Here is a 288,358-nt window from a genome sequence, read left to right as displayed (position 1 = left end):
TGCTTTAGATGAGATAGAGCAGGTAAGCTTTCAAAGTTTCATAGTTAAAACCATGGATTTTATATACACAATAGGTTCAGATCCTTGGTGGTGAGAATGGGGGACAGTTACAAAATATATTACAGACCCTTCAATTTTTAAAAATTTTCCAGTTACAGAAAATCTGTGTTCTCTGTCCTATGTAGTTAGTTTGAAGACACTGTACTGTTCTCAGGACTGTTTCTTGTCCACCTTGGGGACAGAAATCAGAGTACTGCTGTCTTTTGGTTTTTTCTCAGTGGAGATGGAAATAATAATACCAATGTCAAATATGTAATATTGTTGGGTGTTAGACAAATGGACAGGCCTTTAGTGCCTTCTGCCTCATCCAGTGTGCCAAAGTATTCTGTGTTAACCCAGCGAACCCAATCCAATCATTATTTGTATTCTTATTAAAAATATCCTAGCTGCTAAATAAAATATCAATTATTTAATTAATAAAATATTGTTTAATCATCTCAGTTCAAAGAAAGCAAAATTAGGAATTTGTCTCAGTATCAAGGGAAGATTGATTCCAGACCACCTGTGAGCATCAAAGTCCAATATAGTAGGTCATTTGACAGAATAGACTCTTAGTATGTGTGCGTCCACGTGTAAGGATCCAACCAACCATGGATTGAAATTTAAAAATAAAAATTAGGTCACTTTGAACAGTTATGAACTTTTTCTGGTCATTATATCCAAACCAGTACAGTATAACACTATTCATGTAGCCTTTAGATTGTGTTAGGTATTGTAAGTCACCTAGAACTAATTTAAAGTATACAGAGGGTGTATTCATAGATTACATAAGGAGTACACCACCTCTTCTTTAAGGCACTTGAATGTGTGCCCACCTTGGTGTCACTGGGGATCCTGGAGGGCCAGTTGTTGCTGCTGAGTACTAAGATGACTTTTTCTTGGAAAAGGCCTTTCTTTCCTTATCTGTGTCTATTGATTAGGACCACACAGTTACAGCTGTTAAATTATGTATTGCCAGTCCTGTACACATTCTTCGTAGGTCACCATCACAACAGTGATGACATGTTCAAATACACAACAGATGAGAATTCAGAACTTTAGTAATTTCCTCACCACTACGTACAGGCAAGAAGAAGAAAGTGCACATGAGCACATCACGTTGTCTCTCATATATGAGAAGCCCAGAGTACAGACTAATAAAAGATAATAAGGAATGCAGAGAGAAATCTTTTGCAAATGAAAAGAGGACCAAGACATGGAAGGAGGTGGAGAGGGGAGGGGTTTTAAAATGACTTAAGATATGTACATGCAGTGATGCCCCCCAATGAATATAATAATGGTGTACTTCAAAGATGTACTAATAAACATTAAAATTTTTTAAAAATTAGTGCTGGTTTCCCTGACTGCAAAGCCTGTGTGCAGTTCCACCTTCCTTACAAGCTTTCAAAAATGAATCAGTGAAATAATGTGTCTCTTACGTGTGTCAAGCATTGTTTCATTTAACTACTGTAGGTAGGATTCTGTTTCTTTCTCTGGTCCGAATCTGTAACTGATGTTCATATCTGGACGTTTATAATTTTAAGAAAAATGACGAGACCTTGATAAATATGATGTGTGAATTTATTTCCTTAAAGCATTTAGAGGGCTTGTTCGGATCTTGAAAAGAAAAAAACAAGAAAGAAAGCCTAGAAATTAATTACAGCTAGCCTTCCCCTTTGATCAATTACCACAACAACTCTTTTTGATTAGTCCTTTTCCTGGAAGCTATGTCATAAAGCAGGTTATTGTAAAAGCGTAATTTCCATTAGTCACAATGTTAAAAGGGGATCTTGTTATTGACCAAGGTCTCTAGCTCAAATAAATCATGAATGTCATCATTAGTCTTCATTATTCTTTATGTTTTCATGCTCACCAATTTAATAAACTTCACTGAGTGTCTCATATATGAAAATGATTGTCATAGGCCTTAAAAAATATATGAAGCAAAAATCAATCAATCAGTGAATCAATCAAACAAAGTCTGGAAGATAAACTCTGCTTATAGTCTGTTGTCTTTTTGCTTGAATATCCTTTATGGTTTTGTATCATTAAACTGTATTCTTGAAGACCTAAATCAGTCTCTGTGTTTGGAATGCATTTATCCACCTTGTGTCTTTTTCATTTTTATAGGTACCAGGGATCGAACTCACGACTGCCTGTTTGCAAGGCAGGAACTTATGCTGCTGAGCTAAATCTCTAGCCCCCTCCACCTCATGTCTTAAGTGTTCTCTGATCTTTATGCTCATGTGTATACCATCTACCACATTTTATTTCACTTAAGAGGTGTGTTTGCCACTACTCTTTAGGTTCAGTTCATTTGGAGCAGGGACCATGTCTTACATTGCTTGTTTTTTCTAGCACCTGGAAATTAGCTAAAGCATAGCAAATGTGTGCTATAGCTGGGAATCTCTAAATTTCATGTTTCACGGCTGATAAGCTGTGCCAAGTCCGATAATCGCAGAAATGGCTGAGTCATGCACCCAGTGAAGCTGCTGATTTTACTGCTGCTTCTGTGTTTTTTCCTCTGGCTTTCATTTTTCAGGTAGGACATCATTATGAGGGTGCTGGCAGCCCCCCCCCCCATATTCCTAGCTTATTGGTACAAAACTCCTTTTCTGCTGTTTGCCTCTAAAACAGAAAGAGACCCCTTATGTTAGCTTTGTATGATGGTAACAAAATACCTGAACCAGTCACTTTATGAAGTAGAGAAGTTTATATTGGCGTGTGGTTTTGGAGGCTCCGGTCAATGGTTGGTTAGCCCCATTGCTTCTGAGGCTGTGATCAGTACAGAGAGGTGGAGAACACAGCAAACTGTGATAGGATGTTGATTGGAGTCCATGATGGAATGCTCTTGGGGGCCATACACACAGTGAGTAGATCTGAGAAGCGTTGAATGTGGAGAACTTCCCAGAAAAAGATCTGACATTGGAATCAACATCTCTACTACAGTATTAGATAGATATATATTGAGACAAGGGACAGCAGGTATCCAGCTATATTCTATCAAACGTGCCAAGTTGCTTTAGATGTAGAAAACTGCATTTTGTATATTCAGTAAGTATATATTGCTCCAAGCAAATAGGATTCCAACTATGATGTTTGGTGCATTGAAAAGTTAGCTCCAAAAGTAAATGTGTTCGGATGGAGAGTACGTATATGGCACGAATGTTGTCCAGCAGTAGTGTTGACTTGTCAGTAGTAGTGTTGGACTTCTTTGAATTTTTGTGGGCTGCTTTGGATGTGCAAGGTGGGATAAGAATCTTGCTGAACAAGTCAGTGTAAGTGGATGGGGAAGTTCTTATAGGAAGCTGTGGTATTGAGAACCTTGGCGAGGGTCTTATCTTATCTTACACATTGAGCTCAAGAAGGAGATGGTAGGTAAGGTGTTTGCTTTACCCAGCAGTGGCAAGAATGATAATGTTCTCCTACTGAAAGCTTGTTACAGAGGAGGTGGTGATCCCAGAATTCACTCATTCTCTTTTGCAAAGCATCCCATCAGAAGGCCTTGGGAAAACAGTATACTTACCATTTAATGGATGTCCACGTGTGTACTGTGTTTTATTTTAAAATCATAAAGATACTGTTCACACAAAGTTTTAAAACCATTTCTCCCTTCTTCACTTAATTTCCAGCAGAAAATAAAAATCCATCTTCAGATGCAGCGTCTATATGGAAAACTACAAAAAAAAAAAAAAAAAAAAAAAAACAGATAAAAGCAGGTAAGAGGTATGAAATTGAAATCACAATGAGATTCACTTTTGAGAAGACTGGTGCTGACATATAAAAGATTATTGCGATTTCCAGATTTTTTGGTTATGACTTGAATTCTTAAAAAATCTTGCAGTAAAGTTAGGGCCATTATAATATGATACTGCTATGGGACAATCTGTTGAATCACAGAGACTAATTTCTACTTTTTATAGGAAAAAAGGTTTGATGAACTGTCACAGATTTTGGTAGGCAGATAAATCTAAAATGGTGCAAATCCATAATTCACTCCCTGTACATGAAAAAAGATAAGTTCAAAGTCATTCCAGCAGTAGTCTTTAAATGGGGAAGCTGCTCTCCAAGTACCCTTGCCTAACATTATCTTTGCAATTCTAAATTCTGACATGGAAGCGATATTGTTATTTTAATCACCACGCTTCCTTTGTAAAACCCCCTGGCACACAATTTGAGAGTATGATTGCATTCTTAGCGTGCTTTGGAAGGGCTGTAAGAAAGTGAACTTTGAATAGCCACATCGAATATTCAGATCTCACTTAAAAAGCAACTCTAAAAGGAGGATGCAGCTGGACCACCTCTGGGTTAGTGATGGCGGAAGGCACATCGCACCCTCTAGCATCACTGAGAACTGGGTGCAGCAGTGAGGGATATTTGGCAGAAGACCAGTGTGCTACTTCCTCCACTGAGGGCTGTGTCGTCCTCCTGTTGGCAGAGGCTGTGTGGTAAATGCTTGCTGGCTTTCTCAGACTTGGTTTGGGAAGCAGTGGTGTTCTGGGACAGTGCTGCTGGAGTTAGGTCTCAAGAGTGCCCCGTTCTGCTGAAGGCTTAGCTCTCAGTTCAGTGCTGTGAACAGGCGATGGATCCTGTTTAAGAATCTGGTCCCAGTGAGAACACTTTAGATCACTGGAGCATCTCTTAGCAGGTGATTATGGAACCGTGGTCCCATATTCTCTTTTACTTCCCTGCATGAAATAAGTGATTTTGTTCCTCCTTTCCCCATGTGCTACCCCCATAATGTATTGCCTGGTCATAGACCTAAAGCAGTGGAAACAATCCATCATAGACTGGAATCTCCAAAATACTGAGCCAAAATAAACCTTTTATTTTTATAAGGTGATTGCCTCATGTGTTTTGTTACAGTGACAGAGAGCTGATGGGTGTAAATGCTTCTCAATTCAACTGCTTTTTATTAGTCTAGAAAGGAGCCCAGGCATCAATATTATTACTAGGGAAGGGAAGGAAAGCCTTCCAGGTGGATATAATAAATAGCCAGGGGTGAGAGCCACCATTCTTAGAGAAATTCTGCAGTCACCCAGCTTGGGAGCAGGGCCATACTGCAGGTTTGGGGGAGGGGTGAGGCTACACAGAGAAGCTGTGCTGGAGAAGACTCCTGCTCGTGGAGAAAGGTTCATACTGTGTGTACTACATTTATAAGACACAAGTAAAAAGACTTGTTAGAAATTTCAAGATGGCATCCTAGAGCAATAGTATGGAATCTTCATTGGCTTTTCTGTTTATCGATTGCAATGCTGGGCATTGAAGTGGGACCTCACAAGTGCTAGACAATTGCCCAGCCACCGATCAACATCCCCAGCCCTATACAGAATCCTTTTGAGATCAGAACCCACTTCTGTTGCATAAGTTATAGGACTGTGAAGCTGCCCTGCTCTGGAAGACCCTGCCGTATTTACTGATAACATCTCACAGAAAATGGAGAGAAAACCTTTTGGCTCTGCTTGAAGTGGAACTGCCTCAATTGTTGGATATTACTTATAAAATGAAAAAAATTCAAAGCCATTAACTACTTTTTATATTTCCATGATCCATTGTCATACTTAAGACTGGTCTGATTGCTAAGAGAAAAAGCAAAAATTCTTGATTGTGGATTAAAAAAAATTACTAGAATATACCTGGTAAGGGTAGATTTTGAGAGTTCTCACCATAAAAACTGAGAAGTATGTGAATTAATGCATTTCCGTTAGCTCACTTTAGATGTAAGGTGTATACCTGATACGTATTTATCAGCTGTATACATCTTGATCTACCTGATAAGTAGATTCAGTTTTTATTTGTTAATTTAAGAAGCATTTTAGGAGCAGAGCCTAGGAATTGGTGTCAGAAAGTGGAAAACTCCATGTTTGCTCTTGGATGCCCAGGGGCTTACGGATTCTCACAGCATCTTTCCTGCCTGTGTTAATGTGCACATCACGATCAAGTGTTCTAGCCCTCACCCTGCGAGTTTGTATGGCCTCAGTCTGGGCATCCGCCACAGGCATGTGGCTTTGTCTTGTTTCCCCAAGTCCTTGTCTCTAATGCACAGACGGTGATGGGACAGACGTCCTGCTCGATCAAGGAATGGATGGTGAATGGTGAGAGGCAAAGCTTGGAAGCTCATGGATCAGCCAGCATTGCTCAGCCTTCCTCCTGTGCTCTCTGAATTAAATGTCCTGAGCGTAAGGAAATTATTCTACCAGAAAAATCATCCATAATTCTGTCGTGCTTCAGACCTAGAATGTCCCCCAAAAGCCTCATGTGGTCAGCAGTGGGAATCAGGGAAGGTGGTTGGATTATGGGGCGTGGGGTAGTCATTAATTAACTGATCAAGTGTGCATATATGAAATACTCCTGAATGGATTAATATTGATGAATTCATAATGGCACATACTGCTGGGAAGTGGAGCCTGATGGAGAAGAGGCGGTCAGCAGCCCATGGCCTGGAAAACTGTAGCTTCTTTGCTGGGTTCACCCTTTACTTCCTTCTTCCTGGCCGCCACGGGTTGAGCTTCCGTCCTCCTTCCAGGCCCTTGCACCATACACCTCTGCCATGTTGTTTGTTGTAGCCTTGGAGCCAGCAGACCATGGATTAAAACCCTGAGCCAAACTAGACCTCTCCTTTAAGTTGCAGGCATTGGATATTATGTCTCAGCAATGGGAATGTAACAAAGGCAAGGCATACATAAGTTTATCTAGTAAATAAATCACTTATCTCCATATTTTTAAAGAGCAGAATATATTTATTGAGAGACAAAAAGCTCTGTCTGAGAGAGACAAGGGATCCTAGGAGGTTGCCAAGGACTCTGTCTTTTCCAGGGACTTTTACAGAGTAAAACCATGAGGTGAGGCAGATACAAAACAAAAGCAGATTCTCACTTCTGTCCAGTGATCTCAGTGGAATCCCTCCAAGTGATGTAGGGGGGTGGAACCCCCAAACTGTTACATCCGGTACGAATTCGAGTTCGTGTTCTCTAAGATTGAAGAATGAATTTTAGGAACAACGGAGGTTAAGTGCAGAATATATTTATTGAGAGAAAGGAAGCTTCTGTCTGAGAGACAGAAGGCATCTCAAGCGGGTTGCCCTATATCTGTATTTTGTATTTGAATGTAAAGAGAGACACAAACTTGTATCTGTATATGTGGATAGCCTTTTATCTTAATTTGTGGATTATAATTGTACACTTCTTCTCTGCATAGTCTATAATGTTTCTTTTTGAAATTGGATGGACACAGGCGATCAGCACCACACTGTAGATAAAAGGTAGATACTAAGGTAGCAGTTAAAGGGCACACTATGTTAACATTTTTGCCTGTCACATGACCTTAAACACTTTAGCGGCCACTGTAAATACTGCAGGGTAGGTGAAGACGTTAAAGTCAACAATACTCTAGATGCTTTCCTGAGATGGTCTGGACAGTCAGAAAGCAGAGCCAGTCAAGAAGGGCAGCTTGACATCAGAGCTTAGGGCAGCACTCTGACCTTGCTTTGCCAGCAAATAAGAATCACAAGCTGGTTTCATGACATGCTCTTTCGAGAAACTATCATTACCTTTATGACCCTGCCTTCCCCCTGGTTATTCAGTGATTGCTGTCAAAGAGTTGACAAAACTTCTGATCCTTGATTTTCTTTGTTTTTTTTTTTTTTAGGAATTTCAACTATGGTGGTAGTTGCAGTTAGGGCGGCAGAGGCTCAGAAATGTTTGCCCTTAGTTAATGAATGACTTTCAGAATAGTGGTAATGTGTCCTCCAAGCTTACATGCATAATTCTGCACAAAATGACAGATGCATCTGACCTGTGTACAAAAATGGATTTCTCAGGGTCTTGGTGATGTTTGTGGTTTTCCATAGCTGTTACCATCCTGCCCCCTGCTGGCCAGTAAGAATTGGACAAAACCGATCCACTAATCCCAGGCAAATTCCCTTGGTTTGAAAGAGCTAAAGAGGTTCTGATTGTAAAATGGCCTTACTCCTAACAAGCTATGAGCTGCCTCTCACCCACCTGGATTTAACCCTTACTGGAATATGACCAGGAGAAATCAGAACTTTCAGATGAAGTTTCTTCCCGAGTTATATCAGAAGGGCAGCATGTGAATCATACTGAAATTACAGTGCGAATTGTTTACACATCTGAAGAGTACCTTGGTTTCTTGTCTCCCCAACCATCTCACGCACTTTACTCCTAATATGTGGGGCGCTTATTGATTTCAAAGGTGCTTTACATGTATTTGATTCTGGACAGAAGAAAAATCAAATGGTTCTGGTATATAGCTACTTGTTTACACGTTTTAATTTTAATTTAAGATAGTTACTTTCCAGGTAGCCCATTCCTTTATTAGGTCTATTTGGTGTACTCATCTTTTTTATACTGAACGAAGTTAAATTTTAATAAGAACTGCAACTCATTGACTAGTTTGAATTATTATACACTTAATGAACATAAGTCTCTATTCATTAGATATTAAAATTAGTTAATGCTATATAACCTCTGGGACAGGAAAGTAGACTTCATATTTGTATTTGTGTGTGAATACACACACAGACTCAAGGAAGGAAATAACTGATTTCAAAAGGCAAGTGAGCAAGTTCCTTCTATTCTGTTGGAATTTGTTATGGTTTCTATATAGCTGGCTGCCCAAAGCTTCATGCGCTAATAGGTGGAGCCTGTAGGAGCTGACTGGATCATGGCTGTGTGATACTCAGCAGGGGATTGGTCCATGATGAATTTATAGCTAAATGTGATTTGGGAGCTGAAGCCTGGTTGGAGGAGGTGGGTCCTGGGGGCGTGGCCTGGAAGCATCTTTCTCCCTCCCCCTCCCTTAAATCTCTCTCTCCTATTCCTGCCTGCCCTGCTGTAGCAGTTTTCTTCCTCTGTGCCTCTCTGCCATGCTGCTCTGCCTTGGAGCCAGCAGACCACAGAGGAAAACCTTTACAAACTGTGCATTTGCTTTCCTTTTAAGTTATGGGTGTCAGGTATTACATCTCTGTGATGAGAAAGCAACTAAGATAGAATTTTTTGTTTGTTTTGTCTGGCTGTTTTGAGATTATATAGTTAGTTCAGTACAGCTGGTCTCCAACTCATGATCCTCCTGCCCCATCTTCCAGAGTGCTGGAGTTGGAGATGTGTGCTACCACCTGTGGCAGAGTTTTTTTAAATAAAGAACATGTTTTTCATAAAATTTTAAAAATTCAAATAATATAGATGTTAATCTGTACAAATGATATGAGTATGTGCATATAGGTAAGTGTATTATGTAGCTTTTTATGTAGAAATTCCTACCTCAAATTTTACTGTAAAGGAATCTATAAAAAGTTGCCAGTGTAAGACAAAATCTAATGAAAGAACCACCCATAGGCAGTGACCGTATATGAGTAAATGTACCCAAACATATTTTACTTCTAGGTATCTTTCACCCTGATTTGTATGATTTTAACAAATAATAGTTCTAGGCATGGTGGTGCATGCCTGTAAACCCAGCACTCAGGAGGTTGAGGCAGGAGGATCTTTGCAAGTTGAAGACCAGCTGGGCTACAAAGTGAGCTCAAGGCCAGCCTGAATTGCATAGTGAAACCCTGTCTCAAAAAGACACACACACACACACACACAAACACACACACACAAAAGTGGTTCTGAATGAAATGAACTGAAGATTATATTAGACATTGATGCTTGAATATGTACCGGGCTTTTCTATCACCAAAATATCAGCATCCCACCCACCATTTTTAAGAAGCACACTGTTGGGATTGCAGTCTTAACCCATTTATAAACTATCCTATTGCCAGGGCACAATATTTCAATCCTAGAAATTTTAAGTATATGAATGACAGTGATGTCTACAGAGTGACATATCTTCTGACACACCCATCAGAATTTATATTCGCAAACCAGTGATTTTCCTCAATGCAGGTTAAGAGCTCAGGAATTGTCTCCCAAATATATGACTGTGTGTCACTGATTCTCTTTATTCAGCCATACGGATGGAGAGGGAACAGGGTTGGGAGGGTGTGTTGTAACAAGTGGAAAAGATGTCACCCTGATGTTACCAAACAGGGAGCTAAACCTTAGTGGGAGATGGTATAGGAAATAGGAAAACGCATTCAACCCAGTGACTGGGATTGGGCCATTTGTGAAAAATGTGATTCCTGAGTTGAATTTTGGTCAAAGGGGTTTCTGGAGGAAGGTAGAATTGAGGGGACACATTAATCTGAACTGTATCATAACTCCCCCTGCCAAAAGATGAGATCTCCTTTGGAGTTGCTTTCAGTGGTTTAAGATAGTTTGTTGAGTATCCTACGGAAAGGCAAATGGCTAACGTTTTATGTAGTTTGGATTCTTTCTCCCTAGGTTGGAGTTGAAGAGTCATACTGACCTTTTTCGCAGCTCCAAGGTTTGCAGAAGGGCAGGCATGTAGTAAATGTTCAATAAATGCTTGTCAATGACTGTCTACAAGGGTACTGACAAAGTGATTTATGCACCACTGGAAAATTCTATTTCTGCCCTAAAACCAGCGAGTTCTGTGTGCTGAGACTAATTGGCGCAGCTTGCTAATTGATGATATTGCTTCCAGGAACCCTTCCGCAGTAAGAGGCTCGTTCGAATGAGGGAGGGCAGACTGCCAATCTGGATATTGGCAGCCTGAGTATACCTTGAATATTCAAAGCCAGTACTTTGACAAGGGATGTTTGCATTTGGGTGCAACTATTTACATCAGACAGTTCATTCCATAGTGAGGTCATGGTTTAAAAGTATTCAGTGAGCATGTGTATGATAATTATGTGTATTCACACAGGGAACGACTACGTTTAAGGATCACGGGTTAAGATGAATCAGTACGTGTTTTCTGTCATTCTTACAGAAAGGTGTTTCAAACCCAGGTTCTACCTCCTATGCTGTGTGCCTTAGGAAAGTCACTTAACCTCCCAGTGTCTCAATCTATACATTGTGGCTAGTGATTGCTCCTAAATTACAGAAAGTTTATGCAATGCAATGAATGTAAGGAGCAGGACATGATTTGTCGTGTGGTAAGAATTGTTTGGCACTTGCTTTGGTTTATTATCCTAAGTTATAACAAAGTTAGCATTAAGGATATTTAGATTGCTGCTACATCTAATATTTTAACTTTTCTTTTTATCAGGGAGTTTTTTTTATTATTGCTAATATAGTAAGTATATAAAAAGTAAGTAGTACTAAAAGGAGGCTGAAATTCGGTGTCTGATATGAATGGTGGCCATTGGGAATGTTTTCTCTGCAATCCAGATGAAAGATAGATCCTCAAGAAATCCAGTTCCTTGGAACTAAGTGCATTTTAAAATTCTATATCACTTTTCACAGAATTTATAGCTATGGCAATATTTAAATGTTCATGTCTTTGAACTAATGTGGCATAACAAAATTTAATTTGCAAAACAAACATAAGAATAAAGTGGGATCTATTATCACTTTTCTTCATAAGCCTTGGATTGTAGGCATCCTGATAAAAATGGTAGACTAGCCCACCACAGGAGTCTAGATAGATTAGAAAATGTTCACAAAATAGAGTTTTGGAGCAAAATATTTCCATAGAACTAACTTTCTTTTCTTTCTTTCTTTCTTTCTTTCTTTCTTTCTTTCTTTCTTTCTTTCTTTCTTTCTTCTTCTTCTTCTTCTTCTTCTTCTTCTTCTTCTTCTTCTTTTTCTTCTTCTTCTTCTTCTTCTCCTCCTCCTCCTCCTCCTCCTCTTCCTCGTCCTCCTCCTCCTCCTCCTTTTCCTTCTCCTCTTCCTTGTCCTCCTCCTTCTCCTCCTTTTCCTCCTTCCCTTCTCCTTCTTTTCCTCCTCCTCCTCCTCCTTCTTCTTTTATTCTTAGCTAGAGATTGACCCTCGGGCCCTTGCCATGGTTATTTAACATGGACTTGAGCTTTTTGGCCTGTCACCTTGGCCCCAGCAGCCTGGAGCTGGGAGCCACCCCTGGCAAGGCGTGGAGGGGAGAAAGAGTGACCAGTCAACCAGAGATTGCACCCCAGGTTGGAGAGAGGCCCAGCCTGTCCACAGAAACTCAGCATAAAGATTGCAGCCAGCACACTAACACATAAGGCAGAAACAGAAGACCCCAGTAATGTTCCCTGGCCTACACATGGGCTGCCTCAACAAGGGTGGCTTCCACTTAAGCGTGGCGGCAGATCCCATGGTCCTGCAGCTAGAGGCTGCCAGCTGTTCATCCCAGGCAGCTGTGCTGGGGCTTGTCTCCTTGCAGCATATGTGCTAAAGGCTTGGCCGGGTGTGGCAGAGTTTGGAGGTAGGAGAACATTTAAGGGGTGAGGCAGAGAGGAAGGTGTCCAGGTCATGGGAGGTGTCCTTTCTCCTCCTCTCTTTTGCTTTCTAGGAATGCACCACACATGACCACCATGATATGCTCGCTGCCCCACCAGACCCCAGAGCACCAGTGTGGACTGAAACTTCTAAAACCGAAGCACAATAAAGCTTTCCTCTTTATCACTTTGGCTTTTTCAGGGGTTTGTGATAGTAGTGAAAAGCTGGTTAAAAGAAACTAATCCACAGATTCTCTCCTCGGGAGCTTTTTGCAGCATTTCTCATAACATCTGGTGACTCTGGTTTTTAAAACCATTTTATGGTCTTCATAGAGTCTGGTCCTATGAGGACTGACAGAGTTTAGCATAGCCACATTTCTTGGTGTTGAGTCTGGGGACTCTGCTTTTGAAATGTGTCTTATTTGAAGACTTCTTGTTGGATTTATTTTATTTGGTAGTATGTGGGATGATTTCCTCATAATCAAGCTTGTTTCTTGGAAGGGCCATTTATTCTGCCTTTAAAAGTGCCTTAGTGAATTTAACCTATGGTAAGAAAATACCAGAAATTGAGTCTAGTCCAGGTGAGGATACAGGAGCCAAAGGCTGTGATCCCAGGCATCACCCACATTTACTGAGTCATGGAGAAGGAGTGGCTCGAGGTTGTGACTGTACAGTGGGAGTTATGTGAGTAACATGAGCTGAGCTGACCAGGTGGCCAGAAAGCACCTGTGTAATATGCAAGGAGAAGAGTTTGCAGAAAGACTAATCTGCATAACTCCACTGGGACAGCATTTGAGTGACTTAGGGTATTGTGGCTTCAGTTTCTGATGTGTAAACTTTTGTGCCTTTGGAAGTCATAGCCTTTTATTTTGAGGCTCGAACCCGGTTGACATTCCTGGAGCTGAGTGGCTGTGCCATCCCGCTGTTGTTAACCGTTTATAGGAAACACCATGCAAGGAAACAGGAAGCTGTCAGGTGGATTCAGGGATTACATATCAGTGTCTCAGCTAGTCTTGTTTTATTGCTTGGTGCCAACTGAAAGAAGGAAACAGGATAGCCAGCTCTGTGCATATCAGTACATGGAGTCAGGGTTGCTTTAACAAATGCTGAAGCAGTTGTTCTGCATTCAAGGGGAGCCGCCCAGGTCATCTCCCATATGGTACTTCATGGCACATGGAGGGAGGAGGAAAAGGAGGGGTGAAGAGGGAAGGGTTAGGGACAAGAGAAAATCCCCCAGGACACACCCTCATGGCTCACTCCTTTCAACCAGCTCTGCCTCCTAAGTTTCTGTCCACTCCCAATAATGCCATGAAGTTGTGAACGCAGCCATGGATTAACCCCTGGATGAAGTTAGAGCCCTCATCATCCATTCATTTCTGGAAAAAAAAAAAAAAAAAAAAAAAAAAAAAAAAAAAAAAAAAAACAAGAAACAAACACCTCACACTGCTTCACTGGAGGCCAAACTTGAAAATAGGAACCTTTGAGGAATTCCAGACCCAAACCTTAACATGGTGCAATTTCTAAACTTTCTATTTAACCTTTCTAAGCGATATTTGTTTCATCTGTAAAACTTTGATAATTACAACCAACTTGATCTTCTCATTGGGTTAATGTGAGACTCCGTTTTGAAAAGTGATCATGAGATTGTGTTTTTAGACTGTGAGCTATTCATGAATGGGTGATAGTTATGATATTGGTGTTTGATATTTTGTGTTCTAAATGTGAGCGTTGTGTTAGTCTGGTTTGTGGGTAATCAACTTGTAAAGAGAAGGGTTCGTTTTGCTTCATGGTTGTATCCGTCTATGGTTGGTTTTGGGGTCTGTGCTAGTAGCATGTTGTCAGGAGTGCATGGAATAGCAAACCTGCTCCTTCCAGGTCAGGAAATGAAGGAGAGATAAAGGAAGGGCCTCCTACTCTCCCCTAAAAATTCTACCATTTGCCTGGGGTTTTAGCGTGGTCATGAGTTCGATCCCTGGTACAAGGAAAAAAAAAATCTTACCACTTCCCAGTAAATACAAGCTTAGGACCAAACTTTTTAAAACTTCTGAGTCTCTGGGAGTCTCTAAAGATTCAAACTTCAACACTTATACACATTGACATAGCAAGTGTTAGAACTTCATTCTCTGGAACTGTGATCTCCCAGTTTAAAAACTGGAAAGCCCTCGTCGATTATCCACCAGCTGGATATTTATATCACTGAGGGAAGCATTCAGAGATTGTTAAAGATTTAATGCATTTTTGGAAATCTTATTTCATTGGCCTGAGGTTGGGCCTAGACATACAGGTACGTATATGTGTGTAACGGTCAGCGTGTATGCTTGTGTACGTGCATGCATGGGATTGCTGACGTATGTGTGCCTTCTACCATCATGAAGTCAGTGTGTTTTCAGAGAGTGAAAAATGACTGAATTGAGTGAACAAACCTCTTTGTGATTTTTAGGGTGACTATGTGTTTATCTAGGGGCGATGCAGTTCATGCTTGATCCCATCTGATAAATCCATTTCCTGTTAAGCTGTGGCATTGAGGTGTTACAGCATGGAGGGAAAATTGTGTCCTGCTGCTGCTGATAAGGTACTGTGGCTTGGAGAGCCTATTTCCCTCCTAAAAAGGAGTTGAATATACCATCTGACCTGGGCTTTCACAACACACTTTGGATTCATGTTGGACACCACATGCATATGCTGTATTCCCCTAGAGATTCTTAAGCTGGGAGGATTTCTTGATTTTCTATGATCTTGAACACTGCTCAGAATAGAAACAGGCTGTGTTTCTGTGTCACCTAAGTGACACAGTATTGCATGTGGATGTCTCCTGTGCATCCTGATTTATTCATGAGGACATCTACACATTGTTAACAATGCCGTAAGGACCTTCCCAATAGATGTGATCAGTTATTATTTAGGAAATTCAATTGGGAAAAGAAATCAACAGGGTTTCCAGCAGTTTCAACATGAGTTTTCTGAACATCAGGCATGGCAGAAGGATCTTGTTGCTCATGACATTGCTAACAAGGGCATTTAATGGAACCTCTCACCAAAATAATTTATCAAGAGATTGGTATTATGGTTTCTCTAATATGTGGTGACATAGTTTTCTTGGTAGTGAATTCTGCTACCAATGCCTTTTTCCTATTTTGCTCTTTTTTGCATTGTGAGTGATTGAATCCAGGGCTTTGGAATCCCAGGCAAATGCTCAGCATGACACCCCCAGCCCACCTGATGTTTGTTTTGATTCTGACATCTAAAGCAGCAATACCAAACATATGTGATCTGGAGAGCTAAGATGTATTCCTGCCCTTCCTGTGGCCTTTGAAGGCCTACCCAAGAAGTCTGAATTTAGTGCACATAGAAAACCATGAATTGCATATCCTGAAAACCTGGTGCAGGGGCTTGAGGGGAATGGATTGTTTCCAGGCTTGTTTATGTTGACCATATGTGAGTGTTAGCTATTGAGTTCAGTGTATTAGAGATTCTGTGATGAAGTCTCAGTTTTAAAGACCCAGGCAAACCACATGGAAACTAAACTTTCTGCAGAAATCCCCTGGGCACGCTGTGGTATGGGTAGTGATCGGAACTTTTTTAGAACCAAAGGAACAGCTCCTTCATCAACAGTGGACTCTTGTGTTTTGCAAAAGGGGAGTGTGTTTCCTGTCATTGGGGTTTAGAGTCCTAGAAATTTATAGCTTTATAATTAAGGAAATTTATAGCTTTACAATTACCTATTTGAAAACAGAAAAGTCAACAATTTCCCCAGACGCTGAGGAAATGGGACATTAAAAAGAGACCAGCTTTTCCAGGTCCTGCGGGGTCTGGTTGAATGCCTGTCTTCCGCATTTAGTGTGCTTTGCCCATTCCTCAGGGTGTTGTGCTGAAATTATTTGTTGGAAAGTCTGTCTGTGTCACTAGACTAGAGAGCGGAAACTAGATCAGGCTTCTATTTGCATTTTCTGAACTTAGCAAAGAAATGAATACATGAGGATAAACACAATTAATAACTGAATCAATTATTCTCCAAACACTCAAAGGTGCTTGTATCTCCAAGTAAGCTGTGTCCTGAGAATCTTCAGTCCTGATCAGTTAGTTTTGATATTTGGACTGAAACCAGGTGGTACAGTGTTAGTGCCTGTGGACAGTACTCTTCAACTCACTATGCTTTTGGAGACCATCAGTTCCTTAATGTACTTACTTGAAGGAGACAGCAAGAGCATCTCAAAATCTGTTTTTGCTCAATTCAATTCGTCAGTTTTAGTGACTATTGAGGATGCTGAAATAGTCGCGCCTGTCAGAGTTTATTCTGAGTTAACAGAATAACCAAAACCAGAATACATTCTGTGTGTGTGTGTGTGTGTGTGTGTGTGTGTGTGTGTGTGTGTGTAATGTCCAGTGGTTACTGATTACGAAGTGTGTGCTCCAAAGTGTATATAGCACCTGGCTGAGTTCAGTTGTGCCTATCCATAAAATGCCAGATGGCTCCGAGGCACCAAGTTTGCTTATTAATCAAAAGCAATGTCATGGGTATACACCAGCAGAACACACAGATTGATAGAGTTATGCAATTACCGTGGGAGCAGGGAAGTTTTATAACCTCACCAGCTTCTACACCTTCACAATTTGTAATGTTTGCAGACTACTTTGGGGATTTCTCTCCAAGGATAAATCAATCCCTTTAATCTTGTTAGCATCTGTACATCACCGGAGGTGTTCTTCACCATGCTTTTGCCAGTTTATAGGGTGATAGGAATGCTTCCTTTCTGGACAGCACACTAGCACAGAATGCAAAGAACTCCCCTGCAGGCTGTGATGCCCAGGAGCCCATCAGCACTGTGAGGCCTGAACCGCCATTTTTGTCTCCTTTGTGTTTGGTTTTTAGCTAAGAAGGATGTGGGCTGATACTGCTCTCCAATAACTAGATTTCAGAGCAGTATTGATTAGAGTTTCAGAAATCCTACTAACACAGGCACATGATTTCAGAATGACCTAATTACAAAGACAAAATAATGAATGCTGATCCTAGACCTGGGAGACGTACCAGGGCAACGACCCTTTGCTTCACGTATTCTTTGTCTTTATGCTTGAAGAATGGCAGTGGATCCTTGAAGCAATCTAGCATTCTTTTTAAAGAAAATCTTATGAATAATACACTTCACAATGTACAGGTAACGGTACTATCTCACAGGACTTGGATGAGGCCTCTGTTTTTCTTAAAAAATTAGTAACATTAAATTATAACAACCTTGGACAGTACTATTATTTTAATAGGGATATCTTTTATAGAACCTGAGGGAAAACAGTTATCTGCCACATTCATCTGAATATTATCCATTCCAGTATTACTCTTCTACTTCTTATGCTTCATTTTTTATTATAAAAATGTATCTTAGTAGAAGGAGATGGCTGTGTCATTATTCAGGTTTCATTTTCAAGATATATTTCTGACATGGCAAAAAAATAAAAATAAATTCCTGGCTTTTTGGCACAAGCAGTTGAATTACACTTTGCAGGAATGAATTTTTTCCCCAATGTAATCTACTCTGTTTAGCCATGACAAAATCAGTTCCAGATTTCACGGTGATAAGGAAATTCATGTATGAAATTAATTTCTGAAAGTGTTCCCATTAGAACCATCGACTGCTGTGTCTGTGCCACTAGTAATACCTTCCCTTGGCGAAGACGTCAGAGTCCGTTTGTAAGAGGATTCACTGCAGACTCTCAAACAAATCCAAGAGCAGAGTGTGATGTCTATTTTCAGATTGCAGCAGAGACAGAGTTCCCGGTATCTAGAAATGAATCAAGGTCCAGATGCAGAACTGAAAGGATGGCTTCCACGGGATAGAGAGTACTCTGACACCGTTACAGAGTCAAACAGTGGTCAATTGGATTGCTGTCGACCTACACACTCCGTATTCCGTAGACCTGCTGGTACTGCCTAGTTGGAGATTTCAGAAGAAGCTTAATAAGGCATGCTGCTGTGTGTGTACACATGGGGGCTATTGATTTGTCTGTGGCCAAGCTGTCTGCAAGCCATGATAGCCTCTTCAAGTCCGAGCATGTAGGATCCCACTTCTCCTCCTCCTCCTGCAGGTGGTAGCAGCCCCTGTCTTATGCCATGCTGATGTTACCCCTGCCCTTGTCTAGATGCCTGCTCTCAAGTCTCATTAAGCCTAAAGTCCTAACCAGAGGACAATTCTGTGACTGTAAGCTTAGCTCCTTATCTCTTGTGCATGTCTAAATATTTATATTAAGCTGTGAGGAACCCCCAGCAGCTAAAGCTGATAATTGCATTTTAATAGAACATGACTGATGATTTTAGGAACCTGGAGCCAGAACTGATCTCATTTTAATCTTTGGTTTTAAAATTAAGAATGCCTTTTGTTAGCTGTCCTGGTTTACTACAGAATCCCTCTCCAGAAGTTCTGCAGCAGAGCCCTTACTGGATCATTGCTCTGTGGCTCTGCCTTATGTCCTCAGTCAAGACCTTGCCTCTATAGTGTGCAACAGTTACTGCAAAGAACACATCTCCTCTAAACTCAACGCTTAAGAATCCCCTGAAGCCTGGGTTGCCTCTTTTTTTTGGTCCAGATCTGGAGAGTTAACAGTTTTAGTGCTGATTTCCTAAGTGCCCTCTATGTGACAGGTATACTGCCAAACAATACAAATGGTCTTATCAGCTATCCTGCACTGTCTGATAGCCTGGGTCCGAACTGGCCAATCATTTGATCTCCATTCTGAAATCAGGAAAATGAAGTTTACAAACTTTCACAACATTCCCAAGCCAGGGCAGTTAGTGATACAACTGACCAAGCTCAAAGCCTGTGTGATGGAGAAGCCCATGCCCTTAGCCTCCATGATACCTGTCTGCTTGGTGCATTGCTTTCTTTGCTTTTGCAGGTCTGATGAAGTCTGATGAGTCTTTGTCACAGCCAATTTTGGACAGTAGCATCCCTGCCCACTTTGCAGACTGGTCTTCAGCTATGTCACCGAAGTGATGGTGTGCATTGCTGTGTGACACTTTCTGTGACATCCACTTGAGAGCTTCCTCTCAGTAAGCTCTGTGATGTCATTCCACTCGTGAAGCCCCAACTGTTTTAGGGTATGGACCTTTGTTATATCCAATGGATTCCTTACAGATAACACTGAATTTCTTTGCTCCTTGTGTCACTGAGACAGCTTGGAGTGCTTGGCACTTGTGATTGGTGTAATAAATGTGTCCTGCAGAGGTGTGAGTGAATCCTTCATGCTACCTGGCTCTCACAAATCTGATTTGAGTTTTACAGTATCCCATCACCCAAGCACCATAGCACATAAGAAGATCCTTCCACGGCATCCTCTTCCTTCTCAAAATACATCCCCTTCCAGTCTCATCACTTGGAGGATGGGTCAGGGGCATTTAACCATAAAAATCTCTCACTCATCTGATTTTCCTTTTCTAGAAACACAGAATTCCGCCTGAACTACTTTTCCATCATTGTGTATCTTGACCCCGGTCTTTGCCTTGTGCATGCTTGGGGATGGTTATCAGGGACCATTGTGATCCTTTGTGCTTATTATACTCCCATGAGTGTAAAGCTTTATTATCCTTGACTTCCTGTACTTAGAGGGGTCGAGAAGCTTTGGGGACAGAAACACCTGCACCTTTCACCTCTTACTGTCATTTTTGTGAGTGACGACAATGTTCCTGTGTTATTTATAAGCTCCAGTGACTGTGCACTGGGTCCTTAAAAACTGAGTGCCAGATAGCTTGTCATAGTCCTCCCTTCTCCTTCCTTTTCCCCTCCCCATCCGCTCTCCTCTTCATCTCCTTCCCCTCTGCACCCACCTCCCCATTTCCCTCTTTCTCTCTGTTATGGATTAAGAACTGGTGGTCAACTTAATGCCAGCTGGATTACATCAGCATGGCACTGAGCGAAGATGCTCCACCTGAGGAAAGTTGCCAGTATAGAGAGGTGGAGAAGAAGGGAGGTGTTGAGGCGTTAATTCGTTATTGCATTGTTGTGTTGAGGCACTGTGGGTTCTCCTACAAGTTGCTGGTTGAGCCATTGGTTCTCCTGGAGAAGCTCTGGTGCTCACATCGAGCATCAATTCCTGGCTCCAGAGGGGAAGACATGTGTCTCTTGGTCTTCAAGATGAACTCGTCACACTGGCTTCTTGGCATGTACCTGACTGTGCTTGTCCTCAGAGGAGCTCGGGGCCTCCGTGTCGCTGAGGACAGCTGTGGTTCTTTTCATGACAGCCCTGGTCTTTGTTGTGAGTCTGACTTCTGGGCTCCAGCATAGAAACCTCATCCCACCAGCACAACTGCTTCACCCATGGACTTTCTGGCTTCCATCACTGACCCTTGGGCCTTCCCGGCACGGATCCGGAAAAGAGACTGGTGTGAGTCCTTCTTGTGGGCTCTGGTCCTCCAGTTGGACTCATGGGAGGCACTGTCATGAGCTCTGGGTTTTTATCTGAACTCATGTGGGACACTGCTATGGGATTTGGGCTCTTGACTAAATATGCTAAGTCTTTGGTGTTGCAGACAGATTTCCTGCATTTACTTGGGTAAACTCCCAGTGACCATTATCAAAATAGTATTATAAATTCCATGTCCTTATTCTATTGTTCTCTGCACAACCCTTGACTACAACACTCTCTGTAGTTCAGTGTTGATCTTAGATCTTTAAATTACAAACAGAAATAGGAGCAGGAGCAGGAAAATGGGGACAGTGGTGGAGGAGGGGGAGAATGGCAGGAAAGGGGGTAGAGGAGAGGAGAAGGACCCTAGTAAATAGTTGTAAGCGGGGCTCCATTGTGTGTTCCCTCCCTGACTCTGTCACCCTCTCTCTTCAACTGCCCCTCTCCCTGTGCTGTGCCTGATGGACCTCTAGTCTCCCTCATCAGGGGCAGTTTCCTGTGCCCTGCTGTCTCTGCCCTCACCTTTTCTGCTGGAGCATGCCCTCCTCCCTGCCTTCTCTTGCTTCTTTGCCCAGGAATTTCCCTGCTGACCCTTGGACCAGCTGATTTCTCCCTTCTCTGGGCTGGTTTGCAAACTGGGTCCTTGCCAGGGAAGGCAGAGTAGATGGTTGGTCCCACTGGCTGACACTCATTATTGGCTCCTTTCCAGGCATTTCCATAAACACAGTATTTGTAGGCATCCTACTATTTACATCCACAGATGCCACAGCACTGTAAATTGATCGTGCCCTTCTTTGCATCCTAATAAATTCAGTGTGCCTTGTAGATCTCAACTAGAAGACTAACTGAAAACACTTCCAACCCCAGATGGACATCAAGGGATGATCATGTATTCAGGCTGGAGTTGAATGAAGGAAGTCATTTCCCCTCATGAAGCAGACTTCAGCATCGATGATTTTTGTTGCAATAAATGAATTACAGAGTGTTTTTTGTTTTTTCAAAGAATCCTTCAAGAAAATGAATTTTTAATGTCTTAGAAACAAGTTAGTGGACTTCACCCGAGTTTGGCGGGAGAGCTGTTCAGTTCCCTTGGTGTGTTCTCCGAGTCTTTCACCACGAAGGAGTTATTCTTTGCCTCCCCTTCTCCTGTCTCCTCCTCCTCTCTCTCCTCTTCCTCCTCCCTTGCTCCCCCTCCTGTTCACTGTTCTTGCTCTCCTCCTCCTTCCTCCCACTTCCATACTTTCCTTTTAATTGTCCTTCTCTTCCTCCTTGTTGCACTTCTTATTTCTGGAGGTTTTCCCCAGATCACTAAGGTATACCTACAGTGGAGACCTTTAGAAATCTCTGTTGGAATGCATTTCTCTTAGAAAGGAAACCAGGAGGAGGAAATGAGAGGCAGACAGGAGCAGTGGGGTAGGCCAGGTCTGGGTCCTCCAGGAGGCTCCTGCAGCTTTGCATAAAGCCAGTCATTGCTTCCTCTCAGGAGCCTATAAGGTGGGCAGGTCTGGCTTCTTGCTTCTGCTTGGGGCTGGGAGTCACCTGCTGTGGAATAGCATTTCTGCCTGCCCTAGGAGACCCCAGCCTGTGCCTGCCTTTGATACTGGTACACAGATAGCAACTCAGTGTGGAACCTGGGGGTGTGCTTGAAGAAAACAAAACAGACAAGTGTCCCTCAGAGTTTGTAGATAGACAGCTGCCTGAATTCTGCACACAGGGTTCATAGTAGTGCAGGACCCACATAATTTACTCTGGAACCTGATCTTGTCATCTTTGACATTGGTACCTTATCACAACAACAAAAAGGAAATCCTGGTGGAAAACAGTATTCCTGACACTGGCCCACTATTGCCTGGTCTTTCTTTTTAATGCAGTTCTTTTACTTGGGCACTGAGAAAATATATGGTACGTTCTTCTGTCTTAAGTCCGGTGCTTCTATTTAATTTCCTTCAAGATAATGAAGTCTCGCTCAGAAAAATCCTGTTTGCTGTGGGGCCTCGTGTGTATTATTCTACCTTACTGCTGCTTGCTAACTGATTTACTTACCTCCTGTTCTTTGTTGGAGAACATCACTGCCAGATGTTTTCAACTTTTTCCTGCCCGTGACTTAGACCCCGACCCCCGTTTGCTTAATTTCTGTGAGACGAGTGTTTCACATGCACCTCACTGTTGTCCATGACACCCTGTAAACCACAGTGCATGTCATGCTGAGCAGGGTGAGGAGAAGTGTGTTGCTAGGTGATGCTAGGTCTGCCGTTTGCACCTGCAGTGCACCCCCCGTGGGACCACCGTGGAATGGTGGAATGTCTGACGTGGACAGCACGGCTTCACACCTCGGCACTGGTTTCCAATGCTGTGTCCCAAGTGCTGCCTGGAACCCTTATGAAAACAACTGCAAAGTAGTTGCCTATGTCTTCAAACTTGATACTATCATCTAGAATGGAACAGAGTCTAATCAGTCAAAACAAGATCGTGGGAGTACTACAGGACTTCAAAACAAGTTAATAGGAAATCGAAAAGAGTTACTATTTATATATCCTAATTTTTTTGAATTTTTTCTTTAATTAAGACAAACATAAGAAATGACTAAATAATTTTTTTGAAACAATAAGGGGGAGATTGAGATAAAACAGGACATAACAATATAACAATAGAGGTCACAGCATGACTGTTTCAATAACCTAGTACTTCACCACCTTATAACCTGACTTAATAGTAGTTACCATAGTGTCTTTTTCCTTGAAATATTTGGATAAAACTTCATATACTCTAGCTTCAAATATTTTCATATCAAGAAGCCCAGAATAAAGCCTTTCTAATTAATGAGTGAAAACTTTATAAGGCTTCAAGGCCACCTAATGGGGAATCATGATTACCACATATTTTTATATATTTGAATCATTATTTACATTAGGGAAACTATTCGGTATTCACACATGCGAGATTGATTTTTTTCACTAATTAGTATGGTCTCAAGCTGCGCCCATTTATTGATAAATATCTCAATGTGATCCTTCTTTATAGCTGAATAATACTCCATTGTATAGAAATACCACAACTTTTTTATCCATCCCTCAGTTGATGGGCACTTGGGTTGTTTCCAAGATCTGGCGATTACAAATTGTGCTGCTATAAACATAGGTGCACATATATCACTGTGGTATGATGCTTTCAGTTCTTCTGGGAATATGCCTAGAAGTGGAATAGCTGGAATAAATGGGATTTCCAGTCCCAACTTTTTGAGAAATCTCCAGACAGATCTCCACAAAGGCTGTACCAGTCTACACTCCCACCAGCAGTGCAGGAGAGTTCCTTTTTCCCCACAGCCTCTCCAGCATTTGTTGTTGGTTTTCTTGATCCTGGCCATTCTTTCAGGAGTGAGATGGTATCTCAGTGTGGTTTTAATTTGCATTTCTCTAATGACCAATGATGATGAGCATTTTTTCATGTATTTATTTGCCATTTGCATTTCTTCATCTGAGAATTGCATATTCATCTCAGATGCCCATTTTTGGATTGGATCTTTGAATTTCGGAGGTCTGAGTTTCTTTAATTCTTTATATGTTTTAGACAAGAGGCCCTTGTCTGAGAGAGAGTTCACTAAAATCTTTTCCCAGTTTGTTCTCTACTGTTTTGTCCAACTTTATAATATCTAATGAGATAGACAATTCTTTTTAAGGAAACAAGGGACAACGTTGATAACCATTGTTGATAAACTTGTACTCTGTTCTACACCATGTGCTATGTCTATCCTTGGTATTGACTGACAGCTTTGTTTTGCCATATTTGACTGTATTCTTCCCCCCCCCCCAAAGAAAGTAATAAGCACTAAGGAGTAATAAAATCCAAGATGTGTAAATTTTGTTGTAAAAAAGAGAGGGGAAAAAAAAAAAAGAAAAAGAGCTCTAACGGATATAACAGCAAGTGTGTTTGGGGGTGTTAAATAGCTGACTTTATCAATGTTTTTGGAACATTGAACACAACTGTTTGCAGTCTCCCTGTTTGAATGTCCACCTTGTGTTCTTTGATACTGTGATTTGAGGAACTATTTTCAAGAAGATAGTGTGTAATCTACTAGCAGGTGATTTCTTACTGTTATGTTTTTTTGTTTTGTTTTGGTTTTTTTTTTGTAGTTCTGTATTGTGTGTACCCTTACGCCGCTTTGGTTTGTTTTGTGTTTTTCTCTTTTTCCTCTTAAATAAAAAAAAAAAATACACTGGGGCCACTTCAGGAGGAAGCAAGAGACCAACCACTTCCCGTGAGCCAGAAGCATTCTTAGGCTGCTGGAAGTAGAAACAAGAAACTAGTCTCTTCCTATGAGCCAGTGGCAGCCATGTAGGATGCTGGAAAGAGAAATAAGAAGTAGCTTCTTCTTATGAGTCATTGGCAGCCATGTGGGTCATTAGGAGGAGAAACAAGAAGCTACCTTCTTCCTGTGAGCCAGAGGCAGTTATGGTCTGCTGGGAAGAGAAGCAAGAAGCCAGCCCCTTCCCTGAGCCAGTGGCAGCCGATAAGCCATTGGGAAGAGAAACAAGAAGCCAACTCCCTCCTGTGGGCCAGTGGCAGCCATGCAAGCCATGGGGAGGAGAAACAAGAAGCCAGCCCCTTCCTGTGAAGCTAGTGGATGCACAGACTCGGAGACAAGAAAAGCTGACATCCTACCATCTCCTGTTAGCAATTGGCAGATCCAGAGAAGCACAGACTGAGATGATAGCTACTGAAGTAAAATCAATCAATCAATCAATCAATCAATCAATCAATCAGTCGATCGATCAACCAATCAATAATTTAAAAAAAACAATGGCTTAATGCTTGCAATGTTTGGTGTTTAATTGACTTTGCAGGTCCAAAGCATCTATTTACAGGATAACAATATGCAATATAGCAACTATGGGGGGTTTCTTCTAAAAGTGGTGGACACTTATAATTCCCTATTGTTTTAATGTCCTGTATTGTTTTCATTATTTGGTTTAGTTTTATTCTGTTTTGTTTTACTTGATTTTATTATATCTGATGGCATGGGTAACTATTTCCAAGATAATAATAATAAGATATATTATGGTAGCCATTATTGATTTCCTATTAGCTTGTTTTGAAGTACTATATCACTCTCATTGTTTTGTTTTGGTTGGTTTTAGTCTGTTCTGTTTTGTTTGATTTTATTATGTCTAATGGTATGGCAGCTACTTTAAAGATAATAAGAGGCATTATGGTAGCCATTGTTGATTTCCTATTATCTGGTTTTGAAGTTCTGTGTCACTTTCACTGTTTTGTTCTGATTGGCTTTATTCTGTTTTATTTTCTTTGGTTTTATTCTCTTTAAAATAAAATTTAAAAACTAAAAAAAAAAAAAAAACAACTGCACACAGCATAATCTACTTTTAGGTCTCGCCTTGCACAGATTGGCATGTCTATTTGATACGACATGCCGCCGCATGCGTTGGCTTCCTGAATCAAGGTCCTGCATGACATTTGTTTAGAAAACAAAACCTGTAAACTTTTTTTAAAGAGGCTCAGCTGAAGAAAGAAAGCCCTTCACGTGCAGAAATGCTGTGTAAATATGAGCATGTGGAGTATCGCTATTGCAGATATTTAGCTGCACCGAGCAGTGGCTGTAAATTTTACCTGTTTGTTGAGGACATGTTTTCTCTCTCTTCAGACTTTGTGTGCTTCCAAATTCTTCTCAAAGGACAGGCAATAAAGAACCAACGTTGAAACTCTGCTTTCCTACAAGAAGTTAGGAATTTACATATGTACACACATACATGCACACATACATATATACACCCAGGCACCTATATATACATGCATTTGCATATAGATACACACATCTCCTTTTATGTAGACACACACACCTACACACAGGCATATATACACATGCGCAGATATAAGTGCACATAAATATACTCACATGCATAAACATCTGGTATACGTATAATGTATGATCATGTATGTAGACATAGATACACATGCACATACACATATAGTTACAGCTCTACATGCATATACATGCATGCAAACACATTACACCTGCATGTACATGTACATCCATATCTGCACATGAGTGTGTATATGTGTATGTATGCCTAGGGTGGAATTCGTCTTTACTGAACCTTGCCTGCCACCATCACCAGTAGCTTTTGTGCTGGTACAGAGGGACCTGAAGGGCAGGATTCTGGAAAAGTCTAACCTTACATCTGAGCATTTAGCTGATTCCATGATGGATCAGAGAATCAGCTTATGACACAGCGCAGTGTGTTGTAGGAGGTCTTGGTACCTTCAGTGGGTAGAAATTGCTGTTGACAACTAGAGATGTCCATGTGATTGTAGGCAAGAGGTTGTAGAAGTTGAGTCTGCCTGTCACATTATGAGAAGTACTAGCAGAAAAGGATTGTTGCCCAAGACTATCAGCCTGGCATTTCTTTGTATGTATCTTTGTCCCAAAAAAGAACTGTGTTTGAAGGAAGACATTAAGGTAGGCCCCAGCATTGTATGTCTGAAAAAAGAACTGTGTTTGAAGGAAGACATTAAGGTAGGGCCCAGCATTGTAAGTAGGCTCAGAGCTCAGCGGTTTCTAAAATGTCTTCTCAGCCCATGCTTATTCTGTGACAAAAATGCAGTACAAAATACAGGTAAGGAAGCGGAGAATAAGAAGTTACCAAGATCCACATGTAAGTTTTTGTTTTGACTGCAATCACAATATTTTGACTTTTTCTTTGAGGCAATGTTATATCGTAAAATACTGTATCATAAAATCATGGTTTTGTGCCACGGAGGGAGACCTTTTTATCTGTTGACTGGGATGGAAACCCGTGGGCGTGCATGTCAGGTGGATAAGAAGGCTGGGGACTGCAAGGCCTGAACCTTAAACTTGGTAATTTTGTCAAGGATCGCGTGGAGGTGGAAATGAAAGCTTTATAGCTGACTAGTAAGCAGGTGGTTTTCAGTGGTTGTTAACAGCATCTGACGATAGAGGTAGAAATGAAGGCGGCAAAGACTCGGACGCTCCCAGGGGGAACAGTGACCCAAGGTGGCATTTCATAAGAGCTGTCTGATGAATAAGGAGGACATTCCTGAGGAAACTAAAGCCCCGTGTCACAGTGACCGTGGCTGGAGGAAGCCGAGAGCACTCACATGGATATCACTTTGAAGCTGATGTGGACTCAGAGTCTAACATTCAAGAGAGTGGAAGAGAATTGGGAGAAAAGGGGGCCACGGCTCGGGTCCTCACCTCATTCAAGAAACACAGCCCATAATCTATGTTCCCGTTGCTCATTCTGGTATCATCACTGCCTTTCTTTGTGCTCATTGTGAAGCAGAAAAGATCAGGATACAGTGTCCAAATAACACAATGGCCAAGAACACCTTTAATTTCTGGCTTCTCCTAGCATCATTTGCTGTCTTTCTTCCCCAAGATTCAGCAGTCACATGCAGGTCATCCTGCCCGCCAATGAAAGCTGGCTTTACAATACACCACAGGCTGAGAGATACTCTGTCTGAAAGCTTTTGCAAGAAAGCCCTGGGAAATGTCAAGAGGAAGAGCTCGGAGTGCTGGAGTACAGCATTAAGATACAGTGCCTGAAGATTCAGCTGCACTACTCGGGTGGCAGATGCCCTCATAAAGGGGGAAATACGGGAAAGATACCAAAGTCATTTTTGGCATTGACATGCAGCAAATTTTGCATTGCCAGTTAAGAGTTCTGCTTCATTATGACAAGTTATCATCTCTGACATTCAGCTTGGTGCCAGGACAGAATTTACAGTGTCTTGATTTCCGTATTTTGTTCTTAGACCTTATCCATGGCTTTGAGACACAATTTCAAAGGAAATTCTGCCTCCTCCAGTGTTCTGGGTCAGTGTGTAAGAGTGGTGGATGTTGAATTAGCAAGCCCCAGCCCCATCCTGACACATTCCTCCACCTGCACTCTCCTGCATTATGTGTATGTGTGTCATCTGCCAAACATGTAATGTCAGCCCAAGTTCATAAAGCTCCAGCAGGTGGTGAGGGTGGAGCAGTCGATTATCGGGTTCTGTCCTAGATCCCCAATCTGCCAAATGAATGTATGGTGGAGGTTAAGTAAAAAAAGACAAATAGTACGGTTTTAGGGCTCCAGGAGGGTCAAAACCCTTTAATTAAGCTTGAGGCTTCGAGGGTAAAGACAAAGGATTCTCTGGATCAGTCCACTTATATTAGGAAGAGGGACAAAGGGCAGAGAAACTGAGGAAAGTGCAGGCAATGAGCAGGACCTTGGGAGTCACTTCAAGGAGTCTCAAGTTATGAATCAAGTCAATTCAGTAGCACTGTCTTATCATGAAGACATGGTAGAAGTGAGACTGCAGGAGTAATCTGTGCACCTGCAGTCTCTGCCTTGTTAATTGGGGTTGGAGCCAGAGTGTCCCCAGCTGTGTCCTTATCTTGCTGTTTGAGTTATCTCTGGCCTCACAGGCCACTACAGGCCTCAGCCAGGACCAGTGATTCACAGAGGTTCACTTACTATGAATCAGTTCCCATCTCCAGGTGAGGGGCCGAGGCCTAGGACAGACTCACAGATAAACATAGAAAGCCAATTAGTAACATTTAAATCCTGCTCAAAGCTGCTTCATAGTGGTCTCCAAGAGTCAATAACTGGCTATAAAATATATTGCAGTTAGAATCAAGTACACAATTATTATATCAGATCATTGTACTTTTATCATGAAAATATAAACATCCTGACCACCGTTCTGCACAGTTAATTCCAATAAACATTGCATGAGCTTAAACATGATACAACAACATGAACAGTGAGAGAGAAAAGCTGGTCTCATGTAATTTCCCCAAGAACAGTTCTTTTAAAATTAATCTACTTATGCCACACAAAATGCCATATGATTTAGAATTGTAGGTCTTAGGTTTGTGTTCCAGGTTGACTGTTTAAGTCCGTCATCAGCAGCAAGTGAGGGTTCAGGTAGGATCTTTAGCCACGTTGTGTGTAAGAGGGAGTCACTAAGACAAACCGTTCTGTTGGCTCTCTGTGAAAACCTCCCAGATACCTCACAGGGGTGAAGGGTTATAGCTGCTGCAGAGCTCAGATCAAATTTATGGACATCATAAAAGTCTGTAATCATTGCCTTACATAGCAATACATATACATTTTTCTTTTAAAGCTTTCTTCATAAGGAATTAACTACTCCTTGAATAGTAATTTGAATTTGAATAGTAAAACCAAATGTCATTTCTTTTCCTGTAACAAGCCATTTGATAGCGAGACAATAATATTTAAGTCTTTTATGGGCTTAATGGATAATGGAGATTAGAACTCTCTTTTAAAATGATCAAATTTGTCCTTGAATAAGAAGATACTGCACTCAAATCACAATTCAATTTGCTTGCTTTATCCAACTTTCCGAGCTGTTTCTTATGGAGTCATTGAGTATTTGCTGTCTGTTTGACAATTTCAGAAATGCTCTTTGGGGGAGAATTCCAAGGCAGAAAGACAGATGGTAAACAGTATTGACAACAATACCGTTGTTATATAGAACAACCTATGCTGTATAGAATATCAGAAAGATGCGATTCAACAGAAATTCTGAGGGGACTCAATGTGCAGATTAAGACAACTCTTCCTAAAAGGAGGATGCATCAGTGGACTGGTGAGAGTGCTGGAAAGGAACCCTGGACTAGGTCAGCTCTCTCTCCTGTTGGTGACCATGGAGAATCTTCGGAGAATAGCTCAGAAATACAAGGAGACATAACGCAAGCATTTCTGGAAAGACCTGCTAAAGGGTAGTGGTCCCCTGCCCCCTTTCCTCTGGGGAACAGCCTGTCTGCATGTGGTCCAGGAGCTGCTGTTGTTTATACCACACAGCAAGAGCTTGGGCTGCTATGGTTCTGCCACTTCCTGTTTGTGAAATAGTAACATCTTTCATCATGCAAGCCGTTTGGACTTGAAAATCATGCTGAGTGATGGAAACCTCTCTTCTGGACAATGAATGGGCTCCGACTGTCTCCACTGCTTTTTCCACTTAACTGGAAATTGGGGGAGAGGGTGAGAGAGGAATGGAGCCGTGGCTTCTCTGTGCCTCCCTTTTGGTCAGCTCTACATCTATATTTTGTCTCACATACTCCATTTAAAGGTCAGCAGTATCTATGTCTAAGGAGAGTTTATCCTACCACAAACCGTAGGTGATGAATAATACATATGGCAGAGAGAATCCTGCATGGAAAGTAAGACTTAAGTTACAAGGATGTCAGTGAATAGATGTTACGATAGTTAAGGGTTGTAAGGAGAACAATTACAAGGGCACATAATTTATAATACAATTTATAATGGTCACCCAAGGAGTCACATACAGAGAAGGTGCAGGAAATCTGTCCACACACTAAAGACCTAGAAATATCAGCTGAGGGCCTGGATCCCATGGCGATAACCTTTATGAATTCAGCTGAAAACCCAGAGCCCATAACAATGACCCATGCAAGTCTGTCCCACAGATCTTCACTGGGGAGCCCCAAAAATTAGCAGAAGAATCTAGAAAGTCTGTGCTAGTGAGGTGGAGGATCTGTGCCAGCAGGCTGAGGGTGGGTTCTGTACCGGAGCCATGAAGTGATGCTCAAAATAAGGACCATGGCTCCCATGAAAAGTACCATAGCCATCCTCAGTGACAGTTACCAGGGACCTGGCTTAGATCTCCAGTCTCCTAAATGAGTGTACAATGAAGGCTAAAATAGATGACATAAGTGGTATGATTTTAGGGCTCCAAAACCCTTTGAGGAATTCAAGGCTCTAGGGACTAACACAAGAAATGTCTCTGGGCAGCCATGTTTAGTTTTTCAAACAAGGAAGGGGTTAAGAGTAGAAAACAAAGGAAACTGAACAGACCTTGGGAGTGGTTCAAAGATTGCCCAATAACAGATTATGTTTCATTTAGGAGAAATATTTAGGAGAAGATCTCCATGTTGCATTTCACTACAGGAGTCAAATGCCTGCAGCTAGTTTTTACTTAGTTGATTGGGGTTGGAGCCAGGTGTCCTCAGCTGTGACCTTATCTTACCCTTTGAGGTGTCTCTTCGTTCTGGGTCAGAACATGCCCCCACCTTGCTGCAGCCCTGCATGTGTGTTCAATTTCTAGTTTCAACAGCTCCCAACAGAATGAGGTTTTGAGCTCCCCTAACAATGAGAACAACTGAGTATGTACCAGGAAACAAACATGACAAACTTCTGGAAATTAAACACATTTCTTCCCCTCAAGAGCCAGGAAGTAGTGCTCAATGTGAGGACCAGAGCTCCCCCAAAGTGAACCACAGCCATTCTCAGCGACAGGGTGCCAAGCTCTTCTGAAGATAACAGCCAAGTTCGTATCAGGGGGAGCCAGCATGATGACCTCCTCCAGGAGAAGCAACGGCTCCAAACAGCTGCATTGAGGAGAACCCACAATGTTACTCCTCCTCTCCAGGTCTTCTTTTATGCAGGCAGCTGTCCTTAGGCAGGCCATCCAAGCTCAGCTCCATGACAATTCAGTTCAGCTGGTATTTAAGTTGGCCACCAGTTACCAGTGCACCACACATGTATCTTCCATCAAAAAGCTTGCAGGAAAAAAATGAGGAAATCTTATCTGCATGAGAATATATTTCCTAATCCCTTCAGTATTTTCTAGGGGATTCTCTGTAAAAGGTGGCAGAGAAAACATCTTGTGGCTGATACATGCTTGGAGACATTAGAAATGTACAAAAATTAGGACTTGGAAGGGGACTGGATTTCTCTAATAACACACCCATATTGCTGGCCAGGAGTTTATGCAGATCATGCTAAAATTAAAGACTCTGTCCCAGACACATACAAACCCTTGCCAAGTATCCTGGACTGTTTTAGCATGCATTATGGCCGGGAAGTGATTCTCTTGAGACTCTGTGTGATGCTATGAATCTCTCTTTGCCTCTCCTTTTGGCAGAACTGTCCTGTAAGCCTGTGGTGTTGGGATTAAACCAGAAGCTGTGATGTTTGCCTTACAGGAAGTCACTGGTGAAGACCAGCTCTTGCTGTGATTTCACATTTTTCAGCTAATGTCCCAGCCTGGCCATTATCCAGAAAATTGTGAATCTCACAAATCACAACTGGAGTTCATGGCTGGGACAAAAGCAAGCTGCCAGATTGTTACACATCTAGTGTTTTACTCAGGAGACATATTTCATTGTGCAGAATTTAGGTGTTTTCCTTTTGGTAACCCTGAAGTGTGAAACCATAAATGTGAGCTAATAGAAGAGGTTTGTGTACAGTAGTACTCGACAGGATTAAGATGTATAAAAATGAAATCTGCTCCTTTTTTCTTATACGTCTCTCCCTTTACTTTGCAGGTAGAAAAATAACTTAGTAGAGATGATTAGTGTAAGTTGAAAAGCCTAGCAACATAAAATAGTATGCCTTTGTGAATGAAGATAGGGAAGTGAAATCACAATAGTAGAATATGCTATTCTCAGAAAAGCCAAAAGATGAATAATGGTACCTTTGCGGAGAGGTTAAGCTAAATAAGATAATAATAGGATTCTCATGATAAGAATATAACATATTTTATTAATTAAGTATAACCCCCTGCTCACTCTAATGATACATCAGAATCTCATCTAACCTAATCTCTGTTTCAAATATAATTTAAGAAATTACTAAGGTCCAGTGGAAACTAAGAAAATTCATTGACCATCTCCTTAACACTACAGCTAGTTGATAGTTTTAGGATTCAGCTCTTAACTGCTTTGTGAATGCTTTAATCTTCTTCTGTCCCACTGCTGATCTTGCTTGGGACCTAGAAAATAACTTCTCTGGTTAGCCTGGAGGAATGACCCAAATCCAAATGTGACAGAAGTTGCATGTGATGTGTTAATATCATTTTAGTTACACTTCTGCTTGAACTCTTCAACTGAGGGCTTGATGCTTCCATCTGGTTTTGTAGACAATATTTTGTAGACAATATTTAGAGATCTAGAGGACATGTGTGCTGTCCTTCCTTTTATATTTCTGGATTCAGAATTCTTTAATGTTTCTAGGCATGGTAAAATTTCTGGAAATGGAAAGAAATAAAAAAAAAAAGCAAGAGCAAAGTTAAAAGGGTTGTAACTAATTTCTGAAAGGGCATAAATGAATGAATGAATCGTTGCATCCTTAGTTGACCTGACTCTGGAAGAACACCGCTTAATCTTGGTATGTTAGATTACAGTGAAAGTGGGCCATTTGTCAGCCATTGGAATTACATGTCAAGCTGGTTTTAAGAACACGTGGTTTGGAGGTTGCCCCAGTGATAGCTGGCCAAGTACAAGAACACATGCATTAAACAGAATAAAATTTTGTTATCTGTAAATCGATACGACCCAATTAGGATAGCACAGGGGAGCTTCCCTTTGGTCTTGAAAATCAAGTGAAACAAAGGAGACACAGTGATTACAGATATTAGAGAATGGTTTTGGTAGAGGTGACTAAATAGCCCATTAATAAAAGACATCTGTCTGTCTAAACATAAAATTCATGGAAATAAAAAGTACTGGAAATGTGTTTGTCAGTGATACTTTTGTCTGGTTCTCTTTATTAACACTTGCATTACTAACAGCATTAAACCCAGAAAGGCTAGCGTCAACCAGACAAAAATCTCCAGAAAGCATGGAAAGGGAAGATATAACTGATCTTAAATGAGATGGAGGTCTGAGGACATTCTTAAGAGGATGTAGCATGTTTGTTACTAGAATTTCATGGCCAAAGCCCTGGTCGGGTCACTCTGCCCCGAGCACCAGTCAAGCACTTGAGCAAGAATGGAGGTTTTTCTCAGTGTGGCTGTGCTGGGCGGGACAGATGAAGAGGTTCCAGATGTGTCATCGAGGGGCTTGCTGAAGCTTTAGGGTTTTATGGGAAAAGGGAACTGTCTTAGTTACTTTTCACACATCACTGAGACAAAATACCTCACGCCCAAAGTTGGGAAAGGAAAGGTGTATTTCTTACATTTTTTGGAGGTTTCAGTCCATATTCAGTTGGCTCCAAGGCATGGTGGGGCCGCAGTTCATGGCTGCTACAAACAGCAAGGAGGAAACCAGCAAGAGAGAAAGACACAGCTTCTTCCTGCGGTCACATTGTGTGCTGGCTCCACCCCTAGGCAAGTGTAGCACTGACAGCATAAATCCAAGCTGTGGACAATGAACCAATCACAAGTGAATAATGCAAAAGCATGAGGCTTGGGGGCCACCAACATAAACCATGACAGGAACAAAGTCTGGGGTGGGAGGACTGTATAGCCCGGTTAGGTGAACATGGTCAGGCTACAGTGGGTCTGGCTCATCTGTATCTCATCATTAGTTCTGCGAGGTGGCCCTGGAGAAATTGGTTGACGAGCCAGTTCGGTTCCCATGGTCCTGAGTGAGGATGGCCTCATCATGAGATGAGCCTTCAGGGATCTGCTTTCCCTAGAATCCCAGGTGCCTGTAGGTTTGGGACGGTGACCCTCCAGTTTTAAGTGCTGTGCAGGGTATATAGAGTGAGATGTTAAAAATGACAGTTGAATGTCCCTGTATATCGTGAAAATGCCTTTTCCACCTTGGAGTCCTCAATCTAGAAGGGGGATAAGACAGGTAATTTGAGAGCTGATACACCTCATATTAATAATATTTAGACAGATGCTTGCTAAGTGGTTAACAGGCCTGTGTACAGGGCTGAATCATAGTCTAACCCAGACTTTTGAGCTATCAAAGGAGACAGATACAGACTGAAAGCAGAGCCACCAAGGTTTTACTTGCTTTTGTTCACACATCAGGCACCTGCAAGCCCAGCCTCTAAGTGTCTGTTATGTTTTATTACAGGAACCAAAACCCAGTGATGAAGAACCCAGCCTCTCTCTGAGGTTGGAAATGGGCTTTCCATTCTCTCTCCCCGGGTTCTCTCTCCTCTTGGGTTCTAGTTGACATTATTTACTATGATGTTTGTAAGGTGTGAAGTACTCCACCAATGGTATTAAATATTTAAGCCTCAGAATTAAAAGTTTCCTAATTCTGAAGATCTCATCGTTTGGCTCCTTTCTCAAGAGATGGAGCACTGAAAGAAACCTAAGCACATGTAGCTGCCCGTGTTGTGACTAAGCACAGTCTCATTCTGCACCCCACATCATTTACCCACCGTGACTTGGTTTGGATATTCTCCGTGGCTGATTAGAAGTCTCAAAACATTTTCTTTAAATATGGAATCAAAAGATGTGGTATTTTCTTCCTCTCTCTCATGGAGCTAAAAGGTGCAAAACATGTTTATTTCTACCGGGAAGTTATGTGAAAGCGTGTAATATGACTTAAAATAAAAAGCCCATCAATTAAGACAGGCTGCACTGGCTCTGTCTTCATATTTTATCTGGCCACCGTGATAACTGTATCAGGGTCTGAGCTCATTTTGTAGTCTTTTGAGATATCTTGGAAGGAACTGGATATTTTGGAAATTTCCTTTTAAAGATATTTGTTGAATACTTGTTATGAGGCTGCGTGTGATTTAGCAGTACTAAAATAAACAAGATTGTTATCAGGGCTTATGGAGCACCTAACTGGGAAATTAAAAAAACAATAACAAAAAATGCGTCTTGTCCTTCTAAGGGATCCTTTTCTCTGTCTGGACCGGTGGATGTGATTCATTACAATGCCTCTTGTTGAATTCTCTCACATTCCAGGGGTGCCCCAAAGAAATGAAATCTGAGCTTGTGGGTTGGGGTCCCTGAGCCCCACAGTGACAGGATTTGCTTTGATTCATGGAAACATGGGTTCCTCATCAGCTTCAGATCTGGTGAATTCATTGGCTTCACCCTTAAGGGTCACTGTGTTTCCTGAAACTCTCATTCGGATTCTGCACAACCCTTAATGTCCTCTCCTCTTCCCGTACAGCCTTCCATTTCCTCCAGCCCTTCTCTGAGGTAACTCGTATTTGTGTTCAAGAGGATTTTTTTTGTCCTGGGGATCGAACTCATGACCTAGTGCTTGCCAGGCAAGCACTTATGCCGCTGAGCTAAATCCCTGGCTCAAGAGGATATTTTTAAAACCTATTCCTGTGCAGTCCTTGTTGGCTCTTGTGCCCCAGGCCCCAGTAAACTAGAGTCATCCATTCTGTAGACACTGCTAATGATTATTTCTAAAACAGGGGTGGAAAGAAGGAATAAGGAGATATTTTTCTGGGATTCCGGGGAGCCCACTGTTTGTTACATGAGACCCTGAGATGAACCAGGGAATGCTGAAGTCAGGCTTTATCAGAGAGAGGGGGGATAACAGCTAGCTTCACCTATCCAGAGGCAAGGCGGCTGCCCCGTGGCCTGACTTACTGAAGTCCTCCAGTGGACAGGACGGAGGGTAGCCCTTTAGCAGAGATGGCAGACTTTTTGCCTAATGGGTCAGAGCCTAAATATTTCAGGCTCTGCAAATAAAAGTCTGCCTCCTGCAGGAAAAACTGCACAGGCCGTATACAGGCTGGTGAGTGTGACTGCATTCCAAAATATTGTGATTTTTTTAGACTGTGAAATTTGAATTTAAATAAAACCTGTAACAAAATCTTCTTTTGATTTTCTCCCCCACCCCCTTGGCCATGACCATTAGAGAAGATAAAAAGCCACTCTTAGTTCTTGGACCATTAAAAAAAGGGAGAAAAGAAGAGGGGGAAGAAGAGCCTGGATTTCGCTTTCAGGATAGTTTGTACATTCTTTAGTTTAAAGGAAGAAGAGGAGGAGGAAGGTGAAGAAGTGTGGTAAAGATCGGAACAAAGATAGGTAAAAATCAGACAATGAAAATCATAGTTTTAAAACTGTACTTTTAAGAAAAACTTCAGTTACTCTAGGTTATGATGCTTTTTTCTCATCCAGGGAACTTCACTCAAAAGAAACAAAAATGCTACTAGTCTGAAAGACGCAACAAGCCAGTAAATGAGAGATTACTGCCACTCTGTTCCTCACCCCACCTCTGGGTTGGGCCATTTCCTTTCTACTTGCCCAGGATACATCCCCTTTCTTCTGTAAAGTGGACCTTTCCGCTGTGAATGGACCCACACTTTCACCTGTGAGTTGAAGAATTCAAGTTCTACAGCTGCACGGATTCCACAGATTTCTGCCTCTGACAACAGGAAATCAGCTCCAGGCTGTTAGACACTGTGCTCAGGGGCCCCCCTGTGGACTCTCTGAATCTATGTATCCTTTTTAGTTCTAGTAAGCTAGTAAGCTTCTTTATCCTTTTTCCAGATAGCTTGAAGATTCTTTTTCTAGAAGAGTCTTTTTCTTGATAAAGTGGGGTGAGCCAACAGTCTCCCCCAACAGTAGGTTGAGGTGAGTTTCCTGATCTCCAGTTTAGGGAACCTCATCAGATCCTGCTCAGTGACAGAGGAGGAGGAGAAGGGGGAGGAGGAGGAGGAGGAGGGGAGGGGAGGAGGAGGGGGAAGAGGAGGGGGAGGGGGGAGGAGGAGGGGTGAGGAGGAAAAAGAAATCATGACATAGTCCAAGGTCATCGTAGTTCTACTGGCAGCTGACTTATTTAGAAAGATCAAAAGCACTGAGACAGCTGGGCAGTGGAAGGAGCCAGTACACAGGACCTAATACCTTGCAAACTTGCAGGAGACAAACACTTCCTATGGGCAAGGCCTCAAGACAAGAGATAAATCAAATGCACCCACATACTTCCTAAGGACAAGCACCAGGAACTGATATTCTAAATAATGTATGGATCACCTGAGGAAGCCAGGAGTCACCATCCCAGCCCCCTACATGAAGAGTCACTGCTCTGTGTTCATTCCCACTTGTTACAGGACTTGCTTCCTCTTTTGTCCCCAATTTAATCAACATTACCTGAACAGTTAATCTTACTGATTGACCATACTTCTGTCCCACCTGATGCCCACTTTGCGAGTTCGCATGTTTTCCCATCTGGAACCCTGCCTCCCCTTCTGGTTTTGCTCTGTAAAAGTCCTTAGAAAAGACAGAGTCTTTGGCAACCCACTCAGAACCCCTTCTATCTCACTCTCAGACAGAAGCTTTCTTTCTCTCAATAAATGTATTCTGCTTTAATCTCTATTCTTAAAGTTCATTCTTCAATTTTATAGAACATGAACTTGTACGGGCAACTAGTAGATGGGGTTCATTCCCCTGTATCAATAGGGATGACAGACCAGTAGCATCCCGGGCCTTATTTGCTATTGATAAAAACGTGATTTGTGTTTACTTCTGGGGCCATCAGGTATTTTAGAGCTGTTTTTGCTGTGAATCATAACTGTTCTCTTGGGCCTGTAGTTAGCAAATAGGTAACTAAAACAAAGCTTGGTCTATATTTTCCAGTCTTTCTTATTGTACATTGTTGTTCAAGTCTCTTCGCGGCCCTGCATAGGGCCTGTTGAACATGTAGGCTCTGCCTGGGAGCTGGCCAGATAGTCAGTTAGCCGGAAAGTTGTGTGATTCTGCCACAGGAAGCTGAGCTAATTAGAAATATTACAGGCAGTCAGACAGGGCAGGGCCCTCAGAGGAGCCAGAGCAGAAGTTCAGATAACTTGCAGCCTTGGAAGAGACAATCACCTCCTGCTATGGGCCAGATCTCAAGACAAAATACAAAGCAAATACAACCACATCCTAAGTCCACAGTCCATAGTTCTCTGTTACCCTGAGGCAGTCAGGAGTCTTCTCCCTACAGAAAGAGTCCCTGCTGTTAAACATGCCTGCTTACGATGTGGCTCACTCCCCTGTTTGCTCCTAATTTAGTCAATTTTACCTGAGCAGTTGATCTTATTGGTTGACCACCCTTCTGTCCTGCCTTATGCCCACCCTGCAAATTGCCATTTTTCCCTCTTTTTGACTCATTTAACCTCATGATTTTACTCTACAGAATTCCCTGGAAAAGACAGAGTCCTTGGTAACCTGCTCTAGATCCCTTGTGTCTTTCTCAGACAGAAGCTTTATTTGTCTCAATAAATATATTCTGCTGTTAACCTTGGTTGCTCCTAAAATTCATTCATCAATTTTAGAGAACACGAACTTGTACTGGACATAGTAGGTCAGGAGTTTCAGTCCCCTATATCAATGCCATCCCTTTCAAGGGTGAAGACACCAAGATGAAAGGGTCTTTCAGTTACAGAAACCTCCAGCCACTCTCCTGGACCCATGATCACCTGGATTCTAGGAAAGGCAGACACCCCACCTGATTGGGACCCCACCTCCCCAAGATAGCCCTTTCCTGGAAATAAATCCATCCTTCAGCCATAAAGATCCTAGACCTGGTGCCCTAAGACAGAGAAGACTGTGGTCAGTTGGACCCCCCCCCCCAGGCGGGCCATCACAGCATTTCATATTCCCAGAGTGTGGGCACTTTAGAAAATGCTTAAGGAAAAAGTGATTACTTTTCTTGAACCCCAGTGTGAATTTGCACTGAATGGACTGAATGTTAAGAAGAAAGCTTACTGAGATCATAGTGCTGCATTCTATGAAATATGTGAAGCACATTCTCTACTCTGATGATGGTAGGAGCATGAGCATTGTTCTTCCTTCCATTACACCTCAAATAGAAAATCAAGTGGCCCAACCACTACATATAAAGGCTATATAGTTTCTTAAATATATACATGTGCATGTGCATATATTTTTCTCCCTATCATCTCTCTGTTTTAACTGAGACATTACCAGAGAGTGAATTGTAACCTCCCAGAAATTAGTATGTTGCATCGAAATGCCAATTTCCTGTCCATCAGAATTTGTGTGTATTTGGAAATAGAAGCTTTAAGAAGATGGCTGAGTTAAAATTAGATCACTGGAGTGTGCAGAAGCCAGCATGGCTGGTGTCTTTTGAGAAGAAGAAATTTGGACATGGGTACAGAAGGTATGTCATTCAAACATGAAGACGGTGAAAGTCACCCTTACTCCACCGTGATCTTAAGTTTCCAATGCCCAAATAAAATAAAATAAAGTAATTTCTGTCATTTAAGTCATATAGTGTGTCGTACTTTGTTACAGCAACCCCAGGAAATCATTGCCAAGGGTTTTTTGAGAATCTGGGTCCTAGGATATGTATATGTTTCACTGTGTTTTTCCTTAATGTCCTTCACATCTGAATGATAATCTTGCTGTGTGCATACTGTATGCAAATTTCCTCTTCTCATAAAAACTCCAGTGCACATTAAGAAGAATGTAGACATTCCACTACATTAAAAACTGTCACACTGCTCTCCTGTCAGTAAGAAAGTTACATCAGCAAGTTAGATGATTTTTGTTATTGTTACTTGGCTCTTGCACATGGGTTGTTATGGAGACAGAAAGCCAAAATTACTCAGATAACTTCCAAAGGCCATTTAGTGTAATTGATGAATTATGTGCCCCTTGACCTCCGGTTGCTGGAGAAATGCAACAAATAGGATCAATCCATCTCTGTCTATCTAGTGCAAAATGTCACTTACTGATGCTGTCTGTAGTTTTCTTTGAAAGTGATTTGTAATCTCTATTTATACCTTTTGGGTATAAATAATGAATGGAAGTTATACTGCCAAAAAATCTGTGAACAGTCTTTTTCAGCATTAACTCATGGGGAATAGGAAATAATTCTGCATTTGTTGGTGTGCTTGGGAGAAAACTTGTAATGGTGTGAACATTGACAAAGAGAAATAGTAGCACGAAAACCACCATCCTTCACCCACCCAAGCTGGACGTGTTGAGCACACCTGTAATCTCAGCATTCTAGGAGGCTTTCAGAGGAAGATCACAAATTCAGCCTCAGCCTGGGGAACTTATCAAGATACTCAAAGGAAAAAAAAAAGTGTAAGGCCTTGGGTTTGGTCTCCAGCAGCAAATAGACAAAACAAAACCACTGCCAACCCAGAATCACCAATGCACACATTGCCTCTGTCTTGTAAATGTGTTCTCAAGTTGTGTAGCAGTTAGAGTTTAGTTATTAAGTGTCCCTCAGAGCAAGTCAAAGAAGGCTTAATTGCTAGTCTGTGGCACTACTGAGTGGAAGAAGAAACTTTGAGAAGTGCCTGCTTGTGGGAGGAACCTAGCTCACTGATGCGTACCCTTGAAAGGAGTATTGGAACCCAGCACCAGCTGCCATGAGGGGAGGAGATATACTATGGCCCCACCCCCATGATGTTCTGCCTGTCCATATTCCCAGAGTAATAGAGCCAGAATCCATGGACTGCAGCCTCTGAAACCATGAGGTCAAATAAATCTGTCCTCCTTGTAAGTCAATTTCAAATGCTTTGTCGCAGCAGTGGCTAGTTGACCAACAGGGAAATTGGGTCACATGATACTCATATATTTGTCTGGAATGACTTTCGGTAAACACTTGAAAGTTGGGAAAAACAACTATCTTATACTAAAAAATTGTCTACCTAAAAAAAGCCTTCTCCACATCCTGAGCCATGATACATGATAGATGGACTTTCATCTTCCAAAAGCTGTGAGCTGTGAGCTCTATTCTTTATAAAGTCAACAGGTCTCTGGCATTTCATTACAGTATTGGCAAGCAGACTAATACTGTAGGAGAAGAAAACCAACCCATTGTTTCAAAGTGTGTACCTGCAATAATTCCAAAGAGATTCTTAAACTCCACTGCGGTTGTGTAAAGGTAACTTCCTGAAACTGCAAAGCAAGCATATGAAAATATTTCTGATAGCTCCACCTTAACACAGAAGTCATGCATATTGTGAGACAAATCAAACCTTTCATGTAACACAGATATATTGAGAATTATTACAGAGACATCCAGTGGCTTCAACAATGACAAGGGGGAAGAGAATGCAGTTAATTTTGTTTGAACTCCAAATAGAAATACATGACCAAAACAAGAGAAGAGACTTCCCAGACTGCACTCAGTGGTGAATCAGCTCACTAATGCACTCTTTAGGTACAACAACGAGAGACTATAAAAGCAGACCTTCCTTTGGCTAACAGCATTCCTATTTCTCCAAGGATGTGTGTTGACGGGAGAATTTGAGTGAAGGTCAGTAACCAGCACAACAGAAGGTTGCAGGTGGCCTATGTTTTATTGTAAAATATTTTGCTTTTTCCCAAATATAGAAGATATTACAAAGGGGAGAAAGCTTTTGTGAGCCTTTCATTCAGAGGCCTGTTGTGCTACAGATACCATTAAAGACTATACCTTCCTTACTGAGCTTTTCTGGGTATTCAGGGTATCTCTGGGGAACTTTTGGAAGTTCACTAACTCAGGATGAATAACAAGGGAGCCACTTATTCTTAACAGTTTTCCTACTCTGGTGTCTTGGTTACTTTTCTCTCATTGCTGAGACAAAAACACCTGATGCCCAAAATGAAAGAAGAAAAGGTGTATTTAGCTTACAATTTTTGGATGTTTCAGTTCACACTCAGCTAGTTCCAAAGCAGCCTCCAAGCAGAGGCGCTGAGGGGCAGTTGTTCACAGTGGCTACAAGTCACAAAAAAAAGGGGGGGGGGTGGGAATATACATTCTTCCCTCCCTCAAATCGTATGCCAGCTCCCCATCCCTGGGTGGTGCATAGTCACACCACCAATCTTAGCCCTAGAAATTGTACCAATCAGAAATGCTAGACTCAGCCACCTCCATAACATCACGAGGCTTGTGGGGGGGCATCCAAGCACAAAGCATAGCATCTTGCAAAGTGGTGTACCTCTTGCTGTGCTTTGAATATATGTATCCCTCCAATATTCATGTATTGGAAGCTATAACCCAGAGTGGTTATATTCAGAGATGATACCCTTAGGAGATGAATAGGTCATGAAGTGTGCTCCCTCATGAAGAGGTTAGTGGCCTTATAAAAGGCCCTTAAAAAAGGGTACTGGCATTGCTCCTTTTCTTATTTTTTATTTTTTGTTTTGTTGAAACCAGGAGTTGAACTGATGACCTTGTGCTTGCCTGGCAGGTGCTAGGGCATTGAGCCATTCCTCCAACCCCTGGTGTAACTCTTTTTCTATTTGCCTTCCTCTGTGTGAGCCACAGCAAGAAGACACCACATTAAAGCCAACAGCATCCCTAAGTACACATTGGATCTGCCCTTGCCTTGATCTTTGGTTCTGTATGAGAAATACACTATTCCTCAGTTGCTTTGCTCTCATTGCTGAGACAAAACACCTGACACCCAAAATTAGGAGAGGAAAGGCTTACTGTTTGTGGAGGTTTCAGTCCATGATCAGCAGCTTCCAAGGCAGGGTGGCTTGGCACAGGGGCAGCAGCCAGCAAAAGCAGCAGTGCAACATCAAGGAAGGGCCATTCCTCCTCCAGGGTGGGTGTAGCACTCAAAAAATCTTGTTGCCCTCCTCTTGCCCAGAAGGAGGATATTTACAAAGTAAGAACCCTGGCTCCCTGCCCAGAATCTTAGTTAAACTTCTCAAGTGGACACATTGTATCAACCATAACACATTCCTATTGTTTATCCAGTCTTATTGGTAGAGGGAAACACCCTACCACACAGTAACTACCACAGACACCTGTGCACCATCCTTTTTCAGCTGAGGTGGAGGAATTGAGTTATCATCAAGACCTGACTGCTCCCCTGCGCATGATGGCTTGGCCTTCAGGGTAGAAAGACTTGAAGTTGACAAGAGAATTAGAAACAGGGATGGAGGGAAAACCTGCTGTCATCAGCTGGCATGGCTGGCTAAGGACTAAGATAGAAATGCACTTGAACATCTGGCAATATCTCCAAGCTCACCTAAAGATAGAACTCTCTCTGGCAGTCCCTGCATCCACATTGTCTCATTCATTAGTTTTGTTCTCGCTGAGCTCAGTGGGCTGAGTTTTCTGCACCTGGGAAGCTCCCATCCTAATTGAGTTCTGGCGCCATTGTTATAACAAAGTATGTTGTGCATGCTCTAGATGATTGTCAGATCTGAGCTTAAGGCATGATGCCACGTGTGTATGTGGAATAGAGCTCAAATCCAAAGCCTTTTACCCTAGGACATGTGGCCTTCAGGGACTTTTAGTGCTCAATACATACAGGTCACCAGATGGCATCATGTGAGATTGCCTTAGTCTGTTTTCTGTTGCTATAATGTAATACCTGTGCATGGGTAGTTGTTAAAAAAGAGGGTGATTTAGCTGACTGTTCTGGAACTGTTGCTGTAGAAGTCTGTGATCGTGGTTCTGGCCTCTGTTTGGTATTCGGTAAGGGCCACCTTACTGCCTCATAACGTGGTGGCCAATGTGACATGGCCCATGAAACCAGTATCAGAGTGAGCTCACTTTTATAACAGACTGAGACCCATGGCAACCCATTGATATCTTAATCCATGAGTGGCTTAATCCACTCGTGAGGTCAGACTCTTGATAAATACCACCTGGCAAAAGTCCCACCTTTGAATACCTTTATTATGTTTTACTTTTTTGCTACTGGGAATTGAACTCAGGACCTTGCATTTGACAAGCAGGTGCTGTGCTGCTGAGCTATATGCCTGGCCCCCATGAACATGTTTTTGAAGATTAACATAAATTTGGGAGGACACATTCAAATCAGTGCAGAGGGTCAGATTGGACTGACTTCATTCAGCAGTTTGTAGAGAGATTATTATTGCTATTTACTAATCCATTTTGTTTCAGAAAACCATTCTAATGATTTATAGTACTGTTCCATTCTGTTGCTGTGTATTTCATCAAAAGATGACATTATCATCAGTGGATTATTTGAATATCCATATTGCAAAGACTTAATCAACAGTGAAAGGATTAAGATGAGTTCTGATAAAATTATAATGCCTCCAAGAAATTAAGAAACAAAAGTTCCCCCTTGCAGTCTCCTGGCCTTATCAACACTTTGGCTTTAGTACTGTAAGAGTATTTTGGATCTCTAAGAATTTTTAAGACACTCAATCTGCTTTGTTTTAAGTCCCAAGTTTGGTGCATCAGCAATGGGGAACCAATACTGTCCATTTATTTTTCACTGCACTCTCTATTTTCACAGAAAGATTTATGGAGATTAAAAAAAATCTAGACAGTCATCTTTTGTCTAAGATGCTATTTTGTAAGTTACAATTTATTTAAATGCTAGGACCCAGGACTCGGTTGCTGCAAATTATTAAATATATTTCCCTTCTCCTAAAATGTGATTGGAAGCAGTATTTTATGGAGGAAACCATGGGGTTTATGACTCTGGCTCTTACACACAATGTGTTTTTGTAGAAAATATTTGAGGTTTGTTCCTAGTGTACAGCAAGGAGTCAGAGATGCTTTGCTTCCTTCCACTCAGATGCTTGTTATGGATACTGAATCATTCCTGGGTTTTTCCTGCAAGTAACACATTTGTACTTTTACAGAAATCATACTAGAGATGTTAAAGATAAGATGCTAGTGCACACCACGAGTTAGTGAGTGAGAAGAGATGAAGCACAGTTTTGCTTTGGTCGTTAGGGAGTTCAATGACATTACATTAAGAGATAAATGTGGAGATCTTGAAGCCCTCTCTTGTGTTGTAGAGAGTGTAGCTGCTCAGGTGTTGACGTGATAAATAGACTCCAGCAATATATTGATATAATTAGATATGCATGTGAAATTGATGTGTTGCAGACTTACAGTGCTCTTTTCTGATTTCTCCTTCACACTTTTTATTATGTTCAGGTCTCTTTTTTGCATGAGGAGTTATTTTAAACGTCTCACCAGCAGGCTGTCTTCTTTGCCATCATAGAGTACTGTCCACCCACCCTCTGGAAACTCTAGTCCTCTAGAGAATTTTCAGGAAAGAGCGACCTGTTCTCTCAGACTTCCCTTGTGACTTCTTTTGAAAGCATGTGATTGACAGGTCACTCACCAAAACGATCATCTGGCGCTTGAAACAGTTATGTAACACACATCACGTTTGTGGTTATGATAGAAACCACATATGTGCATGAGAAGTGTAATACAAGGATGCTAAAGGTGTATCTCCAGCGCAGTGCAGGTTCGGGACTTGTGTGAGTGACTGTTGCTCGTAAGCAGGCTCTAGCCATCAGGTCGACAGTAGAAACCTCCGTAACTTGTACTACAGTGTCCAAACCTGTCTCATATCTGAGACGTTAATGTGAAACCATCTGTTTCCCTTTTGCTACATATTCCTGTACAGCTTTCAGAATCTCCGCAACTATTCTGTGAGCAATCCTGTTGCCTTCAGGTCAGGGTAGTAGTTATGCAATGGCATCTTAGCACCATGGAGACTAGAGAAAGACCAGAGACCACGCAGAGTTGGAGTCACCTCTCCACTGTACCAAAGACAGCTGTTTTCACCACCGTAAGCTTAAGACCCCATCAACAATCCTAAAGCAGTACAGCAGAAGACTAGCTACCATCCTTTCTGCATCCCTTATCATTGTGTCTATGCTGGAAATGAGCAAGCCCTTCCACATAGACTTAAGTTCCCGCTTGCAGCTCCATCCTCTGTCCTAACCAGCAGCTAGAGTGCCTGCACATACCAGGGTGGGAGGCCTCCATCCTGCCCTAGCTCATCCTTCATGCATTGCTGGAGATTTAGGGTACCTAAGGTGTATCTGGGCAAAGGCTCAAAGCAGGATTGATGAGTATCAGTATATATGTAATTCTTTCATCTATCCTTGTGGCGTGTCCTGTACGATATTTTAAATCTAGTAGATGTGTAAAGAATAAGTGTTCATTTATTATCCCAGCTAAGCCATGGAATCTAGCTTTTCAAATAGGCACCTTAGTGAGCCGTGGTGGCTCATGACTGTAGTTCAATCACTCAGGCGGCAGAGGGAGGATCTCTGTGAGTTAAAGACCAGCCTGGGCTACAGAGTGAGTTCAAGTTCAGCCTGAACTGCATAGTGAGCAGTCTCAAAAATAAATAGGTATTTCTTGACCTCTTGGGTACTCCTAACAGCTGATCTTACTATAAATTCAATTTTAAATTCTATGATATGCTAAATATTGCTTGACTATTGGTGAGTTAAGTGCTTACGTAAGTTAATATTGTTCTGGTTATCTTGGATAATGTTATATCATCCCCTGGTTTATTTTGATGACTAATTCTTTTGTTCTTGCCATTTTTATGGTAATGCTAATGGTGTCTCCAGAAGACAAAATAAATTAATCTATAGGCACATCAGGCCTACCAAAGACTAATCGTGGAGATCATTTTAGGTTTTCTCCTGCAACTTTCACCTCTTTACAGTTTCTATCACATTACTTAGGCATGCATAGCCCATGAAATAACCCGCCCCAACTTATGCAAACCGTCACACAGGTTATATCTGAAGTACCGAGGTGCCTAAATATCCTGTGACTATTACCCAAACATACTGAGAACAAAAATTCTGAAAAGCAAATATGTCCTTCCTTTGCAGAGAAAGGGTCAGCTGCTTTGAAGTTTGCTTGGTCTTGTTCGATAACCTTAGAAAGTATAATGAAAGGCAGCCCTGGCAGAAACTCAAATTGACAAATACAAGATAAAAAATTGTGTGTGTGTGTGTGTGTGTGTGTATATATATATATATATATATATATATATATATATATATATATAGTAACTAGAAAAAAAAAGTAAGCACCTAGTTTTGACCACTGGGTTTCCATTTTATTTTTACCTCTGCTGTGTGTTTAAACTCTGTAACTCTGTAATAGTTCCATGCTACAGCTGACAAAGCAGCACATGAGAGAGTTGCCTTGCATATGGCCACAACATCGGCAGGTGGTAGGAGGAGGACTGTCACCAGCTCCTCTGACTTTTGTGCAGTGCATGTTCTGTGTCACCTTGGTTATCAAATTCTGGGACCTGTGGACTGTTCAGATCTGTAGGTGACCTTCCAGAAGGTCATGGCCTCCAAGCGCTCTATGTGCATGTCTCTATTTTTTGCCTCAGGGGAAGCAAATTGGTATTTCCAGTTGCTTAAAAGGCTTTAGAACCTTTGTAAACCATTAGAGAGAAAAACAAACAAACAAAATCCCACAAAAACAAAACACAGGCAATAGATACTATGAAGCTTGTGACCATATGAATAAAAATATTCATATGCCTCTGCCAGAAAATACCTTCAGAACCTTTTTTCTCACACTAGTTCCATATTAAATTTTTACGATGGCCACATGGAGAGGGCTAATGAACAGGTGGTGCTGTGTCTTTAGTTACATGCAAATGTGATGCATGAATTGTGCAGTCTTAGGCAGCAGTTTGCCAGGATGAAAATGGAAGGTGACATTTCTGTCTCTCTGAATACAAGGTTCTCTGTCCTAAAGGGCATTACTCAGAGACTGCAGCAGCCTAGGAGATGTTCTCCCTTGCTGTTCAGGACAAAGGCACCTGCTGGCCAACTGTCACACAGCAATTGCAGGTGAAGGGTGGCCTGTGGTGTTGGGAAGTGTGCATGGCTGTGTGAACCTGCTGTGTCAGGAAAGAGTGAAAACAATCAGGACAGGACTGGGCATCAAACTCATGGCCTTTCACTTTCCAGGCAGGCACTGTGCCGCTGAGCTGTACCCCTGACCCCCAAGGGAGGAATCTGAAAAATCTGTGTAGCTCAGAAATAAAGAATCTGCGAACTGCTCACACCTGAGAGAGAAACTGGGCTATGCATGGGTGTCAGAGGAGCAGGGCAGGGACTGAGTGGCTGACTGATGGGTCAGGTGGTAGTCAGACTGCCTAGGAAGATGGGGTGCTACCTCCTTTTCATTTTGGACATTAAATATGCAATCCAAAAGAGAGGACTGCAGCATCCCCACCCAAAACCAGCAGTAGGAAGCCCCCTCAATACCCCCAGACCCCCACAGGGGCTGCTATGTTTCTTGTCTTTGTAGCTCTGCACTCTGCAGGGTTAGAGATTAGGTCTCCAAGGACAGCACTGACTGGGCAGGAGACAAGCAGGAAACCCATTCAGACAAAGCCACACTGCTGCCCCTTCCATTCGGGTTTTCACAGCATCAGCACCTCAGGCTTACTCATCAGAGATATGGGCCAGTCCACAGTGTTGGGGGACTGAGAGGAGTGATTGCCTGTGACCCAAATGAGCAGGTGCAGCCGTCCTGGGTTTCAAACAGTGGCTGGACCCAGACCCCCCAGGGATGAGGACCTGGGCCCTTTCCTCAGTAAGCCCGGATCCTGGCTGAGACAGTAGCTGGGCTGGGGAACTAGAAGAGTCTATGCAATGTCCCCTGGGCTTTTCTGCAGAGTCCGCCAGAGAAGAAGCCTCAGGTGACCTGGAATTGAGATGACCCCAGACACAGGTGATGGGGAAGGGGTGGACCCCACTGTGCCCCCACGTTGCCCTTGGAGGCTGCTCTCCGAGAACTGTGGCTTAGAGGTGGGTGCTTTGGGGTGGCTGGGGCTGCACAGAGGCATGAGCCCCATCCTGGGAAGCGGGGCCAGAAGGCCAGGCATTCAGATCAGCCCAGGATAATGCTAAGGGCCGCTTGCAGGCTGTGTGCTGCAGGTTAGCACTGGGCTGCGCTCAGCTTTGCTTTCTCTGTGTTGTTTAGCTGTTTCTTCCTCCCCCTCCTTCCTCCTACTCTCTCCTCCCTCCTCTACCCCTCCCCTCCTCCCTCCTCAATTTCTTTATCCCTCCACCATCTCCCCGTCCTCCATCTCTTCCTCTTTTCTCCTTCTCAATCTCCCTCCTCTTCCTCCATCTCCATCTCCTACTTCTCCATCTCCTCCTCCATCTTCTCCTCTATCTCCTTCTCCATTTGTTCCTCCTCCATATCCTCCTCCTACTCCTCCCCTTCCTCCATCTCCTCCTCCTCCAACTCCTCCTTCATTTTCTCCATCTCCATCTCCTCCTCCTGTTCCATCTTCTCCATCTCTTCCCCTTCCATCTCCTCCTCCTCCATCTCCATCTCCTCCTCCTCCATCTCCATCTCCTCCTCCTCCATGTCACCCTCTGTCTCCTACCCCTTTCTCCTCTTCCATCTCCTTCTTCCTCCATGTCATTCTTCTCTATCTCCATCTCTTCCATCTCTATCTTCTCCTCCTCCTCCATCTCCATCTCCTCCTTTTTCATCTCTTCCTCCATTTTCTCCATCTCCATCTCCTCTCCATCTTCTCCTCCATCTCCTCCTCCATCTTCTCCTCCGTCTCCGTCTCCCTCTGTTCCTCCTCATATCCTCCTCCTCCTCCATCTCCTCCTGCATCTCCTCCTCCTCCTCCTCCATCTCCTCCTTCATTTTCTCCATCTCCATCTCCTCCTCCCGTTCCATCTTCTCCATCTCTTCCTCTTCCATCTTCTCCTCCTCCATCTCCATCTCCTCCTCCTGTTCCATCTTCTCCATCTCTTCCTCTTCCATCTTCTCCTCCCCCATCTCCATCTCCTCCTCCTCCATGTCATCCTGTCTCCTACCCCTTTCCTCCCCTTCCATCTCCTTTTTCTTCCTCCATCTCGTTCTTCTCTATCTCCATCTCTTCCATCTCTATCTTCTCCTCCTCCTCCATCTCCATCTCCTCCTCTTTCATCTCTTCCTCCATTTTCTCCATCTCCATCTCCTCTCCATCTTCTCCTCCATCTCCTCCTCCATCTTCTCCTCCGTCTCCGTCTCCCTCTGTTCCTCCTCATATCCTCCTCCTCCTCCATCTCCTCCTGCATCTCCTCCTCCTCCTCCTCCACCTCCTCCTTCATTTTCTCCATCTCCATCTCCTCCTCCTGTTCCATCTTCTCCATCTCTTCCTCTTCCATCTTCTCCTCCCCCATCTACATCTCCTCCTCCTCCATGTCATCCTGTCTCCTACCCCTTTCCTCCCTTTCCATCTCCTTTTTCTTCCTCCATGTCATTCTTCTCTATCTCCATCTCTTCCATCTCTATCTTCTCCTCCTCGTCCATCTCCATCTCCTCCTCTTTCTTCTCTTCCTCCATTTTCTCCATCTCCATCTCCTCCATCTTTCCTCCTCCTGATATAGGGCAATGAAACTCTCAATCTACTATGTCCAGTATGAGTTCGTGTTCTTTAATATCAAACTATGAATTTTAGGAATAATGGAGGTTAACAGCAAAACATATTTATTGAGAGAAAGAAAGCTTATGTCTGAGAGAGACAGACAGAAGGGGTCATGAGTGGGTTGCCCCAGACTCTGTTTTTTCTAGGGACTTTCATAGAGTAAAATCATGAGGTTAGATAAGTCAAAGGTGAAGAAAATTTGAAATTTGCAAGGTGGGCATGAGGTGGGACAGAACTGTGGCCAACCAATAAAATTAATTGCTCAGGTAAAATTGATTAAATGAGGAGCAAATGAGGGAGCGAGTCACAAAGCAAGCAAGTGGGCATACTTAACAGCAGTGACTTTTCCTGTAGGCTGCAGGATGCTGACTTCTGACTTCCTCCAAAAAGTATTTGGACTGTGGATCCTTAGGATGTGGGTGTATTTGCTTTACCTTTTGTCTTGAGATCTGGCCCACAGCAGGTGGTCATTGTCTCTTCCAAGGCTGCAAGGAATCTGAACTTCTGCTCTGGCTCCTTTGAGGGCCCAGCCCTGTCTGACTGCCTGGAAGGTTTCTAACTAGCTCAGCTGCCTGTGACCTCTTCCTCTTCCTTCACCTCTCTCCTCCTCCTCTCATGTCCTGCTGGATTGATCTCCTCCATTTCCATCTGCCCCTCTTTCCTCCCGCTCCCCCTCCTCCCTTCTCTTCTCCCCTCCTCCCTCCTCCATGGCCTCCTTCCTCCTCTTCTCCCGCATCCTGTTTACACCTCCTCCATCTCTTCCTCCAGCCTCCTCTTCCTCCTCCTCTTCCTTCATGTATGTTGATGTATAATGAATGCTTCTTCCTGGTTACATTGCACAGTGTGTTTCCAGAGACTGTCATCTGCAGTACATTAGACCTCTACAAAAGCTGTAAGAACAGATACTTAGAATAGTTTTCTAATTCTTGTTGGCTCAACTTTTTCAAAAGCCCTCCCCACTTCAGCATTTAACGGTATGACAGCAGATTAGACTAGATTTAGCTAAAATACACTAGCTAGGGGTAGATTGGTTTGTAGAGTTATTTTGTTTACAGCCCCTTAAGTGTATGGACATTTAACCAGTAGCATACAAATAGGTGAATTGTTTTAAACTAAAATGAACTACACTATGCTATACTTTGATGACTTCTTTGTATGTGAGATTCATTTACGTCTTGTCCAGTGAATAAAAGTGCCAGGGACTATTGAAGTTGACTTGATATATTTTTTTCCTGCTCTAAAAGGAGGGTTTGTGTTATCTGTTATTTAGGATGGATATATGATGACCTTGCTGTGGACATTTTCATGAAGTGATTTGATATTTTGTTAAGTGGAAGTTAAAGATTTATTTTTGTATATTTTATGTTACTTCAGTCAGTGTTGTAAGTGTAATTTCACTTTGAACAGCCTTGGTGTGACATGAACCGAGCTCTTCCTGTAGGGGGCAGCATCCTACAATAAAAGACCAAATCTGTGTCCTAACGTCTTACACATTTATTATTGGGCTTTCTGGTTTAGTATTTTAAAATTTTATTCGCCATCGTGTGGCAGCAGATTTGCTTGTTAGTGATAATATTTACCAGCAACTGATCTTGTACCTTTATTTTTATTAAAGAAATGTTTGCTATGGTACATTAGATTACTCTCTTCAGTATTAAAAAGACACTCAAGTGGTAAAGTAGAGCCTTAGATTTCTGAAGCTCATTCTTTCATTATTATTATTATTATTATTATTATTATTATTATTATTATTATTTGGCTTTGCAAAAGCAGCAAGCCAAGCGTTTTGCGGGCCGAGACACTGGGAGTGATGCCTGGCTGTTCCATCTCGTACCTGCTAGATGTCCCGTAGAAGTTTGTGTTGCCTAAAATAGAAGAATGAATTTTAGGAACAACAGAGGTTAAGAGCAGAATACATTTACTGACAGAAAGAAAGCTTCTGTCTGAGAGAGACAGAAGGGGTCTTAGTGGGTTGCCAAAGACTGTCTTCTCTGGGGACTTTTATAAAGTAAAATCACGCGGTGAGGCGGGTCCAAGGTGAGAAAAACAGGGAACACACAAGATGGGCATGAGGTGGGACAGAACTATGGTCAACCAGTAAGATTAATTATTCAGAAAAATTGATCAAATCAGGGACAAATGTGGAAATGTATCATGAATCACATAGCAAGTGGGCATGAATTCAGAGCAGAGACTCTTCCTTAGGGCTGGGATGGTGACTCCTGGCTTCCTCAGGGCGATGGAGACCTATTTAGAATATCAATTCCTGGTGCTTATCCTTAGGAAGTATGTGAGTGTCTTTGTTTCATCTTTTGTCTTGAGGCCTGACCCACAGCAGAGGTGTCTGTGTCCCCCACAGTTGCAAGGTATCTCATCTTCTGCACTGGCTCCTTCAGCCCTGTCTGACTCCCTGTAATTTTTCTGTCTCACTCAGCTGCCTGTCCTAACAGTATGATACACAGTTACCATGCACCTAATATACACAGGAGCAGCTGGCCCTCCCCGATCATATAGAAGAAGGAAGTGTATGCCCTTCATTGTCCCTCCCTGACTGCAACCCCAAGGGCCACAGAATGGCTTGCACTGACCTAGAGGTGGGAAAAATAAGAAATAAAAAAATAGCTGTGTGGGAGAGGCTTCCATTCAGAAACTGGTAGACAGCATGTGTTCAGGATTAGAGGGAAATGGGTTCTCCTAGATAAGGCACCAATGAGGACTAAATGGGTGTGCCTTCCCGGTAAGTCACGTGTGGAGACCTAATCCCTAATGTGATGGTAGTAGGGGCCATCTGACCTTCGGGAGGAGACGAGGTCAGGATGGCTGGGCCTTGGAGAATGGGGTTAATGTCCCAGTGCAAGAGAGCTCCCTGCCACTGCCCTCATGTGAGGTCACAGCCCTGTAGGAAGCAAGAGGTCCACTAGATCTGCCGTGCCTTGGTCTCAGGCTTCTTTTCTTCTTTATAAGCCATCCACCCACTGGTATTTTGTTAAAGCAGCCAAGAAGGATTAAGGTGGCCCTTAGATAACCATTTTGTTTTCCTTCTGGCATGGGACATGGGAAAAAGGCCATGTAATAAGGAAAGTTGGAAGTCCAGAGAGTGTGTATAATTTCCAAGGAATTCCCTTCTCCAAGCCTGGTTTTGTGGTTGAGACTTAAATTGTCTCCTCAGAGAAAGGCACCCTCTCCACTGTTGGTGGGACTGCACAGTGGTGCAGGAGTGTGGACTAGTACAACCAGTGTGGAAATTCCCCCCAAAACTAGGACTGGGGTCCCAATGAACCCAGCTATTCCCTTCTGCATTATCTTCCCAAAAGAATTAAAAGATCATGTATGTCATTATATGCACACGCATGTGTATACATAGCATACATAGCATTTAATTGTATAGTATGGCAGTGTATGCACACCCATGCTTATTGTGGCACAGTTTTTTTTTAAATTTTATTTAAAAGGAAAAAGAGAAAAAACAAAACAAAACAAAGCAGTGTAAGGGTACAAGTAATACAGAACTACAAAAAAAAAAAAAAAAAAAAAAAACAAACAGTAAGAAATCACCAGTTAATAGATCACATATTATCATCTTAGAGATAGTTGCTCAAATCACAGTATCAAAGCATACAAAGTGGACATTCAAACAGTGAAACTGCAAACAGTTGTGTTCAATGATCCAACCAAAAACATTGATATAGTCAGCTATTTAACACCTCTTAACACACTTGCTGTTGTATCCTTTAGAGATCTTTTTTTCCCTCTCTTTTTTACAACAAAATTTACACATTTTGGGTTTTATTACTCCTTAGTTCTTATTACTTTTTTTGGGGAGAGAATAAAGTCAAATATGGCAAAACAAAACTGTCAGTCAAAACCAAGGATAAACATAGCACATGATGTAAAAACAGAGTACAAGGTTATTAACAATGGTTATCAACAATGTCTCTTGTTTCCTTAAAAAGAATTGTCTATCTCATTAGATATTATAAAGTTGAACAAAACAGTAGAGAACAAGACCAATAAAACTTAAGCATTGTAAACATTACAGGACTTCCAAAGAAGACAATAGTCAAACCAGAATGGGCATCTTAGTGAATCTTATTGCTTTCAACGTAGTTGCCTATACCCTCAAACTTGATACTATCATACAGAATGGAACAGAGTCTAATCAGTCAAAACAAGATCGTGGGAGTATTACAGGACTTCAAAACAAGTTAATAAGAAATCAAAAAAATTACTATTATATATCCTGCTAATTTTTTTTAAATTTTTCCCCTTAATTGAAACAAACATAAGAAATAACTAAAAAAAATTTTAATGAATAAGGGGGAGATTGAGATAAAACAGGACATAACAATATAACAATACAGGTCAAAGCATGACTGTTTCAGCAACCGAGTGCTTCACCACCAAATAACCCGACTTAATAGTAGTTACCATAGTGTCTGTCTTTTCCTTGAAATATTTGAATAAAACTTTATATACTATAGCTTCAAATATTTCCATATCAAGAAGCCCAGAATAAAGCCTTTCCAATTAATAAGTGAAAACTTTATAAGGCTTCAAGGCCACATAATGGGGAATCATCATTACCACATATTTTTATATATTTGAATCATTACTTACATTAGGGAAACTATTCGGTATTCACACATGCGAGATTGATTTATTTCACTTGTGAGTATGGTCTCAAGCTGCGCGCATTTATTGATAAATATCTCAATGTGATCCTTCTTTATAGCTGAGTAATACTCCATTGTATAGAAATACCACCACTTTTTTTATCCATTCTTCAGGTGATGGACACTTAGGTTCTTTCCAAGATCTGGAGATTACAAATTGTGCTGCTATAAACATAGGTGCACATATATCACTGTGGTATGATGCTTTCAGTTCTTCTGGGAATATGCCTAGAAGTGGAATAGCTGGAATAAATGGGACTTCCAATCCCAGCTTTTTGAGAAATCTCCAGGCTCACCTCCACAAAGGCCGCACCAGTGTACATTCCCACCAACAGTGTAGGAGAGTTCCTTTTTCCCCACAGCCTCTCCAGCATTTGTTGTTAGTTTTCTTGATCCTGGCCATTCTTTCAGGAGTGAGATGGTATCTCAGTGTGGTTTTAATTTGCATTTCTCTAATGGCCAATGATGATGAACATTTTTTCATGTATTTATTTGACATTTGCATTTCTTCATCTGAGAAGTGCGTATTCATCTCAGATGCCCATTTTTGGATTGGATCTTTGAATTTTGGGGATCTGAGATTTTTAATTCTTTATATGATTTGGACAAGAGTCCCTTGTCTGAGAGAGAGTTCACTAATATCTTTTCCCAGTTTGTGGGTATTCTTTTCACTATGCTGGAGATTTCTTTTGACATGCAGAAACCTTTTAATAAGACGTGGTCCCAGTTTTTGATTCTGGGAAGTATTTCCCGTGCGGTTTGAGTCCTGTTCATGAATTCTCTACCTACTCCTATGTCTTCAAGGTTTCTACCCAATTTGTATTCCAATAGATTTAGTGTTTCTGTTTTAATATTCAGAACTTTGACCCATTTAGATTTTAATTTAGTACATGGTGATAGACATGGGTCTAGCTTTAGTGTTCGGCAAATGGAGAGCCAATTTTTCCAGCACCATTTATTAAAGAGACTGTTCTTCCAGTGAACCTGCTTGGCTCCTTTATCAAAGATAAGGTCGTTGAGTGTGCTTGTAGTTGTGGTTGTATCTTCTAATCTATTCCATTGATCTTCGGCTCTGTTTTGATTCCAATACCATGTTGATTTTACTACTGTTGCTTTGTAGTATAACTTCAAGTCAGGGATTGTGATGCCTCCTGCTTTGTCTTTGCTGCTTAGAATTGCTTTTGCTATTCTAGGTCTCTTCTGCTGCTAGATGAAATTTAGGAGTGATTTTTCTAGATCTACAAGGTATGTTGATGGTATTTTTATTGGAATTGCATTGAATCTGTATAACAGTTTTGGGAGAATGGCCATTTTCACAATGTTTGTTCTTCTTATCCATGAGCAAGGGATGTCTTTCCATTTTCTCAGATCATCTTCAATTTCTTTTTTCAGTGTATTATAATTTTCACTGTATAAGTCTTTCACTTCTTTTGTAAGAGTAATTCCTAAATATTTCATTTTTTTGCTTGCTAATGTGAAGAGTGTAGTTTCTCTTATTTCTCTCTCTGTGAATTTGTTGTTCGTGTATAGGAATGCTATTGATTTCTGAGTATTGATTGTGTATCCAGCCACATTACTGAATTCATTTATTGTATCTAAGAGTGTTTCAATGGAGTTTAGGGGGTCTGCTATGTAGAGTATCATGTCATCTGCAAACAATGATAATTTAACTTCTTCTTTTCCTATCTTTACCCCTTTTATTTCTCTCTCTTGCCTAATTGCTCTGGCTAGTACTTCCAGTACTATATTAAATAGGAGTGGTGATAAAGGACTTCCTTGTCTTGTATCTGATTTTAAAGTAAAGGCTTTCATTTTTTGGCCATTTAGTATGATGCTGGTTGTTGGTTTGTCATAAGTGGCCTTTATTATATTGACATAAAAACCATCTATTCCAATTTTCTGTAAAGTTCTTATCATGAATAAATGTTGGACCTTATCAAAGGCTTTTTCTGCATCTATAGAAATGGTCATGTGATTGTTAGTTTTGGCTTTATTGATATGGTGGATTACATTTATTGATTTAGGTATGTTGAACCATCCTTGCATTCCTGGGATGAATCCCACTTGGTTATGGTGTATAATCTTCTTGATGATTTGCTGCATCCTATTTGCCAATACTTTATTGAAGATTTTTGCATCTGTGTTCATTAGGGAGATCGGTCTATAGTTCTCTTGTTTAGTTGGGTCTTTCTCAGGTTTTGGTACTAGAGTAATATTTGCTTCCAGAAATGACTTAGGAAGGATTGCTTCCCTTTCAATTTCATTGAATAGTTTGAGGAGTGTCGGCTTTGTATTTATTAGGTCTTCTTTGTATTTCTTGTAGAATTCTGCAGTGAATCCATCTGAGCCTGGGCTCTTCTTTGTAGGTAAGGACTTAATTACATTTTCAATTTCATTAACAGAGATTGGGTTATTCAACAGTTTTACATCCTCTTGATCTAGCTTTGGTACTTCATATGTTTCTAAGAATCTGTCTATTTCTTCTGTGTTATCAAACTTTTGAGAGTAGAGGTTTTCGAAATACTTGTTGATGATCTTCTGTATTTCTAGTGGGTCTGTAGTGATTTCTCATTTTTCATTTCTTATTGCATGAATTTGAGCTTTTTCTTCCCTTTTTTAATAAGGTTGGCTAGGGGCTTATCGATTTTATTTATTCTTTCAAAGAACCAACTCTTTGATTCGTTGATTCTTTGGATTGTTTTCTTAGTTTCTATTGTATTGATTTCTGCCCTAATTTTTATAATTTCCTCTCTTCTTTTGGCTTTGGGCTTGACTTGCTCTTCTTTTGCTAGCTGTTTGAGGTGTAGCATCAAGTTATGTATTTGTATTCGTTCTGTTTTCCTAATGTGGGAACTCAGTGCAGTAAATTTTCCTCTGAGGACGGCTTTCATTGCATCCCACAAATTCCAGTACGTTGTATCTGCATTTTCATTTTATTTTAGGTATTGTTTAATTTCTTCTTTAATTTCTTCTGTGACCCACTGATTACTCAAGACTGTGTTATTCAGTTTCCATGTATTTGCGGGATTTTTGCAGTATCTTTTATCATTACTTTCTAATTTCAAAGCGCTATGATCCGATAACATGCAAGGGATGATTTCAACTCTTTTGCATTGGTTTAAATATGTTCTTTGAGCTAATATATGGTCTATTTTAGAGAATAATCCATGTACTGCTGAGAAGAATATGTATTCTGATGTTGTTGGGTGGAACATTCTGTATATGTCTATCAAATCCATTTGTTCGCAGGTGTGATTCAGTTCTGTTATTTCTTTGCTCATTTTCTGTCTGGTTGATCTGTCCCTTGGTGTCAATGACGTATTAGGTCTCCTGTTACAATTGTGTTACTGATAATTTGAGTTTTCATTTCTGTTAATAATTGTTTTATATAACTGGGTGCTCTGGAGTTTGGTGCGTACATATTTAAGATAGTTATCTCTTCCTCTTGGAGTTTTCCCCTTAAGAGTATGTAATGACCTTCTTTGTCCTTTATGGTCATTGTTGGTTTAAAGTTCACGTTGTCTGCAAACAGAATGGCTACTCCTGCCTTTTTATGGATTCCTGCTGCATGAAGTATTGTTTTCCATCCTTTGACTTTCAGTCTGTGAGTATCCTTCTGGGTTAGATGGGTTTCCTGTAAACAACATATGGTTGGATTTTGTTTCTTGATCCATTCTGCTAGTCTGCTTCTTTTGATTGGTGCATTGAGACCATTTACATTAATGGTTATTACTGTTAAATGCTGGTTTGTTGTTGACATGTTATCTCTCTGCTGTTGCATCTTTATCTTTCTGTTCTGCTTAATTATCTGTTTGCTCAGTGGTTTTTTCCTTTGTGTATCTAAACTGTCTTTCAATATTTTTTGCAGGGTTGGTTTGATGTTCATGAAGTTCTTCAGCTGTTCTTTGTCATGGAAGTATCACCATCAATTTTGAATGATAGTTTTGCAGGATGCATCAGTCTAGGTTGGAAATCATTTTGCTTTAGGATCTAGAATACTTCACTCCATGCTCTTCTTGACTTTATTGTTTGTGCTGAGAAGTCTGCTGTGATTCTGATAGGTTTTCCTTTATAAGTGATCTGTCTTTTCTCTCTGACAGCTTTTAATAATCTATTCTTGTGTTGGATTTCTGGGATGGTGATTATTATATGTCAGGTGTAGTTTTATTTTGGTTATGACTATTTGGATTTCTATATGCTTCACTGATCCTGATGTCAGTTTCTGATCTCATGCTTGGGAAATTTTCAGCTATTACTTCTCTAAATATCCTCTTGACATCCTTTATGTTGTCTCCTTCTTTTTCATTAATCCCTATCATTCTTATGTTATTTGTCTTTGCATTGTCTTGCAGTTGTTGAATTGTTGTTTCCTGATTCCTTGTTATTTTTAAAAGATCTTTTCTTTCCTGTTCACTAGCTACAATCCTGTCTTCAAGGTCTGCAATTCTATCTTCACTTTCATTAAGGTGGTTTTTACACCTTTCAGTGGAGTTTTTTATTTCCTGTATATCTCTGTGCATCTGCATTATGTATTCTGTTTGTTTCTTATATTGCTCGTCTAGGGATTCTATCTTTTTGTTTAGTTCCTCCAATTTTTTATCTGTGTTTTCTTTAGATATATTCAGAATCTCTTTCATTTCTTTTATCATTTCTCCTTTTACCTGGGAGATTATTTTGAGTTTTAATTTCTTTAAAGCTTCCTGGAGTTGCTTGTTAATTTCAGTAGCTATTGTGTCTGATATTTGAGGTGAATAGCATATATTTTCTTCTATATACATTGCTCCTAGGGTTTCTTGAGATGGGCTGGAGGTTTGAGGTTGTAATTTGGTCTTTCGTTTTGTCATTTTCCTATATTTCTGTGTTTCAAGTGTTATTTGAAAGCTTCCTCTGGGTCTGTTGGAAATCCCCTTCTATGTTTGCAGCTACTGAGACTCTGGCACCACTCTACCCCAGGCCATTGGGCCTGCAGAACCTATGGCCCTCCTCTGCCTGTTCAGAACTCTGCAGTTCCAGACAAGCTGTACCTTAGGGACACTGTGTGCCCACCTGCCTGCTGGAAGCTCCACAGTTCTCTAAGCGTAGCCAGGATGCAGAGGCGGATGTAGACACCTCAAACCCAACTCTCCACTTCGCTGCACCCAGAAGCTTGGAGGGACCCAAACAGTCTGGCCTTTGGGCAGAGTGCACTGAGCACTCACCACAGGCTGCAGGGCCTCTGGAACCTGCGATGCTCCACTGCCGCTGAGACATCTACAGTCCTCCAGACACACGGAGAGGCTGATGCAGGTGCCCCAGATCCGCCCAGTTCCTCCCCTGCACACCGATCGTGAGGTGCAGGAGCCCCAAACAGGCTGGGCTCCAGGGATAGCATGCGCCCGCCAACCCGTTGGAAGCTCTACAGTTCTCCAAGTGCAGCCAGGATGGGGAGGCGGATGTAGAGGCCTCAAACCCACTTCTCCACTTCACTGCACCCAAAAGACTGGAGGGTCCTGAACAGTCTGGGCTTTGGGCAGAGTGAGCTCAGCACTCACCACAGGCTACAGGGCCTCTGGAACCTGCGATGCTCCACTGCCTGCTGAGACATCCACAGTCCTCCAGACACACGGGGAAGCTGATGCAGCTTTGTTTCTGCTTTGGAGCCCAGTGGTCATGGACTCAAAACTGAAATGTTGAGCCAAACTAAATCTTTTCTCATTCAAATGAAGGTGTTTGATATTTTGTCGCAGCTACAGAGAACCTGACCAATGCAATGTTCAATCCTGAATGCTGTATCTTTTGCATGACTCTTAAGTCCTTGCTTTTTGTGAATGCTGGAATTTCTTGTTCCCTCAATGTTCTACACCATTTCAGTTCCCCCCTTCCTAACTTCCTAACTCATGGCTCATGCATCACGTGGGTAGGCATAGAAACTCAGATTATTCAGACATTCTCAAATAGTTTTGTATTCCCATTAAATGGAAACTCTTAAAAAGTAAATGTATAGTGGAGAGTCCAGTCAATACTCCGTCATCCAAGTATCAAGTTCAGCACAAGCATTGATAAGTTATGGGAACATTGTGGACACTTAGTGTGACCTATTGAGAAAGGCATTTACATCTGTATCTTCCTTCCATGTATCCATCTCCATCTCAGCAGGCCATTCATGAGAACAACACAGGGAAAACCCGGAAGGAAGGACATTCTATTGGCTGGTAGAACTCAAGGCATCAAATAGCCATGGAAGGTCCGAGAAGCTGTCCTAGTCTAAAGAAGACTTTAGAAAAATGTAACATGATGTGCCAGCTGAATAGATGTAAGTTAGTCCAAATAAAGTTTGACTTTAATTAGCTGTAATTTAGCAGTATTGGTTCCTTACTTGTGAGTAGTATAAGATGTAAAACTAGGACTCATGTATGTGTCTTTGTGTGTGTTTGAGACAGAGAGAGAGACACACACATAGGAGTGTAATATTTTTGAAAATCTTCTGTAAATGTGAAACTGTTCTCTATCAAATGAGTTATTCAACGGAAGCACACTATGAAATAATTTTAAATGTCTTTACTCAATATCTTTCCCTGTCTCTTTTCTCTCTCTCTCTCTCTCTCTCTCTCTCTCTCTCTCTCTCTCTCTCAGAGATAACTTCCTCAAATTACTATAAAATTGGGCAGAAGATGAAGTAATGGAGAATGCTGAACTATGGAGCCCTAGCTATGAAAACAAAGTATTTAAAGTCATTATTAATGCGGGTAAACAGGAATCATTGACAGGGATAGAAAAATCTGGAAGCAGAGTAGATAATAGTACTGTTACATATTCCAAGACATCAGACATCAATGTAATCAGTGAAAATTTTTAAGGTTGTAATAACACATAAGAAAATATTGCCCCGCTTGCAGATAAAAATCCAGTCTTGTGGCAAAAATTTCCAAAGTTTGTCTATGGAAGAAAGGTAGGGTGATGGAAGTCTGTTTTATGCACTGAAATATGGGCTCTGGACAGACTCAGAAAGCATACAGGAAATGCAAAATATAGGAAATCTCCCAGAAAGATTCAAATACTGCAAGGAGTTGCTCTCTCTGTATTTTGTACTTTTTTCCTCCCTGATTGTTGATTTGATATATTGGCCACTTCTTATGCGAAGAAAACACAATCAGAAAGGCCAGGCACCCACAGATTTGCCAGGAAAAAGGAGCGTAGGGGCACTTTGTAGGAGCAGGGAAATGGCCCAGCTCGAGGGGGAGGAGCTACAGGGCAGTGCCTCAGTCACATACTCCCTGGAACCTCAGGTGTACACTCCACATCTCAGAAGTTCAACTTTCTCATCTGTAAAATAGAGTCCACGTCTGCAAGAATCGTGATAGGGACACAACCCAACAAATATAAACAAGATAAGCCAAAATTTAGCACCTCAGTCAATACAACATGGCACTTTTGATGAGAAGATGTCACAGAAAACACGGGATAGAGAAATCAAACGGATTGGCTGGATCACTGAAGCAATACAATAGGAGATGGCGGCTGTAGGTGAGGACCTGAAGTGCTATGGGACTGGGGTGTGGAGATCCTACAAGATAAATCTATGGGAAAGAGAACATTTGTGGCTGGAGAGAGAAATATTTGATGCTAAGATGTCTGAGATGAAGACTTCCCAGATGATGATGAGAACAAGTAGAAAAAGGAGCAAAGCTGGAGCAAGCAGTGTTTGGAGATACCTGGTAAGTAGATAGTCAACACAAGGAAAATATATAGGAATAAAGGAAAAGTTGAAAGAAACAGGGAGATGGAAAAGTAAACAGGCATTGAACGTCACAGTGAAAATTATGAATGTACAAACCAGCACTGAAGTGGATACGACAAGAGAGTTTGGCCACTGTGGCTAAAAAGGAGAAACCATGATATACTAGCACTGGAATCGATCTGATGTTACCCTATTTTAAGGATATTTGAAGGAAATTAAATTTACTTCATGTAGCAATCTATCAAAGTAAGTTACGTCTTCTAAATGGGTTTGTTCCAGATCGTCATCCAAAGAAAACATAAGTCTACATGCACATGGAAAGAGACAGTCTTAGCATATGGCTCAACGCGTGGTTCTGGGATTTCACATGCTGATAAATAACATGAAAAAATGTGGATTTCTAAGCGCTGATATATTGCATTTCAAGTTCAGTGAGCTAATTTTGCCTTTGCTATTTGATTATGACTTTATACACCACTGGGATTCATAGGGTTCTTCTACATCTGCACCAAATTTCTCATAAACAAAGATACCAACCATAAGAGTAACACCAGGTTTTCTAGAGACAAGGTGTGGCTACTAGAAAAAAAACAAAAAAGATTATCATTGAATTGTGTGGGTCTACAGTTTTCCTGACTGCTCTTGAGTTAAACCTGCAGTTTCTGGAATCCCTATCTGCGACTCCTTCAATGCACTTATTTCCTCATGAGATTTAGTCGCTATCTCTTGGATTTTCTTTCCAGGTTTCCCCAATCTGTTCAGTCCCGTGTGTTCCATTCCCTTTGGGGACTTAGAGGCGCTTTTGAATGATTTATCATCCTTGTTCACCAAAAATCTATCTTCAGCTGACTTTCCAATCTCATTTCAAGTGGAAAATAAGAAGCCATCAACCTATCCTTCCTTTGTGCTCATAGTATAGAAATTATTGACATGATCTGTATTCTGGTTATGAAGGTCTCAACCTGATTTGTGGCTAAGCTCTGATTTTTCCACTCCCTTAGCTCTCTGTCTTTCTCATTATCGGTTTTTCTCATTTCGGAACCTTCCCCCAAGATCACAAATAAACCCCTCCTTCCTCGGTTTAAGTCATCACACACACTCACACACACACGGCAGTCTGTAGCACCCCATTCACTAATTCTATTCCCCTACATATCACTGACTTATTAATACTATTCTCAAGAGAATTGTAAACTTACTTCTGAATTCTTACTTTTAAATTGAATTGCATTTGACTCGTAAGAAGGATTAACAAGCACTTTTACGATACCAAATTCCAGAAAATAATAATAGAATACACATATACACTTTGACTCTGAACATAGCCAGTGGCCGAGGGTAGAATTTTTAAGAAAACAGTAGGAAGAGTCATTAGGTCTTGGTAGAAAAGCAAAGCCCTGTGGGATTAGACAGGCTGGGCTGGAATTGTGGGACCATGTTGAGCACAGTGTCTGACAGAATGCATTCTTCCGTGAGCTGCTAGGAAAAGCAAACTTTAAAGTAAACCCTTGCAAGAAATAGTATCCAGTAGTTATGGATTAAGAACTGATGGTCACCTTAATGCCAGCTGGATTAGATTACATCAGCATGGCATTCAGCAAAAATGCTCCACCTGAGGAAAGTTGCCAGGATAAACAGAGAGGTAGAGAAGTGGAGGGGGGGGGCATTAAGGCATTAATGCGTTAATGCATTAATGTGTTAATGCATTGCTGTGTTCAGACACTGAGGCATTGTGGGTTCTCCTATGAGTTGTTGTTTGAGCTGTTGGTTCTCCTGGAGAAGCTTTGGTCCTCACATCGAGCATTGCTTCCTGGCTCTGGAAGGGAAGACTTGTGCTGGTTGGTCTTGAGGATAAACTCATCATGCTGGTTTCCTGGGATGTATCTGACTGTGCTTGTTGTGCTTGTTGTCCTAAGTCCTTTTCAACTTGAGGACAAACTTGAGTTCGGAACAAATTATACACAAAAATGTATTTCAGACTATAGGTTTTGGAAGGTTTGCATATGCATAATGAGACATCTTGGAGACAAGGTGTGAATAGAAATACAAAATTCACAAGGGAGAGTAACAGTGATCAAGATGTGATATGGAAATGTACCCCAAGACAAATACAATTATTATGTATCACAAGCATACACTAAAGAAATGTAAAATTGTCGATGTCGCTCCTGGCTGGCAGGAAGGACACACGACAAAGTCTGGCAGTGGACAACCTTTTCTTTTATTTTTCTTCTCCGTACAGCCTGCCCTGGGATCGCTCCCAGCCGAAGCCTCCTTTGGTCCACTCCCCGCGGCTCCTTCTGGGCTTCTACTTCCGGGCTTCTTTTTCCCCCCCAGGGGTGGCACCAGTATATATACGGATACAGTGTCCAATCATGTTAAAGTAAGCAAGGCAAGCTGATTGGCTAACATCATCAGTTGCCAGGCAGACTATATTGTTGAGCGGGTTGCTTACGCGGTAAGCAGGAAACTAACGTGCTCGATGGGAGGGGTAATCTACCTCAGGCTTTACTCTTTACTACAGGCCTCACGTCTGCCAAGTGAGGCGACCGGGCTCGGGGCTGCGGCTCCCAACATCTCCCCCTTTTTTATTTTTTATGAATGTGCGCATCGTAGCCCTTTCTGGACTGGGTGCAGAGGCTTATGCCCTATGCGTAGGCCCACCGTAGGTCCTTGGCTTAGACCCTGGTCGGCCGTCCCATGGTCTGCCAAGGCCCTGAGGCCCTCGTCCTTTTTCTAGGGCCAGGCACAAACTGGACGGAACCTGGATGCACACAAGCTTGCACTCATTTCCTCTCCGTAAAGAAATCCCCTCGGAGAGAAATTTAGACCTGGGCAGCATCTAACAGTCCAGCGGCTTACGTGCAGGATGGGGTAGGGCCTGGCTTAGGTTGAGTCGCACCGGGGGAGTACGCTCTTACCCGTCATTGACTCTCCTACCCAGCTATATCATAATTTTTTAGAGGAGGAGTGTGGGAAGCTCACCACCCCTAGACTCGGTCGTAGGCTAGGCGAGCGAGCCATGCATATGCCTGAGGATCTTCTTGTCCATTTTGGGCTACCGCTATTTCTATTCATCTTGTTGGTTGGTCTGTGATGGATCTCCGGTAGGGCAGGTCTGATCTTCAGTCGAGGGCTTTGTCGCCCGTGTCAGTCTCTCCGGTACCCACAGTGGTTCTTGTCCCGATTCCTGTGGGAAAACACAAACCGCGCCTCGGTTCCAGCTGACCACTGGATCCGGGCCCATCCATTGTCCTGTCAGGACATCTTTCCACTTCACCCACCCTTTATGGTTGGGGGAAGGGTTGCAGTGCTCCACGGCTGGGGAGCAATTGTCATTATTTAAATTTAAAAAATTGTGTGTGAATAGTGCCATGGATAATCGTGCCTTTGGGGCCAGGCCTTGGCCTACTCCCCCTTTTTGTTTTTGTAAAATTTTTTTGAGGCTTTTATGAGCCCTCTCAATGATTTTTTGACCTTGGGGATTGTATGGGATACCATGTTTTAATTGAACCTCCATCATTTTGCAGAACTCATTGAAGGCTTTGCCTATATAGGCTGGTCCATTATCAGTTTTTAATATTTTTGGTTTGCCCCATGCGGCCCAAGCCGCCAGGCAATGATTGATCACATTAGACACTTTTTCACCTGTTTCTGCTGTTGCGAATATGACGTGAGAACAGGTGTCTGTGGAAACATGAACATATTTAAGAGTCCCAAACTCCTGTATATGTGTGATGTCCATCTGCCAAACATCACCAGGGATCAAACCTCGAGGGTTTACTCCCATCGGTATGGCAGGTTTGTATGTGGCACAGGAGTCACATAGTCGCACGATATCTCGTGCATCTGCTCTGGAAACATGGAAATGGTTTGCTAGTGTCCTGGCATTGACATGAAACTTATCGTGGAAGGCACGGGCTCGCTCAATTGGTGTTAGTAAGGTAAAAATCCATAACGGGCGAGTGGCAGTATCAGCAGCCGCATTCCCCTGTGCCATGGGCCCCGGCAGGGATGTATGTGCTCTTATGTGGGTGGTGAAGACCTTATGGTGTCTGTTCTGAAGCAATGTCTGGATAGACAGGAACAGCCCAGCCACTGTGGAAGTGGATCTAATTAAACCGGCAGTCTCAAGCACTTGCATAGCATTGACCACATACCTAGAATCGGAGACAATATTAATGGCTTCTGAGAACCGTTCAAGAATCATTTTAACGATCTGCAGTTCCACCACCTGAGGCTGATCAGGTTCAAATTGTATGGTAACCGGGGGCTTGCCTAGGATCACATAGGCGCCTATCCCCGTCTTGGAGCCATCTGTGTATATTGTAGTTGCTGGGACTAATGGCTCAGAGGCAGTAACCTTTGGAAAAATTATAGGGTGTTGAGTGACAAATGACAAGATAGGGTCTTTAGGGTATTGATTGTTTATATCCCCATGGAAAACACATCTCAGAATGGCCCATGTATCTATGCAGGCAGCCAGGGTCTTGATCTGGCTGGCGGTATAGGGTACTCGGATGGCTTGTGGTCCTGAGCCAAAATGTTGGACAGCTCTATCATGCGCTTCAAGGGCCAATGAAGCGACTGCCTCCGGGTAATGCTCTATGACTTTTGCAGGTGAGACCTTAGGGTGTATCCACAGTAATGGTCCTTTCTGCCAAATCACCGCTGTGGGCTGTAGACTAGTCTGTAGCAAACAGACATCAAAGGGTCGCCCTGGTTCAATTTTGTGTAAGGTAGCCCCACCTAAGGCTTTTTTCACTCTCTGTAAGGCAGCTCTTGCCTCAGGAGTGAGCCTCCTGTGGGAGGCTATATCTGGGTCTCCCTTTAGAAGGTCGAACAGGGGTTTGAGATCTGAATTTGGTATATGTAAATATGGCCTAATCCAATTAATGTCTCCCAATAGCTTTTGTATGTCATTTAGGGTCCTAACGCCATCCGTCTTAATGGTGACCTTCTGTATAAGTCTGGAGGCGACACTGAGGTCCACACCTGCTGACCCAGGGGTGGCCCTTGTTGAAGGCTGCCATCCTGAGCTGTCCTGTCTCTGGGGCGGGGGCCCGCCTGTGAAGGGGGCCCCCTCTGGCCGTTTTTTGGCCCTCTAGCATCTCGTCCACAAATACGGTTGCCCTGAGCATCAAAGACCGACCTACACTCCTCAGCTTTGTGTGATCCCCTCTTGCATCGCCCACAAACATATGGTTCTTTATTCCTAGGGCGAGGCCTAGCATCTGCATTGTTTGGGCAATGACGTTTAATGTGTCCTGGCTCCCCGCAGGCAAAACACCCTTTAGCCTTACATTCCCCTTCTAACCCGCGAGGTCCCCTCTGCTGTACAGCTGGGGCCAGGAGAGCAGCCACTCCCGAGTTGGAGAGCGGCCCCCCTATCTCTCTGCATATCCTAATCCAGGCGTTGAGGTCCTTGTTCTTATGAGGAGCTATCGCTGCCTTGCACTCCTTTGTACATTGCTCAAAAATCAGCTGCCTTTCCAGCGGTCGAGCCACTCCCGGATCAGAAAATATCTTATCGGCAGCATCTTGCATTCGGGCCACAAAGTCAACAAATGGCTCTGTGGTACCCTGAATTATTTTTGAAAGACACAAGGAGGCTGTTCCGGCACCACTTATCTGCTTCCAGGCGCGGAGCCCTATGGCATTAATTTGTTCATAGACAGCGCCGGGGAACTGAGTCTGATCATCAGCGTGCCGACCTTCTCCCATAAGCATTTCCTTGTTCCACCCCCGGTTTCCCCGATTGGCGTTTCTCTCAGCCTGCTCTGCAGAGAACTCTGCGTACCAGGCTCGCCAATCCAGGTAACTGCCCGAGGGCAGACACGCCTTTGCCAGCTGAATCCAGTCCGCGGGGGTGAGGGGCCCAGAAGACAGGTTCTCCAGCATGGCAATGGTGTAAGGCGCAGTCGGCCCAAAGGTTGTAACTGCATTTTTAAGTTCTCTAATCTGCTTTATCTCAAAAGGCTCCCATGCATTACGTCCCTGGCCCATAGCTACTTGTACAGGAAATATCCCGTAGGGGCCACTATCTATCCCAGGTGGTGGATGTACCTCATGAGACAAACGTCCCCCCTGCCAAAGCCGCCTGTAAAAATACCGACCCGCCGGCGGCGGAGCATAAGACGGCGGCCATGATTGGGCGGAAAATGGGGGCCCGTGCATCACTTCCTGTTCTGGCGAAGGGGAAGGGAGCTCCCGGGCGGCCGCCTCGCGGCGAGGGATCGCCTCCGGGAACACCCCCCAAGGTGGGGCGGAAGGCTTCGCCTCCCTCTCGCGCCGGGGAGCGCTCAGGAGCTCCCTACTCCTCCGCAGACCAAGTTGAGCGGAGCGCAATTCACGGCGCAACGCTGGGAAGGAACCCTGCGACTCCTTATCGAGCGACTTAGGCTCCTGACAGCTGGTCTCTTTGGCCTCCTTGCCATTCAACTTTCCCTCGTCCTCGGAGTCAGACGACTCCGAGGCTAGAGCCCCGTCCTTCTCCTTAGCATCTTTGTTCCCCTTGACGGGCCCCTCTCGGGAGCTCCCTGACTGGGCCTGCTCAAATACCCTGCGTACTTTTGTAAGCTCTTGAGAGCTTTCTCCACAACCACCCTCGCTCTTAGTGTTGCTACCTAGCATGTTTCCCATCTTTTAATATGTTACTCACCGCGTGAGGCCCAAGGAATCCGCCACTTACGCGTGAGCCTGAGGGGAGTCTAAAAGCCCTGTAGGTGCGCGCCACCCAGAGCCCAGGCTTATCCCCAACTCACCTGTCTCGCAGCTCTGTACTGGAGCGTTGTCCGCTGTCACGTCTCGGGGGTGATCAGTCCCCGTGCGGGCCTCCAAATGTCGATGTCGCTCCTGGCCGGCAGGAAGGACACACGACAAAGTCTGGCAGTGGACAACCTTTTCTTTTATTTTCCTTCTCCGTACAGCCTGCCCTGGGATCGCTCCCAGCCGAAGCCTCCTTTGGTCCGCTCCCCGCGGCTCCTTCTGGGCTTCTACTTCCGGGCTTCTTTTTCCCCCCCAGGGGTGGCACCAGTATATATACGGATACAGTGTCCAATCATGTTAAAGTAAGCAAGGCAAGCTGATTGGCTAACATCATCAGTTGCCAGGCAGACTATATTGTTGAGCGGGTTGCTTACGCGGTAAGCAGGAAACTAACGTGCTCGATGGGAGGGGTAATCTACCTCAGGCTTTACTCTTTACTACAGGCCTCACGTCCGCCAAGTGAGGCGACCGGGCTCGGGGCTGCGGCTCCCAACATAAAATCACTTACAATTCACATATGGCCTGTAATACAGACAGAAGGTAAATTTATAAATATATTCAGTATGCTTGCGTTGTTATTTTTGAGACAAAGTCTCACTTAAACTGAGTATGCTGGTGTGGAACTTCTTGAATCCTCCTGCCCCGGCCTTCTGTGTGGCTGGCATTACAGCTGTACACAATCAGGCTAGGATCTGTGCTTGTGTTTTGAGCTCAGAATGACTTGATGGGCATCATTTTCTACAACCTGTGGCTCTACCTGCCTACAAAGGACCTTGCAATACCAGGTAACAAAAGAGAGCATTTAGCAGAGACTCCTTCCACTTTGCATGCTTTCTGTTTACTTTTTAAGTAGACTAGAAGACAACAATGGTAAAATAAGGTGCATGTTCTCTTCCTTTGCTGTGACACAACACTTGAAGAGAACGACTTAAAAGGTGAAAGGATTTATTTTGGCTCACAATTTCAGAGGTTTCCATCCATTGTAAACTGGCTTCTTTGTCCTTCTGCTAGTGGCAAGGCAGAAATATTACAGCAAAAGGATGTGGTGGAGTAAAGCTTCTCATCTAATGGAGGATATGAGGGAACACACACACAGTGAGACAGAGAGAGAGACAGAAGAGACAGAGAGACAGAGAGAGAGAGAGACAGAGAGAGGGAGAGAGAGGCTAATGCCTCAAGGGTATTCTGTAAGGCTACACAGCCTTCAGTTAATCTCTGCTTCTTAATTGCTTCCACTTTCTGATAGCCTATCAAATTATGAGCCCACCATGGATCAATCCATTGACAAGGTCAGAGCTCCCATCCTCCAATCATTCCCTAAAGGTCTCCTTTCTAAACATCACTACCTTCAACATAGGAGACTAGTCAACATTTCAGATTCAAACTATATCAACAGCAAACAGGAAGAGATCCAAGCCCATGAATCTACGGTCCACAGTGTGTAGGGCTGGCTTCCTGCCTGGGATGCTGAGCTATGACTGACAAATGCCCAGCAATCTCTGTCATCAGATCTCAGGATGTCAGCAAGGACAGCCAGTGGGAGTCTGTGCTTATAAAATGTGCCAAAGACAGGATCAAAGAGCCCATGAATATATTTCGCTTTCAACAAGTCACTTAGCCTTGTACTGGTGAAGGCCTCTTGGGTGACATACACAATGTACTTTAAACCAAATTATAAAAGAATGACATAATGTTCTTGGCCTAGGTACAGTTTCCAAGTTTTGTTACTAGTGCCAAAAAAACAAAACCAAGAATGGTCAGTACTTTAGTTGGGGAAACATCAGTGGTCTCTTGATTTCAAAAGTTCACATAACTATTTTCCAGGAAATACAGCATTTATAAGCAAGAAAACTTTTTAAAAATACAGGTAGGAGATCAGAACAAAATTGTCAAGTTTTTCAGTCTTGGCAGAACAAGATCACTTTAACATATTTAACATAATATCTTCAACCATCCTTCTGTTTCCAGACCCAATACAAGGAAGTTTTGTCTGATTTTGTTTTGGAGAACTACTATGAGAGGTATTGGTGTAGGCGGATTTTAAAAATGGCCCCGTGTGTTAGCATTCTGAACTCCCTAGTTTATGAATACACGGTGATATTTTCCTATTGTTTCTGTTGTACTGTGTCGCACCCTGTGTGTTAGAATAGGTGATTACCTGAGTGGGCTGAGTCAGCTGCATGAACCCTTAGACAACAATCTTTGCTAGGTGGTAGAGGAAGAAATGGAAAAGATTTACAGCTCTGGGAAGAGGTGCTTCTCTGTTGGTATCATAAAGCTTGTAAGAAGCTATGTGAAAGGAATCCAGCATCCTTGAGGCATTGAATGTTCCTAGACTGACAGCCAGTGAGGAACTGGGGATTAAAATCACAAGGTAATAGATTCTACCAATGTGTACATAGGGACTTGTCTAGATGCCTTCTGGTAAGAATCTGCCAACAGCTTCTGTATTCCCTTGTGAGAATTTAAACAGAGTAGCCAGGTGATACTTCTGACCCAGTGATCCCTTGTGACCCATTTAGTGGGTGTCATTTAAAGCTACCCTCTGAGTTGATTTTCTATGCAGCAATGGGATACTAATAAACGGGGAGAACAAGACGCAGGAAATCACTTCCTTGTTCAGTTTCTTTTCTTTTTTTTTTAATTTAGAGAAAGATAAAACAGAATCAAAAATGGGCCGAAATAGTACACATACTTTCAAAGAAAAGAAATAAACAGTAATAAATCACTAGTTGATGTATACATTATTGTCCCCCCACAAATAATTGTTTAAGATACAAAAGTGGAACATATAAATGGGAATTCAACCGGGGAGACTGCAAACCATTCTGTTAACTATCCAACAAAAACTATACACTTAGACATGTACGCATTTATCCATATCTTCATTTATGTTGAGACCTAACAAAACTTATTAGATTAAAATCATTCTGAACAAAGGTTAATAATATTGCTGGATTTCACATCATGACACTCCGGAATCGGCACTAGGTACTGCAGTGCCCCTTTCTTTCCTTCAAAGCATTTGTTCATTTCATCATGTGTCATCAGATCAGTTCTCATAAACTGTTTATAGGTTTTATGCAAGCATGAGTCTTAACATGTATTTCTATCCTTTCTATATTAGAGGGAGAAACAGAACAAAGCAGGACAGAACTAAACATATTCCTATATACACATAAAAATAAAAAGACATATAAAACTGCTGTATAAGGAGTTCTACCATGGGTACTGTGCTGTTTTTTTGTTATCATCAGTCTAATTGGCTATATCACCAGATAAAGTATAATTGAACATATCAGAACACACAACTGAATTGGCTATATCATCAGATAAAGTATAATTGAACATATCAGTGCATAAGAGAATTAACAGAAATACAACTTTGTAGATACTGTAGAACTACAAAAACAGGTAGTAATCAAATCAGAATGATATCGTGGTGATCATTGTCATTTTCAGTATAGTTTTCTATACTCAACTTGATACTATCAACCTAACAGTTTTGATTAAAATCTGTCAATAATACACAGTATTCAAACAAGTCAGATTTAACCAAGATCAGTCATGATACAACTGTATAAGTCATACAGGGATCCTGATTGAGTTAATAGGAAATTAAAGATGACCACTGTGCTGTCTCCTGATATCAAGCTGCACTTGTTCAGTTTCTTTAGCAAACTGGCTTTTTTCATTTTCCTTATTCGAACAAGAAAGGCTTATTATAGTGTAGTCCATTTGCTATAATCAAGCATATGGGCTGGGTTCAATTCACCGTCTGTTTACACAAATAAAGTTTTATCAGAACACAGCTGTGTCTGTTCAGAGGCATGCTTTCCCTTTAGAATGGCAGAGTTGAGTTCCAGCCCAGAGACCACACAGTTCACAATTATGAAAGTAGTTCCTCCATGGCTTTTTACAGAGAAACTATCTTGATCCTGCTCTATACCTTAGAAAGGACCGTGTTTCTCAGAGCATACCACGCTGGCTAACATGGACAGCTAGAGCAAACTGTGTTTTTGTCACCTCCCAGGTGACAGGTAACACTCTTAGGCTCATTTCACCAATTAGCAGTCTTAGGAAAGTGAGAGAGTTCGCCTCCCCCTTCTCAGGTTTTCTGGGTTTCTTCTTAGATTCTCTTATTATAAATGGTATGAACCGTATGGTCGTTGTGTCTTCAAGCCTTTGTTTCCTCTGACCCACTTCATTAACTCAGATGCTCAGTGCTGGGGGAGGGAACTAACCTGATTGGTGGGGGGGGGGAATTAGTGAGTCTTTTAGTGAGTCTTTACAAACGCTGTCTGTAGAAACAGTGGGTGACAGCATTGTCCTTCATGGAGATGCCAATCACAAGGCCAACTCAAAGACAAGTGCAAATGTCATTCTGCCTGGGGTGACATGTTCATTTTTCAGAAACAGCTTGATAGCAACCCATGCTTGAACGCCTAATAAAGACTCCCCACGTATCCCCGGGTGGGAGCTGCCTCATGTGTTGAAAAAAAATGTGGCAGAAATTCCCAGGAGCCTCACCAAGAACTCCAACTTACTAACCCCCATCCTTTGTGACAAAATTTCCAATTCTGCACTCACGACAAGCAAATTAGAGCAAAACTATTGCGCAGAAATAAAAACTTGGTTTGCATGAAGTGATATTCATGTGAGTCCTGCCTAGGGGGTAAATTCATGAATTTCTGCTCTTTTACTTCAAAAAGGGGTAAGAGTTTAAGTAGCTACCTCTCTTGTGGAGTCTTCTTCCCCCAAAAGGCATATCCTCAGTCTAGTTATGAGACAGACATCAAAAAGTTGGAATTAACTCTATAAAACACCTGAGCAGTCATTGTCAAAACTACCAAAGTAAAGGAAAATTAGGCAAATCTAATAAACTGACACTGTCAAGAGGGGTCTAAGGAGACAGGATGCTGAGAGCCATATTGTACTACTTCGAACTAGAAAAGGCACATGAGGTAAAAAGGAAACATGAAAAAGCACAAAATACAAAATATGAAAGTTTAGACATCAGTTAACAGAACATTTTAAACTGGTTTATTCATGGTGGCAAAAGCACTAAGTTGGTGTAAGATAACACAAAGAATGCAAGCACAATATGAGATACAAAGATAAAAGGTTTTCTGTTTTATGATTGGTCAATCTAAAACTCTCCTACAATAAAGAGCTTGTTTAAAAATAAGTATGGTGAGTGCACATGTCTGTGTGTGTGAGAGAGAGACAGACAGACAGACAGTCACAGACAGAAATAGAGAGAGACACAGAGATAGAGACATGCAGAGAGAGACAGACTGAAAGAATGCAAATTTATGGAAAATCTTACAGGATATGTAACAAATGGGATGTTGTTTACTTTTGGAAAGGAAAATAGTACCAGGGCTAGAAAAAATGGAGTGTGAGAAGAGATTCATCCATTTTACTCGGTGAAATTCTCTGGTGTTTAGATAGTTTATAGTCGCAAAGTGATTATGTATGAATTTTATAGCTAACAAAGCATCAGTGCTCTTATGGTCTTGTCACCCATTTGTGGTGAACTTGTTTATAATTTTGACATGAGCAACTCTGAATTACATTTGTAATCTCATCTACAAATCTAAAGAGATCTTAAAAAGTAAGATCATGATATACTTTGGAGTCCTTATCTTTCAAAATTCTTGCTTTATCTTCTCACAGTGAATATTACTAAGGAAGGGAGGACCTTTTTTTTAAAGTGGCAGACAATTTTAAACAAGAAAATGATGATTTATGGAATAATGTATTGGGTTCCTGCCAGTTCTGTTTTCACAGAAGTGGACAGAGAGAGAGAGAATTGTTTCCACTCATTTCTCCCTTGATGACTTCAGGTCTTATCTGATAAGTACGTGCCAAAATAAGACTAAGTCAAATCATTTTAAACATTTAGCTCTCGGGTCAAATTCAAATACTGTGCATATTTCTTTCCCAAAAACTCTGATGATTCAGATAATTGTGAGAAATTATTAAAGAAAAGGAAGAAATTTGGGTGCAAATCTTGTATTTGGAAGTTAAGTATACTGTACTTCACTGCTTTTCTTTTCTGTTTTTGTTGTTTGGTTTTGTTTTTGCTGTGACCAAATACCTGAGGAGCAAAGGTTTGTTTTGGCTCTTGATTTCAAAGGGCTCAGTCCATAGTTGGCCAGCTCCACCGATGTAGGATCAAGACAAGGCACAAACCTCATTGAAGAAGGGCATGGTGGAGAAAAATGGAGCCAGGAAACAGCAAAGGTGAGAAAGAACCGGTGAAGTATCGTCTAAAGATAAGACATAGCCCAGAAGGTCATGCTCATGATCCTCTCCCTTCATCTACAGCCAAATCAACTAGAAATTCTGCAGAACTAATTGGTCATCACTGAGAAGGTTTACACTCTCCTCATCCAATGACTTTATGTAAGCCCACCAGGGACATTTTAGATCTGAATGATAACAATTACTTTAGGCAAGAATCTTCTAGTTTAGACTGGCATTAAGCTAGTGGAATACAATCCTAAGAGATTACAGTTCTATTAATGGTTGTAGTAGGTGGATGTTAATTAAGGCCCAGTAAAATTTTAGTCTGTTAACATTGCTCCACTATACGTACTGTAATTAAAGCAATGATTTAAAACACCAAATATGAAAAAAGTGGAGCATAAAGCAGCAATCATAGTTGCAAACTGAAATCGTAGTATTTGGTCTATTGGGGTAAATAAAATAATTCCAATGGTTTCTTCTTCTTTAATGTGGCTAACTTTTGAAATCACCTAGGTACCTAAAATTTAGGCTTATGTCACAGTTCTACTATAGAAAGATGACTCAGAAGAACCACTGAAAATTTCCAAGTATCATTTCTAGCATTGTTTCAAGATTTCATAGAAAACATTCCAACACTACCTAGGGAATTTATTAGGAGCCTAGTTTTTCCTATGTAAATGTCAGAATTTTAAGTAAAATCATGTAAATTATCCTAAACATTCCAGCATGTTAATATGAAGTTTGGGCAAGAAAAAAATCACTGTTCATTTAAAATAATGACAGTGTGTGAGAGAGAGAGAGAGAGAGAGAGAGAGAGAGAGAGAGAGAGAGAGAGAGAGAGAGAGAGAGAGGATTGTTTCCACTCCAGTTTCTCTAAAAGTCTCCATCTGTGGTAGTGATAACTTTGGGATCTGCCTGGGGAATTGGTGAAGGACACTTCCAAATAGGTTTGGGAGGTCATAGACTTAGGGTTCCTGGTCCCTTCCTCTCTGGCAAGGTTCCCCTGCTCTACTTCCTGGCCTCCATGACCTAAGCAGTTTTGCTGCGTCATATCCTTCCACCATGATGTTTCTGTCTTAGAGTACATTAGTCCTCTCCTCCTTTAAATCATGGGTGTTGCATATCACATCCACCATGTTTACAGCTGCTGGGAGGTATACACATGCCTTCTTCTTCAAGGGAGTGTCTAACGTGAAGACAGGCAGAGCATCATGAATCCAAAAGTTTAACATCTAAAATGCTCCAAGATAGGAAATTTATTGTGCATGCACATAATTTCCCCTGTGAATACTTTTACACCTGACTTCAGGTCCTAGTCAAAAGGCTGGAACACTAAAATAGGGCATAAAATTCCCTTCAGGCTATGTATATAAAGTACCTGTGATGCCAGTGACTTTCTGTTTAGGTTTCTGTCCCCTCCTCCACATACTTCATTACATATCTGCAGTTTTCCAACTTCTGAAAAACTCCAAATAGAAACACTTCTGGTTGAGGCACTTTGGATAAATGATGTATTCAGCCTATATCAAAATGAGTATCAGCTTGCCTTGAAAAATACTTGAGTTTCTTAATCAAAATTATAATCCAAGGCAGTCTATGAGTCTTCCCAAAAATGTACAGCATAGGTCTCACAAGCCAGGAACCTTCTCAATCTTGGGGTCTGCAACAGGCAGAAGCAATCAAGCTGCTAAGTGTAGCCAGTCACAAAAGAACCTTTCTGAAGTTCCAGGACCCTCTACAAAACTGTAGTACAGGCTGGGCATAGTGGAACACAGTTGTAATCCCAGCACTTGTGAAGTTGAGGCAGGAGGATCGCTATGAGTCCGTGGTCAGCTTGGGCTACACAGTGAGTTCAGTGTCATCCTGAGCTGCATAGCAAGACTCTGTCTCACTCCCCACAACCCCAAATACTGGGTACAGCTGCATGAGCATTGATAATCTGCATTAACCCCTTACCTGTAAATGCATGACCTGCTTCCTCAATGAGTGTGATCCCTCAGGCATTCCCAGGAGATCCTCTCACGCTCCAATGCCTCCAGGCATTAAAAGTCTAGAGAAGATATAAACAAGATTTCATAGGAGGCTGCTTATAAACATACATTCTTCATAGGAAAAAAGGCAGAACTAGGGCAAGTATGAGGCATTTCATATCATCAATAGTAACAGAAGCTTGTTTTCTCTACAGAGGAACTTTGCCATTTCTTCAGATGAACTCACGATGTAGATAGCTTTCCACAAGACTCGGGCACACTGCCTTTCTGCTAATTGCAAGGAAGTTAGCTATTCCCACCTCCAATATTTATTCACTCTGACAAACGATGAGAAAAATGTTGTTAGGCTGAAGTGATTGCTTTTGGCAGAAGTTATGGCTTGCCTGTCTTCTGTGTGTTTTGACAGTATGTTCTCATTTTTATCATGGTTCAGATGATCTTGTAAGTGGTAAGGTCACACAGTTCTTATTTTGGAAATACCTATACAAATATAGTGTGGTGGAATGGATTTTTTTCTTCTGGGGGTATGGTAAATTGTGGACAGATAGAAGCTGATTTCTGCACTTATTGTAATGTTTTATCAAATAAAACACAGCATTAGGTTCAACTGACTGACCTCAAGCTATGCGTGAGCATCTTAATTGCAGAGAGATGAATACCTGATAAAAGACGGGGTAAGAGATTACTCTGAAAAATACCAAGGAATTCACCACACAATAAACCTAATTCTGAATTTGGCACTGACATCGTTACACCGTACTCCATAGACGGAGGTCATATTTCACTGCTGATATTATGTATCCCTGAGATGGGTCATGTTTTCCATTCTTGCTATTTTCATCTGAAGTACACGGGCACTTTGTCAGACAAAGCCACTCTACAAACCAAAGTAGCCACATTACTTCATGGGTCAAATGTTCACTTACTGAATTCCAACATGCCTGAAACCACAATACACAATTTTCTTGAAAATTTCATGAAGCAACATTGTTATGGCTTAGAATGGATCTAAAATGTTCCCCTAAAATCCTGTGTGATAAGATGTGGAGCTTTTGGAATGCGGTGAGATCGTGAGGGTGCTAACTTCATTAGTGGGTGGACCGATGGTTGAGAGCGTAACTTCAAGGCATTGTTGAGAGCCAAGGTAGCAGGTAGGGTCAAGTGGAAGGCAGCAAGTCATGGAGGAGGAGTATACTTAGAAACCATATCTGGACCCTTTTATTATGGCATGTTTTAACTTTTTCATGGCTGCCAGGACAGCAGTCCTTTTCCACCATCCCCTCCTACCATCATGTTTCTGCCTCAGCAGAAGCTAAGAAAAAAATGCATCTAGCTAAACAAAGCCTGAAACCATGAAAAAAGAAAAACCTTTTCTCCTCCAAGTTGTTTCTCCTGGACATGCAGCCACACTGATGAGACCTTTAATAACTCATTTTACCTGAAAATCTATTACACATATGGATAGAAGGGATTCACTTTTGTTCTTCATTATTCCCTTTCAAGGGTCCTGAGTCTCTTGAGGTTTCGGAGACATCATGAGTTTAGGAAATTACAACTCCCAGATGGAAAGATTCCACGGAGCTTCTTGAAGGTTGCAGGACTTATGTCTACATATGCAGCCACCCTTCAAAGCCTTATGCAGTCATAGATATGGCTTTTCCACCAGTGCCTGAATCTAAAGTGTGTGATTAATTTTTGGTGCAGTACAAGGTCAGGGTGCTGGGATTAAGAGTGGGTAATTAACAAATCAGTCCACTGATTGGTTTGGCACTGCCCTAATCTAGGTAGGCTCAATATAATACAAGGGACAGAAAGAGGCTCATCTTGTCTCTAGCTTGCTTTGCTACCTTCTGCTCACCATGGACTGTTTTTCCACTGTAATACCTGTTTACCTGTGGTTACCCACAGCCAGCTGACTATGGACTGAACCTCTACAAACTGTGAGCTAAATAAATCTTTCCTGCTTTAACTTTAGGTGTTGGGTATTTTGTCTCAACAATGAGAGAAAAGTCACCAAGGAGGTACAAAAACTTCAAATGAACATGCAAAAGACCAGTATTCCAAGGGGACAGAATGTCATTTGCAATACCATTCAATCCCTTGCTTTCCCCATCTGTTTACTTAGAAATCAGTTTGCAGAAGTAAACTCCTAGTATAATCAACCCAGGTCCCTCTCATGGAAAGTCACAGCACTAACTTTCTTGATCCAATTTCTGTCTCAAAACAAATGACTGTGAAATTCTAGCACCAGTCTATGACTCTTATTCCTTGTCTGCCTGGGCCCTTCCAATTCTCAACTCTTACCATAGGCTCAGTTATCTCCTGCCATTTAGAGCTCTTCACTCTGCATTGTGTGGGTCTCAGCCTGCTACCCAAGGGGCAAGAATTAGGTGCAACTCTCTGTTCCCATCTCTTTTTTTCTTACATGAATGCTTTGCTTCTGTGCCTACATACATTCTCCTGAAGAGTGCAGAATGTACATGATCGCTGTTCTGTCACCCTTGCAGGGAAATATGTACAATTTAACTCACCAGGAAAATCAATATAGATCCTCTGTTACAAAACAGAGGATGCTGTGGAGGTTGGTAAGATGATCTTGTGTTTGTACTCCTTCAAAAGAATCATGGATGGACACTGGATTTCCTCTGCTAATTCCTTGCAGGATTTTTTTTATACTTTCGCTTGTAGCTACATACACTGCTCAACACATTTATTATTTATTATGAACCTGTGTTTTCACTTTTTTGGCCTCTTTGTAGTCAATCTTGAGACATGTACTGCAATATAAGATGCTTTATCAATGTACACAGTAATGATGATTTATCTAAGTAGAGGTAATAATGTTATGCTATGATGGAGGTATTACATAGCCTTACAAACTCAAAAGAATTCTTAAAGGTTTCGGGTAAGACAGGTGTAAGGTTCTCTAAAGAAGGAAAAGAATTCTTAAATCCAAGCAATTGAGGCCATTAGGCATTTTCATACTAGACATTAATGCATTTCAATAAAGTTAACATCTTCTAATACTTCACAGTAATTAATGATGCAAATATATTAAAATATCCTCCATGGTAACAACTCATGAGCACTGTCCTTAAATGTTACCTAATATTTTAATGACAGTATTAATGATTATTCATCAACTACATTCCCAAATAACCCGAATATTCACGCTGTTGTCTCCCTCCACTTTCTGCACTGCCAGAGACATAAAACTCATTTACAAAATCATGTTGTTTATGGCTCTATGAATTTTAATAAAAGATATAGCAAATCCTGCTGTAAAGAAACTTTTATTATCTTAATTATATTTTTTTAAGGGAGAAAGACAGTATTGCAAAGGGGGTCCATGAAAGAAGCAAGTAGCTGTGTCCCCAAGGGAAGCAGTTCAATGGATATTCTTTGTCTGCAATCACTGGCTTCCTTGCTATCCCCTTGACTTCCCCAGGGCACCCTTTTGTCTCTGGGTTGGGCTGTAGCAGCTGTGTCCCAGGGGCCCTGAACTTTAGAGAGAGAACAGATTTTCAAGCTCAGGCATAAGTGTAATCTGAGTAAGGAAGGGCATGCATCACAGATTTCAATCAAGAAGAGCAGGGCTAGCTCTGGGCTGGTTGACCAGAAGTCAAGCCTGTCTCCGACTACTGCAGTGTGCCACCCAAATGTCATTCTCTCCATGATCTAGACTTGTAAAAGGCTCACAAGAGAAGTTTGGGTTCACTGCCTTGAAAGAAATTGCTTCAGAATTGCCAGGAGACCCACACAAGCTAATGACACTGCCGGACTTCCTGAAGTTTCCTAACAAATGTTTCTTATTTCCTTAGGCAAACACACAGCAGAATAACCCTTCTCCTGACAGTCTCTATGTCTGTATGCAGACCTGCATTTTATTTTATCATTCACTGTCCTGGCATTGAACCAAGGCCTTGTGTGTGCTAGGCAAGTGATGTATTTCTGAGGCACACCCTTGGACCTCTGTGTTAAGACCTTTAAATCCTTTTTACTGTCTGGTCCTCCAAGTGTTAAACAAATGATTGCATTCTCAGAACTTCATAAGGATATGTTAATATCTTAAGACATTTTCCAACTAAAAATATAAGCTTTGTTTGAGTCCCACAAGACACCAACACTATATGCATGGAAATCACAAAATTATATTTTTATTTCAAGCACATTCAGATATGCCAGTGTGTTTCTTTCTTCATGACTATGCTTTGAGGAAAAGGTGCTATATAACCATGTGAAACCTTAAGATAATTGAATTCATAAATTGCAGCCATCAAGCTCCTTCTATTCAGCTGAACACCTCTCTCAAATATGAGCCCTACAGAAGGTTGAATTAGAATTAAGAAAGCTTTTCATTTTTGTTCGTAATATTTTCCATTATTGAGGTATTTTAAAGTTTGCTTCTAGGTCAAGGAAATGTTGATATCAATCTTCATTTCAACTTTAAATGTTTCGTTTTACACCATCAAAGGCCAATTTAAAATGTAACTGTCTCCAACTGCAATTAGACACTTTGAGCTTTTCTTCACAAATGAAATTGCTGTTTACCTTGCTTTTCCCCAACACCTCCCTAACATTCTTGTTAATCCTTCTCCCACTTTGAGTAAATGGTAAGAACAGGAACTACTGATTTTTTGCATATGTAACACTGAGGTCATTTCATTTACTTCGAGATACAGGTATTTTTCTTTTCAACTTTGTTCTCTCTGGACATTGGGCTTCCTTAACTTACTGTAAGACAAATTGTTATGGTTTGAGAACTGGTGGTCAACTTAACGCCAGCTGGATTACATCAGCATGCATTGAGAGAAGATGCTCCATCTGAGGAGGGTTGTCAGGATAAATAGGTGGAGAAGAAGAGAGGTGGAGGGAAGGATTGAGGTGTTAAGGAGGCATTGTGAGTTCTCCTACGAGTTGCTGTCTGAGCTGTTGGTTCTCCTGGAGAAGCTCTGGTCTTCACATTGAGCATTGCTTCCTGGCTCCGGAGGGGAAGACATGTGCTGCTTGGTCTCCAGGATGAACTCGTCATGCTGCTTCCTGGCACTTACCCGATTGTGCTTGTCATTGAAGGAGCTTGCGGCCTCCGTGTCGTGGTGCCTTTCAGGACAGCTCCGCTCTTTGTTGTGATTGTGACTTCTCGGCTCTAGTGTAGAACCCTCATCCCACTAGCACAGCTCCTTCATCCTGCTGGCATAGATTTTCTGGCTTCCACCGCTGACTCTTGGGTCTTCCTGGCATGGATCTGTAAAAGAGACTGGCGTGAGTCCTTGTTGTAGGCTCTGGACTTCCAGTTGGACTCGTGGAGCCATTGTCCTGAGCTCTCAGTTTTTATCTGGACTCACGTGGAACATTGCAGTGGGGTTTAGACTCTTGACTAAATAATCTATGTCTTTGGTGCTGCAGATAGATTTCCTGCATTCTCTTGTGTGAACTTCCAGTGACCATTATAAACATATTATAAACTCCATATTCTGATCTGAATTGTTCTTTGTGTACAACCCCTGACTACAACAGAAATACAGGGTGAGATTGGTCATGGATGCTCAAATGTGTGTCTCCACATCTATTAGGCACCATGCCAACTATCAGCCCAAAGATTTTCAATACTGTTCCAATCCATTGCTATGGGCATCAGTTTCAAAGTCCTCACTTTGGTGTTTGGAATACTCCTATAGGCACACACACACACACACACACACACACACACACACTCCCTCCTGACAAATGAGCAGCCCAAAAGCAGAGCTTTTAAGAGGTTGAGGGTGTTTGATAAACACTACATGCGAGCATCCAATTAAAATTGATCAAGTGACTGTGTGACTGATGGAAAAACAGAAACAGGAATTTACTGAAGTAGATTAAACCTTAGACCGTTGGTCCATTACCCCCTTCAGGGTGTCCTTTAAAACATTCTGAAATCAACTTTCAGCATAAAGAACCTCACAGGATCTTAGAAATGGAGACAGAAGAGACATGTTGACCTCAGATCTTATTGAACAGGCTTTATGAGCTTCCTACCTTTTCACCTTACATCCCAGCATAGCTGCATTGTCTAATACAATAGCCGATGCCTACCTATAGCTTTTAAATGTTATATTGGAATGGGTTAAGGCAAAGTATTAGAAATTAATTTCCCAGTCCTGAGACCTACATAACATGCTGGGTGTCAGACACATGCTCATCCTTCCTGATCACAGTGTTCTGCAGGGCAGTCCTGCTCCATAGGAAGGACTCGTGCCTCAGGACGTCTTTAAGATTTGTGTTTCCATCATGTGCAATGAGTCTTTTATTGTCCTCCATAATTTTAGCAACAATTGCTGTAAGGAAAACACAAACAATGCATATGTAGCATTCTGGCAGTGTAATGTGGCTTTCTTTGTTATTTCTAAACCATCTGGAGCTCTTGTTCTCACTCAGTACCTGAACATTCCTCCACCTGATGTTCTGAATCCTTCTCAGATGTTTCCAAGTGTTACCTCCAGTGTTTGTTTTTGTCCTCAACTTATACTCACACAGCGCTCCAGGCAGACAGGAGGCTGGGGGTGCACTGATATATCCCAGCACTCAGGTAGATATGAGCCATAGACTGCACCTTCAAACACAGGCTGGGCAACTGAGCCAACTTAAGTGCGACCTTGTCTCTAAATAAAATATAATAATCATAATAATAATAAGACTTACAAAGTAGGTGAGTGCAAAATTCCTGGGTTCATCTTCAGCACCACAAAATCAAACAATAACAATTCCCCCAAAATCTCATGTGTGTATAGATAAGGATTTTGGAAGGTGACTGTATCGTACAAACTGTAACCTCATCTTTGGATTAAACCATAATTTGATGGCATTACTGAGAGGTGAACCCTCTACGGCATGATGTCTCCAATGACCCCAATGACCTGCTCCGAAGTGGGCCCCCTTCTAGCAGCACATTCAGCTGTAACTTTTCAATGGATCGATCCATTGGTGAGCTCAGCACGTCCTACTCTAACCATCTTCCCAAAGTCCCACCTCTTCCCAAAGGAATAAATGATAATTTGGGGGACATATTTTGACCCAAATCATAACACCATTGTACTAAGCCATTAGGAAACACGTGTGGCTTTTTCACATGGCTCTCGACAGCCTCGGAGGTCCTGCAATGGTTCAGACATTCTGGTGGTCCTTGATTATTATGAAATACATTGAAATGAAGTGTATGCTTGGTTTGATGATCATATAAAATTAAAGCTGAAATGTGTAAAGCTTAATTATCATTATAGTGACAAATCACTCGCTTTCTTGGTGATTCTCATCCCTGATTACAAGACACATCCTTGGAATTGATGTGGATGCCATGCCAATCAGTGGCTTTGTAGGTCTGCTTTTCAGAGTGTCATGTGTTAGAAGTAAAGACCGTCTTAAAAGTGATGCCCCATTGGTAAAGAACATCTTTCCAAGTGGGTCAATGGGTACTCATGCCAGCTCATCAAGACTCATTTGTAAAGGAAGACATGAATTAATTTGTCCTTAGAATTTATTCCTGGACTGCAAAATGCCCTAGCCCTGCTACAACAAACACAAACCTTGAGAACAGATGTGACCAAGGTTTGCCTTTGGAAATGGCACAATGGCCCCCAGGAGCAATTAGGAGTTATGACCTAAGAATGGAGACCGAGGGGCTCGGGCTCTTTCCTTTGGATTCATTGTGCAGCAGGAAAGGGTAGGATGGGATCCTATAGAGTCTGAGAAGGCAGATTCTCAGCTGGATGCCCCAAATACATTCATAATGACCCAGTGCAACAAGGCACTTTTACCCTCCGGTGGACGCCTCCATTGTGGCTGGACAGTTGAGAGTTGTAAAAGCAGGAAATAATTGACATAATTGTTTTCAGGTCCAGTAAGCAGATGTGTGTAACCCATAGCACATTGTAAACTTCAAATAAATACCATTGAAGAAGAGGGGGGAAAGACCATTTGATAGGAACAATAGTTTTTAAGCATGTCAGTAATAGTTTCTGAAAGTAAATTTTATATGACAAATTACTGAATAAGGCTGTAATCATTAGGGCGTGTTTGAGGTAGGAGGAGACACAATGGACTTTTTCAGTATTTTCCTCTTACTGCTCCTTTTCTGAACTAGCAAATTAAAGTACCTCATTGTCAGCTTCTCATTTTCTGTCCTGGGGAAGACTTGAGTATTTCCACTAAAAATATTGTTTGATCTCTTGAATGCCCAGGACAAGTTGCACTTGAAGGATAAGTTACCCTTATTCTTGCTACCATTCTTTTCAGTTTTCCTTCTTACACATCGCTTATATCATCTTAAATGTTCAACTTTTCTAACAGCTTCCTGGGAATAAACTAAACTCCCCTGGCTCTGTACTGTACACTACACAATGAGCATAACAGCTATGGCCATGTCTCTTTGCCTGTGTTTTTCTCATCCAGATGGCTAAAAACCACACCTAAATAGCAGATAGACAGCAATGCATCGTTGATCATTAAAATCAATCAGGGCTTCTAAAAATTTCCAGAAAGCCCTCAGGCATAGTTTTTTTTTTCCTGTTTTTGTTGTTATTCAACCCAACACCCAATTTTCACAACTGTTCCTTTGAAAGTTCACTACTCTCCAAACCACACATGCTTTGCTCTTTATTTTCAGTGGAGGAAACAATTTCTCCATCAGGTATAGTTATCATCCATTAAATAGGAACACTTTTTACCTTCCACCCTGTAACTGCAGTGAATTCCTTCTTCATCCCCTTCTTTGAAAGGATGGCATGAGGCTTTGGGGGGACATTTAAACACAATCCATAACACACATCAATAAGAATATTAAAATATGTATATTCTAAGATCTATCTGCTCAACTTCCTCTGATTCCTTCTGTCCTGACCCAAGCTACCATCTTGAACCTAAGTGAGCAGGACTGCTAACTTTTAACTGCTTCTGTCTACTCCTTTCTTTACTATTCTACTCAGTGGTGGAGATTTTACTGTGCTTTTAAAAACTCTGCACCATAGCTTGCCTCCTTCCTTTGCTCTCCACATCTTTCACTATGTCTCCACCTAGCAATCATTGTACCCTCAGATTCATCCTCAGAATTCTAGTCCCAGGAGCATTTGCTCAGTTCCTCAAACACTCACACACTTTTGACCCAAAATGTTATCTTCACAGCTCACACCATTCTCATCCAAGCCCCACGCCACTGGCATAGAAACCAAACATCAGTACCATGTGGAATCGTTCTCAATGACAAGGCTCAGAGCAGGTCTTGCCATAGATCATGCCACAATTGTAATGATATTTTTGTGATAAACTAATAAAAACCAGATTCTCTCTCAGTACTGTACTATAAAAATTTCTGTGCCTTAGTTACTTTTTACTCTTCACTGAAACAAACTCCCTGATGCCCAAATTTAGGGAAGAAAAATTTTATTTCTTACAGTTCTTGGAGGTTTCAGCCCATACTCGGTTGGCTCCAAGACAGTATGGCATGGCGGGGCAGCCATTCATGGTGGCTACAAACAGCAAGGTGTGAACCACCAAGAGAGAGACACACCTTCTTCCCACCCTTACATTGTAGGACCAGAAATTTAAAAGTTAAAAACAAGATGCTGTTTCTCAGCTAGAAACAGAACTGGGCCTCATGACTTAGATCAAAAAGAAAACATCTGCAACTGTGATATGCTCGGGCTGCACTGTGCCAGGGAGCTCAGAGATAAAGCCTGCCGATTACGCTAATCAGGGTTGTAAAGTATGTCAAACCCGAACCATACAGGGACCAGGTGTCCTAAAGATAAGCTGTGCAGAACAAGACAGTTAACTCTGACCCACTGGTCACCCCTTATGAACTAACCAATTACAAGTAGACAGACCGCCGACTATCCCGCGCTAACTGCTATGATTGGCTTCTGTATCAAACGCTTGCTTTGCGTTTTTTTCCCCTTAAAAGCACCAGCCTTGCCCCAACTTGGGGTTCTCTGTGCCCGCTTGTTCGGAGGACCCCATGTGCAAGGAGAATTAAACCCCTTTGTTCTTACATGAGAGCTGAGTCCTTGAGGTCTCCTTCGCTACACCGGTCTTACAACATCACATGTTGGCTCCACCCATAGGTGGGAATAGCACTCACACCACCAATCAGAGTGGTAGACAATCAACCAATCACAAATGCTTGATTTGGTTGAGTCTTAATGCATGAGGCTTGGGGGCCACTGACATAAACCGTAACAGTTTACTAAATGAAGTTTTGTTTTCAATTTTCTTTTGCCTTTACCTTAAAAAATGCTTTTGCAAGTGTAATCAGAGATAGCACCTTTTGATTCTGCACATTGTCCTTTGATTCTCTTGTCACAATCTTGCAAACTAGTTGAATACAGACTTGATATAGCTTATCATTTACAATCAAATATATATGTCCTTTCATTCTAAGGAATGTAGCCCAGTGTGAATTCACATTGGCAGTCAGCTCCTACTGCTGTACCCTTTTCATGAATTCTCAACTGAAAATCAACACTGTCAATTTCTTTCTTTGAAAAGCAAAGGCATTTATGTGACTAGTAAAAAGCAATTTCTTAAATGTACATAGCACCTCCCAAGAATTCATCATGCTGGGACTGGGAGGATCCAAGAAGAAGCCAAATAGCCAGAATTTCTAGTAAGCCATACAAGCCACACAGATTCTAAGAAGAGAAAAGTCAGTGCCTCCCATGAACCTCCCTGCATGTGGGTTGAGAATCACAACCTTCCCCCAACTCACCCACCATAAGCATTCTGCTGGTTCTGAGGATGTGCTGAGCTGATAGCAACTAAGGTACATAAAGCAACTAAATACTTGTATTATCTGGTTGATTTTGCAGCCTTGGAACCAGTGGTCTGAGCATCTCTTGGGAGGATGACAGTATGAATACAGCAAATATGGGGGATTTCCTCCTATTTTGTCTTTGAAATCCAATATTGTTCTCAGTGTTTTGTTTTCTTCTGATTGTTTTTGCTTTTTTCAATATTCTGTTTTGATTGGTTTTATTCTGTTTCGTTTTGGGTTTGATTTTGCTCTACCTGATGGAATGGACAAGTATGGTGAAGATAACAAGATATACTATGGTAGCTGTTGTTGTTTTCCTAGTATCCTGCTTTGAAGTTCTGTAGCAATTTTGCGGCTTTGATTTGATTGGCTTTGTTGTGTTTTGTTTTGTTGGATTTTATTATTTTTAAAATAAAAAAGTTAAATCTACGTAGCAAGTCTAATTACCAAAAAATGACTACTTGCTTCCATGAAGGTCTGATGTTACGTGCTCAAAAAAAAAAAAAAACTTGGGTTTTTTTCAGGTTTGGTTTCAAACAGAAACAACCACAACAGTAAAATAAAATAGCCTTGTAAACTGAATTCCGTGGTTTCCAACTTCTGGCTTGCATATAACCAATCACAGAATTTTAAACATTGAGCTTTAAACCAGGCAGCAAGATCATGAGATTCATGTTTATGATTTAGGAACTAACTGGTCTTCAAAATAAATATGCACTAGAGAAAAAAAAGGAAGCTTTTAATGATGTTCTTGGAACCCTTGTCTAAGTCTTCTTGTCCTATCTTTATAGATCTTTCCTCCAAATTCAGAAGTGCTTCTGTTACAGAACAAGCACAACTGTTTTTAATTGTCACAAAATACTCACTTCTAACCAAACTTGGCAGAGTAGATTTCGTTTACAGAGAAGAGGCATAGCTGTCTGGTTGTAATTATTGAACAGTTGTATAGTACATCTGCCACACATGTACATACCAGGCACAGCTTAAGAGCAACTGGTCATTAACATGAAATCATTTCCCCCTAAACCTTTGCACTATACTAATTTGGTATGACGGAGTTCTTCAAAAATGGTTCCCAAGCCGGGCGTGGTGGCTCACACCTATAATCCCAGCACTTGGGAGGCTGAGGCAGGAGGATTGTTGCGAGTTGGAGATCAGCCTAGGCTACAAAGTAAGCTCAAGGCCAGCCTGAACTGCACAGTGAGACCCTGTCTCAAAAAGACAAAAAAAAAAAAAAAAAAAAAAAATGGTTCCCAAGAACATGCATAGATATGCTGCATAGATATGCTTCAAAATTTGACTTTGCTACAATCAAAGTTGAGTATATAACCAACAGCATTATGGGTTTACATTACATTAAAATAGGTGAGGTTTAATTTCTGTTGGCCAATTTTAGGGAGGGAACAACAGCAATCATGTTGTTTTTCACATATTATGTATCAATTATCTGGAAAAGGATTGAAGCGTATTTTTTAAAAACTTTCACTTACTATGATAAATCATGTCACAGTGAATGGCTCTGTTTTATAAAACCAGGCCCTTTGATTGTAGAAGGGCAAACAGTTTCAGGGCAAAATCATGACACCCAGTGGCCAAAAGACTTCAAAAGCTGAGCACACTCTTCTGGCCCCCGTGTTTGGTATTATTACAATCACAACATAATCATTTTGTTAATTGGAGTGCTTGTGATTATAAAAAGGTAATGTGTTCCTGAACACGTTCCTATTTTTACACCTGTGTGCTCAAAAATTGCCTCTGAAATTTGAAAACTGCAGATTCTAGTGGTGTATTCTATGCAGTGATGTATGTCACTTATCTCTACAGAATAACGTGAACACAGCTCTTGAATACATACACACATTGCAGAAAATCTCATTCCGTGCTGGGCTTATCTCTTTTCCTTTTCAAAAAAAAAAATACTGTGAAAAGAAAAGTGAGACACATCGCTCCACTTGGGCAGCCATAACTGCGGTGGATTTTGTTTCAATATTAAGCAGGGCAGTGTATATAAAATGGGGGCTTTTATGACGGGTAAATTTATTCATCAGCTTTCTGTATTTTTCCATTGTCCATTTTCACATACTAGTGCTGTATTTCATCACTTGATTTTTATGACTTTCATAAACCCTGAGAAGGAAAAGTTCCAACCAGAGTCCAACTTTGGAACGTAATTGATTTGTAACTCTGTGAAAGTCCTTCGAGCCTCTCAACTTCAAGAATCTTTATTTGAAATATGGGATTAGAGTGTACATTATTTTTTTTTAATATGGAAAACTCATCCCTAGCATTTTTGTCCTTGTTGCAAGGATTACCTCACACACATGAGTTTGTACGTACACAAAGGCGTTCACAGGGTTTACGGTATTTATAGTTAGTATTACCACTATTCACATGAACTTCTATTCAGAGAGCAAATTTCTACCTATTCAATGAAAAGTGGATTGTGTTTCAATATTAAGTAGGGTGGTGCCTAGTAAAGTGATTTCTTCTTGAAAGAGTTTTGCACTAGAATAAATTATTGTATGATTATGGCGGTGGTCTAACATGGCCAAAGGCAAAGTGGGAGACTGCTTACCAAATCCTGCTTCTTCCTCAGCCTTAATTTCAATCAGCTCCTAGCGTGTCATCAATGCCTGCCCTAAGCACCACCCCCACTCACAGGTTACATATGTCCCCCATACCCCATATTCTGGTCAAAGGACACAGCACAGCCACCATGGGTTGTGTGCTCCTTCCCAAGCCCTCATCTCAATAAACCTGTTTGTTTTGTACTTTTACTTCTCTATTGCACCAGAAAACCCTTTCACTTCTCTCTTATATTTTAAATTTAAATGTAGCTGGATGCCCTAAAAAAGATACTCCAGGGGGCTGGGCGCATAAGCGCCTGCCTTGCAAGCAGGCAGTCGTGAGTTCAATCCCCAGTACCAATAAAAAGGAAAAAGACAAAAAAAAAAAAAGATATTCCAGCCTTTTTATGGGTTTTGGCCAAGCATATTATATAAAACATTATCAACAACGCCTGGAAAGATGGCACATGATCTTGCTAGCCTGGAAGTTTCCAACTGTGATGGTTAACGTCGGCCTCAGAGCTGTCCTTGGAGACATTCATGGATCAGCAGCCATCAATCAAATATCATTTAGGAAAAGGTGACTTTCTTTAAGAATGATTCTCATATTTTGAGATACATTCACTCTTTTGGGTTATTCCTGTTTCTTTTTGGGGAAACTCGAGATGCAGTGTAGATACTCTGTCCCAAGGACAAGAGAAATTCCCTGCATGGCCAGGAAGATACAGGCATCCAAAATTCTCCAGCCAGCTGACCTCTGCTTCTTTCTGTCAAATATGCAAACAGAGGACTCATGTCAGATGTGAATGGAGCCAACTCTTCTACAATGCTCAAAGAAAGCAGACCAACTGCGCTTCAGAGATGCTAGAAGCAGCTGGCCCTCCTCAAGGTGCAGAGGAAAAGGCATGTGAAACCACCTTTGGGAATGAGTCACCCTGAGCATCGAATTAAGTGTTCTTTCTCCTCAACCAGGGCAGCTCCTGGGGTTCAAGGATGTGGGTGAGACTGGGAGAGAAAAAGGAGCCCTTCTCCACTGTCGGTGGGAATGTAAACCAGTGCAAGCACTGGGGAAATCAGCATGGAGATTCCTCCAAAGTAAAATGAACAATTTCACCTGGCCCAGCCATTCCCCTTCTAGGTATCTTCGCTGAAGAGTTAAAGACATCATATTACAGGGATACATTCATTCCCAAGTTTATAGCAACTCACAATACCTAAGTCTTGGAAAAGGCCTGTATGTCCATCAACCAATGGATGGATAAAGAGTATGTGCCTTTATACACAACAGTACTTTTCCATAAAGGATAAACTTGAGTCCTTTGTAGGAAAACAGACACACCTTTATACCATAGTGTTCAATGAAACAGTTCAGACACAGAAGCTTAAATATTACATGGATTTGCTTATATGAGAAACTCAAAATATAAGATAGATCATAGGAAGTAGGAGATAGAAGGCTTCTTAAATGGGAAGAAGATCAAGAGATGGAGGGAGGGGAAGGAAAAGAATGAGAATGAACAGAAGGAATTAAGATGTGTTACACATGAGGCAAGCAGGTGCCATCGGTTCCAGAGGCTGGGCGGCCTGGTGTTAAGTGCCCCCGCACCTTCTCCAGGACTCCAGCTAGTTTCGGACCCTCGCTTAACTGTGGGAGTAATAAAACCCAAAATGTGTAAATGTTATTGCAAAAAAGAGAGGAAAAGAAAGTGCTGTAAAGGACACAACTGCAAGGGTGCTTAGGTGTGTAAGACAGATGATCATATTACTAATTTTTGTTGGATTATTGAAGACAACTGTTCGCAATCTCACTGTTTGAATGTCCATCTTGTATGCTTGAATTTTGTAACTTGAACAAGTATTTCTAAGATGACAACAACTATTAACTAGTGATTTCTTACTGTTTATTTTTTTTGAAATTCTGTATTACTTGTACCCTTTTACTGTTTTGTTCTCTTTAAATAAAATTTTTTAAAAATTTTTATCAAATATACATAAAAAAAGACATGTTACATACATGATCAGCTCCACTAAGTAATGCAAACTTGATGTACTGCAAATATGGGCTCATAAAAAATTTACTTGAAAAACTGTAAAGACAAAGGTAATCAGAAAAAATGTCAGTGTTGATTGACTGAAAAATAATTTCTGCTTTTTAATTTCTGTTTCTTGCAGTACGCCTACTTTAAATTGAACTAGAGAGAGATAATGGTCGAAATAGCAACTTTTTTTAAAATTTTATTTTAAAAAACGAAATAGAAAAAGGACAGAAATGATACAATTTCCAAAAAATTAAGGCACAAATACTAGTTAATATATTGAATATTGTTAAATTAGGAGTAGTTGGTCAGTTTTACTCAACTGTTTTTTCATTTACCATCTAGCCTCAATATTGTTTGGTTGGAATAAGCCTCAGATATTTTAGGAGACATACAAAGGGAGGAGGAAGAAAAAGAAAGAAAGAAAGAAACAGAGTAACACAGAGAAATTAAGAAAGCAGTTAACAGCCGGACGTGGTGGCTCACGCCTGTAATCCCAGCACTCAGGAGGCTGAGTCAGGAGGATCCTTGCCAGTTCAAGACCAGCCTGGGCTACAAAGTGAGCTCAAGGCCAGCCTGAATTGCATAGGGAGCCCCATCTCAAAAAAGACAAAAAAAAAAAAAAAAAAAAAAAAAAAAGAAATCAGTTAACTATGTTACCAAGGACACATCAATGAAGAAGGGACTCTACGTGACATCATAATTACTCCAAGGTAGTCTTATAAACACACAAATAACTAGATGTCATCCTAATTAAATTTTATGATATTTTGGACTTCCATAACAATAAGCATTTCAGCAGAATTTTCCCAATCAAGAGAATCAGCCCTTTGTAATAAATGGAACACACAATGTGCAGACACATTCTGTATCATGATGCAAACTCTCATATGTTTCAATTTATAAAATGACTTACTGAATACAAACAAGATGGCACTTTGTTTGGATTAATTATAATTAAGCTTGATGATGCTTTTGATATTACCCCTTTTCTCCTGCGTTGACTTTTTCTACAGCTCTCTTAAGCCAAGGAACTGTTGAATATTCTGATGACGGGTTGATGGGATCCATGGGAGAGGTATGGTTCAGGTACCCCACGTTGTACAGACAACCCAGTCAGAATCTTTGGCTCATAAAAGCAGAGAAATTCCTTTCAGAACATTCTCTACAGGAAGGCTTTCTAAAACCAGTGAAGTGTATCTGGTCAGTCAAAACTTAGCACCAAAATTTTGTACAAAGTTAACTTTTCCTCTTTTGGTGCCAACTCTTGATTTTAAAAAAAGAAGAGTTTCTAAATATTTACTTCATAAATTTATAAAACAGAGAGTGTTACATAGTAAAAATGATTGCATTTATAGGCCTGAAAGAATTACATAAATTTTGCTCAGTGACCAAAAGGAAGCTGTAACTATGGATGGGTACCAGTGTGAATTCAATCTATTCTCAATAGATGGTTAGGGCTAGGAGGGGCTATGGGAATTCAACAATCCTGGTCTCTGCACATCTCTCTACCCTCTCATTGTGGAGAGTCTTGGTTGCTAACAGATTTGTTTTTCAGTTCAGAGCAGCCTCTACGCTCCTGTTTCTCTCCAGCAATAACTGAAAGGCATACAATTATTGCAGAGATTTTTGAGTAAAATTTCTGTTAGCTGTTCAGGTTTAGGTATCTCACAGTTCCTGTCTTCCTGTGAGATGCATAAGCTCCATTCTGCTATTTGAAGGTGGTCACTTTCTCCAGTCACATGTTCAGCTATGTCTGCTTAATCCCATTTCCATGGTGATTGATCTGTCTGCTCTACACTGCACCAGGCTGGAGGAGTTTAAAAGTTGAATCTAGCTCCTTAGGATGTAGGCTGCTACTAAATTTGGGAAAGAAGATGAGATGCTGGCTTAAAACATCGAGCCAAGTTTATGAAAGATGTTTATCCAACCAGGGTCATATTTTGGGGTCATAAGTCCTTTGTGAATGAAAGGTTGGCATTCTCTTAATACATGATAGTGATGTGCAAAGATCTGTGCATATGCCTGCAGAAACACAGACTGATACACACAATTACTTTACAAGTATGCACATCTATTATCAGGTAAAGAGGCCCCAGCTTTGGGGGGCCAGACTACATGGAATAGCAAGAAACCACCCCAACCAAACATCAGTCCCTTGATAGCTGTATGTCCATACTGGGTGACTTTTATGCCATCTGGAGAAGAGCTGGGTGATACATTCACTCTAAATGGACACAGTTCAAAAGACACTAATGTCGAGCGAAAATACTTAATTGAAACATCCAGTGAAGGAATGGAAAGGAATATAAGGGTATTATAAAAGTTTATAACATCTAGCCCAATAAAGGAGAAAACAGAATGGCAATGCTCAACCTAGCTAAAATAAAATGGAAACCAAAACCAAACAAAATCTGGGAGGAACAAAACAAAAGGCATAAAGAGAAACTGACACAAATAGAAAGTGCACGTAAGGTGATAGCAATAAGCCCATAAGCACAATCGATAGGAACGGAATAAACTCCAAAGAGAAAAGATAAAGACACGACCTTGCTTGAAAGGAAGAAGGGAAACCAAACCCTAATTATTTATTAACCGAAGGGATAGTGGCCTAACTGCATCTACATCAGATTAACATTACATTAAATCATTTTTCCACAGTAAAAACATATTGGAACATATGTCAGGTTCCAAGTAGATATGATCAATTTAAATCTATATGCATGCAACTGCATGGTCCTGATGCAAAAAATTAATAAAAGTAAAAATAGACAAATGTACCAGAATACTGGGAGAATGCACAACAGCAGTATAAGTGACACAGGAATTCAAAACAACAGGAAAACAACAATCGTTACTGTAACGCCTCTTCTTGTTTTCAAAATAGCTGCAGATAACTTCAGACATAGGAAAAATCGAACAGAACACAATAGAATAGAAACAATAAAAACAAATCAATGAATGTAGTAAAGGACTTCAAAACAAGTCAACAGTAAATCCAAAATGGCTACCATGATGTTTTACTATCTTTTAAATTTGATAGCTGCTCCTACTATCAGATTTAACATAAACAAAACAAAAGAGAATAAAACCCAACCCAACAAAACAATGAAAATCATATGGTTTCCAGGAGGGAGTCGTTTCCTGGTGAGCCTTGTTCTCTCCCTCTGAAGTCCACTAGTGGTGCTGACGCATACAGAGAGGCTTGGGTCTGGCCATTCCCACCCTGTCGGCAGCCCACAAATGGCACAGCTTGCCAGGCGGGGATCTCCTGGTGAGGCCTGGCTCTCTCCCCAACTCTTGCCTTTCTTTTATTAATAAATTTTATTGCTGTCTTAAAGTGTTTCCTACTGACTTCAATTTTAAGAACTAGAAAGGAATACAAAATAGTTCATACTTGCCAGATATTACATATGCAAATATTTACTAAATAGTGTCAAAATTCACATGTGGTATGTTATTAAATCATGTGTATAGATTTTTTTAAAAGGGAATTAGCCACATTAAAGAATGCTGTTTGTACTAAAAAGTGTCTACAAACCATAAATGTGATTTTTTAACCTTAGTGTTTCTTTGTTGGGACACAATGAGCTTTCAGCTCAAAGAAAAATGTCTGAGTGCACATAATTGGGCCAAACTGTCCTGGCAACAAAAGCAAGAAAATTGCATCAAACTGCATTCTGAAGCTTACCAAGAAAACAACTTGAAACCACTTTGAGTCAATTAGATTTTGCTTGATGTTCCTTTGTGTTCCTCTGTTTCTACTGATGAGGGTTAGGAATAAGCGTATGCACATAGACTTGAAAGTGGGAAAAAAATCTACCTAGGGCACCAGTTCATAACATCCCTAAATGGAGCAGTTGAGAGAAAAAAAAAAAAAAAAAAAAAACAAACATGCGGGCCTATGTTTAACACTAAAAGGAAATGACATGGTATAAAACACAAGACTGCAACAGGAAACATCACAAAGTGGTTCAGGTGGGGTTACACAATCAACTCAAACTGAAACTGATCAGACGTTCTCTAAGTTCAAATTGCTGTGATCAGGAACATCTCTAAGGATGGGCACTTTCTGTCAATGGGGTTTCAAAAGCCAGAATCCTTAAGTGATTGACCATATCTATTTATCAGCACTGTGGTCAGGACAAAATTCATTTAGCGTAGTGCAGCATTATGATATAAAATAAAAAGTTCTAAAATACGTAATAAAAATTTCATCCTTTATGAATCAGGAAGGCTGGCCAAAGTGGATGTTAACATTTTATGGAAGTGAACATATATCTTCCCCAAATTAGTTTTATCATAAGCATGTTTCTATGAACACATCATAGTCTCACAAATTCAAACAATGAAAATTCATATTTTCAATCTGTGCTCAGGAGGATCTGTATTTTGAATGGATAGCATATCTATGTCTATGTATGTATCTATCTCAATCACTCTGAGTCAATTCATAGAAGCTAGCTCAGCTGGTGTGTAATGAGTGAGAAAGGTATTAGGTGAGGATCAGCACGCTAATCAAATCCAGTTGCTTTTCTCAGAAACAGAAGTTTTGGTGGAGAACGGTCATGTCCAGTTCCACAGAGATTGATGCATGTATTGTCTATGGCTGCTCACGGAGACCACATTGCCTATAAAAGTCAATCCTATCTAATATTTGCCCCTTTACAGGAAAATGTTTATGAACCTCTAATTTATAAATGGTAATTTCAAATGCAACCATGCATCAAGATCCTTGGAGATTCATTGATGCATATTGCTAGACCCCGCTAATAAATTCAAAAGGCCTTAACTGAGACCTATATTGGACCTATATCTGGATTTTATAGTGGACAGTTGATGCTGATGTTGCTGGTCCATGAATCACACTGTGAGGATCCCTAGTTGAAAAGTATGACAGTCTTGATGTAGGTAGAAACATTCATTTTAACTAAGTCAATTTCCTCTGCCCAAAGCATAACACCATAGCATGGCTGATATGCTGCTGAATCAAGCAATTGCTATTATACTTTCAGTCGACTTAGTATTATCCATCTCATTATTCCTATCAGTAACTCTGAAATTTATCACCCTCCACCTTCTTTGCTTCACCAAAGAGGAATGAACATCATGCCAGAAAGCAAATGGCTTGTCTTGAAATAGACCTGGAGTCAATACAGAAGTAGCAGATGGTTGACGGCCAGATTTCTTTAGTAACTCTGCGGATTTCCAAGTCACAGGATGTTTATCGACACCCTGGAATAGCACCATTGAAAAATAATCAGAAGTCTTCATACCCTTTAACAGACTGCCTTGCCTCTAAGCACCTGACAGACATAAGGTAAGTATTTTCCAAATACTCAAGGTTTCCCTGTCTCATCCTCTGACCTGCGAAGAAAAAAAAAAAAAAAAAAAAAAAGCTTCACATGTATGCTTTCAAATTTGAAGCTCTCAGCAATCCAGAGCACCATTTGTTTCCCTATTTGAAGAAAACACAGTAATGGCTTTGAAACCTTTCAAAAATAAACTAGCTTTCTAAAGGAAGAGTGATGATTGCATTTTCCGCGACTATACTCTGTTTACTTGGAAAACAGAATTACTATGCTAGGGTTTTTAAAATTCCTCAATTAGCAGGAGATAAATGTTCAAAGGCATAATCTTGAATCAATTATATTGTATGGTAGCTTTGCAAACTGTGATTATACATACATATATATGTATATATTAATTTCTTGAAAGTCACATCTAGACCACGTAATAATAATAATAATAGCTCATTTTCAATTTTGAGCCAATCACATCAGTTATTTTGTTATCCTTCTAACTCTTGACACACATGTCCTTCAACAAAGAAATACGGCTGTCATCTACAATGAGATGAGCATAAATAAAATCATAGTTCTGGAGTGTCATTCATCATTAGCTAAAAGTGAGAATACAGGGGGAGACTTTAAAAATGTCCTAATGATGTGATGATATTGAAGCCATCAGTTAACAAAAGATTTGAAACATTCATTTTAAAACGCAAAAGGATACACCACAAGTTATAACACATAGACCCACACAATTCAATGATAATCTTTTTTTGTTTTTTTTTTTTTTCAAGTAGCCACACCTTGTCTCTAGAGAACCTGCTGTTACTCTCATGGTTGGTATCTTTCTTAATAAGAAAGTTGGTGCAGATGTAGAAGAACCCTATGAATCCCAGTGGTGTATAAAGTCATAATCAAATAGCCAAGGCAAAATTAGCTCACTGAACTTGAAATGCAATATATCAGCGCTTAGAAATCCACATTTTTTCATGTTATTTATCAGCATGTAAAATCCCAGAACCACACATAAAGCCATATGCTAAGACTGTCTCTTTCCATCCTCTTTGGATGACAATCTGGAACAAACCCATTTAGAAGACGTAACTTACTTTGATAGATTGCTACATGAAGTAAATTTAATTTCCTTCAAATATCCTTAAAATAGGGTAACATCAGATCGATTCCAGTGCTAGTATATCATGGTATTGTTTCTCCTTTTCAGCCACAGTGGCTAAACTCTCTTGTCTTATCCACTTCAGTGCTGGTTTGTACATTCAATGCCTGTTTACTTTTCCATCTCCCTGTTTCTTTCAACTTTTCCTTTATTCCTATATATTTTCCTTGTGTTGACTATCTACTTACCAGGTATCTCCAAACACTGCTTGCTCCAGCTTTGCTCCTTTTTCTGCTTGTTCTCATCATCATCTGAGAAGTCTTCATCTCAGACATCTTAGCATCAAATATTTCTCTCTCCAGCCACAAATGTTCTCTTTCCCATAGATTTATCTTGTAGGATCTCCACACCCCAGTCCCATAGCGCTTCAGGTCCTCACCTACAGCCACCATCTCCTATCATATTGCTTCAGTGATCAAGCCAATGCCTTTGATTTCTCCATCCCGTGTTTTCTGTGACATCTTCTCATCAAAAGTGCCATGCTGGATTGACTGAGGTGCTAAATTTTGGCTGATCATGTTTATATTTGTTGGGTTGTGTCCTTATCACGATTCTTGCAGATGTGGACTCTATTTTACAGATGAGAAAGTTGAACCCCTGAGATGCGCAGTGTACACCTGAGGTTCCAGGGAGTATGTGACTGAGGCACTGCCCTGTAGCTCCTCCCCCTTGAGCTGAGCCATTTCACTGCTCCTACAAAGCGCCCCAACACTCCTTTTTCCTGGCAAATCTGTGGGTGCCTGGCCTTTCTGATTGTGTTTTCTTCGTATAAGAAGTGGCCAATATATCAAATCAATAATCAGAGAGGAAAAAGTACAAAATACAGAGAGAGCAACTCCTTGCAGTATTTGAATCTTTCTGGGAGATTTCCTATATTTTGCATTTCCTATATGCTTTCTGAGTCTGTCCAGAGCCCATATTTCAGTGCATAAAACAGACTTCCATCACCCTACCTTTCTTCCATAGACAAACTTTGGAAATTTTTGCCACAAGACTGGATTTTTATCTGCAAGCAGGGCAATATTTTCTTATGTGTTATTACAACCTTAAAAATTTTCATTGATTGCATTGATGTCTGACTTCTTGGAATATGTAACAGTACTATTATCTACTCTGCTTCCAGATTTTTCTATCCCTGATTCCTGTTTACCCACATTAATAATGACTTTTAAAACTTCCTTTTCATAGCTAGGGCTCCATAGTTCAGCATTCTCCATTACTTCATCTTCCGCCCAAATTTATAGTAATTTGAGAAAGTTATCTTGAGAGAGAGAGAGAGAGAGAGAGAGAGAGAGAGAGAGAGAGAGAGACAGAGAGACAGAGAGACAGAGAGACAGAGAGAGAGAGAGAAAAGAGACAGGGAAAGATATTGAGTAAAGACATTTAAAAGTATTTCATAGTGTGCTTCAGTTCAATAACTCATTTGATAGAGAACAGTTTCACATTTACAGAAGATTTTCAAAAATATTACAGTCCTATGTGTGTGTGTCTCTCTCTGTCACAAACACACACAAAGACACATACATGAGTCCTAGTTTTACATCTTATACTACTCACAAGTAAGGAACCAATACTGCTACATTACAGCTAATTAAAGTCAAACTTTATTTGGACTAACTTACATCTATTCAGCTGGCACATCATGTTACATTTTTCTAAAGTCTTCTTTAGACTAGCACAGCTTCTTGGACCTTCCATGGCTATTTGATGCCTTGAGTTCTACCAGCCAGTAGAATGTCCTTCCTTCCGGGTTTTCCCTGTGTTGTTCTCATGACTGGCCTGCTGAGATGGAAATGGATACATGGAAGGAACATACAGATGTAAATGCCTTTCTCACTATGTCATACTAGGTGTCCACAATGTTCCCATAACTTATCAATGCTTGTGCTGAACTTGATACTTGGATGATGGAGTATTGACTGGACTCTCCACTGTACATTTACTTTTTAAGAGTTTCCATTTAATGGGAATACAAAACTATTTGAGAATGTCTAAATAATCTGAGCTTCTATGCCTATCCACGTGATGCATGAGCCATCAGTTAGGAAGTTAGGAAGGGGGGAACTGAAATGGTGTAGAACACTGAGGGAACAAGAAATTCCAGCATTCACAAAAAGCAAGGACTTAGAGTCATCCAAAAGATACAGCATCCCGGATTGAACATTGCATTGGTCAGGTTCTCTGTGGCTGGGACAAAATATCTAACACCTTCATTTGAATGAGAAAAGAATTAGTTGGGCTCAACATTTCAGTTTTCAGTCCATGGCCACTGGGCTCCAAAGCAGAAACAAAATGGCAGAAGGGCAATAGTGAGGGAAGCTACTCACTTCATTTCAGCCAGGAAGAAGAGAGGGTTAGAAAAAGCTGGAGAGGACATGGCTAGATATTGTCCACATGGTCATATGCCCTTGACCTTCCAGGACACGCCTGAAAGTGTACTTTCCTGATTTCCTATGCATCTCCCAAGCCACTCCTCTTGGCAGTGAAGATTAACTATCACTTGTCATGGACTACTCAATGTGAAATGCTGGACTTAGGAACACAGCCAGTCACATAGCGTACTGACTACACAGCACATGCAGGTGATGTTGCAAAAGATCCAAAAACACAATGATCCAAATAGTACATAACTATTGTTTTTTCTTTTTCTCACTGAGTGACCTGGAGAGGGATAGATGTCATAGTGGAAGAATAGCTCTTGCTGCCCTCAACACATGGTTTAACAACGCTTGGTTAAATCCACAGCTTCACTTCTGAGCAATGCTTTATCTTGCATGAAGGAAGAGAAAACACAGTGCATCTGGCTGCTTGCTCAAAGCACATCTTCACGCTAGCACAGACCAAGATCTATGATCATGCACCAGCAACACAGTAGTTATTAGGACAGTGGAGGGTCTCCCTGGATGTCCATACGTTTGGCAAAACTCACATTTATATGAACAAACCTATATTTAAAGAACAGCCATGGAGAAAATAAATGCTGATTTAAAAAAAGGGCAGGTCTTTAAATAAATGCATGGTGCCAGACTATGATATTTGATAACGTAAAAAGATCACGTCCACATCAAAGCTGCAAAGAGAATCAGCAGTGTTCAGTTTGCAAATCTACATCATCAATGATACGTCTCAGATGGGTCAGGTGGGACTGTGACGGAAAACAAGGCGTTTGGTATTTTCATGCTTTGATGGTAGCAGTGGTCTCGATTATCCTCCCTAGGAATGCAGTCATGAATTTGTTTTAATATTTTGATAGGGGAGCCTCTTCTGTAGTCTTCCAGTTAATTCTTATAAAGGTCTTCATTTGGGGCGCTGGAGTCCAGGGAAGATGCTTTAATGTGTTCAGAAGATTGAGCCCCAAATTCCTTTTCTACCTGAGACTCAGAAAACACTGACTGGTGGAACCCATATACATTCTGCAACCTGGTTATAGTGAAATAGAAGAATCCTGAAGTGAGTTTGCTGTCCATTTGTAGGCTTCAGATGCCCAAATGCCCAGGAAAAGAAGAGTGAACCTTTGCGGAAAAGCCACAGGTAGGTTTGTAATTCAAAAGTAGATTATCATCTCAGATACCTGGGTTTGTGCTGCCTGCTTCTCCTCCAGGGGAGAGTGCTGGGGAGGTGAACCAGAGCAGATTTGGAGATTGGCTAGGAGACTCAGGCTACACATATGCTGAACTGGTCCTTACCCTCACCAAACCACACTTTCTTTACATGTCTTAATGTTTCACCTCTTGCATTAGATGATTCCCCAACTCTCAAAAACATGAAGAGAAAGAGAGAAATGGGGGCAAATTAATGAGATAACCTAATGTAAAGCTTGAGGTCAACTAGAGACACAGCCAAAACATGTTGTCCTTATCCTATCATGAAGGTGAAACATATTTACGCAGACATGTAGATTCTCTGTGATACACTGACTAAAGACAACACCTTTGTGTTGTGCTAAAAGGACTGAATACAATAGTGTTACACTGACTAAAGACAACACCTTTGTGTTTTGCTAAAAAGACTGAATACAATAGTGTACTGCTGAAGGTGACCTTATGAAATAGACCCTTGATAGTATATAGGTTTATTTTAAAACTGCTGCATTGACTGTGAACATATGTCTGTCTTCATGAACTAGAATATACATTGTCAGTCACCTGCCTGTTTCTGTAACAAAGACCTAAGAATCTTTGGAAGAAGATTCCATGTAAGAAGAGGAACAGCTTTAATTTGGCTCATGGTTTCAGAGATTTCAGTCCAGTGCTTCTTTTCTTTTGGGTCTGTGGCAAGTCAGAACATCACAGTAGAGAGCATGGGGAAAAGCAAAGCTGCTCCCCTCATGGCAACCAGGAAGTAAAACACAGGAAGTGAGGAGCCAGGGCCCCAATATCCTCTTCAAACTCACCCTCCCAGTGATCTTAAGTTTTTGTACCAGGGCCCAACTCTTAAAGGATCAAGCACTTCCCAATGGAGCTACATACTGCTGACCAACCCTTTACCACACAGGGCTCTGAGGGATAGTTACTGAAACCAAACCAGATAGTATCAACAGCCCTGCTTTGTTCCTGAGAATGGTTTCTTAAGGGCATTATAGTTAAGTTACATACATTCAACTACAGATTTATCATTTACCCATGGAACGATACACATGGAAGGATCTGTCCAGAAAATGTGCACCAAAAATACAACCAGTAACAGCTACTACCATCTCTCAAATTTAGAGTCCATAGCTAAATAAATGTAGGAATGGCTAAAATAAATGTTATAGAATATTAAATGAGAACAGCCTTAAATTCTAAAGATACCTGAAATACATGGGCCTGTGTGCTGTGTGTCTTAAAACAGTCTTAAAACAATGTGCTGTGTGTCTTAAAACAGTGTTTCAAATGTCTGGAAAGGTTTTACTTATTTTTAGCTTAATTATAAGAAAACAGTTTGAATGTGAAAATAGTGGGGAACTTATTGCACAGGGCAAATTAATTCTTATTAAACAAATGTCAAATTAATCCTTAATAAACAAATCATGTTTTCCTAATGCATGCAAGGCAAACTAGTTAAATGCGGCTCTCACTATGTGCACGTCACCCTGACAGATCCAATTTAGTTTCTGTTGTGGCTTTTGCACTGATGGAATGTTAAGCATTTCATTGCTCTAGATCCATGCCATTTTAATTATTTCATTTTTTTTTCTTTCCAATAATGAAGTTCCATTAACACAGCTAGCCACATACTCACCATGTGAGCATTCCAAGGGTGATGGACTGCATTACAATATCTCTGGTTAATGATCAATGAAGCGATTCCCACCAAGGAAGGGGTGGGTGGTTAGGTTGGAAGTGTTGATCATTTGGGGGGACATAACTGCAGAGTATTCAGGAACACATAGGCTGCAATGTACATAAACAACAAAGACGTTAACATAGGGAGTCCACATGGCTCCTTTAAAAGCAAACTTTTTCCTAGGCCATCCTCAGATTCTTGCTTCTGTCCATGATTCTCCTAATCTTGGGAATCAATTGCTTCTTTTTTCTTTCTCGAGGAGACTGGAGTTGGATTTTCTCACCTGAAACAAAAGTTTCCTAATGTACTATTTTCATGTTTAATTATCCCCTAGATAGGGCACATGTTTTCTATTTATGATTAAAGGTTTTGTTCAATCTATAAATATTAACCTGCAGGAGAACCAAGGACATCTTTCTTTCTATGTTGGTGTAATCAGAACAGAACATTTTGAAACGATTTTTATGAGTCTTCTTTTGGTTAATGTCAAGTGCCTGTATCAGCTGATAGAAAGTTCCATCAAGGTTAGAATGACAAGCCTTAATGTATTACCCCTTGCAGAAATAAACATGAAAGCAGTAAGTCACTGCATGACCTTTCCATTTAAGTCTTAATGAGGACAACTGCTCTAGTATATTACCTTGGAAACAAGAAGATCCATGGGCAATTTAAATTTCGTACTTGGCCTTACTTTGACATTGCACTGCATATAGCTGCCTCTGTAAATGTCTCCATTGGACTCACACAAAGACCACCTTAAAGTTGTTAGATATTTCCTGTTAAAATGAATGTATCAGTAAGTTGAAACCTTGGCACCATACTCATTAGTGAAATAAATCAAACTCACATGTATAAATACTGAGTAGTCTCCCTCATGTAAGAAATGGTAAGAGTACATAAGAGTTTATAGTAATCATGATTCCCATTACATTGCTCTGAACCCTTATAATATCTGCATTCACTAGTTGGAATGGTTTTATCCTAGTTTGTTTGATTTTATTATCTGTGATTCTATAAACAGCTATTTTAAAGAAAAGAAGACATTACAATAGCCAGAGCTGATTTAGCATCATCTTATTCTGAAGTCCTACTATGCTTTTGTTTTTCTGTTGCCTTTGGTTCTATCCTGTTATATCTTATTGGATATTATTATGTGTGATAGTATAAACAAATTTTCTATGGAAAATGAGATAATACGTGTAGACAAAATACCTGCAAATTAAAGAAAATGAGTTTTATTTGGATGCATTATCAGGGATTCAGTCCATGGGAGACTTACTCTGAGCAGAAACAGCATGGTAGAAGGATACAGTGAAGGAAAGCTGTTTGTGTCATGGAATCCAGGAAGCAGCATGAGAAGGGAAGAGCCAGGGACAAGGATGCAGCCTTCTAGGTCATGTCTCAGTAACCCGTCTTCTCTGGAGAAGGAGAAGGAAGGCGTTAATGCATTATTGCATTGAAGCATTGAGGCATTTTGGGTTCTCCTACATGTTGCTGTTTGAGCCCTTGGTTCTCCTGGAGAAGCTCTGGTCCTTACATTGAACATTGCTTCCTGGCTCTGGAGGGGTAGAGGTGTGCTTCAAGATCTCTATGATGAACTCCTCATACTGGCTTCCTGGCATGTACCCAACTGTGCTTGCTGTCAGACGAGCTCGGGGCCTTGGTGTCACTGATGATGGCTATGGTGCTTTTAAGGACAGTGCAGGTTTGGTATGAGTGTGGCTTCTTGGCTCCAGCATAGAACACGCATCCCACCAGCACACCTCCTTCACCCTGCTGGCATGGACTTTCTGGCTTCCACTGCTGACCTTTGGGCCTTCCCGGCACAGATCCATAAAACAGACTGGCGTGAGTCCTTCTTGTGGGCTCTGGACCTCCAGTTGGACTCGTGGGAGGCATTGTCATGAGCTCTGGGTCTTCATCTGGACTCATATGGGACACTGCTGTGGGATTTAGGCCCTTGACTAAATATTCTATGTCTTTGGTGGTGCAGACAGATTTCCTGCAGTTACTTGTGTTAACCCCCGGTGACCACCATAAAAGTAATATTATAAACTCCATGTTCTTATTCTATTGTTCTCTGCACAACCCCTGACTACCAGCTGGATTCGTTTTCTAGCTAAAGCTGTCATCAGCAGACTTTCTACATTCCTGGCATGTCTAACTTCTGGGAGTTTCTACTACACTTTCAGATTAACTCTCACAGGTTCACACATCATGTTTTTAAGGGCACCCTGCTTGGCCTCGCATACCTTCCTCTAACATGGATGGAAGCCTCCATGGACCTATGCCCTTCTATTCTCCATGCGATGCTGAAAATTCAAATGATGTCAAAGCCTGCCATTAGCACAAGCACACCTGAACAGATACAGCATGGTAGAAGGGTATAGAGAAGGAAACTGCTTGCTTCTTGGAATCCAGGAAGCAGGGTGAGAAGGGAAGAGCCAGTAACAAGGATACAGCCTTCCAGAGATAGCTGAGCTCAAGGACATGAAGCTCAAGGAACTCATTACCTAAGTATTCTCTTTTGACCAAGGGCTGCAGAAGCTCACTTCTCAAATGAAAAGATTGCATTTTCATACCCCTGAGCCTGCCATGGATAGGATTTTGTTGATTTCTGAGAGGCTCTCAAGGTACCATGTCACTATATAAACTACTTGATTTCTTCTTAATGATGCTAATTGCTTCAGCAGCCACATATCTTTTGATATCAACTTTATGAATGTTGTTTATTTTGGGCCAAAATATTTGCTTTTCAAAAATTTCTCTTCTGCCTTTATCTCTGGTTGTCACTATGAATCTATTGAAAAGGAGCCTGCAGTACCCATGCCACAGCTTGTATACTGGGCTGTCTTAAAGTTTCCTCTGCCTCTGATCAATTACCCACTGCTCTTAATCTGTCTCCTGCAAAATCTCAGGACATAAAGTCTAGTCCAATTTTCTACCAATGTGTAACACACATGGCAAGCAGTTCAACTGCTAATGGAGTCCTCACTCCCAACTGAAATCTCCAAGTCTGGCATTTACTGTCTGAATTCCTACTAGCATTTTAGACCCCGAGCTTCGATAGGAGTCATTCACTAAGCTCTGTTTAAGACATCTCTAGCCCGCACCTGCAAAGTTTTCCAAACACCTCCTACAAACCAGTTTCACCATTTCTAAATCACACTGTCAAGTATACAGTTATAGAAATGATCCCAATACTCCAGTACTAATTTTCGGTTTTAGTCATCTTTCTCCTCTCTAGGGCAAAATAAAATTCTTTGCACCTACAAACTTAAATGAGGATGGGCTTATTTGGCTAAGTAGGTTTCGTAGTCAGCTTGCTCCAAGATGAAAGCAGTATGGTGAAGGGCTTGGCAGAAGAAAGCTGCTAGCTCCATGGCAGCCAGGAAGCAGAGAGAGAAGGGAAGAGCCAGGGACAGGATATACATCCTTCTAGGTCACCCCAGTGACCTGTCTTCCCTGACAAAGTCCTATCTCCAAACATAAGTGTTTCAAGGAGCACTTTAGATATAAATCCTAACCACTAATTTCAAGGGGTAGATGGTTCTAATTTTAGCAATGTAGCCATGAGACCAAGAATGGTGATTGAGTGATCTGTGGCTTCCCCTGCCAACAGGTTTATACACAAGGAGAAAACACAGCTGATGACAAGGGTGTCCCAAAAGGCAAGATCGGGGGGAAAAAACTCAATAGGTTAAGAAAGAGATGCTGAATCTCAACAGTTTGGGACAAGGTCTTATGACCAATTTTGCTGTCTTTTAATTCAAGGGAATAAAAACTGCATCAATATTAACAGAAGCTTAAAATAAAAATAAATGGGAAAAAAGTCTATACCCAATCCTATAGTAACATCCTATTTTTCATATCACTTGTTATTTTTTACTTGATTTTCATACTTTTTATTTCCCTTGCAGTTAATTTTTAACATACAGGCAAAATATTGTTTGAGATAAGAAAAAGCCACAGATACTATACATAAGAGAGTAGCATTGACAATTACCTTAAAGAATTGCACAGTATAAGCTCAATATAAATCCACAGCCCCATTACTGTCCTGAAAGTTAATGCAATTCTCATTCCTTATTGGAACCATGAACATCTGGGGAAAAGTATGTATGTGGAACCCTGTAACTCTTGAGATGACTCCTGGGGAGTTGGACTCCATTCTAAGCAGTTCTCCATGGGTATTCACAAGTCAGACAGATGCTCAAGAGGCATAAACTAACAGCGCATGAGAAGCCCTCTGTAAGGGGAATTTGCAAAAAAGGAGCAAAGACCTAGAGAAAAGACACGATGACAATCCTGAAGTATCACTATTTGTTCCCTTAGCTTTTGTAACTGTTCAGTATTGCTGAGGACAGCACAGGGAACAAGGAAAGAAATTGGAGAGAAACACTTGTTTCTTAACAGAAGAACAGGAAGTTATCCATAGATGTGACTGCTTCCCCTTGGCTTCTCCAATATTGAAGGAAGGATTGCACAGAGCTTTTAATCAGAGGATCTGTGTATCAGGTGAATGCTTGAGTTGCAAAAACCAAGTCCTGTTAAAATATGATACTCTGCAGTCTTTTCTCTCATAAAATCCAAATTTCTGAAAATTCAAAATCAGACTTTTACACCGTTGTCTCTTTCTCTCTTTTCATGATCCCCTATCCCTTGCATTTTAATCCCTGCACAAACAAATATTATTGCTTAACGGACCAAGTGAATTTATGTGCTTCACTTTTATCCTAAATAGCCACCATTTTTAAAAGCTATCCCCTGGTGCTACTGGGAGCTGGTAGAACCTTTAAGGACCATGCAGGTGAGTAGAAGGAAATTAGTCTACTGTGGGGTGACCTCAACCCCAGCGCTTCTTTTTCGTTGCTTTTAGCTACGACAGCATAAGTTGCTATTTCATGAGATCCCTGCCTTGTATTGTGTGTCATGGGCCCAAAGAATCAGGGCTAACAGCTATGCACAGAAAGCTGACAGCGTAAGCCAAAATAAACCTTGGCTCTTTCTAAGTTGATTACAGCAGGTATTTACTTCACCGTACCAGAAAACTGACACATTATGACTTTGCAACTTTACAGTTCCTTAACTTGCTGTTACAGGGCTTTGAAAATGTAGGAAACAACTCCAATTTTATAACGCAAATATTGCTCTCTCTTTCAATGTACATGAACAATGTCAAATACTTAGGTGATGAAAAAAGAGATGTAGCACAGGACATTAGAATTTGGTTTCAAATTATGGCAAAATATAGACTGTTCCCCAGCTACACAAAGGGGAAAACATTTAGCTAATCCAATGGTTTCTGATTTTTTTTTAAACTTACTTTTTACGCTACTTGGCTCTCCTATGAATGATTGAAGCCAAAAACAATTAGAATAAAAGAGAGGTTTGAAAATGTAGCTAATTCCCCACGTTAAAGGCAAATAGAAGCCAAATTATGAGTCAGAAGTAAAATATATACCATAAAATGATTCCCTTGAAATTTCCTACTGTAATGATGAGTATAAAAATCCCAAATGCCACGAAACGAAAGGTAATACTAAACACCTGAATAAACGCAGGCATATTAAACACACCATCATTTTTATTTCTGTTGTATCAGGGTAAAAATGTCAACACTGGAATAGTTAGAACACTTCAGAATGAGTTTAGTTCAATAAGTTAATGAACATTTCTCCAACTTGACACATTTGTATACTTTATAATTATATGTAATTATAGTATATATAATTACAGTATACATTATATATATATATATATATATATATATATATATATATATACTCTGTAAGCTCATTTATTCTTTAAGCATATAGATTCTTTAAGTACATGAAGGTCATCACCCAGGGTAATGGCCCATAAGTGAGCCAATGGTGGTCTCTTCCAAATAATTGGGTGAGCACCCCATGGATGGGAAAGAGGGAAAATTTAAGGCTAGGTAAACAGACAGTAAGGTTGTCGCTTCTAAAAAGCTGTTTTGTTGCTAATGCCCACAGCATGACAGATGCCGATCAAAGACATTCATCTGAGGTGGGATAGGAGAAATGAATAGAACAAATAGGCAGAATGGAGATGTGGAAACTCAGTCCTTTTTGTCTTGCTTATTCCCCTAAAACCTTCAGAGGGATGCCTGCTCACTTCTGCACAGAGACATACCAGTCACTCATGGAGTATTGGCTAATGGTATTACCCTAAATTAAGCTAGTTTAACTATCTAATTTCACTTCAAACTTAGTAATGCTAGGGTAAAAGTAGCTACCAAGTAACATACAGGGAGGGATTCCTGATTGTTACTTCCAGCCCCGGCAGAAAGACACTAAAGGTACTAAATGATAATAATTATAATTGTAGTAGTAAGATCTGGGAGGTATCTCAGTGCAAAGAATTTGAGTCAATGCCCCCATACTGCCAGAAACAAAGATGACTCCCTACAAATACCCACTGACATAAGCAGACAGTTCCCTAATTGCTGAGCCAGATATTTGTCCAAATCCATAAAAAGACTACCTGAAAACATAACTTTCAAAAATGCATCAGTTTGCTTAAACCTTATTCCATAATAGGGCACTTCCCTGTTGGATTTGTAAAGATATGGGGAATTCTGCAACTTTTCAGAAAGCTATGTGAGAAACAGGCATGAAAGTGTAATCTTTAACGGTAAACATCAGTCAATATTTAAATGTTAAATACATGACTGGGCTGTTTTAGCAAACTTCCTTCTCCTCAAGCTAGGACTCAGGTCAAATACTGAGTTATCCTTGATCTTCCTATAATTTTACAATTTTTCTGACACCTTTCTTTCTTAGGTTTGGTTGGTTTTGTTTCACAGCATCCCTTTCTAGCCTCCTCTTCCCTACCATAACTTCTTTCACTGAAGAATGGAATCCCTCTTGCCTGGCTCTCCCCAGCCTGGCAGGGAGCACTGAGTCCCTTTCAAATGCTAAACACCTTATTACTTGCATCCTGCATTGGCTAGGGGAGCTCCTCTTTTATGTGGGTCTCCCGTTTGGCAGCTATGGCCTGTTAACACATCATTCCAACAGTTACTTAGGACCCTCCAGCTACCCTGGGGCAGACATCTTTCTAGCTTTCTGCCTAGCAGTGAAGGCTCTTAGGGTAGGACATAGAACAGCTCTTTTTATGACTTTCCCAGTTACCATCTGGTCAGGTACCTACTCACCTGAGTGAGTGGATTAACCCTTGTTTATTTGGGGCATTACAGGTGAGTCTCAATAACTACACTGAGGAATTCTTCACGCTGTGTGTAGAAATTTCTCTGAGGGACACCTCAAAACAACTCATCTCAAAAGGCATCTTTTCCATTCCTAGAACCAAATACATCTCTTACTACACTCTTGTAATTAACATGTGCTCTTAAGAATTTTAATTAATGCAAGGACAGTTGGGTGGAAGGAGGGACAGATGGATTAGTGAATAGATGGATGAGTAGATGGATAGATGGATGGATGAGTGAATGGATTAATGAGTAAAACAATGAGTAGATAGATGGATACATAATGGATAAGTGGATGGATGAAGAGATGAAAAATGCATTTTGGACAATGTCATGAGCCCTTGAGAAAGGCAGAAGACAAAAGGATGGTACCCACTAAAGGATGGTACCCAGTGGGTACCTTAACCTACATAAGAGAGTCAATTGATTGCATGGATGAAGAGATGGATGGATGGATGGATGGATGAAGGGATGATGATGGAAGAAGGATGGATGGACAGATGGATGGATGAAGGGATAGATGGAAGGATGGATGAGGGTCTGATTGGATGGATGGAGGGATGATGATGGATGGAAGAAGGATGGATAGATAGATGGATGAAGGGATAGACAGAAGGATGGATGAAGGGCTGGTTAGATGGATGATGGATGGATTGAAGAAGGATGGATGGATGGATAGATGGATGGATGAAGGGATGATGGATGGAAGAAGGAAGGACAGATGAAGGGATAGACGGAAGGGTGGATGAGGGGCTGGTTGGATAGATGAATGGATGATGGACGGATGGATGGATGGATGAAGGGATGATGGATGGATGGAAGGATGGATGGACAGATGGATGGATTAAGGGATAGATGGAAGGATGGATAAGGGGCTGGTTGGATCGATGGATGAAGGCATAGATGGAAGGATGGATAAGAGGCTGGTTGGATGGATGGAAGGATGGATGGACAGATGGATGGATGAAGGGATGATGGATGGAAGAAGGATGGATAGATAGATGGATGGATGAAGCAATAGACGGAAGGATGGATGAGGGCTGGTTGGATGGATGGATGGATGGATAGATGGATGGATGGATGAAGGGATAGATGGAAAGATGGATAAGGGGCTGGTTGGATGGATGGAGGAAGGCATAGATAGAAGGATAGATGAGGGGATGCATGGTGGATGCAAGCATATGCCCATGTGTGGTTAGGTGCATAAATGAATGGATGGCTAGATTAATGAATGAACTGGCTGTCTGTTGTTCCAGCTACAATTTCCTGCCAACAAACATATTTTTTAATGTCAGATAACCTCATTTATTTTAATGTGTGATATAGAAAAAAGGTTCTGCATTTTATTTTTGTTAATTTTTCAAAAATCATTTTATTTTTGAAAGCATTTATACCAAAAGAATTGGTTAGTTTAACTATGTCAGTAAGATGTGTCAAAAAATTATCTCCACGCTGAGAGGTCAATTCCACTTCTTAATGCTGTTTTTTACTCTTTTTAAAGAAGAACAACACAACAAGGTAGTATATAATAAATCCTAAAAACTATATTCTGTATGGTGGATGCAAAAATTCAAAGCTGCAGACAAAAGTCTGCGCTTCCTGAGAATCAGCTGTGCTGTGACTGGGAGGAGCCCACCAAGAAGCCAACCAACCACTCTTCATAATAAGCTATGCAAGCTATGCAGGGCCTAGAAAGAGACAAGTCAGGGCTTCTGTGAGCCTACCGGTGCGTGGGCTGAGAATCAACCTCCGCCCTATCACTCCTATAAGCAACTGGCTGGCTAGGAGAACAGGCTGAGTTGATAGCACCTGAGGTACAAAAAGCAGCTAAATGCTTGTATTGTTCAGTTGACTTTGCAGGCTTGGAGCCAGCAGTCTGAGTATCTATTGGGAGGATGATATTATACACTATAGCAAACATGAGGGATTTCTTCCGATCGCTGTTATGGTTTATGTTCAGGATAGCCCTCCCTGCCAAGCCTCATGCAATCATGGACATGACCAAATCTAGCATTTGTGATTGGTTCATTGTGTGGCACTCAGATTGGTGGTATGAGTGTTACATCCATCCAGGGATGCAGCCAGCATACAGTGTAAGGTAAGGAAGAAGGTATGCCTCTCTCTATTTTGCTGCTTTGCTTGCTGTTTACTGCGGCCCTGCCATGCCACCCTACCTCTTGGAGCTAGCTGAGAATGGACTGAAGCCTCCAAAATTGTAAGAGATAAATCTTTCCTTCCCTTATTTTGAGTGTCAGGTATTTTGTCTCAACGAGAGAAAAGCAACTAAGACACTGTCTTTGAAATACAATATTGTTCTCTCTGTTTTGTTTTTTTCTGATTGTTTTGCTTTATTCAATGTTCTGTTTTGATTGGTTTTATTCACTTTTGTTTTGGTTTGATTTTGCTATACATGACAGAATGGATAGCTATTGTTAAGATAACAAGATATACTATGGCAGCTATTATCATTTTCCTACTATCCTGCTTTGAATTTCTGTACTAACTTTGCTGCTTTGTTTTGACTGGTTTTGCTCTGTTTGATTTTATTATCTTTAAATTAAAAAAAAAATTCAGAGCTGTAGGTCCACAGAGTGTGAAACTGATTGGTAATAGCACAAATCCACTTAGAGAGACACAGGGCTGAAAGCCAGCAGGGATTGGACACAACCCAGTAAGCTCAGGCCAGTACTAGAAATAAACATCTCAGAAGCCAGGTAGCACCAGGGATGCCATGTGGGTGCTCTGATTGATGGCCACTTGGGAGCCAAGCATGGAGCTGATTTTATGGGAAAACTGGGCATGCCAAGGGCAGCAGAACAGGTCCTAAGGCCCTCAGGAAATAAAGTATGAACTGGATAGAGACAGATACAAAGTAGTGACTTGGTAGCTAGCAGCAAGGTATAACCCTGCTCTCGATTAGAACTAAAAATAGGAAAGCAAAAAAAAAAAAAAAAAAAGAAAAAAAAAAACTTAGACTCAATCTCCATCTTCCCATCATGGCTTTCTCTAACATTCAACCATCTCCTCTGATGTCCTTTTACTAACTCTGCCAAAAAGTGGGTAGCAGTGTCTCCCCGGATTTTCCCCCAGTAGTTTGAAAGCACTCTGCCTGCAAGCTAAAATAGGACCCTGTAGTTTCTAAATAGTATACTCAAATCCCTTTGGGCAGGTTGGGGATATAGTTCAGTGGTACAGTGCCTGCCTGCAAAGTACAAGGTCCTGCGTTTGATTCCTGGTATAAAAAAGAGAAGGAGAAGGAGGAGATGAAAAAGGAGGAGGAGGAGGAGAAGGAGAAGAAGAAGGAGGAGGAGGAGGAAGAAGAGGAGGAGGAGCAGGAAGAGGAGGAGGAGGAGGAGGAGGAGGAGGAGGAGGAGGAGGAAGAAGAAGAAGAAGAAGAAGAAGAAGAAGAAGAAGAAGAAGAAGAAGAAGAAGAAGAAGAAGAAGAAGAAGACGAAGACGAAGAAGAAGAAGAAAGGAGAGGAAGAGGAAAAATCCCTTTGTGGGTTTTTCAATCCTGCTCACCCCACCCCTACCTCCTGGGCTCCTGTTTAACTTTTCAGTGGCAAGCCTTTGGGGTATCATGGTAGCACCAGCAATTCTGTGATGGAAGAGTGAAAAATCTCAATGTTCTTCTCAAATTGCAGGATCAACTACCCTTGGCCCAAGACATGCCCTGCAGCACCCCAATGCAGGTACTGCACTAAAACTATCAGCTTCCTTCAAGTCCCACCCTTCTCCTCCTCTGCACCACCCCAAAGTCATAGTCTTTTACAGGAAACATCTTCAAGTTACAACCAAAATTCTCCACAACAGCGTCTGAGGTGCTCAAATTGCAAGGTGAGATGTACTTGACAGACATTCCATATAGATTTTTCTTCTGTCTGCAGGATAGAATTGTAAGAGCCCTTACATCTTACAGACCCAGTCATAGTCTCTATTTAAACAAAACCATGAGAGAAACTTGCTGAAGCTAACAGTTAAGGTGAGAGTATCTGCTACCTGCATATAAGTTACAAATCATTAGCTGGCAAACTATGGGAAGCCCAAACACAAGAAATCACCGTTCTGTCATAGTAAGCAATATACATCAGCTCAAATTTGTGGACTCTCATGATGCTACTGAGATCTGAGTGTGGATCTATTTCTAAGCCAGAATTTTTCCCCTCAAATTCAGCTATTTGTTTATTTTCAAACATTGCTGAGTTTCTAAAAGTAGCAAATGAGTATTCTGAAAAATCAGAACAGCTCACCTTATTCATAATACATAGTTGTAGGGTATATAATCTCTTCAATAACTGGGCAGAAAATAGCAGAGTTGTGATATCCTCTTGAGTTAACAAAGCAAGTCATAAAATGCATCTGGCAAGTGCAAGATGCTGAAGTCGATTGTGATAAGTTATAAAGGAAATGCAATGGACAGCACAAGAATACTCTACCTGAAGAATTTCTTCATTATGAAGTTTGGGTGTAAAACTCCTTCTCTTCAAAGGAAGATTGGTTTTTAAAAGTTGTTCATAAGGCTCCGCCATGCCCAGCACTGAAAATGGAAATATCAGCTTCCAGTTTTATTTTTAAAAGTGAAAGAAAACAGACCTGTGGGGCATAGCAGCCGCTCAACAGTCACAGGTTCCACAATGATGAAGAAAAATAAATATACCTGCTATCAATGCAAGAGCTGCTTCTGCAACCTCAGCTGACAATGATTAAGGTTCAAGCCTTTATCTCACGGCTCCGTGACCTATATTAGGTTTTGAATCCAACTCATCTCTCCTCATTCCATCTGATGTAAATCGTGAACATCAGGGAAGTAAAAATAAACAACGGAACGGAGAAGTCTGGATTAAGATGAAACCCTCTGGATCTTGAAAGCATCCTAAGTAATCGATTAAGAAGATCAATTTTTGAAAGGCTTCAAGAAACAGGATGAATTCACCAGGCAATGTAAAACTGCCATAAGACTACATTATAGTACTAAACATGGCTTCTGAAACTTGGTACTGTCGACTTTTAGAGCTGGGTAAGTTTTGTGGCAAGGATCTGCTCTGCAGCATCTCTAACCGCTACTCACTAGCATTTCTCCCCGACTGAGTGACAAACAAAAATGTCTAGGCTGACTGCTAAATGCCCCCTGAGCAGGGAAAATCCTGTCGTGTTTAGGATCACTGAGGACAACAGTTCTAGTGACCATTATAGCAGCCTTTGCTTCAAGCAGAGTATGAAAAGGTGCTTTTACCCATTGGGTTTACATTTACACATATTTGCATACTTGATTGGGCATTCACTGCATAGGGGAGCCACCAGCATCACTTTAGTGCACAGGAATTCAACCCATATGCCTCACAGAAACCCCTGCCTTGCATTTGGTATGGCCTTCCGAAAGGAAGAAATTATCAGACACAGGTCCAGGAGGTATGAGCTGAGGTAGAAGAGAAGAAACAGGGGAGAAGCTGTTCAGATGTTAAAGTGTGCAGAAATATCTTTGGTTCCAGAGGGAAAAGAAGGAAGAACTGAACAAACAATGTCACAGAGAAACTCATTCGCCTCTCTTTGTATGCTTGGCTCCTTAGGCTGTAGAGTTCAGGCAAAAAGGGACAGAATACAGTCGTGGTTCTTTGATTTCAGTATCCTGCTGAAAGCTCTCTGACGTCACATCCAAGCCCTGACTGAGCTTCCTGTTGTGTCACATCCCCCTGACTCTGCCCAGCTCCCCACAGGCTTTTTAGGGAAAAGGTGCCTTGGAGTGAACCCCCAAATAGCTACAGTATGACCACAAGGCCTTCTTGCCACTCTTAAAATAAATCCTTTCCCCTGTTAATTCCCTCTTGGTGGTATGCTTCCTAACTTTTGACTCTGGCATGCATGGTTCAAATAAATACACCCTTGCCCCAACATGCCTCATTAGCTGTGGCGTGGATCAGAGCAGTTATACAGCTCATATTTTGCAAACTCCACTAAAGCACTCTCCAATATGGCCTCTGTGTGAGCAGACCGCTCTCCCTAGCCATCCTGAGAGCACTGGGAGGTGCCTATGAATGCAGGGCAAGAAGGGGGTTGCTGGACCGTTGTAGTGAAATGCAAACCTGGAGCTACTGAGCAAAACCTAAAATATCTGTATTATATATCTAATATCTAATTTAGCACGTGGAGGAAATTTTGAACCCAGTAATAGAAACTGTGTGTCATGGTTTATGTTAGTGGCCCCCAGGCCTCATGCATTTGCATGTGCATTTGTGATTGGTTCCTTGTCTGGAGCTTGGATTGGGGGTGTGAGTGCTACACCCACCTAGGGGTGGAGCCAGGATGTGATGTAATGGCAGGAAGAAGGTGTATCTCTCTTCAGGTTTCCACCTTGCTGTTTGCAGGCACCATGAACTGCGGCCCCGCCATGCCCGCCTGCCTTGGAGCCCACTGAGTATGGGCTGAAACCTCCAAAACCTGTAAGAAATAAACCTTTCCTTTCCCAACATGGTGCATGAGGTATTTTGTCTCAGTGAGGAGTAAAAAGTAAGTAAGACACTGTGTTAGCATGATTAGTTTAGTCACAGTTTCCATATGTTCTGCTACATCCTGAGCTACTAATAAGAACAAGAATTTTTCTTTCTTTCTAAACAAAGTGCACGTAAAATGTATGCTCGGTTGAAAGACACAAAAGGATTTCAAGTCAAAAGTTCTTAAACAAGTTGGCACTAAACATGAGGCCACTTTTGTCAAATTTCTACACTCATGCAGGCACACATACACATGCACATACACACACATGCAATAGCTATAAGATTTTAATTTTATGCACAGGGATAGAGAGAACTCTGGATATACTCCTAAGTGAAATAAACCAAACTCGCATTTGTAAATGTCGTGTTGTCTCCTTACTGTAAAAAAAAAAAAAAAAAAAAAAAAAGAGTAACAAGATCCGATATGTACAATAAATATTGTGACAAGTAAAGCAGAAATAGGTTTAAGATGAAAGAACTACTGGGATATGGAAAAGGAGAAAAGCAAGAATGGAAAGATTACACGTATGTATGTGTGTGTATACAAGATAGATCACTACACTACTGACCTCTGTTAGTTCATCCAAAAAACATTTGTGCCATCAGTCTATTTTTTCACGCATAAATCTTGTAATCTAAGCAACTACTTCCACGATAACAATAGGCAATATATTAACCAAGTGTTAATTTCCTGATTTTTTTTTTTTTTGGAATTCTGTATCATTTCTATCATTTCATTTAGCTTTTTAAAATTAAAAAAAAATGAAGAAAAAAAAAAGACGCATGCATGCAGGATCTACACAGATCAGTGACAGGGAGTCCCGGGGGTAGGAGGAGAGAACCAGCATTGTGTGAGATGCCCTTGAGAGAGTCAACTTCCAGAAGCACAGGAAAGTGAGAAATAGGCTGCTTCTCCCAAGTCAGGAGACACAGGAGAAAATGCGTTTAAGTACACAAGCAAGAAGGGCACTTACCTGCATGTCTTTGGGGGCTGTCTCCCCCTCCTTGGGGGAGAGGGGTTCACATTCCTTTACACTCAGGCTGAGGAGACAGGTTTGGAGCTGTTCCTCTTTTGGATAAGGAGAGGACTGCATTGCTTGGGTGTCTCAGGAGGACCAGTGTGGCCACCTGTCAAGGAAACATGTGTGTCTGAGGAGGCAGAAAGCTCTGTGGGACGCCCTTGGCCGCTGGAGAGGAAGAGATGGAGGCCGCAGAGACTGACGGGGTTCCTGTGGGATGGGGGGGCCCACAGGCAGCAAAGCCAGGGAGCAGGAGGCAGGGACAGAAGACTGGGGCTGGGCAGCTTCACAGGGAAAGAGAGCAAAAAAAGGTGAGCATGAACACAGTACAGGATTCCGCCCTGAGCCCTTACTCGACAGGGACACTGTGAGGACCACAGTCAGAACCTGACCAGCAGTGTCTGCCACATGTTGTGTTCTTACTGTGCTGGCTTCATTGTCATGATTGAGGAGAGTGTCCCTCTTTGTGGAAAACTGACATATAAATTTCATATTTTTTTCCAGGGCAGAGGAACTACTGCATTCTTAAGTTTCAAACTATTTCAAAGCAAAAAAAAAAAAAAAAAAGAAAAAAAAGAAACATCAAATGCATGGGTTCAATTTCTTATGAATCAGTGGCAATTTTAAGGGGCTTCAGGAAAATTCATATTGAATGAAATAGAAAAAAATTACAAGTAGACTATTTATACCTTAATGAAAACGTACATTTCCAGTTATAAGAGATGACTTGGGAAATAAGTGAGCATTACATCTATAGAACCAGAATGCTATCCAAACAAACTGAATTGATTATGGGTGGTGAAGGACAAAGAATTTTTTTTTTCTTATTTTAAAGGAAAAAAGTACTCTTCCACCTGAAATCCTAGCATTCCGGAAGGCTAAGGAATGAGGATCTTAAGTTCACACCCAGCCTCCTGGGTAATTTAGCAAGATGCTACCACAAAAAATAAGCAGACAGGCAGGCAGGAAGGAAGGAAGGAGAAAGGAAGGGAAAAGGAAGGCAATTTTTAAAAAGACTGAGCTATAGCTCAGTGCAGATGCCCTGGGTTCAATCCTTATTACCGCGAACAGAAAGAAAGCAAGAAGCAAGAAAGCAAGGTAGAGGAGAGGAGAGGAGAGGAGAGGAGAGGAGAGGAGAGGGGGAGGGGAGGGCAGGGGGATGGGAAGGGAAGGGAGGGGAGGGGAAGGGAGGGGAGAGGAGAGGAGGGAAAAGAAGGAAGCCAGCCAAGTACAGACAGGAATAACTCAGATATAATTATCTTCTTTAAAAATATTTTTCAGAGTTAGTATATGTCACATAATTAAGCTGATTTTGAAAAGACTGATGTGTACATATATGCAACACAAACCCACAGTTTACATTAGAGATTGTTGCAAATTTTGAACCATGTTAATTTTCATTATCTAATCACATAGCGTTCAAATAGCCTAGTTAATTGTCTACATCAACACCTGGAGGAATTGTTACCTGTGCAATAAAAATTGTGCTGTGTGATTGGTTTATCTGTAGCTTCTGTACTTTGGTCTGATATGCTTTGCTAACTCTCCCACACTAAGGTTCCTGACAAGAGTCAAAGGCCATTAATCTAACGCAGGTGTTCCCACAACAATGGGAGGAAATTTGTCCCAGGCTCATTAGGCAATGTCCAGAGGCAGTTTTAGGTGTCACCATGGCGGACCAGGGAAGAGGGTCATCCCTGACACCTAGTGGGTAGAAGCCAGGTATGGTGCCAAACATCCGACAAGACACACAGCTGCCTGCAACAAAGAATCCATCAGCTCCCATGTTAACAGTACTGATCTGTCACTGACCTGGGTCTTGCACAGATCACTGCCTTTGGGGAAAGGGTTAACACAGGAGGTTCCACCACACTGAGACCTAGGGCCCAAGTGACTGGATCAGAAGTAGCCCCCAAGAGAGTCGAGATCTTTTTATATTCTATATACCTATCTTTATTCCAAAGAGGAGCCAAAAAGATTTTCTCCCACTCTGTAAGCAAGCAGTCTCTCCTCATGGTCTATTATAGACTAAGCACTGGTGGTCAATGTAATGCCAGCTGGATTACATCAGCATGGCACTGAGCGAAGATGCTCCACCTGAGGAAAGTTGCCAACATAGAGAGGTGGAGAGGGAGAAGGAAGGCGTTAAGGCATTAATGCATTTTTTTTTTTTATTGGTACCGGGGATCAAACTCATGACCACCTGTTTGCAAGGCAGGTGCTTATTCCGCTGAGCTAAATCCCCAGCCCCCATTAATGCGTTATTGCATTGCACTGTTGCATTGAGCCATTGTGGGTTCTCCTACGAGTTGCTGTTTGAGCCATAGGTTCTCCTAAAGAAGCTCTGGTCCTCACATCAAGCACTGCTTCCTGGCTTCAGAGGGGAAGATATGTGCCATTTTGTCTCCAGGATGAACTTGTCACACTGGCTTCCTGACATGTACCTGACTGTGCTTGTCATTGGCAAAGCTCAGAGCCTCCATGTCGCTGAGGATATCTTTGTTGTGAGTGTAATTTCTCAGGTCCAGAGTAGAACCCTCATCACACCAGCACAGGTCCTTCACCCCGCTGGCATAAACTGTCTGGCTTCCACCGCTGACCTTTGGGCCTTCCCGGCAGGGATCCATAAAAGCGACACATGAATCCATCTTGCGGGCTCTGGATCTCCAGTTGGACTCGGGGGAGGTATTGTCATGATCTCTGGGTTTTTATCTGGACTCATTTGGACATTGGTGTGGGATTTAGGCCCTTGACTAAATATTCTATATCTCTGGTGTGATGGATAGATTTCTTGCATTTTCTTGTGTCAACTCCTGGTGACCATTATAAAAATAATATTATAAACTCCATGTCCTAATTCTAATTGTTCTCTGCACAGTCCCTAACTACAACACTGTCTTGGTTATTTTCCTTGCTGTTCTTTAATATATATTTTTGGTTCCTTCATCCAGAATCAGATGGCTTGTACCACGTGGGTTGCTTTCTGGACAACCCCTCTGTTCCATGGCCTGTGGGTCCATTTCTCTGCTAGTACCATCATAATCAAGTTGGTTTTATTCTAGGGAGGCAAGGATGGATCCATATACACCAATCAATGAATGTCATATAGCACTTACATGGAATCCAGGATAAAAATCAAATGAATCTGTCAAATGAGGAAGAAAATGCATTTGGCCAAATTCAACATCTTTTCCTGATAAAAGCCCTCAAGAAACTAGGTACTGAAGTATCATTATATTAAGAAGCATAATGACAAACGCACAGCCAACATCATTGGGAATGAGGAAAATTAAAAGCATTTTCTCTTGGATCATACTCAGAGCAGGCATGTCCACTCTTACCACTCTTATTCAATGTAACTCTTTAAATTTCAGCTACAGTAATTAGGCAAGACAAAAAATAAAAGGAGTACACGTAGAAAAAAAAAGTCAAATTATCTGTGTTTGATGTGATATGATCTTATACAGAGAACAACCCAAAGACTACAGAAAGACTTCTTGAGTGGATAAATGAATTCAGGAATGTAGCAGGGTGTAAAATCAACATTAACAAACTAATAGCTTTGCTATAAACTCTGACAGTGGCTTAGCTGAGAAAGAAACCAGGAAAATAATTCTATTCACAACTTCAAATAAAATACCGAGGGGTCAATCCAATCAAGATAAAAGAGCTATTCAATGAAAATTTCAGAACAGTGAAAAAAGAAATTGAAGAAGGCAACCAAAAATGGAAAGATCACCCACGTACACAATTCACCACCACAGCATCAATAACAGTCTTAAAAGAACAAAAATAAAGAATCCTAAAATTCACATGCAAGCACAAAACAATTCTGATTTTTTAAAAAGCAAGGTTTTAGGCATCACAATGCTTGATTTCAAATTATACCCACAAATCATAGTAACAAAAACTCCACTTGAGTTCTGTTTCAAAAGGGCTGGTGATATGGTTTGTGGGTAAACTCTCTAACTAGCATATGTAAGACAGTTAGATTCCAAGCAGGGGTGTGTGTGTGTGTGTGTGTGTGTTTGTGTGTGTGTAAAACATGGCAAATTTTTTTCTGTTTCATATATAAGAAATAATAAGGTTGTAATATATGGTCAAATTTTAAAATTATTTATTCCCTATAGTATATAATTCATCCATTAAGTATCGTATCATAAACACAAAACTTCACAGTCTCTTACTTGGAAATACCGTTCTCTGAAACAGGTGTATCCCACATACTCCTGCTGAATGACTCACTGTATTTTACACCATGGAGAACCACAGGATCCAACAAAGTTGAGGATCTTCACAGAAAACCGAAGTCAGAATATGGACATTAACAGGCAAGATTTCAAAGATCTAAGACCTAGGAAAGGCTCAGAGCTTTGGTCAGAGGTTCAAGACCTACCTGAGAGAGGTTAAGGAAAATCAATGGAAAGGAAAATTCAGGTAGAAGAACCGACTTTCAACAAGATATCTGAAATTCACCTCCATGGGCAGACAGTTTAACTGTTACAAAGACTACCCAATGCCATGTATTATCTAATTCTATTTATTAGGCAATTAATTCATTCAAACTCCCACCTTCGTCTTATGGTTATTCATTGATGCACCCCAGGAAGAGTTCCTACAAATGAGTATGTGGCTGTTGGCATCCTACACAGCCTCTTCCTCCTTTTGAAATACTGGAAACATCTACTCAGTGAATGCTTACACGTGCTAGGATTGCTTAGCAACCAGGTGATGCAAATATTACTACTAATCCTTCATGTTCGTGGGAAGAAGTCTGGGAAAGTCACAGAAGTATGGAAGAATGCAGCCAGCTCGGCAAGCTGGTTCTGGAATTCACTGAAGTGCTGTGCAGAAGCTAAAAAGAGAAACTCTCACCTTCCTCTGAAAAATTTCTGACTATCCCTGTTCTCAGAGCATGCAAAAAGAACCTCTGCTCAAAACAAGTAAGGTTTATAAAGTACACACAGTTTACAAAGACTTTTTCCAGAGCACTGTACTCTGTCATGCATTACTGATTTACAGAACTTCAAAAGATCAAAATAGGATACTTCCAGGAACTGTCAACTACCTCAGAGTCTGATATGAAGCCAGGGCTTATAGCCCTTTGTTTAATAAAAGTAAGGAACTTTTGTTTTCTAATATCTCTGTTTGAAGACCCTGTATGGGGATAATCAATGACTCACCTATGTACGAAGTTCGTGAGCAAGAATCATAGGCAAACTTTACACATAAGTGGCATTTGGTCGCTTTGAGGCTGGTATTCAGTTTGAAATCAGCTCAGCTTAAACCAATTCTGGGCATTCACTCCTGCCACAGATGTGACGAACACTCTGACTCCTTAGATGATGCATGATCTGCAGAGGCAGCTCCAGGAATCAGCTAGTTAGAAATACAGGGGTGATGTACTGCTCTCCCCATCTTGTTTTGACTAATTTTACTCTACTGTGTTTTGTTTGATAGTATCAAGTTTGACGGTATAGGCAACCATTTTGAAGGCAATAAGATTTATTATGATGCCCACCCTGGTTTGACTATTATCTTCTTTTGAAGCCCTGTAAGTTCTCCAATGTTTAGGTTTTTTTTGGTTTTGTTCTGCACTGTTTTGTTCAAGTCTATTATACCTGATGATATAGGCAAATTTTTATTTTTTTGTCTTTTTCATTTTTTTTATTGGTACCAGGGATGGAACTCATGACTGAACACTTGCAAGGCAGGTGCTTATGCCTCTGCGCTAAATCCCCAGCCCTAGGCAACTCTTTTTAAGATAGCAAGAGGCATAATGGTAACCATTTTGGATTACCTGATATTCTGTTTTACATCATGTACCATGTCCATCCTTCTGTTCTGACTGTTTTTACTTTGTCACATTTTTTTTTCTCTCAAAAAAAAGTAATAAGAACTGTGGGAGTAATAAAACCCAAAATGTGTGATTGTTATTGTAAAAAAGAGAGGAAAAGAAAGTGATCTAAAGGAAATAACTGCATGTATATTTAAGTGTGTAGGACAGAAAACCATATTACTAAGTTTTGTTGGATCATTGAACAGAACTGTTTGCAATCTCACTGTTTGAATGTCCACTTTATATGCTTTAATTTTGTAATTTGAACTATGTCTAAGATGACATTCTGTAATCTATTAACTAGTGATTTCTTACTGTATATTTTTTTCTTGAAATTCTGTATTATTTGTACCCTTTCACTGTTTTGTTTTGTTTTTTCTCTTTAAATAAAAAAAAAGAAATACAGGGGAAGAAGCTTGAGGGGGCTCCTGCAGCGCTGTCCCCTCTTCCTTCAACTGTCTGCAGCCCACATGACAAGAAGCATGCACAGCACATGGAAGGGAATCACAGAGATGGAGGGCCATGATCGGCTGCTCTCCCAAGACAAAGAGGAAGCTGACAGGTGTATGTTATGGCTTGTATCTACATGTCCCCCTAGCCCTCATGTGGTCATGGGTGGGAAGTTTTGAAAGTAGCTGGATTAGACTCTGTGACACTGGGATTAAGGGTGGTGCCATCTAAAAGTCAGTAGCTTGGATGGAACATAAAGGGACAGAAAGAAGCTGCTTCGCTAATCTGATGCCTTCTGCCTCCTGCTTCTGATGGCAATGCCACAGACTGTTTCTCCTCTGCCATAAATCTCTGCCATGCTGCCCAAAAATTATGATGCTTTTTAAAAATGCTATTTTAAGAATAGGCATCCGTGTGCCTACATATCACTGTAAACCATGAATATATACACTTCACCTGCAGCCTGATATGTAAGCACACACCACCAACTCAGACAAGTAAGAGACACTATCACTTGTGATACAACATTCTCAAGCAATGACAACTCAGTAACACTCGAAACCAAAGAAAGTAAACTGTCTCTCGTGGTAATGCTCCTTGCAATCCTGTAATATGCTGTCACATGTATTAGAATCATAAAAGGAAAACCCTGGGTCACTGAGGAAATGGAATTTGTTGGCATTAACAATTCCATGAAACTGTTTCCTGGCAGTTACTGAAAAGTCAGACGAGGCATGGGGTGCTTCTGCTATGGCCTGCAATGTCTACAGCTCAGCATCGCTCTTGGGTGTTCAGTATCAATCTCAGGATTCTGTCACTTCTTCCGATATTCGTTTTTCACTGATTGGTGCCATTTTGTTCACATTTTCACACACATCTTTTATTCATACCTGTGTTTACATTAGGGTGGACTGATTTTTGCAAATGAATCCTACTTTTAGTTAACACCAGCACAGCTACATGTTCTTCAACGAGAAATACCAGTGATACATTTAGTAGCCAAGAAAGCCTGAATTTAGTTTCAAGAATTCTGGGGGAGCCAGGCGTGGTGGCCCACTCCTGTAATCCCAGCACTTGGGAGGCTGATACAGGTGGATTGTGGCAAGTTCAAGATCAGCCTGAGCTACAAAGTGAGCCCAAGGCCAGCCTGAACTGCACGGTGAGATCCTGTCTCAAAAAGAGAGAGAAAGAAAGAAAGAAAGAAAGAAAGAAAGAAAGAAAGAAAGAAAGAAAGAGAGAGAGAGAGAGAGAGAGAGAGAGAAAGAAAGAAAGAAAGAAAGAAAGAAAGAAAGAAAGAAAGAATTCTGGTGGGTAAGAATTAAAGGAAATGCAGCTGACCAAAATTTAATTCAGAAAGGTACAATGATAAGCCCAGATGTTATGCAGTCATTTAATGTGAACAAGAGTAAACAGATATTTTAGATGAATTTTCAGTATCACTGTATATTACCTAATAAATCTACCTTTCACAATTACCAAGATGGCCCTCATGATTGAATTGTAAAGGTACTTTAGAGCACTAATTATTTTCTTCTGGTAACATAGAGCACCGAGTTTTTTATATGAATGAACTTGTTCTCATTCCTCCCACCACCCAAGACAAGCTGTTGTTGCATTACTTGATGGAAATTCTGTATTCAGATTCTGGTTGTATCAGTGCTGTACTGCAAAGGTCTCTTCTAATGTTAGCTTTCAATTTTTTTTTTTTTTCTAGAAAGCCTGAGCCATCTATTACTGCAGTACCCCTGTATAACATTTCAGGGTAGAAAGGATCTGTCTTTGTTTGCACTTATGCGCAGCTGACAAGAGTTCTCAGCTTCTCCCAACCTATGCGTGAGTTCTACTGGCAGGACTCTCAGAATGAACAGATTCCTCGAGAGTTTAACTCTTATTATAAACTCTTATCTGCATGATGACACCCATGTCCTCATAACCCAAATTTTAGCTACATTATGAGCTTACATAGGGCAATCTAGTCTCAGTTGAGTTATCGTTCTCTGAGCACCATGCTTGTGCAACTGATAGGCAAAGGCTCCAGAAATAGGCAGACAGAGTCCAATGATCAAACACATCAGGATTCAAGAGGAACCTCCATGGATATCAAAATATATTTACTCCTCTGGCCAAGAGCCAGGGGAGACCCTTCAGAGTACCTCTGCTGAGTCATGTAAGAGTGAAAACAAGAAATCACTTTCTATTCATGACCAGCGGGCATGTTTGACTGACCTTTTTCCCTAGGTATGTAAAGATGCATTTCAGAAGAAAGCAAAGAGCCAGTAATGGCTGCAAACTAAGAAAGCTTCATATAAAGCAGAAGAAGCAGCTTGATCATGAGATTAAAGGGACATAAGGAAGTGAAGAAGAGCCTTCTCTGGGTATTTTTGGAACGCCCTGCTATAATGCCCAAAGAAGCCTATGATCAGTGACCTCCATAAGCTGAAACTCTTAAAAAATGTGGTTGCAGCAGCTGGCTGCCTAAGTTCCATCTGCAATCTAGCAATGTTGTCCCTAGGTAAAAAAGACAGGACAGGGCTTCTGCAAGTGGAAACAACACTGTGGACCGACCTGAGTTCCACTGAAGCCAGTTAGGAATGCTGGGTCCTTAACTATCACGTGACCTAGCATCTCTGTCAACAGTACTTGATTCACAGGGACTGGAGCACCCTTCCCTAAGCGGTTCTCTCCCATACAGATGCAGCTCCGCTTACACGGAGCCAGGCACTTGAGGTGGTCCGTTAAAAAGGGAAAAAGAGTTGAGAAAACAGCAATTTACCAGGAATAAAGCAAAACGATCCTGGGTATGGACCAGCAGCAAAAATGCATGCAGAAAAAAATTAATTAATGTATTTATTTATTGCTATTTTTGAGACAGCATCTCGCTATGCAGTTCAGGCTGGCCTTGAGCTGACAATTATCCTCCTGCTTCAGCCTCCTGAGTGCTGGGATTATAGACATGCTCCACGATGCCAGGTATTTTTTTTTCCTTTTGGTCTTTTTGAGATAGAGTCTCTCTATGCAGTTCAGACTGACCTTTAGCTCACTCACATTGTAGCTCAGGTTGGACTCAAACTAGCAACAATCCTCCTGCATCAGCCTCCTGAGTGCTGGGATTACAGACATGCACCACCACGCCTGGCTATACACATAAGAACTTAACACTCTTTTAAAAAAATCAAAAGGAAGAAACAGAAGACAGATGAGATTAAAACAACACATCTAGGCCAAGGAGAAGAGGAGACAGATGAACTTGGATGCTCAGAGGCTGCCGCAAAACAGCAGAGAGCTAAAACCAGGGAGAGAGAAAGTGGGAACATACAGGTGACTCCTGCAAAAGCTAAAGGATGAGGTAAGGTAACCCGTCTTGCTTTGCAGTGAGAAACTTTCTAATTCTGCTGTGGTCTCTACAGGATACAGGATGAAAGTTTCTCAGAGGGCTCACTGTATTAGTTATTTTTCTAAGTAGAGCTGATGTGAGGGATTGAGACTCGCGCTTGGATGTAACAAGCATTTCCTAGTGGCACCCTGCACATTTATGCCACAGGAAAAAGGTGACCTGGTGTCATGGCTTATGTCTGTGGCCCCCAGGCCTCAGGAATTTGAATTGTGCATTTGTTATTCCTTCATTGTCTAGTGCTTGTTTTGATGGTGTCAGTGCTCCACCCACAAAGGGGTGGATCCAGGATGTGATGTAATGGCAGGAAGAAAGTGTGTCTTGCTCTTTGCTGGTTCCTGCTTGCTGTTTGCAGCCGCCATGAACTGTGGCCCAGCCATGCCCGCCTGCCTTGGAGCCAACTGAGTGTGGACTGAAACCTACAAAAACTGTAAGAAATAAACCTTTCCTTTCCCAACTTGGGCTTCAGGTATTTTGTCTCAGCGATGAGTAAATAGTAACTAAGACACCTGGAAACCTTCTTATCAGGAGCCACATGGGAATTAGACCATTAATAAAATAAAGGGACATTTATTTTTTCCCAACATGATCATCCTCTATGTCCAGGAGGAATATTAATCTCATGGCCTGTGACTTTTGCCACTGAGTGTGCCTTGATTTACTATTTAGCAGCAGAAATAAAAACCCAGCTCCCCACACAAAGGCCTCTTCTCCTCATGGTGTGCCCTGATTTCTTGTCCTCCAGGGAATGCATGCCCACTGTGCTCTGGCACTGCATTCCAGGTCTCCACCCTTTACCTTGCATCGCTTTCTTACCCAGCTGGACAAGTTCGGGGTCGGTATCAGTGGCCAGTCCCCTCTTCTTCTCACTAGCCATGCCATGGAATTGCTCTGTTGACTGTTTTCTTTAGGGGAAACTCCCTTTCAGTCCTCAATCCAGTTGAACAGAAGCTCCTATTCAGGCCCAGCCAACACCTACACTGTTCTCTTCTTTACTGATCTTCAGGGCAACTTCTGAAAAAAGGACAGGACAGAAGAAGGAGACAGAGAAAATAAGAAACCAAGAACAAAGGGAAATCCCAGTGTCTGGACTCTCCTTCGGTTACCACCTCTATGAGTCTCCAACCTATCTGTAACTTTTATCCAGTGTTCACATTTGAATTTCTTGTGTTTTCTATTTTAATATGAACCTTCTGCCACAAGTTATCATCACTGTGTTTCAATTCCACTGGTTGACTGTTTCCTTCAGGTTTTCTTTGATTCTGGAGCCATCTGAACACTTTTGAAAAACCCACGGGTTTGTTCTTGGAGGCAGTAAAAAACTATCAGAACATTTTCCTCTCTCCTGGGCTGACAACTAGATGACCATGTAGTCGTTATAAAACTGAACAAATATTTCCAAATAAACACTTGCTTTGCTGTAAAATATTTCTAAGGCAGCAGTGAGACAAACACCTGCATGATGGAAAAACAACACATCAGTAAGATTTGTGCAGTTCTTTATAAGCAACTAGTGCTGTTCAGGCTGCAGTTTTTGACATATCCCAGAACTCAGAAGCTACTGGGTGAAATGATTTGTTCCCAGCTCTATCTTCCACAAAGAATTTAGTAAAAAGAAGTTTGTCTGGCAGAGAAAAAATGACACTTGAAATTAGTGCACACTCATTGGTCATGATCCAGTTGATTGCAGCTTGCTAAGCAGAGAGGCATCTGATGGAAAAGAACTGAAAAATAGGAGCTATTGAACACTAGCTTGTAGCAGGCCTGGGTTTGGCTATGAACAGCCTGGGAATAAACAGTACTACCACAATTCTTACAGGGCATGAGTACTTCACCGACCAATCAAAACCACCACAGCTCCATCTTGAGAAGAGTGGCTTCATCTGATTCACCTTTGTTTTTTGTTTTTGTTTTGTTTTGTCTGTTTGTTTTTTTGGTACCAGGGATCTAACTCACGACCTTGCACTAGCCAGGAAGGTGCTGATGCCACTGAACTAAAAATCCTCCTCCCCTCTGATTCACCATTGTAATTGACAAGAAATTCCACCAAAGCCTCTTTATAGTAATGCACTTAGCTGACATGAGAAAGGACAAATTTTTGCCCAAAGTATATTTGAATTTAACAGTAAAGGTCCTACATCATCTCTTCTTTCAGTGTATAAATATGTATCCCCAGAAATGTTCAAAATTTAATCCTATCTGTTCTTCTTGACTCGCAAAAAGTTTTATTTATTGATTTATTTTGAGGCAGGGTTTTGCTATGTAGTCCAGGCTGGCCTGGAATGTGATAGGTAGCCCCTTGGCAGTGACTGTCCTGCCTCAGCCTCCCAAGTGTTGGGATTACAGGTGCACCCCACCACATACAGCTTGAATCTCAAAGTGTGTAGCTACACCAGGTACTGCAAATCTTGGCAACTCCAGTCTACTTGAAATTTCGACTATAATCTACAAGTATGTCCATGCTGACTATACAGAAAGCCTCTGAAGCTATGTACCTGCTCTGAAATTTGCTTCCAGTAATTCTATCCAAGGGCAGTTTTACGCACAAACTTCTGGGCCTTTCTCACCATAGGGGTAATCTAACAAAATCCAGAGATATTTCTGGTTGCCAGGATGGTGGGGAGCAGCTAGTATGGAGCAGATGGACATCAGGGATGCCACTAAGTATCCTGTAGTGCACAGGACAGCCTCACAAGTGTATGAACCAATGCTGGTTGTCAAAAAGATTGATCATGAGTCACTGTGAGCATGTGAAATCTGACAGGAACATGTTTAAAACCCCAGAAGACAGATTAAAAACTATTCCTTTAAAATAAGTCACACTGAAAATTTCTACGCACATAGCACATAACACGTACTCTAGGTTTAGGTGAGGTGTCTCGGTTATTTTTGTTGTTGCTAAGACAAAACACGTGACACCCAAAATTAGGGAAGGACAGGTTTATTTAGCTTGCAGTTTGTGGAGGTTCAGCCCATGATCACCTGGCTCCAAGGCAGGGTGGTATGGCTCAGGGACAACACTTTTTAAGGGCAGCAGCCAGCAGAAGTAAAAGTGGGGAAGGGCAAGCCACTTTTCCTCCCTTATATTGTACACAGGCCACTTCTCTAGCCCAGGTATAGCACTCACAAAATCTCCTTGCCCTCCTCTTGTACAGGGTGAGGATGTTTACAAAGTAAGAAACTTGGCTCCTGGCTGAATTGCTTAAACTTCTAAACTGCTCAAGCTAACATAAAATATCAAACATAACAGGAGAGATAAATGGAAAGCCTAGTAAACGTGGAACACAGTTGCACTGCTAAATGTAAAGATACTTGTATCTTTTACACTGAAAGAGTATTCCAGAAAATAAAATTCTTTACATTGTTTTGCAAATGTGGCTCACTAATTTCCTAAAATGACACTTATGAAAGTTCTTTAGTTACCTGAGATTTCTAAGGAAAAAAAATTATCAAAGACTTATAGGACACTTACTCAGACTGAGGTAGACTAACACATGAAACTCATAGTAGTAGATGCCTCTGGGCTCTCTCTGCTTCTACAAAGGCCATCATTACAACAGTTTAGTGAAACTGGATGGGGCTTGACCATTAGGAGGCAGTAATATGTCTGGGTCAGTTTCCTAACTTTCTTTTATCGTCACCATGTCCATGTAAAAGAATTTGCCATCACAGATTGGTCTTAATGTCCTTGGATCTGTGCATGATGGAAGCACATGGTGGAAGAAACTGTTCATCTCATGTCAGCCAGGAAGCAATCAGACAGGAAGAGGCGGGACTGGCATCCCAATATCCCCTTCAAGGCCACACCCCTAATGACCTCACTTCCTCCCACCAGGCCCCACCTCTTAAAGGTTCCACCAATGGTGCCACAGACCAGCAGCCAATCCTTTGGCATGTTGAGTTTTTGGGGAATGTTCAAAATTGAAACAATAGCAGTTAATGTCATTTTTCTCTAAGATCCTGAGACTTACATTCCTGGTCCTCTAAGTCCAATCATCACCAGAGGAGCAACAAAATAGTTATTCTGAAAGCAAATTATCCAGCGCCACTTGCAGTGAACTGAATCAGAAAGTCTTGAGAGCAGGCACGAACCTGTGTTATCACAAGCCCTTCAGCCACCAGATAAACTCTTATATTCTGATAAGCAATAATTTGGCTCACTTGTTCTTAAAGCTGAGTGTGTGTAGAAATCACCGGGAACATGATGAAAGCCACAGATTCTGTTCTGACTTAATGGGTTGGGCTTGGACCCCAAAAATTCTGCCTTCAATATCGTTTCAGTTCTAACTCAGGTAAGCAGGGCATGTTGGGTAAATTCATGGCCACTCTCCATGATGCGACAGCATTTATGAAGAATCCAGTGATGACAAAGTAAAAGGTTAGGAATGAGCTTCATTTGAAGTGTAGTAGCAAGATGCAGTCATGACCCATCCACTCATCATCCTACAGCAGACCTAGGGAAGCCAGTACGGGTCTGTAATAGTGTTCTCCTCTTGATTTCTTTCACTATTGCAGGATAAGCATGAAACCAATGAAGAGACACATATATTTTTGGCTGCCTGCTAGCTAGAACAAAAAAAAAAAAGGCACTTGTTTTCTTCAAAATAGCTGTCCATACCATCAGACATAATAAAGTCAAACAGAACAAAACCAATCAAAACACACAAATGAAAGTATTACAGGAATTGCAAACAAGATCACAGAAAATCAGCAATGGCTACCATCATACATTCCATTTTCTTCGAAATAGCTCGCCATGCCATCAGACACAGTAAAGTCTAACAGAATAAGCCAGAATAAACCCAAACCTAAGAAAACTCTGACAATACAGGAATCCAAAACAAGGTAATAGGAAATTAATAATGATGCCACTTCCCCATTTTAGATGTTTCCTCCCTTATCACTTTCTGATTAGCTTTATTCTGTTTGTTTAGTTTTATTCTCTTTAAAAAGAAAAAAACAAAGCCACTTATATCAGCTGGGTATCTGGGGACTATGGGGTCCCTTGGGTAGTTTAAATCTTGAATATTCTCCAAAGGTCTAAATGTTAAAGGCTTGGTCCCCACTCAGTTCTACTGGGAGCTGGTGCAAATCACAAAAGTCTGAGCCTACTGGGAGATCTTCCAGTCACTAGAGAGGGCTCATGTCCTTGAAAGGGACAGAGCGACCCGGCCCCCTCTTCTCCCTCTTCTCTTGCACCCTGACCGTCAGTCAGGTGGACACTCCCATCATGATGTCCTGCTCACTGTGAGATGCTCAAAAGGAATGTGTCCACCCCATCAAGGATAGTAACTTCCAAAACTCTGTCAAAATAAACCCTTCTGTTTATATACTGATTATCTTAGGCTACTTGTTACAGCAACAAAAAGCAGACCACCAGGACACACAGCCCCTCCTGTTGTGGAGAGGTGAGCTGGCCCCCAGTCCTCTCTGGGACAAGAGAAGGGGGGCCCCTGGTGCTAATGGGATCCTTGTGGGTACAGCCTAGAGAGCAGTCAGGAGCACATTACAATTTCATCTCAGCGCACCTCGGAGATCTAGCAACCAGATGTCTGCTCACTTGCTTTTCCATCGCTGGGACACAGTGCCTGACAACTTGAAAGGAGAGAGGTGTATTTAGCTCCCAGTTTGCAGCGGGTGCAGAGTAAAGTTGCCTGGCTTCCAGGCAAGGCAGAAACACCTGGAGGAAGAGGGCGGCTGCTCTCATCTCCTGGAAGCTGGGGATGGGAAGACAAGGGAGGAGCCATGCACAAGAACACAACCTTCTAGGCCACCCCTAGGGGACCACCTCCAAGCAACCCCCACATCCTAACAGTGCACTGGGCTATAGGCATCGATGCATCAGTCCATGGATGGGCACAGCACACCCGTGACCCCCTCGGTTTCCCAAAGCTTCACCTCTCTGAACACAGAAGACACTGGGGTGGGGGGCATTTTATTTTATCTTATTTTATTTCATGCACCTTTGTAAATGTATTGTGACATTTTAGGTATATGTAGTGGTCATGTTCAACATAGGGAACTTGTAACTGTATATGAGATGCCTTGATTCTTTTTTGTTTCTCCCGTTCTCCTTAAACCCCTCTTCCCTACTCTATTTCCAAATCGTTGTTTCCATTCTTCTCCATCTTTTCTCATTTCTTTTTCTTTTCCCTTTCTTCCTTTTCCTCTTGACCCCTACTTAGTTCCCCTTCCTGTTTGAACGTTTTCTTCCTGTTTTATAATATCTACTCTATGTTTTGGTCCTTATTTACAATTTTAGTTTCTCACACCAGAGAAATCATGCAGTATTTACCCACGTGTGTCTGATTTATTTCACTTAAGAGTATGGCCTCAAGCTGCATCCATTTACCTAGAAATGGCTCAAGTTTATCCTGTTTTATTTTGTACCAGGGATTGAACTCATGATCTTGCACTGGTCAGCCAGATGCTTATACCGCTGAGCTAAATCCCCAGCCCCTATTTTATCCTTTTTAAAGACTGAATAGAACTCCACTGTATAAAAAGACCACACCTTTATCTATTCGTCAGTTGATGAGTATTCCGGCTGTTTCCAACATTTAGCTATTACAAACTGTGCCACAATAAACATGGGTGTGCATACACTGCCATACTATGCAATTAAATGCTACATATGCTATGTATACACATGCGTGTGCATATAATGACATACGTGATCTTTTAATTCTTTTGGGAAGATAATGAGGAAAGGAATAGCTGGGCTCAGTGGGACCCCAGTCCTAGTTTTTTGGGGAATTTCCACACTGGTTGTACTAGTCTGCACTCCTGCACCATTGTGCAGTCCCACAAACAGTGGAGAGGGTGCCTTTCTCTGAGGGACATTTTAAGTCTAAACCACAAAACCAGGCTTGGAGAAGGGAATTCCTTGGAAATTATACACACTCTCTGGACTTCCAACTTTCCTTATTACATGGCCTTTTTCCCATGTCCCATGCCAGGAGGAAAAACAAGATAGTTGTGTAAGGGCCACCTTAATCCTTCTTGGCTGCTGTAGCAAAATACCAGTGGGTGGATGGCTTATAAAGAAGAAAGGAAGACCGAGACCAAGGCACGGCAGATCAAGTGGACCTCTTGCTTCATACAGGGCGCCTTCTTGCTGTGACCTCACATGAGGGCAGGGGCAGGGAGCTCTCTTGCACTGGGACATTAACCCCATTCTCCAAGGCCCAGCCATCCTGACCTCATCTCCTCCCGAAGGTGAGATGGCCCCTACTACCATCACATTAGGGATTAGGTCTCCACACGTGACTTACCAGGAAGGCACACCCATTTAGTCCTCATTGGTGCCTTATCTAGGAGAACCCATTTCCCTTCTAATCCCGAACCCATGCTGTCTACCAGTTTCTGAATGGAAGCCTCCCCCACACAGCTATTTTTTTTTATTTCTTATTTTTTCCACATATAGGTCAGTGCAAGCCATTCTGTGGCCCCTGGGGAGGGGTGATGAAGGGCATACAATTCCTTCTTCTATATGATCGGGGAGGGCCAGCTGCTCCTGTGTATATTAGGTGCATGGTAAATGTATATCATACTGTTAGGACAGGCAGTTTAGTGAGATAGAAAAATTACAAGGATTCAGACAGGGCTGAAGGAGCCAGTGCAGAAGATGAAATACCTTGCAACTGTGGGGGACACAGTCACCACTGCTGTGGGTCAGGCCTCAAGACAAAAGATAAACCAAAGGCACCCACATACTTCCTAAGGATAAGCACCAGGAATTGATATTCTAAATAGGTCTCCATCACCCTGAGGAAACCAGGAGTCACCATCCCAGCCCTAAGGAAGAGTCTCTGCTCTGAATTCATGCCCACTTGCTATGTGATTCATGATAGATTTCCACATTTGTCCCTGATTTGATCAATTTTTCTGAATAATTAATCTTACTGGTTGACCATAGTTGTGTTCCAACTCATGCCCATCTTGTGAGTTCCCTGTTTTTCCCACCTTGGACCCGCCTCACCGCGTGGTTTTACTTTATAAAATCCCCAGAAAAGATAGTCTTTGGCAACCCGCTAAGACCCCTTCTGTCTCTCTCAGACAGAAACTTTCTGTCAGTAAATGTATTCTGCTCTTAACCTCTGTTGTTCCTAAAATTCATTCTTCTATTTTAGGGAACACAAACTTCTACTGGACATCCAGCAGGTACGAGATGGAACAGCCAGGCATCACTCCCAGTGTCTTGGCGCGCAAAATGCTTGGCTTGCTGCTTTTGCAAAACCAAATAATAATAATAATGATAATAATAATAATAATTAAAGCACGAGCTTCAGAAATCTAAGGCTTTACTTTATCACTTGAGTGTCTTTTTAATACTGAAGAGACTAATCTAATGTACCATAGCAAACATTTTCCTTAAAAAAAAAATAAAGGAACAAGATCAGTTGCTGGAAAATATTATCACTAAAAAGCAAATCTGCTGCCACACGATGGCAAACTTTTAAAATACTAAATCAGAAAGCCCAATAATAAATGTGTAAGAGGTTAGGACACAGATTTGGTCTTTTATTGTAGGATGCTGCCCCCTACGGGAAGAGCTCGGTTCATGGCACAGCAAGGCTGTTCAAAATGAAATTATGCTTACAATGCTGACTGAAGTAACATAAAATACACAAAAATAAATCCTTAACTTCTAGTTAACAAAATATCAAATCACTTCATGAAAATGTCCACAGCAAGGTCATCATATATCCATCCTAAATAACAGATAACACAAACCCTCCTTTTAAAGCAGGAAAAAAAATATATCAAGTCAACTTCAATAGTACCTGGCATTTTTAATCACTGGACAACACGTAAATTAATCTCACATACAAATAACTCATCAAAATATAGCATAGTTTAGTTCATTTTAGTTTAAAAGAATTCAGCTATTTATATGCTACTGGTTAAATGTCCATACACTTAAGGGGCTCTAAACAAAATAACTCTACAAAGCAATCTACCCTTACCTAGTGTATTGTAGCTAAATCTAGTCTAATCTGCTCTCATACAATTAAATGCTGAAGTGGGGAGGGCTTTTGAAAAAGTTGAGCCAACGACAATTAGAAAACTATTCTAAGTATCTCTTCTTGAAGCTTTTGTAGAGGTCTAATGCACTGCAGATGACAGTCTCTGGAAACACACAGTGCAATGTAACCAGGAAGAAGCATTCATTATACATCAACATACATGAAGGAAGAGGAGGAGGAAGAGGAGGCTGGAGGAAGAGATGGAGGAGGTGTAAACAGGATGCGGGAGAAGAGGAGGAAGGAGGCCATGGAGGAGGGAGGAGGGGAGAAGAGAAGGGAGGAGGGGGAGCGGGAGGAAAGAGGGGCAGATGGAAATGGAGGAGATCAATCCAGCAGGACATGAGAGGAGGAGGAGAGAGGTGAAGGAAGAGGAAGAGGTCACAGGCAGCTGAGCTAGTTAGAAACCTTCCAGGCAGTCAGACAGGGCTGGGCCCTCAAAGGAGCCAGAGCAGAAGTTCAGATTCCTTGCAGCCTTGGAAGAGACAATGGCCACCTGCTGTGGGCCAGATCTCAAGACAAAAGGTAAAGCAAATACACCCACATCCTAAGGATCCACAGTCCAAATACTTTTTGGAGGAAGTCAGAAGTCAGCATCCTGCCCCCTACAGGAAGAGTCGCTGCTGTTAAGTATGCCCACTTGCTTGCTATGTGACTCGGTCCCCCATTTGCTCCTCATTTAATCAATTTTACCTGAGCAATTAATTTTACTGGTTGGCCACAGTTCTGTCCTGCCTCATGCCCACCTTGCAAATTTCAAATTTTCTTAACCTTTGACCCATCTAACCTCATGATTTTACTCTATGAAAGTCCCTAGAAAAGACAGAGTTTTGGGCAACCCGCTCATGACCCCTTCTGTCTCTGTCTCTCTCAGACATAAGCTTTCTTTCTCTCAATAAATATGTTTTGCTGTTAACCTCCATTATTCCTAAAATTCATAGTTTGATATTAAAGAACACGAACTCATACTGGACATAGTAGATTGAGAGTTTCATTGCCCTATATCAGGAGGAGGAAAGATGGAGGAGATGGAGATGGAGAAAATGGAGGAAGAGAAGAAAGAGGAGGAGATGGAGATGGACGAGGAGGAGAAGATAGAGATGGAAGAGATGGAGATATAGAAGAACGAGATGGAGGAAGAAAAAGGAGATGGAAGAGGAGGAAAGGGGTAGGAGACAGGATGACATGGAGGAGGAGGAGATGTAGATGGGGGAGGAGAAGATGGAAGAGGAAGAGATGGAGAAGATGGAACAGGGGGAGGAGATGGAGATGGAGGAGGAGAAGATGGAAGAGGAAGAGATGGAGAAGATGGAACAGGAGGAGGAGATGGAGACGGAGAAAATGAAGGAGGAGATGGAGGAGGAGGAGGAGGAGATGCAGGAGGAGATGGAGGAGGAGGAGGATATGAGGAGGAACAGAGGGAGACGGAGACGGAGGAGAAGATGGAGGAGGAGATGGAGGAGAAGATGGAGAGGAGATGGAGATGGAGAAAATGGAGGAAGAGATGAAAGAGGAGGAGATGGAGATGGAGGAGGAGGAGAAGATAGAGATGGAAGAGATGGAGATAGAGAAGAACGAGATGGAGGAAGAAGAAGGAGATGGAAGAGGAGAAAGGGGTAGGAGACAGAGGAGGAGATGGAGATGGAGGAGGAGGAGATGGAGATGGAGGAGGAGGAGATGGAGGAGGAGGAGAAGATGGAGATGGAGGAGATGGAGGAGGAGGAGGAGATGGAGATGGAGGAGGAGAAGATGGAGATGGAGGAGATGCAGGAGGAGGAGGAGATGGAGATGGAGGAGGAGAAGATGGAGATGGAGGAGATGCAGGAGGAGATGGAGATGGAGAAAATGAAGAAGGAGATGGAGAAAGAGGAGATGCAGGAGGAAGAGGAGGATATGGAGGAGGAACAGATGGAGAAGGAGATGGAGGAGAAGATGGAGGAGGAGATAATGGAGGAGGAGATGGAGAAGGAGGAGATGGAGATGGAGGAAGAGGAGGGAGATTGAGGAGGAGAAAAGAGAGGAAGAGATGGAGGACAGGGAGACAGTGGAGGGATGAAGAAACAGAGGAGGGAGGGGGGGTAGAGGAGGGAGGAGAGAGTTGGAGGAAGGAGGGGGGAGGAAGAAACAGCCAAACAGCACAGAGAAAGCAAAGCTGAGTGCAGCCCAGTGCTAACCTGCAGCACACAGCCTGCAAGCGGGCCGTTAGCATTATCCTGGGCTGATCTGAATGCCTGGCCTTCTGGCCCCGCATCCCAGGATGGGGCTCATGCCTCTGTGAAGCCCCAGCCACCCCAAAGCACCCACCTCTAAGCCACAGTTCTCGGAGAGCAGCCTCCAAGGGCAACGTGGGGGCACAGTGGGGTCCACCCCCTCCCCATCACCTGTGTCTGGGGTCATCTCAATTCCAGGTCACCTGAGGCTTCTTCTCTGGCGGACTCTGCAGAACACTCCAGGGGACATTGCATAGACTCTTCTACTTCCCCAGCCCAGCTACTGTCTCAGCCAGGGATCAGGGGTTACTGAGGAAAGGGCCCAGGTCCTCATCCCTGGGGGGTCTGGGTCCAGGCACTGTTTGAAACCCAGGACGGCTGCGCCTGCTCATTTGGGTCACAGGCAATCACTCCTCTCAGTCCCCCAACACTGTGGACTGTCCCATATCTCTGATGAGTAAGTTTGAGGTGGTAATACTGTGAAAACCCGAATCGCAGGGGCAGCAGTGTGGCTTTGTCTGAACGGGTTTCCTGCTTGTCTCCTGCCCAGTCAGTGCTGTCCTTGGAGACCTAATCTCTAACCCTGCAGAGTGCAGAGCTACAAAGACAAGAAACACAGCAGCCCCTGTGGGGGCCTGGGGTAGGGAGGGGGCTTCCTACTGCTGGTTTTGGGTGGGGATCCTGCAGTCCTCTCTTTTGAATTGCATATTTAACATTCAAAATGAACAGGAGGTAGCACCCCATCTTCCTAAGCAGTCTGACTACCACCTGACCCATCAGTCAGCCACTCAGTCCCTGCCCTGCTCCTCTGCCACCCATGCATAGCCCAGTTTCTCTCTCAGGTGTGAGCAGTTCGCAGATTCTTTATTTCTGAGCTACACAGATTTTTCAGATTCCTCCCTTGGAAGTCAGGGGTACAGCTCAGTGGCACAGCACCTGCCTGGCAAGTGAAAGGTCATGAGTTTGATGCCCAGTCCTGTCCTGATTGTATTCACTCTTTCCTGACACAGCAGGTGCACACAGCCATGCACACTTCCCAACACCACAGGCCACCCTTCACCTGCAATTGCTGTGTGACAGTCACCCAGCAGGTGCCTTTGTCCTGAACAGCAAGGGAGAACATCTCCTAGGCTGCTGCAGTCTCTGGGTAATGCCCTTTAGGACAGAGAACCTTGTATTCAGAGAGACAGAAATGTCACCTGCCATTTTCATCCTGGCAAACTGCTGCCTAAGACTGCACAATTCATGCATCACATTTGCATGTAACTAAAGACACAGCACCACCTGTTCATTAGCCCTCTCTGTGTGGCCATCGTAAAAATTTAATATGGAACTAGTGTGAGAAAAAAGGCTCTGAAGGCATTTTCTGGCAGAGGCATATGAATATTTTTATTCATATGGTCACAGGCTTCAGAGTATCTATTGCCTGGGTTTTGTTTTTGTGGGATTTTGTTTGTTTATTTGTTTTTCTCTCTGATGTTTTGCAAAGGTTCTAAAGCCTTTTAAACAACTGGAAATACCAATTTGCTTCCACTGAGGCAAAAGATAGAGACATGCACATAGAGCGCTTGGACGCCATGACCTTCTGGAAGGTCACCTACAGATCTGAACAGTCCACGGGTCCCAGAATTTGATAACCAAGGTGACACAGAACATGCACTGGATGGAAGGCAGAGGAGCTGCTGACAGTCCTCCTCCTACCACCTGCTGATGCTGTGGCCATATGCAAGGCAACTCTCTCATGTGCTGCTTTGTCAGCTGCAACATGGAAATATTATAGAGTTAAGAGTTTAAACACACAGCAGAGGTAAAAATGAAATGGAAACCCAGTGGACAAAACTAGGTGCTTGCTTTTTTTTTCTAGTTAATATATATACATACATATATATACACACACACACACACACACATACAATTTTTTATCTTGTATTTGTCAATTTGAGTTTCTGCCAGGGCTGCCTTTCATTACACTTTCTAAGTTTATCGAACAAGACCAAGCAAACTTCAAAGCAGCTGACCCTTTCTCTGCAAAGGAAGGACATATTTGCTTTTCAGAATTTTTGTTCTCAGTATGTTTGGGTAATAGTCACAGGGTATTTAGGCACCTCGGTACTTCAGACATAACCAGTGTGACGGTTTGCATAAGTTGGGGTGGGTTATTTCATGGGCTATGCATGCCTAAGTAATGTGATAGAAACTGTAAAGAGGAGAGAGTTGCAGGAGAAAACCTAAAATGATCTCCATGATTAGTCTTTGGTAGGACTGAGGTGCCTATAGATTAATTTATTTTGTCTTCTGGAGACACCATTAGCACTACCATAAGAATGGCAAGAAAAAAAGAATTAGTCATCAAAATAAACCAGTGGACAACACAACATTATACAAGACAAGCAGAACAATGTTGACTTACATAAGCACGTAACTCACCAATAGTCAAGCAATATTTAGCATATCATAGAATTTAAAATTGAATTTATACTAAGATCAGCTGTTAGGAGTACCCAAGAGGTCAAGAAATATCTATTTATTTTTGACACTGCTCACTATGCAGTTCAGGCCGGCCTTGAACTCACTCTGTAGCCCAGGCTGGTCTTTAACTCACAGAGATCCTCCCTCTGCTGCCTGAGTGATTGAACTACAGTCATGAGCCACCAAGGCTCGCCAAGGTGCCTATTTGAAAAGCTAGTTTCCTTGGCTTAGCTGGGATAATAAATGAACACTTATTCTTTACACATCTACTAGATTTAAAATATCGTACAGGACATGCCACAAGGATATATGAAAGAATTACATACATACTGATACTCATCAATCCTGCTTTGAGCCTTTGCCCAGATATGCCTTAGGTACCCTAAATCTCCAGCAATGCATAAAGGATGAGCTAGGGCAGGATAGAGGCCTCCCACCCTGGTATGTGCAGGCACTCTAGGTGATGGTTAGGACAGAGGATGGAGCTGCAAGCAGGAACTTAAGTCTATGTGGAAGGGCTTGCTCATTTCCAGCATAGACACAATGATAAGGGATGCAGAAAGGATGGTAGCTAGTCTTCTGCTGTACTGCTTTAGGATTGTTGATGGGATCCCATCTTATGGTGGTGAAAACAGCTGTCTTTGGTACAGTGGAGAGGGGATTCCAACTCTGCGTGGTCTCTGGTCTTTCTCTAGTCTCCATGTTGCTAAGATGCCATTGCATAACTACTCCCCTGACCTGAAGGCAACAGGATTGCTCACAGAATGGTTGCGGAGACTCTGAAAGCTATACAAGAATATATAGCAAAAGGGAAACAGATGCTTTCACATTAACGTCTCAGATACGAGACTGGTTTGTACACTGTAGTACAAGTTATGGAGGCTTCTGCTGTCGACCTGATGGCTAGAGCCTGCTTACGAGCAACAGTCACTCACACAAGTCCCGAACCTGTATGGCGCTGGAGATACAAGTTTAGCATCCCTCATATTACGCTTCTCATGCACATATGTGGTTTCTATCATAACCACAAACGTGATGTGTGTTACATAACTGTTTCAAGCACCAGATGATCCTTTCGGTGAGTGACCTGTCAATCACATGCTTTCAACAGAAGTCATGAGGGAAGTCTGAGAGAACAGGTCGCTCTTTCCTGAAAATTCTCTAGAGGACTAGACTTTCGAGAGGGTGGGTGGACAGTACGCTATGATGGCAAAGAAGACAGCCCAGAGGTGAGACATTTAAAATAACTCCTCATGCAAAAAAGAGACCTGTACATAACAAAAAGGGTGAAGGAGAAATCAGAAAAGAGCACTGTAAGTATGCATCACATCAATTTCACATGCATATCTAAGTATATTAATATATTGGGGGAGTCTATTTATCACGTCAACACCTGAGCAGCTACACTCACTACAACACAAGAGACAGCTCCAAGATCTCCACATTTATCTCTTAATGTAATGTCACTGAACTCCCTAATGACCAAAGCAAAACTGTGCTTCATTTCTTCTCATTCACTAACACATGGCGTGCACTAGCACCTTATCTTTAACATCTCTAGTATAATTTCTGTAAAAGTACAAATGTGTTACTTGCAGGAGAAACCCAGGAATGATTTAGTATCCATAACAAGGATCTGAGAGGAAGGAAGCAAAGCATCTCTGACTCCTTGGTGTATACTAGGAACAAATCTCAAATATTTTCTACAAAAACACATTGTGTGGAAGAGCCAGAATCATAAACCCCATGCTTTCCTCCATAAAATCCTGCTTCCAATCACATCTTAGGAGAAGGAAAATGTATTTAATAATTTGCAGCAACCGAGTCCTGGGACCTAGCATTTAAATAAATCGTAACTTAGAAAATAGTATCTTAGACAAAAGATGATTGTCTAGAATTTTTTTAATCTCCATAAATCTTTCTGTAAACATAGAGAATGCAGTGAAAAATAAATGGACAGTATTGGTTCCCCATTGCTGATGCACCAAAAATTTGGGACTTAAAACAAAGCAGACTGACTGTCTTAAAAATTCTTAGAGATCCAAAATACTCTTACAGTACTAAAGCCAAAGTGTTGATAAGGCCAGGAGCCTGCAACGGGGTTCTTTTGTTTCTTAATTTCTTGGAGGCATTATAATTTTATCAGAACTCATCATAATCCTTTCACTGTTCATTAAGTCTTTGCAATATGGATATTCAAATAATTCACTGATGATAATGTCATCTTTGATGAAATACACAGCAACAGAATGGAACAGTACTATAAATCATTAGAATGGTTTTCTGAAACAAAATGGATTAGTAAATAGCAATAATAATCTCTCTACAAACTGCTGAATGAAGTCAGTCTAATCTGCCCCCTTCTGCACTGATTTGAATGTGTCCTCCCAAATTTATGTTAATCTTCAAAAACATGTTCATGGGGGCCGGGCATACAGCTCAGCAGCACAGCACCTGCTTGTCAAATGCAAGGTCCTGAGTTCAATTCCCAGTAGCAAAAAAGTAAAACATAATAATAGTATTCAAAAGTGGGACTTTGGCCAGGTAGTAGTTATCAAGAGTCTGACCTCATGAGTGGATTAAGCCACTCATGGATTAAGATATCAATGGGTTGTCATGGGTCTTATAAAAGTGAGCTCACTCTGATACTGGCTTCATGGGCCATGTAACATTGGCCTTATGAGGCAGTAAGGTGGCCCTCACCGAATACCAAACAGAGGCCAGACTACGATCACAGACTTCTACAGCAACAGTTCCAGAACAGTCAGCTAAATCACCCTCTTTTTTAACAACTACCCATGCACAGGTATTACATTATAGCAACAGAAAACAGACTAAGGCAATCTCACATGATGCCATCTGGTGACCTGTATGTATTGAGCACTAAAAGTCCCCGAAGGCCACATGTCCTAGGATAAAAGGCTTTGGATTTGAGCTCTATTCAGCATACACACGTGATATCATGGCTTAAAGCTCAGATCTGACAATCATCTAGAGCATGCACAAGATACTTTGTTATAACAATGGTGCCAGAACTCAATTAGGATGGGAGCTTTCCAACTCCAGAAAGCTCAGCCCACTGAGCTCAGCGAGAGCAAAACTAATGAATGAGACAGTGTGGTGCAGGGACTGCCAGAGAGAGTTTCATCTTTAGGTGAGCTTGGAGATGTTGCCAGATGTTCAAGTGCATTTCTATCTTAGTCCTTAGCCAGCCATGCCAGCTGATGACAGCAGGCTTTGCCTCCATCCCTGTTTCTAATTCTCTTGTCAACTTCAAGTCTTTCTACCCCAAAGGCCAAGCCATCATACATAGGGGAGCAGTCACGTCTTGATGATAACTCAATTCCTCCACCTCAGCTGAAAAACGATGGTGCACAGGTGTCTGTGGTAGTTACTGTGTGGTAGGGTGTTTCCCTCTACCAATAAGACTCGATAAACAATAGGAATGTGTTATGGTTGATACAATGTGTCCACATGAGAAGTTTAACTAAGATTCTGGGCAGGGAGCCCGGGTTCTTACTTGGTAAATATCCTCCTCCTGGGCAAGAGGGGGGCAACAAGATTTTCTGAGTGCTACACCCATCCTGGAGGAGGAGTGGCCCTTCCTTGATGTTACACTGCTGCTTTTGCTGGCTGCTGCCCCTGTGCCAAGCCACCCTGCCTTGGAACCTGCTGATCATGGACTGAAACCTCCACAAACAGTAAGCTTTTCCTCTCCTAATTTTGGGTGTCACGTGTTTTGTCTCACCAATGAGAGCAAAGCAACTGAGGAATAGTGTATTTCTCATACAGAACCAAAGATCAAGGCAAGGGCAGATCCAGTGTGTACTGAGGGATGCTGTTGGCTCTAATGTGGTGTCTTCTTGCTGTGGCTCACATAGAGGAAGGCAAATAGAAAAAGAGTTACACCAGGGTTTGGAGTTATGGCTCAATGCCCTAGCACCTGCCAGGCAAGCACAAGGTCATCAGTTCAACTCCTGGTTTCAACAAAATAAAAAATAAAAAATAAGAAAAGGAGCAATGCCAGTACCCTTTTATAAGGGCCTTTTATAAGGCCACTAACCTCTTCATGAGGGAGCACACTTCATGACCTATTCATCTCCTAAGGGTATCACCTCCGAATATAACCACTCTGGGTTATAGCTTCCAATACATGAATATGGGAGTGATACGTAAGTTCAAACCATAGCAAGAGGTACACTACTTTGCAAGATGCTATGGTTTGTGCTTGGATGGCCCCCCAAGCCTCATGCAGTTATGGAGGTGGCTGAGTCTAGCATTTCTGATTGGTTCCTTGTCTAGGGCTAAGATTGGTGGTGTGAGTATGCACCACCCAGAGGTGGGCAGCTGGCTTACGATTTGAGGGAGGGAAGAAGGTATACTTCCCATTTTCTTTTTTTTGTCACTTGTAGCCACTGTGAACAACTGCCCTCAGCGCCTCTGCTTGGAGGCTGCTTTGGAACTAGCTGAGTGTGAACTGAAACATCCAAAAATTGTAAGCTAAATACACCTTTTCTTCTTTCATTTTGGGCATCAGGTGTTTTTGTCTCAGCAATGAGAGAAAAGTAACCAAGACACCAGAGTAGGAAAACTGTTAAGAATAAGTGGCTCCCTTGTTATTCATCCTGAGTTAGTGAACTTCCAAAAGTTCCCCAGAGATACCCTGAATACCCAGAAAAGCTCAGTAAGGAAGGTATAGTCTTTAATGGTATCTGTAGCACAACAGGCCTCTGAATGAAAGGCTCACAAAAGCTTTTCTCCCCTTTGTAATATCTTCTATATTTGGGAAAAAGCAAAATATTTTACAATAAAACATAGGCCACCTGCAACCTTCTGTTGTGCTGGTTACTGACCTTCACTCACATTCTCCCCTGAACACTCATCCTTGGAGAAATGGGAATGCTGTTAGCGAAAGGAAGGTCTGCTTTTATAGTCTCTCATTGTTGTACCTAAAGAGTGCATTAGTGAGCTGATTCACCACTGAGTGCAGTCTGGGAAGTCTCTTCTCTTGTTTTGGTCATGTATTTCTATTTGGAGTTCAAACAAAATTCACTGCATTGTCTTCCCCCTTGTCATTGTTGAAGCCACTGGATGTCTCCATAATAATTCTCAATATATCTGTGTTACATGAAAGGTTTGATTTGTCTCACAGTATGCATGACTTCTGTGTTAAGGTGGAGCTATCAGAAATATTTTCAGATGCTTGCTTTGCAGTTTCAGGAAGTTACCTTTACATAACCACAGTGGAATGTATGAATCTCTTTGGAATTATTGCAGGTACACACTTTGAAACAATGGGTTGGTTTTCTTCTCCTACAGTATTAGTCTGCTTGTCAATACTGTGATGAAATGCCAGAGACCTGTTGACTTTATAAAGAATAGAGCTCACAGCTCACAGCTTTTGGAAGATGAAAGTCCATCTATCATGTATCATGGCTCATGATGTGGAGAAGGCTTTTTTTAGGTAGACAATTTTTTAGTATAAGATAGTTGTTTTTCCCAACTTTCAAGTGTTTACCGAAAGTCATTCAAGACAAATATATGAGTATCATGTGACCCAATTTCCCTGTTGGTCAACTAGCCACTGCTGAGACAAAGCATTTGAAATTGACTTACAAGGGGGACAGATTTATTTGACCTCATGGTTTCAGAGGCTGCAGTCCACGGATTCTGGCTCTATTACTCTGTGAATGTGGACAGGCAGAACATCATGGGCCTGGGGCCATAGTATAGCTCCTCCCCTCAGGGCAGCTGGTGCTAGGTTCCAATACTCCTTTCAAGGGTACGCATCAGTGAGCTAGGTTCCTCCCACAAGCAGGCACTTCTCAAAGTTTCTTCTTCCACTCAGTAGTGCCACATACTAGCAATTAAGCATTCTTCACCTTGCTCTGAGGGACACTTAACAACTAAACTCTAACCGCTACACAACTGGCTATCATTTTATTCTTGAGAACACATTTACAAGACAGAGGCAACATGTGCATTGGTGATTCTGGGTTGGCCATGGTTTTGTTTTGTCTATTTGTTCCTGGAGACCAAAGCCAATGCCTTACACTATTTTTTTTTTTCTTTGAGTATCTTGATAAATTCCCCAGGCTGAGGCTGAGCTTGTGATCTTCTTCTGAAAGCCTCCTAGAATGCTGAGATTGCAGGTGTGCTCAACACATCCAGCTTGGGTGGGTGAAGGATGGTGGTTTTCATGTTACCATTTCTCTTCTTCAATGTTCACACCATCACGTTTTCTCCCAAGCACACCAACAAATGCAGAATTATTGCCTATTCCCCATGAGTTAAGGCTGAAAAAGACTTTTCACAGATTTTCTGGCAGTATAACTTCCATTCATTGTTTATACCCAAAAGGTATAAGTAGAGATTACAAATCACTTTCAAAGAAAACTACAGACAGCATCTTTAAGTGATGTATTGCACTAGATAGACAGAGATGGACTGATCCTATTTGTTGCATTTCTCCAGCAACCGGAGGTCAAGGGGCACATAATTCATCAATTACACTAAATGGCCTTTGGAAGTTATCTGAGTAATTTTGGCTTTCTGTCTCCATAACAACCCATGTGCATCAGCCAAGTAACAATAACAAAAATCATGTAGCTTGCTGATGTAGCTTTCTTACTGACAGGAGAGCAGTGTGACAGTTTATAATGTACTGGAATGTCTACACTTCTCTTAATGTGCACTGGAGTTTTTATGAGAAGAGGAAATTTGCATACAGTATGCACACAGCAAGATTATCATTCAGATGTGAAGGACATTAAGGAAAAACACAGTGAAGCATACACATATCCCAGGTCCCAGATTCTCAAAAAAACCCTTTGCAATTATTTCTTGGGGTTGCTCTAACAAAGTATGACACACTATATGAGTTAAATGATAGAAATTACTTTATTTTATTTTATTTTATTTTATTTTATTTGGGCATTGGAAACTTAAGATCATGGTGGAGCAAGGGTGACTTTCACCATCTTCATGTTTGAATAACATACCTACTCTACCCGTGTCCAAATGTCTTCTTCTCAAAAGACATCATGCTGGCTTCTGCACACTCCAGTGATCTAATATTAAGTCAGTCATGTTTTGAAAGCTGCTATCTCCAAATACACACAAATTCTAGTGGACAGGAAATTGGTATTTCGATGCAACATACTAATTTCTGGGAGGTTACAATTCACTCTCCGGTTACGTCTCAGTTAAAACAGATAGATAGATGATAGGCAGAAAAATATATGCACGTGCACATGTATGTATTTATTTTAAGAAACTATATAGCCTTTATACGTAATGGTTAGGCCACTTGATTTTCTATTTGAGGTGTAATGAAGGAAGAGCAATGCCCATGCTCCTACCCTCATCATAGTAGAGAATGTGCTTCACACATTTCATAGAATGCAACACTATGATCTCAGAAAGCTCTCTTCTTTTTTTTTTTAATTTTATTTAAGGAGAAAAGAAAAAAAAAGCAGAGAAAGGGTACAAGTTATACAGATTTACAGAAAAAAAAAATGAAGAGTAGGAAATCACTAGTTAATGGATTACATATTGTCATCTTAGAAATAATTGTTCAAGTCACAAAATCAAAGCTTGTAAAGTGGACATTCCATCAAGCTTTCTTCTTAACATTCAATCCATTCAGTGCAAATTCACACTGGGGTTCAAGAAAAGTAATCCCATTTTGCTTAAGCATTTTCTTTCTTTTTTTTTTAATTTTTATTTTGAAAGTATACAACAAAACAAGTCAGAATAAAGCCAACTAAGATCTTACAGTGAAATTGGTACAGAACTTCACAGCAGGTTACCGGGATAACAGTAATAGGTATCACAGTATATTTTGTTATCATTATAATAGTTGTTCTTTCAATCCCATATATCAAAATGAGATCAAATATAGAACACTATAGAACTTATCAAAACAGAATATTGAATAGAGCAGTAACATCAATCAGAAAAGCGCAAAACAGTAATAAAAATATTTGCCTTCAAAGAAATGGTAGAAGGAAGTCCCCCTTATTTGCTATGGTCAACCTCCCAGGAGATGCTCAGATTTCTGGTTCACAGTTGCTAATGGGTGGGGAGGGGGAGGAGAAGGAGGATAGGGGAAGTGGGATATTTGACTCTAGGCCATGTAGCAGTAGGTTCACTATTGCTAAGCAGGGAGGCAGAATGGTCATTTGTTTTCACAGCATCTCAGTTCCAACATGGCGTGGATCTCAGGAGACACTGATGTTCTCCCCCTGGAAGGGCTGCAGTCTGCCACCCCATCTCCGCTAACCAGGGAGGGGAGGTGCTGGCTTGGCTTCCCAGAGTCCTAAGTTCCAACATGGCGTGGACCTCAGGAGACACTGCTAGTTCTCCTCCTGGAAGGGCTGCAGTGGGCCACACTACTGCCACTTACCAGGGAGGGGAGGTGCTGGCTTGGCTTCCCAGAGTCCTAAGTTCCAACATGGCATGGATCTCCTTTTCCTTAAGCATTTTCTAAAGTGCCCAAACTCTGGGAACATGAAATGCTGTGATGGCCCACCTGGGGGTTCCACCTGACCACAGTCTTACAGGTCTAGGATCTTTATGGCTGAGGGATGGATTTATTTCCAAGAAAGAGCTATCTTGGGGAGGTGGGGGTCCCAATCAGGTGGGGTCTATGCCTTTCCTAGAATCCAGGTGATCATGGGTCCAGGACAGTGGCTGGAGGTTTCTGTAACTGAAAGACCCTCTCATCTTGGTGTCCTCACACTTGAAAAGGATAGCATTGATATAGGGAAATGAAACTCATGACCTACTATGTCGGAACAAGTTTGTGTTCTCTAAAATCAAAGAATGAATTTTAGAAATAACCAAGGTTAACAGTAGAATACATTTATTGAGAGAAATAAAGCTTCTGTCTGAGAAAGACAGAAAGAGTCCAGCGCAGCTTTCCAGGGACTTTTATAGAGTGAAATCATGAGGTTAAATGAGTCAATGACAGGGAAAAATGGCAAATTGCAGGGTGGGCATAAGGCAGGACAGAAGGGTGGTCAACCAAAAAGATCAACTGCTCAGGTAAAATTGACTAAATTAAGAGCAAACAGGGGAGTGAGCCACATTGTAAGCGGGCATGTTTAACAACAGGGACTCTTCCTGTAGGGAGAAGACTCCTGACTGCCTCAGGGTAACAGAGAACTATCTGGACTGTGGACTTAGGATGTGCTTGTATTTGCTTTGTATTTTGTCTTGAGATCTGGCGCATAGCAGGAGGTGATTGTCTCTTCCAAGGCTGCAAGTTATCTGAACTTCTGCTCTGGCTCCTCTGAGGGCCCTGCCCTGTCTGACTGCCTGTAATATTTCTAATTAGCTCAGCTGCTTGTGACAGAATCACACAACTTCCCAGCTAACTGACTCTATCTGGCCAGCTCCCAGGCAAAGTCTACATGTTCAACAGGCCCTATGCAGAGCCTCAAAGAGACTTGAACCACAATTTACAATAAGAAAGACTGGAAAATATAGACCAAGCTTTGTTTTAGTTACCTATTTGCTAACTACAGGCCCAAGAGAACAGTTATGATTCACAGCACAAACAGCTCTAAAATACCTGATGGCCCCAGAAGTAAACACAAATCACGTTTTTATCAATAGCAAATAAGGCCCAGGATGCTACTGGTCTGTCATCCCTATTGATACAGGGGAATGAACCCCACCTACTAGCTGCCCGTACAAGTTCATGTTCTATACAATCGAAGAATGAACTTTAAGAATAGAGATTAAAGCAGAATACATTTATTGAGAGAAAGAAAGCTTCTGTCTGAGAGAGAGATAGAAGGGGTCCTGAGTGGGTTGCCAAAGACTCCGTCCTTTCTAAGGACTTTTACAGAGCAAAATCACAAGGGGAGGCAGGGTTCCAGATGGGAAAACATGCGAACTTGAAAGGTGGGCATCGGGTGGGACAGAAGTATGGTCAATCAGTAAGATTAACTCTTCAGGTAACGTTGATTAAATTGGGGACAAAAGAGGAAGCAAGTCCTGTAACAAGTGGGAATGAACACAGAGCAGTGACTCTTCATGTAGGGGGCTGGGATGGTGACTCCTGGCTTCCTCAGGTGATCCATACATATTTAGAATATCAGTTCCTGGTGCTTATCCTTAAGAAGTATGTGGGTGCATCTGATTTATCTCTTGTCTTGAGGCCTGGCCCATAGGAAGTGTCTGTCTCCTGCAAGTTTGCAAGATATTAGGTCAACTGTACTGGCTCCTTCCACTGCCCAGCTGTCTGACTGCTTGTGATCTTACTAAATATGTGAGCTGCCTGTAGAACTACAATGACCTTGGACTATGTCATGATTGCTTTTTCCTTCTCATCCCTCTCCTCTGCTATCTCCTCCCCGTCTCCCTCCCACTCCTTCGCCTCCCTCCTCACCCTCCTTCCCCCTCCCCCTCTCCCTCCCCCTCCTCCTCCCCCTCCTCCTCCTCTTCTGTCACTGAGCAGGATCTGATGAGGTTCCCTAAACTGAAGATCAGAAAACTCACCTCACCCTATTCCTTGGGGAGACTGCTGGCTCACCCGACTTTATCAAGAAAAAGACTCTTCTAGAAAAAGAATCTTCAAGCTATCTGGAAAAAGGATAAAGAAGCTTACTAGCTTACTAGAACTAAAAAGGATACATAGATTCAGAGAGTCCACAGGGGGGCCCCTGAGCGCAGTGTCTAACAGCCTGGAGCTGATTTCCTGTTGTCAGAGGCAGAAATCTGTGGAATCTATGCAGCTGTAGAACTTGAATTCTTCAACTCACAGGTGAAAGTTTGGGCCCATTCACAGGGGAAAGGCCCACTTTACAGAAGAAAGGGGATGTGTCCTGGGCAAGTGGAAAGGAAATGGCCCAACGCAGAGGTGGGGTGAGGAGCAGAGTGGCAGGAACCCCTCACTTACTAGCTTGTGGCCTCTTTCAGATGAGTAGCATTTTTTTTTCTTTTGAGTGAAGGTCCCTGGATGATAAAAAAGCATCATAACCTAGTGTAACTGAAGTTTTTCTTAAAAGTACAATTTTAAAATTACGATTTTCATTGTCTGATTTTTACCTATCTTTGTTCCCATCTTTACCACACTTCTTCCCCTTCCTCGTCTTCATCTTCTTCCTTTAAACTAAAGAATGTACAAACTATCCTGAAAGCGAAATCCAGGCTCCTCTTCCTCCTCTTTTTTATTTTTTTAATGGTCCAAGAACTAAGAATGGTTTTTTTCTTCTCTAATGGTCATGGCCAAGGGGGTGGGGGAGAAAATCAAAAGAAGATTTTGTTACTTACGGATTTTATTTAAATGCAAATTTCAGAGTCTAAAAAAATCACAATTTTTTGGAATGCAGTCACACTCACCAGCCTGTACACGGCCTGTGCAGTTTTTCCAGCAGGAGGCAGACTTTTGTTTGCAGAGCCTGAAATATTTAGGCTCTGACCCATTAGGCAAAAGGTCTGCCATCTCTGCTAAAGGGCTACCCTCTGTCCTGTCCACTGGAGGGCTTCAGTAAGCCAGGCCACGGGGCAGCCGCCTTGTCTCTGGATAGGTGAAGCTAGCTGTCATCCCCTCTCTCTCTGATAAAGCCTGACTTCAGCATTCCCTGGTTCATCTCAGGGTCTCATGTAACAAACAGTGGGCTCCAGAAGCCCAGAAAAATATCTCCTTATTCCTTCTTTCCACCCCTATTTTAGAAATCATTAGCAGCATCTACAGAACAGATGACTCTAGTTTGCTGGGGTCCGGGGCACAAGAGCCAACAAGGACTGCACAGGAATAGGTTTTAAAAATATCCTCTTGAGCCAGGGATTTAGCTCAGTGGCATAAGTGCTTGCCTGGCAAGCACTAGGTCATGAGTTCAATACCCAGTACAAAATAAAATCCTCTTGAGCACAAATATGAGTAATCTCAGAGAAGGGCTGGAGGAAATGGAAGGCTGTACGGGAAGAGGAGAGATCATTAAGGGTTGTGCAGAATCAGAATGAGAGTTTCAGGAAACACAGTGACCCTTAAGGGTGAAGCCAATGAATTCACCAGATCTGAAGCTGATGAGGAACCCATGTTTCCATGAATCAAAGCAAATCCTGTCACTGTGGGGCTCAGGGACCCCAATCCACAAGCTCAGATTTCATTTTTGGGGGGCACCCCTGGAATCTGAGAGAATCCAACAAGACGCATTGTAATGAATCACATCCACCCGTTCAGACAGAGAAAAAGATCCCTTACAAGGACAAGAAGCATTTTTTGTTGTTGTTGTTTTTAATTTCCCAGTCAGGTGCTCCATAAGCCCTGATAACAATCTTGTTTATTTTAGTACTGCTAAATCACATGGGGCCTCATAACAAGTATTCAACAAACATCGTGAAAAGGAACTTTCCAAAATATCCAGTTCCTTCCAAGATATCTCAAAAGACTGCAAAATGAGCTCAGACCCTGATACAGTTATCACAGTGGCCAGAAAATATATGAAGACAGAGCCAGTGCAGCCTGCCTTAATTGATGGGCTTTTTATTTTAAGTCATATTACATGCATTCACATAATTTCCTGGTAGAAATAAACGTGAGTTTTTGCACCTTTTAACTCCATGAGAGAGAGGAAGAAAATACCACATCTTTTGATTCCATATTTAAAGAAAATGTTTTGAGACTTCTAATCAGCCACGGAGAATATCCAAACCAAGTCACAGCGGGTAAATGATGTGGGGTGTAGAATGAGACTGTGCTTAGTCACAACACGGGGAGCTACATGTGCTTAGGTTTCTTTCAGTGCTCCATCTCTTGAGAAAGGAGCCAAAAGATGAGATCTTCAGAATTAGGAAACTTTTAATTCTGAGGCTTAAATATTTAATACCATTGGTGGAGTACTTCACACCTTACAAAACATCATAGTAAGTAATATCAACTGGAACCCAAGAGGAGACAGAACCTGGGGAGAGAGAATGGAAAGCCCATTTCCAACCTCAGAGAGAGGCTGGGTTCTTCATCACTGGGTTTATTTCCTGTAATAAAACATAACAGACACTTAGAGCCTGGGCTTGCAGGTGCCTGATGTGTGAACAAAAGCAAGTAAAACCTTGGTGGCTCTGCTTTCAATCTGTATCTGTCTCCTTTGATAGCTCAAAAGTCTGGGTTAGACTATGATTCAGCCCTGTACACAGGCCTGTTAACCACTTAGCAAGCATCTGTCTAAATATTAGTAATATAAGGTATATCAGCTATCAAATTACCTGTCTTATCCCCCTTCTAGATTGAGGACACCAAGCTGGAAAAGGCATTTTCACGATATACAGGGACATTCAATTGTCATTTTTAACATCTCACTCTATACACCCTGCACAGCACTTAAAACTGGAGGGTCACCGTCCCAAACCTACAGGTACCTGGGATTCTAGGGAAAGCAGATCCCTGAAGGCTCATCTCATGATGAGGCCATCCTCACTCAAGACCATGGGAACCAAACTGGCTAGTCAAACAATTTCTCCAGGGCCACCTCGCAGAACCAATGGTGAGATACAGATGAGCCAGACCCAGCGTAGCCTGACCATGATCACCTAACCGGGCTATACAGTCCTCCCACCCTGGCCTTTGTTCCTGTCATGGTTTATGTTGCTGGCCCCCAAGCCTCATGCTTTTGCATTATGCACTTGTGATTGGTTCATTGTCTAGAGCTTGGATTGATGCTGTCAGTGCTACACTTGCCTAGGGGTGGAGCCAGCACACAAATCACTGCAGGAAGAAGCTGTGTCTTTCTTTCTTGCTGGTTTCCTCCTTGCTGTATAGGCCATGAACTGTGGCCCCACCATGCCTTGGAGCCAACTGCATATGGACTGAAACCTCCAAAAACTGTAAGAAATAAACCTTTCCTTTCCCAACTTTGGGCGTGAGGTATTTTGTCTCAGTGATGAGTGAAAAGTAACTAAGACAGTTCCTGTTTTCGTACAACCTCACAGCTTCTTCCAGCCACTCAATGACACATCTGGAACCTCTTCATCTGTCCCACCCAGCATGGTCACACTGAGAAAAACCTCCATTCTTGCTCAAGTGCTTGACTGGTGCTCGGGGCAGAGTGACCCGACCAGGGCTTTGGCCATGAAATTCTGGTAGCAAATATGCTACATCCTCTTAAGAATGTCCTCAGACCTCCATCTCATTTCAGATCAATTATGTCTTCCCTTTCCATGCTTTCTGGACCTTTTTGTCTGGATGACTGTAGCCTTTCTGGGTTTAATGCTGTTAGAATATACAAGTGTTAATAAAGAGAACCAGACAAAGATCACTGACAAACACATTTCCAGTACTTTTTATTTCCATGAATTTTATGTTTAGACAGACAGATGTCTTTTATTAGTGGGCTATTTAGTCACCTCTACCAAAACCATTCTCTAATATCTGTAATCACTGTGTCTCCTTTGTTTCACTTGATTTTTCAAGAGCAAAGGGAAGCTCCCCTGTGCTATCCTAATCGGGTTGTATCGATTTATAGATAACAAAATTTTACTCTATTTAATGCATGTGTTCTTATACTTGGCCAGCTGTCCCTGGCGCAACCTCAAATCCACCTGTTCTTAAAACCGGCTTGACACGTAATTCCAATGGCTGACAAATGGCCCACCTTCTCTGTAATCTAACATACTTAAGATTAAGCGGTGTTCTTCCACTGTCAGGTCAACTAAGGATGCAACGATTCATTCATTCATTTATTCCCTTTCAGAAATTATTTACAACCCTTTTAACTATGCTCTTGCTTTTTTTTTTATTTCTTTCCATTTCCAGAAATTTTCCCATGCCTAGAAACATTAAAGAATTTTGAATCCAGAAATATCACAGGAAGGATAGCACACATGTCCTCTAGATCTCTAAATATTGTCTACAAAACCTTGTCTACAAAATATTGTCTACAAAACCAGATGGAAGCATCAAGCCATCAGTTGAAGAGTTCAAGCAGAAGTATAGCTAAAATGACATTAACACATGACATACAACTTCTGTCACATTTGGAATTTGGGTCATTCCTCCACGCTAACCAGAGAAGTTATTTTCTAGGTCCCAAGCAAGATCAACACTGGGACAGAAGAAGATTAAAGCATTCACAAAGCAGTTAGAGCTGAATCCTAAAACTATCAACTAGCTGTAGTGTTAAGGAGATGGTCAATGAATTTTCTTAGTTTCCATTGGACCTTAGTAATTTCTTAAATTATATTTGAAACAGAGATTAGGTTAGATGAGATTCTGATGTATCATTAGAGTGAGCAGGGGGTTATACTTCAATTAATACAATATTTTATTTTCTTATCATGAGAATCCTATTATTATCTTGTTTAGCTTAACCTCTCAGCAAAGGTACCATTATTCATCTTTTGGCTTTTCTGAGAATAGCATATTCTACTGTTGTGATTTCACTTCCCTATCTTCATTCACAAAGGTACACTATTTTATGTTGCTAGGCTTTTCAACTTACATTAATCATCTCTACTAAGTTATTTTTCTACCTGCAAAGTAAAGGGAGAGACATATAAGAAGAAAGGAACAGATTTCATTTTTATACATCCTTATCCTGTTGAGTACAACTGTACACAAACCATCTTCTATTAGCTCACAATTATGGTTTCACACTTCAGGGTTACCAAAAGGAAAACACCTAAATTCTGCACAACGAAATATGTCTCCTGAGTGAAACACTAGATGTGTAACAATCTGGCAGCTCACTTTTGACCCAGCCATGAACTCCAGTTGTGATTTGTGAGATTCACATTTTTTCTGGATAATGGCCAGGCTGGGACATTAGCTGAAAAATGTGAAATCACAGCAAGAGCTGGTCTTCACCAGTGACTTCCTGTAAGGCAAACATCACAGCTTCTGGTTTAATCCCAACACCACAGGCTTACAGGACAGTTCTGCCAAAAGGAGAGGCAGAGAGAGATTCATAGCATCACACAAAGTCTCAAGAGAATCACTTCCTGGCCATAATGCATGCTAAAACAGTCCAGGATGCTTGGCAAAGGTCTGTGCTGTGTCTGGGACAGAGTCTTTAATTTTAACATGATCTGCATAAACTCCTGGCCAGCAGTATGGGTGTAGTGTTAGAGAAATCCAGTCCCCTTCCAAGTCCTAATTTTTGTACATTTCTAATATCTACAAGCATGTATCAGCCACAAGATGTCTTCTCTGCCACCTTTTACAGAGAATCCTTCGAAAATACTGAAGGGATTAGAAAATATATTCTCATGCAGATAAGATTTCCTCATTTTTTCCTGCAAGCTTTTTGATGGAAGATACTTGTGTGGTGCACTGGTAACTGGTGGCCAACTTAAATACCAGCTGAACTGAATCGGCGTGGAGCTGAGCATGGATGGCCCGCCAAAGGACAGCTGCGTGCATAAAAGGAGACCTGGAGACGAAGAGTAACATTGTGGGTTCTCCTCAGTGCAGCTGTTTGGAGCCTTTGCTTCTCCTGGAGAAGATCGTCATGCTGGCTCCCCGATACGAACTTGGCTGTTATCTTCAGAAGAGCTTGGCACCTTGTCACTGAGAATAGCTGTGGTTCACTTTGGGGGAGCTCTGGTCCTCACACTGAGCACTGCTTCCTGGCTCTGGAGGGGAAGAAATGTGTTTAATTTCCAGAAGTTTGTCATGTTCATTTCCTGGTATGTACTCAGTTGTTCTCATTGTTAGAGGAGCTCAGAACCTCATTCTGTTGGGAGCAGTTGAAACTGGAAATTGAACACACATGCAGGGCTGCGGCAAGGTGGGGGCATGTTCTGACCCAGAATGAAGAGACACCTCAAAGGGCAAGATAAGGTCACAGCTGAGGACACCTGGCTCCAACCCCGATCAACTAAGTAAAAACTAGCTGCAGGCATTTGACTCCTGTAGTGAAATGCAACATGGAGATCTTCTCCTAAAATATTTCTCCTAAATGAAACATAATCTGTTATTTGGCAATCCTTGAACCACTCCCAAGGTCTGTTCAGTTTCCTGTGTTTTCTACTCTTAACCCCTTCCTTGTTTGAAAAACTAAACATGGCTGCCCAGAGACATTTCTTGTCTTAGTCCCTAGAGCCTTGAATTCCTCAAAGGGTTTTGGAGCCCTAAAATCATACCGCTTATGTCATCTATTTTAGCCTTCATTGTACAGTTATTTGGGAGACTGGAGATCTAAGCCAGGTCCCTGATAACTGTCACTGAGGATGGCTATGATACTTTTCATGGGAGCTGTGGTCCTTATTTTGAGCATCACTTCTTGGCTCCGGTACAGAACCCACCCTCAGCCTGCTGGCACAGATCCTCCACCTCACTAGCACAGACTTTCTAGCTTCCTCTGCTAATTTTGGGGGCTTCCCAGTGCAGATCTGTGGGAGAGGCTTGCATGGGTCATTGTTATGGGCTCTGGGTTTTCAGCTGAACTCATACAGGTTATTGCCATGGGATCCAGGCCCTCAGCTGATATTTCTAGGTCTTTAGTCTAGGTCTTTATTTAGGACAGATTTCCTGCACCTTGTCTGTATGTGACTCCTTGGGTGACCATTATAAATAGTACTATAAATTATGTGCCCTTGTAATTGTTCTCCTTACAACCCTTGACTATCGTAACATCTATTCACTGACATCCTTGTAACTTAAGTCTTACTTTCCTTGCAGGATTCTTCTGCCATATGTATTATTCATCACCTATGGTTTGTGGTAGCATAACCTCTCCTTAGACATAGATACTGCTGACCTTTAAATGGAGTATGTGAGACAAAATATAGATGTAGAGCTGACCAAAAGGGAGGCACAGAGAAGCCACGGCTCCATTCCTCTCTCACCCTCTCCCCCAATTTCCAGTTAAGTGGAAAAAGCAGTGGAGACAGTCGGAGCCCATTCATTCTCCAGAAGAGAGGTTTCCATCACTCAGCATGATTTTCAAGTCCAAACGGCTTGCATGATGAAAGATGTTACTATTTCACAAACAGGAAGTGGCAGAACCATAGCAGCCCAAGCTCTTGCTGTGTGGTATAAACAACAGCAGCTCCTGGACCACATGCAGACAGGCTGTTCCCCAGAGAAAGGGGAGCAGGGGACCACTACCCTTTAGCAGGTCTTTCCAGAAATGCTTGTGTTATCTCTCCTTGTATCTCCTCCATGGTCACCCAGAGAGAGAGCTGACCTAGTCCAGGGTTCGTTTCCCGCACTCTTACCAGTCTACTGATGCATCCTCCTTTTAGGAAGACTTGTCTTAATCTGCACATTGAGCCCCCTCAGAATTTCTGTTGAATCACATCTTTCTGATATTCTATATAGCATAGGTTGTTCTATATAGCAACAGTATTGTTGTTGTCAATACCGTTTACCATCTGTCTTTCTGCAATGGAATTCTTCCCCAAAGAGCATTTCTGAAATTGTCAAACAGACAGAAAATACTCAATGACTCCATAAGAAACAGCTCGGAAAGTTGGATAAAGCAAGCAAATTGAATTGTGCTTTGAGTGCAGTATCTTCTTATTCAAGGACAAATTTGATCATTTTAAAAGAGAGTTCTAATCTCCATTATCCATTAAGCCCATAAAAGACTTAAATATTATTGTCTCGCTATCAAATGGCTTGTTACAGGAAAAGAAATGACATTTGGTTTTACTATTCAAAGAATTCAAATTACTATTCAAGGAGTAGTTAATTCCTTATGAAGAAAGCTTTAAAAGAAAAATGTATATATATTGCTATGTAAGGCGAGGATTATAGACTTTTACGATGTCCATAAATTTGCTTGAGCTCTGCAGCAGCTATACCCCTTCACCTCTGTGAGGTATCTGGGACATTTTCACAGAGAGCCAACAGAATGGTTTGTCTTAGTGACTCCCTCTTACACACAACTTGGCTAAAGATCCTACCTGAACCCTCACTTGCTGGTGATGATGGACTTAAACAAACAATCAACCTGGAACACAAACCTAAGACCTACAATTCTAAATCATATGGCATTTTGTGTGGCATGAGTAGATTAATTTTTTTTTTGAACTTTTTTTTTTTTTTTTTTTTTTTCCTTTTTTCCAGTACCGGGGATTGAACTCATGACCGCCTGCTTGCAAGGCAGGTGCTTATACCACTGAGCTAAATCCCCAGCCCCCGAGTAGATTAATTTTAAAAGAACTGTTCTTGGGGAAATTACATGAGACCAGATTTTCTCTCTCACTGTTCATGTTGTTGTATCATTGCATGTTTAAGTTCATGCAATGTTTATTGGAATTAACTATGCAGAACGGTAGTCAGGATGTTTATATTTTCATGGTAAAAGTACAATGATCTGATGTAATGCTTATGCACTTGATTCTAATTGCAATATACTTCATAGCCAGTTACTGACTCTTGGAGACCACTACGAAGCGGCTCTGAGCAGGATTTAAATGTTACTAATTGGCTATGTTTATCTGTGAGTCTGTCCTAGGCCTAGGCCCCTCACCTGGAGACGGGAGCTGATTCATAGTAAGTGAACCTCTATGAATCTCTGGTCCTGGCTGAGGCCTGTAGTGGCCTGTGAGGCCAGAGATACCTCAAAGGGCAAGATAAGGCCACAGCTGAGGACACTCTGGCTCCAACCCCAATTAACAAGGCAGAGTCTGCAGCTGCACAGATTACTCCTGCAGCCTCACTTCTACCATGTCTTCATGATAAGACAGTGCTACTGAATTGACTTGATTCATAACTTGGAGACGTCCTTGAAGTGACTCCCAAGGTCCTGCTCATTGCCTGCACTTTCCTCAGTTTCTCTGCCCTTTGTCCCTCTTCCTAATATAAGTGGACTGATCCAGAGAATCATTTGTCTTTACCCTTGAAGCCTCAAGCTTAATTAAAGGGTTTTGACCCTCCTGGAGCCCTAAAACCATACTATTTGTCTTGTTTTACTTAACCTCCACCATACATTCATTTGGGAGATTGGGGATCTAGGACAGAACCGGATAATCGACTGCTCCATCCTCACCACCTGCTGGGGCTTTATGAACTTGGGCTGACATTACGTGTTTGGCGGATGACACACATACACATAATGCAAGAGAGTGCAGGTGGAGGAATGTGTCAGGATGGGGCTGGGCCTTGCTAATTCAACATCCGCCACTCTTACACACTGACCCAGAACACTGGAGGAGGCAGAATTTCCTTTCAAATTGTGTCTCAAAGCCATGGATAAGGTCTAAGGGCAAAACACGAAAATCAAGACACTGTAAATACTGTCCTAGCACCAAGCTGAATGTCAGACATGATAACTTGTCATAATGGAGCAGAACCCTTAACTGGCAATGCAAAATTTGCTGCACACCAATGCCAAAAATGACTTAGGTATCTTTCCCATTTTTCCCCCTTTATGAAGCCATCCGCCACCCCTGAGTCATGCCGCTGAATCTTCAGGCACTGTATCTTAATGCTGTACTCCAGCACTCTGAGCTCTTCCTCTTGACATTTCCCAGTGCTTTCCTGCAAAAGCTTTCAGACAGAGTATCTCTCAGCCTGTGGTGTATTGTAAAGCCAGCTTTCATTGGTGGGCAGGATGACCTACATGTGACTGCTGAATCTTAGGGAAGAAAGACAGCAAATGATGCTAGGAGAAGCCGGAAATTAAAGATGTTCTTGGCCATTGCGTTATTTGGACACTGTATCCCGATCTTTTCTGCTTCACAAAGAGCACAAAGAAAGGCAGTGACGATACCAGAATGAGCAACGGGAACATAGATTATGGGCTGTGTTTCTTGAATGAGGTGAGGACCTGAGCCGTGGCCCCTTTTTCTCCCAATTCTCTTCCACTCTCTTGAATGTTAGACTCTGAGTCCACATCAGCTTCAAAGCGATATCCATGTGAGTGCTCTCGGCTTCCTCCAGCCACGCTCACTGTGACACGGGGCTTTAGTTTCCTCAGGAATGTCCTCCTTATTCATCAGACAGCTCTTATCAAATGCCATCTTGGGTCACTGTTCCCCCTGGGAGCGTCCGAGTCTTTGCTGCTTTCATTTCTACCTCTATCGTCAGATGCTTTTAACAACCACTGAAAACCACCTGCTTACTAGTCAGCTATAAAGCTTTCATTTCCACCTCCACGGGATCCTTGACAAAATTACCAAGTTTAAGGTTCAGGCCTCGCAGTCCCCAGCCTTCTGATCCACCTGACAGGCACGCCCATGGGTTTCCATCCCAGTCAACAGATAAAGATCTCTCCCTCCGTGCCACACAACCCTGATTTTACCATATAGTATTTTACGATACAACATTGCCTCAAAGAAAAAGTCAAAATATTGTGATCGCTGTCAAAACAAAAACTTATATGTGGATCTTGGTAACTACTTATTCTCCGCTTCCTTACCTGTATTTTGTACTGCATTTTTGTCACAGAATAAGCACAGGCTGAGAAGAAGACATTTTAGAAACCGCTGAGCTCTGAGCCTACTTACAATGCTGGGCCCTACCTTAATGTCTTCCTTCAAATACAGTTCTTTTTTGGGACATACAATGCTGGGCCCTACCTTAATGTCTTCCTTCAAACACAGTTCTTTTTTGGGACAGACACATACAAAGAAATGCCAGGCTGAGCGTCTTGGGCAACAATCCTTTTCTGCTAGTACTTCTCATAATGTGACAGGCAGACTCAACTTCTACAACCTCTTGCCTACAATCAGATGGACATCTCTAGCTGTCAACAGCAATTTCTACCCACTGAAGGTACCAAGACCTACAACAACACACTGCGCTGTGTCATAAGCTGATTCTCTGATCCATCGTGGAATCAGCTAAATGTTCAGAGCAAGGTTAGAATTTTCCAGAACACTGGCCCTCAGGTCCCTCTGTACCAGCACAAAAGCTACTGGTGATGGTGGCAGGCAAGGTGCAGTGAAGATGAATTTCCACCCTAGGCATACATACACATATACACACTCATGTGCAGATATGGATGTACATGTACATGCAGGTGTAATGTGTTTGCATGCAGGTATATGCATGTAGAGGTGTGACTATATATGTATATGCATGTGTATATATGTGTACATACATGACCATACATTATATGTATACCAGATGTGTATGCATGTGAGTATACTTATATCTGTGCATGTGTATATATGCCTGTGTGTAGGTGTGTGTGTCTTCATAAAAGGAGATGTGTGTATCTGTATGCAAATGCATGTATATATAGGTGCCTGTGTGTATATATGTATGTATGCATGTATGTGTGTACATATGTAAATTCCCAACTTCTTGTAGGAAAGCAGAGTTTCAAAGTTGGTCCTTTATTGCCGGTCCTTTGAGAAGAATTTGGAAGCACACAAAGTCTGAAGAGAGAGAAAACATGTCCTCAACAAACAGGTAAAATTTACAGCCACTGCTCGGTGCAGCTAAATATCTGCAATAGCGATACTCCACATGCTCAGATTTACACAGCATTTCTGCACGTGAAGGGCTTTCTTTCTGCAGCTGAGCCTCTTTAAAAAAAAGTTTACAGGTTTTGTTTTCTAAACAAATGTCATGCAGGACCTTGATTCAGGAAGCCAACGCATGCGGCGGCATGTCATATCAAATAGACATGCCAATCTGTGCAAGGAGAGACCTAAAAGTAGATTATGCTGTGTGCAGTTGTTTTCGTAAGGGTCCCAGGCAGCACTTGGGACACAGCATTGGAAACCAGTGCCGAGGTGTGAAGCCGCGCTGTCCACATCAGACATTCCACAGTGGTCCCATGGGGGGCGTACTCCGGGTGCAAGCCGCAGACCTAGCATCGCCTAGCAAAACACTTCTCACCTTGCTCAGCATGACATGCACTGTGGTTTACGGGGTGTCATGGACAACAGTGAGGTGCATGTGAAACACTCATCTCACAGAAATTAAGCAAACGGGGTTGGGGCCTAAGTCACGGGCAGGAAAAAGTTGAAAACATCTGGCAGAGTGATTTTCTCCAACAAAGAACAGGAGGTAAATCTGTTAGCAAGCAGCAGTAAGGTAAAATAATACACACAAGGCCCCACAGCAAACAGGATTTTTCTGAGTGAGACTTCATTATCTTGAAGGAAATTAAATAGAAGCACCGGACTTAAGACAGAAGAACGTACCATATATTTTCTCAGTGCCCAAGTAAAAGAACTGCATTAAAAAGAAAGACCAGGCAATAGTGGGCCAGTGTCAGGAATACTGTTTTCCACCAGGATTTCCTTTTTGTTGTTGTGATAAGGTACCAATGTCAAAGATGACAAGATCAGGTTCCAGAGTAAATTATGTGGGTCCTGCACTACTATGAACCCCGTGTGCAGATTTCAGGCAGCTGTCTATCTACAAACACTGAGGGATGCTTGTCTGTTTTATTTTCTTCAAGCACACCCCCAGGCTCCTCATTGAGTTGCTATCTATGTACCAGTATCAAAGGCAGGCACAGGCTGGGGGTCTCCTAGTGCAGGAGGAAATGCTATTCCACAGCTGGTGACTCCCAGCCCCATGCAGAAACAAGAAGCCAGACCTGCCCACCTTATAGGCTCCTGAGAGGAAGCAATGACTGGCTTTATGCAAAGCTGCAGGAGCCTCCTGGAGGACCCAGACCTGGCCTACCCCACTGCTCCTGTCTGCCTTTCATTTCCTCCTCCTGGTTTCCTTTCTAAGAGAAATGCATTCCAACAGAGATTTCTAAAGGTCTCCACTGTAGGTACACCTTAGTGATCTGGGGAAAACCTCCAGAAATAAGAAGTGCAACAAGGAGGAAGAGAAGGACAATTAAAAGGAAAGTATGGAAGTGGGAGGAAGGAGGAGGAGAGCAAGAACAGTGAACAGGAGGGGGAGCAAGGGAGGAGGAAGAGGAGAGAGAGGAGGAGGAGACAGGAGAGGGGAGGCAAAGAATAACTCCTTCCTGGTGAAAGTCTCGGAGAACACACCAAGGGAACTGAACAGCTCTCCCGCCAAACTCGGGCGAAGTCCACTAACTTGTTTCTAAGACACTAAAAGCTCATTTTCTTGAAGGATTCTTTGAAAAAAAAAAAACACTACGTAATTCATTTATTGAAACAAAAATCATCGATGCTGGAGTCTGGTTCATGAAGGGAAATGACTTCCTTTCATTCAAGTCCAACCTGAATAAATGGTCATCCCTTGAGTTCCGTCTGGGGTTGGAAGTGTTTTCAGTTAGTCTTTTCTAGTTGAGATCTACAAGGCACACTGAATTTGTTAGGATGCAAAGAAGGGCAAAATCAATTTACAGTGCTGTGGCATCTGTGGATGTAAATAGTAGGCTACCTACACATACTGTGTTCATGGAAATGCCTGGAAAGGAACCAATAATGAGTGTCAGCCAGTGGGACTGACCATCTACTCTGCCTTCCCTAGAAGGACCCAGTTTGCAAACCAGCCCAGAGAAGGGAGCAATCAGCTGGTCCAAAGGTCAGCAGGGAAATTCCTGGGCAAAGAAGCAAGAGAAGGCAGGGAGGAGGGCATGCTCCAGCAGAAAAGGTGAGGGCAGAGACAGCAGGGCACAGGAAACTGCCCCTGACGAGGGAGACTAGAGGTCCATCAGGCACAGCACAGGGAGAGGGGCAGCTGAAGAGAGAGGGTGACAGAGTCAGGGAGGGAACACACAATGGAGCCCCACTTACAACTATTTACCAGGGTACTTCTCCTCTCCTCTTCCCCCCTTTCCTCCCATTCTCCCCCTCCTCCACCACTGTCCCCATTTTCCTGCTCCTGCTCCTGCTCCTATTTCTGTTTGTAATTTGAAGATCTAAGATCAACACTGAACTACAGAGAGTGTTGTAGTCAGCAGTTGTGCAGAGAACAATGAGAATCAGGACATGGAGTTTATAATATTATTTTGATAATGGTCACCGGGAGTTAACACAAGAAAATGCAGGAAATATGTCTACAACACCAAAGAGTTAGCATATTTAGTCAAGAGCCCAAATCCCATAGCAGTGTCCCACATGAGTTCAGATAAAAACCCAGAGCTCATGACAATGCCTCCCACGAGTCCAACTGGAGGTCCAGACTCACAAGAAGGACTCACGCCAGTCTCTTTTCCAGATCCGTGCTGGGAAGGCCCAAAGGTCAACGGTAGAAGCCAGAAAGTCCATGCCAGTGGGGTGAAGAGCTGTGCTGGTGGGATGAGGGTTCTTCGCTGGAGACCAGAAGTCAGACTCACAACGAAAACCAGGGCTGTCATGAAAAGAACCACAGCTGTCCTCAGCGACACTGAGGCCGCGAGCTCCTCTGATGACAAGCACAGTCAGGTACATGCCAGGAAGCCAGCATGAGGAGTTCATCCTGGAGACCAAGAGGCACATGTCTTTCCCTCTGGAGCCAGGAAGCAATGCTGGATGTGAGCACCAGAGCTTCTCCAGGAGAACCAATGGCTCAAACAGCAACTCGTAGGAGAACCCACAGTGCCTCAATGCAACAATGCAATAACGCATTAACGCCTCGGCACCTCCCTTCTTCTCCACCTCTCTATACTGGCAACTTTCCTCAGGTGGAGCATCTTCGCTCAGTGCCATGCCAATGCAATCCAGCTTGCATCAAGTTGACCACCAGTTCTTAATGCATAACAGAGGGAAAGAGGGAGGTGGGTGCAGGGGGGAAGGAGATGAAGAGGAGAGCGGATGAGGAGGGGAAAGGGGAGGAGAAGGGAGGAATGACAAGCTATCTGGCACTCAGTTTTTAAGGACCCAGTGCACAGTCACTGCAGCTTATTAATAACACAGGAACATTGTCATCACTCACAAAAATGACAGTAAGAGGTGAAAGGTGCAGGTGTTTCTGTCCACAAAGCTTCTTGACCCCTCTGAGTACAGGAGGTCAAGGATAATAAAGCTTTACAGTCATGGGAGTGTAATAACCACAAAGGATCACAATAGTCCCCGATCACCATCCCCAAGCACGCACAAGGCAAAGACTGGTGTCAAGATACACAATGATGGAAATTAGGTCAGGCGGAAGTCTGTGTTTCTAGAAAAGGAAAATCAGATGAGTGAGAGATTTTTATGGTTAAATGCCCCTGACACACCCTCCAAGTGATGAGACTGGAAGGGGATGTATTTTGAGAAGGAAGAGGATGCCATGGAAAGATCTTCTTACATGCTATGCTTGGGTGGTGGGATACTGGAAAACTCAAATCAGATTTGTGAGAGCCAGGTAGCATGAAGGATTCACTCACACCTCTGCAGGACACATTTATTACATCAATCACAAGTGCCAAGCACTCCAAGCTGTCTCAGTGACACAAGGAGCAAAGAAATTCAGTGCTGTCTGTAAGGAATCCATTGGATATAACAAAGGTCCATACCCTAAAACAGTTGGGGCTTCACGAGTGGAATGACATCACAGAGCTTACTGAGAGGAAGCTCTCAAGTGGATGTCACAGAAAGTGTCACACAGCAATGCACACCATCACTTCGGTGACATAGCTGAAGACCAGTCTGCAAAGTGGGCAGGGATGCTACTGTCCAAAATTGGCTGTGACAAAGACTCATCAGACTTCATCAGACCTGCAAAAGCAAAGAAAGCAACTCACCAAGCAGACAGGCATCACGGAGGCTAAGGGCATGGGCTTCTCCATCACACAGGCTTTGAGCTTGGTCAGTTGTATCACTAACTGCCCTGGCTTGGGAATGTTGTGAAAGTTTGTAAACTTCATTTTCCTGATTTCAGAATGGAGATCAAATGACTGGCCAGTTCGGACCCAGGCTATCAGACAGTGCAGGATAGCTGATAAGACCATTTGTATTGTTTGGCAGGATACCTGTCACATAGAGGGCACTTAGGAAATCAGCACTAAAACTGTTAACTCTCCAGATCTGGACCAAAAAAAGAGGCAACCCAGGCTTCAGGGGATTCTTAAGCATTGAGTTTAGAGGAGATGTGTTCTTTGCAGTAACTGTTGCACATTATAGAGGCAAGGTCTTGACGGAGGACATAAGGCAGAGCTGCTCCAGAAATTCTGGAGAGGGATTCTGTAGTAAACCAAGATGGCTAACAAAGGGCATTCTTAATTTTAAAACCAAAGATTAAAATGAGATCAGTTCTGGCTCCAGGCTCCTAAAATCATCAGTCATGTTCTATTAAAATGCAATTATCAGCTTTAGCTGCTGGGGATTCTTCACAGCTTAATATAAATATCTAGACATGCACAAGAGATAAGGAGCTAAGTTTACAATCACAGAATTGCCCTCTGATTGGGACTTTAGGCTTAACGAGACTTGAGAGCAGGCATCTAGACAAGGGCAGGGGTAACATCACCATGGCATAAGACAGGGGCTGCTACCACCTGCAGGAGAAGGAGGAGAAATGGGATCCTACATGCTCTGACTTGAAGAGGTTGTCATGGCTTGCAGACAGCTTGGCCACAGACAAATCAATAGCCCCTATGTGTACACACACAGCAGCATGCCTTATTAAGCTTCTTCTGAAATCTCCAACTAGGCAGCACCAGCAGGTCTACGGAATATGAAGTGCGTAGGTCGACAGCAATCCAATTGACCACTGTTTGACTCTGTAATGGTGTCAGAGTACTCTCTATCCCGTGGAAGCCATCCTTTCAGTTCTGCATCTGGACCTTGATTCATTTCTAGATACCGGGAACTCTGTCTCTGCTGCAATCTGAAAATACACATCACACTCTGCTCTTGGATTTGTTTGAGAGTCTGCAGTGAATCCTCTTACAAAGGGACTCTGATGTCTTCCCCAAGGGAAGGGTATTACTAGTGGCACAGACACAGCAGTCGATGGTTCTAATGGGAACTCTTTCAGAAATTAATTTCATATGTGGATTTCCTTATCACCATGAAATCTGGAACTGATTTTGTCATGGCTAAACAGAGTAGATTACACTGGGGAAAAAATTCATTCCTGCAAAGTGTAATTCAACTGCTTGTGCCACAAGCCAGGAATTTATTTTTATTTTTTTTGCCATTTCAGAAATATATCTTGAAAATGAAACCTGAATAATGACACAGCCATCTCCTTCTACTAAGATACATTTTTATATTAAAAAATGAAGCATAAGAAGTAGAAGAGTAATACTGGGATGGATAATATTCAGATGAATGTGGCAGATAACAGTTTTCACTCAGGTTCTATAGAAGATATCCCTATTAAAATAATAGTACTGTCCAAGGTTGTTATAATTTAATGTTACTAATTTTTTAAGAAAAACAGAGGCCTCATCCAAGTCCTGTGAGATAGTACCGTTACCTGTACATTGTGAAGTGTATTATTCATAAGATTTTCTTTAAAAAGAATGCTAGATTGCTTCAAGGATCCACTGCCATTCTTCAAGCATAAAGACAAAGAATACGTGAAGCAAAGTGTCGTTGCCCTGGTACGTCTCCCAGGTGTAGGATCAGCATTCATTATTTTGTCTTTGTAATTAGGTCATTCTGAAACCATGTGCCTGTGTTAGTAGGATTTCTGAAACTCTAATCAATACTGCTCTGAAATCTAGTTATTGGAGAGCAGTATCAGCCCACATCCTTCTTAGCTAAAAACCAAACACAAAGGAGACAAAAATGGTGGTTCAGGCATCACAGTGCTGATGGGCTCCTGGGCATCACAGCCTGCAGGGGAGTTCTTTGCATTCTGTGCTAGTGTGCTGTCCATAAAGGAAGCATTCCTATCACCCTGTAAACTGGCAAAAGCATGGCGCAGAACACCTTAGTGATGTATAGATGCTAACAAGATTAAAGGAATTGATTTATCCTTGGAGAGAAATCCCCAAAGTAGTCTGCAAACATTACAAATTGTGAAGGTGTAGAAGCTGGTGAGGTTATAAAACTTCCCTGCTCCCACGGTAATTGCATAACTCTATCAATCTGCGTGTTCTGCTGGTGTATACCCATGACATTGCTTTTGATTAATAAGCAAACTTGGTGCCTCGGAGCCATCTGGCATTTTATGGATAGGCACAACTGAACTCAGCCAGGTGCTATATACACTTTGGAGCACACATTTCGTAATCAGTAACCACTGGACATTACACACACAGACACACACACACACAGACACACACACACACAGAATATATTCTGGTTTAAGTTATTCTGTTAACTCAGAATAAACTCTGACAGGCGCGACTATTTCAGCATCCTCAATAGTCACTAAAACTGACGAATTGAATTGAGCAAAAACAGATTTTGAGATGCCCTTGCTGTCTCCTTCAAGTAAGTACATTAAGGAACTGATGGTCTCCAAAAGCACAGTGAGTTTAAGAGTACTGCCCACAGGTATTAACACTGTACCAAGTGGTTTCAGTCCAAATATCAAAACTTACTGCTCAGGACTGAAGATTCTCAGGACACAGCTTACTTGGAGATACAAGCACCTTTGAGTGTTTGGAGAATAACTGATTCAGTTATTAATTGTGTTTATCCTCATGTATTCATTTCTTTGCTAAGGACAGAAAATGCAAATAGAAGCCTGATGTAGTTTCTGCTCTCTAGTCTAGTGACACAGACAGACTTTCCAACAAATAATTTCAGCACAACACGCTGAGGATCATGATGAAGGAATGAGCAAGGCACACTAAATGCGGAAGACAGGCATTCAACAAGACCCCGCAGGACCTGGAAAAGCTGGTCTCTATTTAATGTCCCATTTCCTCAGTGTCTTGGGAAATTGTTGACTTTTCTGCTTTCAAATAGGTAATTGTAAAGCTATAAATTTCCTTAATTATAAAGCTATAAATTTCTAGGACTCTAAATCCCAATGACAGGAGACACACTCTCCCTTTTACAGAACACAAGAGTCCACTGTTGATGAAGGAGCTGTTCCTTTGGTTATAACAAAGTTCCCATCACTACCCATACCTCAGCGTGCCCAGTGGATTTCTGCAGAAAGTTTAGTTTCCATGTGGTCTGCGTGGGTCTTTAAAACTGAGACTTCATCACAGAATCTCCAATACACCGAACTCAATAACTAACACTCACATATGGTCACCATAAACAAGACTGGAAACAGTCCCTTCCCTCAAGCCCCTGCACCAGGTTTTCAGGATACGCAATCCACAGGTTTCTATGTGCACTAAATTCAGACTTCTTGGGTAGGCCTTCAAAGACCACAGGAAGGGTCGGAATACATCTTAGCTCTCCAGGTCACATATGTTCGGTATTGCTGCTTTAGATGTCAGAATCAAAACAAACATCAGGTGGGCTGGGGGTGTCACCCTGAGCACTTGCCTGGGATTCCAAAGCCCTGGGTTCAACCACCCGCAATACAAAAAAGAACAAAATAGGAAAAAGGCATTGGCAGCAGAATTCACTACCAAGAAAACTATGTCACCACATATTAGAGAAACCATAGGTCCAATCTCTTGATAAATTATTTTGGTGAGAGGTTCCATTAAATGCCCTTGTTAGCAATGTCATGAGCAACAAGTTCCCTCTGCCATGCCTGATGTTTGGAAAACTCATGTTGAAACTGCTGGAAACCCTGTTGGTTTCTTTTCCCTATTGAATTTCCTAAATAACAACTGATCATATCTATTGGGAAGGTCCTGACGGCATTGTTAACAACGTACAAATGTCCTCATGAATAAATCAGGATGCACAGGAGACATCCACATGCAATACTGTGTCACTTAGGTGACACAGAAACACAGCCTGTTTCTATTCTGAGCAGTGTTCAAGATTGTAGAAAATCAAGAAATCCTCCCAGCTTAAGAATCTCTAGGGGAATACAGCATACCCATGCGGTGTCCAACATGAATCCAAAGTGTGTTGTGAAAGCCCAGGTCAGACGGTATATTCAACTCCTTTTTAGGAGGGAAATAGGCTCTCCAAGCCCCAGTTTCTTATCAGCAGCAGCAGGACACAATTTTCCCTCCACGCTGTAACACCTCAGTGCCACAGCTTAACAGGGAATGGATTTATCAGATGGGATCAAGCGTCAACTGCATCGCCCCTAGATAAACACATACTCACCCTAAAAATCACAAAGAGATTTGTTGGTTCAATTCAGTCATTTTTGCTCTCTGAGAACACACCGGCTTCATGGTGTTAGAAGGCACACATACGTCAGCAACCCCATGCATGCACGTACACAAGCATACACGCTGACCGATACACACATATATACGTACCCGTATGTCTAGGCCCAACCTCAGGCCAACGAAATAAGATTTCCAAAAATGCATTAAATCTTTAACAACCTCTGAATGCTTCCCTCAGTGATATAAATATCCAGCTGGTGGATAATCGATGAGGTCTTTCCAGTTTTTAAACTGGGAGATCACAGTTCTAGAGAATGAAGTTCTAACACTTGCTATGTCAATGTGTATAAGTGTTGAAGTTTGAATCTTTAGAGACTCCCAGAGACTCAGAAGTTTTAAAAAGTTTGGTGCTAAGCTTGTGTTTACTGGGAAGTGGTAAGATTTTTTGTTTCCTTGTACCAGGGATCGAACTCACGACCACGCTAAAACCCCAGGCAAGTGGTAGAATTTTTAGCGGAGAGTAGGAGGTCCTTCCTTTCTCTCTTCTTCATTTCCTGACAGGGAGTGAGCAGGTTGGCTCTTCCATGCACTCCTGACAACATGCTACTAGCACAGACCCCAAAACCAACCATAGACGGATACAACCATGAAGAAAAATGAACCCTTCTCTTTACAAGTTGATTACCCACAAACCAGACTAACACAACACTCACATTTAGAACACAAAATATCAAACACCAATATCATAACTATCACCCATTCATGAAGAGCTCACAGTCTGAAAACACAATCTCATGATCACTTTTCAAAACGGAGTCTCACATTAACCCAATGAGAAGATCAAGCTGGTTGTAATTATCAAAGTTTTACAGATGAAACAAATATCGCTTAGAAAGGTTAAATAGAAACTTTAGAAATTGCACCATGTTAAGGTTTGGGTCTGGAATTCCTCAAAGGTTCCTATTTTCAAGTTTGGCCTCCAGTGAAGCAGTGTGAGGTGTTTGTTTCTTGTTTTTTGTTTTTCCAGAAATGAATGGATGATGAGGGCTCTAACTTCATCCAGGGGTTAATCCATGGCTGCGTTCACAACTTCATGGCATTATTGGGAGCGGACAGAAACTTAGGAGGCAGAGCTGGTTGAAAGGAGTGAGCCATGAGGGTGTGTCCTGGGGGATTTTCTCTTGTCCCTAACCCTTCCCTCTTCACCCCTCCTTTTCCTCCTCCCTCCATGTGCCATGAAGTACCATCTGGGAGACGACCTGGGCGGCTCCCCTTGAATGCAGAACGATTGCTTCCACATTTGTTAAAGCAACCCTGACTCCATGTACTGATATGCACAGAGCTGGCTATGCTGTTTCCTTCTTTCAGTTGGCACCAAGCAATAAAACAAGACTAGCTGAGACACTGATATGTAATCCCTGAATCCAGCTGACAGTTTCCTGTTTCCTTGCATGGTGTTTCCTATAAACGGTTAACAGCGGGATGGCAGAGCCACTGAGCTCCACGAATGTCAACGGGGTTCGAGCCTCAAAATAGAAGGCTATGACTTCCAAGGGCACAAAAGTTTACAAATCAGAAACTAAAGCCACAATACCCTAAGTCACTCAAATGCTGTCTCAGTGGAGTTATGCAGATTAGTCTTTCTGCAAACTCTTCTCCTCGCATATTATACAGGTGCTTTCTGGCCACCTGGTCAGCTCAGCTCATCTTACTCACATAACTCCCACTGTACCGTCACTCATCCTCGAGCCACTCCTTCTCCATGACTCAGTAAATGTGGGTGATGCCTGGGATCACAGCCTTTGGCTCCTGTATCCTCACCTGGACTAGACTCAATTTCTGGTATTTTCTTACCATAGGTTAAATTCACTAAGGCACTTTTAAAGGCAGAATAAATGGCCCTTCCAAGAAACAAGCTTGATTATGAGGAAATCATCCCACATACTACCAAATAAAATAAATCCAACAAGAAGTCTTCAAATAAGACACATTTCAAAAGCAGAGTCCCCAGACTCAACACCAAGAAATGTGGCTATGCTAAACTCTGTCAGTCCTCATAGGACCAGACTCTATGAAGACCATAAAATGGTTTTAAAAACCAGAGTCACCAGATGTTATGAGAAATGCTGCAAAAAGCTCCCGAGGAGAGAATCTGTGGATTAGTTTCTTTTAACCAGCTTTTCACTACTATCACAAACCCCTGAAAAAGCCAAAGTGATAAAGAGGAAAGCTTTATTGTGCTTCGGTTTTAGAAGTTTCAGTCCACACTGGTGCTCTGGGGTCTGGTGGGGCAGCGAGCATATCATGGTGGTCATGTGTGGTGCATTCCTAGAAAGCAAAAGAGAGGAGGAGAAAGGACACCTCCCATGACCTGGACACCTTCCTCTCTGCCTCACCCCTTAAATGTTCTCCTACCTCCAAACTCTGCCACACCCGGCCAAGCCTTTAGCACATATGCTGCAAGGAGACAAGCCCCAGCACAGCTGCCTGGGATGAACAGCTGGCAGCCTCTAGCTGCAGGACCATGGGATCTGCCGCCACGCTTAAGTGGAAGCCACCCTTGTTGAGGCAGCCCATGTGTAGGCCAGGGAACATTACTGGGGTCTTCTGTTTCTGCCTTATGTGTTAGTGTGCTGGCTGCAATCTTTATGCTGAGTTTCTGTGGACAGGCTGGGCCTCTCTCCAACCTGGGGTGCAATCTCTGGTTGACTGGTCACTCTTTCTCCCCTCCACGCCTTGCCAGGGGTGGCTCCCAGCTCCAGGCTGCTGGGGCCAAGGTGACAGCCCAAAAATCTCAAGTCCATGTTAAATAACCATGGCAAGGGCTCGAGGGTCAATCTCTAGCTAAGAATAAAAGAAGGAGGAGGAGGAGGAGGAGGAGGAGGAGGAGGAGGAGGAGGAAAAGAAGGAGAAGGAGAAGGAGGAGGAAAAAGAGGAGATGGAGGAGGAGGAGGAGGAAGAGGAGGAAGAGGAAGAGGAGGAGGAGGAGGAGGAGGAGGAGGAGGAGGAGGAGGAGGAGGAGGAGAAGAAGAAGAAGAAGAAGAAGAAGAAGAAGAAGAAGAAGAAGAAGAAGAAGAAGAAGAAGAAGAAGAAGAAAAAGAGGAAGAGGAAGAAGAAGAAGAAGAAGAAGAAGAAGAAGAAGAAGAAGAAGAAGAAGAAGAAGAAAGAAAGAAAGAAAGAAAGAAAGAAAGAGAAAGTAAGTTAGTTCTATGGAAATATTTTGCTCCAAAACTCTATTTTGTGAACATTTTCTAATCTATCTAGACTCCTGTGGTGGGCTAGTATACCATTTTTATCAGGATGCCTACAATCCAAGGCTTATGAAGAAAAGTGATAATAGATCCCACTTTATTCTTATGTTTGTTTTGCAAATTAAATTTTGCTATGCCACATTAGTTCAAAGACATGAACATTTGAATAATGCCATAGCTATAAATTCTGTGAAAAGTGATATAGAATTTTAAAATGCATTTAGTTCCAAGGAACTGGATTTCTTGAGGATCTATCTTTCATCTGGATTGCGGGGAAAACGTTCTCAATGACCACCATTCATATCAGACATTTAATTTCAGCCTCCTTTGAGTAATACTTATTCTTTATATACTTACTATATTAGCAATAATAAAAAAATACTCCCTGATAAAAAGAAAAGTTAAAATATTAGATGTAGCACCAATCTAAATATCCTTAATGCTAACTTTGTTATAACTTAGGATAATAAACCAAAGCAAGGGTCAAACAATTCTTACCACACGACAAATCGTGTCCTGCTCCTTACATTCATTGCATCGCATAAACTTTCTGTAATTTAGGAGCAATCACTAGCCACAATGTATAGATTGAGACACTGGGAGGTTATGTGACTTTCCTAAGGCACACAGCATAGGAGGTAGAACCTGGGTTTGAAACACCTTTCTGCAAGAACCACAGAAAACATGTACTGATTCATCTTAACCCGTGACCCTTAAACGTAGTCTTTCCCTGTGTGAACACACATAATTATCAATACACATGCTCACTGAATGCTTTTAAACCATGACCTCACTATGGAATGAACGGTCTGATGTAAATAGTTGCACCCAAATGCAAACATCCCTTGTCAAAGTACTGGCTTTGAATATTCAAGGTATACTCAGGCTGCCAATATCCAGATTGGCAGTCTGCCTTCCCTCATTCGAACGAGCCTCTTACTGCGGAAGGGTTCCTGGAAGCAATATCATCAATTAGCAAGCTGCGCCAATTAGTCTCAGCACACAGAACTCGCTGGTTTTAGGGCAGAAATAGAATTTTCCAGTGGTGCATAAATCACTTTGTCAGTACCCTTGTAGACAGTCATTGACAAGCATTTATTGAACATTTACTACATGCCTGCCCTTCTGCAAACCTTGGAGCTGCGAAAAAGGTCAGTATGACTCTTCAACTCCAACCTAGTGAGAAAGAATCCAAACTACATAAAACGTTAGCCATTTGCCTTTCTGTAGGATACTCAACAAACTATCTTAAACCACTGAAAGGAACTCCAAAGGAGATCTCATCGTTTGGCGGGGAGGGGGGGGGCACTAAGATACAGTTCAGATTAATGTGTCCCCTCAATTCTACCTTCCTCCAGAAACCCCTTTGACCAAAATTCAACTCAGGAATCACATTTTTCACAAATGATCCAATCCCAGTCACTGGGTTGAATGCGTTTTCCTATTTCCTATACCATCTCCCACTAAGGTTTAGCTCCCTGTTTGGTAACATCAGGGTGACATCTTTTCTACTTGTTACAACACACCCTCCCAACCCTGTTCCCTCTCCATCCGTATGGCTGAATAAAGAGAATCAGTGACACACAGTCATATATTTGGGAGACAATTCCTGAGCTCTTAACCTGCATTGAGGAAAATCACTGGTTTGCCAATATAAATTCTGATGGGTGTGTCAGAAGATATGTCACTCTGTAGACATCACTGTCATTCATATACTTAAAATTTCTAGGATTGAAATATTGTGCCCTGGCAATAGGATAATTTATAAATGGGTTAAGACTGCAATCCCAACAGTGTGCTTCTTAAAAATGGTGGGTGACATGCTGATATTTTTTTTAACACATTTTGGATTTTATTACTCCTTAGTGCTTATTACTTTTTTGGGGGGGGGGAGAGAATACAGTCAAATATGGCAAAACAAAGCTGTCAGTCAAAACCAAGGATAGACATAGCACATGGTGTAGAACAGAGTACAAGGTTATCAACAATGGTTATCAACGATGTCTCTTGTTTCCTTAAAAAGAATTGTCTATCTCATTAGATATTATAAAGTTGGACAAAACAGTAGAGAACAAGACCAATAAAACTTAGGCATTGTAAACATTACAGGACTTCCAAAGAAGACAATAGTCAAACCAGAATGGGTATCTTAGTGAATCTTATTGCCTTCAAAGTAGTTGCCTATGTCTTCAAACTTGATACTATCATATAGAATGGAACAGAGTCTAATCAGTCAAAACAAGATCGTGGGAGTATTACAGGACTTCAAAACAAGTTAATAGGAAATAAAAAAGAGTTACTATTTATATATCCTAATTTTTTAAATTTTTTCTTTAATTAAGACAAACATAAGAAATGACTAAATAATTTTTTTAAAAGAATAAGGGGGAGATTGAGATAAAACAGGACATAACAATATAACAATAGAGGTCAAAGCATGACTGTTTCAGCAACCTAGTACTTCACCACCATATAACCCGACTTAATAGTAGTTACCATAGTGATACTTTGGTGATAGAAAAGCCCGGTACATATTCAAGCATCAATGACTAATATAATCTTCAGTTCATTTCATTCAGAACCACTTTTGGGTGTTTGTGTGTGTGTGTGTGTGTGTGTGTGTGTGTGTGTGTGCACGTGTGTGTCTTTTTGAAACAGGGTTTCACTATGCAATGCAGGCTGGCCTTGAGCTCACTTTGTAGCCCAGCTGGTCTTGAACTTGCAAAGATCCTCCTGCCTCAACCTCCTGAGTGCTGGGTTTACAGGCATGCACCACCATGCCTAGAACTATTATTTGTTAAAATCATACAAATCAGGGTGAAAGATACCTAGAAGCAAAATATGTTTGGGTACATTTCCTCATATACGGTCACTGCCTATGGGTGGTTCTTTCATTAGATTTTGTCTTACACCGGTAACTTTTTAGACTCCTTTACAGTAAAATTTGAGGTAGGAATTTCTACATAATAAGCTATACAATACACTTACCTATATGCACATACTCATACCATTTGTACAGATTAACATCTATATTATTTGCATTTTTAAAATTTTATGAAAAACATGTTCTTTATTTAAAAAAACTCTGCCAGAGGTGGTAGCACACATCTCCAACTCCAGCACTTTGGAAGATGGGGCAGGAGGATCATGAGTTGGAAACCATTTGTGCTGAACTATATAATCTCAAAACAGCCAGACAAAACAAAAAATTATATCTTAGTTGCTTTCTCATCACAGAGACATAATACCTGACACCCATAACTTAAAAGGAAAGCAAATGCACAGTTTGTAAAGGATTTCCTCTGTGGTCTGCTGGCCCCAAGGCAAAGCAGCATGGCAGAGAGGCTCAGAGGAAGAAAACTTCTACAGCAGGGCAGGCAGGAATCAGAGAGAGAGATTTAAGGGAGGGGGAGGGAGAAAGATGCTTCCAGGCCACGCCCCCAGGACCCACCTCCTCCAACCAGGCTTCAGCTCCCAAATCACATTTAGCTATAAATTCATCATGGACCAATCCCCTGCTGAGTATCACACAGCCATGATCCAGTCAGCTCCTACAGGCTCCACCTATTAGCGCATGAAGCTTTGGGCAGCCAGCTATATAGAAACCATAACAAATTCTAACAGAATAGAAGGAACTTGCTCACTTGCCTTTTGAAATCAGTTATTTCCTTCCTTGAGTCTGTGTGTGTATTCACACACAAATACAAATATGAAGTCTACTTTCCTGTCCCAGAGGTTATATAGCATTAACTAATTTTAATATCTAATGAATAGAGACTTATGTTCATTAAGTGTATAATAATTCAAACTAGGCAATGAGTTGCAGTCCTTATTAAAATTTAACTTCGTTCAGTATAAAAAAGATGAGTACACCAAATAGACCTAATAAAGGAATGGGCTACCTGGAAAGTAACTATCTTAAATTAAAATTAAAACGTGTAAACAAGTAGCTATATACCAGAACCATTTGATTTTTCTTCTGTCCAGAATCAAATACATGTAAAGCACCTTTGAAATCAATAAGCGCCCCACATATTGGAAGTAAAGTGCGTGAGATGGTTGGGGAGACAAGAAACCAACGTACTCTTCAGATGTGTAAACAATTCGCACTGTAATTTCAGTACGATTCACATGTGCCCTTCTGATATAACTCGGGAAGAAACTTCATCTGAAAGTTCTGATTTCTCCTGGTAATATCCCAGTAAGGGTTAAATCCAGGTGGGTGAGAGGCAGCTCATAGCTTGTTAGGAGTAAGGCCATTTTACAATCAGAACCTCTTCAGCTCTTTCAAGCCAAGGGAATTTGCCTGGGATTAGTGGATCGATTTTGTCCAATTCTTACTGGCCAGCAGGGGGCAGGATGGTAACAGCTATGGAAAACCACAAACATCACCAAGACCCAGAGAAATCCATTTTTGTATACAGCTCAGATGCATCTGTCATTTTGTGCAGAATTATGCATGTAATCTTGGAGGACACATTACCACTATTCTGAAAGTCATTCATTAACTAAGGGCAAACATTTCTGAGCCTCTGCCGCCCTAATTGCAACTACCACCATAATTGAAATTCCTAAAAAAAAAAAAGAAAGAAAATCAAGGATCAGAAGTTTTGTCAACTCTTTGACAGCAATCACTGAATAACCAGGGGGATGGCAGGGTCATAAAGATAATGATAGTTTCTTGAAAGAGTATGTCATGAAACCAGCTTGTGATTCTTATTTGCTGGCAAAGCAAGGTCAGAGTGCTGCTCTAAGCTCTGATGTCAAGCTGCCGTTCTTGACTGGCTCTGCTTTCTGACTGTCCAGACCATCTCAGGAAAGCATCTAGAGTATTGTTGACTTTAATGTCCTTACCTACCCTGATGTATTTATAGTGGCCGCTAAGGTGTTTAAGGTCATGTGACAGGCAAAAATGTTAACATAGTGCGCCCTTTAACTGCTACCTGGTTAGTATCTACCTTTTATCTACAGTGTAGTGCTGATCGCCTGTGTCCATCCAATTTCAAAAAGAAAAATTATAGACTATGCAGAGAAGAAGTGTACAATTATAATCCCCAAATTAAGATAAAAGGCTATCCACATATATAGACACAAGTTTGTGTCTCTCTTTACATTCAAATACAAAATACAGATATAGGGCAACCCGCTCCAGACCCTTCTGTCTCTCAGACAGAAGCTTCCTTTCTCTCAATAAATATATTCTGCACTTAACCTCCATTGTTCCTAAAATTCATTCTTCAATCTTAGACAACACGAACTCAAGTTCATACCGGAAGTAACAGTTTGGGGGTTCCACCCCGCTACATCACTTGGAGGGATTCCACTGAGATCACTGGACGGAAGGGAGAATCTGCTTTTGTTTTGTATCTGCCTCACCTCATGGTTTTACTCTGTAAAAGCCCTGGAAAAGACAGAGCCCTTGGCAACCTCCTAGGATCCCTTCTGTCTCTCTCAGACAGAGCTTTCTCTCTCTCAATATATATATCCTGCTCTTTAAAAATATGGACATAAGTGATTTATTTACTAGATAAATTTATGTATGACTTGCGTTCCTTACTTTCCCATTGCTGAGACATAATATACAATGCCTGCAACTCAAAGGAAAGGTCTAGTTTGGCTCAGGGTTTTAATCCATGGTCTGCTGGCTCCAAGGCTACAACAAACAGCATGGCAGAGGAGTATGGTGCAAAGGCCTGGAAGGAGGATGGAAGCTCAACCCGTGGCGGCCAGGAAGAAGGAAGTGAAGGGTGAACCCAGCAAAGAAGTTACAGTTTTCCAGGCCATGGGCTGCTGACCACCTCTTCTCCATTAGGCTCCACTTCCCAACAATATGTTCCGCTATGAATTCATCAGTATTAATCCATTCAGGAGTATTTCATATATGCACACTTGATCAGTTAATTAATGAGTACCCCACGCCCCATAATTCAACCACCTTCCCTGATTCCCACTGCTGACCACATGGGGCTTTTGGGGGACATTCTAGGTCTCAAGCATGACAGAATTATGGATGATTTTTCTGGTAGAATAATTTCCTTACGCTCAGGACATTTAATTCAGAGAGCACAGGAGGAAGGCTGAGCAATGCTGGCTGATCCATGAGCTTCCAAGCTTTGCCTCTCACCATTCACCATCCATTCCTTGATCGAGCAGGACGTCTGTCCCATCACCGTCTGTGCATTAGAGACAAGGACTTGGGGAAACAAGACAAAGCCACATGACTGTGGCGGATGCCCAGACTGAGGCCATACAAACTCGCAGGGTGAGGGCTAGAACACTTGATCGTGATGTGCACATTAACACAGGCAGGAAAGATGCTGTGAGAATCCGTAAGCCCCTGGGCATCCAAGAGCAAGCATGGTTTTTGGAGTCTTTCCACTTTCTGACACCAATTCCTAGGCTCCGCTCCTAAAATGCTTCTTAAATTAACAAATAAAAACTGAATCTACTTATCAGGTAGATCAAGATGTATATAGCTAATAAATATGTATCAGGTATATACCTTACATCTAAAATGAGCTAATGGAAATGCATTAATTCACATACTTCTCAGTTTTTGTGCTGAGAACTCTCAAAATCTACCTTTACCAAGTACATTCTAGTAATTTTTTAATCCACAATCAAGAATTTTTGCTTTTTCTCTTAGCAATCAGACCAGTCTTTAGGATGACAATGGATCATGGAAATATAAAAAAGTAGTTAATGGCTTTGAATTTTTTCATTTCGTAAGTAATATCCAACAATCAAGGCAGTTCCACTTCAAGCAGAGCCAAAAGGTTTTCGTTCCATTTTCTGTGAGATGTTATCCGTAAATACGGCAGGGTCTTCCAGAGCAGGGCAGCTTCACAGTCCTATAACTTATGCAACAGAAGTGGGTTCTGATCTCAAAAGGATTCTGTATAAGGCTGGGGATGTTGATCAGTGGCTGGGCAATTGTCTAGCACTTGTGAGGTTCCAGTTCAATGCCCAGCATTGCAATCGATAAACAGATAAGCCAATGAAGATTCCATACTATTGCTCTACAGATCCCATCTTAAATTTTCTAAGGAGTCTTTTTACTTGTGTCTTATAAATGTGGTACACACAATATGAACCTTTCTCCACGAGCAGGAAAGAGTCTTCTCGAGCACAGCTTCTCTGTGTAGCCTCATCCCTCCCCCAAACCTGCAGTATGGCCCTGCTCCCAAGCTGGCTGACTGCAGAATTTCTCTAAGAATGGTGGCTCTCACCCCTGGCTATTTATCATATCCACCTGGAAGGCTTTCCTTCCCTTCCCTAATAATAATAATATTGGTGCCTGGGCTCCTTTCTAGACTAATAAAAAGCAGTTGAATTGAGAAACATTTATGCCCATCAGCTCTCTGTCACTGTAACCAAACACATGAGGCAATCACCTTATAAAAATAAAAGGTTTATTTTGGCTCAGTATTTTGGAGATTCCAGTCTCTGATGGATTGTTTCCACTGCTTTAGGTCTGTGACTAGGCAATACATTATAGGGGTAGCACATGGGGAAAGGAGGAACAAAATCACTTATTTCATGCAGGGAAGTAAAGGAGAATATGGGACCATGGTTCCATAATCACCTGCTAAGAGATACTCCAGTGATCTAAAGTGTTCTCACTGGGACCAGATTCTTAAACAGGATCCATCGCCTGTTCACAGCACTGAACTGAGAGCTAAGCCTTCAGCAGAACGGGGCACTCTTGAGACCTAACTCCAGCAGCACTGTCCGAGAACATCACTGCTTCCCAAACCAAGTCTGAGAAAGCCAGCAAGCATTTACCACACAGCCTCTGCAAACAGGAGGACGACACAGCCCTCAGTGGAGGAAGTAGCACACTGGTCTTCTGCAAAGTATCCCTCACTGCTGCACCCAGTTCTCAGTGATGCTAGAGGGTGCGATGTGCCTTCTGCCATCACTAACCCAGAGGTGGTCCAGCTGCATCCTCCTTTTAGAGTTGCTTTTTAAGTGAGATCTGAATATTCGATGTGGCTATTCAAAGTTCACTTTCTTAACACAGCCCTTCCAAAGCACTCTAAGAATGCAATCACACTCTCAAATTGTGTGCCAGGGGGTTCCACAAAGGAAGCATGGTGATTAAAATAACAATATCGCTTCCATGTCAGAATTTAGAATTGCAAAGATAATGTTAGGCACGGGTAGTTGGAGAGCAGCTTCCCCATTTAAAGACTTCTGCTGGAATGACTTTGAACTTATCTTTTTTTATTTACAGGGAATGAATTATGGATTTGCACCATTTTAGATTTATCTGCCTACCGAAATCTGTGACAGTTCATCAAACCTGGAATTTTTTTTTTCCTATAAAAAGAAGAAATTAGTTTCTGTGATTCAACAGATCATCGCATAGCAGTATCATATTATAATAGCCCCTTTACTGCAAGGCTTTTTAAGAATTCCAGTCATAATCAAAAATCTGAAAATCGCAGTAATCTTTTATATGTCAGCCCCAGTCTTTTCAAAATTTCATTGTGATTTCAATTTCATACCTCTTACCTGCTTTTATCTGTTTTTTTTTTTTTTTTTGTAGTTTTCCATATAGACGCTGCATCTGAAGATGGATTTTTATTTTCTGCTGGAAATTAAGTGAAGAAGGGAGAAATGGTTTTAAAACTTTGTGTGAGCAGTATCTTTATGATTTTAAAATAAAACACAGTACACACGTGGACATCCATTAAATGGTAAGTATACTGTTTTCCCAATGCCTTCTGATGGGATGCTTTGCAAAAGAGAATGAGTGAATTCTGGGATCACCACTTCCTCTGTAACAAGCTTTCAGTAGGAGAACATTATCATTCTTGCCACTGCTGGGTAAAGCAAACACCTTACCTACCATCTCCTTCTTGAGCTCAATGTGTAAGATAAGATAAGACCCTCGCCAAGGTTCTCAATACCACAGCTTCCTATAAGAACTTCCCCATCCACTTACACTGACTTGTTCAGCAGGATTCTTATCCCACCTTGCACATCCAAAGCAGCCCACAAAAACTCAAAGAAGTCCAACAACACTACTGACACGTCAATTCTGGACAACATTCATGCCAAAGAATACGTACTCTCCATCCGAACACATTTACTTTTGGAGCTAACTTTTCAATGCACCAAACATCATAGTTGGAATCCTATTTGCTTGGAGGAATATATACTTACTGAATATACAAAACGCAGTTTTCTACATCTAAAGCAACTTGGCACGTTTGATAGAATATCCCTGGATACCTGCTGTCCCTTGTCTCAGTATGTATCTATCTAATACTGTAGTAGAGATGTTGATTCCAATGTCAGATCTTTTTCTGGGAAGTTCTCCACATTCAACGCTTCTCAGATCTACTCACTGTGTGCATGGCCCCCAAGAGCATTCCATCATGGACTCCAATCATCATCCTATCACAGTTTCCTGTGTTCTCCACCTCTCTATACTGATCACAGCCTCAGAAGCAATGGGGGCTAATCAACCATGGACTGGAGCCTCCAAAACCATGCGCCAATATAAACTTCTCTTCTTCATAAAGTGACTGGTTCAGGTGTTTTGTTACCATCATGCAAAGCTAACATAAGGGGTCTCTTTCTAAGTTTTAGAGGCAAACAGCAGAAAAGGAGTGTTGTACCAATAAGCTAGGAAGACGGGGAGGGGTGCCAGCACCCTCATAATGATGTCCTACCTGAAGAATGAAAGCCAGAGAAAAAAAATACAGAAGCAGCAGTAAAATCAGCAGCTTCACTGGGTGCATGACTCAGCCATTTCTGCGATTATCAGACTTGGCACAGCTTATCAGCCCTGAAACATGAAATTTAGAGATTCCCAGCTATAGCACACATTTGCTATGCTTTAGCTAATTTCCAGGTGTTGGACAAAACAAGCAATATAAGACATGGTCCCTGCTCCAAATGAACTGAACCTAAAGAGTAGTGGCAAACACACCTCTTAACTGAAATAAAAGGAGGTAGATGGTATACGCATGACCATAAAGATCAGAGAACACTTAAGACACGAGGTGGAGGGGGCTAGAGATTTAGCTCAGCAGCATAAGCGCCTGCCTTGCAAGCAGGCAGTCATGAGTTTGATCCCTGGTACCAATAAAAACGAAAAAGAAAAAAAAAAAAAAAAAAAAAACAGACACGAGGTGGATAAATGCATTCCAAACATAGAGATTGATTTAGATCTTCAAGAATAAATACAGTTTAATGATACAAAACCATGAAAGGATATTCAAGCAAAAAGACAACAGACTATAAGCAGAGTTTATTTTCCAGACTTTGTTTGATTGATTCACTGATTGATTGATTTTTGTTTCATATATTTTTTAAGGCCTATGACAATCATTTTCATATATGAGACACTCAGTGAAGTTTATTAAATGGGTGAGCATAAAAACATAAAGAATAATGAAGACTAATGACGACATTCGTGATTTATTTGAGCTAGAGACCTTGGTCAATAACAAGATCCCCTTTTAACATTGTGACTAATGGAAATTACGCTTTTACAATAACCTGCTTTATGACATAGCTTCCAGGAAAAGGACTAATCAAAAAGAGTTGTTGTGGTAATTGATCAAAGGGAAGGCTAGCTGTAATTAATTTCTAGGCTTTCTTTCTTGGTTTTCTTTTTTTTTTTTTTTCAAGACCAGAACAAGCCCTCTAAATGCTACAAGGAAATAAATTCACATGTCATATTTATCAAAGTCTCGTCATTTTTCTTAAAATTATAAACGTCCAGATATGAACATCAGTTACAGATTCGGACCAGAGAAAGAAACAAAATCCTACCTACAGTAGTTAAATGAAACAATGCTTGACACACGTAAGAGACACATTATTTCACTGATTCATTTTTGAAAGCTTGTAAGGAAGGTGGAATCGCACACAGGCTTTGCAGTCAGGGAAACCAGCACTAATTTTTTAAAAATTTTAATGTTTATTAGTACATCTGTGAAGTACACCATTATTATATTCATTGGGGGGCATCACTGCATGTACATATCTTAAGTCATTTTAAAACCCCTCCCCTCTCCACCTCCTTCCATGTCTTGGTCCTCTTTTCATTTGCAAAAGATTTCTCTCTGCATTCCTTATTATCTTTTATTAGTTTGTACTCTGGGCTTCTCATATATGAGAGACAATGTGATGTGCTCATGTACACTTTCTTCTCCTTGCCTGTACGTAGTGGTGAGGAAATTACTAAAGTTCTAAATTCTCATCTGTTGTGTATTTGAACATGTCATCACTGTTGTGATGGTTACCTAAGAAGAATGTGTACAGGACCGGCAATACGTAATTTAACAGCTGTAACTGTGTCGTCCTAATCAATAGACACGGATAAGGAAAGCAAGGCCTTTTCCAAGAAAAAGTCATCTTAGTACTCAGCACCAACAACTGGCCCTCCAGGATCCCCAGTGACACCAAGGTGGGCACACATTCAAGTGCCTTAAATAAGAGGTGGTGTACTCCTTATGTAATCTATGAATACACCCTCTGTATTCTTTAAATTAGTTGTAGGTGACTTACAATACCTAACACAATCTAAAGGCTACATGAATAGTGTTATACTGTACTGGTTTGGAAATAATGACCAGAAAAAGTTCATACCTGTTCAAACTGACCTAATTTTTTTTTTTTTTTTCATTTCGATCCATGGTTGGTTGGATCCTTGCACGTGGACACACAGATACTAAGACTCTACTCTGTCAACTGACCTACTATATTGGACTTTGACATTCATAGGTGGTCTGGAATCGATCTCCCATTGATACCAAGAGACAAATTCCCAATTTTGTTTTCTCTGAACTGATGATTAAATAATTAATATTTTATTAATTAAATCATGTTTTATTTAGCAGCTAGGATATTTTTAATAAGAATACAAATAATGATTCGATTGGGTACGCTGGTTTAAGACAGAATACTTTGGCACACTGGATGAGGCAGAAGGCTCTAAAGGCCTGTCCATTTGTCTAACACCCAATAATATTATGTATTTGACATTGGTATTATTATTTCCATCTCCACTGGGAGAAAACCGAAAGACAGCAGTACTCTGATTTCTGTCCCCAAGGTGGACAAGAAACAGTCCTTAAAACAGTACAGTGTCTTCAAACTAACTACATAGGACAGAGAACACAGATTTTCTGTAACTGGAAAATTTTTAAAAATTGAAGGGTCTGTAATATATTTTGTAACTGTCCCCCATTCTCAACACCAAGGATCTGAACCTATTGTGTATATAAAATCCATGGTTTTAACTATGAAACTTTGAAAGCTTAACTGCTCTACCCCATCTAAAGCATCCATTGCAAGGGCTGTAATTAAGGAATTCTAATACAACAATAAAAAATTCAGAAAAAAACAAATCTTGGCCAGGTCTGCTTTGCAGCTCAATGTATATATGCATCCTCAGACTCAATGGACGCCATGACACCTGGGCCTGTTCTTCTTTCTGTCCTCCCCATTCCCAGATCTCAGTCCCGCTGTGTTGTCTTATTCTTTTTAGGATGGCTCCCTCTGTGTGGCAGCTCTCACTAATGGCCAACTCATGGTGGCAAGGGACTTGGTCTCCCTCTGTCTCCTCTCTCTCTCCCTCTCTGCCCCCCTCCCCCTCTAGCTTTAGAAGTAGAATTCTTCCCCATGACTGCAAAAGTTCTGTTCTCCATGGTGATTCCAAGCCAAGATGATGCTTAACTTAGGACCACCACGGCGTACAGGAATACGAGTTCATACCTCTGTACGCCACAGAAAGCCCAGCACTGTGTACTCCAACACTGTGGCCACATTCCTTCGAAATTAAAGGGGAACATCCAAGCTGTCTGGTTCACCAGGGTCAGTACCCAAGATTTCAGGAGGAAGCGACAGAGGGAAAGAGTTAACAAGTAGGAGGAAGGATATGGGGGCTAACAGGCCATGCTGGCATGCCCAGCAGAAGTATGAATGCAGGTTAAGATGTAACAACCAAAAAATGCAATTTCGCAATATGGAAATCCAACTAGAAGGAAAGCTTTAGACTCAAAGATTCTGACACAAAGTCTTATGCTTGGAGGAGAGGTGTGGGAAAGCATCCCTGGTATATGTACTTTCTAGTTGCCTGCAGGAATATAGCAGTTCTCCTCTGTCATGGGAAACAGGTTCTAAGAATTCCAGTGGATGGCCATGGACAGTACTGAACTGCATATACACAGTGGCATCTCCTTTCATGAATGCTTTTGTTTGCCAACAACAGGTTTGCAAACAAAAGTGTTAGGTAAAATTTTGTTTCTGTTTGCAAACACAATATCGAGTGACAAACACAACCATGGCCATCTTTCCTGCACAAACACAGATGTGGCCATCTTTTTAAACACTGTACAACAAACTAAGTTCAGGGACCAAGGAACCACCGCACTATGTTTTCTTCTAGCAGTCCTGGAGCATCACCACACAGAAGGAGAGTTATCTGTCCTTCTACGTTTTATCTTTGGTGTCATTCATCAAATAAAACAGGGAATACCTGAACACAAGAACTGCAAAACCATCAGTCCATCTGATAACTGAGAGGATTCCAAATAATGACAGATGGGAATTGGGGATAAATATTCCAGGCAAAAGGGTGATTTCACACATGAGTGGGAGGATGCAGAATGTCATGAGATTTCATCATGCTACTTGGCAAAACAAGGAATTTGAAATATATGAACTGCTTATTATAAGTTCCCAGTCATTGCACACCATCACTGACCTCAGGCAACTGTACTGTGGAAGAGAAACCAGAGATAAGGAGGGAATTGTTATATAAGATAAAATCTTGTGGAAGGGAACCTAGCCCAGAAAATACAACCATTAGGGTACAACACTCTGTGTAAGTTAAGTGGTGGGTACTATTATGTGCCTCCCAGCTAAAGGTTAGCTACAGTACAGCTCAGTGCGCACATCCAAAAAACATCCAGGTAGGGCTGTACAATAGCTCATGATAATACTTCTATCATTACTCATTATGTCTGTCAACTCACTGGACTCTGTGTCCCTGATGAGGGCTCGATTCCTGTCAACCATGCATGCTCTGAACAAGCATAGCAGATGCTTAATAATTATAATTAGCTAAGCAAATAAAGCAGTTCAAGACTAAATAAGTAAAATAAGAAAACAAAAATCAACAAGTTAATTACATAAGAAATGTTTTTAAGGCGCAGGTACAGTACCATATACTCAGACAACAATGGTATTGACTTAACTTCCAAGTTCCAAAGCAAATACTGACTGCATGCTAGTCGCCAAGCCTCCAGCCTTGCCCCTGAGACAACAAAGACAAATATGGATGAATATGATATCCATTCTTATAGGCAGGAGCAGAATTTTTAACTAGTTGCGTTGAAATATGATTTGGGGTTAAAGAAAGGAGGAATCGAGCTCTACACTTTTAGAGTTACATTATGAAGCAGTGGGTGCCCCAATGTGACTTACACATGGCAGAGGCCTCATACCAGCAAGTAGGTATAAAAAGAAGTAATGCCTTGGAGCTGGGAATTTAGCTCAGCGGCATAAGCGCTAGCCTGGCAAGCATGAGGTTGTGAGTTTGATCCTGGTACAAACAAAAAAAAAAGTAATGCCTTCATTACGCCTGAAGCCAGGAATTTGAAAGTTGTAGTGTTCTCCCAGTTGCACTGTGATCAAGTTTTCATTTTTGCTGAACCAACCTGCAGACCACGGTCCAAATGTAGGACTTAATGCTCAGTCAATGCCATCCCAGATTCCAAGTCTGTGCTTTTATTCTCTACTCAAACTTTTGTTACCACCACATTTCATTAAACCAGACTGCTTTCTTAGCCCATTCAGGTGTAACAAGACACCACAGATTCAGTGTTCTATAAACAACAGAAATGCATTTCTCACATTTTAAGAGGCAGGAAGACCTAGATGAGGTCTCTTCCAGTTTGCATGTTGCTACTGAGATGGTGAACTGTATGCCTACATAGCAGAAAGGGAGCTTTTGGGAGTCCCTGTTCTAAAAGCACCAATCTCATTCATGAAGGATTCACCCTCATTTCTTACCTGCTGCCCAAAGCCCCTCCTCCCAACACTATAACATTGAATGTTAATTTTCATCATATGAATTTTAGAGGCATATAAACATTCAGAGTACAGCATACTGCAGGAGTAAGACCAGTGTCTCACAAGCTTTAAAGAGTACAGCAATACTCAAGGCTAGTGTTAAAATGGCAGATTTCTCATTCGGGTATAGAATTCATCGTTTAAGCTTTCTGGAAATTATTCTCATTACACTCAATCACACAGAGGACAGTAGAAAGCCAAAGAACTAGTTTGTCGTTCTACAGTTCTGGATATTTGCTTTGCCTTTCTTTTACTAAATTTTGATGGAAATAAAGAACTGTACCTAACTATACCACACTCAGTAATTCAAAGTGTATTAGGGATCGGCTGTCTGGGCACATTATTTACATGAATTAAAAACAAATCTGTTTGTAAACAATTATACCAAGGCCTCTTCCTTACAGAGGATGTTGTGGGTCACTGGTGACACTCAGAAAGACAAAGTCCAGGGGAGAAGCAATTCAGAGCACTCTCTCCTCTGTTCCCCTGGTCCCGCACCCACCCCCCCTCCCCCCGCCCCACCCCCCCTCCCCAGCTAGCTACCTTCCGTGAGTTGCAAGCTCTGTGGCTAAATCAGGGGACCTGGTGGGCTTTCAATTACAAAATTGAAGTAACTCCACAAGAGAGAGAGAGAGATTGGAAAAAGAATTGTCAGACTCCTTTAATTCTGGAAAAGGATGCTGGCTTGCAGAATTCTTCAAGTCTCGACCACACACCCAATGGTGACACTGGGGGAGCCTGAACTCTCTATGGGGACCCTCAAGGTGGCCTGGGTTTTACAATTTAGCGATAAATAGAACTGCATTGTTCCATTTTGCAGATAAGCTACCCAGGAAACAGATTACACACGTGCCCAAGGTCACAGCGCCTAAAAACTACAGATAACGTGTAAATTTCCCAACTTCGCATCATGGCATTTCAAAAAAAAAAAAAACAAAAACGCTTAGGGAAGAAAACAAAACAATGCCGCGCCTCAACGTAGCCCCAGGACTCCGCCCTAAACTTCACCAGCACTTTCCCCAAGGGCAAGAGGGCGGGAAGGGAGGAGAACCACTTCCAGGTTACAGACCTGGCACCAGCAAGCACTTCCGGAGCAGAGGTGGTGAGGGTCGTTAAAGGTCAGCTGGTTTTCAGGCGATAGCCGACACGCACTTCACGCCGAAAGGGGTTCAGGGATTAAAACGCAGCTGTGGTTAGCCAAACAGCGCGGCTCTTGAAGAAACAGACTTTTCCATGGCCTGCGCTGGAAAACACAGCGGCCGACGGACCAAGTAGGCCCCGCCATGTTGAGCGCCGTATTTAAATAAAAGAGGCGGGGTCGAGCTAAGCAAGGCGATGGTTCTATGACGTCACAAAGAAGGTGGGGCAGGAGAGGAAGCCGGACCTTCTTGGGCGGGCAGAGCGAGCAACTTCTGGCTCTGATAGGTAAATCTATTTTGAGTGACAGCCCTGTACTCCCTTCTGGTTAGGGTTGGGGGGTTGGGGGCGGGCCTATCAACACGGAAGTGTCTGAGCTGGCATGGGTAGGATGAGCAGGAGGGCGACTCATGGTGGGCTGTGCTGTGGAGACGACCGTGATGGCTGAAACCCTACCCCGCGCTTATCCAGAGTGGCCTGACCACCTGGAAAATAACTCCCCAAATCCCTTTTCCCCTCCTTCTTGCAGAAATGCAATATAAACCTTCCTGCGTAACCTGTAGCCGGCTGCACCCGGAGCTGACTGGCGTAGAACCTTAGCAATCAGCAGTGCCTAAATTGTCCTGAGCTCTCCCTGCATAAGGGACCTTGAGCCCCAAACAAACCCACAGGACTTCAAAGTGGGCCGCCTTTTGGCACCATTGATTTAATTCATGTGTACCACACCCACTCAGATGATGGGAAATATGTACAGTGTTTTTATATTTAGATGTGTTGCAGCTATAGAATGGTGAAAGGGCGAATCTTGAAGCCTGCCTTTGCTTTCACCAGTCAGGATTTTGGATTTCTCTTGAGGTACTGGGCAGTGAAACACGCTGTATTGTTGAGTAATAATAGTTTATGGGATTATTGGTTGCGGGCATGCTTCTATTGGAAGAAAATGAGGGAGAGAAGCAGGGACCTGTTTTTGAGATGTGTTATTCCTTAGGATTCAGTGCGATTTCTAGTAATTTTTCCTCTTCAGCTCGATAGCAATCACTTCCTGCAAAAAGTCCCAAAAGATCAAGAAAAAAAAAAAGTAACTACTGGATTGTATACATGTTTCTCGCCAAGTAATTAAATGTTAGATCGCGTAGTCTATGAGTTTAAAAGCTACGGAATGTTCTTATGTTACTGTTTAATGAAGGAGGCTATGTTAGGGATCAAGGTGAGCGGGAAAAAGACGGTATTTCTTTGAACGTTTCCTGGATTCAATTAGAATCAGTGGAAATGACCGCGCTTAAGATAGCGCATTACTTATTAAAAGAAGAACTGGAATGGCGATCGTTATAAGATTGCACAGCATGTGGGATGAGCGATAGCAATTTAAGGCATTTTTGGTTTTTTGTAGCTTTGCCAATTCCGCAGCAAGAATGAAGCCCATCAACCTGTCCTTCGCAGCCTGTGGGTTTCTGGGCATTTACCACTTGGGGGCGGCAGCTGCCTTGTGTAGGCACGGCAAGGAACTCCTGAAGAACGTCCAGGCTTTCGCAGGGGCCTCTGCAGGATCCTTGGTTGCTTCTGTCCTGCTAACCGCACCAGGAAAAATAGAGGTAATTAAGTAGTCACAAGGCTGTGTTCCTCATCAAGAGGCCAAGAGGGAGTGGCAAAATGAGTCGGGATGAGGTTTTGTCTGGGGAAAAAAAAAAGGTTAACACTTTTCTTTTACAATTAACTCTTTGGATATCAGGGCTCTGAGGGTATGGGAAAGGTTTATTTGGGGTAACATAAATAAAATACCTTATTTTACTCTGCAATAAAGCCCTGTTTCTTTTAGGCGAAGGATATTTGCTCTTCCGTTGATTGTGAGAACAGAACTGAGACCCTGTTTTTGAGACCTTGAGCAGGGGGGCCTGTGCTCACCCCTAATTTGCAAGCAGGCATACAAAGGAAACTGGCCTTAGGATTTCAATTAAGTGGCAAGATAGGGGAATTTAATTTGCTTTTAATTCTCACAGAGAGAAGCAGCTCTAAATTCCAGGAAGTTTAACCAAAAACGATAAAAATAGCCTTCAGCAGGTATTTTCATTAATGGGAGCTATGTTTTTCAGATGCTTTTTCAGCTGTCTAGACAGTGATCAAGCATTTGATCACAGTAAGAGCTGGTTTCTATGGATGGAGAAAATATTTGTTAATTACTTACACAGTCTAGTGGCTTTGAACAGTAATCAAATAGGGGCTTAACACATTCCTGCTCAAGAAAAAATCTCAACACTGCAGAGTTTTAAACAATGAAATCTCGTTCATAAATCTGATTGTGAGCTGCTTAATGGAAGAGAAACAGGATACAAGGCCAATTTTTAAGAAATCCACTAATCCTTTCTTCTCTTTAGTGATTGATTTACAGGAAACTAAAAATGTGATGACAAACCAGTGATTACACAGGGTATGAACCTTACATCAGAAAAGTATTAATAAGGTGTGAACACTACTTGAAAGCTAGCAGAATCCTCTCCCATGAATTTCTCACTGGCTCCTTTCCTTGTGTTTTATGGGGGTTCCAGGAGTGGGAGACTATTTTCTCTTTAAGGCAGGCTTTCCTTTAGGTGGGGCAAGTCTGAAGCTCTGGAGTTGAGTAGAGTTGGCTTCCAGCCTCAGCAAATTTAAAAATGTCCAAAGCGATTTACATATAACGTGATTTGGAGATATGCAATAATAATAATTTGGTGACATTCAGCCATTGAATGACTTACCTGAATTTGAGACATTAAACTTTATCTCCAATCAGAGTGCCCCTTCTTTTCTTAAATTGGGTCTCAGTCCTGTTGTCTGATTGTATGGGAAGAAGGTAAAAGGTAAATGTATCAGCTGCTCACACTGGAAGATGGAAAGTGATTCTTTTGAGTGATCAGAGGGGACCCTCATTTGTCCTGTTTTCAAAACATTTCTTTCAACAAAAATAATATTTTGATAGTTATTTTGTTAGAGGAAAAATGATTCCCCCAACGTGTTAGATGTCAGATGTGCTGAGTTCTCGTTCCATAACATTGAGGCATGACGTGGCAAACCTCAGGAGGAAGCTAGGAGGGTTTTATTGGAAATAAGGAGAAGAATCACTCTTGGATTTCCCAGAGGGGTCCAGAGTGGGTAGCCATAGAGACCCTTTGTCAAGGATAATTTACACAGCAAAATCACAGTGCAGGTACAACATGGGTCCAAACAGAAGCAACTAGTAGTTTTGCAAATATATAGCTTCTCTGCTAATATTGATCCGGTAAGGAAACGAGTCATATAGCAAGGGACGTGGAAAGAAAAAAGGCATTCTCGGGAAGGGATGGGTCTGGATGTCCTGGTCACCCACCATGCATCTGATGCGTAGCTGGGCTCCCTGAGCAAGTGGTGCTAATCACAGTTGAATGGCAAGGTGCTGTTTATCTCTAGGGAGGCTTACAAACCTGGGTCTCTTTAGATTGGCCTCCAGCCACGATCTTTGTGTACCTTAGCTTTTGTGCTGATTTTCTCTAGGACCCAAACCCTTTTTGGCTACATAGTAATCCTAACTTATAATAATAGTGTTAGTTCTTTGATTTAGCATTTGGGATGATCCATTCGAAAGACTTATCTTTTTTTTTTTTTTTTTTTTTTTTTTTTGGTAAATTATTTTCAGCCTACCGCATGTGTGTTAGCTCAGTTCCCACTGACAGTGTTAAGTTCCTGGAGCTCTTTACTGTTGTGACAAATATATGGCTAATTAATGTCGAGCAGAGCTTGCGCATGTATAATTAAGAGGAGCACCTGATGCTGGGTATATTTTAGGTGGGAGGCAAATTTAGACATTGATAGGTAAAGAGCTTAATGCAAAACTTCCCCCAGCCATCACAGTCTATAAGGAAGACCTGGTGTTTAAACGAACAGGGAACTCAAAGGGGAAGAAGTTCATTCCTTAGTAAGTTTACAGTGTGGTCGGTGTACAGGTATGTAACTAAAGCAGTGCACAGGCTAAGTGGAGAGCCCAGTTTAGAAGGGATAAACACAGACACATTTGAGAGGTGTCTTGGTTATTTTCCTGTCTTTCTTGAGACAAAATACCTGATGCCCAAAATGAAGGAAGGAAAGGTTTATTTAGCTCACAGTCTGTGGAGGTTTCACATAATCAGCTAGCTCCAAGGCAGGGTGGCATGGCACAAGGGCAACACTTCAAGGCAGCAGCCAGAGCAAAAGAGGGGCAGAGCAAGCCTCTTTTTCCTCCTTTATGCTGTGCACAGGCCACCATCACCCCGCTCCCTTTAGGACAGGTGTAGCACTCACAAAAATCTCCTTGTCCTCCTTGGCACAGGTGGGGGACATTTACAAAGTAAGAACCCTGGATCCCTACTGAGTCCCTCTGTTAAATTTCTAAACTTCTCAAGTTGACACAGTGTATCAACTATAGCAACAGGTGAACCTACAGGTTGCCTACTTCACACTTAGTGATTTTCTCCAAATGCAAACCTGATTATCTCATTCTTAAGCTCCCTGTAGCTTTTCCAACAAGCTTCACAAGGCCCCAAGTGGCTTCATCCTTTTCATGGCTTGCTGTGAATACCCACCTTCCCTCCTGCCCTTCTCAGAACTGCTTTGCTGTTGTGTTTAGTGTTGTTCTCATGCATCTGTATCTCCATCCCTGAGCAACTCCAGTTTGCATGGAAGGCCCCAGCCTAGATGTCACATTGGAAGGAGGCTTTGACAACCTTTAATTTGGAGCTGAGGCTCACTGTACTCATTTCCCGTTGCAGGTGAACCGTGGCTATCAGTGTGGTGCCTTCACACAATAGGGCTTCAATCTCTCATCCTTCTAAGGTTGTAGGTATGATACAGACTTTCTGGGCTCAAGTCAGTGTCAAGAGGGCTGCTGTAGCTCCCTCCTGAGGCTGATATGCCCCTTTTCTGGCTTCTAATGGCTGCTCGCATTCCTGGGCTCCTGCCTCCGTCTCTAAAATCAGAAGCATGACCTCTTGAGATCTCTTTAGCTCTGACCCTCCTGCTTTCCTTTCCTTTACACGCTCATCATGCTCTGACCCTCATGCTTTCCTTTATATGCCCATCAGCTTCACATTACAGTACCAAAATACCTGTGGTAATTATCTCACCAAGAGAAAAATATTTATGTTGGCTCGTGATTTTAGAATTTCCAGTGTAAGAACAGGAAAAACTCTGGAGTCTCTGATGGGAATGCCACATGGCAGTGTCAGGAGCATGTAATGGGGGGTCACTACTCACCTCATGGCCAGGAAGCAAAAAAAAAAGGAAAAGAAAAGGACAGGGGTCCCCAGATCCCCTTTGAAATCATATCCCCAGTGAATAGAGACCTCCCACAATTACCGCCTCCTAACAGTCCTCTGTTCCTCCAACTGGAAGCACCCTATATACCCAGACATAAATCTGTAGCAGAGTTCATCATCCAGATCCTTGTCCCATAATAGGCCTTTGCCATGGTCACTGGACCACTGGTGGCCCTGGATAATGCAGAATGGTTCATCTTAATCCTGACATGTCAGCTTTGCTACACTGAGAAACCTCTAGCAGGTTATTCGATGTATTGGGAGGACCATGAATGTGTAGCCCTGGGTACTACATATGTCCCTCCTCCGTTCTACTGGGGCACCCTTCTGCTGTGCTTCCTGGCTGCCATGAACTGAGCAGCTCTGCTCCGTGTCACCCTTTGCCATGATGTTCCTGCCTTAGAGCCTACAGACCATGGACTGCATCCCTCAGGACTGTGAGCCATATTAAACCTCGCCGCTAAGGTGTGGGATGCAGCAGTAGGAAAGCTGACTAGTACACTCTCTTTCTGAAAGTCATTAACTTGATTGGGTCTCTGAAGTCTCTTGAGGGGCCAGAAGTTATCCATAGGTTCAATAGCAGCACTTGGAGACTTTACGGACAGATAAGAAAACATAAATTTGTCCCTTGGGAAGGTTCTCATAGCACTGTATAATGTTTTTGGAGGTACTCTTGCATTGCATGAATCAGGGCCTCTTTATATCTTGCTTTTGTTTTGTTTTGTTTTGTTTTGACTGAATCTTGGAGTATAGATCACTAGTAAGAAGCATGCCAGCATGTGCCAGTGTGTTTTGTTTTCCCAGCATTGAAAAATGAAAGGTCCACCAGGTCTTAGTTACTAGCCAAGTACCTGGCATCAAATAGTTTGCTGAACCAGTCGATCAAATAATAAGTGAATACAAATACTAAAGTAAAATAACAACTCTCCCTTGCAGAAATAAGGAAAACAGCTTCTTCTGAGCCAAATTTGAGCAGCCCTGGCCCAGAAACAGGGAATCGAATAACCATAAATGTCATGTTACCCCAAGGAAGAGGGCACGTGAACCTTTATAGCCCCAGAACAAGGATGGTCACGAATCAATAGGTTGATCAAATACATGGCTGGGGCGTTAGAAATGCTAAGGGCTGCAGCAAAGCTGGGAAATATTCTGTACAGATTTCAGATGTTGCACAAACGAGTTTTAGCTTTAGGGTTGGCAGGAGCCAGAGGTATGCAGATCTTACGGGTGGATTCTGAGAAGCTTGTTTATAGTCAGGAGAGTATTAGTTCTAATATAAAACTTAAGCCAAATAACTGTGAAAATGGCCCAAGGGCATTTTGGTTCTCATCCTGCAGTCTCCACAGTCGTGCTGTTTTGTCAGTCAAGGTCAGCCACTCTCCAGGGTCTTTAATATCCATGTGCTTCTTTGGACAACTTCAGTGCCATGAAAGACAGCCCTGGGTTTACACCCATTGGTGATATGCTCATCCCCAATTCCTGATGAGCATACTTCAGACACACTTGGTCACTCCAAGCCTCAGTTTTCTTCCCTGTCAAGTGGGAAAGAGGCTTCTCACTTTGCATGGTCAGAGTACAGTAAAGTGACAGAGGATCTCAGCGTATCCCAGCCATGGCTACCCAGGATACCAGTGCTCAGGACGGATCTCCAGAGACTCTGGAATCTCACCATGTGGCACCCAAGCCGAGTGCTCCTTCCTCTATCTGTGCTTGGTATTGTGCCTTCCCATTAGCACTCTGGCAACAGTGCTTTCCTAACCTTCCGAGGACACACAGTTAGGCTGGTAGAGGAACTTCACTGTGTGTGCAGTCTTCCAGAGAATTTAAATGGAGCCCTAAAGGACATTTCCTGTGTGGACTAAGGCCCTTTGAATCAGTTTAAAGGGAGAGGAAAGGAACAGAGGGAGAGAATGAGAGAGAGAGAGAGAGAGAGAGAGAGAGAGAGAGAGAGAATGGAATTGTGGGAAAAATAGAATTTGCCTAATGACCAGAAACATAGAACCTAGAACATAACAGAGCCCATGCACAGTGCAGTCTAGGAACGGGATAGGACTGCTGTGCCTTTGATTTGATAAGACAAAGGGTGAGTTGTGAATCTTCTTTTTCAGGAATGCAATGAATTTACCTATAAGCTGGCCGAGGAAACCAGAAGGCAGTCTCTCGGGGCAGTGACTCCAGGTTATGACTTCATGGCCCGCCTGAGGTATCTGTTGACAGTGTGCTCTTATCCCCGAACTATATAAATGAAGACGCAGGGCTGACAATTCTCCCAGCAAACGGTGCAAGCTCAGGACTGGGCCTTCTAAGATATTTACAAGGCCTTCAATAATTAAAGGTGAGTAATGTGGCTCTCCTTTGCTCCTCCAGGAGCGGGATGGAGTCCATTCTTCCTACTAATGCCCACGAGCTGGCCCAGAATCGACTGCACGTGTCTATCACCAACACCAAGACCCGGCAGAATTACCTGGTCTCAGATTTTTCCTCCAGGGAAGACCTCATTAAGGTAAAAAGGCATATGTCCTCTTAGAGAAAGGCAAATGAGTTCCCATTTGTACGCTTCTTACAAATAATGAGCGTCTGTGAATTTTTTACATCTGCTGTCTCCGATCAGGCCCACCAGATGATAAAAGTGCAGTGAATTCCTTGTTTCTCGAGCTCCTCTTGGAGGCTGTCGTCCTCCGCTTCATCTCTGTTTCTTTTCTCCTGAGGTTCAGGCCTCCCGCTTGTAATGCAATGCAACTTGGGGATGGAGTTTAGGAGCACTAATGCTTCCTTAAGTTTTTATAGCTAGCTGGGCGTGGTGGTTCACGCCTGTAATCTCAGTACTCTCGGGAGGGTGAGGCAGGAGGATGGTTGCGAGTTCAAGACCAGCATAGGCTACAAAGTGAGCCCAAGACCAGCCTGAACTGCACAGCGAGACCCTGTCTCAAAAAAAAAAAAAAAATAGTTTTTACATCTAATTCCCCGCAGTCTTGGTAAGACTTGGACAGGAACTTGCACTTTCCACCCATCAGTGGCCCTTCTGTAAACATGCAGGACAGGAGTTATTTTGGACCTTTGTTATTGTCTTTAATAAAGAAGAAATGGGTAGACAGACTTTATGAGATGCACACTGGTACCCAGAGTTATCTTGCCTGCCAGTAGAGACCAATGCTGGTATCCAGGTCTCTTAGCTTTTTGATCTATTGTTCTGTTTCACTTCTTGCATTTGGTTCTCAGGCCTCTCTATCCAAGCACATTTGAATGTCGATGAGTTGAGCATTGTCTTAGTTACTTTTTACTCATTGCTGAGACAAAATACCTGATGCACCAAGTTGGAGAAGGAAAGGTTTATTTCTTACAGGTTTCAGTCCATACTCAGTTGGCTCCAAGGCAGGGTGGCATGGGGGGGGGGGCTGCAGTTCATGGCAGCTGCAAACAGCAAGGCAGAAACCAGCCAGAGAGGGAGACACGCCTTCTTCCAGCCCTTACATTACATCCTGGCTCCACCCTAGGCCAGGGTAGCGCTCACACCCAATCCAAGCCCTAGACAATGAACCAATCACAAATGCACAGTGTAAATGCATGAGGCCTGGGGGTCACAGACATAAACCATGACAAGCATTCATTGTCTCTGGGAAATACTTCATCCTACTGATTTCCAAGTAACAGCACACTTGCTAAGGTGTTGCACTGAATAACTGTGAGTTGGCAAGTCTGTGTTTCCTTTAAGAAACCTGGGAAGATCTTTCTTCTTCCTATTGCATGAATGCAGAATTCATGAATTCAGATTTGGCTAATAGGGAGAAAAGAAAGTATGATTCCACATAGCCCATGGTAATGACTCGAGTGTGAGTTAGAGATGAATTTTCCACCTGAATGAAATACAAACACATTGATTTTTTTTTAATATCTTCTGGGTGGTATAATTAGGGATCTTTAATGAAATGTTGAATTGACAAGTAAAATTACTTTGCAGCTTAATGGATGAGAATATTTCTATTCAGCGTGCCTATTACACCTGTCTCTCACTTATATGTTAATAGTCTTTCTACCTTAGAAAAATGTATTTCTCTGTAATATGATCACAAAACTTCTTATATTAATGTCCAGTTCAGACTTAGGTTGGGTTGGATTGGGCTGGGTAGGTGCTTCTGCTGGTTTATCTGCAGAGAGATGTGTGGTATTTATGTGCAGAGAGATGTGTGTTAATAATAGTCATCCTGCTATGCTATCAAACATTAAAAGAGTCTATTCTTATCTAAAGCAAGAAGGCAATACCTCTTAGCTATCCCTGCTTTGTCCTTTATTTGATTGTTTTAATTGGCACACGATATTGGTACGTAGTGTGATATTTGATATATGTGTCCAATGTGCAATGATCAAATATGGACAAATTACCCATCGCCTTCAACATTTATCATTGTTTGTGTTGGGAATATTCAAACCCCTTCTTTTAGCTGTTTTGAAATACAAAATATTGTTAATTATAGTCATCCTGCTATGCTGTCAAACATTAAAAGCTTCTATTCTTCTCTAATTACATTTTAGTGTCCAATAACTGTCCTCTTTCTGTCCACTTTGTACCCATCCTAACCTCTGTGAGCCCCACCTCTACTCTCGCCCATGAGTTCAGGGGTTTTGGTGTCTACAATGAATAACATCATGTACTACTTGTCTTTCTGTGCCTGGCTTGTTTCACTTGTGGAAATGTATTTCCATTCATAATACCACAAATGACAAGAGTTCACCTTTTTATGAATGAACCATATTCCGTGGTGTGTATGTACCATATCGTCATCCACTCATCGGTTGATGGACGCCTTGATATTGTAGCCCACCTCTTGGTACTGTAGACAGTGCTGCAGTGTGGGAATGTCCACATCTCTTCGATATCCTGCGTTCGTTTCCTTTGAATGCATACTCACGAGTGGACTAGCTTGGTTCCGGGACTGTCACTTTGTCATGGAGCCCCTGGCTTCTCCACCTGTAACAACCAGGACTCTGAGATCTTCATCTGTGTCCCAGCCTAGTTTATTACTGCTGTTTGCAGACTATGCATTGCGCTGCTTTACTCACTGAGTTTTTAGTGGTTTGTTTTCCTTCAGTGGAATGTAAGCACCAAGATAGTGAGTGCTCAGGTTTCCCTACAAACACACCCCCAATGCCTGGGCATACTGATAGTCGCCACATAGATACTCCATGAAAAAGTATGAAAATAAACAAACGAGGGTGGCATCTATCACGGCAGCCTCCCTTAAAGCAAAAGCAAAAACAAAGAAGCTGGACCCTGTGTATTCAGAGACTGGGCAATGTACCATAGGTGATGAGCTGTCCGACTGGGAGGACAGTGCCTGTCCTCCGTATTCTGCCCTGGGTAGGCCTCGGGCTGGACGAGAGGGCATCTTTTCCATCCCTGTTGAGAGAGAGAATGTGGTAAACACAATCACAGCCCCCGGTGACATCCATACCCTACGCCCCAGAACCTGTGAAGATGTATGATGAGGGTAAACATCTCGAGATGATGAGTCTAGACAATCCAGACTGAGTGCATGAATCCTAAACATTCGGGGTCGGGGTCTTCCCTGGATTTGATGTACTATAACTTGTTCGGCAATGTGAGATCCACATTAAGGAGATCTGCTAAGAGCCGCTCCCCCTCACAGCAAGGAAAAGTACCCTCTGCCCTGCAAACACAGGGAATAGGTCTCCTCTGACATTTGGATGCACAAGGAACTGTCTGACACCTTGATTTGTACCTGCTAAAGCGCTGGTCCCAGAAAGCTGACCTGCAGATTGTGTGGTCATAAATGGGTCTTGTTCAAAGCTCTAATGTTGGTAGCTCTTTGTTATAACAGCAGTAGCAAACTATTGCCAGGAGTAAGCATGATTTTCTGTTGTTGTTGTTTCTTTCATTTTGGATAATAGGTACTCAGAGACTTGGTGTAATTATTTGAGTTGATTGAACAGAAGAGAAATAGCTGACGCCAGTATGCAACACCTTGCAAGGAAAATCCTGACTAATTAACATTTATCTTAGGTTATGTAAGGAATGTTCTCAGTGTGTGGTAGCAGACTTTAACCTTTTCTGCAACTAAAACAAAGGAAAGAGAAACAGTTCCTTGAAAGCAAGCAGTAACCCTCAACATGTATGAAATAGCAGTCTTTAGCTTAAGAGAGAGTAGCTTTGAGTTTCATCAAAACAGGATGCAATGGGAAAAAACTCATTTCCTCACACGGTCATGACTTTTCCAGTGTAATCCTAGTAGGAGAAGATGGTCTCCACTGGTTCTACCAAACCACTTTTTCCCACCACACACTATGCTCATCTTTCAAGCCGTGAATCTTGCCAAATCGAACGTGTCCACAGGGTGGCCAACTGTGGAGACAGAAATCCAGGCACAAGCAAAGGGAAGTTGCCTGGACTCAGTCAGAGAACTAAAACGTCCAGAGGGCTGGTTTGTGTACGCGAGGCTAGGCCAGCTGAGTGTGTGGCCTGGCCATCATGAGAGTTACTGTTCTGTCTTCTGTGGCATCTTACGCACTGGAGTCTTATTCTTTATATGGCTCTCAGGTCTCTAAGAGAGGTTTCTGAGCTGTGAAACACACATATGTGAGTCCTCCTTTTAGTAAAGTGCCCAGTCAGTCAATGGCTGTGTCATGGTTGACTCACTGCATCAAGTTGAGAAATGTAGAAGCTTAACTAAGTAACTCAGCAGCTCTGCATCCTAGGGTGCAGAAGACATGACCTAGGCTTTTGCCCTAGGATACCATAATGGTTGATTCACTGTGTCAACCTGAGAAGTTCAGGAGCTTAACTCAGCAACTCAGCGGGGGACCAGGGTCCTCACTTTGTAAACATCCCCAGCCTGTGCAAGAGGAGGACATAGGATGAAGTGAATGCTATCCCCACCCTAGGGCAGGTAGCCTGCGTACAATATAAGGGAAGAAAAGAGTCTTGCTCCCCCTTTTTGGTCTTGGTGCTATTGCTGTCTTCTGTCACCATGAACAGTTTCCCCTCCGCCACGCCACCCTCCTTGGAGGCAGCAGATTACAGACTGAAACCTCCAAAGACTGTGAGCTAAATAAACCTTTCTATCCTTAATTTTGGGCATCAAGTATTTTATCTCAGCAATGAGAAAAAGTAGCCAACACAGGATGCCTCTCATGGGAGCACAAGGGTTCACTTTCAGCAGGTCTGTGTGAGGATGGTATTTCATTCCTTTTTGGTCATGAAGGTTAGGCATGAATCCTAAACATTCAGGGTTGGGGTCTTCCCTGGATTTGATGTGCCATAACTTGTTTGGCAATGTGAGATCCATGTTAAGGAGATCTGCCCTTTAGTGTATTAGTGAGCTTTCTTGCTGCCAGACAAAATACCTGACACACAGCTTCACGGAGGAGAAGTTGAATTTGGCTCATGATTTCAGGGACTTCAAGCCATGGTCAGCTGGTTGCCAGGCAAGAACCTCGTGGCAAAGAGAACATGGTAGAGAAAAGTTGCTCACTTCACGATGGTAAGAAAGCAGGTCAGGAGAACAGCATCAGAGGAGAAGGGTCCAGAAACCACACATAGACCCAAGGGTTGTGTCGCCTCTGTGAGCCGCCACCACACAGACAGAACTCTGCTTTGCTAATCCTCTTAGGTGACTCCCATGCCGATCAGGTTGACTGTTAAACTTAGCACATCACAACTAGACACTAGAGGTTTTAAAACGCTAAAGCCATAGATGGAAGCAGCCTAGTGTGCGTCACTCCATTCCAGTAGGCTTGTGTCTGTGAACACATAGCCTTGAGTTACATTGCAGTATATGGAAATCTATAGGAGACAGGCAGACAGGCAGACGAGAGAAAGGTTGAAACTTAAATTAGGGTTAACAAGAACATGAAAGTTCTAAATAGTGGTGCTTTTCACCTTTAAGTCTTGTTCAGTGTTGCAATTTTTATGTTTTTATCGTGAACCTGTTTATTCCGGTTGGTACCAGTTGAATTTCTGTAAAATACCTGGTTCTTCATTGTCCTGCAGCTGCCTGCAAATCCTTCTTATAGAGAGCATGGCTGTGTGCCTGAAAACCCAAGCAGAAATCTGGAGTCCCGCGTGTGTGTGTGTGTGTGTGTGTGTGTGTGTGTGTTCTGTGTACATACGTGCCTTTTCTGAATTCTGCCTGAAAGTGTCCGGGACTCTCGGATCATCACTGCATCTTGTGGTCAGTACAGTGGTGGTCCCACAAGATTGCATGACATAATTGGGGGCTGGAGATTTAGCTCAGCGGCATAAGCACCTGCCTTGCAAGCAGGCGGTCATGAGTTTGATCCCTGGTACCGATAAAAAAGATTGTATGATATAATCACACCGGTGCAGGGGGCTCTTGTGTGATTAAGTGCACTCTGTGTGTTCACACAACAGCGACACGTTTCGCAGGTCACATCCCCTCTGTGGAGCGATGCGTGAGGAATTATTTTTGAGCTTTACTTCTCTGTCTGTGAAATGGAGCTACCTAGCATTTGCTCTTTTAGTTGCCCTGGAGAGCGTATTAATAAAGCATGAGAAAGTGTGTTTTAAATGGCGAAGCCCCATCTGCACGCTGATGAAAGCCAGCGTTTAATAAATGATGACCAAATAAAATAACAATGCATGCTTCCTCTTGGTTCCCACCTCTGAGTACGTCTGTCATGTTAATACCATGTTAGATACCCTGGTACGTCACAGCTTTCTCTTTTGGCTGCATAAGACTCACGTTTTCTCTTCCATTTTTTTTTTTTTCTTTAAGCCTTGTCTTTGTTTGGCATAATCCAGGTACCGATCTATAATATTTTAAGATAAGGATTGATACCAAGCTTTTGCTACCTTTGATTTGACAGCTTTTCACTGTTGGCAGCATTTATTTTTAATTGGGTTTGTGTGGTGACTGATACTTAAATTGTATTAAGTTTGCAGTTAGAGACTTGAACAGTTATTTCCATTTCGACAGCTGCAGTATTTATGATTGTTTTCTGAGCACTTCTGTCCACAAGTTACGTGGTCCAAACTTTCCTTTTATACTTGGTGTTTTCAAAGTGTTCTTAATCTTAACAAAAAGTTAAGACCCCAGAGTTATGTGCTATATCAGTCATGTATGATCTAGCTGTTTTAAAACAAAGAATAAAATTCAATTCTTAGATGATTATCAAGTTGAGTTTAACAGCAAATGCAAATGCAATCTAATATAGTGAATATAGACAAAAGACCAAAATAATGATCTATAAGATAAATTAGAAGTATTTCTGTAGACTAAAACAAACAAACAAAAAATGAAAGTATATATCAGTGAAATTTTAAAAATCAGGAGAGAAAACAGTGGATGTTCTAGAAAGAAAATAGGAGTAATACATTGAAGAAACTAATAAAATATGTTGTACTGTTTTCCTTCCTTTGATTAAAACTCACAGAAGGATAAGATTGGAATTGTTTATCCAGAAAAAATAATGGAAAAGGTGCATTCTTGTAGAAGTGTTTAAAATCAGATTGATTTCTTGAAATATTTGGGTATATTATTATACAAAAAAGCATTCTCAGTCATACATCTATGAAGATTTCAGTTGCTTTTTCCTACTTTAGAGCCCATTATAAGAAACATACAGAGTCTTCAGGCGTCCTTTGGTCTCTGGGTTATTTTAACCAACCACTTCCCTCCTCTTTAATAGTGAGCAAGCCAAGATCACCTAACTAGAGCTGTGTCCTGCCGTACCACCTTGAAGAGATCCTTTTATTTGGTTCAGCTGGGTCCCAACAGCACATGTCTTACTCATGTGCTTATTTCCCCCTTGTTTTTATTGACCTACAGCGTATACTTCGGATGCTATACCTGTGTTAAATTTTCTGTCACTGTAGTCAAAGAGCCGATAGAATGAACCTCAAGAAGGGAAAGTTCATTTGTCAGAAGTATCAGTTAATGGTTTCCTTGGCTTTGTTGCTTCTCAGCCTGTGGAGAGATAGAACATTAGTGGTAGGGAGGATGTGTTAAGCAGAGCTCACCCATGGTGGGTGGGAGGCAGAGAGCTGGAGAGGAAGGGGCCAGGAAGCAGATGCAGTCCCAAGGTCAGGCCTCCATGATTGATTTCCTTCAACGAGCCTCCTCCTTCCTGTTTCCAATACCTCTCAATAATGCCATTGAATTGTGATCACTGTGTATTGACTGGCTTTTGTCACTGGGAACACAATAGGTGATGTCATCACTGACAGGAGAGAAGTGTATTTTGGCTCACTGTTTAGAGTTTTCAGTCCATGTTTGCCTGGTTGCAGGGCAGAAGCTTGTGGCGAAGAAAACAGTTCCCTGCATGGAAGCCAGAAGCAGAGAGTCAGAGAATAGCCAGAGTGGGAGATACACCCCTTAGTATCATACCACCAGTATCACACCGTCTCCTGCTGGGCCCCCCACCAAACAGCAGACCAACTCTGGATATTAGTGGATTAATCCACTGATGACTATTGCATCTGCATGGTCAATCACCTTTCAAAACCTTACTTCTGAACACGTGAGACTTTGCAGACATTTTAGATCTAATTCTAACATTTTGAATTAATCAGCCGATGAGTTTAGAGCCCTCATGGTCTAAGGACTTCCCAGGTCCCATCACCTCTCTGGGTGTGGTGGTGAACACCTGTCATCCCTGCACTCAGAAAACTAAATCAAGAGGGTCACTGGAAGTTGAACACCAGACAGAGCTACACAGTGAGTTCAAGGCCAGCCTGAACTACATCGTGAGAACCTGTCTCAAAAACCAAACCAAAATCCCATCAGCTGACACCCAGACTTTTGAGGCACATTTCAAATCTAAGCCATAATCATATCAGGAAAAAGAAAAATTTCTCTCCAAGTCTCACATGCATTGATCCTTTATGTTTGTGGGTCACTGGTCACCCTGAGATCTATACCAGGTTGAGATCACTTTCTGCAAATGCATACATTAATTTGGGGATGGAGCGGAATAACGGAAGATGCAGTGCCTGATTCCATGACCATTATGAGTCGGTTCAGGGACTACTGACAATGTCAGCTTACTGGTGTTTCAGTATCTTCATCTGTGAGATGGTGGACCACTGTCTGTCCCCCACCATCTGTGAAATGTGCAAGAGAGCTTCGTCAACTCTCAGTTGCTTACGTGGTAGACACAGTGAACCGTCAGGGGCCCCTCCTCTCCTGATTCCCATCGCTTCCCATCCTTCATACTTTAGCTTGAGGCCTGCATGAGTCCTGACTGTCTCTGGGACCTGTCAGCTCACTCCTTTCACATCCCAGATTTTATGCTGGCTTTTCCCCCAGCTCAGAAGCCAGTACACAGTTCAGAAGTTCAAGTATGTTTGCAATCTGTGATGATCACATTCATCACGGGGAGTTGGTACCTCTACATAAGACATCTTAATTCTTTAACATCCCATTCTCTTCTCCTCCTACCCCTCTCCCTCCATCTCTTGGTCAAGCATATTTTAATAGTAGCTTTCAGAGAAAGATCAATTCTTGGTTTAAAAGAAAGGCATATGCCAGCCCAACTGCCAAGTAGAATGAATCCTCATTTTGATGAATCCTCATCAAAACAAGGAACGCTGGGGTGGGCACCTGACTTCTCCCCTGAGTTGGTACAGATCACAGGCTTCTCCACATTTCAGGCTGATGGCACATGTGCTCTGAAGTGTCTCTGGATACACATGCATGCTCCTTCATAGGGACACCCAGGTTTTCTACTGTGACAGTGTCCTGGCTCTGGAGATGGACTGCTGTGTCTCCAGTGGTGCAAAGTGCTGAATTTCCTTTCACAGAGTGGAAAGTCTTTTCCAGTGAGATCCTCTCCCATTAACTTTGTAAAATCGCACTAAGAACTGAATTTAAGACTGGCCATTATCTTGGCAGGACCAGAGGAAGATAAATTTGACTCTGTCTTTGAATTTCAGCGACAGCAGCAGGGTCTGTATAAACAGCCAGAGATCCTCATTACACTCCCCAGTAAACTCGAGGAATAAATGAACCTTGTTGAGAATTTATTTGCTAAGGAAACTTGGCCACATCATTTTCTAAACAACCCTTTTGTATAACAAGTGATACGTAGAGCCAGTCAGAACGTGTGTGGAATATGCACTTGCCTTTTATTTTATTGTTATATTTAGTGAGAATAAACAAAAATCAAACCAAGGGCTTTACACGCATGCTATGTTTCAAGGGCTGCACCCAGTGATGAGCTAAAAAAGCTAGGTCCTTGTTTTCTTTCCTTGCATGCTTAGCAGTAGACCTGGTCGCTGACATATGCCTGTTTTTTCAACTCCCCGGGACCCCTCTTCCTGAATCCACATGTTTTGTACAATGAGGTTTACTCACACGGCAGCCAAACAGTGAAGTGGAGGTCCAAGTTACCAATCTGCCTCCACAAGGTTAGACTTTGACATTTTTGTCAGCCAAATCAGTAGGTGACATAATGCTTTGGTGAAGGTATCTGGGAATGAAATCATTGGTGCCCTGGGGGGTACATGATTCACCTCCCGGGCACGTGTGCTCGGAAACTGGTGGTGTGGTGTTAACTGGATCGAGGCGTGAGTTTTCAAGCCACTTGATGTGAGTCACCCATTAGGCCCTCATGCAGGCTGGGTATTTCCAATCAGTATGAAACCGAGAAAAGACCAGCAGAAAATCTGTAGACCAAAAGCAGCCTCAAAAAAAAACAGGCAGTAATCAAACCAGAATGGGTATCGTAGTGAGTCTTGTCATCTTCAGTGTAGTTGCCTATACTCTCAGACTTGATACTATCAATCATAACAGTTTTGAATAAAATCTATAGATACCAAACAGCACTCAAACAAACCAGATTTATCTAAGATCAGTCAGGATAAAACAGTGTAAGTCATGCAGGGCTCCAGATTAAGTTAATAGGAAATTAACGATAATTACTGTGCTATATCCTGATGTTTTGGGGATAGCTCTCTGTGCCCTCAAATCTAAGGCAAGTAGACAAACTGGGACAGGATAAAATCTATCTAAGCAGAGCGGTGCTAGTAATAAGGGTTTTAATTCTTCATACACTATTAATGTCTTCTGCCATCTTTTTGAAGACTATTCCTCCCCTTTCATTTCCCCAGGGTGCACTGTGCACTCATGTGTTTATAGGAATATGTTTTGTTTTGTCTTGCTTTGTTTGTTTCTCCCTCTAATATAGAAAAGATAGAAATACATGTTAAGACTCATGCATGTGTAGAACCTATAAACAGTTTATCAGAACTGATCTCATGACACAGGATGAAATGAACAAATACTTTGAAGAAAAAGAGACACTACAGGACCCAGTGCTGATCCCGGAGTGTCATGATGTGCAACCCAGCAATAGTATTACTCTTTGTTCAGAGTGATTTTAGCCTGCTTGGGTTTGTTTAATCTCAACGTAAATGGAGATCTGGATAACTGCATGTATGTTTAAGTGTATAGGATTGATACCCGTATTACTAAGTTTTTGTTGGATAGCTGAACAGAACCGTTTGCAATCTCGCTGTTAGAATCCCCACTTTATATGCTACACCTCAGTATCTTGAATAACTATTTATAAGAGTACAATCTGTAATCATCAACCAACGCAAATTTGAATATATTCCTCAGTCAGGTGATTTCTAAGCTCAGTGATAAGAACAAGTGACTCAATACAAGGGAAGCTTAATCCCACTCTTCCTCGGTTTCAGCTTAATTGTTTGTTGTCTGGACTTTCTTGGGTGTATGCCCAGTAGATGCCAGTCGTACTCAGCTGCTGTGTCCTCAGGCAGTAACAGATGCATTGCTGGGCGCGTTAGCCCCTAAAATGACAAGCACTCTGTGGCTGCATTGAGGTTTATTAGGGAGAGCAATTTCACCAGAAATACTGCCTATCACCTGAGCTGAAAGCAGAAGTGGTCTTATCGTGTCAATCTTTACCTCCTTCCTTACAAATTCCTATTACCCTGCAAGCAGACAGCAGTAAACAACAAGTTTTAAAAAAAAACACGCTTATTCCCTGGCTATCTAGAGCTAATTTTCGCCCTGAACTTAGTTTGATGTCCAAATGATCAGTCCGTAGAAAGCAACGGTAACCTCTGACAAGAACAAATAACATCGATCTGGAGGAGTGACAGGTATTTTCCAGGTTGCTGCACTTTTCATATCATGCAGGAGGATTCTTACTGTTATTATCTGCAGGAAAGTAATTGGAAAGCTTGCTTTAATCCAAATACCTCACCACCGTTCCAAGGAGTAAATTGTGAACTTCTTATACTTTGACGTGTTAGAGGGAGTCAAAGTTCTGATTCTAAAGGTAGTGATTATTTTGTAGGGCACATATATCTGCAACATAATGAAATAAATCTCTGGTCCTTCATAAACTTACAGGCCTTTAAAGTACTGTAATAATTTCACCATACTGTACCTTCACAATATGCACACCGTATACAGATTGTTTTGCTGATCACCAAAGTGCAATCTAGCCTTTGCGAGATAACTTCATTAAACAGCTATGCAGTGCTTGCAAAAAGATATCTGGAGCCTGGGATTGCATTTATTTATTTTTAAAGGAGTAGCCATTTGATGATAAGGCCAAATTCAGCAAGTGAGAATACCCTTCCTCTGAATAATACCAGCTGCGGGGTTCATTATTGCTACCAGTGGGCCATCGAGGTTGGGATTCAGGATGCTTGTTTCTTCAGCTAATCACCTACAGTGGCTCCTGATCTTGTTTTACCTCTTTGTGGCGTGAGCAAGATACATATAGTGTCACGCTGTTCTGTCCTGTCATCTATTAAAACTGAGGTTTTCGAGCCAGGCATGGTGGCACACGCCTATAATCCCAGCACTTGGGAGGCGGAGGTTGGGAGGATCGAGACCAGCCTGGGCTGCAAAGTGAGCTCAAGGCCAGCCTGAACTGCATAGTGAGAACCCCTCTCAAAAAAGACAAAAAAAAAATTGAGATTTTTCAGGTGAATGCCTTACTACTAGTGTTGGAGTTGAGTCTTGGGAGAAGGTTGATGAATTTTGTGGAAGGTTACTGTACATTGCAGTGAATAAATAAATTGATTAATAAACTGGTTAAAGGAGATGCTTTACCCTGGGAATCAGTGGTACAAATTAGTGTGCATTCTGTGTTTCTGTAAGTAAATTAAATGAGACAGACCTGGGTAAAACTCATCAAAAGACCAAAAAAAAAAAAAAAAAAAAAGAAAGAAAGAAAGAAAAACAGTCACCAAAGTAGCCTGACTTGTGTATGTTGACTGATTATTTCAGTTAGTTTTCTCTTAGCTGGATATTCTGACACCAGCAAATTTAAAAGGAAAAAGTTTATTTTAGCTCATGGTTTGTAGAAAGTTTGAATGCATCGTGGACTGGCTCCAAGACAGGGTGCCATGGCAGAGGAGAAACAGTCCATGGCATGGCAGGCAGGAAGTAGCAGAGGGAGCCTCCCTTTCCCTCTTTATACCCATCAGGCTACAAGCCTCTTAGCTGTACCTCTCACACCCAAGGTAGGTCTTCTGGTTCAGTAAACCCACCCAGCAACACCCAGAACTGTGCCAATTTAACCAGAGGATTGATTCCCTTAGTGCACATCCTTAACCCTAATGCCTCATATAGCTGCCTCTTGTAAGTTCATTAGGCTTTGGAAGTACTTCTAGATATAAGGCATTGCACTGGTGAAAATCCATATGAATATATATTTTAAGGGAAAATGAAGTCAAGTCTATGCCACCTGCAGCACTGACAAGTTTAGACATGCTTGGGACTCCCTTTAGCGAGCACCCTGGACAATCCACGTGTGTCTTACTATTAATAAGGATGAGGAGACAAGTTGGGTGACCTCAATTCCCATCAGAGAGAAGGGAGAGATGCTAGCAGGCATGTGCTGGGTATCAGCCCTTTAAAGGGTCCAGTACTCCATCAGAAAAGCACACACCTTGTTCTGCTCATGCAGGAAAAGCCACTTCATGAGGAAGCTCATGCTCTGTCCCAAGTACATTGTCGAGAAATAATCCTGGAAGGAGTGGGTTTCCTGCATCAAGGAGCAAATCAGACGATTTTCCTGTAGAAATTGTGTTATGCTGCTATGTCCTGAATTTGCTGGCAGCTCAGAATAAATAGGCTTTTGAGAACTGATCTAAAAATCCTCCCCATTCTATTGTTTCTTTGGGGGAAATGCCTTCTGAGTTGTAAATAATTTTAAAGGAATGATTTATAAATCTGTGCTTGGGCCATAATCCACTTCTGAGTAACACATAACGGTTAAAAAAATGCATGAAATCTTTGCCAATAAACAGCCCTAGAATCTTTTGCTGATCAGCTGAAAGATTCTATGTTAAATATTCAGTGTCTTATGCTATGTGTTTTCAAATAGAACACTCGCTAGCGATTTGAAAACTGCATTGCAAAATACAACATTTACATTTCAGAAAAGCTATGGGAAGTCAGCTTTATCTGTTGGAAGGAACAATACTATCCTAAATGACAAGCATTTTGACTTTTTCTTTTCTTTATTTTTTGGAGGGGTACCACAGATCGAACTCATGACCTTGCACTTGCCAGGCAGGCACTTGTACCACTAAATACACCCCAGCCCCATCCCAAATTTGACTTTTTAAGTGGAAGGTAAAGTATGACTGGTGTCTCTACTCATCACGGCCACATTACGTGTGTCCTAACCACGATGCTGGAACATAAACTGTGGCTCTCCCCTTGCAGTAACATGGCGACACATGGAAGGACATCTTTAAAGTGTGGGACTTTGCTCTCCTGTAAAGATCACAGGGGACCAGCGCCTATGATTTTAGTATCTTTTTAGATATTGAAAATGTTTTATTGATTTATTTATTGTCTTTTTGAGACAGGGTCTCATTATGAAGTTCAGGGTGGCTTTGGACTCAGTTTGTAGCCCAGGCTGGCCCCAGACTTAGCAATCCTCTTGCCTCAGTCTCCTGAATGCTGGAATGACAGAAGGGCACCAGCACCCCTGGCTACCATGTTATGTTTTATGATAGAAATATGTGCAGTCGAGCCCTTGAGATATTTGGGACTTGTCCATTTAGTAGGGCTTTCCGGTGAGTGATGTATCAGGTCTGTTATCTGGATGTCAGTGCTTCCATTCAGAAGCTGATGTTTTGTTTTCATCCAGGTCCTCCTGGCTAGCAGCTTTGTGCCCATTTACGCCGGACTGAGACCAGTGGAATACCAAGGACAGGTAAGGTGATCCTAACTAAGAATTTGCCAGAACACCCGCATTTGCCCATTTCCTGTGAAAGATCTAATTTTGTAATCATTGTGGTCAAATCCATTTACAGGTATTACACATAGAAATAACTTCTTCTCTGTAAGAAAAAAGAACATCGAGAACAGGGACTATAACACCTTACCTCCCAGATCATATGAATCAGAATGATTGACTGGATCGCTCTTTTCTTCATCACTGTAAAAATTATTTAAATTTAATTTATACCAGATACTTTTAAGTGCTTATCGGACATACTGACCACGGTCCATCAGTTCTGGCTGTTAATTAGGTCTGTGAGACACAGTAAATATCAGACAGATTGTCTTGCTTACACGCTACAGCAGCTCACACACCAAGTGCCAGACACATGAAGAAAACCAGGTCAAGATGCTCAGTAAGTACCAAGTCCAATGAGTTTCAACACCCCTGAGAAGCAAGGTGTGGCTGTAATGTTTGAAACCAGTAAAAAAAAAAAAGTTGTGTTTCATAATACATCCCTGTCGCAGCTGCTCATGTAGATGCCAGGAACCAAAGCACGCTTTCACAGTGGGAAAAGGCTTTGCACACCTCCTCACCCAATCCCCTAATAGCTCAGGTCTCCTTCCTCCAACCCTGCAGACCCTCTGCTGCCGACAACCCCCTGTGCTTCTCTAAGGTTCTCTGCTCACGTGCAGAAAGCTAAAGTACAAAGACGCATCTGCAGAGAACTCGCCTCACTTGGTCTGGCAGCTAAGGCAGGATGCCAGCCCTTTCTAGGAGATGTAGAAGGAAGCCCCCATCTAAAATCTAACCTCATAGGCAAGGAGAGGATAGAGTTCAGTGGCACAAGTGCCTGTTTGGCAAGCACAAGGCTCTGAGTTTAATTCCCTATATCAGAAAAAATCAAAGCAAAAAAATCTAAGCTCAGTGCTGTCCAGCAGTCTCTTACGCAGCTGCTTATCCAAGCTGTGTTTTGCTAAATGCTAACCCTGGTCTGCTTCTTTCATACTCATTTTTTAATCCAGCATCATTTCTACTTAATATGTACCAGAGAGAGGCATTTCATATTCAGATACTATGTGTGTTTCACACACTGAAGAGACAAAGAATTTACAATACAATACAGGATATGTTTAATACATATGAGACACAGAGATATGTATTTTATCAAATACAGTATGTATTTCACAAATACTTAAATAAATATAGTATATGTCTACCCACATAACGAGCTATGCATTATGTGATCAGCTTTGTTTTAACACATATTTATAATCAAAAACACTATCCACTTGGCATGTACCAGAGCTATGAACTTTATAAACAAATATAGTAGCTTTTCAGCACACATTCAAAATCAAATATATCTGTTTTGTACATTTAAGAGTTACACATTTTATAATCCAATATAGGATCTGTCTAGTGTGTACCAGAAATAGAGATTTTATAGTCAGAGATGTGTGTTGTATAGTCAAATGTTGTATTTGCTTAAGATACACCAAGTATATTATAATCAATCTGGTATCTATTGAATACATATTTATAATCAATATAGTATTATTTAACACATACCAGAGATATGCATTTTATCATCTAAAACACTATATACTTAATGTACCAGAAATATATAGATAGTTGATTATATACTTATAATCAACCAGAATATCTAGTTATGCCAAAAAATACGCATTTTACAAGCAAATATATCATCTACTTAACACATATTTATAATCAAATGCAGTATTTATTTAGTACATACCTGTGTATGGCTTTTATAATGAAATATACTATCTTAACATACACCAGAGATAATTTTGTCTTGAAATATAGCGTCTGTTTTATATGCCAGAGATGAGGCATACACAGTAACTCTTGGGTGCATGAATGCATTTTGGGGGCAAAATTTTGTTTTGTTTCGCGAACTCTGCATGAACACAACCAAAGTCATCTGCTAAATAGGGCAAGGAATCACATTTGCCAACCAAGGACCAAATGTATTTGAAAGCGGACCAATGCCATTTGTTTCATTTGTATGTAACAGGCATATATTTATTCATAAACAAGGACCACAAACTCTTGGAACATACCTTGATACACACACTCCCTCATTCTAAGTGTGAGCATGGTCCTTTGAGTGCCACAGAGGAGCTAATGGGCTCACAGGAAAGGCAGGAACCGACTTTTACACGATGGAAGAAATACCTGCATCACAGTCCTCCAGTCTTCAAGATGCACTTTCCTAGAGACTGCCTTGTGTCTGAATCATCTCTGCATCCCATGTGACTTTCCCCAAGCCAGTTTTCCTGGGACAGGTCATAGAGAGAAAGCTAAGAAGGAGAGAATTTAAATAAGTGGGTGAAGGCCACTTGTTACAGTCAGAAGTTGTAAGGAGAACAATTAGAATCAGAACACAAAATTTGTAATATTATTTAATGATGGTCTCCCAGAGTTAACACAAGAAACTGCAGGAAATCTATCCACAACACCAAAGACACAGATTATGCAGTGAGGGGCCTGGATTCCACAACAATGTCCTGTATGAGTCCAGATAAAAACCCAGAGCTCATGACAGTGCCTCCCAGGAGTCCATCTGGAGGTCCAGAGCCCACAAGAAGGACTAACACCAATCCATTTATGGGTCTGTGCTGGGAAGGCCCAAAGGTCAGTGGTGGAAGCCAGAAGGTCCATGCCAGCGGGGTAAAGGAGCTGTGCTGATGGAATGAGGTTTCTATGCTGGAGCCAAGAAGTCACGCTCAACAAAGACCAGTACTGTCCTGAAAGACACCACAGCCATCCTCAGCGACACAGAGGCCCCAGACTTCTCCAATCATAACAACAGTTGAATACATGCCAGGAAGCCAGTGTGAAGAGTTCATCCTGGAGACCAAGAGGCACACGTCTTCCCCTCCGGAGCCAGGAAGCAATGTTCAATGTGAGGACCAGAGTGTCTCCAGGAGAACCAAAGGCTCAAACAGCAACACGGAGGAGAACCCACAATGCCTCAATGCCTCACCTCTCCTTCTCCATGTCTCCATGCTGGCAACTTTCCTCAGTTGAAGCATCTATGCTCAGCATCATGGTGATGTAATCCAGCTGGTGTTAAATTCTTAATCCATAACACCACCCACACACAAAGATGAGGCTCCCTCAGAGCAATGCTGGCTCTCTGTTAGTCTATTTATTAAACATATGCACGCAGTGGGTTGTTTGTAGTGATGTACCCTCTCTGTGGCCACTTAGAGACAACATATATACTGATATTTTAGTGTCATAAGTAATTGAAATATCAGCTCATGGGCTCTTTTCTAACTTTACCTATTTTAAATTGCATCTCTCAAAGCTAATGCACATTCTGTTTCCAAGAAAAATATTATGTCTTTTGCCGTTTAAAAATTTATTCACACTCTGTCAGGCTTCAACTTCATGGTGATTTTAAAGTATCATTTTCCCTCTTGTTATATGAATAAAGGTCAACATTTACTTTTATGTGTAAAATTTTAATAGACGTAAAGTTGCTGTGAAAATTTACTTTGTATTGTGAACTTTAATTTTATAATGATCGGAGTTCTAAAATGACTTTGACTTCACGGAGCTGTTTTATAATATACTTCAGCCATAAGAAAAATGTCACCATGGTAAAAAAAACAATCCTGAGGAGTTTTCTGAGGTTTTATATTCCTGTGAAGAGGGATGTATTTGTGTGTTTTCTGTTGCTGTCATAAAATACCTGAGGCTGTGTAGTATGTTTATAAAGAGGTTTATGTACCTTACAAGGGTTTGGATTCTGAAAGCCCATGACTGGATAGATGGCTCCAACTCTCTTATCTCCCATGAGGATCTCTCTAGCTGTGACAAAAATGGTGCCCTATCGGAGTTTGTGTAAGAAAAGAAATCACATACTGAGACAAGAAGCTGGAGAAACTCAGAGCACAGGCTTGCTTTTTTATAACCTGCTCAGGCAGGAACTGACTGGGTGCCATGAGAGATGACTTCATCCCCAACAACTTGGCCCCCTCTGTGATCGCTGCCTCTGCCATTTCTCAGATCCCTCCACTGGGGACCAACTTTCCAGCATGGGAATCTTTGGGGCACAGACTCAAGCCACATCCAAACACAGCAAGGAGACTCAGGTCCAAATGTATCAGAACTGGTCACAGGAGCACTGTATTAAGAGGTGGTGACTGAGATGGTGTAGATAAAATGTATGAATGATGTCACAGGGAGAGAGGTTGGACTAAAGCCACAACTGAGTCCTAGAAAGCCAGCATGCTGTGAGACGATCCAAAACGTTTCCGCTTATAAAACTACAAATAGCAGAATCAGGAAAGCAAATCAGGTGGCAGAGGCTGGAAGTTCTTTCCTGATACAACTTGCTTCTTTCTTAGTGATAGGTTCTCAGTTTCTAGCTAGAAGGGGAGCTCTGTAGTCACAGGTTACAAAGTCATAGTTTCGCCTGCAGGTAAGTAGAGCGGGTTATAATTATTGTTGGGCAAAGAGATACAAACGGAAACACTATTGGACATGCAAGGAGGGAAGCTGTATATCAGTGAATAATATGTAAGCTGAATTACTGTGGGAGCAAGAGGGAGGGAAACTTTGTATCTTTCTGGTTGTGTTTTGTTGTTCTTTCCTGTTTCCTGGTAATTAGACATAATGACTGCAGCTGCAACAGTGTTTCCATTGTGAAACACTAGGTCAAAGATCACCAGATAGCTAGGCATGATGCTGCACAACTGTTAATTCCAGCACTCGGGAGGCTGAGGCAGGAGGATCACTGCAAGTTCCGAAACCAGCCTGGGCTACAAAGGGAGCTCAAAACTGCCTGAACTGCATAGAGAGACTCTGTCTCAAAACAGCAAAACACACAAACAAAACACTAACTAGCTGGCAAAGACTAGACCCTGAATCTTTTGGGGGATAGTAGTGTATGTTTAGGGGCTACTTTACCAATCTATTCTCCATATTCTTCTCAAAAAAAAAAAAAAAAAAGACAAGTAAAACTTCTGTTATTATTGCATATACCAGAGTCCAGTAATATCTGCTGTAGGGATTATTACCCTCGACTTTACTGATGTGAAAAAATCAAGATAAGGAGGTATTGATCTAATCATGTGAGTACGAACTGTTCTTTTGTGAGGACTAATAGATTGGTAGTATAGTCATTTTAGCTATCATATGTATGTATTATAAATTTATGTCTTTTTCCTTTTTCCCTTCCTTCGTTCCCTATGTCTATATCTGGTAATCTAAGCAAGCCTTTTGAAGATAACAATACGCAATATTACAACCATTGTTTAATTCCTACCGTCTTGTATTGAAAGCCTGTACTGTCATTGTTTTGGGCTTGTTGTTACCTCTTATGCTTTTTGTGTTTCTTTTCTGAGTCTTTTTTTTTCTCTTAACTAAATAAAATTTTTCTCTTAACTAAATAAAAATATAGGGCTAGGGGTTTAGCTCAGTGGCATAAGAGCCTTCCTGGCAAGTGCGAGGTCATGAGTTTGATTCCCACTACCAAAAAATATAAATTATATGTAGAAGAGAGAGAGACTGATTATTAATCTACACCACTGAAGTTATTTAGCTGAAGTTCTTTCCAAGCACTGATCATCATTAAAGTCTCTATCTGTGTTGTCTCGCTTGGTGCACTTTGACTCTTTTAGGTCTTTTCAAAAAAATATAGACTGCATTTCTTTTTTCTTTCTTTCTTTTTTTTTTTTTTTTCTTTTGTACCAGGAATTGAATTTACAACCGCACACTTGCCAGGCAGATGCTGTGCTGCTGAGCTGTATCCTCGGCAAACTTATTTCCTTTCCATGCCCACTTCTTTTTTTGTTGTTCCCTTTGGTCTTTTAGAGTCTCACTCTGCAGCTCAGGCTGGTCTTGAGCTCACTTTATAGCCCAGGCTGGTCTCGAACTCGCAGTGATCCTCCTGCCTCAGCCTCCCGAGTGCTCGGCTTGCGGGCGTGAACCACCATTCCCAGCTATTCCGTGCTCACTTCTTGCATGTGCCACAGGAAGATAAAGATGCTTAAAAGAGTCTCATAGGAGGAATCAGGGGTTCTGAATTGGATATTCCATTGTTGGGAGCGAATCCTTCTGACCCAAGAAAAACAGCAGGGAATGAGCAGACCGGGGCCAGGCAGGGGAGGGAGGAAAAAGCTGCACACCAGCTCCCTTGACTGTGTCTGCTGTGTAGGGTGCACATCACCGGGGCCTCCTGCGCCGGACCTCAGGTCTCCTGAAAGCCTCAGTCTCCTTTGAGGTTTGACTTGGGAGCCACACACACACCCATCCGGACCTCCACCGCCCCACAGGGCCTTGCGCCCCCTGGGGCCTGAAAACACTCCTTTCTGACCTCCATCCCCAACTTCCCGGCTTTTTGCAAGCTCGAGCCTCTTTCACCACTGGCAGGGCTTCCATGCCAGATCCTTTTCCAGGTTCTTCCCTTTACATTTTCAGGGACAAGGGAACACTGCCTTAAATGTGTGTCTGATGGTGGGTGGAATCCTTCAGTGTATTATAGATGACATACAGATTGCCATCGTGCCGAAAACACCTCATTTTCTAGGTTGTAATGTTTGCATGCAGCTCGGAGGGGGTGATTTGTTTCTTGGCAGGCTGTGATTGTTCTTCTCTAGTAAGAGAAGCTGATGAAGAAAGAGGAGGAACAGAGGCACGAGGGGGCTTGTATTTGTGGCCTGGAATGACAAAGGACAGAGAAGGTGCCATAGCCCAATGGGAGTGGGAGTCAGGGCGCTCCACAACCTTGTCTGATATTTCCCTAAATATATCCACATTTTGTGTCACTGTGTCTGATAGGTATTGAGCACACTGGAGCTTATGAAAAGAGATATGTGAATCTAACCCTACTTAGAAGCATCGTACTTTAATATGATATAAGCATAATTTAAAACACAAATAACAGGCACCGGACTTGGTGACACACACCTGTAATCCCAGCACTTGGGAGGCTGACACAGGAAGTTGCAAGTTGGAGGCCAGCCTGGGCTACAAAGTGAGCTCAAGGTCAGCCTGAACTGCATAATGAGACCCTGTCTCAAACACACACACACACACACACACACACACACACACACACACACGCGTAACTTTATGAACCTTAAACTCTCCCAGTGGTTAAAAGTGGTATGATGGCCAGGCATGGTGGCTCATGCCTGTAATCCCAGCACTAGGGAGGCTGAGGCAGGAGGATTGTTGTGAGTTTGAGACCAGCCTGGGCTACAAAGTGAGCTCAAGGCCAGCCTGAACTGCATAGTGAGACCCTGTCTCAAAAAAGAAAAAATAAATATAAATAAATAAAGAAAAAAGAAAAGTTTTTTCTAATACTACTCCTGTCTCAAAAAAGACAAAATAAATATAAATAAATAAAAAAAGAAAGTTTTTTAAAATACTACTCCACTCTCCTACATTATTTTAAAAACTTCTTTAGGTATGTGTAGCTTTATCATTTAAGACTAGTTTTACCACTTACATATACTAGATGCTCATTAATAACTGAATAAATGAATAAATGGAAATAAACTGAAATTAAGACTTTCTTTACAATGAATGAATCCTTTTTCTGTTCATCTGAAATCCTTCCAGGGATGGAATGCCCGGGAGGTGTGCGTGCTATTAGACCGCGTTTTCACAGATTCTTCTCATCAACTCCGAATGAGGAGAATTTCCAAAGGAGTTTCCAGTATATTTTTAAAAAGCATTCATTTTGGCAAGTGATTAAATATCAAAAGAGGATTATTGCCGGGTGTACCATACGCATATCCAAAGAAAGGTGGTGGGATTCTGTGTTGTTTTTCTGGGTAAATTCCCAGTGATATTTTGATTCTATAAATATTACAAGAACACGTACTGAAAGCTGTCACTTTATCTCACCCCCCCATTGAAACTTGAAACTCGGTGTGGTGGATTGCTGCTGCTTTATGATTGTTGACACAGCAGCTGGAGAGTGAATGGTGTTACCTTGTGATCACACAGTTACAACTGTAGTCCTTCAGCTCTCCCTCACTGTGACTTTTCTCCTGGAAGCATAGCTGGATCACCACACAGCAGACACAGCGGCTGGGCTGGGGACCAGCCGCTGGATTAGAAACTGTGTGTCAGTGTATACTTCCTTGCAAATAAGAGACTTCTGTTTTCCAACCATTTTAGATGTTTTTGCATCGTCTACTTAGTTTTTCGAAACAAGGCGTCTGTCCTCTAGGGAATGTCTTTTTGCAGTATTTACAGAGGCTCAGCCACTAAATGGCTTTTGATTTTTGAAGTCGCTATTTTGGATCAACTTTTAAAAATTCAAAACTGTCAATAGTGTATCAAGAGCATTAATTTAGCAGAATTCAGTGTACAGCAGTTTTTCTCAACCTGTTTTTTTTAAATCTTATTTCCAGTTCATGTCCTTTGATTCTAAAACCTTACCTGTCTTTTCTCCTCTTCTATTTTTCTTTAACTTGTGGGGAAATCTGAACTATATCCTGGGAGATGGATTCACATTCTTTTCATATATATTCTCTCTCTCTCTCTCTCTCTCTCTCTCTCCCACCTTTCTCTGTCTCTCTCTCTCTCTCTCTCTCTCTCTCTGCCTGTCACTGTTTTTCTCTTTCTCTGTCTCTTTTTCTGTCTGTCCATCTCATTCTCCCTGTCTGTCATTCTGTCTGTCTCTCCCCCACACCCCTCTCCATTTTAAGAATAGCTAAGCACCTCCATTCTGCTTGGTATGACTATTTGTAGCCTGTTTCATGGAAGCTAAGAAGATAGATTTGCAAATGTAAAATTATTTTTAAGCCTCATGTGCTTCTCCATATTTAAATTTCTTCCTCACTGTACAGAAAGCAGTGCTGATTTCCCTGCCCCACTGGGAATCACTCTGTTTTATGATGTGTGAAGAAGAATATGAATCGTAGTGAAAAGACCAGTTCGACCCACTTTTGCGTCCATGCTGTACACCAGCAGATACTTTGTTTTCTGAAATATTTCTGAAGAGCATCCTGTAGTAAATACCTCGGGCACTGTAATGTGTAATTTCCATCTTTCCACTTCCTCAGCCATGCATGCTGTTATAGTGGAAGGAAGCCATTAGCAGTCTGTAAACAAAAGCACATAGCAGTGTGTCAATAAAACTTTATTTGCTGAAACAGACAGTGGGCTGTGGCTTACCAGCCCCTGACCTACAGCAAGGAGACCTACAAAATAACTTCCCCTTGTAAAATGAGGGAACTGATCTATAGTATTCCCTTGTTCTAGAAGATTCATTTAAAAGTAGATACCTGAAATCATGTCTATTACCCAGCCCTATTTTTATCGTTTTCCTGTTTGCTCCATCATATCAGAATTAATTTGCCATTCTGTGTTTTATGCCATAGTGGGTTTACGATCCTCCTGCCTCAGCCTCCCAAATACTAGGGTTATGGGTGTGTGTCACTACACCTGAATCCTTTATTAAGTAAAATAAAGGTTGCTCCAACACAAGCACCGAGACACTGCAAGAGTCAGTTGATCTGCAAATAGACACACTTACTAAGTGATTGCCACAATATGCCACTTGGATACCCTGGAAAATGGATGTTTATAGCCTGGGCAAAATGGAATTGGACATCTTAAGTTTTTGTCGCACTACTCAAAATGATTCATGCATTAAAATTTATGAATTCTTTTATTTCTAGAATTTTTCCATTTGACATTTTTATGTATAGTTGTTAGTATATAGTTATGACTTGTTAGACCTTGGGTAACTGAAATATCAGAAAAAGAGGCCAAGGATAGATGTCCTTCCTACCCAATAGAGTTTGTTCTTTTTGATTTTGTTTGGTTTTGCACACCTGGGGATTTAACCCAGGGCCTTGTGCCGAGATACCTCTCCACCTAAGCTCAAACTTGAGATCCTCCTGACTCAGCCTCTCAGTGTTCCGGGATTAAAGTTTTGAGGGATCTTGTAAAGATTCAACTAATGATAAATGGGGAATCAATTCTAACTGATTTATAAATCATTAGGTCTTGCACTTCAGTGTATTTTAAGTTTTGATTTAAATGACTTGATACCATTGTTTGAATTCATAAAGCATGTTCTTAATAGACACCCATGACATATTAGAATGTAGAATGCAAAAATTAACAGACGCTAACAGATCAAGAATCCAGTCTATTGGTTTTCAGCAGGTGTCTTTATGGGTGACTCCATGGATCCTGGTTTGCAGTTCTGCAACCTTGGAAAACCCTCGTGGTGGACACTGCCTCAGACTGGCATGAGTTTCCTTTTCTATGGAGCAATTGTTTGCTGATATCTCCCTGGACTCAGGCTGCCATGGGGAGCATGCTTACAGTAGTGCCAGAGGTTAGACAAGAGTAGTTGTATGACCAGTAGTATTTACTAGAGGGGAAAGAAACTCCCAGAACTACTAGATGTCTGATGTGTTCTATAAAATCATATTCTATAAAATCAAAGAATGAATTTGAGGAACAATGGAAGTTAAGAGCAGAGTATATTTATTGAGAGAAAGAAAGCTTCTGTCAGGGAGAGAGGGAGACAGAAGGGGTCCTGAGGTGTTTGCCCATGCCTCTGTCTTTTCTAAGGACTTTTATAGCACAAAACCATGAGATGAGATGGGTCCAAGATGGGGAAAATATGGAAACTCGCAAGGTGGGCATGAGGTGGAACAGAACTGTTAACTGTTCGGGTAAAATTAACCAAATCAGGGACAAATTGCGAAACACATGCTTAAAGAGCTTTCTGTAAGGGGTTTAGGATGGTGGATTGTGGCTTCCTCACGGTGATGCATACCTATTTAGAATATCAATCCCTGATGTTTATACTTAGGGTATGCTTGCATTTATTTTGCCTTTTGTCTTGAGATCTGGTCTGCAGCAAAGGTGTCTGTCTCCTCAACGCTGCAGGTATTTGGCCTTCTGCACTGGCTCTGTTGAGGGCCCAACCCTGAGTGCCTAGAATATTTCTAACTCAGCTGCCTGTAACAGCATCAAGTCACAGTAACTATTGGACAATGCAGAGTTTGATTTTTAAACACATTTGGCCCTGGAATTTTTATATACTTGCCCACACCGATCTTTCAGGTTGTAGTACCGTGAGATAAAATCAATAAATACCCATCCCAGCTCTGAAAGAGAAGACCTGGAGTTGTTTACATAAGGATGAATTTGGAATCACGCAGAAGCTCATGTCAGTAGCTCTGACCATGTAGGATGCCACCGAGGAGGCCAGAAAGTGGAAATAATTTGCAGAACTATGTGGGCAAAGGCCAGAGAATTTATACACTGAAATACTGAACATGCATGAGTTTACACTATCAGCAGAACACATGGTGTAAAATGCTTCCAGCTTTAATTGGAGGTTGAAGAATATTTGTAGCCCTGATTATTCCCAGCAGTGTTACCCACAGGAGTGTGCGGTTGGTTGGTTGTGCTTGTGAGAGCATCAGCTAGGAGACTGGCAGAGCTGGTGCTTTCCGACGCTGTGGGTCACAGAGGTGCTGGGATCATCACAAGTGTAATCAAGACGTGTGCTAAGCTGTGTGTTTTCCCTCATCATTTATCCAACCGGAATAAGCTAACGAGAGATTACAGGATTGGTGGAGGCGGGGTGAGGGAAGAAGAGGATTTTCAATTCCTTCTAACACCAGTCATTAACCCCATAGTAAATTAGAACACTTTTCAATTTAATGAGCCAAATTACCCTTCTTTTCATTAAGCTGAACAAGTCAGATGAGCTCTTTACTTACGGTCATGTGGCCTATCTTTAGTTCTCTTTGATGAAGCAGAGGTGAATTTTTTTTTTCTTTTTGCAAAGCATTTTCCTCGTCCAGAATTCAGTATTCATATCTAAATGTGGGGTGGGGGCAGCAAAGAAGCACTGGGATAAAATTAGGTGCTATGGAGCTTTTAAAAGTTTTTTGGCAAACTTCTTTTTCATGGTTTGTATTCCTGTAATCTGCTTTCTCTCATATATCATATATATGTATATATGCAAAATAACACAGACATGTAAAATATATGTAAAATAGCACAACCTCTGGCAGTGTTATAGTATACATAAATAGCACATATATGTATATGCTCCATACATGTATTCATATGCACATGCTTGCATACACTTGGTGTATGTATATGTACACCTTTTGGTAGGTCTATATAACATCATTACAATGTGTATTATGTTATATTGAAAATAACGCTAATATACAAATTTTCTCGACCAGTTTTGTTTTAATCAAACCTATGGACGCTTTCTCCTCTACCAATATTTGATTCTGTCAAGAGAAATTTTCTACCCATCCTTTGAGCTGACTTTCATTCTGCCTTTACACGTGGCTGTCTAGCCAACGCCTTTGTAAGGGATTACCAAACACATCATTTCCTGTGTTATAAGTTAACAATAAAGAAGGAAATAAAAGAAGAAAAAAATGTTTTAACTGAGTGAAGTACATTCACATTGACCTGTTTTGCCTTCCTCCCTCCACCTTTGTGCAATTTTATTAAAATAAAATTTAAAGCACTACCAGTTTTAAAAATAGCCATTTTAAAATTGTGCATTAACCTGTTCAAACAACAGTCCGTTTGCAGACTTCCCTGACAGTCTCTTTGTGAGGGCGTCTCAACCAACAGCAGATGTTTCTTCTGTTGGTTTTTGTATCACGTCACCTGGGACATAATTCTGATGGCTTGGAGGACTTGAGCACCATTTCTGTGTGGCAGTGTTTACAGCTCCAGCTGTGTGGGCTCCTGGATGCACTGAGAATCCTCATGATTGCGAAATTTAACATGAGGAACATCGTCTGTGTGTTTCTTCCTGTCCATGTTCGTCACAGTACAATTGCTTAGGTGAAGGAGTGGAGGATGCCTTCCCCTTAAGTATCTGTTATGGATTAAGAACTGGTGGTCAACTTAACACCAGCTAGATTACATCAGCATGGCACAGCATTACATCAGCATAGAGGCTCCCCCTAAGGAAAGTTGCCAGCATAAATAGGTGGAGAAGGAGAAGGAAGGAGTTAAGGCATTGTGGGTTCTCCTACAAGTTGCTGTTTGAGCCGTTGGTTCTCCTGGAGAAGCTCTGGTCCTCGCATCAAGCATTGCTTCCTGGTTCCAGAGGGGAAGACGTGTGCTGCTTGGTCTCCAGGATGAACTCGTCATGCTGCTTCCTGGCAGGTACCTGACTGTGCTTGTCATCAGAGGAGCTCCGGGGCCTCCATGTCACTGAGGATGGCTGTGATGCCTTTCAGGACAGCCCTGTTGTGAGTGTGACTTCTCAGCTCCAGCATAGGATCCTCATCCCACCAGCACAGCTCCTTCACCTGACTGGCATGGACTTTCTGGCTTTCACTGCTGACCTTTGGGCCTTTCTGGCTCGGATCCGTAAAACAGACTGGTGTGAGTCCTTCTTGTGGACTCTGGACTCCGGTTGGACTCATGGGAGGCATTGTCATGAGCTCTGGGACTTCATCTGGACTCATATGGGCTGTGGGATTTAGGCCCTTGACTAACTATTCTGTGTCTTTGGTGTTCTGGGTTCATTTCCTGCATTTTCTTGTGCTAACTCCCAGTGACCATTATAAAAACAATATAAACACGTAACCTGATTCTAGTTGTTCTCTGCACAACCCCTAACTACAACAGTATCCTCTCTCTGTTTCTTTCTGTCCTCTTCCCTTCCCTCCCCGAGCCATCACCCTTTGTGGGTCAGTGGAGAGTACAGAACCCCTTCTGAGAAAGCTTATACCCAGCACCTACCTTTCTTCATGGCTTTGGAACACAACCCCTGTTCTGCGTACACGGGAAACACTTTGCCCATAGAGGAATTTCTGGGTGTTCTATTTATTTTCAGCTTTGCTGAGCAAAATGACAATTTCTGATTCTTGTAAAAATAGGACCTCTCATGCTCAATTCAGCCGCACAGATACTAAAATCAGGACCTCTGCTGGTGGCGGGTGTTTTGTTCAGGGTCACCCGTAAACCGAACTTTCCACTTGGATTACCCAAGAAATCCCACTCTGATATTGCATGGCTCCTAAGACATACCCCATGCATGCTACACATTCAGGACCATGTTAAGTGGCATAATCTAACTTTTCAGCTGTTGGAGAGATCTCCTGATTCTGCCCAGAATTCCTATTATCGTGGTAAGAGATGGGGGCACAATGACTTGTTTTGCTCCCAAAGTAGCTAGCTCCCCAGCTGGATGAGCCCACAGAAATGGTAAATTTAGGAGGACCCAGAGCATGCATCTTAATACCAGGAGGGAACCTGCTCACTGACAAAGCCACCCCCACTTCTCTTCAACTGGGACCTGTGCTGATGTTGGACCTTCTTTTCCTAGAAATGGGTGGACGGAGGCCTCACTAACAGCCTTCCCATCTTGCCTGTGGGCCGCACAGTGACCATCTCTCCTTTCTGTGGACGACTGGACATCTCTCCCAAGGACAAAGGGCAGCTGGATTTGTATGTTAACATCAACAATCGGGATATCATGGTGAGCAGTGGCCTTTGGAGACTTTGGCCAAGTCCTAATCCATTGAGGTCTCCTCAGAATCCAACATGCATCCTCTACACACTGGAAGCTCATGGATCATTTTATTGTGCACATTGTATTGCTGAATACCATGTTTTCCCATACTTTGCAGCTCAGATCATGCGTGGGGATTTGGTTCTTTGCCATTGTCAGGATGCAGGTTCTTTGCAGCCAATCAGCTCTCAATTTCTATAGCTTTTTCCTTCTTCTTTTTCACATCTGTAAACAGTGCAATGTCAGAACAACTTAACTCATTTATTTAGTTAGAAAGATGGAGATAATGAAATATAAAATCATACGAGAGAGAAGGAGGGACTCAAATGAACAGTTGACATAAAAATATTGATTCCCTTAGCCTAGTCTATTGGATGTCAACATGGAGCAATAGCATATCCCAGAACTATCTGGTGATGTTCAGGGTCCTTTTGGGTTGTCACATCTGGGTACCACTACGGGTCTCTCCTGTAGTGAGGCCAGGGATACTGCAAAATCTGCTGTAGTGTCCAGGGCAGCAGCCATCTAAACTTGCTGGCCAGAAATATCAACAGTATCAAGGCTGAGACGCCCTCCACTGATCTTTTGTGTGGAATCACTTTTTAATGATTTTCCTACTGACTTTCAGATATTGCTAATTATATCTGTAATAAAGTTTAGCATATGTCTTAGTTACTTCTCTCTCCTGCCGAGGCAAAGTACCCAACACAAAATGCAGGAAGGAAAAGTTTATTTAGCTCACAGTGTGCAGAGGTTTCAGTCCATAATCAGCTGGCTCCAAGACAGGGTGGCATGAAACAGGGGCTACTGTTCAAAGCAGCAGAAGACAGCAAAGCCACAAGAGAGAAAGGAGAAGGCTCTTTTCCTCCCTTATACTGAAAGTAGGCTCTGCACCATAGGCCAGGTCCTTTACACCAACTCCCTGACCTCCTGCACAAGCTCAGGATGTTTACAAAGTGTGGTCCCTCGCCCCCTGCTGAGTCATTTCATTAAACTTCTAAACCTGTCAAGTAGACACAGCAACAACATCCCAGAGCAGTAAGGTCTCATCCTCCACACCCCACGGTGTAGAACTTGGCTAAGCTTCCAAAGTCCTCAGACTGACAGGGTATATCCGCCATGACAGCACACATGCGCAGCTAAATCTGCACATCATCTCTTTGTCTGTACGGTAATGTTCTACAGCTTGGACTTCACCTTTCTCTTGCAGCTGTCCCTGGCAAACCTGGTGAGGCTGAACCAATCCCTCTTCCCACCAAGTCAAAAGAAAATGGAGTCCTTTTATCGATGTGGATTTAATGACACTGTTAAGTTTTTACAGAAAGAAAACTGGTTTGAATAAAACACCTAAACGTGCGTAGCCCAAAATCGGTTTCGGGCAGATTTAGAGGGAGGTTTCTATTTAAATCCTTTGTAGAAAAATCTCATCAGGCTTCTAGGTCAATTCATTATTACTCTTGGCAATATGTGCATTTTTTTTATTCCTTTTTTATTGGCGTATGTTTGTGATACATAATAATACAGGCATCTTGGAGAGTTGATGTATATGCACATCACATCTTATTTATTTTCTCATCCCATTGTCATGCCCCTCTCCTATGTTATCCAGATGTCCTCCCCGCTCCAAAGACTGCGTCACTGTTTTCTATCATTTCCCTTTTATTTTGCTGTTTATATTTTTGGTTTCTCATCTGAGAGAATTTGTATGATAGTGAACTCATGTCTGATTGTTTCACTCAGCATTATGTTCTCAAAGTGTATCCATTGTTCTACAAATAACCCAAATTTATGCTTCATTCTGGTTGACGAGTACTTACTGTGTGTATTCATATTCAGCCCATTTTCCTTATCCACTCATGTATCCATAGATACTTATCAGGTCTTCCAAGATCTAGCTAGTATGAATAATGTTTCTCTAAACATTGGTATGCATGTGTCGTGGTTTATGTCTGTGGCCCCCAGGGCTCATGAGTTTGCATTGTGCATTTGTGATTGGTTCACTGTCTAGTGCTTGGATTGATGGTGTCAGTGGTATACCTGCCTAGGTGGGGGAGCCAGAAAGTGATGTAATCGCAGGAAAAAAAGTGTGTCTCCCTCTCTTCTGGTTTCTGCCTTGCTGTTTGCAGCTGCCATGAACTGCGGATAGCTACCCAGAGAGGTATGGCCAGGTCCAGTAGAACTTCTGTCTTTGGTGTTTTGAGGCATCTCCACACTTACTTCTATAGTGAATGCACCAATTTACATCCCCCCCCCCCCGGCATTTCCTGTTTCTTCAGATCATGATGATGATTTCTTCTTCCTGAAGTAAGTTGCAGGCTTAGTGTTGTTTCGATTTACATCATTTTTAACATGTGAATGACTACTTCCTCTCAAGAAATAGGCATTTCTGTAGCATTTGGCCCAGGCGCTAAGGAATATGTGCCTAGATGAAGAGGAATCATTTTGTAGAGAAAAGTCTTCACCTTTGAAGGACTTCATATCCCCTCTGGGCTCAGGTGTTGAAAGCGCAGGGCCACAAAGCTTGTGTCTCTACAAGGCCATTCCTCTCTGACTGTTTAGCTACCTCTATAGATACTGGACATATCTTTCCTAGGAAATTAAATCAATCAAATACTACTAAACACCAGGAACCAAGTAAAACAAATAGCTTAGCAACTAACAGTGAAAATCCCAAATACTCCTGCAGCGAATAATTTGTAAATCTTCACATACAGCTCTCAGCCTTGGACTTTTAAGATGATTGTGCTTTCCACAAGCTGGAACACTTGCAGATGGGTTTCTACTAATTCACTTGCACTGTCTTAAATCTTAAATATGGTTTTATGGGGTTTGCCAAGCGTGAACTCTTAATTAGTAGAAGGCAGTTAGAAACAAACCGATTTAATTATATGCCTTTAACTGTCCTGCATGACTCTTTTTACCCTTTCAAGCCATTCTTTCAATCAATTTTATGATCCTCAGAAGCCCAAAATACAGTTTGTAGCACAGAAACACCAGCCATTGCCTCTTTCTGGGGTGTTCTCCAGAAACCCCGCCCTAGAATGCTGATGGCCCTTGGAGGCATGTGCTTTATTTACCCGAGCAAACATGGAGTTAAATCTCAACTGTGTTGTTTTTGTAAATGCCAGGAGGTCCATGGGTTCTCAGTTCATTGCTGTGTCCACTTATGCAGTGTGTGCATTTTCATTTTGCCTAAGATTTTTCACCTTACCCCTTCCATTTTTCATCATATGTGGATACTCCATGGCTTATTTCCATTAGCCCTTCCTTTTTTTCTTTAAAAAAAGGATAAAAAATGATACGGAGATTAAAAAATATATAACACTAGTTAATATATTGCACATTGTTTTTTCAAAGAGATTAAGACAAAAGACATAACAAATCAGATCAGAGCAGAACAATATAAGCAACACAGTATTTCACCACAAGACAAGCTGTAATTAATAGTAGCTATCATAATGTCTCTTTCTTTGAAATAGTTGAGCATAATTTCATATACAATAGTATCAAACATAAAATAATATAAAAGCATTCAAGAGAATTAAAGTATTACAGGACATTCAGAAACAAATAACAGGAAACGAACAATGGCTACTATATTATCTCATTTTCCATAGAAAATTTGTTTATATTATCACACATAATAAAATCCAATAAGATACAATATGATAGAACCAATGGAAACAGAAGAACAAAAGCACAGTAGGACTTCAGAGTAAGGTGACATCAAATCAGCTCTGGCTATTATAATGTCTTGTTTTCTTCAAAATAGCTGTTCATACCACCACAGATAATAAAATTAAACAAACCAGGACAAACCCATTCCAACTAATGAATGCAAACTTTATAAGGCTGCAAAGCAATGTAATGGGGAATCATGATTACAATAAAAAACAGTTGTTCAGATTATAAGAATTAGCCATCAAAAATGAAAACACGAATTTTATTTCGATGAACTAACATCGGTAATATAGTTATCTATCTTGTATACACACACATATAAAAGTACACCTATATACATATAATTTTTCCCCTTTTTTTCTCCTTTCCCTATCCCAGTTCTTTCATTCTGAGTACTTCTCCCTTTCATTTTCACAATATCTGTTGTACATTTTGGATCTGATTTACTTTTTTGGTTTGTTTTGGGTTTAGCTAGGGAGTTAAAGAGCGATACTTACACATGCAAGTCTGATTGATTTCCCTTACTTACGATAGGACAGAAAAGAATCTTGCTCTCTGACTTTCTTTTTTCAGTCTGAGTTTGTAGTACCTAATGCTGGCGTCCATTGTGTGCCCATCACCTTTACATTCCTTTCCCGTCCCTTCCTCCCTCTTCCTCCTCCCCCTCCATCATGTGTCCGCTTTCTCTTTGAGAACCATCTGTCTCCCCATTTCCTATTACCTGCCTTTTATTTTGCTTTTGATTTACAATTCGTCTCTCATATGTGAGACACTGTGTGACATTTAAGTGTGTATCTCATTTCTTTCACTTAACATTACTATGAATTGTGCTGCTATAAACACAGGTAGGCACAGGTCACTATTATTTGATGTCCTTTGACTCTTGCAGGAAGATACCTGAGATTCTGTCTTACTCCAGAAAGATCGACCATCACCAGGACATCAAATAAGGATGAATGCTGGTGAAACTGTGTCCAGGGAACCCTTCCACATTGTTGGTGGAAATGTAAAGTAGTGTCCACACTATGGGAATCGCTAGGGAAATTCCTCAAAAAACTAAAATTAGAGGGCCGCTGACCTAGCTCAGCAGCATGACCGCTTACCTGGCAAGCTCAAGGACCTGAGTTTGATTCCGGATTCAAAAAAAGAGAGAGAAATAAGGAAAAAGTGCAACTAGCAATTCCAGATGGCCAGCCATTCCCCTTCTATGTATCTTCCTGAAAGAGTCTCTTTGACTTTAAAATTAGTTTTTGGTTTGTCCGGGCTGGAGATTGAACCCGGGGCCTTGAGCATGGCTAGGCAAGCGCTTGGCCATTTTGTAATCCACTACACATCTTTCACCTTTGGGATTTTTCCTTTAAACAACCAAAAAAGTGTGCAGTTGCTCATGGGTGAGCCTGCAGCCCTTTCTCTGCTAACATGCGTGGATGCCACTGTTTTCCTTGGAGAGCTGCAGGGAGCTTTGTGGGGAGCCAAGCCAAGAAGCACTTCCTGTTACCCCTTGCTGTGTAGGGTGTGCCTCCGCCTGGGTGGTGACAGAAAGCAGGACCTGGCCTACCAAGGGGACCAAACTTTCACAGCACACTAGGACCCATATCTAGAAACTCGGGCGAAGCTTTCTGACTTGGATACTAACATGTTTGCGGTTGGCCAAAGCTCCTTGGTAAGTTCCCTGTTTCCTGTTGGGGGATTTCCCAGGATCTTTACATCTGCCCTTTAAAATGTCCATCATTTATTTCAGCCTTTGTGCTTATGAGAACTCACGATTTCCCACTGATGATTAGGCCAACTAGATTTGGTTTTGAAGCCCGAGGATGCTTTAAACGAACAAGCAGTATTTCGAAGGAGGAAAAGACTCCTGGATGGTTCTCATTCACAAGAATAGCTGCTGCTGTGTGTGCATCCACGCAGCCCACAGAGACACATTCCCACAGTTCTGAGTATCGAAATTACCACTCCCAGCAAGCGCGAGCTCTAAATATGCACCAAATCAGCCGCCTGCTTGTAGAAAGTCTCCAATGAGCGAATTAGGTAACTGCAGTTACACTAAAGCCCTCTCTGTAGAAATACTAACCCCAGGAAGTTCTTGGGTTCCATCTAGGACTTCTGCCGTGGAGGAACCAGTGACACAGAAGTTCCGCATTTCAGGATTTTTCCTGCCTGAGCTGTGTCTTCACAGCGGTAAAACCCAATTCCAAGAGAGACAATTGTCCGCACTACTGAAAGCTGATCGCAGAGCACTTATGGCAGTTCAGGAAAAGTGAGCTGATTTGCAAACAATTATTGCTTGCAGATTGACAATTCCGTTGGGCTGAATTTACCACACAGTTACTCAGATTTGTGCCTAATTTTGTCTCATTTCAAAGCTTTGCTTGATATATATATATATTCATATGCATGTATATTTCTGGCTCACTATAATTCTCCCATCTTTGGACTGACACAGGGAAAGGGAAAATATTTTTTTCTGTGCTATAAACAGCATGTCAAATAGGCACTCATGCACGACTTCCAATATTATCATCTCCGCCTTGATCTTGTGACCAGTGTCAATTTCTCAACACCCGGATATAAACAGACTGACATAAGTATGGATGATGTCTGTGTAGGCATCTACGAACACTTCTAAAATGCAACAGGTTATTGCGTTCTGTCCTAGATCCCCGATCTCCCAAACGAGTGTATGGCTGTGGTTAAAGACAGAAAAATGATATGATTTTTAGGGCTCCAGGAGGATCAAAATCCTTTAATTAAGCTCAAGGCTTTGAGGATAAAGACAAAGGATTCTCTGGATCAGTCCAGTTGTATTAGGACCAAGGACAAAGAGCGGAGAGACTGAGGAAAGTGCAGGCAATGAGCAGGACCTTGGGAGTCACTGCAAGGACGTCTCCAACTCATGAATCAAGTCAATTCAGTAGCACTGTCTCATCATGAAGACATGGTAGAAGTGAGACTGTAGGAGTCATCTTTGCAGCTGCAGTCTCTACCTTGTCAATTGGGGTTGGAGCCAGAGTGTCTGCAGCTGTGGCCTCATCTTGCCCTTTGAGGTATCTCTGGCCTCACAGGCCACTACAGGCCTCAGCCAGGACCAGTGATTCACATAGCTTCACTTACTATGAATCAGCTCCCGTCGCCAGGCAAGGATCTGAAGCCTAGGACAGACTCACAGATAAACATAAGAAGCCAATAAGTAAAATTTAAATCCTGCTCAATGCCACTTCGTAGTGGTCTCCAACAACAGGTCTCCATGTTGCTTTTCACGATTCAGAAATGGGGAAGCTTATGACACTCTTCCCTGTGTCTACAAATATCTCGCAGTGTTTCTCTTGTCCAGTTCTCAGCTATGGGTAGAATAAGTCCCTCAATCACATCCAAGTCACACAGTGTGAAGTCTCTCTCGCTGGGCTCATGAGACTTGCCAGTGTGAGACTTTGACGCTGTGGGCAGCCTCGTGGCTGTTCAGATGACTGTCACTACCTTCTCCTGAGTTTCCCTCACAAGATTGCCCGTGAGCCATACAGGAAGTCAGCAAAGGGTATATTTGTGGGTTCCCACCCTCGTGGAAGCTGCCAAGGGAGCTCAAGAGGGATCCTGGGGTGGCCTCCTTTTGTGCAGAAGAGAACAATTTCTGTGTGTGATTTTGGAGAACAGCCCCAGGGCTTCCCATGCAAGGCAAGCACCCTATACATCTCTGCCACTGGTTCTGCAGCCACCCATGCTTGACCTCACATGGACAGCTAGTCAGGCTCTTGCTTGGGGAGCCGCCCAAGGCAGTAGCAGGCAGTGCAGCCTGGAAGGAACCCTGCTCTGTGGGGAGCACAGAGCACTCCAGGGACTTTCTGGTGCCCACGAATTGCATGAGGTCCAGGTACTGGTCAACCATGGGACAGTTGTGCATCTCAGGGACACAAGGTCCTCTTGAGGCCCAGACTGTGCCCTGGAATGTTGCACCCCAAATCAGGAGGACAACCTCATGCACCTCAAGTGGGGCTGCTCCCTACAGGACTCTGGAAACTCCAGCCCAGCTTCCGGCCTCCCCATGGCTGCCCAGGAGCCCAGCTGGTTGGGGGGACCCTCTTGGCAGAAGGGCGCAACATTACCTTCTTGCTAAAGCCAATAAAACACATGTAGTTCCTTTCTCTTCACTGTCTCGTTTCTCTTTTCTTTTTATCCTCCTTTCCTTCTCCGCTTCTCTCCCTCCATCCTCTTTCCTCTCTTTCTTGCTTTCTATTTCTCCTTCCCTCTCCCTCCCGCTCTCTCTCTCTCCCCTTCCCCTCCGCCTCTCTCACCACTCCCCCTCTGTCCCCGTCCTTCTTCTGCTATCTCCTGCTCTCCTGTTTCAGATCTGACATTCATCTCAGGGCCTTCTCCAGGAAATATACCTCTGCCCTGCCCATTTTGCTGTTTTTAATTTCATCCACGGGGTGACCCAAGAGAGTCACTCCGATAGCTGGGTGGCTTTCTCCGTGCATTCCTCCTGCCGCCCTCTGTCCAGTACATGGGCCCAGAGGCGAGTTCTTCTCACCCGACTGATGTGCTGGTAGGTATGCTGAATCCCTGGAGTTTAGAATTTGAGTGAGTCACAGGAGGAATGCTTTGGAGCCTCGAGGTCCAGGTGACGAGGAGCCCCGCTGTGCGGTGATGTGTGTCATCAGACTGCATTTCGGTCAGGCTCTTCAGCTCTTGCCACTCTGCATCTCCCAGCTTTTAATCCAGGAAGCAGCTTTAAAGATAAAGCCGGTTTGTGTGGTGTGCTTTATGTGGAAGAACTCTTGGATTTCAGAAGGATCACAGCCATAATACAGAGAGGCCGTGTATTCCCATCTGGGGAGATCTGTCCACTCACCACTCGTGGTGATGTTTTATACATGGGGCAGAGGGAGGGCAGAGGAAGTCTGAGGGTGGAAAGAATGGTACAAGGAGAAGGCAACGTAATTGGAAATGGAGAGAAAACTTAAGGATGTTGAATTCGCTTCATAAACTCATAGAAAACTAATGTCCAGCAAGGTCTGCAGGCACAGCCTTAGGTGCGGGTGAACCCAGCAGATCCACGAATGACACCGCCATAACCAAAGAATGATGAACACTTCTGCAAGCTGCCTATGCCCATGCCCCGTGTATATACTCTGAAGACCAAGAAAGAAAAACATGAACTAAAGCAGGAAGTAATAAATAAGTTGTGCTGGTAATTATAGGCCAGAAAAGAGGGAGGTTTGAGAGGGTGCAAGAGGAGGAGTAGAGGAATTCTGAAAGAAAATGGGGGAAACAGATTGAGTCCAACTGATGGCCTAATTGAGAATCTAGTCCAGGAAGCCCTATGCAAGGACCTCAGAACCTGATAGCACCTGCTTAAATGCTACAGAATTAAAACTGGTAATTCACAACTGCATGCTCTTATCAACATCCCCTTGCCAACACCAGAAAAGAAAAAAATAAAGAACCAACCTAATCCAGAATTGACCACAGTCTGAATTAGAGCAGCCTCCTCTGCCGCACCACTTCAGGGATGGGGAGCCGTGTAGCTAGTCCCAGGGCTGAGCTCCCCTCGTGCTGTCCTGTCTGGGGATCTGGGTGGTCCCACAGTGATCCAATTAGTTCCCCATCAATAACTTAAACTCTCCAGTGTCTATGAGCCAGAGGCTCAAACTGCTTCTCTGTTTCCTGGCAGAGCTCTGCAGAACTCCAGCTTATGCTTCTGTGCACAGGGCTGGCCCGTGATTATGCATGAAGTGCACCAGCGAGGCCATGGGTGCCCCAGGGCCTAGCTCTCCAGGGGTCTCTGCAAGGGCTCCCCAAACTCCTCCCCACCACAACGCCCTGTGGCTGTGTCCTGTGCTTCTGCACCTCAACTACAGCTATTTGATACTGTAGCTCCCTGATGTCAGCACCTGGCAGTTTCTTCCAAACCAGGGTTCTGTCTTCCAGGATCTGTGGGGAGGAGTTGTGTTATGGTCCATACAGTGTGTCTACTTGAGCAGTTTGGAAGTTTAACTTAGAGACTCAGCAGGGAGCCAAGGTCCTTGCTTTGTAAATATCCTCATCCTGTGCAAGAGGAAGGCTCTGAGATTTTGTGAGTGCTATACCCACCCTGAGCGGCAGGGGCAGGGGTCGCCTGCATACAGTATAAAGGAGGAAAAGAGGCTTGTTCCTCCCCTTTTTGCTGGCTGCTGCCTTGAAGTTTTGCCCCAGTGCCATGCCACTGGAGCCAGTTGATCATGGACTGAAACCTCCACAAACAGCTAAATAAACCTTTCCTCTCTTCATTTTGGGTGTCAGGTGTTTTGTCCCAGCAGCAAGAGAAAAGTGAGCACCACAGGTCGCTCTCCTGCTGTCCTGATTTTAGTCTTCTTTATCACAGCCCTGTTTTTCCATGGCCTGCACTAATTACAAGGGCCAGTAGCCACCAGCTCCCAGTCACATGGTGGGGGTTGCATCACGAAGTTATAAAAAGTGTGTGATTTCCACATTGGTGCAAAGAGAGTTACACAACATGGAGCTTTGTTTTCGGTGATGATCCTGCTCCAATCTCCTTCATCTGACTCTTCATGTTATACAGAAGCAATCCATTGTCCTTGTCCATCTCTTATGTTACAGGAGCTGTTCCAGAACTCTGCGCTTACAACGAATGCTTCCCTTAAATGACATAACCTTCTCCAAGTCAATGAAGTTGCCTTATTAAGATTTACTTAGAATTATTTGATTGTTTAAACATGAATGGATGATATGCTTTGCATTTTATGTTTATCGCAGTGATTCCCTTCTTATTCTGAGACTGCAGTATGTTACAAAGAAATGTACACACACCTTTGGGGTGATGAGTATATGATGAATGTTTCTTTTTTTTTAAAGTGTCACTTAAAAACACATCGCCAAAAAGACTGGGATAGCTATGTTTGAAAAGTGAGGGGAGTGTTTCAGGGGAGGTTAATGGCAATGTGTCTTGTTTTGTAGTATTATTAATTTGACTATATATTTAAATATATGTATCAGTGATTAACCTTGGTTATGATGTGTGTCTTCCCACTTTTCAATAATCGGAAAATGATCAAATATAGATTTTTATATCTGATATCTATCTGAGTTGACTAATGAAAGGTTAAAAAGTCTTATCAAATGAACTAATTTGATAAATTTCAATTTGCATGCCTAATAAAATGGCTGCACTCAATTAAGACTAGGAAGTAATTTCATCAGCATACAATTGAAAAAGGGAGGAGGGAGCTGAGCTGGGCTGGGTGGGGGGAGGCTGCTTGGGCCTTGCCGGTGACCTTCTCTCGGCCACGAGCACTGCCACTACTGCCCGGAGGAGGGAGCTGCACTGCAGAGAGGTTTGAGGCCTCCCTAGGTGCGCAGGTGACCTTCTTTCAGCCTGGGGAGCTTCGACACCGACACCCGAGGAGGTGGATGCCTGCACAACATCTGATCCCAGGAGAGTTTGAGACCTTGCACTGGGTGGTTGGGGACCCACGCAGCTTGCAGTCACTCTGGATTGGTCTTGGCGGGATTTGGGCCTGCCTGGGGACCACACCTGGTGGCCTTCTTTTGGTCTAGGGAGCTTTTGCTGTGAGGCGGGGGAGCTGTGCGGTTTGGGCTTGAGGAGGCTTTAGGCTGCCTGAGCTGTGCCTGGTAACCTTCCTTTAATCCGGGGGCCTCGCTGGCCAAGAGCGAGCTACACTACCAGAGGAGTCCCAGGAGCCCAGGACATCGGAGACAATTTCCAGCACACCCAGGGGAAGCTTTGGAACAACACATGAAACACGGAAATATAGGAAAATGATAAAACGAAAGACCAAAATGCAATCTCAAACATCCAGCCCATCCCAAGAAAGCCTATGCGCCGTGTACGTAGAAGAAAATATATGCCATATGCCTGAAATACCTGAAATAATAGTAACTGAAATAAAGAAGCAACTCCAGGAAGCTATAAAGGAATTCAAACTAGAAATAATCTCCCAGGTAAAAGAAGAAATGATAAAAGTAATGACAGAGATGCTGAACACATCTAAAGAAGACACAGTTAAAAAGTTAGAGGAATAAAACATACAACAGAAAAGATCATTTCCAGGCAAACGGCAAGTCATTTTCCTAGTAATAAGGCACGAGCAACATTTTCACTACAGCAAGAGGAAGGCAAGTGTGTTTGACTGCTCGCTTCCATGCAGAGTGCTCTGCAAGCTTGCTTATAGTTTAAGTGAACTATCACCAACAAAGTCTCAAGAATTTGGAAGGTGACATATCACGGAATTCACAGCCGAATGTATGCTTGAGGGGCTCTGGTTGGAGGTGGTCACTGGAGGGCATCATTGAGGAGGGTGGATTCACATCTCAGTCTCCTCCTTCTCTCGCTCCTCTTCTCTGATGAGCAGCAGCCTCTCCCAGGCCTTTTTAGCCTGCTACTTTTGCATTGGCTCCAAGTGGCTTTGGACTGAACCCATCAGAAACTGTAAGCCAAGTAGAACTCTCCTCTCCTCAGTGACTGGTGTTAGAAATTTCGACGCGGTGACAGCAAGGTGACAAATATAAATCTCTAGGAAGTGCACCACTGAAAATAAAGGCTAACCAACTAGGATTAATAGCTAAATAATTACCACTGACAAGTTGTTGCTGGCTCTATGCATATGACTCACCATAGCACATCTCCAGAATTGAGGAGTAAATGAATTGAGGAGATGAGCAAAAGAACTCATCAAAATATCTGTGGGAATACTGGAAGTTTAACAATATACCTATGTCAAAAAGCAGCAAAATTCATCCAGAATAGCATAACATTTGAGAAGCTGCAACACATAAAAAAAATATGTTTACCCACCTATGTGATATCAGACACAGAACATTACGGAATGAGCAGGAAATTCTGTAGAGTGTTTCACCTCCTCTTGTTAACTATAAATTTTACGAATGTCCTACAGTGGGTTAAAGCTCATAGAGCAAAATCAGTGGTCAATAAAAAGAGAAGTTAAATAATTTCTTTACGTTGTTAATTTCATTGGGGAATTTTCCTGTGAGGGACTTTAGTCTTTTTTCTGTAGAGACATTGTTGGCTTTTCTTACTTAAGGAAAGAAGAGTAAATCTTAGTGAACTCTCCCTCAGATAAAGGACTTATGCATAAAACATATAAAGAATTAAAAAAATCAGACCCCCGAAACTCAAGGACCCAATCCAAAAGTGGGCATCTGAGATGAATACACACTTCTCAGATGAAGAAATACAAATGGTGAATAAATACATGAAAAAATGCTCATCGTCATTACTCATTAGAGAGATGCAAATTAAAACCACACTGTGATTCTATCTCACTCCTGAAAGAATGGCCAGGATCAAGAAAACCATCAACAACAAATGCTGGAGAGGCTGTGGGGAAAAAGGAGCTCTCCTACACAGTTGGTGGGAGTGTAGACTGGTGCAGCCATTGTGGAGGTCAGTCTGGAGATTTCTCAAAAAGCTGGGATTGGAGGTCCCATTCGACCCAGCTATTCTACTTCTGGGCATATTCCCAGAAAATCTGAGAACATCATACAACAGTGATATATATGCATCCATGTTTATAGCAGCACAATTTGTAATTGCCAGATCTTGGAAACAACCTAAGTGTCCATCAACTGAGGAATGGATTAAAAAGTTGTATTTTTATACAATGGAGTACTACTTAGCTCTAAAGAAGGATCACATTGAGATATTTATAAATAAATGGACACAACTTGAGACCATACTAATAAGCAAAATAAATCAAACCCACATGTATAAATACCGTATAGTCTCCCTAGTATAAGAAATAGTAATAGTACATAAGAGTTATGGTAATCATGATTCCCCATTACATTGTTTTGAAGCCTTATAATGATCACAGGTGTAATGGGTTTATACTGGTTTTTTGATTTTATTATCTGTGATGGCATAAACACCTAATTTGAGGGAAACAAGTCGTTATAATGGCCAGTACTGATATAATATCATCTTACTCTGAAGTCCCACCATGCTCTTGCTCTTCTGTTTCCATTGGTCGTATCATGCTGTACCTTATTGGATTGTTTTATGTGTGAAAGTATAAACAAATGTTCTATGGAAAATGAGATAATATGTAGCCATTGTTTGTTTTCTGTTATTTGGTTCTGAATGCCCTGTAATACTCTCATTCTCTTGAATGTTTTTATACTATTTTTCTGTGTTCGATGCTATTGTATATGAAGTCATACTCAACTATTTCAAAGAAAGAGATCATGGTAGTTACTGTAAATTATGGGTTGTCTTCTGGTGAAATACTGTGTTGCTTACATTGTTCTGTTGTGATCTGCTCTGTTATGTCCTGTTTTGTGTTAATCTCTTTAAAATCAAAAATCAAAAAAAAAAATAAATCAACTTACAAAAAAAAAAAAAAAGAAAGCTTTCCTTTAACTTTTTACTTTTAAAGTTGATAGGTTCTGGAGTTTAGCTCAGTGACACAAGGGCCTGCCTGGCAAGCACAAGGTCGTGAGTTTGATCCCTGGTACCAAAAAAAAAAAAAAAAAAGTTGACATATTTATGGATAGAGTGTTGATCGTTTGATATGTATTTGATATGTGATTGTCAGATTAGGTTAATTAACAGTTTCAAATTTATATATATATATTATATGTAATATATTTTATATATACATATATTTCTTAATAAATTTATATATTTATTATATATTTTATATACTATATTAATATATAACATATAATTTATATAATTATAATTTTTATATATTATATATTATACATAGCATATAATTATACATAATATATATTATATATAATTAGATATTATATGATGTATAATATATAAATATCATGTGATAATATATATTATATGTATATGGGTTATTTTTTTCCACTGCTTGAAATTTGTCCATAAAATGTATTACAGTTCTGAGTCTTTCCAAAGCATTGACTCTTTCATACATGTAGCTTGTTAGGCAACACTTTGCATGTTGAAAACATGACTAATTCATTATCTTCCCAATTATCAAATGGAGTATTTATAAAATTTAAATGAACAAGTACTGAACTAATCCAAACTTGGTTTGTTTTATTTTCTGTTGTTTATAGACTTGCATCATCAGAAAGTTTGTGGCCAAAATTTTTTGTTGCATAGAAAAGAAACCCAGATCAACCCACCTTAAGTCACAGAGAGAAAAAGGAAAGAGGAAAAAATTAATCTTACCTATGCTGATATAGTCCAGCACTCTCTGGCAGTCCTGACTGTAGCAGCTAAAATTAAAATCCTTGTATCTATCTTTAGACAGATCATTCACAAATGGCCAATAATACGGCTGCTCCTTGAGGAGACCTGTAATCTCCTCTACTAACACTTACAGGGCATAGTGGGTATCTGGGGTTCTGTTTCTTCACTTGTTTCCAAAGCACACCTAATGGAAATATCTAAGAGTGAACTCTACATCAAAGCGACCTCTACGTTGGGGTCCGTGTTCTCAAAGCTCCATTTTGGGTCATATATTCACTTTTTTGCCCTGAGATTTCTCATACCTTGCAACAACATAGACAAAATACCAAATATTTAAACCTCTGCATAACTTCACTTTTTCTAAGACAGAGCACCATGTTATGCAATAATGTTATCGGAAGAATATCTCTTCCCCAAAACTATAATTGTCCAGTTTTATTATTTATTTATTGAATAACAGCTCATTAGAAACTTTCATTTCGCCGGGTGTGGTGGCTCACGCCTGTAATCCCAGCACTCGAGAGGCTGAGGCAGGAGGATTGTTGCGAGTTCGAGACCAGCCTGGGCTACAAAGTGAGCTCAAGGGCAACCTTAACTGCATAGCAAGACCCTATCTCAAAAAGACCAAAAAAAAAAAAAAAAAAAAAAAAAAAAAAAAAAAAACCTCTCATTTCAAATCATGGTGCATGAACCAATCACAGTGCATGCCATGGGTGCTTATTATAAATGCAGACTATCACGCTGTATCCCAAATTTTATGAAACACAAGGTGCATTTTAACTGTAGCTCCAAGTAATTCTTGTGCTTATGGAGTCTTGAGAAGTACCCCCTAGGCAGGGTTTCTGTAGTGGTAGGAATACGAAGTTATTTCCAGGAGTCCAGGAAGTGACAGATGACGCAGACAATATCGCTGTATTTTACTGACAGTCTTCCTGCAAGTTTAATATGAAAGGGATGAAGAGAGGCAGGACATTTGAAAGTTAGAGGTGTGGATGGATGTTATTGTTGGGTGAGAACAGCAGGAAGATGAGAGCAGGAAGAGAGACCATTGCCCATCCATTGCCCAAGCTTTTGGAATATGTCAGGTCCAAAGCACACAGAACACAGAACTCTTGAGAGCCAGGAGCTTGGGAGCAGAGAGCATGTGGCTATCACACAAGTAGGTGTGGCATCAGAAGAAGAGGAAACGCATGCCACTTTTCATCTTGGACTAAAAGGGGAGTCGTCTAAGTTGGAACAGTTTTGTAGAAGCTGCTGATCTCCCAGAAGTGTGAGAAACCAGCCATGTTCATTCATTTTGAGGCTTAGTGAAGCCTTAAGGCCTCTCTGTCACTCTCAGCCTGCAGACAGAAGCACAAAATATAAAGATCCCGGGAAATAGCTCAGTGGCACAGTGCCTGCCTGTATTAGAGAAAACAAACCAACCAAAGAGACAGGAAGCAGAAAATATAAAGTCTGTCGTGGTGAGATCTGGGTACATCGGAGTTGGATGGTTATAGTACGCAGGTGACAAGGCACACCGCTTATAGTGGCTGTGGATTTGTAGATTGGAAATGGAAAGACATGAGGAATGGGTCGGGTAGGGTGAGCACGGCATGGACGACTACAATGGCAAGATGCTTTTCTTTCTGCCTTTGAGCTGCATGAAGAACTCAGTATATAAAACAGTGGTGTTTTACAGTCAGACTTGTAAACTCATTCGAGAAAAAAATCACTTTTATTTTCTCCCAATAATGGAAAATGTGTATTTTGACCCTACCACCATTTGAGGAAAACTGCTATTAATAAGCGACAAAATGTTCAGCAGTAACTTATTTTAATGGTCATTAATTATAATGTCTTCCATTAAATTATACATAATAGAATCGCTTTCAGCGTTTCCTTAATAATCAGAGGCATTATAAAATAGTTTATATGCTATATTTTTATCATACTCAAATTTTACAGAAATTTTCAGTCTTTGAATTCTGGCCAAGGGATTCTAGCACTTTTTAAAGAGCCAGGGGCTAATTCTTGCTGGTAAATTCACTCTCCTCCTTTCCCTACTGAGATACATTTTATTTCTTCTCTCTGCTGCTTAAATATCACACAGATCCAATCGTTTTCAAAATCAGCCTACACCTTTGCTTCCAAAATGCGTAGTGCAAATCCCTTGTGATTCCCATCAGGGTCTCATAATCAATTTATCAGTCTTTCTATATCCTCTTTCATTTTCCTATTCTTCCCTTCTGTTAAAACACAGAGACTGTCTCCATGTCTTATAGCCCAAATTCATACGCTCACACACCCTCTTTCTCCTGCATCATCAGACTTCCCCCTCTCAACATGCTTTCCATCACTAGCAAACTGGGGATTGAACCCAGGACGTTTGCACTGAGCTGCATTCCCACCCCTTTAAATTCTTTCATTTTGAGACAGAGTCTTTCCCTGACTGGACTCAAACTTCTGATCCTCTTGCTATGTCTGTCGTAGAAAGCGCTGGGATTCCAGGCCACTCTGTCCTCTTTTATCTTCTTCTTTTACCTGCTTAATGATATTGCATATTGCCTTCCAGGCAGCATCTCTATAAAGACTTAATCTACCAGTAGCCAATAAACAGTTTTATGGGATGATCTGTTTTGCTATTACAGGACTTGTTTTGAGGTGATTATATCCTGCTTCTTACAGGATCTCTCCGTGTTTCAGTGGGCATTGTAACTTAAGTTTCATTTCTTTCTCATCCACAGGCATTGCTAGAGTTTAATTTCTGCTAGCTATTAGCAATGTCAGGCGTATTTGTGCTTCGTCTTTTTAATGTTCATGTATTCTTTAATATCCCCCAAGTGGTTTTTATGGGCATGAACACCACTATTTTTACCCTGATATCCAATTCATTTATATTTACATAGCATTTTCCTCAATAGCCATATTCTGTTTATGTAACTAATAAAGCAAAAGCGTATTAATTTAACAAATTAGATTTTCATGGACATTTAAACATTGATTACACACCTAATCAAATTCTTCTAATCATTTCGGTAAACTTGCAGTTTAATGCACCTGATTTTCTAAATGCCTTAAGCATTAAACAAAGCTAACAGAACCACCCTACGTACTATTCCAGTTGCTAAAAGCTGCATTTGTTCACTTGGGTGAATCGGGTCGAAGTACTAAGCCACTGTCCTATTTTCTCATTCATTTTTAAAGCTGCTTTTCCTATATTTCATCAGTTTTGCTTATCTCACATATGTCTATCAGGTCAGTCATCTTACACAGCCCCAAGACAAAGAAAGAAAAGCACTCTGTAGACTCCAACCTCTGGTGTGTCCGCCAGCTTACGCTTACATGACTTGTGTCACAATGTTCTGTGCCCCCATGGTGATCCTATTAGAGTTGTTTGTGCAAGGTGGCTCCCACGGTTAACTTCTGTCCTTTACATATGAAATTGTGTTACTTTCCTTGGCAGGTTGTCAGTGTCCCTTTTGGGGGGGAATCTACCTTTCATCCCCAAATGGTGCTTGCTCTGGGAGATCTCATTTAGTGTGATCCTTTCTTTATCTCTTAGAATCAGATCAGTATTCATTCTACTGACTGGAGGAGAAGAAGGAAAATTTATCTGCTATGACTTGTTCTGCAGGTGACCTGGTCAAATGCAGTTTAAAGGTTCAAGTCAAAGTCAAGTTCTTGAACACTTTGCTCGCCCACCCACCAGTTAGTCCTCAGTATGAGTTTGACCACCATTGTGTGCACGAGATTGTGATGCCTAGTATTTGGTGCCATGGAAGAGCCCATGCATAGGAACCTGACTCCCATCCACAAGACTGATCTCAGACCCGAAATAGTTCACATCGAGTGATTTTTTAGTCCTGTACCCTGTGAGTTTGGCCAGATTTTTTGATGGTGATGGAAAGATAAAATTATGAAGCTGTCTTCAATAACCATCTGCCTTGCTCGAGAAATAGTATCTGAACACCCTCGAAGACTCTCACCAGCTGTGAGCTTAGAACCAGATTGGTCCCGTGGAAATACAAACAGGTGTTTTACATACCATAAATACAGTTAGACAGATGGAATGTTTATAATAAAGAAAAAAAATGCTCCAAAGTAAGTTCCCATTATCTTGTTCTTCCTGAATAATCTACCACTATCTGTAAACGGTTATTTATGGCAGAAGAGGCATGGGGAAAGAACAGAGACTTATTTTCAATCTATAACAAAATGTTGAACACCGCAAAACATGGAATAATACAAAGCACAGCTAAATGCAAAAGACTAATTTATTTTACCTAACGTAACATTTTTGTATCACAACTAGTTTTTGTGCTGGTAATTTTTTTATTGTGACGTCATTGTATAAAGGACATACCCACATCTTCTTTAAGAATACTCTTATTTTAAGGTCGGTTTAGATTTCATGGATTTTTTTTTCTAAATGAATAGTGAGGTTCCTATTCCATTCATGATGCTAGATAAGATGCAGAAGTATGCATAGAAATAGTCCTGAAATTTTATAGAGGGGGAAATTTATTTTTACCTAGCTTTCCACGTGTATTTTAGCATTTCCAAAGAGTAATTTGAGCTGAAGTATTTTCCCCTCGGGGTTATTTTAGGGTGCAGATGCTTCTAAGCCTGATACCATCTGACATGTGAGTTTCAGGAAGGATTCCTTCCTCGAGCAAGTTACTACACGTATATATCCATCAAGCCACAAAATGAGATATTCCAGTAGGCAGTGCAGTCAAATGCCCACTTAGCTTCTACTGTGTGGATCCTGAGACTTTTTAAAAATGATTTGCATGTGGCAGCAAATTTTGTAAAAATTATAAGCGTGTTTTCATGAAAAATTGGAAGGCACATGGAAAAATAATGAATATACATTAGAAACAAAGAGACAGCGTCTTCAAACCTGAAAAAAACTCTATGCATGCTACTAGTATTTATTATCAGTTTGGAGCATGTGGTCATCTCTCAGGGACAGCGAGAGATTCATTCCAGGACCAGCACCAATACCAAAGGTAGATGGAGGCTCAAATTTCGTCTATTAAATGGTGTAGTGTTTGCAATAAGCTAGACAGCCTTCTTATACACTTAAATGTTCAGATAGCATATTAATATCTAACACGGCGTACATGCTAAATAATTTTTATGCTGTATTGTTTAAGGAATAGCTGTAAGAATAGAAATCTGTACATATTCAGGACAGACACAGTTTTTCAAAAACACTGTCAGCCTGTGATGAGTCAGATTTATAGATGCAGCACATGAAGATATGGGGACCATTTCTTTTGCATGTAAGTGTACAAGCACAAAAGTAGTTTCATACCAACACAGATTTGGATCAACCCTTCTATACGGTATACATCCTTCTGTAACTTTCTTCCCCACTCTCACTGGCGTATCCCAGAGATCAGTCTTTTGAACCAGCTTGTTATTTTTATTAGTCAGAACGCTCTGCATACACAAAGACTCACATGGCCACTTTCAGTGTGTGGAGCCCTTGAGCCTTCTGCCTCTATTTTTGTGTATTGAAAATACTGCCTTTATTTGATGCTACAGTATATGAAGTTATATTCAAAGATTTCAAGGAAAGAGACAATATGGTAACTACTTTTATGTCAGGATTATCTTGTGGTGAAACACTATTCTGCTTAAATGGTTATGTTTTGATCTGCGCTGTTTTGCTGTTATGCCCTCTTTTATCTCAATCTCCACTTCATTATTTACTTTTTATTTTTATCCTTTTAATTAAGGGAAAAATAAATAAAAATAGCAGGATATATTATAGTAACCCACTTTGACTTTCCATTATCTGGATTTAAAGCCCTGTATTACTCTCACCATCTTGTTTTTGACTGATGTCCCCCTATTCTGTTTTGCTTGATAGTACCAGGTTCGAAAGTTTAGGCAACAGCTGTGAAGATAGTGGGATTCATTATGATGCCCATTCTGGTTGACTATTATCTACTTTTGAAGACCTATAACGTCTCCAATGTTTTGGTTTTGTCGGTTTTGTTCTTTACTGTTTTGTTCAATTTTATTATAACTGATGATACAGGCAATTCTATTAGAGATAGCGGGAGGCATTATGGTAACCATTGTTGATCACCTTGTATTATGCTTTTTACATTATCTATTATGTCCACCCTTTTGATTTGATTGACTCTGTTCTGTTATGTCACATTTGGTTCTACTCCCTTCCAAAAACGTAATAAGAATTGTGGGAGCAACAAAACCCAAAAGGTGTAATTGTCATTGTACAAAAGAGAGGAAAAGATGCTCTAAACGATATAACTGCATGTATATTTAAGTGTATAAGATAGATAATGATATCACTGAGTTTTGTTGGATCATTGAACAGAACTGTTTGCAGTCTCACTGTTGGAATGTCCACTTTTCAAGCTTTAATTTTGTAACTTGAACAATTATTTCTAAGATGACAATATGTAATCCATTAACTAGTGATTTCCTACTGTTTATTTTTTTCTGTAAATCTGTATAACTTGTACCCTTTCTCTGCTTTTTTTTTCTCCTTAAATAAAATTAAAAAAAAAAAAAGAAAAAAAAATACTGCCTTTGCCTGTACCCTGACAGGTGTCACTTCTGGCTCACAGGGGACATGCGATCACAACTCTGAAGGCTTCCCTGGAAACTGCCTTTCCATAACAACTTCTACCCACATGCATTTTTTTCAGCAGTTTTTGAAATCTTTCCTACTTTGGCTGAGCACAAAGTGAAATTTAAATTGATGCTTCCATTTTAAGGTGTGTGTCTAAAATGCAAATAATAAAGAATAAATGTCCTATGGCAAAGAAAAGGGAATTTGCCGAAGCTTCCTAATTGTTTATGATATCTGGAGAATAAATATTTGATGAATGTTAAGTTTCCACATAAAGTACATTTTATGGGAAATTGGCTATTCTCACAATAACCTTGCTACACATTGTGCATAATACAAAAACTGCATGATTCCGAATGGAAGCAATGCCTGGCTGCAGAACTTATGCAGGAAATGCACTTTATGCTGTTGAGGTATTAATCAGCATCGTAAATGATCAGCCTGGTACTCATACTTCACAGAGAAAATTATGGACAGAATTGGAAAGCAAAGCTGTGTCACAGACGGTGATACATCCAGGTCTTCTGCTAAGTTAAATCTTAGCATAAAGATTAACCTAAAGCACAGGTACAATCCAAACAGGAAGAAACCCAGACCGGAAATGTTCACGTGGTGCTCTACTGTTCCTTCATTCATGCTTGCTAGTCGCCATATGTGTGAGTCAGGGTTTTACTAGAGAAAACAGATATAATACGAGATACTCAAATGTTTAAGAGCTGGGGATTTAGCTCAGCGGCATAAGCGCCTGCCTTGCATGTGCACAATCATGAGTTCAATCCCCAGCACCAAACAAATGTACAAGAAATGACAAGATTGGCTTACCATGCTCAGCCACAGAGTCAGATGAGGAAGGGTGCAGAGCGTGTCTGCTAAACCCATTTAATTAAGCTTCTAAATGTCCCAGATTGGCACAATCAATCAACTACGACACCATGCATTGATGAGATGAGACAGCCCAGGACTGCACGCACACCAACTGCAGGGAACAAGTGCAGTATTTCCTTGGAGGGCTGCAAAATTTCAGATCAGATGAAAAAGCAGATCAGTTACAGCACCCAAGGTGGCAGGTACATCATGCCAAACCTCCTATAATGACGCACCCATTGTTCCTTTTAATAAATCAGCTCAATTCCTTCAGAGCACGTTCATGATGTTTCATTAGAAATTAAGGAGAACTCTAGATCGATTATAATTATCGCCTCTTGCTCTCGCTCTAAGGATTTTCCTTCCCCATAGCTTTGTGAAGACATTGGAAGCTGGTATTCTGTGTAGCCCACAATGCTAGTTCTGGAGGTCACCAGGTTGTTTCCTGATTTTTCGTGATCTCACTGTTTCTTGTCTCTCTGAGCTGATCTTGCAGTTGTTGAATACTGAGGGATTCACTGCTATCTTAGATGTACAGGGCACCGAGGATGCTTAAAATGGAAAAGAAATCAAACACAAATGTACACAACCTGCACAGCTTGCAATCCCAAGGATGATGTTAAAGTCTCAGCTCTGTTAAGTTTACACTTTTGGTCCCTCTGTTTTGGCCCTGAGCTCTCTTCTTCCTTTAGATTCCAGAAACAGCTCTCATACTTGGAATTTCTTTACCCTGGCTCCTGATACTTCCTCCAAGGGTTACTGTAGACATTCACTGTTGTTCAGATTTTTTTTTTTCCTTGTATCTCTTATCCAGTTACTTATCCTACTTAAGCACCCGTCGGGTTGTATCTTTTCCCAACTAATTCTGGTAACAGCAGCCTGCGAAGGCATCTAAATTTTCCTCATTGCTAAAAAGGAATGCATACATGTAAAGAGAGTGTGGTGAGGGCCGGAGTGACAACTCAGTGGTAGAATGCTTGGTTAGCATACATGAAACCCAGAGTTCAATCCACAGTGTTACAGAAGAAGGAAATGAAGGAGGAGCCAGAAGAGGAGGAAGATGAGGACCAAGAGAAAGAAGAGGAGGAGGAAGAGGAGGAAAAGGAAGTGGAGGAGGAAGAGAAGGAGGTAGGAGAAAGAAGAGGGGGAAATTTAAATTTATTTTTAAGAGCATAACATATTTATTGAGAGTAAGAAAGCTTCTCTCTAAGAGAGAGAGAGAGAGAGAGAGAGAGAGAGAGAGAGAGAGAGAGAGAGAGAGAGGAAGAGAAGGGGCCCTGAGTGGGTAACCAAAGACTCTGCCTTTACTAGGGACTTTTATAGAGCCAAATCATGAGACAGATACAAGATGAGAAAAGCATAGAAGTCACAAGGTGGGCATGAGGCGGGACAGAACTATCGTCAACCAATAAGATTAATTGTTCAGGTAAAATTGGCCAAATCAGGGACAAATGGGGAAGCCAGTCACATAGCAAGTGAACATGCTTAAAGAGCAGTGACTCTTCCTGTAGGGGATGGTGGCTCCTGGCTTCCTCAAGGTGATCCAAACCTATTCAGAACATCAGTCCCTGATGTTTATTCTTAAGCTGTGATTGCGTTTTCTTTGCCTTTTGTCTTGAGATCTGGCCCCACAGCACAGGTGTCCATCTCCTCCGTGTTGCAAGATTCTGGCCTTCTGCTCTGGCTCCTTTGAGAGCCCAGCCCTGTGTGACTGCCTGTAGTATTTCTAACTAAATCAGGTGCCTGTAACATTCCCTCCTCTGAAGGACATTTAAATTTAGAGATGAGGCACAGCTAGATGAAAGGCAGGCTGCTGACATAGTGGTAACAGCGGTACTGGATATGATAAGTGACTTTAAAAGCAGAGAATGCAAGGTGGGGTGACACGGAAGCATTTTGCATCAGAAAAGAGGTCTGAGGCAAGGGAATAGGGAGAGGCTTTGTGGAGTAGCACAGCTTGTGAAAGAATAGCAGTGATCAAAGATCAGATCGCCCTGGCTGAAGACAGGAGAAGGATGCAGATAATCAGAGCAGGGCCATGTGACCTAGAATTCATTCACTGAGTCATCGGAAGCCACACACAGCAGTGATGGGTGGCCGATCAGGCAGAGGCCAGGCAGAGGCATCTGGGAAGCCAACTTCTGCTGGCCTCTAAGAGATACATCTCAAAATTTCTGCTGGCCTCTAAGGGATGAGTCTCCTGGCTAGTGAAAGGTGATTTCTGAGAGGAGAGGTGTCATGGCTGTGTTTCAGAAAGGTAAGTATGAAATTACTGAGCCGGAACAAGCAAAGATTTAAGAAGCCCTTTTTAGAGATGATTATCATTAGAGAGCTCTGAGCTACTGTCATGGCAGAGCTAAGAAGCCATCAGTTTTTCCTCCCCAGTTGAGTCATTCAAATCAACCGCCCATTCTAAATTTTTGTCTTTAAATGTGGCTAAACTATCTTTTTAAAGAGATCTTTAAAAGAGTCAAGTGTTTCAGGGATTCTGTGCATGATCTAGAGCGACAGGAGAAAAGCCAAAAGCAAAAACATTCAGGGAGATGTTGAGATAACCCTGCTGCTTTGACCCAGAGAGAATCAGCCAACACCGCAACTGTACTCTGGATTTGGGGGAGCTCTTGTTCCACAAAGGAGACAGACATCTGCCTACACGATCATTCTTACAGCAGAGGAGATACTCCTGAGCTCAAGTAACGAGGTGTGGAGGTCACATGGATTCAAAAAGAGCTCGCCAACTCTGTCCCTTTGTCCATCTGCAACCTTAATACAGTACAGTACACACACACACACACGCGCGTGCGCGCGCACACACACACACACCACACAACACTTTGGTTTGGGGCAGAAGAGAAGGAAAAGACAATGATTAACAATGCCAGCCAAAAGTCTTCGAGGAAATATAGTCAGCCTAAGGTCCATTTGGTTTTGTACATATTAACATGGAAATTGAAAATGCACAAGTTGAGAGATGTTGACAAATGTTAGCATTGTGGATTAGTATTTTATTTTTACATTTATTTATTTACTTTTGTCTTTTTGAGACAGGGTCTCACTGTGCAGTTCAGGCTGACCTGGAGCTCACTCTGTAGCCCAGGCTGGTCTTTTTTTTTTTTTTTTTTTTTTTTTTTTTTTTTTTTGTGTGTGTGTGTGTCTTTTTCCTTTTTATCAGTACCAGGGATCGAATTCACGACTGCCTGCTTGCAAGGCAGGCACTTATGCAGCTGAGCTAAATCCCCAGGCCACCCATGCTGGTCTTGAATTCACAACAATCCTCCTGCCTCAGCCCCCGAGTGCTGGGATGACAAGCATGCACCACCACCACACCTGGCTTGTTGATTACTATTTGACATGCTGTCAGGCAGGTGACAGAGGTAAGAGATGGATAAGATTTCTAAAGCAGTGGTACTGAGGCTGGTCAGGAGCCAAGCTACAAACATAATGATGTGCTCATGGGTACAAAGACGGAGAAGGAGGACATGGGGCATCTCAGGTTGTGGCACAGCCAACTCAGCCCAGGAACTGAAGTGTGGTGATACATTCCAGAGGCATTAAGAAAGCCCTCTCAGGAGAAACTGCCAAGGGCAGACAGAGGTGGAGAAGATGAAATAGAGGAGCCACTGCTGGCCAAGTGGATGGTGGCCAAGGGGAGTCCACAGCTTCTGAGGTTCAGGGACATGCTAAGAGGTCACGAGACCCAAGGAGATCAGTGGGATCAACAGCATGTACCACACAATTAGGGAAGTAGCCCGCATAGGCTGTACAAGTAGGTTGCATAGGCTAATGGGATCCCCAAATGGAAGGAGAACAGTACTCACATCCTCAGAGGTGCCAATGAAACAAGATCAGTAAGACAAGCAGAAACTTGTCAGTGACTGTCTTAGTTACTTTTCTTGTTTCTGAGGCAGAAAACCCGACACTCAAAGTTACAGGAGGAATGGTTTATGGTAGCTTACAATTTTAGAGGGTTCAGTCCATGGGCATCCAGTTTCGAGCCAGGATGGCACAGTGGAGGAGAAACAGACCATGGAGGGCAGAACACAGCAATGCCACAAAGAAGTAAAGCAGAAGCAGCCTGCTCATCTCTTATGTCCCCTAGAGGCTCATCCTTTGGGTGATGCCACCATACCCAAGGTGGGCCTTCCTATTACCTGCACCCAGAGCTATGCCAACCCAATGAGAAGAGTAAGTTAGTAAGCACGCACCCTTCACGCCAGCATCACATACTTGATCCCAGCATCACATACAGTAGATCCAGCCAGATCAGTAGATCTCTGAAAAGCTCTACCCATGACTTCACGAAGTTTTGGGGGGACATCTAGACACAAGCCGTAACAGTGACCTCAGAGAGAGAAGCTTCAGGAAAGCAGTAGAAGGCAAACAGGAGTTTATTCGAGAGAGGAGAAAAATGAAATAAGATGATGCTTGGAGGAAAAGTTCTGAGTTGACCTGAGCTACGGTTCAGATGAGGTTTCTCTTCTGTGAAATTCATTTGGGGTTTCATCCCCTCCATGAGAAATGAGAAGACTGGAAATTTATCTGTGGTGTGCGGAGGTGGGATCTGGGAGAAGTAATTAGAGTCGGATGAGATTGTCAGGAGTCTATGTGGTTGAATCATAGGGAGGGAGGGAGGGAAGGGGAGAGAGAGAGAGGAAGAAGAAGACGAGGAAGAAAAGGGAGAAGGAGAAGAGGAAGAAAGAGGAGGAAGAGTAAGGAGAGGGAAGGGGAAGATGAAAGAGGAAGAGGAAGGGAAAGGAAGGGAGGAGAGGAGAGGAGAGAAGGGAAGGGAAGGGATGGCAAGGGAAGGGAAGGGAAGGAAGGAGAGGAGAGGAGGGGAGGGAAGGCAAGGCAAGGGAAGGGGAGGGGAGGGGAGGAGAGGAGGGAAGGGAAGGGAAGGGAAGAGAGGGGAAGGGAAAGGAAGGGAAGGGGAGGGAGGAGAGGAGGGAAGGGAAGGGAAGGGAAGGAAAGGGAAGGGAGGGAAGGGAAGGGAAGGGAAGGGAAAGGGAAGGGAGGAGAGGAGGGAAGGGAAGGGAGGGAAGGGAAGGGAGGAGAGGAGGGAAGGGAAGGGAAGGGAAGGAAGGAAGGGAAGGAAGGGAAGGGAAGGGAAGGGAAAGGGAAGGGAGGAGAGGAGGGAAGGGAAGGGAGGGAAGGGAAGGGAGGAGAGGAGGGAAGGGAGGAGAGGAGAGGAGAGGAGGGAAGGGAAGGGGAGGCAAGGGAAGGGAAGGGGAGGGGAGGGAGGAGAGGAGGGAAGGGAAGGGAAGGGAAGAGAGGAGAGGAGGGAAGGGAAGGGAAGGGAAGGGAAGGGAAGAGGAAGGGATGGGAAGGGGAGGGAAGGGAAGGGAAGGGAAGGGAAGGGAAGGGGAGGGAAGGGAAGGGAAGGGAAGGGAAGAGGAAGGGATGGGAGGGGGAGGGAAGGGAAGGGAAGGGAAGGGAAGGGAGGGAAGGGATGGGAAGGGGAGGGAAGGGAAGGGAAGGGAAGGGAAGGGAAGGGAAGGGGAGGGAAGGGAAGGGATGGGAAGGGGAGGGAAGGGAAGGGAAGGGAAGGGAAGGGAAGGGAAGGGAGCAGAGGAGGGAAGGGAAGGGATGGGAAGGGGAGGGAAGGGAAGGGAAGGGAAGGGAAGGGAAGGGAAGGGAAGGGAGCAGAGGAGGGAAGGGAAGGGAAGGGAAGGGAAGGGAAGGGAAGGGAAGGGAAGGGAAGGGAAGAGGAAAGAGGATGGGAAGGGGAGGGAAGGAGAAGGGAAGGGAAGGGAAGGGAAGGGAAGGGAAGGGAAGGGAGCAGAGGAGGGAAGGGAAGGGAAGGGAAGGAGGAGAGGAGGGAAGGGAAGGCAAGGGAAGGGAAGGGAGCAGAGGAGGGAAGGGAGGAAGAGGAAGGGATGGGAAGGGGAGGGAAGGGAAGGGAAGGGAAGGAAGGGAAGGGAAGGAAGGGCAGAGGAGGGAAGGGAGGGAAGGGAAGGGGAGGGAAGGGAAGGGAAGGAAGGGAAGGGATGGATGGAAGGGGAGGGAAGGGAAGGGAAGGGAAGGAAGGGAGGGAGGGAAGGGAAGGGAAGGGAAGGGAAGGGAAGGGGAAGGGAAGGGAAGGGAAGGGAAGAGGAAGGGATGGGAAGGGGAGGGAAGGGAAGGGAAGGGAAGGGAAGGGGAGGGAAGGGAAGGGAAGGAGGAAGGGATGGGAAGGGAAGGGAAGGGAAGGGAAGGGGAAGGGAAGGGGGGAGGGAAGGGAAGGAAGGGAAGAGGAAGGGATGGGAAGGGAAGGAAGGGAAGGGAAGGGAAGGGAAGGGGAGCAGAGGAGGGAAGGGAAGGGAAGGGAAGGGAAGAGGAAGGGATGGGAAGGGGAGGGAAGGGAAGAGGAAGGGATGGGAAGGGAAGGGGAGGGAAGGGAAGGAAGGGAAGGAAGGGAAGGGGAGGGAAGGGAAGGGAAGGGAAGGGAAGAGGAGGGATGGGAAGGGAAGGGAAGGGAAGAGGAAGGGATGGGAAGGGAGGGAAGGGAAGGGAAGGGAAGGGAAGGGAAGGGAGCAGAGGAGGGAAGGGAAGGGAAGGGAAGGGAAGGGAAGGGAAGGGAAGGGAAGAGGAAGGGATGGGAAGGGGAGGGAAGGAGAAGGGAAGGGAAGGGAAGGAAGGGAAGGGAAGGGAAGGGAGCAGAGGAGGGAAGGGAAGGGAAGGGAAGGGAAGGAGGAGGAGGGAAGGGAAGGCAAGGAAGGGAAGGGAGCAGAGGAGGGAAGGGAGGGAAGAGGAAGGGATGGGAAGGGGAGGGAAGGGAAGGGAAGGAAGGGAAGGGAAGGGAAGGGAGCAGAGGAGGGAAGGGAAGGGAAGGGAAGGGAAGGGGAGGGAAGGGAAGGGAAGGGAAGGGAAGAGGAAGGGATGGGAAGGGGAGGGAAGGGAAGGGAAGGGAAGGGAAGGGAAGGGAAGGGAAGGGAAGGGAAGGGAAGGGAGAGGAAGGGAAGGGAAGGGGAGGGAAGGGAAGGGAAGGGAAGGGAGGGAAGGGGAGGGAAGGGAAGGGAAGGGAAGGGAAGAGGAAGGGATGGGAAGGGGAGGGAAGGGAAGGGAAGGGAAGGGAAGGGGAGGGAAGGGAAGGGAAGGGAAGGGAAGAGGAAGGGATGGGAAGGGAAGGAAGGAGGGAAGGGGAGGGAAGGGAAGGGGAGGGAAGGGAAGGGAAGGGAAGAGGAAGGATGGAAGGGAAGGGAAGGAAGGGAAGGGGGAGGGAAGGGGAGGGAAGGGAAGGGAAGGGAAGAGGAAGGGATGGGAAGGGAGGGAAGGGAAGGGAAGGAAGGGAAGGGGAGGAAGGGAAGGGAAGGGAAGGGAAGGGAAGAGGAAGGGATGGGAAGGGGAGGGAAGGGAAGGAAGGGAAGGGAAGGGAAGGGAAGGGAGGGAAGGAAGGAAGGGAAGGGGAGGGAAGGGAAGGGAAGGAAGGAAGGGATGGGAAGGGGAGGGAAGGGAAGGGAAGGGAAGGGAAGAGGAAGGGATGGGAAGGGAGGGAAGGGAAGGGAAGGGAAGGGAAGGGAAGGGAAGGGAGCAGAGGAGGGAAGGGAAGGGAAGGGAAGGGAAGGGAGGAGAGGAGGGAAGGGAAGGGAAGGCAAGGGAAGGGGAGGGAGGAGAGGAGGGAAGGGAAGGAAAGGGAAGGGAAGGGAAGGGGAAGGGAAGGGAAGGGAAGGGAAGGGAGCAGAGGAGGGAAGGGAAGGGAAGGCAAGGGAAGGGGAGGGAGGAGAGGAGGGAAGGGAAGGGAAGGGAAGGAAAGGGAGGAGAGGAGGGAAGGGAAGGGAAGGGAGGAGAGGAGAGGAGGGGAGTGAAGGGAAGGGAAGGGGAGGGAAGGGAAGGAAGTGAAGTTAAGGAAGTCATCAAGCAGGGCTTGGTGGCACATGCCTGTGATCCTCGTACTCTAGGAGACTGAGGATTGAGGATGAAAAATTCCAGCCTAGCTTGGGCAACTTAGCAACATATTAAGACCCTGTTTCAAAATAAATAAGAAAAAGTCTAGAAGATGTAGCTGTATAGATGTCCCTGTACTTAACAAAACCAAACAAAGCAAACCCATCACCACACGCAGGCCCTTGGCATTGGACAAGACACCTGAGCCTGAATAAGCCTTTATTTACAGCATACATAATCCGTGTTATTGTGTTCTTAGCAGTAGAAAGTGAACTATGCTGAGCCCTTTGGCATGAAGAAATGTGGCACACGGTCCTCACTTCAGGGTGATATTTCGGGAAGAATTATTCTCTGCAAACACACCTGAACACAGCCATCAGCAGACAGGATCGCAGTTGGTACAGTACAGAGCGTCCCTAGCCACTAGCACCTTCAGACCTGGGAATCATTCTCACTAAGCACTCTTTCAGAGCTGCTGCTGCATGAGTTCTGTGTGTACTGGGAACTCAGGACCAAAGATTTCAGGCCCGACAGGTGGCTCTTTGCAAGGTGAAGTGGCCTGCAAGTCCGAGGAAAAAGACTCTTTACACTCAGAGCATCATGGAATCCACCAAAAAAGTCACAAGAAGTGACTGTACACACACGTGCCAGAAGGGACTGGGTCTGTCTGTATCAGAGCAGTGGAATCCCACACATGGCACTGGTGCCCCAATGGGGCTTGCTTGCTGGTGTGGATTTGTTCTCTCTACTGCAGGTCTGTGAATGGCGCTGACTCACAGGGAGAGGCTGGGGTCTGTCTCTCCTCCATTTTCTTTTAAGCATTTATGTAGTATTTTTGCTTAGCTCTCTCATTATATCTTTTCCTCTTAATGTGCATTTGAATTAACATCTTATTTACATCTGCTTACATATCAAGTCTGAGATTTTCCCTTGGTCTCTTTAGTCCTACCTCTGAGCTGGGAGCAGAGGACTCTGATTCATCCATCTTATCAGAGATTACAAAGATAATGGAACCCACTCAGCTCTAGCTGCTGGGCTCTTCTCAGAGTACTAGGCTGGGTGTCAACTGTGCTTTGAACATAAGCATCTTGGCACAATGCCTTCCTGATGCCATGAGGGGATGCCAGGCAGGTGGCCCAGTTCCAGGGATTGGTCTGCACCTTCCAACTACAAAGCATTGCTCACAGAGATGGTCTACTAAAAGGCCTCAAGGAGACACCTGAGAGATCTCAAATACATCCTCATCAGCTCCCCCAGCCCCCGAGTTCCAGGAAACTCCGTCTTCTCCTGTGGACGAACTCTTATTTGAGCAGGCTGGCCTCTTACCCAACCTCTCATACCCGGAGATGGGAAGTTCCTCTTGGTCTTGGGTCTTCCTCACTTTCTGACTTCATTGCTGGTTTCTGCTTCCATCTCTGCCAACCCTTCCATTCCAACTTTCTTGGGTAACGCTTCCTATTTCAGACATTTGGGGGTTTTCAGCTCTGACCTATAGCTTTTGTTAAAGGATGCTGTTATAAGCTCAGACTTCCTGACTTCCTGCAATCACACATGAGCAAGGATGTCAACCAGCCCTCATCCTGCCTCCATCACTTCCTCCCGTCTTTACAGTACGGCCTGACCTGAGCTGCCCTCATTATTTATGTTTTTAAAATATCTATGAGATTGTCCACCATTAATTTCTTCCCACAGTCCTTGGACCATCTCCCTATAAAATCCTCCATGCCAAATGTGCAGTTTAACTAAGTGAATTGCTTTTCCCCTTTCAATTAATGAGCTGTCTCGTCAGCCTGTAAAGATTCTTTCCCTGGCTTATAAACTACAGGGCAATCACAATATCAAATATGCTGCTTATTTATTCACAACCTTGCCTACAGTGGCTATCAGTAGAGTTCCTAACCCAATAAGGAGAGAAGACACAGGGCAAGAGTGAACGATGGATATTCTTCGTAAAATTCACTTATCCAAAGTCAATAAAATTCCATTTAATACACAGCTGAGGAAAAACTCAGAGAAATTTAAATGCAATATTAAACTAATCACATCCTTTCTAATCCACTCAAATGTAATATGAGCAGCTTTATTTTGATTACAGTGCTAGCCACTTATTTAAGACATATTTATTAAAGTTGTTAGGGCTTGAGAATGGTAAATAAGATGAACAGGCTCTTTTCGGAATTTACTTCTCAAGAGGCAGAGGTTGGATGAGTAGAGATAACAAAAAATGTGAAGAACATGAGAATATTTCCCTGTGGCAGGATTGCAGTTTTCCCCACCCCTATTTGACATTTTATATTTTATTCCCTCTTTTTTCCCCCTGTATTTAAGGTTTTATTCTTTTGAAGTTATCTAGGGGTAAATATGAAGAATGAGCATATTTTACAAGATATTTTGGGAAGAATAGAAAGGAGAGAGAGAGAGAGAGAGAGAGAGAACATATAGCTTTTGTTAAAGGATGCTGTTATAATTATTTTGTTGTTTATTATTGGTAAACTCTTACTGCACCTAATTTGTAAGTTCTTTTTATCATAGGTACATGCATATAAGAAAAAGGGTAAGAATTACAGGGTGTAATAACAAACCCTGGAGGTCTAGGAAATATTCCTTCAGGACAAGGAGGAAATATTACACAAGAAAAAATTCTTTGTGTACAAAAATTTTCTGCTATCGGCCTGCATGGTGGATTCCCTGGAAGACATCTAACAGTGCGTGGGGACTTCCTGGTTCCCATCCTTGGAAGGGGCCAACTGTTGGTTTCTTTCCAGTGGGTACAGAACAAGGAGATGGCTTAATGCCCTGTAGTACCCAGCAGCCCCAGGAAAAGGAGTTATGCAGAGAAAGGTCAGTATAGCTACGGTAAAATTACTACTGTAATTCTTCAGCTAGAATCCCAATATACTGTTTTTTATATGTATTTTCCCACGAAGGTACCCACTCTCTCTATACAACCACCACTTTGGAATTTACATCATTCAGTTTGGATATGCCAAAATTTATTCAAAGGGCCCATTGAAAAGAATCACTCTTACATGATTTTCTGGAAGATAACACTTGCAACTTAATTAAAGGGATTAAAGGAAAATGCATTTCAAAATTTGTAATTTAAGAATCATACTCATACATTCACAGCCAAGCGTTTTTAGAGTTTAAAACTCAACGTTTTTCTCAAAACAAAAAGAACTAACATTTCTATTAGTTGCTTGTCCCATACAATGATTCTGGTTTGCTTTCACAACACGCCTTCTCGGAAAAGAATGTGATGTTTATACTCCATTGGAGTGACCATGACCAATGTTTGATTGGCAGTGGACCAAGCGATCACAGGGGTGCCCTTGTGAGTCTGTCTGTGCGGGAAACATCCCGGGCACTTGCAGGGCAGCTGCTGTGTGAGGACCTCACCTCCTGCAACCAGAGCTGTCTTTACATTCCCAGCCTCCTTTGTGGAACCAACTGAGCAAACTCCCAGAGCAGATGCAGTGAGAGAGGCGCCTCTCTCTCTTGAGGGTTGTGCCAAACATAAACCAGGGGTTCATTTACTCATTGCAAAACAGAAAGTGAAAAGCGCCAAGTGTTGAGGACGAAGATGGAGATGGAAGCATATTAAGTCGCCAGCGAAGATTTGAAAAGTACCTAACACTGTGTGTGACGTCTTGTCATTAGGGAACCAGCTTCAAGGCTCCCCTCACCTCTTAGTAACTTCTCCATTCGCCTTTAGTCCTCAATGCTACATTCTGTACGCACTGCACTTGGGTCACTTTGTTCCCTCCCCCATTCAGGCCTCCCCTCCTTTCCTATCTCCTCCTCCTTTTCTCCTCTCTATCCCCCCTCTCCTCTCCTCTCTATCCCCCTCTTCTCCTCTCCTCTCTATCCCCCTCTTCTCCTCTCTATCCCCCTCCTCTCCTCTCTATCCCCTCCTCTCCTCTCTATCCCCTCCTCTCCTCTCTATCCCCCTCCTCTCCTCTCTATCCCCCTCCTCTCCTCTCTATGCCCCCTCCTCTCCTCTCTATCCCCCTCCTCTCCTCTCTATCCCCCTCCTCTCCTCTCTATCCCCCTCTTCTCCTCTCTGTCCTCTCTCCTCTCCTCCCCCTTCTCCCCTCCCCTCCCCTCTCCTCTCCTCTCTATTCCCTCCCGTCCCCCTCCTCTCCTCTCTATCCCCCTCCTCTCCTCTCCTCCCCCTTCTCCCCTCCCCTCCCCTCCCTCCCCTTCCCTCTCCTCTCTATCCCCTCCCCTCCCTTCCCATCTCAACTCCCCCCTCCTCGGCCCTCTCATCTCCTCTGTATTCTCTCTATCCCCCTCCTCTCCTCTCTATCCCCCTCCTCTCCTCTCCCCTTCTCTCCTCTCTATCCCCCTCCTCTCCTCTCCTCTCTATCCCCCTCTTCTCCTCTCTATCCCCCTCTTCTCCTCTCTATCCCCCTCTTCTCCTCTCCTCTCCCCTCCTCTCCTCGCTATCCCGCTCTTCTCCTCTCTATCCCCCTCTTCCTCCTCTCTATGCCCCTCCTCTCCTCTCTATCCCCCTCCTCTCCTCTCTATCCCCCTCCTCTCCTCTCTATGCCCCTCCTCTCCTCTCTATCCCCCTCCTCTCCTCTCTATCCCCCTCTTCTCCTCTCTGTCCTCTCTCCTCTCCTCCCCCTTCTCCCCTCCCCTCCCTTCCCTCTCTATTCCCTCCCGTCCCCCTCCTCTCCCCTCTCATCTCCTCTGTATTCCCTCTCTATCCCCCTCCTCTCCTCTCTATCCCCCCTCCTCTCCTCTCTATCCCCCTCCTCTCCTCTCTATCCCCCTCCTCTCCTCTCTATCCCCCTCCTCTCCTCTCTATCCCCCTCCTCTCCTCTCTATCCCTCTCCTCTCTATGCCCCTCCTCTCCTCTCTATCTCTCTCCTCCTCTCTATGCCCCTCCTTCTATGCCCCTCCTCTCCTCTCTATGCCCCTCCTCTCCTCTCTATGCCCCTCCTCTCCTCTCTATGCCCCTCCTCTCCTCTCTATGCCCCTCCTCTCTCTCTATCCCCTCCTCTCCTCTCTTCTCTCCTCTCTGTCCGCTCTCCTCTCCTCTCCATTCCTCTCCCCTCTCATCTCCTCTGTATTCCCTCTCTATCCCCCTCCTCTCTCTCTATCCCCCTCCTCTCCTCTCTATCCCCCTCCTCTCCTCTCCCCTTCTCTCCTCTCTATCCCCCTCCTCTCCTCTCTATCCCCCTCCTCTCCTCTCTATCCCCCTCCTCTCCTCTCTATCCCCCCTCCTCTCCTCTCTATCCCCCTCTTCTCCTCTCTGTCCTCTCTCCTCTCCTCCCTCTTCTCCCCTCCCCTCCCCTCTCCTCTCTATTCCCTCCCGTCCCCCTCCTCTCCCCTCTCATCTCCTCTGTATTCCCTCTCTATCCCCCTCCTCTCCTCTCTATCCCCCTCTCCTCTCTATCCCCCTCCTCTCCATGCCCCTCCTCTCCTCTCTATCCCCTCCTCTCCTCTCTATCCCCCTCCTCTCCTCTCTATCCCCCTCCTCTCCTCTCTATCCCCCTCCTCTCCCATCCCCCTCCTCTCCTCTCTATGCCCCTCCTCTCCTCTCTATCCCCCTCCTCTCCTCTCTATCCCCCTCCTCTCCTCTCTATGCCCCTCCTCTCCTCTCTATCCCCCTCCTCTCCTCTCTATCCCCCTCTCTCTCTCTGTCCGCTCTCCTCTCCTCTCCTCTCCATTCCCTCCCGTCCCCCTCCTCTCCATTCCCTCCCGTCCCCCTCCTCTCCCCTCTCATCTCCTCTGTATTCCCTCTCTATCCCCCTCCTCTCTCTCTATCCCCCTCCTCTCCTCTCTATCCCCCTCTCCCCCTCCTCTCCTCTCTATCCCCCTCCTCTCCTCTCTATGCCCCTCCTCTCCTCTCTATCCCCCTCCTCTCCTCTCTATGCCCCTCTATCCCCCTCCTCTCCTCTCCCCTTCTCTCCTCCTATCCCCTCCTCTCCTCTCCTCTCCTCTCTATCCCCCTCTTCTCCTCTCTATCCCCCTCCTCTCCTATCCCCCTCCTCTTCTCTCCCCTTCTCTCCTCTCTATCCCCCTCTTCTCCTCTCTATCCCCCTCTTCTCCTCTCTATCCCCCTCTTCTCCTCTCTATCCCCCTCCTCTCCTCTCTATCCCCCTCTTCTCCTCTCTATCCCCCTCCTCTCCTCCCTATCCCCCTCCTCTCCTCTCTATCCCCCTCTTCTCCTCTCTGTCCTCTCTCCTCTCCTCCCCTTCTCCCCTCCCCTCCCCTTCCCTCTCCTCTCCTCTCCTCTCTATTCCCTCCCGTCCCCCTCCTCTCCCCTCTCATCTCCTCTGTATTCCCTCTCTATCCCCCTCCTCTCCTCTCTATCCCCCTCCTCTCCTCTCTATCCCCCTCTTCTCTCTGTCCTCTCTCCTCTCCTCTCCTCCCCTTCTCCCCTCCCCTCCCCTCCCCTCTCCTCCTCTCTATTCCCTCCCGTCCTCTCCCCTCTCATCTCCTCTGTATTCCCTCTCTACCCCCCTCCTCTCCTCTCTATCCCCCTCCTCTCCTTTCCCCTTCTCTCCTCTCTATCCCCCTCCTCTCCTCTCCTCTCTATCCCCCTCTTCTCCTCTCTATCCCCCTCTTCTCCTCTGTATCCCCCTCCTCTCCTCTCTATCCCCTCCTCTCCTCTCTATCCCCCTCCTCCCCTCTCTGTCCCCCTCCTCTCCTCTCTATCCCCCTCTTCTCCTCTCTGTCCTCTCTCCTCTCCTCTCCTCCCCCTTCTCCCCTCCCCTCCCCTCCCCTTCCCTCTCCTCTCCTCTCCTCTCTATTCCCTCCCGTCCCCCTCCTCTCCCCTCTCATCTCCTCTGTATTCCCTCTCTATCCCCCTCCTCTCCTCTCTATCCCCCTCTTCTCCTCTCTATCCCCCTCCTCTCCTCTCCCCTCCTCTCCTCTCTATCCCCCTCCTCTCCTCTCCTCTCTATCCCCCTCCTCTCCTCTCTATCCTCCTCCTCTCCTCTCTATCCCCCTCCTCTCCTCTCTATCCCCCTCCTCTCCTCTCTATCCCCCTCTTCTCCTCTCTGTCCTCTCTCCTCTCCTCCCCCTTCTCCCCTCCCCTCCCCTCCCCTTCCCTCTCCTCTCCTCTCCTCTCTATTCCCTCCCATCCCCCTCCTCTCCCCTCTCATCTCCTCTGTATTCCCTCTCTATCCCCCTCCTCTCCTCTCTGTCCCCCTCCTCTCCTCTCTATCCCTCTCTTCGCCTCTCTGTCCTCTCTCCTCTCCTCCCCTACCCTCTCTCTCCATGTCCTCTCCTCTCATGTCCTTTTCTTCCCCCTCTTCTCCTCTTTTCTCCTTTCCTCTCCCTTCCCTTCCTCTCTTCTCCTCTCTTCTCTCTCTGTCTCTCCTTCTCTCTCTCTGGAAAGAATAGTCTGCAACCAATGTTATATCTCAGAAAAGCACCTAATTATAGTGCCTTATATTCACAAGCTTTTTTAAACACTCCATTCCATCCTTTTTATATCTTTAATTACATTTAAGCATCTCAGGATCCCACTATGTATCATAATCAAACTTCATCTCACCCTGCTCTGGCAAGTTGATTTCTGTTCTACATCTAGAGTTCTAAAACAACCAGGCTATTTTTATCTCTGTAACTCCTTCCTCTCCAGCTGCCCTGGATGAGGAGCTGTGCTTCTGCTATCTTCAAATTTCTACTCCCAGGCCAGGAGTATGAGTGACCTGGTGCTCCATCTCTTTCATCCCATAGAAAATAAGTAGAGGGAAGAGATGCACTGAAGATTTATAGATAGGGTAGAAACAATTTCTAAAACTTCTGTCACTACAAGTCCTTGGCTTCCCGATCTCAAATGTCCTCATCAGTCAAATAAATACAAAGCTGGCTTTAAAGTTGCTATGAGCATCATTTGTGTGGGGAAGACAGTGACCCAAGAAATGTCTGCTTCCTTTTCTGCAATAAAAAATGCGTGCAGACTCTTACTCAGAGCAGACAAGGCAACAAAAACAGGCCTGCTTTTGTGGTCCTAGAATATTGACCTGTGTTTTGTAGAAGAAGATTGGGAAACGTTACCTGGACACTCACTTGGGGACCCAAACGCATCAGTACTGGTCCTCAGTTGCAAAACTGAGTAGTTATACTGTGGTGGATGAACTAACGATCCACTCATGGGTGAACTGAGTCAGCGTGCTGCTGGGCGTGGAAGGCCTACCTGAGGATTGCTGCCTACAGCATAAGGCAGAATTGGAGGGGAAAACGGTGAGCTGCTCTCCTCCTAGAGAAGCTTGTCACACGGCTTTCCTGATAAAAACGCAGCTATTCTCATCCTCTAAGGATACACTCAAGCTTGCTCTTTCTGAGGATGGCTGTAATTCTTTCGTGGGAAGCTCTGGTCCTGGCCTTGAGCATTGCTTCCTAGCTCCAGTGCAGATCCCTCAGCTGATGACACAGACCCTTCATCCCGCTGGTGCGGACTTTCTAGCTTCCACTGCTGATCTTTGGGCCTTCCCAGTGCAGATCCTTGGTACAGACTTCCATGAGTCATCATCATGGGTTCTAAACCTCCAGCTGTGGTCGTGCAGGACACTGCTTTGGGATCCAGGCCCTCAGCTGGACGGGTCACTAGGGCATGGATGGATCTCTTGTACTCTTCTTCATTTAACTTTTTTGAATATTAATAAAATTCCTGTAAATTTTGTGTTCTGTATTCAATATTTTCCCTTGTGCAGTCTGACTACAACACATACATTCTTCCTCTTGAAGTCACTGTGACATAAGAACATCAAACATAAGAGTAGGTTTGTCAGTGTTTCAGTGAGAGATGACTCGTAACAGAAGAGGTTTCTGTGACCTTGCAAAAGTTAGAAGACTGTTCACTTTTATATATGTGTGAGTACGTGTATATACGTATGCATGGGTGTTTATAACTGGGTACATGCCTGTGCTTCAGTCTGTCATTTACAAGAGCCATGAAGGATTATCACACAGGGAAAGCATACTTATATTCTTGTAGAAGCAAGAGCCATCTTGAAATGGTATTTCTGCAGGGAAATGGAGCTGTTTGTCTGTAATGGAGTCAAGCTCAATGACTGTGAATGCCAGGAACATTTCAAGAAGTGAGACTATGAGTTTATAGGTGGAAAGTTTCCTACGAGAACCAGAGAAAGTGAAAGGACCAATTTCCCCTCCTAGGAAATTCCTTAAATTTCCACAAGTGTAGATTTCCTGTTACCTGTTCATTTCCCTTCACGACTTGTGGGTTGGTCTTAACGACGAGGGTAGGGGAAATGTCCTTGCAGAACCTTAAATTCTGCTCTCATTCTCCAGCCCTGTCAAGCTGTACTAATTTGCGTTATATCCTAACGTTAAAAGTGGCAGATAATATGTCAGGAATTGTATTTTCTGAGGCGATCACTGTTTCTACAACTCTGTAGCTAAGTATGGCAAATAAGTAATCAATAAACTGGTTGTAGTTATTGGTGAGAATTTCTGATCTAAATAATGATGTTCTGTATCATAAAATAGACACTGATAGGAAATAAATCTCCAGATTTCTATTATTTAAAACACTAGGTGCATGTAGGAAATAAATGTCCAGATTTATATTGCTGGAAAATGATAGATGCTGGTACAAAGGTATAAATAGTTTGACAGGTCAGAGGTTTTAAAGAGTGAGCTTTGTTATCTATCTCTATATCTCGCTATCAATGGAGAGAGAGAAAGAGAGATAGAGACAGGAGAGAGAGACAGAAAGAGCCTCAGGAAGCACTGCATACAGTAATGAAATTTGGTTTCAATGAGAAAATTTAGTAATGCCTAAAGGATTCCATTATCAAAGAGACTTTCTGCAAACTTCAGACCTGTGCTTCATTTCACTACTGCTAACTGAAAGAAAATGATAAATATAAAGAGCAAATTATTAAGCTCTAACCCTTTCATTCCCATCTCGCCGTGGCATGGATGGGAACCAGCAGTGACAGGAAACAAGGACTAAAACTCGAACCATTTCCAACTACTTTACAACCCCGAGCTTGCAAAAACTGGAATAATAAGTTCCTTTAAAGAGCGGGACCCTGGTCTGCATAGTGAGTCTTACAGTACTTCCAAGGAAGTTGCTTTGTACAAATGGCCGCTGCAGGAACTTCCGGTGTGATGTGACCACGCCCACCCCTGGGGTTGCCATGGAGACAGATTTCTCAAATCCTGAGAGCCAGCAAGTGAATGGAAGGGTATGAATCCATGAAGCACAATCTGATGATTAAATAGACAATGTAGACTTATGGACAGCCTTATCTTTGTGGAGTTCAGATCTGTAGTGGGTTTCCCCAAGCTGAAAACCAAGGTGCTGGGAAGGCCCAGGAGAAAATCTCTTTCTGCCATGAACCTTTTCCTGCATTGCATTCCTTGGTTCGTGGAGACTTCCATCTTTGAAGCCAGCAATTGCTGGACAAGTGAGCCCTCCTCATGTGATGCTACTCTGAGTCCCAGCTTCCTGCTTGCACAAAGATCCTCTCAATTGCACTGTCGTTCCTGGATGACCTAACGTTAGTTCCCTATGTTGCAGTCCTCTTGATTGTTAGCCTGGATTCCACCCACAATATTAATCCTCTTTGTCATCAAAGGTGACGACACAGGTTCCTAGAATCAGTGCAGGGATGCCTCTGAGGGAGAAAGCATTATTTTGCACATAATAGGAATCATTGAATTTCTTTTGTGTTTTACAAATTTGTAACTGAAATTCTGGTGTTTGTATGATTGATGCTGAAGGGTTCAAATGTAGAATTTATTTCTAAAGCAATGTAATATTGAACTACATTCACACAGGTATGAGGATGGGCAGAGAGAGAAAGTCGGAGGGGAAATAGAGAGAGAGAGAGAGAGAGAAGGAGAGATACAGAGATAGAGACAGAGAGACAGAGACAGAGAGACAAACAGGCAGAGAGGGAGAGAAAGTGAGAGACAGAAACAGAGGCAAAGAGACAGAGATAGACAAAGACAGAAACAAACAGGCAAACAGAGAGAGAGAGAAGGACAGAGACAGAGAGACAGAGTCAGAAAGAAAAATAGAAAGAGACAGAGACAGACAGAGGCAGAGAGAAATAAGCAGAGAGAGAGAGACAGAGAGAGAGACAGAGAGAGAGAGAGAGAGAGAGAGAGAGAGAGAGAGAGAGAGCGACAGACAGGCAGAAAGAGAGACAGAGAGAGAGAAGGTTCCCAGCTCATCTGGGATATTTGGTGAGTGAGATGTGTTTAATGCCTTTCTGTCTTAGGGTGTTTTCAACTTGCGATGCGTTTATTGGTACGTGAGATCATCATCACTGAGAATTACCTGTAATTTTGACATATATTCCCAATGTGATAATTTGTATTCAAAAGCAAATGGTTATGAAATGAAACCCATGTGCCTTTGCACCAACATTCTGCATATTAAGGTATTAAAATCTTATGCATTTATTGTAAGACTATAAATCTCAACACGTACCAGTCTGCCAAGGAAAATGTGCACATGAATACAGCAGAATCTCAGCAGGATAAGGTGTGGGGTCCTTAATATTGATGGCAGTCAGATAGCAACTAGGAATTTGATCAGAGACTAAAAGCACTCAGGCAGAAAATGGAGGTCAATGTCTTAATGAAGGGTTGTACATGACTTATTTTTTTCAGAGGACTTAGTTATTTCTCTGGGACTCTTTTAAAATTTGGGTTGAGCTATCTCCTTAACTTCAAAAGTAACATGCTCTGAATGATAACTGTATTTACTGTTTTGGTTGAGGTTTGTTTTAAATAATTGGATTTAGTTTCCTCTCCATAAAAACCATATTCTAAAAAGAATGTCCTCAACCTTTACTCGGTTCATCAATAATCCAAGAGCTTAAAAATAAGACCACAAAGTCAACAACAAAACAAACCTCTGAGACGGAACCAAGTTGGGTCTGAGCAAACACGTGAACCAAAATATGTCAAGGACAAAATCTGAAAGCACTTGTCAATTATGGTAAAATGTCAGCGGCCGTATTATAGACATGCAGCTTTTTAAGGTTAATGGCAAAGCATTCAAATGTATCTACAGCAGACTTACAGAATGCACTGGCAAATGCAAAGGTACTAAATGGTCGGAGGAAACTCTGCCATGCTCTCCCAACCTTAAACAGAACAAGTCAACAGAAATAAGTAAATGCAAACATGAAGGATGTGAGTCATATGACCAATCAGATTGGTTAATGGATGCGAATTAAGCTGTGAACGCCTAGTAGAAACAGAATATATTCTCTCTGTTTTGGCAAGTTCTGTGTCCGAAGTGTTCCAAGTACTTGAGGCTAGAAATATTTCAGACATTGGATTTTTTTCACATTTTCAAAAATATTTGCATACGCTTAACAAGTTGTCTTGGGGATTGGACTTCAATCTAAACCCTAAATTAATTTAGCTTCACATATACCCCATACATGTAGCCTAAAGATAATTTCATACAGTGTTTTAAGATAATTTTGTGTGGGAAGCAAGATTTTGAAATGTGGTGTTTTCAATTTTTGTCAGCTGGCGCTCAAAAAGATTTGAAGTTTGGAGCATTTTGGACTTGAGATTTTGGGAGTAGGGGTACTCAATTCATATACGCTGGTTTATGTCAGGAAACAAAATACTAAGTCATAAAAATCCCTTAAAGTATTGTTTGACCTGAACAACACATGCACACACACACACACACACACACACACACACACACACACACGCACGCACACACACATGCACAAACACAATTAGACAATGATGTGGTAACAATGAATGATATCACCTTCACCACAGCAGCATGCATTAGCTAGTCACTACTGGGATAGCCATGATTACTCCAAATAAGCCCAGGTTTACAGGTGCCCTCTGACAATACCTGCATCAAAATCTGCCCCCTACACACATATACACATGTGCTCATGAATATATCACCGACTGGTCCTTCCTTTAACATATTTATCTAATATGCCTTTCTTTCTTTCTTTCTTTCTTTCTTTCTTTCTTTCTTTCTTTCTTTCTTTCTTTCTTTCCTTTCTTTCTTTCTTTTTCTTTCATAGACTTTAGTTTGTAGAGCACTTTCAGGATGTCATCAGTGCTGCACAGAAGAGACACAACATTTGCATGTATCGCCTGCCCTGGTGTGGGCACAGCTCTGACCCTGGCAGATGATAACCGTCCTATGTCCATGTTTGACATTAGGGTTGCTCTGGTTGTCACACAAGCTACGGTTTTGACAAATGTACAGTGACACAAATCACTGCTACGATATTGTACATAATAGTGTCACAGCTCTAAAAATATCCTGTGCTCTTCCTCCTGGTCACTTCTAAAAACCACTGACCTTTTAACTGTCTAAATAGTTTGGTGCCTGGAGAATATAACAGTGTAGGCATCACACTCTGGGGAGTCTGTTCAATATAGGGTTGAGAACTGGTGGTCAGCTTAACGCCAGCTGGATTACATCAGCATGCATTGAGAGAAGATGCTCCACCTGAGGAGTGTTGCCAGGATAAATAGGTGGAGAAGAAGGGAGGTGTGGAGGGGTTGAGGTGTTAAGGAGGCATTGTGGGTTCTCCTACGAGTTGCTGTCTGAGCTGTTGGTTCTCCTGGAGAAGCTCTGGTCCTCACATCGAGCATTGCTTCCTGGCTCCAGAGGGGAAGACATGTGCTGCCTGGTCTCCAGGATGAACTTGTCATGCTACTTCCTGGCACATAGCCGACTGTGCTTGTCAGAGGAGCTCGGGGCCTCCGTGTCACTGAGGATGGCTATGGTACCTTCAGGACAGCCCTGGTCTTTGTTGTGAGTGTGACTTCTCAGCTCCAGCATCGAACCCTCATCCCACTAGCACAGCTCCTTCATCCTGCTGGCATAGACTTTCTGGCTTCCACCGCTGACCCTTGGGTCTTCCTGGCACAGATCCGTAAAAGAGACTGGGTGAGTCCTTCTTGTGGGCTCTGGACCTCCAGCAGGATTCATGGGAGGCACTGTCCTGAGCTCTGGATTTTTATCTGAACTCATGTGGGACATTGCTGTGGGATTTATGCTTTGACTAAATAATATATGTCTTTGGTGTTGTGGATAGATTTCCTGCCTTTCCCTGTTAACTCCCAGTGACCATTATAAAAATATTATCAACTCCATGTCCTGATCTGAATTGTGCTCTGTCTACAACCCCTGACTACAATAGACTTCTTTCCCTTAATAGGCACTTAAGATTTTTGTATGTCTTTTTGTGTTCACTGGCTTCCATCACTGTGACAAAATACCTGAGAAAATCAACTCAAAGAAGAAAGGTTTGTTTTAGCTCATGGGTGCAGAGGGTTTAGTCAATGGTCACTTGGCCCAGTTGCATTTGGGTTAATGGTGAGGTGGAACAGCATGGCAGAAGCTTGTGCCAGAGGACGGTTGCTCACCGCTTTGTGACCAGGTAGCAATGAGAAAAGAGGGTACAGATAGAGAAAAGAAAGTATGTCCTTCAAGGAAATGACCAAAATAGCCCAATTTCTTCCAGCTAGACACTACCTCCTAAAGTTTTCACCACTCCTAATAGCCCATTAAGCTATGGATCCATCGATGGAGTAATCCACTGATAATGGCAGGACCCTTATAATTTAGCTACCTCTCAAGGTCCTACCTGTGACACTGTAATGCTGCAAACCAAGCCTGCCACACATGAGGTTTTGGGGGATATTCCAGGTCCAAACCATAACCTTTTTCACAGCTTGGCGACTCATTTAATTTTAGCACTGTATCAAAATTCACATTCTTAATGTACCATGGATCATGTATATCTATCCATCTATTGGAGAACACCTTGGTGGCTTCCAAGTTTTGAATACCATAGTAAAGGTTCAAATGTCTATGTATGTTTCATTGGATAAATCTGCAGATTCTTTAAGTAATTACCAAGCAGTTTTATTGATGGATCTATGGGGAAAAAACAGTCTATTTAATCTTCCAAAGTGGTTGTATCATGTTTATACTGTTCTTTGGGTTGGCTCCCCAGCACTAATCAAAACATTTGATAATAAATAAAATGAGATAAATCTGTGTCTCACACACACACACACACACACACACACACACACACACACAGAACCTGTTTGGATCTGTAATATACCCCAAAAGGGGTTAAAGTCTTTGTTTCAGTATGGTTCTCTTGGAAGGTAGTGCCATTGTTTTGTCTTTTTTGAGACAGTGTCTTGCTTTGCAGTTCAGGCTGAGCTCACTTTGTAGCCCAGGCTGGTCTGGAACTTGCAACGATCCTCCTGCCTCAGCCTTCTGAGTGCTGGGTTTACAGGTGTGAGCCGCCAAGCCCGGCTGGTAGTGACAATTTGAAGAGGGCAGTCCTGTTGTCAGTCTTCAGGGTCACTGGGCCATGACCTTGAGGAGAATAATGGGACCACAGCCACCTCTTTTTTATCATCTTGCATCCCAGGCCATCAGGCAAGCAGGTGTGTTTGCATACCACATATTCTCTCCTAGTTATTGGCTCCAAAACCAACAGGGCTGGAACCACCAAAACTGTGGAACAAATTGAACCTTTCTGTATAAATTGATGCTCTCAGATATTTCATTACCGTGTTGGAAAAATACCACTTCCTGATCAGATGCTTGCATGACTCTGACAGGAGAATTGGATGAAGAAGTACCTACATCTCATGCATGCAATGCTTACCAGTTTCCTTGTGACTCTACTGCAGAAAGAAAACATGTACAACAGACACAAATGGAGCTGTTTGGGTTGAAAAGGGTTCTTGAGCATGGGAGAGAGAAGTCAGAAGAACAAGAAAAGCATCATCTCCTGTTCTCAGAAGTTTGGCAAAGCTCCAGCCCTCCTTAAATCCATCTCACTGGCTGTTCCACACCTGCAGCTGCACAGCTCTATTTAGTTGGGTAAAATTCGCAGCCCTGCAGAATGGTCTCTTTAAGAAAAGGATCATTAACTTCAGGGGAGCATTCCTGCATTTACAAACCTGCTTCCACACCCAGCGCACTGTCACCAAAATTGATTTCAGACAAGCTCATCTGGGTAGTCTGAAAGACTACTGATGCTCTATCTCAGTTTCCCCAAATTCTGATTCCCGAAATCCTTCAGTCTTCAGCTGAGTTAGCAGTTATAAGGATGGAGAAGCCTGCAAAGGGAGCAGAAATAATTTATTTCTCTTTTCCTATTTTATTTTATTTTTTTGCATGTGTGTTTGTGGGTTTCATTTGTTATTGTCACTGCTGCATTGGACGAGGAGGAGCGAGGAGAACCTCAGATGCCAGGATGTTAAACTGAAATCAGCTTTAGGTATCTATGGGACCAGGGAGGAAAAAGCAAACACTCAGACCTCAAATTTAAACAAGAGGCACAGAGTGGAGATGGAAAGGTTGCCACCACCAAGGAGACAAATTTCAAAGCATTAGGCCGGCTGAGACCATGCCGGGAGGATGAGTAGGTAAGAAACAGAAAACATCCGGAGTCTGAGAGTGGACCGTGGCCACCTGTGAAGGGGGTGAGGAGGAGGATAAGTGACACAGAAGGCTGTGAAGAAATCATGAGACAGGGAAAGAAGCAACTGGAGAGAGACGGCCACACCACCGCAATCTCCAAAGACAGGTGGTGACGGCATGTCACAAGGTGCTGCAGGTCTAGATGGCCGAGACTGAGAGGGATAAAAGGTCATCTTCCCTGGAGATGTGTGAGAGAGGCTGGTTAAAGAAGCCATGGGGATGGGAAAGATTTATGTGTGCTTTCCCTCCTTTGCTGGCTTGTTTGATTGTTCCCACTCTTCTTGCCTACTTTCCTTTCTCCCCTGTTTCATTCCTGTTAGGATGCGAGTGCTGTAGCATCTGATCAGTGGTTCAGCCAAGTTCTGAGCATCTTTCTGGCCACGAGAAGGGAGCATAGTGGGAGAGACAGAGAAGTCCACTCTGGTGCACAAGTGGAAGGACTTTTGTTAGGTAGGTGCACGGATACGGTCCTAAGAGGGACGCAAGCTCACGCAGCTGGGAGGTGGCTATATTACAGCGAGTAGGGCTCATGAAACTTCTCTGTACTGATGGCTGAGCTTTACCAATGAAATAAGAAGCAGGGTATAAAACAACAATGAGCCTAGCGAGAGAAAAAATAATGTTGAACTACTGGGCATTTGAGGAGAGCAGATAAGCTAGACGGCAGATTTCTACATAGGCACTATTAAGAATGTGGCCTTTGGGGCTGGGGATTTAGCTCAGCGGCATAAGCGCCTGCCTTGCAAGCAGGCAGTCATGAGTTCGATCCCTGGTACTGATAAAAACAAAAAAGACAAAAAAAAAAAAAAAAAAAAAAAAAAAAAGAATGTGGCCTTCATCAGAAGCCTTGGCTGGACTCGGGAGCTTGTTGAAAGCTAGCATAGTAGTTTCCTCACGGAACGACCTAAAAGCCACACTGAATTGAAGTCCCCAGGTGATGTCCAAGCTGTCTTCTCAAAGTTAGACATTGAAATCAATCAGGACGATTTGATTTTAAAAGCCTAGGTGCCTGGGCTCTGTGTGAGACAATTTCCTAATCCACACTGTGCTATGCCACAATGTCTTCCAGAGTCCATGGGCCACGTGTGTGAAGAGCATCTCTTTCTCACTTCCTAGGTGGCCCCTCTGAGCCACCACTGTGACCCTGTCAGGTCCTACCAGTTATGCTCTGAGGATTCCTAACTCCGACATTCCTTCCCGCTCCCTGATATTAACTCAGTAGGCAGAGACCTACCATTGGGTCACAGGACAGACAATGCTGACCTCCACTATACACTCAGCATTTCTCCATTTTTCTGCAGTCAGTGGTCACGTCCTTGAAGATGTCTTTAAGGCTTTTTATGTTTCCTCCCCATGGCTTTTTCTTCTCATTCTTCTCTTCTGCTCATTCTTCTGGGATGACTGTAAGCTTTACTAACCATCCCCTTTCCAAGGCAAGGTCAGTCCTCGCCTGTTCTCCCCAGAATGTTCCTCTGCAGATCGCCACGTGGCTTGATCTCCATCTTCAAAGGTGTCAGGAATGCGACCTCCTCAATTGCCCAATAAAAGAAGCAAGAATGCCCTTCACTGAGAGCTTCTCAATATTTTACATTTGTATTAAGAAAACTGAATGTATTCCCAGGAGTGTCCGGCACATTTTGAATAAATGAGGAGACACACATTTTTGGGGGGTCATTTTTCAGCATAGTACTTCTGAGACTTAATTGTGCACCTAAAAACACTAGGGAATCTCATCACAATGCAGATTTGGAGTCAGTAAGTCTGGAGAAGAGATGGGCTGGAGGACTGGAATTTCTTAGAGCCTCTTGAGCTCGTGCTGATAAAACACCTTATGTGTGCACCTCAATTTGAGTAGCACATCCTTAGAGGATTTTTCCTTCTTTTGGTGATCTTTAACAATGTGAAGAAACATTGAAAACTAAAGGGAAAAAGTCATCCTATGTTTTCTTTTCCCATATGTATTGCTGATGAATGTGCCTCAGTCAGTTTGGGTCACTGTAACAAATCACCATGGACTGAGTGACTTATGAAGCAAGTCTTGATTTTATTTATTTATTTTTCATAGCTCTAGGGGCTGCAATCCAGGTACAAGCAGAGCTGGTGTTTGGGGAAAGCTCACTTCCTGGTTTCCAGCTGCCTGTCTCCTCATATGTGAGGCGGGGAAAATAAGAGGAAGGAATCTAGCTAGTATCTGTCTTTCGAAGCCTACAATCCTCTCTTGAGGCTGCCACCTTGGTGACTGAACCCCATACCAGTGTTCCACCCTTAATACAAGCATGCTGGGTTTCATGTTTCAACTTTGAATTTTCGAGGGACACAAAGATGCAGCCCATAATTAACTGCAGTCCAATACTCTGTTGGTGTATTTGTGTTTTATTCCTCTATAGAGATTGTGTTACCCTTTGGTGCTTTGATTCATTCCAAAAGCTACCAAGTCTATACAGTACTCTGCAACCTGTGGGTTGTACTGAGTAAATTAAACCGAGTGGAGACTCAGCCCATTGGTCAGATAGTTCATGGAAACATGAATGAGAGATAAAGGGAACAATGCATCACTGCATACGAAGAGCAGAGTTTCACATAAACATCCTGACATTGGCTGCAAACCACCGCAACTTCACACCCCCTTTCTGCACATTGACAATCAGAACCATAACAATAGTTCACAAATGACTGAAAGAACCCCGTGTATAATTTATCTGTAACATTCAGGACCACTTTCTGTCACCGCTGTTGCATCTGTATAATATGCCATTATGCGATGAAGACAGACACAGACGTGAGTGGTACCCGGAGAGAGAAACATTTCATAAAGTTCGGTATGAGTGAACAAACACATATCTTGTGCTATTTGGTTTGATTTCCATTATAGAAACAATGTTATTCTGCCGATAGACACGATTACTTCAGCTGTGACAACAGTCTCATTGGCAAGGTATTCTTCCCTTGCATAAAAGGGCATGTTTTGAAAATTAATAAATGGCTTTGGTTCATGAAACACTTTGAACAGTTGTTTGAATCATCGTGTTTGAATTTGTATAGGTTTCTGTCTCTCTTTCTGGCTTTCTGCACATGCAATTGTATAAGTAGAAAAAGACCAATGACTGCCTTACAGGACTGTGGTGATTATCAATCAATTAACATATTTAAACTGTCATTATTGATTTCACTTCTGCTGAGGCCCTGCCACAGTGCTGAGACACAGAATGAAAAACATGTCAGCAGTGAAGCACAATGCTTCTGCTTCCTGTTGGTGCTCTCTTTGATGCCAAGTGTTTCTTTTTGGTAAAACACACCTTCTAGTACTTTCCAAGTTCATGTATCTTTTAAATGGGTACTAGGGATCCAACTCATGACCATGTGCTTGCAAAGCAGGCGTTTATGCCGCTGAGCTAAATCCCCAGTTCATGTGTTCTTTTGTTGAGTCTTTGAGTAGCTGCAAATATCTGTATTGTAGGCTGATCCTTGATTGGGAATTTGTTTGATACTGGGTACTAGGTGAATAGTTTTCTTTTTTTTTTCATTTTATTTAAAAGGAAAAAGAGAAAAAACAAAACAAAGCAGTGCAAGGTACAAGTAATACAGAACTACAAAAAAAAAAACAGTAAGAAATCACCAGTTAATAAATTACACATTATCATCTTAGAGATAGTTGCTTAAATCACAGTATCAAAGCGTACAAAGTGGACATTCAAACAGAGAGACTGCAAATAGTTGTGTTCAATGATCCAACCAAAAACATTAATATGGTCAGCTATTTAACACCCCTAAACACACTTGTAGTTGTATCATTTAGAGCACTTTTTTTCCCTCTCTTTTTCACAACAAAATTTACACATTTTGGGTTTTATTACTCCTTAGTTCTTATTACTGTTTTTTTTTGGAAGAGAATAAAGTCAAATATGGCAAAACAAAGCTGTTAGTCAAAACCAAGGATAGACATAGCACATGGTGTAGAACAGAGTACAAGGTTATCAACAATGGTTATCAACGTTGTCTCTTGTTTCCTTAAAAAGAATTGTCTATCTCATTAGGTATTATAAAGTTGAACAAAACAGTAGAGAACAAGACCAATAAAACTTAGGCATTGTAAACATTACAGGACTTCCAAAGGAGATAATAGTCAAACCAGAATGGGCATCATAGTGAATCTTATTGCCTTCGAAGTAGTTGCCTATACCCTCAAACTTGATACTATCATACAGAACGGAACAGAGTCTAATCAGTCAAAACAAGATAGTGGGAGTATTACAGGACTTCAAAGCAAGTTAATAGGAAATAAAAAAGTTACTATAATATAACTTGCTAATTTTTAAAAATTTTCCCCTTAATTAAAAAAACATAAAAAATAACTAAATAATTTTTAATGAATAAGGGAGTGATTGAGATAAAAGAAGACATAACTACATAACAATAACAGGTCAAAGCATGACTGCTTCAGCAACCTAGTGCTTAGGTGAATAATTTTCAGATGACTTTTGGAAAGCATCATGTCATTGACTTCCATATTCAAACATTACTATTGAAAATTTTGATATCAATGTATCAATTATGTTTGTTTGTCAAGGTGTGAGTTGCTTGTCCTTGGAAGCTGTTCATTCAATGAAACTTTTTACATACAAATATTAATTCCCCAGTCCTTTCCTTTCTTGGCAATCAACTGCCTGCTGACAGCTAGAATTCCTCTCTGGCACAAAGGAGAATTGTGAACACAGAGAGGTGAACATCCAGTGACATATCAAGGTCACCACCATGTTGTTCTACTGGGAAGATCATGCCCAAGAAATAAGAGCTACTGTATGATGTTTTAGTGGGTGAAATGGAGTAGATAGGCTAGCATGACTAAATAGATGGCATGGGTTTTTAGTGTGCGGTACAGACCAAAACAAAGAAAATGGAGGGGAGGGAGAGAGAGACAGAGACAGAGACAGAGTGACATACACAGAGAGAGAGAGAGACAGAGACAGAGAACAGAGAGAGAAAGAGAGACAGAGACAGAGAGACATACAGAGAGACAGAGACAGAGAGAGAAAGAGAGACAGAGAGAGACAAAGACAGACAGAGACACAGACAGAGACACAGAGAGAGGCACAGAGAGAGAAAGAGAAACCCAGAGAGACACAGAGACAGAGAGACAGAGGAAGGAAGAAAATATCCATCAAGAAACATCTCTCTCCTACACTTTTGCCCCCTAGAGTTGAATGCTTTGTGTATTAATATGGGACCTTTCTTCTTTACAAGCAGGTATGACACAGCAAAATAGATATCATGGTAAAAATTATCAACATGTGAAATACATGGTTACAGACCAAGGAGAAGAATATGTACCAAAGCAAAATTAGCATTCACACAAGCCACGTCGGACCATTCCATGAGACTCCCTCTAAAGTTCTAACCAGTGACAAGCTTTATGAGTAATTCTCTGCAGATGAAGCAAAGTCTAGGACTATCCACCTTTCCCCCTGAATCCTTTCTGGCATTCTGAGGCCATTCTGTGGCCCCAGGTATAGCGCAGAAGGTCCCTAAATGATGTTCTGTGTGCATGCTTTCTACAAAAGAAAATTACTGTCCTCTGGAAATACCTCCTTTTGGACTTGCATAGTTACCTAGCTTATGTAACATTTCCCAAGGTCCCATGTTCCTGAATCCATAAACAATACTAGCCAGACTAGTCCCAGCTTGCTAGAAGCAGATCATAAATAAAGTCTCTCCTCCTTGGAGATTCCATTACAACTCTGCCAGCAGCTCTGGCATTTGCAAGCTTACAGAGGGAATGGCTTGGGTCACCTTTCTTTTATTTCTTTGGTGTCCCCAGTAAAATGAGAAAAAAAAAGTTTACTAGGTGGCAGATAACCCTTTTTTTTTCCTAAAAGTGTTGAGATCTGGGCATGATGCTTTTACTTCTCAACTATTTGACTTAAATTGTTTCCAAAGATCAAAAATTAGCATGAACAGAAATTTCAAGTGTTCAGATCATTGTAAGCAGTTAGGTGAGCTGCACTTAGAAGGAATATGTTTCTTTCTTTCTTCTTTCTTCTTTCTTCTTTCTTTCTTTCTTTCTTTCTTTCTTTCTTTCTTTCTTTTTCTTTCTTTCCCTCTCTCTCTCTTTGTTCTTTTTCTCTATTTAAAAATCTTAGTCATGCATAATTATGAGATACAATATGTCAGATGTACCCAATATGTAATCATCAAATTTGGACTTAACCTTCCATCTCCGCAAGCATTCTTTATATTAGAAACCTTCAAACTCCCATCTTCTGGTTCTTTATAAAACATATCACCCTCCTAATGTGATGTAAGAGCACTAGAAATGATTTCTTCTACTTAACTGTATTTTAAGGCAACAGATATGCTAATTACTATGACTTGACTGTTACAGAATACTTACGTGTGTCAGAACATCATGTTGTACTTGGTAACTGTGTATAATTTTCATATGTCAATCAAATGTTTTTTAAATATTTAAAAAGAAGACAGGTAAGCTAATGGTAGTATTTTTTTTTCCTTTTTTATCGGTACCGGGGATCGAACTCACCACCGCCTGCTTGCAAGGCAGGTGCTTGTGCTGCTGAGCTAAATCCCCAGCTCTGCTAACAGTAGTATTTTAAAACATGCACTCCAAAAAGTAGTAACTGGTTATTGCTAAGCTGTGGGCTGGTTAATAAGAAACACAGATATGTCCAATACCCCCCCAAAAGGCAGAAAAGAGATTTTTGAGATAGTTCAGTGGTAGAGAACTTGCTTAGCACACACAGAGTGCTGGGTTTGATCCCCAGTACCGCCAAAACAGCAAAAGAGATAGCTATAGACTTATCTAACTTTTCTTTATTAATCGCTGTTTTCCAAAGGTCTGGAAATATGATTTATATTGCCTTCGGCTTTCTCCTCTATACACAGGTAATGAGATAATTTCTTATACCGAGTCAGCCTTTTGATTGTGGTAGTCATTGCAATATCTTTTAAGCCATGACCCTCTATCTGGCCCCAAAACAGGCTATGTATGTTTCAGGTTGTTACCCTTGCGAGAAAGTTCTTGTCTGTATAAACTGGATGAAACCCACCACAAGAGTTGCAAGCATTGCTGAATTCCACTCTCCCAAACTGTAAGTCTTCTCCAGTCAAACAGAATCTACAGCCAATGAATCACTGGCCCCAGGTCTTGGAAAAGTTGAGTTAATCAATGGTACTCTCTAAATAATGTATGAGACTGAAGACTCAATCTGTTTCACACTGAGGCAGTGGTGAAGGAATTTGGGGTCGGCAGAGTGGAGATTAATGTATGTGCCTTGCTCTCCGGGTAAATAGTTCAATATTTGCCAGGGAATTCATTGATGGAAAGCACCAGGGTTTTGCTTTTAAGCGTTAGATATGTGGCGACCATATGCAATAGAAATTAAGTGGCTATAATGTTTACAATTACATAAGTCTTTGAAGGAAAACTACAACAGTCACTTAAAAGGAAATGGAAGCAAAAAAGAAGGGAATTCTAAGCAGTAGAGGCAGAAATGGCAATAGACTGTCCCAAGCAGGGACACCTCTGTGTCCTTTAGGTGATCTTCCCCTTTCTTGTGTCATTCAGCCAGTGTTTAGAGGATGCCATTGAACTCTTCAATGAGAGAGTGAATTAGTCAAGGGAAAATGGTAGCATGATGGGTGTGAAGTCTTGGATGTGTGAGGACGGAGGAAAATTCATCAAAGGCAACAGTGGCATAATGGGAAATTAACAGCAAGCCAGAGTAAGGCTGTCCCTGACTGCACTGAGAGACCAGGCATATGGGGAAAGACAGATGCATGTCCAGAAACTCTTATATGGCACAATGAATGTCTGGAGACCTATGACTTCACCTGGAAAGCCCCTAAAGTTGAAATACAAATGAAAGCTTCTTGAAGAAAGTGGCATCCATCAAAAACCAGGAATTCACAAATGATCAGAGGCAATGTGACAGGTTAAAATGATATTGATGTTGAAGATGATGGTGATGATGATGATGTTCATGGTGATGGTGAGGATGATGTTGATGGTGATGGCAGTGATGATGTTGATGGTGATGGTGGTGATAATGTTGATGGTGATGATGATGGTGGTGATGATGTTGATGGTGATGGTGGTGATGATGTTGATGGTGATGGTGATGATTGGAATTATAGTGATGATGGTGATGATTATGGTGATGGTCATGATGGTGATGATGATGTTGCTGGTGATGATGATGGTGGTGATGATGTTGATGGTGTTGATGGTGATGATAGTAATAGTACTGATGATGGTGATGATATTGATGTTGGGGATGGTAATGATGATGAAGAGATTCTGTCTTGAAGAAGATGGTGTTTTCTTGGGGTTTGAAATAGGAAGTGGCATTATACCAGGGAAGAGAATAGTGAGGAGGTAGGCAAGAAGGGACAGTAGACATCCAGGTGAGGGAAGAAGATGTTGAAGGAATTTTGCCTTTACGAATAAAAAGCAGCCGTAACTGAATATGTCACTTGCAATCTCTAAGAGCTAGGCTCTGCAAGAGTTTCAGTATCATCTCATGTTAGTTACTGCAACAGATTAAATACTCATGTCCCAACTGGGATCTAGCTCAGTGGCTCAAGTGCTTGCCTGCTAAGCACAAGGTCAAGGTCATGAGTTCAATCCCCGGTATAAAAAAAAAACTTATGTCCCTTCAAAGTCATATCTTGAAATTCTAACTCCTACGGGTTGGTATTATAAAGTAGGACCACTGGGGTGGGAATAGATCATAGAGGTAGAGCGCTGAAGAATGGGGATTGGTAACCTAATAAAAGAGAACCCAGGGAGCTCCCTACCCCAGGATTTCATTATGAGTACAGAGCAAGAAGATACCATCTATGCACGGGGAAGCTACTCTCAGAAGATACTGAACTCACCTCTCCTTGACTTTGGATTTCCAACCACCAGGACTGTGAGTTACACACAGCAGTTTTTAAGACCCCCACCTCTGCTAGTATGGCAGCCCACATTGACTAACACGTCAAGACAGCACGTTCTTTCATACCTGAACATTCCACGATCTATCACCAGCCAATCCTGACTCATTCTAAACTACATAGTGAAAGTTTTCCCATTTGTTGGATATGACCAATGAGGTAGAGAAGTCACTCAAATTTCCACATAGCACGGGTTGGTGGTCCGTCTTTCAGAGCCATGTAGAAGGACATTTTAACTTACACTGTGGTGGGTCTTTTCTGACCATTTTCAAGGGATTGTTGTTGCAATCTCCTGTAACATAAAAGGGCAGCCCAGAGGGAGGTGATCAGCTTCCAGTTTGTCATCACACTTCAGCTTTAAGTTCATATTTGTTGGGCTTCAAAGCTCTTGCATTTTTCTGCATAATACTCCATTCCCAACAATTCCAAGATGCAAGCAAGAATGATGTATACGGTACATCATGGTAGTGGAAGTTCCCTTGTACAAAACTGAGGCCGTTTTGTAGCAAGGGCCAAGCAACAGGACAAACACCCATGGGAGGAATAGCTATTTATATTGATTGTATCTGTATTCATCCAAGAAATGACATTGTTATGAGAAAATGAATTTATCCATAGTATCTTAATTCTTTTCATCATAGTAAAACTTTGTCATTACAATATTTCTGTTTCCCTTGGATTAGAATACAAGTAAACTGGAGAAACTGAGGCTAACACTGAGTTGAGTACAGTTTCCAAATGCATGAACCTCCTATTTCTATTTGCATATTGGAAAAAAAGCACACATTACCGAAAATGAAGCTAGGCTGAATCATTTCCCCAATGCAAAGCCGGCACTTAGTAAACTATTACTCTTGGAGGATTTATTTCAGATGATACATAACTTAGTGTGATAAACTCAAAAGATACATAAGAAATGATGCAAAGAAGGAATCTGATAAAGTAGCGTTTGAAAATAAAAATGACTTTGAAGATAATGAGATGCATTATGGTAGCAATTGTGATTTCACTATGATCTTGTTTTGAAGCCCAGTACTGTTTCCATAGTTTTGTTTCTATTGGTTTTATTCTGTACTGTTTTGTTTGATTTTATTAGGCCTGATGATATGGGCAATTTTTTTGGAGATAACAAAAGGC

At 42.2% G+C, this 288,358-nt stretch overlaps 2 protein-coding genes and 1 long non-coding RNA gene across 21 annotated transcripts; 1 reads left to right on the top strand and 2 right to left on the bottom strand.

Annotated features, from left to right (window-relative positions):
- Positions 1-28,672: 28,672 nt before the first annotated feature.
- LOC134474513 (uncharacterized) lies at positions 28,673-44,121 on the bottom strand. Its single transcript, XR_010045373.1, has 3 exons — positions 43,815-44,121; positions 34,681-34,862; positions 28,673-33,751 (listed from the first exon to the last, which is right to left on the bottom strand). It is a non-coding gene; the product is annotated as an uncharacterized LOC134474513 (long non-coding RNA).
- A 22,014-nt stretch (positions 44,122-66,135) lies between these two features.
- Positions 66,136-194,707, bottom strand: LOC101788124 (endogenous retrovirus group K member 7 Gag polyprotein-like). 12 transcript variants are annotated; one of them, XM_063242718.1, is made up of 9 exons: positions 194,523-194,661; positions 131,316-131,513; positions 120,775-120,928; positions 107,352-107,490; positions 106,713-106,848; positions 106,028-106,355; positions 84,002-84,195; positions 78,916-79,009; positions 66,136-70,791 (listed from the first exon to the last, which is right to left on the bottom strand). In XM_063242718.1, the coding sequence occupies exon 9, from the start codon at positions 70,576-70,578 to the stop codon at positions 68,860-68,862; it is 1,719 nt and encodes a 572-aa protein (XP_063098788.1). In that variant the 5' UTR covers positions 70,579-70,791; positions 78,916-79,009; positions 84,002-84,195; positions 106,028-106,355; positions 106,713-106,848; positions 107,352-107,490; positions 120,775-120,928; positions 131,316-131,513; positions 194,523-194,661; the 3' UTR covers positions 66,136-68,859. The 12 variants fall into 12 exon arrangements, with proteins under 12 accessions (XP_063098788.1, XP_063098781.1, XP_063098785.1 ...); XM_063242711.1 differs by having other exon boundaries at positions 66,136-79,009; positions 106,028-106,179; XM_063242715.1 differs by lacking the exon at positions 131,316-131,513 and having other exon boundaries at positions 66,136-79,009; positions 194,523-194,707.
- Positions 194,592-245,359, top strand: LOC100714079 (patatin-like phospholipase domain-containing protein 4). Of its 8 annotated transcripts, none has more exons than XR_010045369.1 (9): positions 194,983-195,445; positions 195,981-196,182; positions 201,999-202,093; positions 202,258-202,393; positions 217,009-217,074; positions 231,425-231,577; positions 232,821-232,963; positions 236,804-236,954; positions 241,886-245,359. XR_010045369.1 is itself a non-coding variant. In XM_003462753.5 (8 exons), the coding sequence occupies exons 1-7, from the start codon at positions 195,360-195,362 to the stop codon at positions 232,950-232,952; spliced, it is 870 nt and encodes a 289-aa protein (XP_003462801.1). In that variant the 5' UTR covers positions 194,983-195,359; the 3' UTR covers positions 232,953-232,963; positions 236,804-243,065. The 8 variants fall into 8 exon arrangements, 5 of the variants coding, with proteins under 5 accessions (XP_063098795.1, XP_063098796.1, XP_003462801.1 ...); XR_002789505.2 differs by having other exon boundaries at positions 237,033-243,065; XR_010045368.1 differs by lacking the exon at positions 241,886-245,359 and adding an exon at positions 237,033-239,436 and having other exon boundaries at positions 232,821-236,954.
- Positions 245,360-288,358: the final 42,999 nt, after the last annotated feature.

Source organism: Cavia porcellus, unplaced genomic scaffold (genome assembly GCF_034190915.1).
Source record: "Cavia porcellus strain 051 isolate PalLab524CR breed Dunkin Hartley unplaced genomic scaffold, mCavPor4.1 scaffold_33, whole genome shotgun sequence".
NCBI classification, from domain to species: domain Eukaryota; kingdom Metazoa; phylum Chordata; class Mammalia; order Rodentia; family Caviidae; genus Cavia; species Cavia porcellus.
The sequence above is the reverse complement of the archived record's forward strand: the minus strand, read 5'-3'. Positions and strand labels throughout refer to the sequence as shown.

What these genes read in the sequence shown, in the direction of transcription:
- LOC101788124 (XM_063242715.1), bottom strand. Translation starts at nt 70,578, where the DNA reads ATGGGAAACATGCTAGGTAGCAACACTAAGAGCGAGGGTGGTTGTGGA.
- LOC100714079 (XM_003462753.5), top strand. Translation starts at nt 195,360, where the DNA reads ATGTGTTGCAGCTATAGAATGGTGAAAGGGCGAATCTTGAAGCCTGCC. An exon ending in GACTTCATGGCCCGCCTGAG is followed by an intron (nt 202,094 to 202,257) that starts GTATCTGTTGAC and finishes TTGCTCCTCCAG; the next exon opens with GAGCGGGATGGAGTCCATTC. An exon ending in CCAGGGAAGACCTCATTAAG is followed by an intron (nt 202,394 to 217,008) that starts GTAAAAAGGCAT and finishes GTTTTCATCCAG; the next exon opens with GTCCTCCTGGCTAGCAGCTT.